Raw genomic sequence first — 258,931 nt, 5'->3', positions numbered from 1 at the left:
TTCGATGTTGCAAGCAGCGGCGGCATAAATCGGTCGAAGGGAAAACTTTTTGGGCGCAGAGTTACCAGTCGGTATCTTCTCTTCTCACGTATATATACGTATACACATATGTGTATGCGGTTTTATCTGGCGGTACTCGGGGATGTTGCGGGTTGATTTATCGCCTGTCGTTGCCATGGAAACCTCGGCGTGACCGGCTTGCGCGACACCCTCATATTCGAGTCGACTCTCTGCTTTACCCTCTCTCCCTTCCTCCCACTCTCATCCTACCTTTTCTCATCCTCTTGTATGCTTACTGTCTTTCTCTGTCTTTCTTTTCAACGATTCTTATAATCTTTATTTATACCTTTTTCTTTTTAAAATTCGTCCATTTCTGTCTTGTTCACTTCCAACATTCTTATCTATTCAAGCTATATCTCTCTAATTATTTACTTTTCTTATTTCTTTATCGTATCTCTTTTATCACTTTCTCTCTCGCTTTCTCTTTCTTCAAAATATATATATATTCTATATTTTTCTTTTATTAATTATATTCTGGCTCTATTTGTCTTCACATCGTATTATTGTTTCTATTGTCTTTTTCATTTTCATTCATTCTTTTTCATATTTCTCACTTTCTATCTCAATATTTTCCTTTCTCGCTTCCATCATTAACCACTTCTCTCTTTCTCTTTCTCTCTCGCATACAAACACACATACGCATTCGCTCACTCTGCTCTTCTTTCTCTCTTCTCTCTGTCTCTTTTCTCTCTTCCTAGATACAAGTTTTCTATTCCTCTGTCGTTCATATATTTCTCTCTCGTTGTTGTTTCCTTCCTTTTTCCATGTGTAGTCTTTCTTTCCACATTCTACTACTATCTCTTGTATTCCCCAACTCTTGTCTTTCTCTCCTTCCTTCATCCTTCTTTCTCCCTCCCAATACACCGATGGCTTCGCTCACCCACGCCTCGACAACCCCACTCCTTCGGCCTCTAACCTCCCCGACCGCCCTTTTCCACGCTCCTTGCTCACGTACATACGTCTGTGTCTCTTTCCCTTCATGCACCCCCTCAAACCACTTAGCCATCCGACCAACCACCCATCTGCCTATCTACCAACTCACCCACCCTCCTTTCACCCACTCTCATCTTCCCTTCGATATGCACCCCACGCTACTATCAGCTTTTACTCCCACGCGCGAGCTTGAAACCCCCCAGAGGAACGTCAAGGAGGCGACTACCAGAGAAGTTCTCTTTGCAAAGAACGAGAACTCCGCCACCTCCTCGTCTCCACCGCCACTCGCGCCGGCAACAACCCCTCGTCGCTTTTACCTCTCTCCATCCACGCCATCCGCTCCGCCAATCGAGTGTCGACTGGCTGCTGGCTGGTGTACGTTTGCGCTACTGGGCTTGATCGTTCCATCGTGATCTAGATAAAGAGCGTTATCTAACCGTGCGGCTAATTAACTGGCTCCTTGTCTAGTTACTAGAAGAATATTTTCCTTTCTTTGTCTTCAAAAAGCAATTGCTAACCAATCTTGAGAATGTGACTTTTCCTGATTTTACAAAATTATCAATTTGACTGTAATTTCTTGGAAAATGAGATATATTTTGTTATCGACAGAGTTAATAAACTTGAAACAATGAAATAAAATCTCTTTCTAAGTTAGAATAAAAATAAAAAAAAGAGATATGAAAATCTTTATTTAAAAAATTAAAATAATTGTTTCTTATTGAAATTTAAAAAAAAACATTTTATTATTATGTTGAGTTATCGGCCGCAGGTAATTTCCAGTAAAATATGTTTAACATTAAAATCCTAGTCAAATGAAAAAAAAAAAATTCTCTAGATAATGAAAAATTAAAATCCAAATTGACCAATAATTTTGTTATATATATATATATATATGATATATATGTATATGTGATATCATATATATATGATATATAATTATTATAATATAATAATTATTTATTTAATTATCATCTGATTATTTTTTCACCTAAAATTAGAACTTTAAATCAATCATCAATTAATTCTTACTATAAATATAAGTGTAACTCTGATCGCGTGGCATATACGGATTTTATTCAACTGAGAATTATAAAATTTCTACGATTAAATTACTTTTCTAAAAAACAAGTTTCATAATGATTTTAATTACTTTTACAAATAATATTTCTTTTTATTAGCTAACTTTCAAATCACGTAAAAAACAGTTAATTTTTAGATTATGAAATTATTGCACATCTCTATTGTTAATCTTTTTCATATATTTGCAAAAAATTGATATTAATCAGTAGAAATTTGTTTTCATTGTTTTTTTCATTCTTTGTTTAAATTTGTATTAATGTAAAATAATATTTATTTTATTTATTTTATACGTGATTGGATTCTTTTTGATTTTGTAAAATTTATATTTTAAATATTCGATTAATGCAATTAAAATTAAATTAAATATAAATATTTTGAAATTTCTATTCCATATTAATATTCTTATATTAATATTCTATTCCTGTATCTTTGCTATATTTATTTAATAATAAAATTATATATGCGTTAAAATACATAATATGCAATAATAAAATAATAGAAAATCCATGTATGTTTACTTATTTTTATTATAAATGTTTTAAACAAAATTTTAATATGACTGAAAATTATTTATAATATAATAATAATTATAATATATATGAAAGGTATGTTTTATTATCGACACTTGATAAGGAAGTAATATTAAGATAATCCACATCTTATATCATATTATCATAATTAATATTTTTTATTATTTATATTTTTTCACATTAATATATTACAATATGTTATAATTTTATGTTCTATTTAAAATTACATATATTCAATATATTCAATATAGAATTTATACAAGTCGTAATTCTTAAGCGTATGAACCTTATGTCGGTACATGGAATTCGATTTCTGTTATTAAAATTTCAGAGAAATAAAATAAGTACTTTTTTTTCATTTAAGAAACGTAATTAACAAATAAAATTGAGAATTTCATTACATATAACGAAAAACTTTATACTTTAAGTTTATTTAATTTATTACATTTTAAATCTTATATTTTTTTCTTAGATTTTAAGATAATATGTAAAATTTCTAATGTGAAAAATTATAGGTATTTCAACAATAAGATGAAATAGAAAATTACTAAATGTAATTATTAAGATTGATATGATGAAAATAATAATATTGAATTAAAGGAAAACGATAGGATATATAAGATTAGAATGATAGATTGAGACAAAGAGAATATTCCCGAACCAGTCTCATTGTTATCGACCCGTTGGTATTCCCCGGCGTCATTGGTAGCACGATCACGTGGTCTCTATCGTTTTCCAACCACTCAGCTCTTTCGTACAATGCACACCATTGACGTAACTTTAAACAATCCTGCGTGAAAGGTCATAAGCGCAATCATAGTATAATTAACCTTTTATATCTTGTCATGTATATGTTATGTCATCTTAAATCTTTCATATTTATTTTTTATGGTGTGCAAAAATTATTCTTTTGATCAACACGCAAAATTCATAAAAAATAATATTTAAGAAAATAATTGTCTCTTTTCACGTCTATAATAATTAATTTTTTAGAAATAATCACTTTCAATGATAAAAAGAAAATTTCTATGGTTTTCTCTTTTCTTTTTTCTTTTTAATTAAGGATTTACAATTTGGAAATTTATTTTCGTTTTATATATTTTATATATGTATTATCGTTTAAATTTATTATATATATAATTTATTTTCGTTACAAATATAACCTAAAATGATTTTAAAATACACAATATTTTGGAAATTGTATTTTTTTAGCATTGCTTATTAGCACTAAGAAATTTAAATCATTTAATTTATATAGCACATGATTTAAAAATATTTTATTAATACTTCCTATATTTTCTTTTCGAGCACAATTTAATTAACTCAGACAATAGGGAATTATCAAGTCACATTGTGGATGCAGATGTAAAGCAAGTTGCATATAATTAAGCATGATATGAAAAATATCATATCAAAAGCATGATATTTCTGCTTTTGATATGATAATTAACAAAGTGACTGATTCAAGTTCTATGGTATGGAAATATAATGGATTTCAATCTAGTTCGTCATTAACATGCAACTCATTGATAAACTCTCTTTTTCTTATTCTTCGGTCACGCACGCAATATTTCATTTACATATAGGTAGAAACAAACAATGATTCGTAAAAAAATATTATCACAATTATGGGAAGTATAATGTGCAACATGCTTATTTATAAGTAAAGTTATATATATATATATATATATTTTTATCATATATAATCAATAAAAAATCAATTTCAATTATTTCAATGAATCAATTTTCTCTGAAACAATATTGATTTTTATTTATTTATAATTATAATGGTACATTATTCTTTAATTTTGCATGAATTATTTCGCACGTATATGGAATAATGCATTACGATAAGACTACATGTTATCTGTCAGTTATCTGGAACGACTATGTGAATTTCAAGAAAATATTATAAAAAATTATGAAAGAATAGGTCAAGCTTGAATATTTTATAGTATCGTCTACAGAATATAGTATATAAGTCGAAAGTAAAATTCTCTGTAAAATGTTTTTCGTGTAATTTTACAGTTAAACTATCGTTATAGAGAGTTCATTATGTTACGTTTTATCGCATGGATTGCTGCTTTCCTCATATTGATCGGATCTGTTTGGTCACAGGTTAGACTTGACACAACTTTCGTGTTTCAGAAACTTGCTTATATAAGCATAAACAATTTCTACTAACAGAATGATTATTTATTATCTTGTTATTATACATTTTCTTTATTATTAATAATTATTGTATAATATTAATATTAATATATTTTTTTTATTATTGTAGGAAGATCTTTTTGAAGAAAAAATTGAGCATAATATACCAAAATTTGGCTTTACTCTTCTCGAACCTTTTCGAAAATATTTTTGTAACAATTTTTGCTCTTCATCATCTCAATTATATATAATGAATTTTGCATGTGCTATCAAATGTCCTGAATTATATCTACCTCATCAAACTTCAACAATGGCGCCATATTCAAGTACATCTTCAACGAGCACTACAACTATGAATATGACTACATAACTGATTAATATAATTACAATATAAATGATAATATGCATATCTAAATATATGGATCATTATGGTATTAAATATACAAATATTGTATTATGAAAATAAATAACACTTTTTATCTTATTCTTTATTTTAACTGATGAATAAAATGAATTTATTAACCGATGAATAAAATGAATTTATTATTTAGAATTTTATGTGTATATATATATATATAAAACTTGTTCGATTTTATATTTTTAAATACAAATTTTCAAATTTTATTACAAATTTTCATGTTCTATATGCAGGATAATATCATTAATATCGATATTTCATGCTATATTGATGTAAATTTCTATTTTACCACAGAGTTCATAAAATTCATCATAAAGTTCAAATATCACAGATGAAATAAACATAGGTACAACTAAATATAGATTTTTAGTTTGTGACATGAGTATACTAATCAATATGTTTTTGAGTTTTAAATTTTTGGAACTCTAAAGCTCTATTATTATTTTATTATCACTCGCCATCATTACCAACAGCAAATCTGATTGTGACAGGATTCTATGTGGGAATTATAAATAATGAATTAAATGAATGATATATATTTTTATATATATTTTAAAATAATAGAAATTTGAACATTCAACTGTTTTAAATTATTTGATAGCGAGAAAATTAGTGAAATTTCTTAAATTTTTTAAATAATTATATACAATAATTTCTTACTTTTCAAATTAACACTATATTTGGAATAAAAGAGAGGAAGAGATGAATACTTCAAATATAAAATTTTCAGAAATTTATTGATTTTCAAGAAATCAATAAAAAACTTATTCATTTTTAATGATAAACTTTTAATACTATATTAAAAATTGCAAATCCAAACTAATACGTAGAATCCAGATATACTGACACAATTTATTAATACAATTTATTAAATATGATTGTTATAATAGTCATCATCGAATATCGAATTACATTGACGTAATAACAACAGCATAACATATTAATAAAATAACAATTTATTCTCAGAATTTTTAAAATCTTTAATTAATTTTTTATAATTTTTTAATCTAATATTTAATACAGAATTGTTTATTGAAGCATACTCAAAGTAATAACATTTGTCGCAGTAATTATACGATAAATATTTTTACTTGCACATTGATTTTTTCTTAGTTGTTTTTGACATTCCTCTAGAAATAAAAATATCAATTCGAATAATTTATCTAAAGATAAAATAATTTATTCAATCTATTATAATAGATTATATAATCTATTATATAATGTTATATTATATAATATTATGTATTATAATAGATTAAATCTATTATATTAATTCAAATCTACATAAACAAGATTTAATAAATCAACATTTTTAACATATAGTAAAAATATTTTTCAAATATTTTTAATTTCTTGAGAACGAGTGATCAAATTTTTGATCATTGGATTATTGATATTTGCTATTATATTATTTTATTTAAATTGACATTCGACGATGATAAGTATAAAGAAAATAGTTGTATTAATAACATTAATAACATCTATGTATATATAGCATGCAATATATCATAGTATTCATAGTTTTTAATATTTTTTTTTTAATAATATTTTGGAAATCAATAAATTCTCGAAACTAAAATTTTATATGAGATCATTTTTCTTCTCTTCCTCTTCAAATATCATTTTTAAAGAATTAATTAATTTTTATTTTATAAGATCATAATTTAATAATATTTTTTCCAATTATTTATTTTTAAAGTAGAATATTTTTTTGAAAATAATTTCTTGAATTTTTTTAACAATAATTTATTCAATTTATTTTTCAAAATATTCATTTATTTAAAAAACTGCTAGGATACGTTAAAAAATCTTTGTGAATATTAATTTAAAAAATTGCAAGTATTTTATGATATTAAAAAATAATTCTCATAGTATTCTATTCAACAATCAATTTACATATAGTTCTATAGTTTTCAACCAAATATCAATAATAAGAAAAATTTAATATTTCTCAAGAAAGATATCTAATGAAAAATGATTAAAAAATTAATTTTCTTATTGGTAACAGTAATCGATAAGTTTCATTTCTTTTTATAGAGATGGCGTTACTAGTTAAGTAGCATAATATAAATTGAGAACAAACGAAAATTGATAAAAATTATAATCCTTTTAACTTATACATAATATGCAATTACTTGATTTATTTAAAGATCGTTTAAATAAGAATGCATAATTATCTAAGCAGAAAAAGTATTCACTATTAGAAATAATCACTATTTAAGCAAAAGAAGAATTTTTTAAGAATTTCATACTATTCCTTTTTATTGAAATAGTTTATTTTTCTTTTCTTATGCCTATAAATTACATTCATATAAGAATTACTAATACTAATCTAAAATTAGTCTTCTAAAAATGTCCCACGGATATATTAATATAGTAGGAATTGTAGTGAATAAAAAAATAGTGAATATAAAAATAAGATTACAAATATTCAGAAAAGAAATAAAAATATAGATTCCATCATATATAATAATACATAATAATAATTTTTCCGACGAGAGAATAAATAATAAGTGAATAATAAGTAAATAAATATTAAGATTTAAAAATAATAATAAATTTTTTATTACATCATTATGTTATTTATTTTTTTACTCATTATTTATTTACTCATCATTATATTGATTAAAAAAAATCATGAAAATGAATTTTAAAATTCAATTTTACACGAAACAAATTTTGTAAGAGATAAAAAGTAATTGGATACTAGATACAAAATCCTAAGATTAATACATGATTTTTTAATTAAATTTTGTTAGATAAATCTAAGTATTAATAGGCTAATTACAAAATAAAATAATTGTAATTGTAGCCTATATGTATTTTTATATTTATTATATATATTTCTTATATAAAATATTTATAAAATATTTTTTGAAGTGTAAGTTTATAATTAAGTATATAAAAAAGATAAAAGTATAAGATGTATAAATGAAAATATATACCATATACATATTGTAGCATATTATATAGATTGTTATACAGATTAGAATGATTCTACTTTTTTTAATTAAAAAAAAAAATACTTATAAATTATAAATGTATAAAAATATATATATATGCAAATGTATAAAATTCTAATTGAATTATTGATTATTAAAAAATATGTACTGGAAACACTATTTAGTTTCTTTATATATAAAAAAAGAATAAAATATTATAGAAATCAAAAATAAATAAAAAAAGAGGCCAATGCCATAAAAATATTGTATTGGCGAATTTGAGAATATCGATTAAATTTTATATTATATTGTTGTGTTATTATTGTATTATTGTATATATATTATATACATATGTATTATATGTATATTGTTATATTTATAAATATATATAATATTTTATTGTTCGTTACAAATATTAATGTTGCTTTCAATTCATATTTCTATTAATTTCTGTAACTTCTTTTCTGTTTTGAAACACGCATTCTTTTAAAAACTTAAGATATATATCATAAAAGAAAATGCGAATACTTTTTCGTATTCTTTTTTTTTTTTTCATTTTACAAGAAATATTTTTCTTTCTCGTTTCTCACAATCCAATAAAACAAGCGAAATAAAAAAAAGGACCAAGGAATCAACTCTTATGTTCTCAAATATTTATTTTCTTAGATAATAAAAAAATGAGTATTTTATCAAGTAATATGTTTTGATTTCAATGTTATGATAATTGTAGGTAATATTGTATTTCTTTCCTTTAATTGGGTTTAAAATTAAATTATTAAAATAAAATGTTAAAATGTTAAAAAAATATTAAAAATGTTAAAAAAAAAGATAATAGTTCAATTGTGTAATTGATATGAACACTTTGATTGGATTTTTTGATTTATTTTAAATGCTTCAATTTTTTTTCTGAATAATTATCGTTTAAATACGAACTAATTATTAATAGGATGTTATTGTGAAAAAATGTCCTTATTTTTGAAAAATTAAGATTGAACAGTCATATAATCGAAAAAATTTTGAAATTTTTTTGAAAATTAACTTTTGAATAAAAAAATTTATTTTATTTAAAAAATTTCAAACTTAATTTATTCAAAAACCCAATTTGATTATCCAGATAAAAAAAATTGATGGTTTTTTTCAATTTATTTTTTTATCTTCTGTTTTGTACCACTAATGGAATATTCGTATTCTCATACTCATCAAATTGTAGAGATCCAAACTTTAATTTTTTATGTTATATTATATCAGAATATAGAATATGAAATATGATAAGATATTATCTTATTTATTTCTATGTTTCTATTTTATTCTATATACAAAAATACAAAAATTATAAATTTATAAAAATAATTCAATATTATTTAACTTCTAAATTGTTATTTAATTATTTAAATTCATATTTTTATTATATATAAATATATAATATAATATACAATATCATATATAAATTCATATATACATATATAAGTTTAAATCTATCATATTGCTTTCTGGTAATAATAAAAGTTCAATCATATCCGCTCTCTAATTGCATTATATTCTATCTATTTTTCTATATTCATACATCATGAGAAAATTCGCATGTTTCATTGTTGTTATATTCTCTCTACAAAAATTATAAATAAAAATAATAATAATGACAAAAAGAAAAAAAAATTAGAAAAAATCAAAAAAGAAAAAATTGTCTGTGTTTTAAGAAATTTATCGTTATTTTATCATATCGTTATTTTATTATGTGGTTCGTAACCTTCTCATTAATAGCCATTTTTTACCATTTATTAATATTCTTCTGTTTGGTGTAATTCAATCTCAGTATGGCTCATTGCACGGGTGTGTATATAGAAAGTGAGAGGACACACGTTCCTCGTAATAGCTTGGTTACGATTACTTTCACAACGAGAGCAAGGTCTTATTTTTTTCGCGCCTGGATGCATCGTTGACCATTTCGTTATTTCTTTAATGAATAGGGTTTTTTTTATTTTGGATTTTCGACGAATTTTTCGACATAGTTTTTTATAATCGTTGATTATTATATTATTGCCGTGTTTTTATTTATTTTTTATTTATTTGTATTCTTTTTCAATAATATATATGAGTGAAATGAAATAATAATTTTTTAATATTGAATATGATTTTACCAAAAATCATATTCATTTTTTTTATCTGTTTTTATTACATATTACATTCATATTAGAATCGTATATTTTTTAATAGATATAATTTTTTTCATATACTGTTCATCACATGCCGTTCATTACAAGAAATTAAATAAACTAATTTATAATAAAATAAATTATATGTAAAAAGTTATATTGAAATGTAATGAATATGTAAAAAAGATATATTAATTGAAATTTTATAATACTTATCATATGAAAAACAAAAAAATATATTATATATATATATAATATAAATAGAAATATAGCTGCTTGTATCTTTCATATGATACAAAATTTAAGTTTAAAATTTTCTCTAAATTAATACATTTTTTACTATAAATGCCTTAATATTTTTTTAGTAGAAGAAATAATAGTATGTATATCTGCATTAATATATAGCGTACATAAGAAATACATGATTCCATAAAAAATAAATTTAATCTTCATAAATTTTTTATATGTTGCAATGAAATTAATAATATCAAATTAAATCTCCTTTTAATATAAAAAATATTTTTTATACAGCAAATAATTTACAAATTTTATTTTTAAGTGATATTATAATAATAGATAATATTATAATAATATGGAATTAATAACTAATAATTTTTTATTAACTCAATATGGATCTATTAATTAAATATCATAATTAAAATATGAAATTAAATTTTTAATTAAATTTTTTAATAATTTATTTTTTACTTTTCATTATAAAAAATTAAGATTGATTTAAACTGATATCAAAAATTTTATTTTAATAATATTGTATGATCTGTTTTTATATATTAATAATATATTTTTAAAATTTCATATACTTTTTTAAATTTGAGGAATAAAAAAAATAAAAAAAAACAATTTTTTGAAAATTAAAATAATATTTCAGCAATATGAGATTGTTTAATAATTGCCGACAGGATATTGAACAATGAATATAACAGGATATAAACGATGTAGGATATACAAACTAGACTCACCTACTGTGAATCACGTGGCAAACTATATAAAAATGAAAGTTCCGTGAAGTAATAGTCATAGTCTCGATTCCATATTCGAATCACAACGATAACATGTCTGTAACATGTTATTTTAGCCAATTAATATAAATTTCTTACGTCAAAAATCAAATTGTCTATTTCATTCGTGCAGGAAAATCAAAAATATCACTTTATAATTTTATAGATTTTATTATTTTTATGATTTTTTATAAATTCATAAAATATTATTTTTAATAAAATTAAATATTGACGGAGAAAAGTAAAACCTTTTTTTATTATCTATTTGTATTGCAATAAATTATAAACACTGAGACTTTAATTTCTATGCAAATTCTATGTAGTATAAGTTTTACATATCTTTGATTTTTTATTGTTCGACTCGAAAAACCAGATTATCTTAAAAAAAAATCGATTAGAAATCGTTTCTATTTTAAGTATAGCAAAATAAATTATCCTATAAACAAAACTTCATTCCATTTATTTTTTGCTAGCAGTTGAGGACATGCATGAAAATAAATAGGTACAAATATAAAAGAAAATACTATTCAATTCTAATCTAAAATTTGAAATTGATCTATTTTCTGTTATTTTAGAATATATTGTAGAAATAGTATTTACTTCCATTATTTAGTTAATATTCTTCATAAACATTATTCCATATGGATATTTTATTCGATCTTCATTTTTTTTATTTTTTTTAGATTATTATATTTATTATGTTATAATATTTTATAATATAAAAATATATAAATTAATATAAATTATTTTATATTTAATATAATTGTATTATTATAATTATATGGTATATTATTATATATATTATGTAATATATAATTATATTTATATATTATATAATTATATAATTTTATATTTACATAATTTCGAAGATTTTATTTTTTATTTTAGAAAAAAAATTAAATGATTAGATATATAATCATACCTTTTTATTTTTATAGCTATTTCATTATGTAATATATATAATTATGTAATATGTATAATTATGCTATTAAAAATTGACTATTCAAATTAAATTTTAAATGAAATTTTATCTTATATATTTAATTTTACTTTAATTCTTTACATAATTATATTATATCCCTCGTAGATGAAGTTATTACAATGAAATGTATATACATAGGAAAATGTTTATGTATTATTTTATTCAATATACATATATTTTATAGTAATATAATATAATAAAAATGAATTATTAGCAAGAAATTATTTAATTTTGGACCATACTTAGATTAGATTTGGATTAGATGCATTTATGTTAATTTATTAAATTAAATGTGTATTTAAATTAGATGACAGTTAAAATCAGAAAAGATGTATTTACATAAACAGCATAATTAAATAAAAATATTTAAGAAATTTCACAATCTAAAAATAAAAAATTTTTCAAATAACAAATTAGTATAATTATTAATTATTATATTTTAACATTTATTTTTTAAAATATGCATTAATTTTATTATTATATATTAATATAATATAATATAATATAATATATTAATATAACTTAAAAAATAAACGACTTTACATAAATTTTTAAATAAAAGTTTAAAAATGAAAAAAATTCAAATAACTATTAATGTATTATATGTATTTTAAATTAACATTTTATTATGAAAATAAATAAATTAATGTTTTATTAATAAGAAAAGTATTTATACATTAATTAATTTACTAAAAATTGCATCTTAATTTTATGGTTTGTAATATTATCTATCATTTTTTATTAGTGATATCTTAAAATTTTTTAGTAGAATCATCATTTTAATTTGATATTTATTTGAAAATAAAAATTCTTGCCATTATTTTTAAATGGATATATAATTTGAAATTATCCTGGAATTATTCTATGTGAGAATGCGACAATTACTTACCTATTCTATATATCTACATATATTTATTTTTTTCTTCTAAAAACGTGAAAACAATTGTAATTGAAGATTTCTCAGATTTCAAACATTCTCTTTTGTAAAAACTTTCATTACAATTTTAAGGAGTTATTAACAAAAAACGCTAATCACGAAACTAACTGGAAAGTCTAACTTAGTAGAGCTGTGATGTTGTAGCGTTGGCTTCGTGCCATCAACAAATCCAAATAATATATGGAAAAGAAAGTATGTTGAATATAACAAATATTTTTTTATTGATAAAAAATTATATCGAATTAAATCAATAACGAGTAAACTAATTAATTGTCATATACAAGATGAATAAATCGAATTTATTCGCCATTCAAAATGAATAAAAAAATTATAAAAAGAAATGTAAAAAAAAAAAAATATAAAATTTTTCTAACAAATGAACGATAAATAATATTTAAAATAAAAAAGTTAAAAACAAGACACATTAAGTTAAAAACAATCATTCATTAAACATTCAATTCGAAGTTTAAAATATGCTACTGAATAATCTTTTCGATATTTTTTCTTAATATTAATGGAAATAAATATTCTTGGTAAATTTACTTTAACAAATTTAAACATTAAATAGATTACAAATAAAATATCATTAAATATTATATGCAATATAATATCATGGAGAGTCAGCTGATCACTTGTAATTCAGAAGAGAATTTTGAATTATTTTTACATTAAAAATATATAAAAATAATAAGAATTAATCATGATTAACTTTTTGAAAAATATATAAAATTCAATTTATCCATTTTCTGCTGTAACAAAAATTTTTGTGTACTGTACAATATCTTCTTGAAGGCATTGTAGTATTCTGATATTGAACATAAACCTGAGAATATATCCATACATATTTGTACAGATATAACCTATATATCTTTGAAATGCAGTATCATCCGACTAATATTAAAATAAAATAATAATAATTTATTATTAACCAAATATTTTATTTTAATATTAATTATTATTTTATTTTTTTAAATATAATTATTTTAATAATAATATTTATATAATAATATAATTATTTTAATAATATTTTATTTTAATAATTTAAATTTTAAATTAATAATTAATCATATTATCTTATATTGAAACTTAGTTTAAACATGGCCAATATTGCAAATGTTAATGATACAATTTTTTTTATCGTTGACATTGTGCAAGTGACATTGTGACAATCTTCGATAATCAGGTATTGTGATCTATCTTCACTCCTGTGGGTATTAGAACGTATAGTCAAAGTTTGAAATTCTTTGCTATTAATTTTGATGTAATTCTTGATATATATCAATGGACCACAACTGCCGCATTTCCATCGTATTGAGTTAATATTAATAACATTAAATTATATAATACTATAATATTCCATATTTTTCCACAATACACTTTCCAATACTGTTTCATAATGAATATATATTATGATACACTTCACATTATATATAATAATAAAAATGATTTATTATAAAATATTAAAAACATTCAAATATTTATATACAAATATTAAAAAATTCATTTGTGAAGTTTATTGAATTCACAAAGTTTTAAAATCTTATTTAAAACTTTATTTAAAAGTACAAAAGTTAACAAATTTATGATTTTCTTTAATCTTTTAAAAATTTTTGTGCTTTTTGAACGTTCATCTTGGCAGATCGCATTCTTCGGTAAGACACATAATTGGCCGATACATGGATCAACTTCCTAACTATGTGACACTTCCAATTTGAGGAAAATTCTTAGAATTATTAAATTAAATTGAGAAGGAATATTGATAGATTTTGTCCATTTTTGTTTCCGAAAAAATTGATTAAATATAATAAATTTGTAATAAACTTTCTAGAGTGGGATGTTGATTGTCATTATCATGGCTTGAAAATATCGTTTCAAGATTTCGCTCACATTCTTGTCATGCCAGAGTATTTGAGATACAATTCTACGAATTTTCTAAATATTTCTATCAATATTTTTATCAATATCAAAAATCTCACGCATTTTATAGCTTTTGTTAACTTAACTAAATTTAACTTACATTTTATATAAAGTAAAAATTGACATATGGAATAGAAGAAGGTTTACAAGGATTTGGAACAAAATTTATAGTTTTTAAAATGCTTTATTTTCGACTTAAATCTTTCAATTGAAAAGTACAATTTTATTAAAAAAATCAGTGATCTAATTTTTTATTCACTTCTTAAAAAATTTCATTCGCTTATTATTAATTAAAATTTTTTTTAATTAATAATTATTTAAAATAATTAATTATTTTTTTAAGTATTTTAATTTTTTCTTATGAAATAAAAAATTCTATCAAATTTTTTTCTTCGATCATTTTTCTTCGATTTTTCTGGATGATCGACAATATCAGCAATAATTATTATTTTAATAATTTATTTTTATTTTAATGTTTTTTTTCTTTTTTATTTTCAATTCGTAAATGAATAGTCGTGATCATTATATGATATATGTAATATAATATATAATATATATAATATAATAATAATAATATAATAATATAAAATAATATAATATATATAATATTATATGATATAATGTTCAAGCTTGTATATAGTTTGAAATATTACAAGTTTATGACGTATATATATACGCATATATATGCACATATTGTCATAAACATATACATAAAGGCAAAATTATAAATTATATACATAATATACATAATTATAAATTAATTATAAATTAAAATTATATATAATTTTTTTTACAACAAATATCTTGAAAATTAAGAATAGTTATATGTGTAAAAAAAGTTAGTCAAAATCTACTATAATATACTAAAAAATTATCAAAATCAATAAAGAAATCTTTTTTCTAAATAATTAATTTCTAAATAAAAAGATCAAACATTTTTTAAATTATCACCATTTAATTTTTACATTTATTTTAATATTACTGTATTATTATGTCATATTGTATAGATCTTCTTTCCACTTAATTCAAAAATAGTGTTACTTTCAAGAAAACATTTCTAATCCGAGAATTCAAAAAAATCAAACTTTGAGAATATGTAATGCTTATGTAAATATTTATTAGTGTTATTATTATATTTATTAATATAAAAAAAAATATTTTTTATTTTTAACAAATATAATTGTTTTTAAGTAAATATAACTTTATTATGTTATTGATTTTGTGTTAAATTTTCAAGAATAAATTTATATTATATAGTATTACATAGTATTATATATTATTAAATTTATATTATATTATATTATATATATATATATATATATATTTCTGTTTTTTATTAAACAACATTTTTATTGAATCAACATGAAATATAAGATAAAAAAGAAAAAAAAACTTATACATATGACTATATAACTATATAATATATATTTTATAAGATCTTTTTATTTTTAATATAGTTTTTGTTAAACTTTTTAAGTTAGTTTAACTTTATTTTTTTATGTATCATATATTAACAAAAAGATAAAAAAATGTTATGACAATAATATAACTTGTATTCTCTGCACATAATTACATTATAGTTTCAGTAATGTTAGCAAATATTTTTTCCGTTTTTTATTGTTCTAAAGGAATAATTGCTAACTTCGACCCATGTAGAACAATTCTTATTTCGATTATGGAACATTTATATAACGATGTTAATTAAAAAACTATTTAACAAAAAAGTTATGTACAAAATCTCGAAATTTATTATTGGATTCTTAGATTAGTTATTGTTCATTTAAATTATAAAAGTGTGGTATATCGTCTAATCATATAAAAATATTTATGATAACAAGAAAACTGTAGAAATGATATTTGATATATATAATTTTTACATATGAAAGAAATTTGAAATTTACATATGAAAATTTTTCGATTTTATTGTATTATGTATTATTGTATTATTGTATTAATTATGATATTAATTTACATTCACGAAATATCATTGAATTACAATTTTTCATTTATAATCAACTTCTTGTCACAATGATATGATGTTATTCGCTTATTCATGATATAAGAATGGATGTATTGATAAAAAATCAAATAATTTTGAAAATCGTAGTAGAATTCGTTTTTTTGCAACAAGATTGCAAGATTTCTATAATTATCTTGTTTTATATATGACAATCATTATATGATATGCATAATGTTACAATATTTTTTTGAAAAATTTCATTACTATAAAGAATAATTTATAATTTATATTGTTTACGTATTATTTGTATGCTTTTATCATTCTATTCTTTATTGAATTTCTTTACTATGTAATGTATAAATAAATAAAAAATAAAAAGATTTAACGATTACATTAAAAATAAAAACATCTTATAAAATAACTATACATATAAGTTTCTTTTTCTTCTCTACTCTTATTCGGTACATTAATCCAATATAATAATTTTACACTTGAAACGAAATCAGCAATTTAATAAAAGATAGAAGTATATAATATAAATTTTGAAAATTTAATAACGAATTATTTATTTATTTAAAAACAATTATAAAATTACAATTATTGAAAACAAAAAGTATTTTTTTTTATACCGTCGTATAATTATTTAGATTGTTGATTAAAACTTTACGTTGAAAAATAAATTTAAAAACAATTATTAATTGTTTATAACTTTTTTTTAATTATAAAAATAATTAATAAATGTTTTATCAGTCCTTTGAAAAAAAACAATTTTTGTCTGAAAATTTAATTATATTTCTTGTAATTTCCGAGTTGAAAATCATTCCTTGTTACTCATTTTGTTGTAATGAAAAACTAAATTAATCTTTCTATTTTTCCTCATCTTATATTGCGAGGTATTTGAATATTATAAAAGAGGTAATTTAAAATAACATGAAAAATTATTAGATTTCATCAATAATTTCAGGAGATCAAAAATAGCTCGAGATTAAAAGAATTGCATATATACTCGAAATGGTAAAGAGGATTAAAATCGAACTAAATGTTTATAAGCAAATAATCAGAAGATCAATATGAAAGGGAAAAAGGAATGCATAACATTTCGTATTCTGTTCTAGTTTTCTTTCAAACTGATGAAATGAATAATTATTAATTTAAACTTCTAAATTTTTTAAATTATTTAATTGAATGATATTGAGAAAACTATTTTTCTCGTGTCAATTATTTATAATCGTGTAAGTCGAAAATTTAAATAAAGTTTACTTTTGTGCTTTTTTTTATTTTTATATTTTGTTTTTTTTTCTTTATTACAATGATATATGTAAAATAAATAAATAAATAAATAAGAAAAACTAATTTTTTTAAATTTATATAATATATATCTTATTGATTATAGAATGTAACTATTTATAAAATTAATTATCGAAAAATCGTATATTTTATTTTAATACAATCATAAGAAAGAAAAGTAAATTTGTCTAAATAATAGTAAAATTTACAATTTCTATTAATTCCGAAAAAAAGTATTAAGAAATCTTTGTAATCATTATTATATCATGTGATATATTAAAATATATCGCAACTTATATGTATTGTAATTTGAAATTTAAACTAAATAATTGAAATATTTTTTAGTATATTTATTAGTATTTCTACAAAAAATTTAATAAAAATAATAATTTAAGTTCTTATTGTTTAATATAATCGCGATATAATTTTCTTTTTTAAATTGTTTTTGTCTTGTCTTGGTATATTGTTCTGTTCCAGAAACAATGCAGAGGAGAAAGCTCTTCTAGGACAATGATCGATATATGTATAAAAATAATCGCGATAGAAAGCTGATATGGACAAAACAATTGCAAATGATTATATTTAAATTTTTTTCTATAATTTTAAAATAATTCGTAGATTTTCTCTAGCCTCGTCAAAATTCTTAAAAATTGTTGAATTTTTATCGATATTGTATTTTCTTTAAATTTTTTTATTAATTAGACATCAATTGTAGAATTCTTTGTTATCAAATTTCAAATTTGAGAATATAAAAAAATAAATTGTATTAAAAAATAAATATTTTCGATTTCACAAATTTCAAAAATATATATAATTTAATATTTTTTATCAATAATATTATTATTTTGAACATTTTATACTGTAAATTTTAATTATCTAAATTTTTAATTTGGATAAATATAATAACCAATAATATAATCAATAATCATAATATATATAATAATTATAAATATTGATAATTAATAATTATATAATAATCAATATTTTGATTATTTCATTTTCATTAAAAATTTTCATTCCAAAAGTTCTTATTTCGGATCCGCGAAATATGAAAATAAAATAAAATAAAATAACTTTGGGCAATTTAAATTACAATAATCAAAGAAACAATGATAAGAATATTTATCGTAATTTTGATCATTTCAATTATTAATTTCATGATTCTGTAGAAAGTTTAATATGAGATTAAAATATTCATTTCATAAGTCTATCAAAATTTATAAGAAATAATTTTTTGACATACACTCGTTATAAAAATCGTTTTGGATATCATTAGTACGTTATATTTATAAATATATGTTTATAAGTAATGTTTAAAAATAATAGATAAATATGTATATGCCATAGATTATATGTATATCGCTTATAAGAAAAGATATTCAAAATGTTGATTTCTACAATACAGATTAAAAAATTATTGAAATTGAAATTATTGAAAGACTGTTTCCTAAATATTAATGATTCTTAAATAAAAGTTGTTATATACTGTTATAAAAAAAAATTCTCATAAAAATTTAAAAAAAAAACAAATAACATTTCAATGATAGTATAAATAATGTTCATTTTTTATTAAAAGAAATTATTAGATTATTCAGAAATAACAGAATAAATTTATTAAATAGACAAGTGAAAAAGTTTAAGTGAAAAATGAAATCATAATCATGTCTTTCAAATGAGTGACGTCGTTTTCCAGACAGAAAAGAAACAAATAACTTTATTATTAATTAGTTAAATATCAATGAAAATGAATGTTGCAGCTATGTCTAAAAATAACTCTATAATCGTTATTGATACTTATATTGTATCGAAATGAGAAAATTTATTTTATTCGATGAGTAAGTATTTTATGTTATTCGAAAAATAGGATTGAATATTTTCAATATTAAACGATAATTAACTAATTTTTTTAAAGTCTATTTTACTTTTTTTTTATTAATCATCAACAATTTGAATAAAGTAATTTATTTTGAATCAATTTATTATATCTAATTAATTTATATCTAATTATTTCTTCATGAACAAATCATTATAAAATCATTTAAAATTAAATATCATTACTGTCTTTTTGAAAGGATTTTTATTTGTGATAAATCTTTTTATGTTATATAATGTTAACAAAATGAACAATTTTATAATGGAATAAAGATTTTAATAAGCATTCTAATTAGATTCTTAAATTTGAAAATACAGAGTAGTAAAAAAAAAACGAAATAGTTATAAAAAAATAATTTTGTTCATTTAAGACATGTTACACCATATACATGTATAAATCATATTATATCATATCATATCTTATAGAATTTTAAAAAAATTAATTACATAAATATCTCATTCTCAAAATAATTATATTATATATTTTTTCATCTATATAAGTAGTACGATATTGTATTGTGTGAATTTTATATTATGAATGTTTAAAATGTTTAAAAGTGTCGAAGAATTTTAAATTATTAAAGACTTTACACGCAGATTATTACAAAATAGTTAGAAAATACTGCATATTTGTAGAACTGACGGTTCATTATTAACGCTCATTTTCTCCAACTCTTTAGTTTTTTAAACAGAATTCCTGAAATAGTGATCCGCATACCATGTCTAAGTCTAGTCTAAAGAAAACGTTTCGCAACATTATAAATTTTTTGTTTGATCTCAATTTAGAAGATTTCTTTAACTACATATTATTATTAATATCTTTTCTAGCAATTCTAAAATAAGGATTTGAGATTATGAATTTTCATAATATATAAGATTTAATTAAATTATAGAGTTTGAAAATATTTATAATTTTAAATAATTTTCTTAATATTTATATTTTATTTCTTTATAATATTCTACATTTTTTTACTTTAATTTTTTATAATGTTTTAAATAATGTTTTAATCTTTAATATTGCTATTATTTATAAAATCAATTAATATTGATATTTTAATTTTAATTTTGTTAAATTAAAGAAACATAAATTAATTTATTTATTTAAATAAAAAAATTAAAAATGTTGTATTAAAAAGATCAAAAAAGATAAAAATTTTGCAAAATTTTATTGAAAAAACTTGCATTATGAACATTAAAAAAGTACAGTAGATTTTTTATTCATTAATTTATATAAGATTTTAATTTACACATCCAATTTAATTAACTTAATATCGAATCAATTACAGAAAAAGTCGAAAGATGATGAGCATTATTTTATCTATATCTGTATCATTTGTTATATAACGATATTTTTTTATATAATAATCCAAAAATTACATAATCCATATATAATTATTATATTTGGTAAATAAAAAAGAAAAAAGTTTGTTAGAATTACATCATTTTTTTCGATTGATTGATTGATATAAACATGAATTAAAAATTATCCAGAATATATGATCATGATTGTTCTAAGAATAAAAATTTATAAGCAAATATTAAATATTTCAGGGAGAATGATTAATTTTTAAGATTTATAATATTCAACTGATCAAATGATCAACAAAATTAAAATAATCATATTTCAAAATTAATATTTATTAGAGTGGAAGTCGTATTTTTTAAGCATTTGATGCAATTTTATTCCGATTTAAAAAAGATGCAAGAAATTTAAATTCGTAAAGAAATATTAGGAATCTTTAAATTTTTATCATTATTTAATCTTAATGAGTTACTCAATTTCATTTATAATGCAGTCTATATTTTTTAATTACTCAAAATCTATTTTAATAAATATTAATTGTGAATAAATAAAATTTATGATCATTCATAACATTAATTAAACTTAAAACTTTATAATTCCTTTTTTGAAATTTTATATAATTTTTCTTTCAAAAATGTATAATGAAATCATTTAATTATATATATATTAATTTAGTTTATCAAGATTAATACTGTCTATGTTATGTAACAATTAGAAGGCATTTTGTATAAGAATCAATTATATATTTAATATGTATAAGTATATATAGTTAATTAAAATTATCTATATGTATAATTATATTTAGTTAAATCTTTAAATATTGTGTTTAGATGCGTGCACAAGGCTTGTAGAAAATTTGTTTTTTAACCAGTAATATGAATCATATGAATTTCTGTTTAAAAAAAAACATTTTTTAAGAATAGATTTTAGACACAGACAGATAAATTAAATTTCAAATAAATTAAAATTTAAAGTAATTGAATCCAATAAAAAAAATAATATGTTTTTTAATCATTAAAAGTTAAAAAAATTTATATGAAAACAAAATTCCTAGACAATATAATAAAAGTATTTGTTCACATAATAAATGATAGATTAATATATTATTAAAATATAAAAGAGTAGAGCAAAGTAAACAAAATAAGAAAATAATTTATAAGCTATATATTCAATATATAAATTATAAGCTAATATCTATAAATCATAATATAAAAAAAGAATATGTTGTTAAAAAGGAAATATGTTCTTTCTAATACGATTTTTTAATTGCGATTGATGCATAAATACTCTTGAAAAATTATTTATTTTAAAAACGATATCCTATTCAATTAATAAAGTATAAGAATTAATAAAGTATATAAGAATATCTTTTATAATCTTTAAAAATAAAAGAACAAGATCAATTATTTTTTGATCTCAATAAATATTTAAACAAAAATTGATTATAAATCTTTTAAATGTTAATTTTATTAGATTGCCTTTTTAGGAATAATTTAATTTAATCTAATTTAATCCATATTATTAATTAATTAAAAAAAATAATTATTGAAATTATAGTATTTGATCTTTTAATGATTGAAACGAATATCAAAAAATTCATTCAAAAAATTTGATATTGGCTAGAAAAATGATATGGAAACCTGATCATAAGTAATGGTAAAAATGAATATAAATAACATATTTGTTTCATTTCAACATATAATATTATCGGAATTGAGATCCAATTTTTTTTATTTTTATTTATATATAAAAAAAAAATCCGAAAAAAATTGTAAAAAATATATCACATAGACATAAATATCCGTTTTTGCCACTTATGATGAATTTTTATGCCATCATTTTCTAATCGATATTTTTTTCAATCGAATATTTATTTTAATTACTTGATGAGTAGTGTAATTGATTTTGATATAGTATTATAATTATCATTCCTAATATTTTTTTTTAATTAATTGATCATTCGAAATTCATATTGGATTAAGCTTTCATTTAAATAATAAGAGGAGTAATACATTAAAAAATTCACGAACCGAGGCTTGTCAATTACACTCACTCATTTGATTAACCGTATTTCCCAGTTTACCCTATTATCCACTTCCCGATGTTTTGTGAAAGGGAACGTTGGTGCGAGGCCGATGAGAAGAAAGATCGCTCGCTTCAGCAAACTAGATCGATCCACCGCGTGTCTACGACCTCTCATCTCTTTCAACGGTCTGGTCTATGTGTTCGCGTTGCACCTGTATAGACGAGTGTCAGAGAAAACACGATTCTTTCATAGAAGCGGGATCTCTCACACAAAGCTTGCATCTACGATTCAAGATTGCGCAGGAACGCATGTGACTTAGCATCATGTGACTTCTAGCATCATGTGACTTATAAGAGAAAGTCGATCTGCCGCGCCGTGATAGCATTGGCGTATAGTGATTCAAAGTCAGAAAGAAGTCAATTTTGTGAATGTTAAATAAACGAGTATTTTTAGTTAATTTGAAATCAATAAGAATTTTGTGCAAATACTTTAAATTATTTAAATAAAAATAAATTAAATAAAGTAACGTTGAAATTAAGAAACCAGAGATCATGCGATTGTGAATTAATATCGCTCCTCGTATGAATGGCTTCTCGTTCACGATGATTCAAAGTATTTGAACAATTTAGAAGAAAAAGTATTTTCTTCATTTGATTTTATTATTTGATATCGAAATATACGTGATCGTATTAAGTAGGCAACAAATTTAAAACTGTTCATTTTTTAATTTTGTATTCAATAATTCATAACTTTTTTTATCAGAGAGTCGAGATAAAATTTATTACTGATAATGCGTTAAATATTTGAAAATCTAATGAAATAGAATCCAATTATAAATAGTTAAAGAAACACAAATTGTGGGCATTTTTTCGCAAGAAAAAATTGTGAACGAATTCTGCGCTTATTTATTTTCATAATCAAGTTTCTTTTATTACGATAATAATATTATCGATTTAGTATATTATATAATGCATATATTTCTTTGATGTGCATATAATCGAATTATGAAAATACTTTTCTTACAAATTATTCAAATATTTTGAATCTTACGTGAAAAATAAAAAAATAAAGTTAAAAAAAATTAAAAATAAATTTTAACTTATTTTTATTCATCAGATTTTCATTTTATTATGAAATTGTAATGAAATTGTAATAAAAGATATCAATTTAACATCTATAAGAATGACTTTTTCTTTAACTGTATAATAGCAATATTCATAATAGCAATTAGATAAATACATAAATACATAATAATAATAAAATAATATTTATATATGTATATAAAATATTTTTATTTAAGTTTGAAATATATTTTTTATAAACTAGAAAATTATCTATATTATTGTATTATTGTAATTAATTATCATCAATTATAAATTTTAATAATAAATAAATATTATTAATAAAATTACTATTGAAATAAATTACTTTATTTCATTAATTATTCATGAAGAAATTAAATGAAACAAAAATATAAGCTTAATTCTCTTAACCAATTAATTGCTAAAAATTATAAATCTAGAATTAGAATCATTTCTTTAAAAGAATGATTAGAATCAGTTATCTGACACATTCCATTAAATTCGATGAATACAAAAATGACTTATAAATCGATCGAATAAAATATATCAAATTACATATTGGAAAAAAAACGATGAATAATCAATTGTCAATATTTGAATTTATGAAAATTTATTTCAGTTCTTTGGTGATCTTATTGAAAAAACTACTTAGAATGATTTAGATAAGTGTATGAAGATATTTTCTAAGTAAAATGATAAACACTATTTTTTTAATTTTTTTAATATAATTTTGGACTTTAAATAAAATTTTTTTTAAAATATATTTTCTATAAGTAGTAAGTGTAAGCTATAATTTAATTTAATTTCATATTGGCTATAATTTATAGTCACAAAAATCTTCATATATTATTTTATAAAATTTATTTATTTCGAAAAATCTAATTTTAATAAAAATTTGTGTGTATATCATAATAAATTATGTATAAAGCAATTTATTTTTTTACAGAAAATATCTTTGTATATGAAATCAAATTTTTATTATTTTTTTTGTATACAAAAATTTTTTATAATATAATAATAAAGCATTAAATCTTAAATATTTAAAACTTTGCCTTTTCTTTATTTTGTATCTTAAATTAATTAAAAAAAAATGATATCAAGTTAAGTTATATTTAAAAAAATGATATTAATTTTTTAGAAAATAATTTTATCCTCTCGAAATAATATTCCATTAATAAAAAAATTCATGATATAATAATTATAATTATTATAATTATTATATTATATAATTATTATACAATTATTATAATAATTATAATAATAATTATTATTATAATTATTCATTATTGTTTATATGTTCGTAATATTTTATATAAAATAGAATTATAATATAATTTTTTGATAATATAATTTACTAGTTGAACTCTCTTAAATAAAGACTTTTACGACTGTATATATAATTTAATTTTCAGAGATTTTTATATAATATATAGAATTTTATTTATGAAATTTGAGTCAATTATATTTTATAAATTATAATTAATTTTAGAATACATTTTTATTTAAGTATTGTTTTATTTTATTCTTTCTTTTTGTTGTTAATATATATATTTTTTTAGATTTTAATATTATTTTCAATATTTTTAAATCATATATAAGTTTTTCTGATGTCTTCATACTATTTCTTTTTTTAATTACTAAAATTATTATTTTAATGTCTTTATATCGCTATTACTGAAATTATGTACATACATTTTTTAGAATATCACACATTTTTGTCAAAATTTTTTTATTGAATTCTTTTTTTTAGTATATATTTTTTTTTATAAGTAAAATTTCTTCTTAAAAAGTTCATTTTTAAAATTTTAACATTGCACATAACATTGCTTACACATAAAAATTTTGTTAATAATTAATGAAAAAAATCTTTTTTGTTCATTATTGATCATGGCAACAATTTAACCCAGAAGAATACAATTCTCAATTAAAAATGTTCAACAGTGGTTAGCTGGTTGAAAAAGTATTTTGTATTAATAGCGGTACTATCTATGAATAGTATTTATAACAAATTATTATTGACTAAAATATTTATCAGTACAATATTGTGATACTCAAAAAAGTTAAAGACAAAGAAATTAGATTAAAACTATAAAAAACTTTCGAATATCTATCTTTTTATGAATTTTAAGAGTTATAACTTAATTTGAAATAAAAAAAAATTTTTAAAACTTATTAAATGAAGCATTTATCGTTGATTATTCTATATAGTTATTTTCATACTATTGGATTAAATATTTTCAATAAGATATAAATATATATAGATGACTCTTATATGTGATATGTATTAATTATTGCAGATAATGATTAAGTTATGTTCATAAATTTTTTTAAAGAATATTAAAATGACAAGAGTTTGAAAATTTAGTTAGTTAAAAAACTTTGATAAATATTTTAAGTCAGATATTTTAAGTCAGAGAAAATCCGGATTTTGTTTTCTTAATTTTTAAAATGCTAATAAAAATATATACAGTCTTATTTAAATTAATGTTTTTTCAATTTTTACTAAAAAAATTAAAGTATTGAGTTTTGAATTTTTTAATCATATTGTATAATACATACGTCTATATATTTTTGAAATTTCACTATAAAATTATAAATAATATTAAAAATAATCTTTAAATTATAAATAAGTTATTTATGCATCATATTACAAAATTATATTTTGTAAAAAAATATAATTACAATATAAAATCAATGATTTCATGAATAATACCATCAACATTAAAAATATCCAATTTCTATTGTATATTATATCTATTGTATAATGCAATCTTTGATCTTCAATAAAGTATAAATATGAAATATTTTTCTTCCAAGTCGATATTAATAAATCAATAATAAACCAACTAAACATTAATAAATCAAACTTTTTAACTATCCTTACAAAAACCAGGAATATTGAATTAATAAAATATTAAATATCCAAAGAAAGCATTCTAAAATCAATGGAGAACGAACACTCCATTATATAAAATGTTATTATAAATATTATACAATTAATTTTCTTGAGTCTGAATATTAGTCTATCGTTTATCGTGCCGAATTAATCGTAAGTGCAGATAGATAGATAATTAGTACAGAATATGTAGTGTAAAACCGAGTCTAAGCGAGTCTAATCGAGCAGATGCCTTTCCTTCTTTACATCGTTCGACCAGTTGGCCAAAGAATCCTTTCCCTTTTTCTTCACTGCTTCCTGCCGACACATCTTTCACATTCGCTCGAATTAAACGTCCATAAGCTTATTCACACGTGCAAATGTTCATTTTCGCATTATGCGATCGTTGTACGTCATTTTTACGTAACCACAATAAAATTTATGCGAATTCCCAATCGTAATTTTTTCTTTTTTCATTATCGATCGATGGTTGAATTATTATACTCTTTGTCTAAGAGATTGAATGGATCGAATAATCTTCGATGTTGGTGACTTCTCAAGTGCTATAATAAAATTGAAATATATCAATATATATTTATAAAGATTTAATGTATTATGATAAAGATTAAAAATTTGAAATTATAATTGTAAATTTTAACTCAATTAAAATTTCAAGATATGTAATATCATTATTTAACAATAAAATTATAAATTATAATATAAATATATTAATTATAATTATAAATAATTGTAAATTATATATAAAATATTTTTTTGGATATTCAATAATCATATAATATTATTTCATGATTAAAATATTATGATTTAGAAAAATTTATTAATATATTTAAATATAAAGAAATTTTATTAATAACTTATTAATAAATAATAATTATATTTTCATTTTGAAAATTAATTATTCCAAATATTATGTTGAGATATAGATTTATAAATTATCGAGATATAAATTTTAAATAAAAAATAAAATAATTATTCAATTTTATTTTAGTAATTTTCTGTTGATAAAATTCTAAATATATATTACTAACAATTCCAAGTATTAACGATTAAATTAATAAGTTAGATTTAATAATCTTTTGATAGAAAAAATAATCATTAATAAAACATATTAACTTATGCATAACGTTTAAGTAAAACTATTTATATCTAAATAATGATAGAGATTATTGATAGAGAAAAAAATAAAGCAATATACTTACGTTATTTATTACGTTATTAAAATGCAATACTTATACGATTTATTATTAAATTATTGGATTACATATTTGATATTTCATATAAAATGAAAACATTTATCAATTTATCAACTCATCAATTCAATTTCTTTTTTTCAGAAATTATTATTTCACATAAGAAGTGACATTGAATAATGTCAGTCATGTACTGTCTTTATCCAAAAATGAATACAAAAATCAAGAAAAATAAAACATATGCGCCAAAATCAGGGATAATATTTTTTTCATAAATTCAACTTTCACCAGATTATATCATATGGACTTCTGCAATGACATAGTTAAACTAATTTGTCAACACTTCGTCACCATTCATCAGTCTGGATGAACGACCTTACACATAATTTTTTTTTATATATTATATTAAAATTTTAAATGTTTCGCAATAAAAATTTAATTTAATTTCAGAAATAATTTTAAATTTAATTTCTAAGATTTTTAACTTATTAAACATAATATTTAATTATAGATTATGTTATTAAATAAATTAAAAAATTTCTAATTTCTTATTAGAAATTAAAAAAAAATTTATTATCATTTAGAAACAATTTTAAAAAGATAAATTTTAAAGATTTCTTAAATCTTTTAGAATTAAACATTAAAACATCAAATAATTTATCTTTAAAATATTTGAAAATAGATGAAACAGTATATAAATAGATGACCGGCATATACTTTCACGAAATTTATCGAAAGTGGTGTCAAGGTCCAATTGGTCCGCGCCCATTGATTGCAGTTTGTTGAATCTCAAACTTCGATTCGCATGAGCTTTCACCATACAGAAAAACAAAAAGAAAAAAGACAAAGAAAGGAAAGAAAAAGAAATAGGAATCGTGAACGTATAAAATCGAAGAAGGCCGAAGTCACGATTCGGGTCAGAATCGTGGAGAATGCCAAGGTTCCAACCCTTTCTCTCCTCTGCACGAATGTATCGGTAATGAAATTTCTTTTTTTTATTCTCGTGTGAGCGAATTTGAATCGCACGCGATCGAATTTTAGTTGCTATAAGTTAAAATTTCGTAATGTAGGTGTATCCTGATGAAAAAAAAATGATATATCATTATTCATTCAAAGTAAATCGTTCGATTATATAAGATAAGATTTGTTAACTATTCTATTTAAAATAATATATATTTTGATAAAATTGTGGAACGAAATTTTGATCCATTCTGACATTTTCTTCGATCATGATTCGGTACATTCGTAAATTTAATTTTTAGGTATAAAAAATAAAGTATTTTATTAATAATGATTTTTATAAAATTTGTATATTTAATTTTTTTGTAACGATATCTTCAAAGAAGGAGACTTTTTTGGTATATAGGTCGAAACAATTTTTGTTAAAAAGAAAAAAAATATGCATTATATTTTTCATTATCATATAATGCATGTAATTGAAAATAAAAATTATTGAATGATATGAAGGACATATATATGAAAACTCCATTTCCATTATCAGTATAATTATTATATATTATTATATATTTACTTTATAAGACAAGAGAAATATATAGAAAATGAAAACATATGAGAGAAATGCTATTTTAACTTTATACGTTATAAAATAAGACGAAACTTAAAATATACAAAAAAAAATATATATTAACATCACAAATATATCGACTTCGAATTTTTATTAAGAATAAATATTTTGTAATTTAAGATAAAGTGCATATGGTTTTTTTATTAAATGAGTATATATTTTATTACATACATATTGATACATTCTTTATGGTGAATACATTATAATTTTTTAAGAATATAATTAATGTAACAAAAAAATTATAGTTAACACAATACAATTTTCATGAACTTTTATAATATTATATTAATATTATTATAATAATATTAATTAATGAATTTAAAATTTAAAATTTAAATTTTATTTTTACTTATTTGAATATTTAATATTGTAAATTTTTAATATTTAATAATTGTTATAAATAAAGAAAAATTAAGAATTAGATATAAATGGATTAATATAAAGTTACAATCATATTTTAACTCAGATATAAATATTTTGATATTTAAAATTCGATTCTTGTAAAAAAATAAGAATAATAAGAATAATATTTTTATTAAAAATATAAAATTGTTAGTTAGAATACGTGCATATTAACTTTAGATAGAAATTGTGTGTTTGATCAATTAATTTTATGATGATAAGTTGAAAAATATAGTATAACACTATATTTTTAAATATTTAAATATTTATCAATTTTCATGATTTTTAATTTAATTAAGATAAAAAAGATACAGATAAAATTATACATACAAAAAAAAATATAAAATAAAAAGGAAAAACAATAGAAATAGGATACATATTATATGGAACACTATAATTATTCCAAAAATAGTGATTCTCCTTATAATGAAATTATATTTAATTTGTTATTACTATGTTATTATGTTTTTATTTATTATTATATTATGTTTTAACATATTTAATTTGAAACTGTTGCAAATTCATAATAAAAAAATTAATTTTTTTTATTAAAATTTTTGATTAAAATCTTTCCTATTTTCTCGAAATATTTTATGAAATATTATTTCGATTCATTTTTAAACTATTTTTTAATTGCATTTAATCAAATATTACTAATACCAATGCAATAAAATTATGATATTTACATAATTTAAAAAAAAAATTATTATTATATTAAAAATTATTATAATATTATAATTGTAATCACGAAAATAAAGTAATATTTATAAAATTAATACCAATGTTATTTTATTTACATTTATCATATATTACATTGTTTTATTTGTAAATATCCACATTAAAAATTTAAAGAATAGAGAATAAATATATTAATAGATATAAAGCAGAATTTATTAGTTTGAATTATACATTGATTTTTCTAATAGTATAAATTAAAACTTTTAACAATATAAATTGAAAGGTCATTAGTTTGCTATTTTGTTTTAAACAATTTTCTCCATTTCCCATTTCTTCTCTATTTCTTAATTATTTTATTATGAGATTTTCAATTTGACTATGCATGTATATTAATTTATATGAAAAGTTAAGTTTTATGTTAGAAAAATAAATATATGTATAGCAAATTATATAGAATATATTAAAAATATATTAGAAAATTTTTTGATACAAAATATAAATTGAAATCTTTTGTTAGAAATATTTTATTTTTTGTCCAAAACATTTATTAAATAATTTTATAAATAATCATTAATAATAAATACACTAATATCAAAATATTTTTCTTAAATAATATTTCTCAAAATTTCTAATTTGTCGTATCTAATATACGAACCATGATAATTATGATTTTAAAAAAGAATAACTTTCATTCATTTATTTTAAATTCTTTTTTGTTTATTTTGATACAGAAATATATAAAATAAAATAGAAAATAAAATAGAAAAATTCCATTAATATTTTTTCAATATAATTTTTTCAAACTTATACAAAAAATTATTATATAATCGATAAAATAACATATCTCTTTATATGTATTATACATATTATACCAACCAAATGTATTAAAATGAAATATTATATACCTTTGTTTCTTATCTTAATGTTAATATTAAAATAATAAGTATATCTTTGTCTTTTGTAATAACATATATATATATTGTAATAACATAAAATATATATTATATTATCACGAAATTTAAATCAAATGAATCTTTCTTTTTCTTCATATCTCTGTTTCATCTTGTTGAATGTGTATACAAATTCGTTTAACATTAATTTGAACCTTACGTTCAAATAAATGTCGTGTATCATACTGTCATGATATTCGTCTTCCTCGAAAATATTTTCCTTGAATAATTGAATATAAGCGGTATTTTATTTTGAATGGGTTGATTTATGTTGAAGTTGATATGATGGCATTTGTGAGATTCAGATTACAATTTCTGGCAGAAGTATTCGATCACTTTTTATTAATTAAAATTTATAGATTTGAACATTTTTTAACTTATGTTGTTATGTCAATTCAATGTGTCAATTCAATTTTTAGAAATTTTTTTATATAATTGATAAAATAAATTTATAAAATCTATTATTTATCTTTTTATTACAGATTTCGATTAATTGAATTTTTTTCAAAATTTTTGATATACATCATTTAGTAAATTAATTTTTCTAATTATTTAAGAAAACTTAAATGGTTCGATTCAAATTTTGAATAGTTATTGTATTTCAAAAGAAACTTTTGTAAAAGATTTTGCATTCGAAAAAAAATTGAGTATTTTGAGATTTTTCTTAAATTTTAAAAAATTAAGAAAAATAATATTTGTAAAGTTTTTCGTGTAATTATATAAATATTTTAAAAATATTTTTAAATATTTAGATTGCATTAGATTAACAATAAATTAAAATAATGATATAATTGTATAAAATTAAATTGTTTGAATTTTTTGTATTTATATGTTTGAAAGGATTATTTATGAGAATTATGTTTCATTTTTAAAAAAGAAGAGACTTCAAATATATTGGTTTAAATAATTATTTTAAAATACTACAGATTTTTTAAAACTTATTTTTAATTTTGTTTACCTCAAATTTTCTCACAGAATCTTCACATAAGATTTAAAAAAAATTATTATAGTAATCATATTTCATTTTTCAATTAAATTTAAATTTAAAAATTCAAATTGAATAAAAAAATCAAATTTAAATTTTGTTTCAAAAATATAAGATTAAATTTAAAGAATCAAATAAGATCGTTACTAAACAATTCGTATTCTAATTAAAAAATCTGAAAATTCTGTAATTCTCTAATGTTCTTAATTTCGATTATATTTATTCAATATAATTTTTTACCTTTGAAATTTACCATTTTTTTATCATTTTCAAATTTTTTTTAAAAAGAACTCATTATTGAATTATTTTTATTTTAACTATAAAATCAAACTATCGGTATATATAATTTCTCGTTCCAACATTAAATAACGTAATAATCTATTTTCATTTCCATTTAAAAATACCATGACATTAAAAATATAATAATTTCAATGTAATAAAATCTTAACCAATCTTTATTTTATTTTTATATAAACGAAACTCTCTGTATCTCGATTTTATCGATATGGCTTGTGCAAATGACTCACCAGATGGTCGGGCACGCGTGCTATTGCAATTGTTGAATGTATACGCGCACGATTTTCTCGAGTTGATACAAGTATGTTATATCATCGTCCCGGATTCAACGACGTGCGCTCCCGCTCACATTTGCTCGAATTGGTAACATGCATACACACATGTGCCTTGACCACTGGTCAAACCTGTTTAAAAAACATTTTTCGAGAGAATTTCCGGCGCCGCCCCGATAGCCAAGGATACACCTTTCGCATGAACGACACGAGACACCATTTCGTTCCTGAAATTCGGTCATGATAATGCTATTACTATATTCTTAGAAATTTTTATTGTTTTGGAAAGAGAAATTATAAGATTTAATGAAATATCAAAAAGATTATTTTTTGAATGGGTTAATTTTTTTTTTTTTTTTGATTAAGAAGATTTTGTTATTTATTTTTACAAGATATTGAAATATAGTTTTAAATATAAGTCATTTAATTTGAATTTTGTGGAACTCAATGCAAAAAAGTACGAATCTACAGAAAAGTATAAAAATACAGAATATATTCCTTTTTATTTCATACATCAAATTCGTAAATTTTTCACAATGTAAGTTAATAAATATTTCCTACTATGTGACACATATATGTGATATACTCAGGACGAATATTAGTTATTAATTCTCCTGAAATTTTGTTGTATTCAATGAAGATGATTATGTATATTAAAAAAAGTGATAAAATATATTTTTTATTATATTTTTTATATATTTTTTTCATATTGTGTAAAATTAATATAATCAAAATATTTCTCTTTAAATAATGGTGACGATGTTAAAATATCTTCTAAATTAATTCTTTGACATAAATAACTTGATATTTATTTTTATAAAAAATAACGATTAGTGCATTAAAAATTATATAATTTCATTTAAAATATGATTTATTATATACATATTACATATTACATATTATTACATATTATATACATTTGTTATACATGACACATTTATCTATAGAAAAACTAATTACATCAGATTTATGTTCATAAACTTCAACTTTTGTCTAAACACTGAATAATTTATAAATAACTTATATTTATAGATTTGCAATCAAATATCACATATAAATTTTTTTATATTTTATAAAAGAGAATTTTTGAAAAAATGAATAGAAAAGATTCTTCGTACATTGAGAAATAGAATAATTTTTTGTTGTTTGAAAGAATAATGAAAAAATTAATAATTATCTAAATATAGCAATTTATTATTTACTAAAATTTTTTGTAGTACAAATCTTTAAACAAAAATTTTTTTAAATAGTTGGCTATAATATTTTTAAGAAATTAAAAATCTTTAATATATCGAAAAGAAAAGTTTTTAGAAAAATAATTAAGATCTTGTATTGATAAAATGAATAATTTAGTTTTTGGATAGATTAAATAAACGAAATTTTTTATTAAAAGAGAAATATTGTATGTTGAATAATGTAATTGATAAAAAATAATTGGTTGATGCCTAAAATTATATGTCTGCGTAATGGAAAGGCAAGAAATGTTGAGCCGATTTTAAATGTATAGTTATTTTTATATATTTTTTACTCAATATTTCAGGAAAAATTTTAAGTGGAGTGTTGAAATGTGTAAAAATTTTGTCAGATTTTTATAAAGAATGATGACATTGTATTTTTGCAATAAAATTATTATTTATTAAAAAAATATTATTTATTAAAATTATATATACTATATTTATTTTTAATTTTATCTTTTGATTTTATAAATATAATTATATATAAATTAATTGAATGATTTTATTCAATTTTATTTCAATTTTTTATTCTGTTTTTTTAATATCGATATTTAAATAATAATATCATCTAAATTTTATAATTCTAATAATATATATAAATATAAAAAATAATATTTGATAACTTATATCATTATTTAAAATTATATTATATATATTCATTTCTATCTTTCGAGCGATAAATATTATAAATGGAAGACATATTTTTAAGACATACTTTTATATGCATTCTAAAATTTCGAATAATATTAACTCATATAAAAAAATAATAATGATATTTTTTTTATATAAATTACTATTATAAATTTTATATAAATTCAAACTTTATCCTAGTAAAGAATATAAAAAATTATGATTAAACTCTTATACAAAAACCATATGTTTCTATAATTTTGTTTATTTCATACATTAAATTATCAAAATCAATTTATCAATCACTCACATAATAATTCTCATATAAGAATATGATAATATCTACAATAAAATTTTTTTCAATTTTTAATAATCTTTTTTATCAGTTATCAATCAGATTTTATTGTTTCATTCTATATATAATGGATGTAATAATTCCATTTTATACGAATTATTTCATTATGATTAGTGGAGCGAATGGTGTTTTTCACGCACAAATAATTAAATACAAAAGAACAACATCGATAATTCGAATTCACTTCTCTACGAGAGAAGTTGGAGTAGCAACAATACTAAATGTCTTGAATGCCTATAAACTCGAAGAGTAACTTTCTCGATTCACCAATAGGATCAATCGATTGATCGATCAAACTTGAATCGGAGAGACTTCAAACCTCCAGGCAATGTTTTATTGCCCAATGCTGCTCCATTTAGCGTTTTTTCGAGCGCTAAAAGTCCATGGGCGTGGAATAAAATTACAGAGAAGTTTCGTTAACGAGCATGCATATAGCCAAATGTATTGATGATCATCGTATGTAGTCACAAATGATTGAAAAATATCGAAATATTTTTATTTTGATTATATGTTAATTCATTAATAATTGCAAGATTTCGTTATCGAAATTTTTCCAATAGGTTAAAATAATAATTTTAATAAGTTAGATTTTTAAATTGTTTTTTAATATATTTATTTAGTTTATCTCTGAAATTTCATAGTAAATCTCTAAATAAATATTTATTTACTGAACATATATTCTCTTTTTTCAAAACATTTTTCATTGAAAATCATAATCAATGCTATAAAATTAAAAATTTTTTTTATTATCTGTATATTTATTCATTCATTAAAATACAATAACTATTTCAAAATTGAATCAAACCACTTGATTTTGAAAAGGATTAGTTTATTAGATAATGTGTAAAAAAAATTAAAAAAACAATTCAATTATTTGAATCAATTTCAATCAATTGGAATCTCGAGGAAAATAGTAAACATCGCTTTTTATAACTCTTTTTATCTGAATCTACAATAAAAAAATAAATAACACATTTTATAAATTTATTTTGTCAGTTTTATATATATATATATATACTTTTTACTTTATGATTGATTTAATTTTTGATTTATTCATAAAAAACTTTTAGATGAATTACATACATTATTACATGATAGTTTGATGATAATGTTATATGACTGTTACATATCAAGTATTTATATAAATACATTAGAATGGCAAATTTTCATTAATAATTAATACACATACAATGAATGAGCTTATCGAAAATTTATTTTCTTATAAGATCTTTAGATAAAAATTTTTTCAAGAAAACTAATAGATATTAAGTGCAAGTTGTGAAGTTGATATCATTGTAATATCATTAATTTTACTTATTATTTTATATTTTCATATTCCGCGGATCCGAAGAATGTTTAAATTTGCTATGAATAGAGTAAATAATATAGTAATATCAATTCCGTTGTATTATACATTTAAATGATATATTTATATAAATAATTCATAAATAATAATCGCATAGTATTGCAATACTAGTATTACAATACTGATGCATAGTTATAGATAAAATAATTTTGAGATGTTGATAAAGATTATCATTATCGTTTTGATTATTTTGATCATTTCAGATTTTATTAAAATAAAGCTATTTATTTGGAACAAAATTCAAAAAAGAAACCAAATGAATAATTAGCCATAGTTTTTTCTCTTATTTAAGACAGAATACTATATACTTGGAACAGATAAAATTAATATAATCTAACTTAACTTAATCAGAATAGTTAATGGTTAAATATTGATTTATTTTGCTATTTTTTCGAAGTTATATATACTTTCACTTTTATCTTTTGTTTCTGCTTATTGTAACTTATCTTCCCAAAATAATTTTTAATTAACATTAATTGTATATATGTTTCAAAATAGACAATTATATCTAGAATATATTTATAATATATTATTGTGTTAAAAATTAATAATTGTTTTAGTTTTAAAATTTTATCTTAATACATGTACATAACATAAACATGTACATAATGGAATATTAATATGCATATAATACACAATAAAATGTACATAACGATCTATTTAGTTATTAGTTGTACAAATTATCATATCGGATAAAAAAACACCTCTTATATAAATATATATATATATAGATAATAAAAAGTATTTTAAAAAATTAATTAATACTTGTAGAAAAATTATCATTATTTTAAACTGTTATAATTTTATAAAAAAAAACATACAACAATCAGCCTGATTTTTAAAACATGAGTCTGTTTTTTTTAAAGATTTTTTTTTTATGTTATTTTTTTTTATGTAGCAAATAGAAGAGTAAAGATGCTTCTCTTCTAAAAAATTTGAAAAGTAGATTTCAATTAATTATAAAAATACCAAAAAATTTTTTTATGACTGAATTTACAGAAAATTTGAATAATGAAATATAATACTTCACAATAATTCTCATAACTTTCTTCTCATAAACATTCTCGATTTTTCCCGTCCAATTACTGAACTTTGAATATAATCGAAAATTTAATGTTTTTTGAATTTCCATTATCTAATTCTAATATTTTCATCGAATGTTATATATATATAAAATTATATACATTTATATTCGTTACTATATTTTGTTTAATCAAATCAAAAAACGCTAATTCTAAAATATTCCAAATAACCAGAATTTAATACATTTTATCTTCATGAATATGAAGAATAATTACAAGCTATGATTAAAGTTGAGATAAAGTTGAGATTTCAAGTTCATCAAGAGAATAGCTCTTTGATCAGTTTATTATATATATGTATATCCAATCATTATGATGTATTTATAAACAAAAACAAAGATAGATAAACGTCAATCGCATATTGATATACACATTGTTAAAGCTTGATTGAGAGATATTTGGATTAATTCCTCGAAAGAAAGTTTACAAAGAATTTTACAGGTCAGTGTGTGAAGAACAGGGCTGTTTCTATAATTGCAAGATACATTTAACGTACAAATGAGGCTTATGAAATAATAATTGCTTATTTTTTCGAATAACTGATTGATTGAATTTAAAATAATATATTTGCTTGTAAATTATGAAAATTAAGAAATTGAAATCAAAAATTGAAAGTATTGATTTGAGAAAGTGAAATTCCAGCAATTTTAATTTTAAATTAATCCTGAACTTTGCTATAAGAGATAGCTATAAGAGATAACTATAAGCGTTTATTTAATAAATTTCATTAAAATTTAACGTAATAATAATGACAATTTTTTACAAATATCTCGGAAATTAATAAAAAAGTGTTCAAAATATTAATTTCTATATTTATTTAAAAATCATTGAAATTGATGAAGAAATGGTTAATCTTAAATTCGCTAAGAAAGAAAGAAAGATTTTCTTACAATGTTGCAAAAGTTTGCAACCACTTCCTATTAAATGTCTATGAAAGAAGCTAAAGAATTTGAAACAAACAATACTCAATCATTAAGACATCGCATTAAAATTACGATTAAACTCAACAATTTCACATTTTGCATGCTGATAAATATTAAATTTTTATTCTTGAAAATCCAAATGTAAAATAGAATAAAGATACAAAGTTTTTAAGAAATTATAATGAATTTAAAAAAAGTTATAAAGAAAAATATTACTAATCATGTTTTTTAAAAAAGAAATTTTTAATTTCTCTAATCTAAAAAATAAGTCATTTATATTAAATTACTCAGAAAGTTTTGTTGTAAAGGATGTAAAGCATGATTTAGAAATTTCATTAAATTATATATATTATCTATGTGTACTTATTTTTATTGTTATTTTCAAAAGAAAAATTTTTTATTTAGAATTTGATATAACATATATAATGTAATATTACATATACAATACAAACAAGAAAGAAATTTAATTTTAATTATAATTAAAATTAAATTTCCAAAGAAATTAAAAATTGATACATACATATATTTTAACAATAGAAATTAAAAGTACTAGAATAAAAAACTTAATAATTTTTTATTTTTATTGATTTTTTGTTTTTTAAATTACGTGATAACTAAAAATGCTTCAATACATCAAAATGAAAAAGTTAAAATAAAAAATTTAATAAATTTCAACATATAATTATTATAATCACAAATATATTAAAAAATAGACAAATCCAAAATTTAAAATTAAGAAATTAAAAAAGATGATTTACAAAAGTCGTATTTTGCATGTATTTTATTATCTTCAAAATATTATCGCAACAAATTCACAATTTAATACTTTCATATAAAAATATACCTTCAACATTTCTATCCGATGTCATTCCGATCTTAAAATCGGATCTTGGTATAGATCTGATATGATTCATCCTACATATTCTCCTTTCTTTCTTTTTTTTTTTTTTCCCCCGTTTTACGTAACGAAAAGTGAATGTCAGTGGTATTTAGCGTGCTGACGGGTCTTCCAAGGAAATTTGGTGCTGCGTGAGCTTATCGATGAAGGTTTTCGCTAACGGCGACTTCGTAAGGGATCGAGAAACCATTATATATTTTTAAGAATCACGAATGTTTGGAAAAAAAATTTTTTTCTCGATTCATTTCAATCAAAATAATGATCGTAAAATATTTTTTTTTTATTAGGAAAAAAATTTGGTTTGATCATAATTGAGTTATAATTTCATCTCAATATTCTTTTATTAATTGAAATGATTGTTTATAAAATATGAGAATATTTTCTGTTGCCAAACATGAGACAAAAAAACCAAATTTTTTTCGAATTAATTTTTGCCATTAATAAATTATTCGTAAATTAAAAATTAGAAAATAAAGAAAGAGAAATAATTCTTTAAATACAAATTATATAATGACAAGGAGAAATATATCAAATATAAAATGAATGTTAAGTAGAATTAATTATATTTTTTAATTTTTTTTTTAATTCTGTTTTTAAAATTTCTGTTTTTAAAAATTTTATTAATATATGATTTTAGTAAAAAAATTATTCCTGATATATATATACATACATCAAAAATCAATTATCATCATTCATAATTAATTGTATGAGAGTTAAATAATAAAAAAATTTTATAGATTAAAATTTAAAAATTATTGAATAAATTGTATTTTAACCAATTTATATCTCTAGCTTCTAGGGTTTGTTTTCTCTAACTTCTTTTCGCATGTTTTAATGTCTATTTTCATTATAAAATTGGCAATATTTAATTTCAAAAATAAATTTTAGCTATTGAATTATTTGTTCTATTTAAAATCTAAAATATTTATTTTTTTAATTGCGAAAATGAATTCTATTATAATGAAAAATATACATTATATACATATAATATGTTTAGATTGTTGAAAAATAATTAATTTAGAAATAAATTTAGTATTTTTATTTATTTATTTATTTATTTTAAATAAACCAGTAACTGGGACCAATTTTTACGTTTGCTTTTTATATTGATAAATATATGATAAATAGCCGAATTTTTTTCTGATGTATCAATTATATATCTAATAAAAAATTTTTAAATAAAACATAATCTGATATGATAACTAATAATATACGGATGTATATATATTCAGTAAAAGAATACAATAATTGAAAAATTTACAAAATCTGAATTTATTCACTCCCAAATATCTTCGTAATGCATAATTTAAAATAAAAATTCCGATCAAAAAAATTCATAAAACGAAAATTCGTAAAGTAAGATCTACTTTCTAATTTGAAACAATTTGCACTAGAAATTCATAAAATGAAAACTATTTACTTTATATTTGAATTTCGAACAATCTGAAATTCATGTTAGATTAACAGAAAATTATCAATTTTATTTTTTGAACAAATGTTAATTAAAACAAAATATATTATTATTGGTATTAAACTTTCCAAAATCAAATAATTAATCAATCGAATTGATCAATTTAGTTTTTATGTTATTCAACCGAATAATTTATCAATAATTTGTTCGTCATTCATCAATTAAATTTTAATTAATCAGAATATGCAAATAGAATATAAAAATGTGAAATAAAAATGTGAGCCGGAACAAAGATTGGTGAGAAACATGAAATAATTGTTACATGTTGATATATATCTTGTCATATTACGTGCATTTTCTGAGCGCCCAATAAAAAATAAACACGAAAGAAATGATCAATTTGTAGTACAAGTAGAAAGTCGAAACAAGCTGATCATACAAACGTATCTACAGACATATCGTGAGTTGTTCGAATGTCCACTTGCATTTGAAGCTTGCGCATGAACCGATCGATGACATGTAAAAATTCTTGTTTCTCTTTTTTGTTTTTTTAATTTCCATGTATCGTTATTTTAGTGAATTGTGAACAGAGAAAAAAAGTCAATGGAATATCGTATAGCAACGTATATTTAAAACTATAGGAAATGGAAGAAGTTTGGAGGTAATTAATAAAATTTGAAAATTTCAAAATAAAAATTAAAAATTTTTAGTGTAATTCGAGGTTTTCAGTAAAAAAAATTAAAAAGTTTTTGAATTCAAAAATTTGAATTTTTCTTATAAAAATTTTGAAATTAAAAAAATTGAAAAGTTTAATAAATTGAAATAAGTTTAAATGAAAATAAATAAAAATTTGACATTATAAAATAATTATTATAAAATAAATTTAAAAGGTAAACAATTTAAGTTCAAATATAAAAATATTAGATTTAATTTAGAATTATAAAACATGATTTTTTATGAAAAAATTTATTATATTTATTATTCTAATATTTATTACATTCATAATTATAATTATAAAATAATGATCAAATATTTTTATAAATTCTTTTATAATGAATTTACATTTCGTACACAAAGTAACAAAAATAATATCTCATGATTAATTTTAAAAATTATTATAAAACGATAAATAATAAAAATTAATAATTTTATCACTTTTATAACATTAATATAGCAAAGTATATCAAGCATGATAATAGCATATATAATATATATAGATATAACAAACAGTACAATTAATAATATGTAAATAAGAAAAAAATATCTAAAAATATAAAACAAACTTTTCTTATATTTAATATTTAGTTAAAAATTTCATTTTTATCAACTTTTAATTTGAAAATTAACAATTTCGGGTTCTTCATCACTTAATTACAAAGATATAATATTTTTTTTAAAAATATAAAAAAAATACATTCAAATTATAAATCCGTTTAAAATATAATTTTCGTTTCATCAATACATTTTAGTCACGCATAAATTTAAAGCAGTTTTCCAACTAATTTTCACTATTTAAAAAACTTGCAAATTATTGAAATTGCAAAATTTAATTATTCTGAGTTATCTTTTGAAATATTTGTCAATAAATGATAATATGATAAAAATTATTTTATTAGCATTAGGAAAATAATTCTTCCGTTTTATAAGATTTTTAAAGAATTGTTTTATATTTTTAAAAATTTATTAAATCATTTATTAAAAAAGAAATTATAATTTGTATATTAAATATATTTAAAATTATCAAATTATAAGGTAAAAAACTAGATATAAATAATTAATAAAGTAAATATTTTATTGTTTGTATTCTTTCAAAATTTTATAAAAATTGTTTATTATATGAAAAATTATACAAAATTTATTATAAAATTTTATAAACTTTGATTATTAGATCAATACAACGAACAGTTATATTATTTTGGATTAAAAAAATTTTTTTTCATTGTTCAATGTCATTATTATCTGAAGTATTTAATCAATACAAATTTTTCGTAACATATTGATAAAGATTAAATAACAAATATATATATTTTCAGTACTATTCCATTCAATAAAAATGACTAATTTGCAAATTATAGCTAAAAAATTTCTACAATTTTATATCAAATAAAATAAGTGAAATTTATCTTAAAATTTATTTTTTTTATTGTTATATAAAATATATTTATTACTATTATATAAAAGAGTTTATTACTTGATAACATATAATAAATTATAATATTTGAATAATGATATTAATTCAATTGTGTAAGAAAGTTTTTAAAGATATTTTAAATTTCAGAATCTTATAATCTCTCTAACTATGCAAATATTATTTCTATAAATTCATATAATTTTCCTATCCATTCATTTCTGAAAATTTAACAAAATCAAAAATATTTAGAAAAGTTTTGCTCAGCTAATCAATTTTTCCTATATGACCAATAAGCCAATAATGAAAGTACAATGAAAAATAAATACAATGAAATCTACTATACATCTATATATATCTATATTATCTTAATTTACAATAATAAAAACAATAATTATATCATATTACAAATTTTGCATTCATCTTTTTACATTCTTCTAATATTCAATCTTCTTTGTTTATATGAACAAAACAGGGGGAAAGATAGGGAAATGAAAATTGAAAAGACAAGACAATATTGATTACAAAATTATAAATCAATGATTATAATCCTTCATTAAAGAACCATGTTTTACATAGTCTGATATAAAAGTTTCTTTTTTCCCAATCGGTCAGAATCGAGAATCTCCAGAGAATATAAAGTCTCAGAAGATCTATGACATAATTACACCGTGCATCGCAATTTTTCCGTCACGCGATACTTCTACATTAAAAAGCGGATCTATAACAGCGATCAAACGACTTTTACTTGGCAAACTCGGCAGGATCAATTCTTACCGATCTCTCATCTGATTGATCACGTTTGCTCTTAAGACTTTGATTGATTAGCCTAACCAATGTATGTCTAAGAAAACGTTTCTCTTTTGATTTTTTTCAATCTTCAATTGGACATTCATCGATTTATTCAATTATTTTCCTTGTTTTACATACATCGATTTGATTGAAAATTCTTTGTATAGACATCTACAAGATGTCCATAAATTTCTATTATATAAATATCGTTTGAAATAATTGTCAATTGTAAAAAATTGTTCTGTTTCAACAATATTTTTCCTATTACTATATATTGATTTAAGATCATTCGAATAGTGTTTAAAATTTTTTTTTCTTATTTTTTTATTATATGGAAATAAAAATATAGTATACCATTAAAAAATTAATCTTTAAATGATCTAAAAAGGAAAATTTTATATTAATATCAATACAATCTATGTAAAAAAAAGTTTTTACATTTGTAAAAACTTCATCATTTATCATTTAAAAATTATTCCAAATAATAGGAATTTGTAGACACCCTGTATATCATTTGCTAATCAATGATACATGGAAGAAATGTTGCAATCATATATTTATATATATATACTATGTTGCAAGGAAAAGATATTAACATTCTTTCATAAATATAGTATAAATTTTGTATCGATCCAATGTAGAAAATATTATACTGGATTTAATTTAATTTATTATTAAATTCTACGTTTCATATGTATACATATATAATATATATAAATTGATTTTTATAATTTGAGATAATGGATGATGCAAATAGTTCAATAATCAAATCAATATTATTTTAATTTAATCAATAAGATTTTCAGCAAATGATCACCTTTCTTGTACGATTACCAGTATTCTATCTTTCTAGATCTGATCTTTTAATCCTTGTTCAATTATATGGTACAAATTGTTAAACAAGATAATTGCTGGATCATTAGCTGAAATGACTTCATCGTTCACTAACATATCTAATATTCCTTAAGAATAAGAAATCTTTATCATTCGATAAGAACGTTACTATTTTCATTCTTTTTTTGATTTTCTTATTACTTAACTTATTAAGTTTATCAAAATAAGTATTAATTCTAATCATTATAAATTATATTGTCTGTATCACAATCAAATGATATATAAATATATGTATAAATTATAAATATTCTTATAAAGTATTTTATAATACATTTTGTTAATGCATATGTCAAAATAATATAATAAGTAAAATAAAAATAAAAAATTAATATAATAAATAATATAATAATATTTGAAAATAATAATAATATAATAATAGCGAGAAATTCTGAAATACATATTTAGTAATAAGCTCTATTCGAAGATTAAAATATTACAATTATATATTATATATATGAATTATATTATTTTTTTTAAAAATTCCTCGTATTAAAAATTTTCATAATTTTTCCAAGTTACATATTACTTTGATTTTCTTTGATAGATATAATTAAATTTCAATCAATGTTAATAAAATGATTCTTGCTTATTTTTATTTTTTCTAAAGAAATAAATATTCGATGATTTCAAGTTTATATTTTTCAAAAATTTATCAGCGTAAAAGAAATTTTAAATTTGTGATTTAAAATTTAATGATAAACAACATAATACAATCTAATACAACAATATAGCAAATAGCGCCATAAAAAAACAAAAAGTTCCTTTCAACTAAATGTGAAATAGGGAAATATTTTTACAATAAGCGTGAAAAGAAGTTAAAATCGTTACGTTGGATTTGCTTGCCGATTTGCTTAAACGAATGATAGCATCCGATTTGCTTTCGTTGTTATGGTTTGATTGATCGCGACCGCTAATCGATGATCCACAGCGATGCATCGTTCACGATTTGTACTCGTCACGTTACTTTCTACGATTTGCAATAGCGCTATCTAATGCACGCCTAGCCGTGAGGAATAAGCTATTAATGTTCAACATGGAATCTTTTGATTAATCAAACTTTTTACAAACTTCTTGATCTAAATCGAACACTAGAAACCAATGATACTTGTCACTTGCGCCATCAAGATCAATATTATTGCTTATTGTTTCAAAATTTTTTCGCAACATCTAGCAAAACCTATCTAAAATAAATTCATCTAGACATAGATGAATAAGATTTATAACAGATATGTTGAATAATTTTTTAATTATTTTATGTTTTTTACTTTCTTTTTTATTTTTTGTAATTTAAACTAAAAGTGGAATTAGTAAGATGGAATTAAATCGATTAATTATAATCTTTTATACATTCGTAGTAAAGATAATAGTTATTTAGGAATTTAGGTATAAAAATGATGATTAAAAGATTTTTAAATAATCATTTTTTTTAATATTTTTTCTACTTAATAAGGAGAGATGTTCTGATTTTTCAAAATATATATATAATAAATATAATATAAATATAATATAGTATGAATACAATAAAGCTGAAATGAAAATTTTTGCGAAGGAAAATGTTACTTGAAAGTCAATTAAAATCTCTCAACAAATTCGCTTTAAAATCTCAAAGTTAAGCGATCTCATATTTTTATGAGACTTTGATGATATTTTTATAAAATATAGAGATTGAAAAATGATGCTTTTATAATTATCTCGAAAATTCAACAATAAATGAGAATTTCAATTAACAAGGATATAAGATTAGTTAAATTATTTAAAATATAATAAAATATTTAAATTGATACTTTTAAATCTATTATTCAATGAAATTATTATGATTTTTAATCTCTTGAAACTATCTATCTAAATTTAAAATAAAGTTATCAAATGAAAATATTTTCGTCATTCTCGCTTCAAATTTTGTTTGATAACGAATCATAATCATAATATAATTCAGATAGATGAGTTGTACACTATGTATGATAACAAATTGTGTTTAAATTATCATAAATCTCGTGCAATTTGTCTTGGAACAATTTGATTCAATTACAATATTTCATTCGCTTTAAATTCTCACCATTTTTTATAACTTTACGCAATGAATCTTAAGCAAAGTACATGTTTCTTATGTAACAAAAATCAAATGTCCTTTGCCATCGCATAATTCGTAAAAAAATTCGTAAAAGAATTCTTTATATTGCATATCTTTCTTTCGAAACATCTTCCTTTCACTGATTACATTTACATTATATTTCATTGCAGAATGTATCATCCATTTGAAAGTTTATTTGATACGTACAATCGTAATACAGAATACAAATTTTTCTTTTAAAATTGCACGTTCAGGATATATTTAGATTATGTTAAATCAGGAACTAATTAACTGCCACTTTGATAGAGTAGCTTTTTACAATATTAGAGTCTTCATTCAATTAACACTTTATAGTGACAATAAATTCAAATTTATATTTTCTAATAGGAATCACAATCATCATGCAGAAAAATATTCAATTCTGAATTTGAATCATAATCCTTAATAAATACAAGTATCATTTAATATTAAGTTGTAATTGTAAAAAAATATAATATTTTGACATAAAAACTAATTTTTTAATTTAGAAAAATCAAAATCAGAAACCAAATAAATTCAAAAATTATAATCACTAATTTAAACAAAAGCAAATAAAATAAAAAAACATCTTATAAATTAACGATTAATAAAAATTATACATTTTTTAATTTAATAACAGGTATCTCGAGTTATCCAAGCAACCACAATATCAGTCTTTTGACCAACATACGACATTTCCTATTTCAGACTTACTTCCTGTATTAACACATTTGTAACAATAGCGATAACAATAATTCAATGTATAGTTCGATTTCAAACAGAAAGATAAGCTAAACATATGATTAATGCTGTAATAAAGTCAATAAATGTTTGATATATTATCTGTAAAAATGATTAAATATAAAATTGACATTTATTTAAATTAAGCCAGTAAATGTTAATTTCGATTTGGAAACGGAACAAAATTTTTATTCCTACTTCTAACTAAAATGAATGGAATAAAGGTTATGAATGGAATAAGCGAAACAACCAGGAAAGATGGAAAAAGAAGTAAGAAGTAAAAACAAAAATGTAAGTTTCATCTTGAGATTGCCAAGTTGATTCATCTATAAAATATTATTAGTGACATTAGTGATACATTAGTGATCGAGGTTGTAAATAATGAAACATGTATTTAAAGAAACAATAAGATAAAATCGATCGCCTGAAATGATTAATGAATTAAAATTTAAAAGATACATCGTCCTCCATGAATGAATAAATTTTATTGCAGAGCCCAAGAAAGAGCATAAGAAAAATAAAAATCTTTAAATATTTCGTTTCGGAATGACAATGTACATCTATAATTGTCAATTCCGGGAATCGGGTGGTGACTTTATATATTTCGAAGAGCATGGAGATACAATCGATGTCTCGAATTGAGAGCAGCAGTCTGCGGCTCGTTTAGAGAAAGGAAAGTCAAACGTGTATGGGGTCTACGCCTCCTTCTTCTCGCTTTTTCCCTCCTTCTCTTTCTTTCCCACTTTTCCTCTTCTTTGCCGCTTAACCGCTCTCGCGTTCTCTCTCACCGAGATTGTTAGCTCGAAGTAAGGTAACTTGTCCCCTCTCTTTCCCTTTTCGTGTTTCAGCCGCGCTTTTGGGGAGCTTTCCACCACCATATGCCACCGTGCAACGAAGTCGATAAAGAACTACATGGATATACGCGTCTTGAAAGTGAGGTTATATGAGACACTCGATCAGTAAGATTCTAACCAACAATCACTCGACACTCAGGTATATGCGGTCAGTAATCACTGACTACACCGACTATACAGAAGTCAGTAGAAGTAGCTGACTATTTGCACGACCGTTGCGCGGTCTGAGATACTGATGTCGAATTTATTTGGTCAACGTGCTTCCGTTTTTTATCTTATTCGTTTTTATTTTTCTCGTTTTGTTTTAATTCCGTTTCCGATTCTTCGATCTCCGTTCGTGGAGATTCGTTGATTTGAGAAAAACGTGGCTAAAAAGAAAAGTGTGTCGAAAGTGCTATTCGCGTCCTTTTTCGAGCATTGCCTTTCAACGTTCTTCGTTTTAGTCATCTGCCAAGATCGGTTTATCGAAAATTGGAACAGCAGCGTGGAGCACGTGGATACAGAATGTTGAGGTAAGACATCATTTTTCCTTCTTGAAGTGTAACGAAACTGTGAATTTAAATTAAAGAACTTAAAATGAAATTTTTTATTATCAATTCTTTTTAAATATCTAACGTAGCACAGAGATAAAAATTAATACAGCTAAAAAATTTCTTTGCTCAAAATAATTAGATTCATAGAAAATAATTACTTTAATTGTAATCAAAGTCAATCAAAACGTTCAAAAATATTCTTTTTCTTTTAATCATAATCACGAAGAAATTAGTCAATAAGCAGTTCACGAGCAAGAGAAAAAGTTAACGTTTCTCACGTTAATGAATGCATAAGACACCAGCAACAATGATGCAATTATACACCCGACATCATATTCGTCCCAGAGTTTTCAAACCGCATCTTAATAGACTATTTATAATTGTAGAATCGCCATTCATGGAAACTAACGACCGATAAACTGTGCTTCTCGTGTACCCGAGTTTAAGGTTGTCACGCGTGTTTCACAACACACGTATAAAGAAACGCGGCTCGGCGCAGTAACAATTACAGAGCTCCCTCGTAAAACTCCATTATGACGTAATCCATTATTACCGTTAACGACTAGTCGATTACCTTAAAGGATCGCTCTATTTTCGATCGTTTCGCGCGGCGGCCAAACGAAACGCAATACTAAAGCCATCATTACGATTCAACGATGACATAACAGCTCACGTTCGACACGTTTCCACCGTAATGTTTCGCGATCACTGTCGAGTTTCGATTTTAAATCTAAGTCTGGATCCGAGATTACGGATCGAGCGGCAAGCACGCCAGAAACACGCGAAATTAGATTCAATCAGTCGTTGCATCGAGAAAAGTGAAAGGAGAATCCGCGGTGGACGTAGCGAGAAAGTAATTCACGATTTTTATTCCGATCGGAACTCTTATCTTAATCGCATTTCATTCAAGCGAGCGATGTTGTCAATGATTTATAACGGAAAATTTGAATTCGACAATTTTCGATCTATAAGTGAAATTCAATATATTTACGCAATATGTTTTCACATAAAACTTCAATTTTTCATTTAGTTTTTTATTGATAATTATACTTATTCAATAAATTTTATTCTATAAAATATTAAAGTAATTTTGTTTTATATTTTTAGAAACTTTGTGAGTATACGGGATGTTCAAGTATTCGAAATAAAATCTTTTTGATTTAAGATTTTATTTTCAAAAATTCAATTTTGAAAAATTTTACGAGTACAAATGATTTTCGTTAACTCAACTTGAATATAAATTATACATCAAAATAAAGAAAATATTTAAAAAAATAAAAATTTGTAAAAAATAAAAAAAAAATTATTTTTCATTTTTTTTTTCATATAGATTAACTATACTAATTTCAATCGAAAATTTCCAATTGAGAATTAATTGAAATTTTAAAAAGTTACAAAATTAAAAAGTTCTTAAACTTGATTTTTTCAAAAATGAAATAAATTTTCCCAATATTGAAAATATTATAAATAATAAATCATACATATATGGAGTAATTATTTTTCAGTGATTCTATTTCAAAAAAAATCAACTCTTTAAATATTAGTATTTGTTTTTAAAAATTATAAATTAATAAAAACTTTATTATGGTACGAAATAGAGCAAAATTTAAACAAAATGTTCAAAATGCCATTTCTCTCTATTTCTCTATTAATTAAAACTACTTTTTGAATATTCAAAAAATGAAAATCATTATGCTTTATAATGACACGAATACATAAACTTTCAATAAAATCAGGATTTTTGAAAGGCTAGAATTTATTAATACACTTTTATGATTGATTCATTATGAATTCATTACGTGTGATATATATTTTCTGATAACAACGAATGGATAGTAATTAGATAGTAAGATAGTAATTAGATATTAAAAGAAAAATTAGAAATATCTTTTTAAATGTAGTTGATTTTATTTCTTTGTGAGTATTCAAACGAATATTTATTTAACAGATTTACAGTTGATTGAATTTTTTGTATTGTAAAATTATAGAGAAAATATAATGAATCATATTGTCTGTTTTTTAAAATTCAATTTTCCAAAAAAATATATTTCAGAAATTATCTTTCTATCAAGATGATATTTTAAAGATGATATCTATTCGATAAAAATATTTTTATATAACATATATAAACATTATATTTATTCGTTACATTCTTTTTTTTATTTGTTCATATTATATAAAATTATTATAATTAAAGTTTGAGTTATGGTTATTTAAGTAATAATAGCAAACATTTTTTTTTTGAAACAAAATGTGTTTTTGTTTATTTTAAATACTTCATGAATGTGTATATACATATGTATATGATTATATTCTTGATATTATAAAACAGAATATGATTGTCTATTTTTAAAATTATAATTACTTCTTTTAATTGTGTTAAAAAAATTAAAAAATCAACAAAAATATTATTTACCAAGTATTTTTAATAAATGTTTTTCGAACAAAAATTAATTATTAATAATTAATTATTAATAATAGTTTATATTTAGTAAAATTTATATATACATTTTATGTGAATTATTATAAATGTTATTTTCAAAATTTTTCGATTTTTAATAAGAATTTGAAAGAAATACAATGAAAAAATGTTAAACCGTTCATGTAACTTAACAAATATTGAAATGTAAATATTTAAATAATACAATAGGATTTTTATAAAATATAACAAGATATATAAGATATAATAATAAGATATTATGGAAATTATCGATTGATAGTCAATTATTATACGAATAAAATAAACTATTAATCTCAAACAATTATTTTTTAAGTAAATAACAAATTTGAATGTGAAAATTATAAAAAATATTTTTTTATTTTTATAATTCAAACCAAATATTTAATTCGCATTTATGATAATAATATACAGAAAGAAATATAAAATATCTTTAATTATATAATTAATCGTTATTGAAATATTTTTTAAATATCATGAATATAGTTTATTTGAATATAACTCTTTTTATGTCCATTCTCGTTCGAATACCTGCGGTTTCGTATTTTTTCGAAGCCTCGACTTTTCAGCTTTCGCTGATTTCCGGTACGTCATACGATTTCTTATGCTCCTCGATCCGATTTCTCATTGTTACGCGGTTAGAATACCGAACCAATTCGTACAATTCGTCGAAATGATGCGTTTGAATTTCTCCAGATAAAAAGGAAAAGGAAAAAAAATAGAACTGCATCGAATCTATAATATTATTGTATTTACAATTTGTTGAAAATCATAGAAAATCGTCCAACAATCGTGACAATGATCATAATTATCGGTGAGAATGACTTGTCGTTGGTGAGTTGACTATTATTCATTACGTTACCAACAATGTAATGCTAGGTTATGTTTTATTTAATGTTATGCTTGAGAGATTCGTTTCGATGCTTCACCATCTTCAGTTTCACAATGATTTCGTTGTGTGTCGTTATTCATATACATATATCTATGAAGAATCGCGATCGCTCGATTCTCTATTGACAAGGCACATTAGTCATTTCGTAATGATAGTTGATTGTGCCATACAATTAGATGAAGAAATGGAATTTTATGTTTGAAAATTAGAAAACTTTTATTTTGACTCAAAATTTTCTTTTAAAATATTTTTGAATAGTAATAAATTTTCCTTTTATTATAACATTTTTTTATAACCAAATAAAACAATTTTTTATATAAAAATATGTAAAAGAAATATGAAATATAATTTTCTAAATTTGCAATGCAGAAGAAAATTGAAAGTTTATTGTATTCATTAATATTTAATTTTTATCAATATTTGTATTAATTGAAAAAGAGTGATATGTCACAGTTAAAATTTTATTTTGCTGCTCAAAAATACCTTCTTATCCATTTTAATTTATTATATCCAAAAATATAATAAGCTATTCAAATAATAATAAGTTAATCAAAGCTTTAAATATTATGAAAATTCCATATTGAAATTTAATTAATAATTATATATGTTATATTACAAAAATGAATAAAAATTCTATTTTTAATGAAATTTTCTATATATAGAGCATAATGGATTATATAATAATAGTATAATTATTTTTTAGAATATTATTTTGAGGTTTTCAACCAAATTTTAACGTATTGTTTCTTTTATTTTTTTTATTTTCTTTAGAAATATAATTTTATAATAAAAATATATGAGATAAATTTAATAAAAATTTTAAATATATAAAATGTTTAGATTTGCTCTATCATTTTGTTGTAGAAAATATTCTATTCTATAATATGACATATGTATAATTCTTTAAAAAATATTAAATTTCAAAGATATGAAAAATGCTGAAAAATATTGGTTTCATCTTTTCGAATAGATTTTTCATGAAAGTAAATTATAATTCATTGATTCTATGTACACTTTTAATAAATTTTTACACATAAAATTTTTTATAAATTTTATGAAAATTCAATTAAAATATTATGTTATTAAGAAATAGTAATTCTATTTTATACATATATATAATTTCTTTGTTAGTAAAATACTCATTTCAACAGGATAAAATTAATCTTTAAATTATTATTTTCATTTTTTATCTATAGATATAATTGATATAATTTTGTATTATGAGATTAAAAAAGTCATAAACTACAAAATAATTAAATTTTAGTATTCTATTATTCTATTATAAAAAATTAAAATACAACAATCATACAAAATATAAAAAAATAAAAATTTGGAAATTGATTTCATACATTCAAAAATATTTTCTATTAAAAAATAAAATGTTTTATGCGTAATTTACTCTATATCTATGAAAATTTTTATTACAATCACAATTTTTCAAGACAGATAAATTTTTCTGTAAGATAATTTATAAAAGCTTTTGTGACTGACTGTATACGTATTATAAAAAAACTTTCAAATTCTTAAAATTCTTTTTTATACATTTTCAAGCAAGAAAATTTTTTACTATAGTTATATAACATAAATACATTATTCATTTATTTATTTTCGACTATTTTTTTCGGTTATTTGTTTAACATTCTTTATCTAATAGATACTGGACATAAAATATACATTGAATTATTTTTCATTACATTTTCATCATTCAATTTCATTATGTTCATCCGATGAAATATTTTCTAAAAAGTTCTTCTAAGTCTATTCTATTGCCAAAGAATTTCTACCATCCTCATAAAAAACACAATAAAAAAAGATACAAGAAACAAACTTCGAATTCATAAGATTCTAGACTAATTTATCCATTCTGCATACTCATGAGATTTATGGTTATTTATGGTGGTCTGATAAACGAGAGATTCCTCGAATTGTATCTAATAGTACAGTTAGAGTCATTGATTGAAGGCAATCGGTTAATAGGACTTATGAAATCGAATGCATTGAGACCGGTTTTGTATCGGAATGGGTTCGTCTGTGCGGATTGCAGAGTACATGCAAGGTGATCAGAAAGTAAAAAAGTTGAAGGCATTTCGAATGTTTCTCGAATGTCATTAGTATGTAAAGCGTTATGCGTCGATGACGGCAAATTCGAAATTTGTTAAAATGTTGAAAATTATTCGAAAGTAAAATCTTTGAAGAACTTTAAACAATTGAGGAAAAATAGAGTTCAAATTATTTAATGTGTGAAATAAGATTTGTTAAAAAATTTATTTAAAAAACTTTATTATTTGCAAATATATATATTTATAAAAAGAATTTTAAAAATTTATTCATTTTTTTTTTAATTTTTATATTCTTCAAATTTACAAAAGAAATTTCACATATTTTGATTTTTTTTATAATTGTCAAATAAAATTTCACATAAAAAAAGAAAAATTTTCATTTATTATTTTAATCTTTTTCTTCTTTTTTTTTTTATTGTCGAATGTAAAAATATTTTCGTAAAAATATCTATTGTTCTCTTTTTCGATCTTATGTTTATTAAAAACGTTTTGATTTATTTTTATCTTATGTTTTAATTTTTTTTTGTCAAAAAATGCGATATAAAAGAAATATTACGCATTTCACAGAAAAAACATCATGCATTTCTTTTTCTCAATTGAAAATCTTGTAGAATCTTAAGAGAAGAAAAACTCTATTTTCGACAACTTTAAGAAAATTAAACAAAATTTCTTATAAAATTATTATTTTGATTTAATGTTAAAAAGAAAATAAATATTAATTAAAAAAAATACACGATACTTATTATTAAATCAAAGTATTAGTTATAATTAATTATCTTATTCAACAAATTTTATATTGGCAACGAACAATAAAACACATTTTATTAATTCATATTTATTAATTACAAGAAAAATATGTAAATATTTTCTGTAAATATTAAAATGTAAGTAACATTATTCATACAAAACAGATAATAGAATAAAGTCAAAAATCTGTAACAAAATGACTAACTTTTTGATCGACTTATGAAATTTGCATCGAACAATGTGAAATATTTTTTTTTAATAAATACATCATAAATAATATAACAAAATATTGAAAAACAAAAATCGTTATACTTTCTGTGAAACTTTAAATTTATTCAAATGTGAGTTTCAATTTTACGTCGTATTGCGCAATCTTTCCACAATTCCTCATTATGGCAGAAGAAAGAACGAGATTACCAAAGTGCATATATATTTTGTGTTTTACCATGTAGTTTCTTCATGCTAAGTTCGTACAATGTTGAAAATGGACGAGCGATAAAATCCAAAGAAGGTAGGATCTTGATGATTTCTGTATTCATGGCAAAATAAACAACGAGTTATAAATTCTAACTATTCCGCGTATCTCAAAAAAAAATCAGTGCACATTGTTACTCATTCGTATCACGTGCTTTTCGAAATTGTGCAATAAGCCACTGGTGCAAAAAGATTGCGACAATTACATAAATACATCATACAAGGTATTATCATGACGAGCATGCTTGTATATTATTTTTTTTTGTCAAAAAAGAGATTTTGTTAAAAAAGAGAAAAAATTGATTATTACGTCAGATTGATCATTAGAGGCTAAATATAGAGGCTTTTCCTTTCTTTCCATGCTTTAATGGTTTGAATTGAAAACGAATAATTTGAATTCTTTAACTCAATGTTTTAATTAGCAAACAATTGCATAAACAATTGCATAACATCGATGTATTCTCACTGGCTAATATTTGTTAGTATAATTATTAGTTTTAATGGTTAAATATTAATTCATATTTTCATTTAGCAAAAAAGAATATCGCGTGTAAATTTTCTTGTTTATATTTGAAAAATATTTTTCTGAGTATATTATATTATAAATTTTCTATATTACAAATATTGATATAATTGATGCATTAAAAATTTTCATATCTTTATTTGATATATTAAAATATAACTTCTGTACTGCTTTAATCGTAGAAATAATTATTATATATATAATGTAACTTGTATAATTATATGGTATAAATTAAATTTTATAATAATATAGTTTTGAAAATAGAATTTTCATTAACAGTTTCTTTAATTTTTAAATAATTTTAAAAAAAATATTTCCTACTTATTTATTATTTAAATTAATTGAAAATTTCGATTTAGAATCATTCATATAAAAAACAAACTTTTATAATGTATCCGATTGTTCTATTAAACGGAATTAAAAGCGCAACAATCTGTGGCTAGCGAAATAAAGTGAAATTTCATCCAGGATTATTATGTCCAATCCATTCGACAAGCCGACCAACACCGAGAGACGAGTTAATCCGAGCATGTAATTGTCGCGGTTTTAAAATAAAAGGTGAACGGCCTTAAACCAGCTCTTGATCTGAATATATCGTAGATATGATCGCATGCATAATTTTTCACGAACCAATAAGAAAATATTCGTTTTTACAGTTATGTTATATGATCGCAATAATAAAAACCACTTTCAATCGGATGAATAAATGTTATTTGGCGACTTGAAAATAAGCGATATTGAAATAGAATGAAAAATGCACTATTTGTTTTGCAAATAGATCAGTTGTAAATTATGTATGTATATAATTTTTCTGCTAAATTGATCCACAAATAATATAATAATATAATATATATTAGATAGAATTGATATTAATCGATAATATTTTTTGTTATTTTCTAACAATTGTTTATTATTTTTCTACTAATCAGTAAAGAATTAAATAATATTTTATGATTTTAATAAAATTGTAATCATTCAGTGAATGAATTCAACTGACACGAAAGATCAAGTTAAAAAGATTAAATACATATAAAACCAAATTGGAACATATGTTAATTCAGATATTTGATTTATAAGAGAAAAATTATCTACTTTTTTTTCTTTTTTATATATATGTATATAATTCCTATCGTGATAAATTTCACTGTTTTAAAGTCAATTTATGAGATAATTTAATAATAAATTCATTATTATCAAGAATCTTTCAGAAAATTAATAATAAATTTTCGATTTTTACGAAACTTTAATTAGTTGCATGTAATATGTAAAAGCTTAGAATAGTATTACAACATTCTGAGATATAAAAGATATAGGAATTTGAAAGTAACAATTTAAATGCAAACTGAACGTTCGAATTAGTATTAGTATATCATAAACAGGTATTTAACTGTTTATTATCTGTTATATAAGAAATTTTATTAATAAAAAGAAATTAGTAATTACTTATAGTAATAAATAATGTTTCACACAAATTATCAATTGTTTTAAAGAGATTGATTTTGTACATATATTTTTGACCTCAAATTTTTCTTCGCTATAATACAAAAAAAATATAATACAATATAATACAAAAAAAGCATATTTCAAAAAAAAGAAATTAAAATAAATATTTAATAATTTAATTCTCATTTTTAATATCATATTTTCATAATTTTAACAACAATTAATACTTTTTTCTTTTTTTTTTTAATTTCATTAGCATTCAAAATTAAATTTCAATGGAAAAACTTGAGAAACTATTTTACTATTTTATTAAAAAAATTTTAAATTACTTATCTTTTATCTCATAAAAATATTTTGCTCTTCGATATATTTCAATATTGAAAATTTACCAAAGAGATTAGATTAAAGTGGATTAAATTTAGATTAGGTTAAATTTGCTTTTATTAAAAATATAAATTATAATGATTAAAATAAAAATTAATAAGAGGAATCTGACACAATATTGTCAAAATTGATAATTATTAAAATTAATATTTTTAAACGTCTATGAAACTTTAACGAAACGAAAAAACTCAATCTGAAACATAAGAAGGGAACAAAGTGATTTCTAACACGAATTAAAAATGATTTAGCCTGAATATTCAGTCTGATCAATTCGCGATATAATCCCGATAGCGGAGAAGATAATCGTTTACTATTACAATGTTGCAGATCCGTGATAGGGCGGACACAATCCGCAATAATCTGGCTTTTGCTGCTGCTGGTAACCTGGCGAAACAAAGATAGTTGCAACGGCCTGCAATATCAGTCGGTCGAGGTTTATGCAAACGGCGATGACTGCGCTCTGATCTTGAATGGGCCGGGGAGGACCACTGTCTTTGATTATACTTACAATTTGTTGCGCGGTTCTTTGTAAGTAATATTAATATCTATGTATAAAAGTATGTGTTTTTTCTCTTGGATACATCTTTAGCTTCCAATGGCGTATTTCTTCAGTTGATGTATTAAACGCATCTTTCGCTATAATGTGTCACGACATTATTTCTCGAGAATTTAACGATAGGCTGACAATGTCTTTGTATTTGAGAAGATTTCCTCTTTATAAGAATTTTTTAATTTCTGGAAACTTTTTAACGTTTCTTTATAAAATTTTATAGATATAAATACATAATAATTTTATGTTTTTACGTTTAAATTCTAAAAATTAACTTACACATCTTATAAATGATTTTATAATAAATTATGGATAAGTTTACATTAATATAATTACAATGTTTTTTCTAAAACAAGATAGATTTTACTTAATTCGCTTTAAATATTTTTATAATGGTACAGAAAAATAAGAAAAGAAAAAAAAGAAAAATTATTTTAAATATTTTTTTTATTATTTTTTGTCATCTTTTGGTATCAACATTCATACACAATTAATAATTAAAAAATTATAATTTAGTTAGTTCTTTTTAATAATTTTATTATATTATATTATATAAAATAGAATAATAAGATAACATATTGTTACTAAGTAACATAATTTTTTTAAATTAATATAATTTGTTGTTACAAATTACAATTGGTTACAAAAATTGGTTAAAATTTCATTAATAATATTAATTCATTCATTTTAAATCTTTATTAAAAAATTAAATTCAACTATATTAATATTGAATTAAAAAATAATTGAATAAACATTAATTTTCGTAAATAAATTCAATTTCGATTTTAAACTCGATTTTAAAATTAATTATTAAGTATATATATACATATATAGTGTATACAGAAAATCTCATTTAAATAAAAATTTATTTATCAAAAAATAATTTCGAAATTTAATAGTTAAAAAAGCATACAATTCGTTATAATTAATTTTTCGATGAACGTATTAGAGGAAATGTGAAGGATAACTTTTCAAACTGAACCATGTATTTTTTATTTTATTTATATATATAGTTGTAATATTTTCTATAAAATAATATTAATATTTTTGTAATATAAAATTATAAGTTCGGAAGATTTTAATTGACTTTTTAAACAGGAGATTAAATATTTCGTCCTTTAGCATAAATATAGAAATTCTAGATTTATTATATTTCTAAATAATGTTTGAATTTCTGAAATTTATCTAATGCTAATAAAATTTATATCGAAAGAAATTTTGAAGAAAAGTGACAAACTTTAATCTTTATATTTACGATAATATTTAATATCACAATATCATCGCATCGTGGATTATAATTTTAATTTTATAATTCGGTAATTAAAAAATTCATCAATCATCAATAATTGCTGTTATGATATGTATATTTTACTCTTATCAATCTTTCAATTTAATCTTCGTATTTTATTAATTTATTTATTTAAAAAATACATGAAAGCTATAATTATATCCTTTATGTATTTCACTTGGCTTTGAAGTGACCGAATTAAGACAGAATGTTACGCAATGCCGTGAGACTTTTTGATGTTTGGAGAAAGCAGGAACTCCATTCAAAAATGGTAGTGGACTTTCACTAATCAAGTAACCTCTGCTCCTTTTATTACACTTGATCGTTATCTTATAAGTTATAATGCAATAAAAATTTGCGTAACATTTTTTATATATAATTACAATAATAAATAACTATATAATATTCTTAAAATTCACTAATTTATAATCTTGTTTATTTTATAATTTATTAAATGATTAGAATCAATTAAAATACAGTAAAAATAACTTTAGTGCGATGATGGTATAATGAATAGAGCGCTCATTCTATTTCCATCTCACTTCATTTAACACAAACTTCAATTTTTTATAATTTAACAAATAAGTCTCGAACAAATATTGTTATGTATCAATTTTTGTATTTGTATATCGAAAGTTTTATAAATATATTAAAAGTGCATAAAGTTTAATATCTTTTATTTTTTTGATTTTATAAACTTATATTGCTCTTATATAAGTTTGTAAAAATATGACGAATTAAATAAATATAAAAGCAAATTTTAATAAAAAATTTTTCTATAATAATAATTAATGAAAAATTATAATTGGATTCGCATCAAAATAAAAATTTGAACATTTATTTTTATTGAAAAGTTATAATGACTGAAAACGAACCACGTAATAAAAAATTTTTAATGACGAATATTGGATTGTTTGATGAATATTGAAATATTTTCTTGGGAAAAAAATATGATGAATAATTTGACAAATATGGAGACAAACGAATATAGATATTTCTGTATTTTACTTTTCTGAAAAAAAATGATCAGGATAATAATGTTTGATAATAATATTTTATTTTTAAAATAAAATATTCTAATAAAATGTATAATTATATAAAATAAATATCTAAAAAAAAAACATTTATAAGTAAAATAAATAACTAAAAATTCAAAAATCTTTACTAGTAAAATTGCAATGACATTTATCATTCGTTTGTATTCACTGTTACAACACTCACGTTCCTGTTAAACATAATTCACACGAGACATTGAACGACTAATAACAATTTATCATAGAAAAATAAAAATTCACTCTTCTAACGTCACGTTCATGAGAATGTGTAACGAGATCCTACCGTTACATGTTATAGAAAACTTGATCTCCTTTTGTTTATTAACATGCATAAAACAATAGAGGACTCTGTTGTAATTCCCAGTTATAGAACCTTGAAATAAATTATGAAACTATAAAATTTCTTGATATTTTACATATTAATAAAATAACGGATCGTTTAAGAAAAAAAAAATATTTTTTGTGTGATTTTAATAGGGAAAAGATAAAATTCTTAAAATATTATTCATGATAATTACAAAGATTTGCTGATTTCTTGAAACAAAAATACAGGAAATGAATGATTAATGAATGAATGATGAGGAATGAATTATTAATAAGGAAAGTCGACAACAAGAAGACAGAAATTGCTCAACTTTACAGCTATTGTCTTCAATTATGATACAATGGATCGAGAGTAGAATTTTGTGTAAAATATTTACAATATTTATATCATATATTTTGATATAATTTTTATCGCGTACAGATATCTAACATAATTAAAATCATAAAAAATCGAAAGAAGATTGTTGAAGTTATAAATAAATCTAAGTAAAGAGTATTTCGACATCAAATAAAAAAATAAATATTTATTCTTATAAAATGGAAATCAATTAAGATTTTACGTGAAATTTTATAGAAAAGAAATTATAAGAAAATATTTTAAATTTTTTATAACTATTTCATTAATAACATAAAAAAATCCGAAATATATCCTAAGAATTCTTATTGTAAATGATAATATATAAACAATTTTATATATTTGCTAAACATATGAATCAAAAAATTAATAATTGTTATTTTAAAAGCAAATAACTTATTCGGTTTAGAAATAATTCACTAATTCTCTAATAAAGATAGAAGACGTACAGAAAATTTATAATCAACATAATTTTAAGTTAATTAATTTTCTCATAGAAAAAAATTCGTTTTAGTCAAAATAAAAAATTATTTCTAACATTAAAAATAATAATTATTCAATTGATATTTATAAGTTCTTTTTTTAATTTAAAAAATATTATCCGTATTAGAAAATATAAATTCTTATTAATTAACTACTAATTATGTAAACATTAAGTATTTCTATCGATTTCTTTGTACTTTTTTGACTGATAATTTTTTATTTTTATAAAAGAAAAATTCTAATAAAATTAATATTTTATACGATGTAAATGAATCTTTAGATGTTTCAAAGTTCCTAAAAATATATCATGAGATACTATATAAAAGAATATTATTATCATATATTATTATATTACATATAAAAGAACGATTAAAATTTCTAAGATTTTTTATAAAAAAAATATTCGAAAAGTTTAAGTTATCATTAATTGAACCATGTAGATACAATAGATACAATAGATATAAATCATCCGCGAATATTTGTTTTATGAGCATCTTGCCTAACAAGAAATCGATTTATTAATCCCATTTCTGGACAAAGATTCACGGTTTATCGCCGTGACAGAGCATGATTCGCAGTTCTAACAAGAAATAATACGATTGCATCGTTTCCTTTGCAATTACGAGATTCGAACAGCCTACGCGTGGCTGTGCACTTATAAGCATTATTGTACGTTAATGCGAACGAACGTGAGCTGCGCTGTCGGATGCTCGTGTAGTCACGATTAAATCTTCCAATCGTGAAAAAAACCGTCACGGTTGTTCGTGATCCTTTTGCAGCTGTCCGCTAATAAAACACGACAGATCTGTCTGGATAAAAGGAAGCAACAATCCGGTCGCAAATCCGCCATAATCGTGGACATAACGAAGGTGATTAGAACGTTGTATGCAATCTTGTGAGCTCTTAATGATAAATAATGAATGTTTGGCCTCTTGTATTTTTTTTTTATTATTTTTAGAAATTTAATGTAGGTATATTATAACAATGAAAATGAAAAATGTTTTCAAATTATGATATATTTTTTATTTGGAATTATGCCAAATGTTTAAGCATTTCTAATATTAGAAATTATAAAAAGTATAATTAGGTTAAATTGTAAATTTTTAAGATTATAAAATATTTTAAAAAAGAAGATGAAGTGAATAAAATTGTTTCAACTGATATTATATATTATGAGATATTTACATTATTATATGTTATACATATTTGGAAATAATAAATATATTTATTCTGAAAGTTTTAAAAATAAAAATGGAAATGTTTTAAAAATTTAAGAATTATTCTTTTTATTTTTTGTTTTTAACAAATTAATATTTTTTTATAAATATTCATTTCTTATAAATATCTTATACAAAGTGTATTATAAAAGTATAATAATTTTGTCAATGTAATTACAGAGATGAAAGAAGAATATAATTATAATTAATATAAAATTGAATATGAAATATATTGTGAATTAATTCTGGCAAATTTTATATTCGAAAGACGATATCAGATGAATTATTATTATTCAAAATTATTTTCTATTTTAAAAATATATAAATGAAAATATCATAATTATGAATTTAAAAAATTGAATTATAATATTAAAAGTTAACTTCAAATTTATAATAAAATATCGTGTATCTCTACATTTTAAGATATATTAATTTATTTTATTTTGAAATTATAATTTAATATATTAATTTTCATCGTATTCCGATAACTGTTCATACGATGTAAAGTCAATGACTTGTTCGAAGATCAGATAATCTTGATTATTTAAAGCCTGATTTCAAACCTGTAAAACTATATAAATACAAATATCTAGATCTTCTATATTTGTTTATGTCATGCACATGAAACGACACGATATTGCACTGTATCTGCACGTTGGAATCCATACGTTTTGTTTAGAGAAAGAGAGAAAGAAAGACAAAGAAAGAACTCTCGCCTGAGGACAAAATACTGGCTCATGGCTGTGAATGCAACAAGACGAAACACGCGACCTATGCGATACACTTGCACTTACTAACCTCGGTGAAAGATCGATGTATAATCGCGCTTGAATATTTTTGCTTTACCGTTATTAATAACAAGTCTCTATAGCAGAATTTTTTACAAGAAATTTCCATGTTCGATACAATGCACGTGATTAATGATGTTAATTTTACAAGATCGAGGGTTTATTAAAAATTACAAAAAAAAATGATTTAAATCTTGTATAATTTGTTTACTTCTGGTAAAACAAATTATGTAGATATTAAACTTAATTATTCTAATTAATTATTCTAGTTCCTTTATTTATATTTATCTTTAAAACAAATTAAAATAATTACAAAAGTCATTTATAGTGATTTTTAAAGTTTTTTATAGCAAATTTTAATATCATTTCTCTGAATTTTTTTAAAATGTGGAATGCTATTTCGATTATTAATACCATTACAAAAAATCTATAATTATTAATACTAATAGATTAATCGTTAGTATTATATGTAAATGAAAAACGATAGAACAAATGAATGCAATTATGAATACTATTATTACATAGTATTCCATTTATTAAAATAGATAAATAAGGCTAATAATCCTGGGAATAAATTATTTTATTATACGATTATATCTTTAAAATGAAAAGCATTGTTTTCTCAATTATTTCCACTGCGCGAGTTAATTACATCATTCATTATATCATACATTTTGATAGCGAATTATGTGATTATATTAAGCAGACTTTAATTATATATCAAGTAAGTAAATATTTCTCAATCACTATTTTTTAATGTATTTGAATCAAAAGATATTTAAAAACATATTGTAATAATTATTAAATTATTTATTAAATTATTTCAATATATAATATATCAATAATTGTTAATGTGCTTTAAAGTTACATTGTCATAACTCATTGTAAATAGTTCATGTTACATTTTAGAATATGAATATATAAACAAAAAATAGCATTTCCATCAAGTAAAGCCTGAAGTTGTTATGCAAGGTCACAGAATAAAAACTATCATTGAAGAATTCAATCTGATTCTACCAAGATTTATTGAAAAACTAGAAAGTGCACAAGAGGCTACAATAGGCTTCAAAAAAGTAAGATTGGTTTTTAATGAGCAACAACAAAAAATTATATCGGAATATTTCTCTTTTATAATCTAAAATATATTTTAGTCTTCTTTCACCGCAGGAAGTAAGAAAATTAACATATGAATAAAATTTAATCTCAAAGACATTTCATTTTTTCGATATAAATTATAATTCTGATTGGTTAAACGGCTAAGTATTTTTTTAAAAATTGAAGAGAACAAAGGATTCAATAAAGGATTCTAATCGAACTATTCATAACGTAAATCATTTCTTTCTTCATTTTTAAATTTAATGATATACGTAAATATAATTTTTTGCCACTAAAATTTGGAATATAAATTGACATATTAATTATTTAAAAGCTAGAAAAAATAATTATTGAACACCATATACTATTAAACTATTAAGTAGAGGTACATTAAAAAATATGGAAATATATAATGAAAGTACATTTGGGATTATATTATATCGATTTTTCGATGATTCAAATACATAAACTTTTTATGAGATGATTTATTAGAATCAAAAAATAGCTTTAACTGGATAACAACAATATATATATATATGTAAACCATTCTATAAAATCAATATAATGTAATTTCATTTGATTCTTTCAATCTTGTTGTTATTTGATAATCATTTTTCTCATATTAATTTAAAAAAGCTAACGAAATCATAGTACTTTCTTTTCTTTTTTTATTACTTCACTTATGCTCTCTAAATATCATTATGTATGAATCATTAAAAAATTATTGTGTTATTATATTGGATACATAATCTTAGAAAAATCATGTATATGTACATGAGATATGATTATCTTTAATTCTTAGTATCAACAATTCAACAATGTAATTAATGGATTTAAGAAGTGTAGAATATTCATATATAGAAATATATTTAAGAATTTTATCTTAAGTTATATGACCATTATATAAGTGACAATTAGGAATCAACTGTCATAATATATCAGAATGTTGAAAAGAAAAGTCTTAATTAAGACTTTCAAATTTTTATAATACAGAACGATCAATTTTTATTGACATTGTGACAAAATAATGACTATTAAATTTTTGATCTTTTCAAAAATAGCATTGATAATATTTCCATTTAAAATAATTCGATCTTTATTTAAATCGACATCAACAAGAGAAATTTATTTATCATCATGTTGAAAATCAGCTATCTAGATTGGCAAAAAAAAAAAAATCAAAAAAAAATTCAGCTAAAAAACAATCATAAAGAAAATAAAAGAAAAATTAATTCAAGGAATAAAATCATAGAAAAAAAAAAGGAGAAAGATGAGTAAAACTAACCGGAAAATTTTTCAAAAAATGAAAATAATGATGAGAAAAATATTAAAATATTATTTATTGTAATCCATATTCCATCACAGCCTAGAAAAGATTGGATCAAATTTATTTTTTTTTATTTTACGAGAACTAATTCCAAACGTATAAAAATATAATCATACATTTGCTTCAACTATGATTATGATTCATATGATTTTTGATTTTTATTTTATTTTTTTAGAAGCTAATAATTATATTAATTATATTAAGTTTAAAATTGGTAATAACTTATTATCATAAATAAATGTTCAAATATTAATAAATAGATATAAATTGAATATAATTGAATTTGATTAGATTATTGTTTTTGTACGATAATATTTATAATTATTTTTTGTTATTCTTTTAAAAATAATATCATATATGTTTGTTGATTTGAATTTTAATAAAAACATTATTTCTAAAATTGTTTTTTATTTCGCTAGAAAATAAAATCATTAAAACAATTTTTATTTATCCTCACTCTATGCTATAATTAGCTCTATAAAAGAGGTAATTAATTATAAAAAATTTTTTTACCAATTTAATAATTTCCCAAAAAAAAATTTATTAAATGTAAGCTTAAAGTTCTAAGATATAATAAATTTAATAATAATTCAATTGTGATACTTTTTAATACTTTTATTTAATACTTTTAAATAAGTCTTTTATATCTGTAATGAAGGATAAATTCATTTCGTAAATTCATTCAAAAATTTTAATTTTAATAAAAATGTATTTATACATATGTGGATATAATAGATATAATGGATTATGCATGAAGTAATTTTTTTTGTTGATGAAAAAAACTTTTTGAATAAAATCAATTTTCAATATTTTAATATTTTATTAAATTTTAAATATAATTTTATCTGCGAATTGTTTTAGAACAAAAAGATAAAATATTACAATCAGAACAATTCACATAGGATGACAATATATTCGTGGGACATTTTTAAATTTGATTCTGATTGAAAATCAAAACAAACACGATTTTTAATATACGTAAAAATATAATTAATTTAATTTTATAATTTACATGTATATATTTAATATGTAAATAAATTTTTATAAAACTTATATAATTTACACAATTTTATGTTAGATGAAGCAAACATTTATTATTTGTGTTAGGCAAAGATAGAAGCAGCAATATAATAAATTGCTTATAACTTAATAAATAAGCTTCAATATTGAAACTTTGGACATTTCACTTTAAATAATATTCTACTAAAAAAAATTTCATATATATGTATACCTATTATATTTTATATATTCAACTTTCATTAAAGTGTAATGAATATATGAAACAATTTTTTTTTTCATGAAAATATTATTTTGAGAAAATGAAATTAAATTTTCAGTGCTTACTCTTTAAATATAACTTTCTAATTGTTAGAGATAGAGCAAAATTTTAAGTTGGAAAATTCTGAATTTTATGTTAAAACATGTTGTTAAAAAAATTTCCCAGATAGAAATATTTATATAAAATTTTAATTTATATATTTATTTAAAACTTGATAAAATGTTGAGAATTGGTTTCATCTTAAAGAAATTTCTTGATATAAAGCAATTTTTTGTGGCAGGAAATCTATTGCTCTAATTACCTCTAATATATACATATATATACATATAAATTTTTATTCAAATTAAAATTTTTGAATCAGATAAATTTCCTTGTAAGATAATGTACTTTTACTCTTACATATTATTATCAAATGATGCAATAAAGTTATTATTTCGAACAATATCGGTTAAAGTTTCAATATTTTTTATTCAAACGCAAAAATATGTGAAAAATATCGATTCGGTTATTGATACTACCGTTATGATTCAGCCTTGTATAACGATACTTTGTCAGCTAATACTGAATGGAATGAGAAATCTATAACTTGTGCAACTAATATAGAGATCGTGTTCCAGGTTTCGTTATGTCGATAATGAATATTCCGTAATGCAGTGTAACTTTTCAACTTATATTTTATGAATGCGATACGTTACCGTTAGCCTTAGTGCGAGAGATATATAAGAAGACAGTTTTCTAGGCGTTGTGGATTTTTTTGACAATTTATAGATATTGATAAAGCAAGAAAGAATATTTGCAGAATATTTGTGAGAATAATGGGACAATAAAAACGAAATTTTTAAATATTTAAATATGAAGTAAGCCAAAATAAAAATATGTGTGAAAGTATATTGAAAAAAAATATCATTCGAGTTTTAAAATTAAATTATCATATTTTATATATTTTTTACTAAATTAAGATATCAATAAAGTTTAATTAAATTAGATAATTCAAATTATCTATTTTGAAACTTCATTCTTGAATATTAGATCACAAATCTATCTTTTATATATATTTTTAACTTATACTTTTAACTTATATATATTTTTATTTTTAACTGTATTTAAATAAATAAATTAATGATTAATATTTTAATTTTAATTTTATGAATATAACAATAAATTATTGAATTTAATGTAATTTTTATTTTTATTTTTATTTTTTTTCTTTTTCTTTTTATTCGCATTCTCTATTAATTGAAAAAAAAATGTAGCCAATTTATGTATAATAAACAAAATTTTAATTTTTTAATTTTTAATTTAATTTTTTAAAATTTTTAACTATTATAAATTACGAAATATGTAAATTACGAATTATTAATAATTCTATTTCATATAATATTCATTATAAATATAATTCATATATTATATAATATTGTAAATTAATTCATGTATTAATCCATTTTTATTATCACAAAGAATTTAAACTGTTCTTTTATTTATCAAAAAAAAAAGTGGAAAAATGAAATCTTAGATACGTATATAAGGAACAATAATTTCAATGTATAATACAAAAAATGAATAACACAAAAAAAAAGATAGAAATCAGAAAATATAAAATAATTATTTCAAAAAATATTTCAATTATACTAAAATGTTTTTATTAAAACTATTTGATCAGCTATAATTTTTTGAATGTTATTCAGACTCAATAAAATGATGATTCTTGAGATGATTCTTGATTAAAAAAAAAAATCATGGATTTAAATTAAAAAATTTAGAATTGCAAGTATTTGACTAAATTTAATTAGTGAAAATCGTATAATATTACTCGATATCATTGTTTTATTTTCATAACGCGTTGTATACTTCACTATTACAAATCTCATTCACTAAACTATTTCTGTTATCTTAATCAAATTGAAATTAATATTAAAGATAGAGATATATATTTTAAATAGTGTTTATATAATTATATAATATATTTTATATTTATATCATAACATTTTATATTTTAAAAATTTTAATGAATTTTGTATTTTCTTTATATGAATATTAGTAGTATTCATATAAATAAATATAATATAATACAATGATACAAATAATAATGTAAACAAAAAATTTAAATCAAAATATATGAAAATGTTCTCTAATTTTTATTTCAAAAGTTTTACAAATTACTGTTAATAACTATAATATATTAGAAAATATTTAAATTTAATAATAAAAAATTTTATTATCCTTGAACTAGTAAATATAAAAAAAAAGAATTCAAATAAAAAAACATTTAAAAATCTAAACAGAATATTGACAAAAATAATTATTTTTTAATTGTCATTCGAAAACGGAAATATTCTAAACAAAATATAATCTGTCATCGAAAGATATCTTAATATCGTTATCAATGGATATTTCATGATATTTATATAATACTGGTATAATACCGTTAGAATGATTCTGTTAAATCCAAATGAAAAATATTTACTTTCAATCTAAAATATTAGATTGTGAAATGATTTGATTAAAATCAAGAATATACAGTAAAAAAGAATATATTAAAGGAAATAGAAATAAACTGTTATATAAATGTGATCAATTTATTTTATTACTTTATTCTACTACACTAAACTCACTATCACATCATACAGTGATTCAAAAGGAGAAAAGACAAAATAGAATCTAAACAGCGATACAGTGACAATCAATTCATATAAATATATAAGACATGTATCAAATTTATATATCTTTACACATATAAATTCCACTTTAAAAATTGCTCTCAGATTTTGTTACATTATACGAAATGCAGTCCATGTACGCGATTGAATGGGGGAAACGCGTTTTAAACGTGACTTTTCCTTTTATGACTCTAGCATAACCAAACCAGGTGAATATGCAGAGATTGTTTTAACGCAATGTGCGTACGTGCCATCACGATCGCAATAAGACTATCTTGAAACGACATATTTTCCTCAAAAAATTTTTCAGTCTCAAATAGTATTTTTCAATTCAACTTTTTAGATTAGGGATATATTTCAAACTATGAGATTATTACATATAAAATGAATAATTAATAAAATGACTTTTCAAAAGTAGTATTCAGAATATAATATTTGTATGTATCATTAAATATATATAATAATTTTTATATGATATTTAAAATAATGTTAATTTAAAAATAGTTAATTTTAATATAACTTAAATAATGTTTTGTTAATTGTTTTATTGTAATAATGAAAATTGTTAAATATTATGCTTCTATATAAAATTTAAATGTATTTACAATATATTAATATATTAAGATTTTTATAAAATTAATATAAAATTTGTAAATTGAATAATTATGAATAATTTAATGAAATTATGCAAAATGAAAATTGTATAAGATATCTTTATCTTCATCACATTGCAACATTTATTGCAAACTGTTAATTCATTATTTTTGTTTATCTAATTATATAATATTAATATTAAATAGTATATATAATATCAAATTATTATTTAATCAAATTATTTAATTATTATTAAATTATTTCCTTATTTAATTTCTTTAATTTTTTTTTCTTTTTTTTCTTTTTGCTGAAATTACTCTTCCAAAAATATTCTACGAATATATTAATACCTTGTATATCAAATATTTCTAAATTTCAATATAATAGGAGAAACTTGTATCAAATCGTATTAGGATGAAATTATTTATTATACTTACTTTATTTTATAGCTAATTTAGAAATTCAAAAATTTTAAAAAACTATGGCAATTGTTTTTTATTAAGTATTTGTCAATTGTCAAAAAATGCATGTTTCAATGTAATATTAAATTTAAATATTCGTATTTTCATATATTTAAATTTTATCTTAAAATTATTAAAATTTATTGAAATTATACGAATATAAGTATTATTAAATTTAATAAAAATATTGGTATTTTCATGTATTTAAATTTCATCTTAAAATTATTAAAATTTATTAAAATTATATCAGAGTGTTTTAATAGTCAAGAAATAAATTACATAAGAATGTTTATTAACACTATTTGTTTATTTTTATTAATTAGATAATATTTAAAAATTATTATGATTTTTTTTTCATATTTAGTAAGCAATAATATGTTTATATTAGATTTAGATAAATATAAAAATCAGCATATGCTAAACGATTATAACGATATTTGTAAACTAATATTTTATTTTTATTTAAAAATATTCGCCAGATATCACGCAATTATAAATAATAATATTGAAATTTTGAAAATGTAAAAATATTTATACTGTTAATTTAAATCGAAAATAATATCAATATGTATTTACATAAAATCAAGTGTTTGATTTTTTTATTCTACAAATTAAAATCAGAAGTAAATTTTGTTTTATTTTTATTGATTATATTGATATATGAAAATATTTAATAGATATAATTTATTTTATAAAGATGATAAAAGTATTCATTAAAAATATAGAATCTCAAGTATTTTTATATAGATTTTCCTAAAATTATTCGTAACATTAATAAAGCTTTTGAAAAAATTAAAATTATATTAAAAGAAAAATAATCTATCATTAGCGAACATAATTTATAATATTACGAATCATAATCATTTTAACATTTTAATTATAATTAATCACTTTTCGATGAAAAAATATATAAAATTTTTGAACTATAATTAATATTATTTTCAATATATATTCACTAGAAACATTAAATATTAATAAATTTGCTTATTTAATTCACAGCAATTTAGATTTATTTAGGTTTTCACGATACGATATAATTATTAGAAAATTTTGATTTATTTGAAATTATAATATATTTGAATATTTTTATAATTTATCGTTTATTCCATTTTTCAATATTATTTAAATATTAATAACATTAAATATTTTCATATATATATATATATATATATATATATATATATATATATATATATATATAATAAAATTTTAATAAAATCTTTACGATATATTTGAGATCATGATGTATTACAGAATCGTAAACGTGTTAGGAAATACTGGTTTAAAAAGATAAAAATAAAAAATATCGATAATGATCAAATTACTATGATTACATAACAAATGAATAATTTATAAATTTAATAATGATCGAATTTTCTATTTTCGATATTTCTATTTCCCAGTCTTGGAAAATTGGCGCATATAATAATTTATTAAACGAAGCAATATACAGGTTATTAGACCAACCGCTATAACATGAAATTGCATGGGAATGCACTGTGTTGCAATTAAATTCAGAACGACCCTCAAGTGCATTCTCGGGAATACTTTCAACATGTAGCCATTACTCTATTTAATAACGATTGTGACAGGATAATCTGTGGGAAAACATATCTAGCCATAAGCAGATTTTAAGAAACAATTTACAAACACCATATAAATGAAGAAGAATGTTAATGAAGTTTTATGATTGCTGTTTCGAAGCGTTTAATAAACATAAAATAATGTTATTTTAAGTGAAAAAGAAGTTAAAGATAAAGAAATTACTTTGACAAATAGTTGTAAAATCTATCACGTTTTTTAAATTCTTGGATGATAGAAAAGAAATAAATTTCAATGTAAAGAAAATAGAAATTTATTAAGTTTAAAAAATTATATTCAGAAATTGGAGACAAAAATTAAATTATATTAAAATAACCATATCTTAATTAAAATATTAAAATATATTATATAATTTACAAATTATAGCTACTAATTAACATGTTAATTAACATGTTTAAAATCATACAGATTTTTCATAAGAGTTTAACTATAATTGAAATATTCTCTACATTTTAAATTAGCAAAGATATATAAGTAAGTAAAAAAGATAAATATTATTCAATATTTATTCAATATTCAAATTTAAAGAGCCTTGTACACTTGCAAAAAATTTCAATCATCATCAATAATGAAAGGATTATAGTATAATAACAGTACAAGCAAAATTATGCGCTTCGTTAACTAAAAATTAAATTTTCGATATCTCTTCCTTAATTGCATATTAATTCATTAAAAAAAGACCAGAAACTTATTAAGATCCGAAAGCAAAGAAACCAGAATTCAGTGGCATGTCAACCTTCGAAGGTAAAAGCCACGAGCGGCACGTCAATGCCATCATATTTCGCAGTACGAAATGAGATACGTCAATTCATCTACATTTCGCGAGTACACGTTTCACTATGATAGTTTCGGATTACCTTGATACAGAATATCCAGCAGCAGGTACGCAAACAGGTAGCAATGCAGCACAAACGAGTTGAAGCTGGTTGCTTCCAACGAAAGTAGGTTAGGTTAGGTAATTAAATCGAAAAGAAAGAAAGAAAGGAAGAAAGAAAGAACTGACTGTAACGAGCAACAAAATCACTGAGTTTGAGGATCGAGAACAACGCGTTAACTTTCTGTTTCTTCTTTTTTCAGCACATCGACAGCCGGATCGCAGACATGCATCACTTACGATGCCGTGAATCGAGCGTATATCGAAGCGAGAAAACGCATCAGTGAGTATTGCAAATAGGGAAAGGAATAGAAGGAAAAAATGTTTAATTATAATCAGTGCATAATGATTTACGGGAGATGATTTACAATCGTGTGTATGAAATTTTGTTTCATGGCACAGTCACGTTGTCTTGAAACGATATCTTCTGGTTTACATTCATTCCTGACTAACGCATCTCTTTACTTCAGTTCTATAAACGATCACGTATGTGTATGTAGTATTCTCACGCACATTGATTCGCATAGATGTGGCGCAACCCAAGAACAAAATGTGGAGACCAGAGGATTTAGCCACGGTTGGAGAACTTTTATTGGATATCAGTGCGAACCTTGTGCAAACGTAAGAATTTTTCTCTTTCTTCTTTTGTGAATTATTTTATGAATATTATTTATTTTCTTACGATATAAGAAAATTAAAGGGTTTATAACGAGAATGACTTAAAAATTATTCCTTTTTTCCAGAGAAAAAAATATAAATATATTTGATAATTTTCTAATGTTTGATATAAATTTATTATTAAGTAAAAAGTACTTTATCGTATTATAAGCAATTTTAAACAGAAGATTTTTCGAAAAATTAGTAACAATCGAGATTTTTAGATAGAAAACGTTTTTTTTTAAATTAAGTTGATATTATTATCTTTTATTTCAATAAATAGTAATAATACAAAATAAAAAAATTCAATTTTTTCAAATTGAAATTTAGATCGAATTTATATATTTATATATAATATTATAAAAATATATTGCATATAATATTACAATGCCAAAAACAAAAATTTGTTGATTCATTATATATATATTAAAAATAAAAATCTTTTGATGTTTATTATTGTTTCATCATTAGAAAATAAAATAAATCAAAGAAATATATTTTTTGAATTTTTTTTTGAATCAAGAAATATTACGAATTTAAATTATCAAATTTAAATAACGAAATTTTATATAAAAATATAAGAGTCTAACATATGCTATATATTAAACATATAACGTGTATTGCACTATATATTAAAGAAAAGAAAAATTTATTTAAGGAAGAAAAAATATAATATAATTTAATAAAAAATTATTTTTTTATATTTTTAACATTTGAAAAATGTTTTATTTATATTTATACCTAAATATTTATAGAATATAAAAATTAAAGAAAAATTATATCGGTTAAACATAGAACAGTATAACAAAAATTAAACCAGTTCATAATGATAGACATAAAAATAGATTTCATCGTAACTTTATAAAGATGTCAGATAGTTCAACGTTATTAAAAAATTATAATTGATATTTTGACAGTTTCGGTATTCTCAAGTTTAAGTATTTATAAACGAATATAGTTCCTTTATATTGTTCTAAATTTTTAATAACGATTACTCGAAAAGCTAAGATATATACTAAAATAATAGAGATGATTACTTCATAAATCATATTTATGCCAAATATTTCGTTAATAATTGCGAAAAAAATAATCTTAATTCCATCCTCTCATCCTTGGAAATCCCTTTTCAATGCTCTCTTTTATTGGAATCGCGGAAGTCAGTCAAATCACAGTTAGAAACCGCGGAATTCAATCAACTGTAAAAACAATTAGAGTCAATCACTATTAAGTTTACTCACTCGGTATAAATACTTGTACAGCCTCACAACCGTGGATGATCCTTCGAGCAATAGTATTCAATTGAGTTTATCACAATATCCAAAATCGTTTTTATTGGAGAATTAAATTAAAAATTAATTATATTTTAATTTTTTGTGTTTTCGTTTCCAAAAGTATTTTGAATAATACTAAAAACTAAGATTATGTCGCATTTGCAAAAAAAGAATACCTTTGAAATTCAATCTTTATTATACTCTATTCAGTATATTAAACTAAAATTTAAAAAAAGTATAAATTTTTATTTTTCTATTTTTTATCTACTTTTATTTCTATTCTTATTTATTTTTCTCTAGATTCCTACTTATAATGTACTTATAATGTTTTTTAAATGAAAAAATTATTTAAAAAATTTCTACTGCAGATATGGCCTAACCTTCGAAGAAATCGAAAAAAGTCTTCCCTTGATCGACACTTCCAAGACCTTAATTCGCGAGGTATGCCCTGCCTTTTTGAGCAACGTGGAATGCCGTGCTGGTAAATATAGAAGAAACGACGGCTTGTGCACGAATCTGCAAAATCCAACATGGGGCGCCACGTTAGCGCCCTTCCAAAGGTAAACCATCGCTGCAGTCGACCCAGCTTATCAATTTTTCACGATGCAAATTTTCGTCTGCCGTATAGAGTGCTGAGTCCACGATTCGCGGACGGTTTAACAGCGCCTAGAATATCGGTGACCAGTCATGATTTACCATTATCACGCATAGTGTCACGCACTATGCATCCTGACGAGGGTTATCACGATCATGCTGGCACAGTCATGGTCATCGCCTGGGGACAGTTTATGGATCACGACTATACGCTAACTGGAACGCCTCTAGGTACGATTACAAACGCTATAATTGTCTAATTAGATGATATGACATAAGTAGTATTGTCAAAGAAGGATTGATCGATCCTCGATTGACAAGATAGAATGTTTGTTTCGTAAATAAGAACGTGAAAATCGTAGCCATTCGGCGTTGGATTATTTAATAATTATTCGATTTAATCATTAGCTTATTTAATAATAAGTCTAAAACATGATAAAAAAAACAGGTATGCGTAAGTATCATGATTTGTTTCATTTTGTTAACGGAAAACAATTTTATTGGTAATATTAATGATTACACGATACAATCTAATGATATTATTTTGTAATTTTATAATTTTATACGAAAAATAAGACAATCAAGTGATTTATGATTTGTTATTTATAAAATTCAAACATCACAAGTGCGAATTAATAAATAAACAAAATTTTTAAATATATTCGTAAATGGAATACGCAATTAAAATATGTAATATTTTTATTTAGATTTATCATGATTTTTTAACAAATTGCTATGATTTATTTAAAAAATTGAATATCCCTTTTACGCTTTTATAGATAAACTATTTTTCATTTAGAATGTGATTGAATTTGTTCGTAATGTCAATTATTGTACAAATAATATTGATATTAAAGATAAGAAAAATAAATAACATAATAAATAAAAAAATCAAAAAACGGAACAAGAAACAAACCAGTTTCTCACGACAATAAATCACGCGTATACCGATTCAACGAGCAAATTTCCAAGATAATCTTTGACAATGATTTCACGAAATGATAGAGCAAGGCTTGAACAGGAAAGGCGAAAAGTTATGATAGTCTTGAAAGAAAAACGGTGACCGAGAATTTGCAACACAAAAGTAAAGAAATTAATCGAGCCTCAATTTTAAATCAATAACAAATTATGCAATACTCGACATGTTAGCATTCTAGGAATGCTTGTACAGCAAGCATAGCTTCTAAGCCCTTCTACATCGAATATTTACCGTCTATCGAAACTAGGGTAACCGCCAGAGAAAGTGAACGATCGTTGTCCAGATAACCAGTAGGCCGATCATGCGATTACCGTAAAGTTTCCACGGACTGTGCGATTCACACCAAAATTGTACGCGTCCACACTTGGTGTCCTAACGCTTGGTAATTAGCGGCAGAAATAAGAGACCAGTCATTTGTAGGGAGCAATTAATTGATCTGTTTTCACAATATGAAATCAGAAATAGCGTTTCAATAAACGAGCTAGTTAATCATTTTTTTATTCTATTTTTTCCTTCTTAAGTTCCACTTTAGCTTCTATTATTATATAAGTTTCGGATTTATTTTTTGATAATTACCGATATCAACGTGACTTTTATTTTATAAGTTAATTAGTCTAATACGAAATCAGAGATAATTCGATAGACAAGACACAGTGAAAAGGAATAGTAGAAAAGGTATGATTTTCGATTTCTAGGAATAATTTTGATGATTAATTCGTTTTTAAGTTTCACTTCGATAGACGTAAAAATTTTAAATAGCAACTCTATTGTATCACATTGCGTTGAAAGGAAGGATTTCAGATTTAATATTGCTGATAAAATTAATATTAATTTTTATTTTATGGGATAATTAATTTACTTGTACGATGGAAAATCAAAGAAAAAATGAAAATAAGAATTCTTTTTCTTTATTCAATATATTCTTCATTGTACGTTAAGTTATGTTTTAAAAAAAAATACAAATTTTAATGTTCATATATCTTTAATTATATATATGTGATATTTTCAAAATATCAAAAACATTTTTAATAAAGGAAAGTAGAATCGTAATTGCGTTAAAATTAGCTCTATTTTTTTTTAATGAAACAATTTTGGTGATTAATTATTGTTATACTAATTTTACTTTAACATGATTCTAAAAGTTTCGATAAAAAATTTATCGTATCCATTGAAATAATGAATTTCAAATTATTTTCATAGTAATTAAAAAGAGAACCGATGAATTAATGTTAATTAATGTTAATTTTAATGTATTCTCATCGATTGGCTGCCGAGAATAATTCAGGATTCTAGGTTAAAATTTAGCCTAAAATTTTTCAATTAGATATATCATCATCAATTTTATAAACACGAAATAATTCACCATATAAAATATGTTTTGCAATAAAAAAACAAATTAGAATTGAATAATTTTTGCATTTCTTGTAAATCTCAAGACAATTGCTTACACATCTCATAAACAATGATCATCTATTAAATGCGATGGAACAAGAGAAAATCTGATAAATAAATGAAGATTAATTCATAATCATTCTCATATTATCTCGTGTTACTTTATCCCCAGTGAATAATATTCCCAGGATGATTTTCCACGCCTTCGAGTTTTCCCATGAATCGAGTCTCTTAATGATGTTTCTCTATCATTGGAGAAAGTACACGACGCCAAAGTTTAAATAAATATTTCTAACGCTAGCCAAGCCACACATGAGCTGTTATTCTACTCGTAGATCCTTTGAACCGAAACGACCCGGAGGAATGTTGCCATCGGCCACCGCACCTGAAGAATCCTTATTGCAACGAGATTCTTATACCGGAAGACGATTATTTCTACAGACTGTTCAACGTGAAATGCATGGACTTCGTTCGCGCCTTTCCTGCTGTTCGACCTGGATGCCGGCTCGGCTCCCGTGTGCCTTTCAATCTTCTTACCGGTGTGCTCGATGGGAACACGGTATATGGAATCACGGAATCATTCGCCAGGTAAACGATCTTTTTTAATTTTGATTCTGGATATTGCCAAATTTTCGAATTTGAATTAATTGTTTTTCTTAATTTTTTGTCAAAAAATGAATTGATTATATCATTATGAAATAATTATTAAAACAGAATTCTTATAATAGAATTAATAACAAAATTGAAATTAAAAATGAAATAAATGATTTAAAATTTACAAATTTTTATTTCTGCAAGTAGGTTTTATTTATAAAAGCTAAGCTTTCGATATGATTCCTTTAAAAAGATTGGCACTTTGGTTGTTATATGATATTGAATTATAAAATTAGATTGTAATATTTTGAACAAAAATTAAGATTTTGAAAAAATAAATTTATGTATCGTATCTTTAAAATGTTATAATGATAACATTATAAGAACATTATTTTATGTTTAATAATAGAAACGGAATAGAAATGAAAACATAACCAGAGACAAAACTATTAGTCATAGCGAATGATTTATTTTCAATCCATATTTTCCATCCATTGTCCGATATAAATATAAATTTAGATTTGAAGAAAGCATCTAATTTATGAAAAACTCATTCAAAAAACGAGTAATAATAAAATAATTCATTTCATCGAAGATCTAAAATTGAAATTTAATTTCATTCATAGCAATTTCTCAAATCAAAGATTTCCTCGTTTTATACCGCTATTTCTCTCAATTCTTTTAAATATTAAATTAATATTAAAATTTTTCTTTTCTTTATCCAACAAATCCATTCTTCCCTAAACAAATCTCTCGAATTTAATCTCTCGATGTTAAAACTTGTCCAATATAATCGAGCAATCGACTTGCCACTCGTCTGCTCTAGAAGACTCCAAGTTGCGCCGTACGTTACGTCAGTCGAGACAATAAATCAGCATTACGTTGTTACATATCTCCTAACGTGTGGTCTACGTGTATATACATTCTGTTCCTCGCACTTTCTAGTCCGCTCGCGTATTATGAGATCCATGATTGCCCAATCGAGGTCCTAGATCAAGAGCTCTTTCATCTTCGATACGGTTAAATTCATCACGGTTTCGTCTTTGGCTGAGATAATTTCACCCGTGTGCCGGACACGCGATCGTAAAAGCGATTGTTCGCACAATCGAAACGTGTCTTTTTTTATTTTCACTTTCAGGAAGCTACGAGCTGGTTATGGAGGATTGTTACGCATGAATCCGGTGTTCTCAGAATACGGACTGAAGGATTTATTGCCGCTCAAGCTGGATATTCCGGACGAGGGATGCACTCGGCCGAATCGATCGATGTTCTGTTTCGAGGCGGGTGAGTCTTTTCGATGCAAATGTGAACATTTCGCGAAATTTGGACTTGATTTGATTGCAATTTCGATGAAATACGTACTTGATAGAGGAAATGCGTGGTAATTATTATAGTTGAGTGATTATTACAAGATCGAATTAATAATCGCAATTTCCTTGTTAGTTGAAATATTTACATGGGAAAAGAAAATTTTCTAATTTTTTAAATTTTAAATGTTTTAATATAATAAATTAAATAATTATAGCGTGTTTAATATAATTTTCTTTTTCAATTCTTCTTCCAATTCTTTATTGCAATTACTATTAATTATTAGTGTATATGTATTTAAACAATATTTATCCATTTTTGTAATCATCAGTAATTAAAATAATAATTTATATAATAAATTATAATTATATAGTTTATATATTATATATAAAATATAATTTTTTAGTAAAGTATTCTAACTTTAAGTGTTCTATAGATATAAATTGGAATTATAATTACTATGAGTTACAATTCATGATAAAAATAAGAAAATGCTTTTTATCTTTGACTTCATTTTTTTGAAAAAATCAAGTTTTAAAATTCGTCAAGTACACACATATATATATTTGATTGATTTTTAATAAACATTTCAATGTGTTTATTCATCAACATATTCTAATTTGATATATATATATATATATCATACAGTGAAAAGCAAAATTAAATTAAATAATTGAAAATTATGTATAAATCTTTATTTTTTATCGTAAACAATAATTGTTAGAGAAAATAAACATCACATTCGTCTGCTCCAGAATATCACAATAATATTTTACTTTATTTTATTTCAGTTTAAGCTGACACGAACAATTTCGTAGAGTTAAAACCTAAAAAATTAACATTGAATATAAAATTATGTATTATATACAAATTAGCGAAGCAAAAACTATGGCAGCAGAAATATCGAAATTAAAGGAAAGTATAATAAGTTGGTGGATAGTGAAGAATATTGAGAAGAAAAAAGTCGATGCTATCAAAGAAAAATATTAAATTACATTTGCTTGTTTGTGAGGAAATATAAAAACTAGACGATTTCTGATTAGGAACATGTTATATGGTTGGATGAGACAAAAATTAATTAATAGTAAGAGACAGTTCTTCGTGTTGGATTCGAGCAGAAGAATTCCTGCAAGTACGATACAAATTCTCAAATATGAAGATTCTATTATGAGAGTAACAACATTCAGCGTTAATTCATAAAGAATAGAAGATATAATGAACCAATATAAAGATATTTTAGAAAAAAATTTATTAGATTATGAAAAACATGCATTTCCCGAAGAAAGTATTATATTTCAACGTAATCGAGATTTATATATTTAAACATATCGTTGAAAGTATAAAAAATTGATTAAATATAAAAAAAATTTTTATTTTGGAATGGCACAAAATTCGGATCTCAATCCAATTGTGAATCTATGAACATTTTTAAAAGAAAGGATAAAGGTATCTTATATATTATAAAATATATTATAATATTCATTCCAATTATTGTAGGAAATTAGTTAAAAATATGTCGAATCGCCTTAAGCTATTTCGAAAAATTTTGGATATCAAAAATATTGTGCAAAACCGATCAATAAATATTCTTTGTTATAAACGAATTAAAAAAATTGAGAATTCTACAAAATTGTTTATGTTAATTTAAACTATATAAAATCTTATTGTGATCTTTATTTTCTCTAATAATTATTGTTTGCAATTGTTCGCGCCTGCACTAGTAGTGTTGCAGATATTTATTGATATTGGTCGAAATATTGATGGCTCAAATCTATACTTGTTTGACAACTTATTGATGATTTTATCGATTGATAAGTACAATGAATATACGAAATTCAATGTAATAATTTTTTGTAAATATCTTGAAAAATAATAATTAAAAAAATAAAAGAAAAAAGTTATTCAATATATATATATATGAAAATCATTGAAATTAATAAAGAAGTAATTAATCTACAAACTTAAAAAAAAAATTTAAATTTAAACATTTAAAAATATATGGAACTTGATTAATTCAGAACATATTCATAAATATAAATATATTAAAAAATTCATAATTATGATTCAAAATAAAGCGAAAATAAAAAATAATAAAATTTCATTAAAGATTATGTTTTTGAGATTACGTTGATATCATCCAAAATTAAATTTCTTTTCATAAAATCAGTTATATTGTGGATTTCATGTCGAAAATATTTGTTTTTAATTGCCTTCTTTTTTTTATAATTACTAATAAATGCAATCATCCCATCATTATCGAAAATTATTCACACAAGTAAGAGTCCTATTAATTCTAAATTCGAAAAGATTGATAGTTTTTTCCAAATTGTTCAATTAATTTCAATATTTCAATAATCCAAAACATTCTAATTCAAAGATTAAACTTGTTTTATAATTGAAAATGTTCTAATAATTTAAAGATTAAAATTGTTTCGATTTTTTGTTCGAATTTTATAAATAATTACGTTCTCTGAAATTTCACATTCATTTTGAAGGATCTCGGATTTTCAATAGGATATGTAACACCGCGAACTAATCTTCTGCGATACTTTCATTCTAAAAAAATTCTTAGAATTAGGTTATGTTGTCCGTAGAATTCAATATTTCAAAAAAAAATTGATCCATGAATGTAAGACGATGCTGATTATTATTGAGATTGGTATAACTGAAAAATATCATCTCAAATTCAAATATTACGGATAGTGTTTCTAAAAAATAATCTCAGGAGTTTTTTTAAATATTTCTCTCAAAAACATTCGCTTGCAATGGTAGTCTGTCCTTTGTTAATCTCACATTATTTCTCTTGTATTTAAACAAATTTAAACATTTTACATTGTTTAAAGCATTAAAGTAAAATTAAACGATATTAGGTAATACATAAATGATTACAAATGAATATTTAAATCATTATAAGAAAAGATAAACTAAATAATTACAATAATTTCTTAAATTCGATTTTTAATATTAACATGTAAAATTAACATTTCATCATATTAATTAATAAATGAATACCAAGAAATGTTCTTTCTTTTTTTGTTCTGCGTTTATGTTATAATGTTGTTTTATTGTCAATAATGGAATTCATGATAATTTATATGATAATTCAATTTAACTTACAAATAATTTATCTAATTTATTGTCATTTCAAAATCGAAATTTGCTGGCATTATATATGCTGAGAGAAAAATAAAAAAAATTCGTCGATTTTATCGTACTTTTGCTTTGTTTAATCTGAAAAATAATTTTCCCACATTAAACTGAACAGACAGAAAATCACAATTATCTTAAGCTTATTTATATATATATAAGCAAAACAATTGTGTGTAATGTATTAAATTTCTATTAATTTTTCCATTGAATAATTTCCATTAAGTAATAATTTCCATAATTAATTTATTTATTTATATTAATTAATTAGTTGATTAATTTCTATAATTAATTTAAAGACTGATCATAAATAATCATTTGCATAATCGATTTTAACAGAAAGAATTGTTTCGTCTCTATATATATTACAAATAGATGATTTGTAATTAATTTTAGATAGACAAGAAATCTCTTTTATATAAAACTTTATGAATATACGTATAAAACAAAATAAGTTATAAAATAATTTTATAACTTAAGTTATAAAATAGTTTTATTAGCAAATATTATTTCAAAAATATAAAATCAGCTTTTAAAATATTCCCATTTTTTTTATATTAAATATAACTATATTAATAACACGAAATGGAACAAAATTTATTAAATATTTTAATGTCTTATCATTTTGTTATAAAAAAATATTCTTAATTGTTTGAAATTATATTAAAAAATATGAAAAAATGCTAAACTTTTAACTTTTATTTCATTTTTTCAAGAAAAGTGGATAATAAAATTGCTCTATATATAATTTATCGTACTATCTATTATATATACATAAACTTTTATCAAAATCAAAATTTTGGATTTAAATGAATTTTTTTTAAGATGTATAATATTATTAATATTATTTTCATGAATTTTTATGAAAATTTTTATAAAGATTCTATGAATAACTTATTATATAATTTAATATAACTTATATAATTTAAAATAACTTATTATATAATTTACTCATATAAAAATTCAATATTATAATTATATCTATTTAATTATTATTTTTTTAAAAAAAAATCTTACAAAATTCATAAAAATTAGTTATACTAATTATATTATATTTACTCAATACTTCAATAATTTTATTAAAAATTTTATAAATGATTTAAGCAAAATATTAGTTGAAATAATTTTAAAGATATAAAGTTTAATAAATAAATAATATATAAGTTAGTCAAAATATTATGCCTACTTCATATATATATATGTATAGTTTAATAATAATTAATATTTATATCAATATTGTATATAGGCACAATATATTACATATATATATATATATATTAGTATATTTATTTTATTAGATCGAGTCATAAATCCATTCGTGTTGATATTTAAAATTTTATTCTTTTTTTTTATGGGGTAAAAAATATTTTATACTTAAAAGTTAAAAATATTACTTTTAATTACACTAATTACAAAAAGAATTACAACAATGTACTATTCAATGATAATATTTAACAATACAATAAAAATAATTATCTAATTAAAATATTTTAATGAAAGAAATATAATATATTTTAGATTTTTATTTGATCTTTATTTCATTTTATTTTATTTATTTATTTTTTTTTGTATATTTAGAATATTCTCTACTGTTTATTAACTATTTTATTAACTATTAAGATTATTACATTAAATCTAAATTTTTTAGTACAAGAAATGATAAAAGTTCATTATTTCAATTTTGACAATAACGTTATCTTTTAAAAACTTTTCATTATTAAAAAATTTCACCAGGAAAATTAAATTAATGTATAATTAATAATTATTTCATTAAAATTGAAAAAATAAATATTAAAATAAATAAAAAATATTTTTTTTTCTTCTTTTAATTTTCTTCTCTTTAACATTTAAAATTTATCAAATTAAGTTACGTTAAATTTAGATTAGATTCTAGATAAATTTGTATCCAATTTTAGTAAATTATTATTTCGTAAAAATAAATATAAATTTAATATTTTTTCAAGTTTTCTAATTCATAATGATAAAATAAAAATTTTTATAATATTTAATTTATTTAAAAAAATGCAAAAGAATCATAAAACACACACATATATATATATATATAAAATTAATCGAGTAAATTCTGCATTAAATTATCAATATTTAATAATTTTATAAAAAAATGCAATAGATTGATCGCACAATCTATAATAGATAACAAGAAAATTGATTAATTTCAAACATAATCGAAATTGTTCAAAAATCATGATTAATTATTAAGAGAATATATCGTTGGAAAGCAAAATGATAATAGAGATGCCATTATCTAGAATACAAGGCAGTAATCGAAGACAGTAATGTCGAAATTCCTATGAAACGCTGTCGCGTTGGTGGCTGTTCGATTATCGATGTGTAACCGAGAAAGGGAGTGGTCTCAAATCAAGGTCGACGGCTCCATTCGTAAAGTCGATATCAATGATCGAAGCACTTTCAATGCATTCGATTATCGCTTTGAATTTGCATTTCGTTAAGGTTAAGATTTCTGATTTGTCCGCATTTTTTTATCTCTCAAAAAATAATAAATCAGTTGAAAATATAAAATTTATATTTTTAGAATATTGTTCGTAATACTTATCAAAGACATAAGAAAATTTAACTTAAATAATTAGTTAAATGGTTCTTATGTAATTTATATAAATTCAAAATGGAGAATAGAAATATTAAATGTAATCGATAAATTTATTTGAATATTATATTGAATATTATTATTTCTAACTTTTGCAATCATTATCTTTTTTTATTTTAAAATATTATTTTAAAAACAATTTTGAAAAATACAATATGTCTAGCATAACATCAATCAATTTGCTTTTTATTTCGTTTCGAGGAGATGGTTTAATCACGTATAAAATGATATAAATAATAAATAAGAGATGTATAATAATTTTTCTTTTGAAATACTGTAACGAAAAAAAATATTGTAATTCCTTCAGAATGAAAAATAAGGATCTTTCGAGAAAGAGTTTTTTTAATTTTTTCTTCTAAAATTTCAGAAATTTTTGCAAGAGCTCTTTTTAGCTAAATTTTAAAATTTTAGAATTGAATAGAAAAGTTTAGAATTAAAGATTAAAATTAAAATAATTTAATCCTTAATGTTTTTGTCTTATTTTTTATTTTTTTTGAATAAAAATTTTTTTTGAAAAATAATAATATGGATTTTAATATTGACTACAAATTAAATTAATTATATTATATTTAGATTTATCTTTTTTTTTGTTTTGCATAATGGTATTTTTATAGAAATTTATATTTATATACTTTCGCACAATTTAGATTTAATAATGACTAATTTTAAATTTCTAATTTTTTTTAATACTCAAATAAATGAATAAAAATGAATAATAATGTGGATAATAATTGATTAAAATTTAATAATCTAAAAGTATAAAAAAAATCGCAATTTCTATTAAATATTTTAATTTTTATTAAATAATAAAAATATATCGTGGTGATAAGTTTTAAATTAAAAATTTTTTTTAACATATAATAGTACACAAATAAAAATATTTTATAATAATAATAATTTTTCATAAAAACTAAGAAAATATATGAAATTTATAAAAATAGAAATAACGTTGGAAATAATTTTAATGTATATCCATTAAATTTAAATGCAGAAATTAAAATAATATGAGGATAAAGATTTCTTCAAATAGATATTTATGAATGACAGAATGCGGTTATTCTACTTTCTAGGGAGAAAAATACATTTTTAAACGTATTTTTTACATTACAAACGATTACATTCTTAAACATATCGTTACTTTTTGACAGGTGAGATAAGAGTGAACGAGCAGCTAGTGTTAACCTGCATGCATACTTTGATGGCACGTGAGCATAATCGAATCGCGAAGACGTTAATTCAAATAAATCCTCATTGGGACGATGAAACGCTGTATCAAGAAGCAAGAAGAATCGTTATTGCTGAAATTCAACATATCACTTATAATGAATTTCTACCCATTTTACTTGGCAAAGATGTCATGGAAAAATTTGGACTTCTCCTTGAAAAAAATGTAACATATTAAACATTTTTATCTACCAATTTCATTTATTAATTGTTATAAATTCTTATACATATTATAAAAATATATATTAAATATTATATCAAGTATTTGGTATATCTTATGAAAAATTATATATTTGAAGAAGAAAAAATAATTTAAAGATTATTTTTAACAAATGTTTATTTTATTTTATTTTATTTTAGAGAAATTATTTGCTATATGAAAAATTATATATTACACGATAGATATTACATATTAGAAATATTCTATAAGTATTTAATTACTCTTAATGTTATAAAGTATAATTTTTTTTTTTTTTTTTTTTTTACGAAATGTAGACAAATAATTTCGATGTATTTTTTTAAGCACAATGAATCTTGAATAAACCGTTAATGATAATTAGATACAAATTTTAGGTATTACAAGTAACATAATTTAACTGTTTCCTATTCGTTTCAATTTCAATTTTGTTTTTTAACAAGAAGACGAGAGTATAATACTTTCTATATCTAATAATATTTTTATTATAATATTATTATAATAAAAATATATTAAAGTATTAATATCCTCGTAGAATTCAGAATTGATCACTATCGATTATTTAATTATTTTAACACGAAATCTGACCAATTAGATTTAAATTAATGATTTTTGCTTCCTTCATCTATATAATGGAATATAATATTCACAAGTATTATATTTAATTTATACAGAGCTATTGGGATGGTTACGACGAAAGCGTGAATCCATCCGTGATTGATGCTTTTGCTTCTGCAGCCTTCAGATTCGGACACTCGTTATTGCCAACGGCAGTAGAAAGGTGGAGTAAAGCTCATAAATTTATTGGTGAGTCAGAACCCAGTATTTCGTCAAAAGATTAAATATAAAATTTTCTTAAAAGCTGCGTATTCATTTCTTGTTATTATTTCTTTCAAGCTTCGAAGAGACTGTCAGATTTGATTAGAAGACCGTTTGATTTGTATCGTGCTGGAGTTTTCGACGAATACATTATGGGGTTGATGAATCAAGTTGCTCAAGCTATGGACGATTCTATCACGCAAGAAGTATGAAGAAACCATTCTCTTAGATGAATATCGAATATAATAAAAAAAATAAAAAACAGAGAATGTTTAATTTATATTGATTTCAGGTGACAAATCATTTATTTAAAAAAGTTGGAGCTAAATTTGGATTGGATCTGGTCTCGTTTAATATGCAACGAGGACGTGAATTTGGTATTCCAAGTTATATGGAATTCAGGTTGGTACTCGAGATATTTATATTACATAAATTTATAATTATTATATAAAAGTGATTTTAGAAAAAATTGAAATATAATTCAGGAAGTATATCAATTTATTATCCTAACAATCTCTAATACATAAAAATTATCTAAGTAGCATTTAATATATTCATAGAAAAATCAATTCTAGAGAGAAAAGTTAGAAAAAACAAACACAAAAATTGATATACAAAAATATCAATTCAGACTTATTTACCAAGTTGTAAGCAATTTTTGTGAATTAAATAAAACAAAATAGAGATGGAATAAAAACAATGATATGATAAAGAGAAAACTTTATCTCTTGCTTTAATTAACAAAAACTTAAATTGTTTATAATCTAACAAAAAAGTATACATGTTTTTTAATTTGACTTTTAGAATCTTCAAAAATATTCCATATCTTGTGTATCTATGAAGTTTCATAATTATAAATTTAGAAGATTTATCAACTAAAATTTACTAAATTTTGAAATTATAATTTATTAAAATTTTGCTTAAAAAATTTTTAATTTTTACATAATTTTGTATAAATTATATTCTATGCTTTATATTAATTTAAAAGAGATGATTTTAAATATAATTTACAAAAGTTCATTTATTATTATTTTTTTAACAATTCTTATTTTCTATATAATTTCTAATTCGTATACATAATATTCTATGATATATGTAAACTTATTAAAAGAATTCATAGAAATCCACATCATTTAAAGAAAAAATAAGAAGGATGAAATTTAATTCATCAAACCGTCTTATTATTTTTTAACGATCTTTCGATGATTCAATTTTGTCTTTTTTCAGAAAATTCTGTGGACTTCCTTGGGTGGACACTTTTGACGAGCTACACGGCTCCATGCCAAACGAGACGATCAGACGCTATAGCTCGATTTTTGAGTAAGTATCAACCTTCCGTTCCCGACTATTTTTACAAAATTCAAGAAAAATTCCAAATATCCCAACAATATATAACTCATTTTCAACGAACACAAACTTGTCAGAAGGAACGTTAGCTATATTTCAAACCGATGCTAATTTTAAGCTATATTTCTCTATAATCGTGAATCACTTTCGAAACATGTTCGTAACCATCATTTCCAGAAATTGAATACGAAATTCCCGGAAATAACGGTGCGTGTATTGATCTTCAGGCATCCAGCTGACGTCGATCTCTGGTCCGGTGGTGTATCCGAGAGACCACTTCCGGGTAGTATGCTCGGCCCAACCTTCGCCTGTATAATCGCCACGCAATTCAGTTATTCCCGTCGAGGCGACCGATTTTGGTACGAGTTGCCCAACCAGCCATCGTCCTTCACTCTCGGTAAGCAATTTTTCTCAATATCCTAAATATCGAACAGATCGAAATTTTTAGAGAATTTTTAGAGAAATCGGTTTCCAACCTGTGAATACAGAAATCGTTTAAACGAAATTATTTTTAAAATAATCAGAATGAGTGGTATCTAAATTTGAGAAGAAGGATTGTAAAGTGAATTACGATTAGTAAAAAAAAAAAAAAATTAATCGAATGAGATTGAAATGAGATTAAAGTTAATCGTGTTTTTATCTTTTTTAGATCAACTGAACGAGATCCGAAAAATAAAACTCGCCAGAGTGATCTGCGACAACACGGATTTGATCGATACCATACAGATTTATCCCATGGTATTACCCGATCATGAAATGTAGGTAAAATATTGCGAGATCGAATAAAGTTAATGATAGAATTGAAAATCGATTCAATCGTATAAAGTGTATGTTATATTACATAATGAAAAAGATTAATTAATAGTTACAATGATTATCATCAATTTTATAATATTAAAATAAAAATCTCATTACGATTCTGGTAATTTTGGTTAAAATATCCTGTTTGATAATTTTTTATTTTCTAAAATTTAAATCTTTGAGAAATGAAGATGTAATGAAAATTTCCAAATATATATACTAAAAATATACTTTAATATATATATATTGATAAGATATAGAGAGAAGACAGAATTTGAAATTAGCTTCTCTTTGATCTTATTTTTAAATCTAGCGAATCTGTGAATTACTTTGAATTAAAAAAAATGATATAAATGATTCTTTAAATAATTAAATTCATCGTTCACCTTGCAGAAACCCACGAGTACCCTGTCGAAGCGGCGTCCTGCCTAGTATGGATCTAACCAAGTGGGCAGAATTCCCAACCGCGAATCATGCTCAATACGTGAGTAATATAGCGGAGACGTACCAGGCATACGGAAAATAAAAAAGCTGTTTTTTAGACGTAAAAATTTAGCGAACCTAGACCAGAAAACCATCACCAATGTAGCGAAAACAACAGTTACGAGCCAAGAAGCACGACTCTTAGGCACTCCTTTTACACATTACGGTATTGTAGCGTAGGAAATTAAACCTGCATGTTCCATTTCGAATCAGCTTTAGGGACATAGGATGCAGACAAATGCAACGCAGATGCAGTTATAGATTAGATGAATATTCCTAGAGATTAATTTATTTTTATCAAACTAGAATTATAATTTATATTCGAAACTATAAATTATGATGTCGACGTAGTCTCTCTTTTATGTGTCTTTTTTTATACATTTTTATATATATATATATATAATTTTATATATTTCAAATGTATAAAGATTAATTTTAAGAAACTCACGAATACGTTTATAGACGCCATAAACTAATTGCTTTCGTGTTACGATTTAACCAGGATTTTTGTAACATATCTTTAAACGAGAATGGCGTGATGCACGCACAATCATGACACTTTGTTACCATTAATTATTAAACGAAAGGAAAATTGAGAATCTTGCAGGATTCGTAGAATAAATTTAAACATAAAATTTCCACATAATTTGTTCGATATTGTCTTTCTTTAATTTTAATAAATTTTTCAAATTTAAAGACGATCCAGATTTGCATAAAAATTTCAAAAAGATATTTTTTATTAATAGTAAGAATATGAAATAATTTATTAAATTGATGTTGCTTCGTGAATTTGAATTATCGTTTCTTTGTTAGATTTGCTGGATTCTTGCGTAGCGATTATTCTTTTAAGTATATTAAACAAATATGTCATAAATATATATCTACCTCTTTTTATTGCAAAATTCTCAATTGAATCATCACGATTCGTAACAATTTCTACGAATGCTTTTAATAATCGCTTGATGAATCATCTAGTATGTGAATAATGCATTTAGCTATGCCTGTGTTATATCTTATTACAATACGTTATATCAATTGCGAACGAATGCACGATTTACATGGATTAGACAAGAAACGAATTCTTTCACCTTCTCTTCGAAGATAACACAGATATAGAGAGCAGTCAAGTGCGAATACCTGTCGAATACTCCAATTTTATTCGTGATAGCAATCATTTATAAAAATTTTATTTATATTTTGCAAATTTGATTCGATAAAAGTTTAATCGATTAACACGGCTCAAATGTGTGTATATTATATTATATCTGTTAATTTTTATTTCTATACATATTTACGTAATTTATATACATTCGTATCAATTTTTTTTCACCGATGATGTAAATTATGAAAAATAATTCAATTTACGTAAAATCGAATGTCTAATTATTTTTATATATTCCATGCATGGAAAATTACAGCTTTTGGTTTATTTACTATTCGTCAGGTTTCTAGTGTATTCTTTAATTTTATCAAAATTCTTCCTTTTTTTTATTTTACTTATCTCTCTTATCGAATTTCTAATGTACTTTTCATACATAATACCACACGATGTACATAATAGCATGTAACAAAAATTCATTCCCTCCATAAAATCGCACCAAGGTGGGTAGCAATGTCCATTATCTAGTCTTTTCGTGTATCGCAATAAATATTAAGTCATTCCATAATAATAAAATTCCATAACACTGTTTTTCCTTTCTCTATTTTCATTTTACAATTACATTCTTATTAAGTCTTTTATTTTAACTTTTTATAAAATTTCTAGCGTGACAAATGTATCAAATCTCCAATAACGTAAAACTCGCTTATTTATGGGATTGGCTTGATATAATTTTTCCCTAACTAAAATAACGAAAAGGTGACAAGAAGACGAGGCAAAAAAGCACATTGTCCCATTTTTGATACTCTACCAATATTCTACAAAGGATGCACGTGCAAATGTAAACCTATTGTACTATAGCGATTGGTGGAGGAGCTTGATGTACCAAGGCAGCCAACGAGATCGGAAAAGGCGCGGAACCAATACAACAGACAGCAAGTTTTACGACTCTTCTTTGAGAGCATTAATGGCATTGCTTCGTATCTGGGATTCAGAAAGTAATCGACTATGGTTATGAAGAGCGTCGATGCACGGGGATGAATCGCACGAAACGACGCTAGCTTTTGTATTCGATCGTAAAAAAATTATTTGTGATTGAATTTTCGCAAGATGGTCGTACAAAGAGAAGAGAAATAAATTGTTTCGTTCATCCTCGCACTTTCTAACATTTTAAGACACTGCCCATTTATATCTTACGTTTAATAATATATATCGAAAAAATTGATGATATTTATTGCTAATATACAGTGAAAAAAGCTCTGTTTAGTAAAATTGAATCTTATTATATAAATATATAAAATTGACATTTTTCTTAAAACCAGTATTTGAAGAATTCCATATCTTGCACCAAACTATGTAATACTAACAATAAATATCATACCAAGCTTGTAACAAGCTATACCATTTACTTATTCTCAAAAATTGCGAACATGAATATTACGTTTCCATTCTTAAATAAGTCAATGGAACCTTTTTAGAGATTCAATTATCATCTCTGAAAAAGCAAGTATCGAAATGCTAATTTGTACGATAGGCAATTCCTCATTTTCCCTATTTTTACATTTTTTTTTCTTATTTTAATAAATATATGAGTAACAACAAAAGCGCAATGTTATGTGAATCTGGTGAAATGGTATTTATTTTTATTGCTTCAAACATATTATTGTATAATATGTGCACTAAAATGAAGTGAAAATGTCATTAAAATATAGCTATTCTTTAGCAGAGAAGAAAAGTCTAATCTTTTAGATTTAAGTTTTCTGTGAAATGAATCCTTTTTAAGAAAATTAATGCTGATGAGCCAAAGTTTTTGATACCATTCGATCAATCATTGTGTTAAAAAATATAAATAGAAAATATGTCCAAAATAATAATAACAACTTTTTCAATGAAATAAAACGAAACATTAAAACTTTTAAATTCAAATTTAAATATCATTATACAAGACAACTTTTCTTCGCTATTATTAGAATAGCACGAATAAATTTGGCTTTGTATCTTGTTCCATAATAATAATATACGCGTGCACAATAAAATAAATATCTGAACCATCGTATATCTTTTACTTTGTAATTATATCTTGTACATAAGTACCACGAATAAAATCGCATTAACGAGAGTGCCATTTATGGAAATTTCATCAATTTTGAGTGAGTTATCCTCTCTCAACTCGTTCCCTTTTCCTCTAAATTTAAAATAACGAAAAAAACGATATTGTCCATTTCAAATTCGGCCATGTTCCCGCCCGCAATGGCGTAGTAAATATTTCATTGTGGCGAGCACGTGAAATTTACTACCGACGTCGGGAGAGAATGATTTACAAGGTAGTTAAAAGCAGCATCTATGTTTCTTGTGAATCGAAGGCGCACAATGTTGGGTGAAAATAATATATATGTATATATAGAGATATTTATCTAATATTAGATCCGTGATTACATCTTATGCTGGAAGGAAAGAAGTAGCATTAACGAAAATTCGAAATTTTCAGGCTGAAACGAAGAGACGAATCGAGTCGCTTTTAACTGCAAGGGCTGTGGTGAGGAAGCCGTCGAAGAAGATGGATAAAAAATTTGAAAAACGATCGGTTAATTGGAAAATAGACAAAAATTCGTCAAATTACACAAATCGGGATTCGAATCTTTTTGAAAATTCATTTTTGCGAAACGTAAAGTCTGATAAAAACAATACCAAAAGTAACAAGACAGAAGTAGCGAGTGCGTCGAACGATTATCGGGTAAAACGTTCCTTGGATTCCTTCGAAGAACAGATTCCCTCGTCGAGGAGTTACAAGGAACAGCAAAAGAACCACGAAGGTATTGTGAATTTCGAAAGTACGACAAACAAACGCGTCGTGGATCGTGCGAAAAAATATCTCACGAATTCACCTTCAGGAGAGTTTGATGACAAAATTAAGAAAAACACGTTGAATGAAACGATTAAAGATGCGTGGCAGAGCTCGATGAAACGAGAAACTCGTAAAAATTACATCAATATACAGGATCATCAGAAAGATAAGATCAATAACGCGACATCCTTGGATATTTTAGAGTACGATCCAAACAAAATTCCATACGTTGAGGTACCGGATTACTCCGATATCAGGGAAGAAAGTTTGGACGAGAAGGATCGTCAAACTGATTTTATCGGTCGACGAATGTCAACGAATTACGAAGAAAATGCCTCGTCGAAAGGTTCAAGTTTGGTCAAAGAAAATGATCCAAACTTAAGAAATTTTAACGAGAATAAACGAGGAAGATGGAACGATTTCCAACACACTTTTTCTGGACGTTCGAAAAGCGACAAATTCGAAGATAAAGAAGAGGGGCTATTAAACGAAGCGCGAAACATCAAGGACGACTCGAATAATTCCAGCGTCGATAAAGAATCGGGGGAAGATCCCCAAGAAAGTGAGGAGCCTCGGGGAGATCCGGAGGAAACGCAGGAGGACACAGGAAGCGAATCGGGTCCCATAATTTTCGACATAAACGAATACAGGAAGCCATTCGATCTAGACGAATTTCTTAAGGACGATCCGATAATGAAAAAGTTGAAGCTGCTCGAAAAGGAGACACGGACCAAGTACGGGCAGAACGGGAAACGAGTTTCAGCCGACTTTAACGAGCCCGAAAGTGATAATGCGTTCAGGCAGCGAGCGAGCGGCCAAAGGAATTCACGAGATACTTTCGATGATCCGTCGAAATCCGGCGACGATTCCACGTTTGTGGAGGGAAGGGAGGCCAATAGAAAAGAGGGGAAAGCTTTGCCCGAATATTTCAGGGGAGATGCGACTGGAAGCCTGGAAGAGGACGTTGATGAAAGGATACAAGAATACAAAAACTTATATAAATCTCCAAGAGCGGACATGGAAGCGCAAGAAAGGAGGAAATAGCGGCGTATCGATCGAAATCTCAACGAGATGATGGCGCTAGACACGGAGCAAGATGTTGCGTTAATCGTGAAATCTAATCTTCGTCACGCCTGTGTTAAATATCGCGGGAATAAAAGGAGGAATAAATTAGAATAAAATTGATTTGATCAGATCCTGTTTTCCATATCCGCGAGCAAAGAAATACCCATGATAATGGATACATTTATAGCACTCCGATCCAAGAAAATACTGTTGGATCATCTTTAAACGATCGATCGAAATTTCTCCGCGAATCCGAGAGCTGCGCGATTCCGAGGAATGCGGGAAATGGAAGAAATCGAATTAAGGTAAGATAGGCAGCGGGGTTTCCCTCGTTCGAGGGATGAATCTGGCCTCCACGGATATATAAGGCGTCATCGTACACCGCTCGGTGTCATTCGTCTGGTTTTATCAATTCCAGCAGCCTCGTTCCGAGCGCCAGTAGCCAGGTAAATAAAGTGGCCCTATCCTTCGCCTAACCGATCCATCGACATTATATCGTCCACGATCGATCCGCGCGATCATCGCTGACCGATCGTTAACATCGATCCTTGGTCTTGAATCTTCGATCCGCTTCCTGCACAGAGAGAGACGGAGGGAAAGGAGATAGGTTGTGAGAGATAACAGACACCTTCCATCCATATTTACGTTTACGCGTTCGCGATATGACCGTTAAGGAGAACGCGGAAGTACGGAGATTCTGGTTGTAGATGACGGTATAGAGAAGGAAGGAGAGAAAGAAAAAAGGAAAAAACAACGATTTACATCCGAGAGACGCGATATAATCGCTCGCGGCCGATAACCATCGCCATTCGTTCAAGGGATAATTCGGATTTATCGAAAGAGAGATATGAGTATCTTTCCGATCGACGTACCTAGTTTTTGTTTGTTCAACAACTTGCAGCGTTTATCCCTGAAAGTGTCATTCCCCTTCTTTTTCTTCTTGTCCTCCTCCTCCTTGTCCAAGACCGGTAATTAAAAGTGAATGAGATATCGACGCTTTGAGCAGAGCATCCTGTCGGAGGCTAGAGTAGGCTTTGATTTATATCCTCTTATATCTGTCGACTCGCATTAAATACAATTATTTTCCTTCTTTTTCTCTTCATTTCTCGTATCGTGGATGGAACGAAAACTGATACTCGGTCTTACATCTCGGTGAAATTTGCTAGGCACGGAATTGTTGTCTGGGATCAATTAATACGTTTTCAATTTCACCTTTGTTACAGTCATGAACGCTTCGATCCGTGTTTTGCTGGTGCTCTTTTTAACCTGTTCAACGGTGTTCCTGCTCGTTGCGGGAAGCGTTCATTTTGAACGGGCCATAGGTAAGTTTGATTGCAAAATAGTAAACGGTGAATTTTCATTTGAATTGTTTGATTATTTTCCAAGGAATTTGTATCCGAAATTGCGCCCAATGCAAGAAAATGTTCGGCCCGTACTTCCACGGACAAAAGTGTGCCGATTCTTGCTTCAACAACAAAGGAAAACTCATTCCTGACTGCGAGGATGAGGATTCGATCCAACCATTCCTCCAAGCGCTTGACAGCGAATATTAGAAAAATAAAGTTCCTCGCTATTTAATCGTTATTCGCGCAAAGCGTAATGCCAAAACTAACGTGTCGTCTGAATTTGCAAATAGAATGCACAAACGTAATATATCTCTCTATTATAAGTAACGAGTAGAATTCTTTTTTTTTTTTTTTTTTTTTTTTTGTAATTTTTGGCCTCGACTCAGGAAGACACATGATACTTGATTTAATTTCACATTTGTTAATTTAATTTTAGTCTATATTTAAAGTATCATTCATATATAGTATTACTATTATTAGTATTATCAGTATTATATCATCATTGTCATTATTAGTATATTAAAAAATATTAAAATGGAAAACGAATGTATTAAACCAACAAGAAAGAGAGAAAGAAAAGAAGATATCTATGTAAATCTTGAATATCATAAACTTTCTACTCACCGATCATTTACTCCGGGGTAGGAGATATTACACGACACTCTGGTATCGTGGACAATACTTGCTTCGATTCTAGTTGCTGTATCTAAAATTATGCACGTTTCGTATATTATTATTTTTGTATTTTTTCCTTTTTTTTTATACATACATAAAAATGTATATTTACTCGTTGCCGAAGAGTTTTCTCATTCACGGCTACTCTTGATAATAAATATTTCACTTTGTCCAAAAGTTCGGATTTCTGGCACAATTGTTCCCTCAAAATTTTTATCTCTCCGTTATCCCCCTCCTTCTGTACCTTTTCCAACGCAACCACTCTCTGCTCGGCTAATCGCAAATCAGTTTCTAATGCCACGATTCGTTTCTGTGCTACTTCGTAATTCTTTCGTAATATATCTTCACTTTGATCGTTTAATAATTTACCCTGATGCGTGTAATCATTAATAGAAATGAAAAAAAAAATATCGCCCCATAGAATTAAAAATCAATCACATGTTCTTGCCTGATACGTTTGATTCCTTTTTGATCCAAGTTTGAGACGTCTATTTTCTACCTGCAGCTTCTCGATAATTCTTTTCAAAGTGAAAATCGTTTTTTCCATCTCCAAAGTAGACTTTTTCGAACCACGATCTCGCAAATCCTTGTCCGACGATCTTGGACTCGAATCGGATGATTTTTCCACTTTCAACAACTCTATGTATCTGTATATAAACGATAAATTATTAAATATGTATGAGAAAATTTAAAAAATATTCGATTCATTGCTACCTACTTTTCCAAATGCTCAACTTTTTCCCTTAATCTAGGCGTATCCGCATTTGCCTTTTCCAATTCAATGCGAAGCTCAAAGTTCTCAGCTTCCAGCTTTAAATTCATTTTCTCTAAAATATCTTTAGTCGTTTCCAGTTTCTCCAATTGACTAATAACGTTACCGTTACCCTGCAAAAGTATGAGAAACGATTAAGAAACAAATAACGAAGGGATAAAGAGACAGACCTGAGAAACGGTTTCTAAAGCAGCGATGTGTCTCTTTTGCTCTTCGACTTGGAGCAAAAGTTTCTCGCTATTCTCGTTTTCCAATCGATTGGACAACTCTCTGATGTGATCGCGTAAAGTTTGACACTCTTTTTGAAGCTCCTGCATTACATTTTGGTGAGCGATCGTCGATCGAGCTGACGTATTTTCAGCTACGATATTGCTTTCCGTTTTTAATCTGCTCTTTAAATACCATTTTTCTCTCTCCATACAAGAAACCACCGACCGAAGCTTTTCGTGATTCGAAAATAATCTTGCGCACTCGTCCGTTTTCTCTTTCAATTTCTCTTTCAATTTTTCCGCAGTTTGTTGCCACTTTTTCTGTTTCTCCCACAATAAAAGTTCTTCCGCTGTCTGTACAGACAGATTTTAAAATTACTGCGTGAAAATTTGCGCGAGCGACAAGTAAGATGTGACATACTTTGGCTTTCTTTGCTCCCTGAGCTAGATACTCTTTGTCCAATTGTGCTCGAGCCTTATAAAGCTCTTCCTCTAGAGATTTTACCTTGCGTTCCAGTTGATTTTCACGCTGAGAAGTTTTTTTCTCTTGAATCCTTACGGCCATGTATCTGTAATGAAGACAATGAAGAAAAGTAATTGAGAATAGGATAAAAAAATATATATTGCATTTAAATTTTATCCAACAAATCTCAAGATCTATCCAAGATCTATATAAAAATCATGACAGGAATTCGTTATATTATAATTTTTGCTACTTTGTTTCTCGTCCATTAGAAAAATACCTGCGGCTAAGTTGCTGTTTCAAGTCAGATATTTCATTTTTATACATCTTCTCCTTTTCTATCAACGATTGCACTTGTTTCTTCACAGTGTCTTGTTGCTGCGTATCGTCGTGAGCGCTCAGCGTTGGTGTAATTTCGTGTATCTTCAATCCCGACTCTCCACGAGTTATTGCTTGTCGTGCTTGAGTCGCAGACTCCATTAACTGAACTTCATTCTTCGTTCGAAAAAAGAAAAAAATATGTATTTATATTTAAAAGATACATGTTTAATACCCAAACATAAGTTTCTGAATATTTTAAAGATACTTGTAATTCTTGACACGCATAACTAAGCTGATGAATTTTATCATCCTTCTCCTGCATCTCCTTCAACAAAGTAATATTTCCTTTCGTAACCATCATGCGATTCTCAGACAACTGTTTGCGCAACACGTCTGCCTCTGATTGCCATTTCGCCAACTCCCCGAGATAAATGTCCAATTCGCTTTTATGCTGCTCCTCCAATCTAACAAAGGACGACAGTTTAATGTATCGAATATTTTATCATCTTATCATTCACAATTTACCGTTCCCTCATACGATCCATGTGTTTGAGTCTTTCCTCGGCCAACCGATGCCAACGATCGCTCAGTTCTTTGGTAATGTTCAGATCCGCTTCCAAAGTCGAGACTTTTTCTTGCAATCTAGCAATCTCTTCCACCCTCATTGCGATGTTCTTTACATCTTCGGTTCTCGACGTAATTTCCAACGCTTTGTCGATCAACTTTTCAGGCTCTTCTTTCGCGTTATTTCTATCGTGCTTCTCTTCTTGGCCTCTCTCGATTTCGCTTTCCATCGATAAAATACGAATATGCAAATTTTTAATTTCTTCCTGCAAACGAGCCGCAGCTTTGCTATGCTCGTCTCTGTCTTCCTTCAACAAATTTTGGTATCTAGCTATAGTCTCTTCCTTTTGGCTAAGCAATTTCTGCAAGCTGTTTATCGTCGACTTTAGGGCGAGATACTCGTTGCATTGCGTACCGGTGGCTTCCAATTCGGACGAAAGCTTGTACTCTTCCAATAATTTTTTCTTCTGCGTCAATTCTAAATCTTTGCTTTTTATAATCTTGTTCAACGAATCTACTTTCGCCTGACATTCCGTTATCTCTAGCTCACGTTTAATCAACGTAGAAGATCGTTCGGAAACGAATTTCAAAGCTTCGTTCAATTGTTCACGAAGCGATGAAATTTCTTGATCATTATTCTCTCTTTTCGCTTTTTCTTCGCACTCTGTATTATTCTCTTTGGGATAAGTCAATCTCTCTTTCTCCTTCGCTTCCATTTGCGTATTTCTTTCTCTCCATTCTTTCGTTTTTTCTTTAAATTTTGAATCCTCCGAATCATTCTCCTCGAAACAAATTGTTTGAACTTCAACTTCGTTCGTTTCCTTCTTGTTCAAGCAACAAGTATACGGATCTGTTTGTATTTCCTTTGGACTCGAATCTACGATCGTTTGAACCGATACGTGTTTATTTTCTCGTAAAGTAGGACTGGTCGCGATATTACGCGTGTCTACTTTGGATTGTTGATTCTTATTCCATATTTTTTGAATTTGCACCATATCCTGCTCCATTTGATTTATAATTGATTCGTATTCCATATATTTGTTGTTAACAATTTGTAACTCGTATTCCAGTTGCATTATTTTCCGTTTGTATTTATAATCCTATTCAATTGTTAATCGTTAATTTGGAGCCAAAAATAATAATTTTAATATTTCTACAATTTTATTTTTTATTGATACAAGTAGATAAAAAAATTATGTTAAAATAATATCAATTAAAATATAAAATATAAATTGTTTTATTTCTTATAAAAAGAAAGTTAATAAATCGTAACTAAAAAAAAATGTACAGAATATAACAATTGAAAAAATAATATCAAAACAAATTTAAAAATATTTCCTTTTTCGTTATTATTAATTCTTTTTTTAAATAAAAGGTATTAATTTATGAAAGAAAATCTTTAAAAACCTAATATAAATTATGACAAATAAAAATATAAAATTTAAAATTATTTCAATTATTTTATAAAAGTAAAAAGTATATACCTTATATTTATATACAAAATATATTAAATATTTACGTTTTTTTAGTAATATATCATCAATCTATATAAAAAAAAGGATTTTACTAAAAATTTGATAAAATATCACGTACGTTTAAAGTGTATTGTGAATATTCCGAAAATTGCTGCATTATATCTTGCACACTATTACTTCCAATCTGTTGTTCTAGAATATCTTTTAAATTTTCAACGATTTTCAAACGATTGGTCAGCGTTTCTTGTTGTTGCTTCACATTCTCATAACATTCTTTCGCTTTTTTCATCTCAGAATTAATAGTCTGACGTTCATCTTTTAATTTTATCGATAACAAGACTATTCTGTCTAAAGCGCTAATAGAAGTGGAACCTGCATACTGATTTTGCAAAAATTCTATAATATCTATATATTTTCTGCAAAGATAGTTTAATTAGTAAAAATTTATGTTTCTATCACGCACAAAAGATAACAATAAAACAAATCTCCCTCAACGACATACTCGTGATTTGTCTTGCTTTAATAATATCTATATTTCCATTAATATACAATTTTTATTTTTATTTTATCAAAATGCATAAATATTTCAGATATTTAAGATATTTTTGTAAGAATAGAAATGAAATACTTAAAATATATATTTAAAATATTATACATGTATAATAGTTAAAATATGTATTTTAGAAATAGAATATCTAAGATATATATTTGAAGACAAAAGTAAATGATAGATAGTGAAAATAATTATTAATAAATATCACATCTCTATTATAAAGAAATAAATGTTATGTTAACAATAAATTTTTGTTTGATTAATGTTATTTTTTCTAAACATCTAAAATAATAAATTTTTTGACGATATTAAATTCTCGGCATAAAGTTCAAATTCTATTAAAAAATAAAATTTCTTCGATTTTAAGAAAGATAAAAAAATAATTACGAAATAGATTTTTTATCAATTTTTTAATCACTTTTCGAAAATATCAATAAAGCATTACAGAAAATAATTATTATAATACAATGTATTAATTTATATAATAATTTTACATTTCCATTTACTTTTATCTTCTCGCAATTAGCCAATTTTTTTATAAAAACTTAATTTATTCTTACACAACTGTAAATATTAATTTTAATTATTAACTTAAGTAATTTATATTTATACTATAAAGATTAAATACAGATATAACGATGATATTTTAATTACGCTTTGTTATAATAACTATTTTGACTACTAGTTTATTTACTTTTGTCCCTAATTGTACTTTAGAAAAAAATTAATGAAATTTCACAAAATAATTGTCGTTAAAGAAGATAAAACAATTTTCCAAATAGAATTTCACCTGCAACGATTATCACATTGTTTTCGGCAATCTTGCACAAAAGTGCGCAACCCTTCGCAAGTTGTTCTTGATTTATCAAGTTCTTCTTGCAAATAGGATACTTCGTTTTCCAATTTCGCTTTCTGTGCATTCAAGTCCATTTCTACTATATTTTTACTAGCTAATTCGAAATCCAATTTCGAAATTGTAGCTTTATCTTCGCTAATTGCTTGTAAATTTAATATGTGATGTCTAAGATTGTCCAATTCCAATATTTTTAACGAATTTAACGAATATTGCTGTTTGGCTTCTTCTTGAGTAATCTGCAGATGTTTTTTCAAATTTTCAATTTCTGCTCGAAGCTCTAAATTATTATCTTTTGTTGCTGGTACTTTTTTATCGTTCAATTGCTCGGATTTCTCGAAATGCAAGTCTTTGGATAATCTTTTGTGCAGAATAACTAATTCCTCTTGTAATTCAGACTTCGCAGCAATCACGTCTTTGAGATCTTCCTCGCATTTTGACAATTGGGTTTGCAAGATTTCGTGTAAACTAGTCACATGATCTGCTCTTTGCTTTTCTAAAAGTTCCTTCGCTTCAGCTTCCTTCAACTTTTCCATTAAATCTTGATCATTTTTGTAATCAATTTCTTTCTGCAAATGATCTACAAGTTGATTTTTTTCTTGTTTTAACAATTCCAATTCTTTTCTTAAATATTGTATCTCGTTGTCGTTCTTTAACATCAAATTATTCTCCATTAAATTACGGAAACGAATATTTAATTCTTCGTGTTTCTCCTTCGTTTCATTATAAATGGTAAAACTGACTGTATTGAACAAATTACTTTGTAATATCGAAATCTCTTGCTCGAGAATCTTATTATGCTTATTTGAATCTGCTAACGATTTGCTTAAATAGCTCTCATTTTTTATTGATTCTTTTTTATCTTGATAAGCTTTCGTGATTTCTTTGTTTAATAATTGTTGAAGAGCAATAACTTTTCTGTTCGCTATTAGAACCTCGCTAGAAGCTTCTACATATTCTTTGGTTTTAATCATGTAAGCTTTTCGAATTTCATCCTCACCTTCTTCCAATATCTTTGCACTCTGTTCATAAACGTCAAATTGAAGTTTTAACTTTTCAATTTCATTTTTAAACTCGTCGTTTTGTTCTATTAACAAGTTCTTTTGCTGTTCCCATTCTTCCGCCTCACTTTTGTATGCTTCTTGCAAATTTTTCATTTCAGTGAGATATATCGATATCTTTTCGTTATCAGATTCTTCTTCAATATTTCGATAAATCTTATCAAGATCACCATGCTTGTTCAAAACTAATTTGTGCAATATATTGTCTTTTTTTTGCAATTCTTTTCTGCAATTATTTATACCTTGTAATCATTTTTTTACTAATTATATCGAATTATAATAATTAGATATTATAATACCATAAAAAGCTTTAAAAAAAAAATGCGTTTCCTTTGATACTGTTATTCAACTTTGAGAATTAAAATTACTTTTTAAAATTCTCAAACTTTTAAAAAGTAATTATGATTCGATATACATAATTAATTAATTGATTAAAAAGTTTTTTGGAAAAGAAAAATAAAGTATAATGATAACGATTGATATTTTATTTTATAATAATGGTAATATAATTAAAAAACAGCAATAACAAATAATAACAAACGTAAAATATATCTCAAATATAAATTATCATTTTACGAAATTCTATAAAAAAAAATAAAATTATACTTTCCATATAATAACCATAGCTACAATGTTTTATTAATACCTACCTTAATTGTTTAAGTTGATCCCTCAATTCAGTATTGCTACCTTGCACAACATTCAGATGCTCTTGCAATCTCATCGCAGGATGATACCATCCTGCTAAATGTCTCACGTCTAAAGCTTCTAACAACCTCTCTAAGATACTAGACTGTATTTCTACATTACTTTTTCCTGAGATATTAAATAATTAGTTATCTGTTTAATATTTATAAATGGAATGATAAAAAAATGAAAAAAAAATAGTTAGTATACGTGTGTTTAATAATTTACGTGTGTTATTAAAAATAAAGATAAGAAAAAAAGAATCAAAAAGAAATTTTATCGTGAAAAAAGAAGACATTTGTGCATCATTAAAGTACCATTAAAAGTAGCGAAAATTCACCATCTTGGTTCCGAATACTATCCAGAATTTCGTGCATTCCTGATCTTAAGGCTTCGTTCTCTTCTATAATCATCTGCATATTTTCTTGCAACTCTGAAATATTTAATTTCGAATGCCACGTAGGCGTAGATTCTGCCAGTTTGGTTGAATGGAAAAATTCAGTAGTCTCGTTTACAGTAGTATTTGAAAAATCTAATTCTTTCGAAGTCTTACATAATTTATATTTTAATACCCTTATCTAAAATATTTTAAAGTAATTTAAAAAAATTTGTTTTCTAAATTAATAAAAAAAAGATATTAATATTATTGATTTCTTACGTCTGACTTTAATTCTAAGTTTTCCTCGATCAGCAATTTATTTTGTTGTAATAACTCTTCCATTTTCTTTTCTTGTTCTCTACGTTTCGCTAAAGCATGTTCAATTGATACAGATTCATCTTCCGGAATACCTAATTTTTCCCTATAATTTATACTATTTAAAATTATATGCGATAGAAAAATTTCGAAAGATGCATGAATATGTATAATTAAGTACCTAAGAGTTATAATTTCCATTTCTTGATAAGAATTCAACATTTCTAATTTATTCACAACATTAATTAAGTCTTTTATATACGCATTCTTATTTTCTAAGTCATTTTTCAGATCTTTTATTTCATTCAACGCATCTGTTAAACTTTGATTTTCGCCCTCATATTTTTTTAATGTCGCTAACACTTCGCATAACTAAATAAAATAAAATATTGTTAAAATTGAAAAAATGCATCTGATAAGTTAAGAATATCTAGACTGACTTTACTACTTCTTGATTCAGCATCTTCTTCTGCTTCGTTCAACTTAACTTGCAATTTGGAAATTTGTTCGTTCGCATTTTGTAATTTTTTTAACAAATCCCTTTCCTCTTTCTTTTTGTCGCTCTTTTTTATTCTAAAGGAAATATCAATGAAATTTTAACTTTTAATTTATTATGAACATCTTTATTTTAAAATGTATACATACTTTTGTGCATCTATTTTTAATTTTTCTATAAGAGTTGCACTTTCATTAATTTCAACTGTGGCTTCAGTTAGTTTGCTTTTTAATTCAATTATAATTTTATCGCGATGATCTATTTGTTCATTTAAATAAATTATTTCGCTTTTATTTTGTTCTTTAGCAGAAACGACAGATTGTACCAATGATTGGGATAAATTTTCTTTTAATCGCAAAATTTCTTTGTCTTTTTCCTCTAATATTATCTAACAAATTATCATAAAATTTAATAATTTAATTTTGAATTGGCAATAAGAAAATTATTATATCTCTATGTACCTTCCATTCGTTAATTCTAGCATCAATTGCTGTACTAAAGTCATCTATTGCTTTATCTCTATCTGTTTGCTGAGTTGTAATTTCCTCAATTTGTCTAACTAATGCAATATTTTCACGTTCTAAATCAGATATTTTTTCTGAAATTAATATATTATACTATTAATATGCGATAAAATAATCTAATTGAAAACTTGCACCTATTTATTTTATTTTGTCATAATAACCTTTATATTCAATAGATTTAATTTGAGCAGAACCGAGTTCTTCTGCCATTTCATTCATTTTTTCTGTTGCATCTTCCATTTCTTGAGTTAATGTTGTTAAACGTTCTTTTAATACCACATTATCTCTTTCTGTATTCTATAAAATATATCAAAATCTATCAAAATACTGTTTTTCAGTATTTTCTCTATCCGAACTCACCTCCAATTCTGTCATAAGAACTTTTATCTTTTTATTTTTTCCTTGCAAAACATCATCATAATCAGTATTTTCAGATATATCTATATGCTTAAAATAAATAACAAAAATAATTTTACGAGATACTATAAATACATTATAAATATCTTCATTATATAATTAATTAAATATCTTACTTTAGATACACCAGTTTCATGTTTTGTATCAGATGCATCCCATTCTATCACATAAAATGTTTTTTATTGTAATATTATAATATTAATCGCAATATAATAACGTTATTATATAAATATTGCATACTAAGTTAATATAATAGGTTTAATAGTACGAATTTAATATAATAAATATAGTAGTTTAATTAATAATAATCATTATTTAATTTAAATTTTATTTTAAACACAAACAATTTACCTTTCCTCTTACGTTTAGCAGGTTCAGGTTTTAAAGAAGAAATTGTTTGTTTTAATTCACCACATTCTAAGAGTAATGATTCTACCTATTGAGCAAATAAATTTAAAAATATTATGTTAAATAATACTAATTATTTTTATATTATTTTATGTAAGGAAATATATAATCAAACGAATAAAAAGAAAAGTGCTATTTTTATTGAATAAATATCACATAAATAATAATAAAGATATTCTATAAAGAACAATTTAAGATAATAGCAATAAAATAATAACAATTTAAATAATTATTTTTACTTGATGATCTTTATATTGTAGTATTTCTTGAGATAGTTTCATCAAAGTTCGTAGGTTACGTATATCATTAATGTCATCGACATCACAGCTAACTATAGCAGGATAAAAATCCTCCATATCATCATCAGTCAATGATGATGGATCCGTTGATAATAAATGATCCCAATCAGTACGACCCATTTTTCCACAATGATTTATCAATTATCACCACTATAACCTCACTATTTTTAACTTTGTTTGAACTTTACAAGTGACGCTTGCCAGCGTTGTTATGGAAACTTTGTTTTGAATTTTCATCTAGCGAAAACTTAAAGAACTAAAACTAATAAAAATTAAAATTATCATATCATTCTATGATAATAAAAATATTTTGTCTTAGATTGATACTGTATAAATTTATCAAAAACAAAAATTGATGAAATTTGCAAAAATTTATCATGATTTTATATACAATCAATCATATTATTTTTATTTTGTGTTATAATATATGTTTTACTAAATCATATATGAAATTACATTTATTAATAAATAATAGAAAATATATATATAAATTAAAATGTAAGTCATCTTGATGTCAATGAAAGAAAGTGTATATATTTTCCGAATTAACTTTTAACTTTTTACTGTAATATATGTTCCAAAAATATAGGAACATCCGTTAACTGGAGATTTCTAAGTTAATTTCAAACAACATTTTTCTTTGCAAAAACTTTTATTACAGTTTTATTAATGAATTACTAACAAAAAACACTAACCAATCACAAAGCGTATAGTCTAGTCAAACAATGATTGGCTATATGCTCAATCAAGCACGATCAAGTAACATATATTAAAGAAAGTGTATTGCATTTTATAGTTTATTCACTAATTCATGATATAATTTTTCGATATAATTTTTTATTAATAAAAAAATATTTATTATATTCTTTTATAGAAAAAATATTGAATACTGTTTAATCTTGATGCTATATCAGTAATATTAAAAATGATATTAAAGTGATAAAAAATTTTTTGCAAAATTTTGCATCTTAACATTCAAAAATTCTTCTCGCAAACATTATTTTTTTGTAAAATGAATCTTTTTACAAAATTTCAATCAAATCGAAAAATTTATTTAAAAAATTTCATCGATTTTTAAAAACACAGTTCTAAAATCATTTTTTATTACATATTTCAAAAATTATATATTCTTATCATGTTGTGATATCAATTTAATTTTAGCAATTCAACATTAACTTTATTAGATGTTTTTTGACCTGCTCTCACTTAATAACCGTAATTCAATATTAAATATAAGCAAAATTAAATATAGTTAGTTATCGATAATGATACAAGTAAGCATTTTATTTGTACGATTAAAATTTTAAACGAATAAAATTTTAAAAGATGAAATATTTAAATTTTAAAATTTCAGTATCTTACTAATAATTTATTAATTTTACAATTAATTAATGATATATGTTAATTTATGATATTATATCTTTATAATATTATAATAAATTTTTAATAAATTTATAATAAATTTATTTTTAACTTTATAAAAAATTATCTTATTTAATAATTCATCAGACTCAATTATTATAATTAAAAATATTTTAAAAATTTAAAAATATTATTATATTTAAAATATATTTATTATTTTGAATAGTTTATTAATATATTTTATATTTTGAAATTTTATACAAATATAAAATTATATTAATTTTATATTATTTATAAAAAATTTTTATCAATTTATAATTCTTATATAAGTATATAATTTAACATTTATTTATTTTATATAATTTAAACAGTTCCTAAACTCATAATCAGTATTGTGCAAGATTATTACAACAATCGAAACTATTGAGTAATAAAACTGTTTCCCACAAATAAGATAACTACACATTATACTATATAATATAATTGCTCTATCAACTTACCAAAAAGTTAATAAATTTTGATATGTCAAATTCCGATGAAAACTTATAATTTTCTGATTTATAGAATATTATATTTTTATTTCAAAAGTAAAAATGTTTAGATATTTTTACACACTTTATTATTATTATTTTACACATTTTATTATTATTATTTTAATTAAAAATATCTATTTTTCAATATTGAATGTATTTTTATTTTTTTCAAAAAGATATACACGTAATAAATATTATAATTAAGAAATGATTATTTTAGAAGATATTTTAATATTATTTTTTTAATATTATATTTCAATATATGTGTATATTATATGTATATATTTGTATATATTAAATGTGTATTTTGAATCGCTAATATTTACTAACAATTTCATCATACAAATAATATCCATTCATAGCATATAGCAATTTTAATGATTAAATTTTAAATAGTTATAAATTAGATTCAGACATTTACCTCGAATTTCCTTTAGCATTTTTTAAAAATAATTATAACGTAAAAATATTTATAACGTATTTAGATATAAGATGTATAAATATTTATAAGATATTGAAATATTTATTAAAACATTTAACAAACATTAAAGTATACAATTTTTTAAGTATTAAAAATAATTCAATTTCAAATCAATATAATTTTGTAAAAAAATAAAAAGTGTATAAAAAATATATACAAAATATAAGGATAAACTATATGAGTATTTTTTTTTAATTAAAGCTATTTATCAAATAAGCAATTCGTATTAAAACTATAAACTTTTTAAATTATTATTTTATTATGTTATAATTTTATAACAAAGAAAAATCATCATTATATCAATTTTTTAAATTTTTTGCTAAATATTATCAATGTTGCATAATGAAATTATTAATAAATATTTATGTTAGAAATATTCAGATATATATGAATCAAAATACAAAACTGACAAAATAATATCAAAATATCTTAAATTAATAATTTCTCATCTAAATATCCTAATATTATAATAATTTAAAAAAATATATATATATATTTTATTCAATATATAATATATAAATATATTTATTAATCAAATAAGCAAGATCAAAATAGATATGAATTCCAGATCATATATTATCCATCAATGATATAGATAATATCATTTAAATTTACTCAACCAAAATTTTTTCCATCTTCTATTATTTAAAAATTATAACAGAATTCAGTTACGTAAAATTCTAGTTATATAATACATACATCTATTATACTTCGTATATCGTGCTCCTCTAGTTCCCAAACATAAAAAAAAAAAGAAATTATATGATATGATACGAGAAATAATATAACACCAGAGACTTCGAAAGAAGTCATATATATAATCATATAAATATGTATATGTATATATACATATGTATACGTATAAATATAAATATAAATATGTGTGTGTATGCATACTCTTTCCTCTATAATCATGTGATTATTACATATATACACATACATATAACAATGAAATAGTGTATGAAATATACTGCATGTAAACAGTATATTCGAAAATAAGAATGTTTACGAAATCTACATTAAGTATGGAGTTTCGAATATTTTAAATTACAATAATATATGTAAGTCAGAATAAGTGGATTATTAAAAAGCTTTCGTTATCGCTACACTCTTCCAATCGTCATTTCGTTGCGATGATACTCAGTAAATTGTTTACGCGGTTAACGAATGCTCGTACATCTTTCGTTTTTAATCTCGTCGATAAATCAGTATTTCGCGAACATGTCAGATGGATACAATTCACGTATTATACTGACAAGAGCAAAAATATTCCCGGTGAGTACAATTGATATTTCAATTTTGATTAAAAAATATATTTTTATTAATTAATTGAAAATACTTTTATAATTAATAAATAAAAGACAATTTAAAGCAAAAATTGAATAGATACATTTATATGAAATTGTTAAACTAAATTTTGAAATGAAATAAGAAAATTTGTTGTTTATCTATATATTGAAAATTAAATAGAAATGAAATTTTATTGATGATATATATTTTTAATATTAAGAATATTAATAATATTAACAATATAAATGAAAATACAATGTTTATATATTTCTTTATCAATAATTAAGTTAATTTAATTAATTTATTGATAATTATAATAATTAATTTAATTATATTTAATATTTTAAAGAATTATAAACAAGATATGTAAAAAATAAAAAAAATAATATTTTACATTCAGTTGTATTATGAATAGATAAGTATGATTGATAAAAAACAAAAAATATTGTAATATAATTATACTTTAGGTGAAACTGAAAAAATGAATATGTATCAAGCAATAAATAATGGACTTCGAATTGCAATGATAAAGGATCCTAATGCAGGTAATGAAAGAATATAAAAAATTTTTTTCCTCTACTAAACAATTAATTAAAGATAAAAAAAATATTATTTTTAAATGATTTAAAAAAAATACTATAAGAAAGTTACAATAATTTTCTAATATACAAATTAAATTTTTAATTTATTTCTTATAATTAATAATATACTAATCGTAATATATAGATTATTCTTATCAATTTGTAGAAAATATTCATAATGTTCATAATTATATAATATTCGTACATAATATATATTTTTTAATAAAAAGTATTACAATTATTTTTCTATATCCAGTGATATTTGGGGAAGATGTTGGATTTGGAGGAGTATTTCGTTGTACGATAAATTTACAAAAAGAATTTGGCAAAGAACGAGTATTTAATACACCGCTTTGCGAACAAGGAATTGCTGGTTTTGGAATTGGTTTAGCTACTGCTGGCGTAACAGCAATCGCAGAAATTCAATTTGCTGATTATATATTTCCCGCTTTCGATCAGGTACTATTATTATTGAAAATATTGATTACTAATTTTCAAAGAATTAAAAACACTATTTTATTAAGAAAATCGTGTTATTATTAAAATATAAATCTTAAATTGAATATTTATCTAAGAGAAATCACTATATCTACAGTTGGTAAATGAAGCGGCAAAAGTAAGATACCGAAGTGGAGGAGAATTCGAGTGTGGTAAGTTGACAGTTCGGGCACCTTGCGGTGCTGTCGGTCATGGTGGTCTCTATCATTCGCAAAGTCCAGAAGCTTATTTTGCTCATACACCAGGATTAAAGGTATATAAAAAAAATAATTCAATATTTTCTATAATTTTATTGAATTAATATCAAACATTTAGCAATGACAGAATTTTCAAAGAACAATTCAAGATTTTGTATAATAGATTTAATTCTAATATATAGAATATTAAATTCAAATAATTCGTGATGATTTTATGATTATTCTTTATATCAAAGAAAATCTGACTTTTTGATATATAATATTAAGAAATATTAAGATATATAATATTGCGATATTTCGTTTAAAAATTTAATAAAAATCAATAAAACAAAATTTCCTAAACGAAGATATCAATTCTAATTTGTTAAGAGATTAGTTAGTTCGATATTCAATTAAAAGGAAGCAAATCTGATTAAAAAAATTAATTTTATTATTATAATAATTTATATATATATAATTTTTTTTATTAATTAATATAATTCTATTATGAATTTATACAATAAACAATAAAATATTAATTATTATAAATTTTATATTCTTTTCGCAAATATAGGATAAAACATTATTGTTTTCTCTAAAGTGGCAATCGATAATATTGAAAATGACAATTACATTTCTCAAGTAAAGTTTATTAGCTCTGGTCGATAATAAATATTTCATTTATTCTCCGATAGATGTTTGTAGAGATACAATTATGGAGTTCACATTAATCCATTTAATAGAATAGATCTTATGATACAGACAAACTAATAATTTTATATCATAAATCATTCGGTCGGTACTTTTTAACTTTTTTATCAAATCGCTTTCATTTTAATTTGCACATTTCAGAAATTGTTAGATTTGTAATCGTTAATTATTCAACTACAATTGAAATCGATCATAAAAGAAATCGGCCGAATGAATAGAAATATTACAAAACTTGAACAAGCATGTAGAACGAATTTCTATACTCAAGGATATATTCTTCGTCAAAGAGTATGCTTTAGTTCTATAGTCATTGGCTTTCTAGAAGAGATCCCATGAATATTGTACGACATATGTACTCTACGTATTCATGAAGAAAGTTTTCCTCATATACTAACGCGTTGCTACCGACACTATACATCCCGATTACATGAACATCGGTGCGCAACATCACTCCGACATTTCCTGAAACCAAGAGATCACACGCTCTTCGTTTCGCGCTTTGACACAATACCTACCGTGAAAACGAAGCTACGTAATGAAACTGTGCATACCTTATACATTCTATTATGTTTCGAGCATATTTTTGTCAAAGTCTGAACTTCATTAATTAAAGTGCATACTGCCTCATACCTCTCTCTTGCGTCATTCAATTTATCTTTGCCTTCTCGTGTTATTTTTGAATTATCGAATAATTAATAAAATTTTAAAAAATATTTTTTACAGGAGGAATATTCTAACTTTGGAAAGTAATACATTTTCAAAAATGAAGATTGAAAAATATATATTTTAGAATGTTCTATAGATGTTTATATAACTGATTAATTATTTTGATTCGAAATCATTTGTATTTTAATGTGAATTTTAATATAAATGTCATTAATAATACATGTAAACATATATACAATGGTAAGGACAAAGCGTAAAAAGTAGTTATATTATACAGTCATACGATTTCTTTGTTTTAACTTTTCGAATTTTCCGTTGTATTCATAAAGCAACGCTTTGTATTATAATAATCCATAAACGTATAAAATAAATAATATTTCTCATTCGCATCGTGCTAAAATTCAAATATCATAATATTTCTTAAAGATACAGTGAAAATATTAATTTTATTATAAAAATTTTAAAACTTGGAAATTTTCATTATTTAAATTTCACGAGTTAAATTTCCATTCCAAAATCTGTAACATAATGAAAAACACGACAGACTCATCGATGTACACATTTTTTATGTATGTATACCACTTTCCAAAATGAAAATATAAACTCTAACTTTGTACAATTTCAATATCAAAACTTTCAAACAAAGATAAGATCGCTTATCTCTGAATTCCAGAATGTAATCACTGATTGCGTGTATATGACCATAACACAGGGTATATGACCACAACAATGAATTGTAACCGAACGTCCTTTTCAGATCGTTATGCCCCGCGGAGCGAAACAGGCGAAAGGTCTTTTGTTAAGCTGCATAGAGGAACCGGATCCCTGCATCATGTTCGAGCCGAAAATATTGTACCGTGCTGCGATAGACGATGTGCCGACAGCTCATTACAAGATAGAGATCGGCAAGGCTGAGGTTGTGAGAGAAGGTAGGCGCGCAGGAAGATCTTAGGGATAAGTTTCACTTTGTAACTGCGTAACGATATCGTCCGTGCATCATGTTTGGTTATCCTTCGCGCGTAATTCGCCATTTCTTTTCTCACGTTCGAAGTAATAATTGTCGATCGATCGTGATCATAATGGAACTTTCACAAGCTGTTCACAGAGAAATTTATAACTGTTGTATCGTTATTATCAACGATTAATAACGACCGGATAAATAATTCATTACATGTTCGTGAACTGTTAAATGACGGATAATGAGCAGTTGTCAATGTGCAAATATAAAGAATCGTTCGGATGATTATTATTTTTATAAACAAGAATCGTTTATTTTGATCAATGAGTTATTATTTTTCATATACTTTATTGAAAATTGAAGTTATTTACAATATAGTTATTATTATTATATCATTAATTGCATATATCATAATTTTGAGATGCATTACAACAACTATTCGTTTTGAATTTTCGACAACTTTTTATTATAAATATTTGAGATTTTTTTCATTCAGACACATGTTGACATTTTTTAAATTTTTATATAGTTTTTACATGGTATAAAATAAGATATTTCATATATCTAAGCATTAACTATTGATTTATAAATGATTGCTTCAGAAATATATTATAAGTGCATACAATTAAAAAAAAAAAAGAATCGTTAATGATTATAAATTTATATTAATTAATAATTATTAGTCCGATTAACGATTATTGTTTGTTAATTTATTTCATTCGAAATTTATTATTAATGCCAATATTGAAAAAGAATTTTTAACCAACGATCGGATAATTATTCTAATTGTAAATTGCAATCAATCAAGTAGAAATTTCTAATTTTAATTTAAAATACGATCAAAATTCAACTTTTCAAAAATTAAACGATTATTATATTTATTCCTCTATGTCTTAAATATTACTCAGAACTATTGATCAATAAACAGGAAATTAAATACAGTAATTGGAATTTCTATAACTTGAAAATTTCTATAAAATTACAATTTTGTTTATTCCTTTTTCTTCGTAATAAAAATCTTTAGTTTATTAATTGTATTTATTTATAAGTAATTTAAATTTGCGTTAGATGAAATCTTGATTTAATGCAAACTTCAATCATAACTTGATAAATAAACTTAATAGACGTACATTAATTTTTACATTTATTTTGATCTCAAAGTCAATTCTCGAAAGATGTCTTATAAATATTAACACCTTGTAGATACTGATTTATATCATAATTTAATAATTTTTTATATGTTCATATTCATATCTCTTTAATCCATTTAAAATTAAAATTTTAACGTTAAAATTTTTGTCATAACTCGATATACTTATCTATTACAATATGTCAATATATAACCATTCACTTTTCTTTTTCTTCCATTTATTAAAATTGTCTCGAATATCTAAAAACGAAAACCAATACTTAATCTTATAAGAAATTTTTTCTTTTTTACAAAAATATGAAAAGAATATTAATTCTTTCGTTTTTTAAATTCGATGATATTCATTCATGGTCCTTTCACTATTCGATTCAATCATGCGACAGACACAAAGATAATCACGAGAAGCGTAAAATAAGGCAAACGTGGTTTACAAGTGCGTGGATTTGCATATAGGTGACGCAGTGACACTGGTGGGCTGGGGAACTCAGGTGCACGTACTACTGGAAGTGGCGGATCTCGTTCAGGAGGAGCTTGGGGCGTCCTGCGAGGTAATAGACCTGATTTCTATCCTGCCTTGGGATACGGAACTCGTTTGTAAGGTAATAATATTTCATCGTAATAATTTGCTTCGTTCTCTTTTTTCTTCTCTTTTCTCTTCCCCTTCGTTCTCTCTTTCATTTCTTTCCTCCTTTTCCCTTTCCTTTTCTTTTCTTTTATATCGGTGTTTAATGCAACCGGATCGTTTGCATGCATCACATTTAAAAGCACAACTGTTACGTTTGCGCGGCTATTACGTGGGTTCGTGTCCTTCATAGAAATGAGAGGAGAGGAAGGAAGAGGAAAATGAGAAATACGCAGTATTTTAATCGTACGATTCGTTTATGTTTTTCTTTTTTAATTAATGTTATTATTAACGAATTATTAAGTGCAAAAATAAGAAAAATATAATTGTTTTGGTGAGATGGAGACGATTTTTTGAATAAATTAAAACTTTTATTATTATGATAAAGATAACGAAAGATAGTAAAAGAAAAATTATGAATAAATTTTATTATGATGAATTAGAAATAATTGAAAAAATAAGCTCGAGAAAAAAAATGGTATAAATTTTTGTACAAAAAAAAGTAAACAAAGAAAGTTAATTTCTCATTTCTCTGTTGATATATAATCATCTTCCAAAGTATCGATTGATTTATAAAAGAAAACTTTATAATTTATTTTTCTAAATGATTAATGGTTTTTTTTTAAACAATCTCTGGTCGAAACTTTCGAAACTTTTAAAAAATATTAAAACATTACTTTGTGAAATAATTGAGAAATAATTGCGGAACTCAGAGCTCGTGTTTATTTTTATTTGCGAAATCGGAACCGCTATGGATAATTGTCTAATATATGTTGTCGATTCTGTTTTTTTCCTTTGATTATCATTAAGACTCTTCATTAATGTCTCTTCGTATATCAAAAATTCCGTAGAAATGCAACGTAATATCATACGTATAAATCGATATGATAAAACAAAAATTAAGTACTTAATTATTTAGTATTTAATTCGTTAAATATTGTAAATAATATTTAAATCTCAAAATTAATTTTTTTCGTCGATTCGCAATTAATTTCATTTTTTATTAACCATTATTATTAACCCAATCCCAAATTTTCATTAAATACGTATTCAAATTCGTATTCGATTTCGTCACTTTTATTAATCAATTAATTATTGAGAAAAATTATTCATTTAACATACGAATCAAACTCGAGGTCGATCAAACGTTTACTCGATTGTTTATCAAAATGTTAAATATCACAGCGATTCAAGAACCGAAGACAACGTTCGTTCGAATTACGATATACCATTAGATGCTAATAACATTGATTTATGCTAATCGATCTCTGACTTAACGATATGCACGGTACGCATCATCATGCATAAACGTAATATGTGTGCAAACACGCGAAATATAACTGCTGTTAGGTGGCGATTGTAATTGGAAACCCATTCTCACGTAATTTCGATGCGTTCATGGATTTCAGTCGATGATATTCGTCACGAGATTCGCCAGAGCGATAAAATCGATACAAAAATTTTCGAAAAGGAATATAAGAGTACGAGGAGAAAGAAATGGAAATTTAGTCTTTGTTTATTTAGACAAATTTTTGGAATGAAATGTTCGTTTAGCCCAGACAAGAAAAGCGATAGGAATTATTTACGATAGAAAAGAATAATGGGATAAATTTTAATATTTTAGGTTTTGAAAGATTCAAAATATGGAAAAAAAGGTAAAAGGACAGAGTTGTTTTTATTCCTGAAACAAATTTAACAATTATTAGAATTTTGAAGAATAATCGTGAGACGTTTTTCTTAGCTGATCGTTTACATTTTTATTTTTATATTTTTATAATTTGATCATATGAATGTAGTCAAATAAATTACAAAAAAAATATAGTTAAAAAAATATATGACAAGTATGATTTTATTGCAAAAAATTTATTGAATTCAAAATTTTATGAAAGAAAAATCAATTTTCCTTAAATTTCTACTGTACTACAATTTTTACTCTACTACAAGTAATATATTTACATTATATATATATAATAAAATTTTACAAATAGTTTTCATTCTTTTCAAATAATCTTATTATTACAAATTATACATGTAAGATAATGCAATTTAAGATTAAAAATCCGCTTGGTTTATTCAATATAATTTTTTTGTTAGATAAAGCTCAAAATTTTCACTGATTTTATATGAATATTAAATAATATTATTTTAACATCTGTTGAAGTTAAACAATTGAAGTAAAATTATATAATATACCAATATATTGCATTTACTTGCTAAAATAAAATAATATTTTTATGCATTAAATCTATCAAATATTAATATTTTTACAGTTTGATGAAATTAAATTTTATAAAATTAGCAATAAAAATTTATGATAATTAATTTTATTCTCTGAAGATCATTTTATTAGAAAAGAATAGTATTGTTTCAGGCGTTAATTATTACACTGCTAGCCAAATTTTCAGAGTCCTATATATTTTTTGTTAATATTTTTATATTTATAAAGTTTTTTTCAATTTTAAATCTCAGTGTACATATCATTTCAGAAATTAAAATGTATCATATTTGAGTATATAATATATAATATTGAATATATTAATTACGATATTATGTGCATACATCCTTTATTTTCAACATTTGTTTACCCTTTAAAATATATTAATTTTTAAAATGAGTAAACTTTTGCTTATACGTAAATGATTCTCCTTATAACTTGATGTAAAATTCAATTTTTGAATATTATATTATTTTATTTATTTATTTATATTTTAATTGAATTCAAATTTTGAATATAAGATTGAAAATCGTACACATCGTGAGAAATTATATATATTTATTAAAAATATTGGCCTATAAATATTTTAAAACGAGCAAAGCATGAGGCGTCAAATTCTTTCATTTAATCATACTGAAATTTATTATAAATTATTTTTCTCATTTCCCGACAAATGAATATAAATAAAACTTTACTGTAAACCGTTGCCCGTGCGATTTTTCTTTTTTAACGAAAATAACGAATATCGATTTTCAATTAAAAAATATCTAAGTTAAAAATATAAGGAATAATAGAACATGATATAATCATAAAATCATTTTTAGTAATATTGAATGTTCCATCCATAAATATTTTTAGATTTAAAAAAGCAGCTAGCTAAATCATCTGAAATCTAAAATGTCACATAACTATACAGAGAGCCGTTCTAAAGAATCGTGCAGGTGGTATCGAGTTTCTAATGATTTACAAGCATATACGTGTACGTGAGTCTTAATTACAAATCTGGTACACCAACATCTGATCTCTTTTAACTCAAAGCTACAAAGTGTTCTGTTCTCCCGTTATATTAATGCATCGCTTAACGTCAGCCCGCTTATAAATTATTATTACGCTACATAGGATGGTGCATAAATCATTCACAAATTGATCCTCGGAATAGTTCGTTCTATCGAATGAATTACCCTCGGCGACACGTAATAGCAAGTTAGATAGCTACGACTCTGCTCCGAACTTTCGATCGAGTCGTTTATTGATGCATATTGATTGCGAATATCGATTTTTTGATCGAGCCATTTCATGATTCTGACAAAGAATTTCGTGAAAAGAGTCGAACAAACGATGGGGTTAACTTTTGATGACCGAATTAGGTTTATTTTAATCTTCTAGCTCTTGGATGTAATTGGATATAATATAATTAAAATTAGAAATTATCTTTAAAACTATTTCAAAGCCCATTTAAAACTTCACAAGTTGCTAATATGCCATCCAAGTTTTAGAATTTTAATTATTTAAAATTTACATTCTAATAATATTTTAATATAAGAAAAGCTAAAACAATCTCAATTTTATAAATTGTTTACTTCTGAAATCAAGAATAAAAAAATTTATTTTGAAGAAGTCGGTTTAGTTTTAACGCAAAATATAAAAATATTACATTATTACGTATTTATCAATTCTATTTATCTTACTTCAAAATACTTACTAATTCAAAAATACTGTTAATATTCATTATACAAGTAATTCTCTTAAATATTAAAATAGACTTATTTGCAAAAGTATTTCAATATTCTGTAATTTCTGTGCTACGATAATTATTCCCAATGTTGCAGTCGGCGAAGAAGACTGGCCGCGTGATAATCGCGCACGAAGCTCCGTTAACGAATGGCTTTGGAGCAGAAATAGTTTCGATCGTTCAGGTAAATATTTCTTCGAATTTATCAAACGACATGTAGACGAAATTGAAATTCTGATCGTCATTTTTCGAACAATATTTTCTTATTGATAATTGATTAATAAAATAATAAAATTTCTTTTGAAATGTCTATCAAGTTACACGTATATTTTAATAATAAAAATAATCGAAATAATTCCAATACTTTTATTATTATCATTTTACGAGTTATTTCGAATAAATGTAATTTAAATGAAAATTTACGCATAGAGGAAAGTTAGGCAAAATTATCGATTCGTAAATGTTTGCGAATAAAATGTATAATTTGACGAAAATATCAAAATAATTATATGAAGATATACGTAATTGAAACATACTTATATTAAGAGTTAACGAACCGAACATACGATTGATCGTACAACGTGATAATTAAACGTGATTTCAAGTAGATTCCTGTTACGAAATTATTTACATATATCGTGTTCAGAGTATCCAAAATTCATTAGATACACGTTCAGTGTATTGTTGGAATGTAGTAAGATATCATTACGTATTTTCTGTTACATCATGCGCGCACTTCGTGATGGTTCGATACGCTCCAAGTTGCTTAGATGTACAAACTTTGCCGTCTTGCAAAACTTCAATCCTAGCGCTAAATTAGCAAATAGATAGCTCGATTTAGTCGTTTGTAACTCAAACATCCGCCTAATAATATGATTGCGTTTGCCATTTGAGGTGACGAAGTTGAAATCTTCGAAATCGTGTTAACCTAAATTAATATTACAATTACGATAATGTTTTCTTCTTCTTTTATTTATTTATTTTTTTTTTCAATTCAATGAAAATTTGGAAAACTATAGAAATTCGAATGGCGAAATGTTCAAACGAACGAAAGATCAATGTTATAACGATACGTTCATTTTCTTTATGTTTTTTAAAATTAACGCCATAATTTTATTCCAATGGATCTCTTTCCTTAAAGTCGTTTTTAATAGAAATTTATTTATTTTGAATTACGCTGTAGTTTTAAACTTTATATTATATTATGCATAATAATTTTACAAGATTATTAATCTTCTTGTTAAATATATTTTCAAATTGTACAAAATATATTTTTTACAATATATTTTGAGATCCTCGATCAATCATCTATCGAAAAATTAAAAAAGAAAATGGAATAAATTATTAATATTTACGATACAGGAAGAGTGTTTTCTGCATTTGGAAGCACCGATACAAAGGGTCACAGGCTGGGATACTCCCTTCCCTCACATCTTCGAGCCATTTTATCTTCCAGATAAATGGCGATGTTTCGCGGCTGTTAAGAATATCCTGAACTACTGAGGAACCGGAAGAACCAGTAGTTGAAAAAATAACTAGTTAAAAATTTCGAATAAGATTACTTTAAGTAATTATTTATTGAAATGCTCGAATAACATTTATTCGTTATAATTGATTCGCTTTTCATGTAACCCTAATTTTACACTGCAATTATTATTACGTTTTGAACAATAAATTATTGAAATAACTCATCGAAGTAACTTTATTCGCAACTTCAAATTTTGCCCATCACTGTGCTCAAGAGAGCGTTCCAGTAGAATACGCTGGAAACCTGTTGCTACCTTTTCAATTCATTTTTGGTAAGATATTACAAAAAATCATTATATCGATTAATATCGAAAAATATTCGCGATTTACAATTAAATTAACCGATCTGTCAAAGAACAAATAACATTAATATTAATAATAAATAATATTAGAAGATAAAATCATTTAATGGAAAAGTATGCATTATTTTTTTTAACCACATTATGAATAAACATACGAATGAAAATAGTAATATAAAGAATGTAGAATTATTTTCAATTCTAAAATCAAATAAGATATGTATAAGTAACAAATTAGAAATTAATCTTTCGTTAACTAAAAAATGTTATTAGAAATATTTTCGATAAATTGTTAAATATTTTTAATTTCTTAAGGGGTTTCATTCGTATCACTGTGAAATGGGTCTGCAATAAATAGAAAAACTTTATTTACAACTAATGTCTATATATTGAAATATATTTATTTTCTCGTAAATAATACAAGTTTAATCAGAATTTTAATTAATGTACTTTGTTATTAAAGTGTTAATGTTAATCAAATAAAGAATCATAAAAATATTTCAACTTCTTTTAAAGAGTAATAAATTCAAGCATTCGTTTATTAAGTAATTGATTAAGTAATAGAATGTAGCTTAAATGTTGTTAATCAGCATTGATATTAAAATATATCTGTTTATTGAGTTTTCTTTTAACTTCTTTTTCAAAATTTATAGATAAACAGCGATCTTATTTGCGATTATGAGATTTATTTATAATAAATGTTATTATTTTTATGATTTTTATGATTTTTATGACAGTTAAAGAAACAAAATAGTTAGAAATAAGTATTTGGCTGACAGAAATCTTAAAAAAAAAAGTTATTGTTATGAATTCACAAAGAAATGAACATCAAACAATTCTTAAATATTTATAATTACTTAATATTTTACGATGTTTATATATCGATATATAACTCTTTTTACACAAATTGATTTAACATATATTTCATAATTATATCAGGGCACAATAAATTTAAAAAAACTACGATATTTCTAATAATAACCAATCAACGTAAACGCATTCTTTCGACGTACGGATGCCACTTGGTAACACTAAACTAACCTCCTTGCGCAGGTCTTTTTAAATTTCGTTTTCCATCGATCCGTTTTATCGAATACTTTAGGCTCATTTCTCCATTTCCTTAACGGGAAAGTTGAAAGGAGATCCGATACACTTTTATTGTTCGAATGGCCGTAACGTGGACCATGTCCTTGACCCAATTCATCGTGGCCAGGCGCATAAATACTTTCCTGTTCGAGCGAATTGCCGTCGAAAGATGATACAAATCGTGGCCGCCGACGGCGGTGCCAGTTGCTTGCGAGTCCCGTCGAATCGATATTCGCAATTAGAACGGACGTGCCTACTGGTTTTTACAGAATATCTGGGTCAAGTCTGTCTTTAGAAGTAAAATCGACCGGCCGATCGTGTGTGGACCATGCGTGGCAACGTAATATCTTAATCAAGGTTCCAGTCTCAGGTGTTGCACTGGTCGACCTATATCCTTGGAGAAGGCGAAACCGGGCTCGTTGATAGAACGCGACTTCGTACGAGGAAAGAGGAAGAAAGAGATTGTTGGTATACACGATTACGGTATACAACACTTCGTAAATATTACTCAGGATAATCGTAATTTGTGCGAAAATGATAAGAGGATCTTTAAGATTTACTTTTTATTAATTCGGTTTTAAATTTAATTTCAACGTGTAATTTTATATTATATGTATATATCGTATTCGTTATTAACTTGTAACGTCAACGTTATACTCGAGGCAAAATGTACTGAATTTATGTGAAAATAATAATTGGTGTGAAACTAAAGAAAGGTAAAATTTATTACGTACAAATTTCCTTTGTTGAATCCGAACTGTTCGTAATATACGAATGCGACTTGATTGATTTTAGACAAAAAATTAATTGTACGAAATATCGAAGAAACCATTAAACGAGTGACAAAGTTCTCTTGAAAAATATTTTGCAATAACAGTTTAAATCGATTTATTTACAACGGCTTTTATTAAATCGAAGATCACAAATGATTCATAAATTGTTGTTATAAAAATATAAAAATCAAAAAGATAAGATACACGATCGCGAGTTTTCGAGCAAAGTGGATTCTTCGAAGGATTCTTCGTCTGGGTCGAAATCGCGCACGAAATCGCGGCAAGAAAGAAAATAGCGATCAGCCGAAGGAAATGTACGGCGTGCAATGTGCACTCGCACCGTATTTTGTAATTTGAAAGGGAAACCACATTCTTTCACTGTATTATGATACGTGAAAGTTGGCAACGGTGCACACTGGCGAACCACTCGTAGAAACAGAACGGTAAGAGGAAGAAGGAGAAAGGCGACGAGGGAAAGACGGAGAGAGACAAGTGAGTCGTGTCAAAGCAGGAGAGGACGACCGTGGAGAGAACACAGGCAGACAAAGAGGGAAAGAGACCGAGAGAGAGAGCCACTCGCCACGGAGGCATAGACTATATCGAAGGTCGACGAGTTGTCTTTTTATTAGTCGATTTTTGCGGGAATAGAGCAATGGCTCGTGCACGCTAACATATGGCGCCGATGCGTTCACATTCATTGAAAGTTGACAGATTTCCGATCGTGTCAACCTGATCTTTCCTATGAATCGATGCCTCTGCAAAAGCGTGATTCTTCGAGAAGATTTCGATGATCGAAATTATCCCAATTAATCGATCCGAATTAACAGCCCATTCTTGGTTTAAACGAGATTGTCTTCGCAATTACGATTACCGAGGCCGTGATACGTAAACAAGTTCTTAGATAACAGTTGAATTGGAAAAAACACTATGAATTCTTCCTCGATATCCAACCGGTTGATAATCTTGAAACGGCGGAGTCGTTCGTTCGCATTTGCTCGAGAGGTGACTGTACTTGTTGATTATCCGCTTCTTATCAAATTGCTCATTTGCCTTGCTATCACCGCTCTGTTTCTTATTCCTCTCTTGTATTTTTCTTTTTTACTTTTTTTATCTCTGAGCTTTTATTTTTGGCAAAATTGTGCACATGTGATATACATATATATGTACACGTACGTTACAATTTTAACACGATTTCTTGCGATTCATTAATTCAATTCCAATCGAATCTCGATACTGCGTACATCAATGTCGAAAATCGATGTCGATTTGGTTTCGAGTTCGACCGGTATCGTGCTAATTTTTATGAATTATAACGACGTTTTATTAAAACGATGCAGCACCCGTTTCTCACCCGAGCCGGATGTCGATTTCACGTGCGTAAAAATTCCATCGGACCGATCGATCAGTGACATATTTTACGACGCTTTCAAAATTTACAGTTGCTTTTTTATCTTATCGTAACGTAATTTTTACTTGCCATGACTTTGAGGTTACGAACCAATTTAAAGAATCTTTTAAAATTTTTCATTGTCTTTTATTCGTGCTTATTGCAAAATGATTTCAACGAATAATAAAAATAATTTATGGAAATATTTTATCTAATGTATAATGTAATATTATAAAAGAGAGTCTTTTTTATCTCATTCGTACTTGTACAAGAGTAAAAATATAAAATCTCGAGGAAAATTCGCGAACAAATGGTAATATTTTTAAGAAACGAATGAAATATTAACAAAATACCCCTTCTTCTTGCTTTACTACAGATTGAGAAAACTTATTAGAAACGAGAGTTTGATCTGGCAAATTATGCTTGTATTTATTTATATTTTATAACATACTCATATTCGTTAATTTAAAAACCAAATATTATTAAAAAAATAATAATAAAAGAAGTTAGTAAAAGAATTATTTCTATATTATCGTTGTATCTCAAGTTGTATCTCAGTTATATTTACTTGAAATTTATAAAAAGTATTGATTTTATGAATAATAAAGATAGAACAAAAGTTCATAATCTATCGAACAATACATTTCTGCTTTATGAATCCAGAAACTTTGCAAAGTTTCTATTTCTCGAATATTTTACCATTTATCAAGAACTTTTGAATAATTAGATATTTTAAACAAGTAAAAGTTATTGTCTTCGTTGCAGAGTCGATAAGAAAAGAATTTTCATTCTGGAAAATTCTAATGTAAAAAGAATTTTAACAGTATTACGTTATTCGTCAATATATTTCTCCTAAATAATTTAAAATGTCAAAATCTTATCATTAACTACTTTTTTAGGTAATTACTTTTTATCGAAGATTGCTGATTTCTCAATCAGAAAACTAGTTATTCTACAATTGTACAATTATTAGAATTACATACTTGGATGCAACGAATTCTTTATTATTCCAATCACGATATTTTTATCAGGAATTTCTTTCAAAAGTCGAACAATTTACGTTTTTCATCAAATAAATAAACAGCAAAAGCAAATAGGAAATAACTTTCTCCGACTCGTACCCGAATGAATGTTCGCTTTACACGAAGCGGGATGCAATTTCCATGTACAAAAGCGGGCGAAGTTGATTACCTACGAGGCCGATACGCAATGCAGCGAAGGTGCAGTGGCATTTAACGTGTCTGTCCGCTCGGTTCAGCCGGTGCGTGCAGGCGTGTAACAGCTGGATTGTCTATAGGAAAACATATTCGATTCAATGAAAAAAGTTACTCGATAGACCGAGAGTGTATTTTATTAATATGATAATGTATGGTAAATCGATCGTATCGGAGAAAAGAGAAAAAAAAGGGAAAAAAGTATCCCGATCAAAATCAACGCAGCATGATCTTAAGACTTCTTAGTTGTATGGAAATCCTTTTTTCGAAATAATCGAACTGACAGGAGGAAGAATTTCGATGTGGACGATTAAGTGTCAGATTTTTTTTTATCCATCGAAGGAAAATTATAGGGCGCCATCCTCGTCGACTAAATCTTAATCAACGGTATTAATCGACACTTCTAATACGTATGTATATACTTTATATATTACGATTTAAATACACTGGGAAGAAAGGTGCGTTTGAGAGAATGGGAATCGTTGATAAGGAATGCGATCGGTCGCTTATGTTTTCCATGAAATGCGATTAGATATTGCACTATCGAACGAATATAAACTAGTTTTTAGTTTTTGTGGGAAGGGATTTTTAATAAGAGAGAAGTGTATTTAAGTTTGTAATTGGTCTTTAAGAAAAATAAATGTATAATTACAAGTAATAAAAATTTAATTTTAAAAATAAAGATAATAATTGATAAGATACGTAAATATCGATATTGATTTACACGACAAAATTTTTAAGATATGATACAATAATGATTTATTTGAATTATTCGATTATTAAATTTCTATATCATATTATCTGATTTAAAAAAAAAAAAGAAAGGCGGAAAATTAATTTAATCTCTAATTATTAATTATTGTTGTATTGTATTATTATATTGTGTGATAATTAATATATCTATAGTGATATGAATATAGATATAATATTTAATTTTTTCTCGTGAATCAATTATTATAAATGTTTACATACAATAGTCACAATAAATAACGTAATTCTAATTTTACCATAATTTTAATCCATAATCTTAATGCATCTCTTAAAATATAAAAATTATTCAAATTTTTATCAATCTTATTTTATTTCATATTATATAATTTGAGGTAGAGACTCTTCGATATCTTAATTAAAAATTTTATGTAATATCTCTTTGAGTGGCGTGATTCTTTGAAAATTTTGTCATTTAAACGTTCTTTGATAAAGAGATAAGTACTTAAGCTTATTCAAATGCTTTTATAAAAAAAAAAAAAAAAAAATACTTTTTCTGATCTTTTTAAAAATTACTAACGTATATTGATTCGTATTTTAAACTTAGAACTTAGCTAAACGGTAAATAAGATATTGGAGAAATCCTCTTTTTTTTGCGTTTATCGAAAAAAAAAATATGATTGCATTATATCATTATAATAAATGATATAATGGATTTTTACATATTGATAAGAAAAAAATTCAATCTATTTTTTTAAGATATCCAATATATACGATAACAAAATAATATATTATAAGCAATAAAACATTATTAACTACGACAAATAACTAATAAATATTCCTAAAAAATCTGTAAATATAGTCACATGAATGGTAATCGAAATGACTTTTTTCAGTTTAATTTACAATTAATGATAATTAATAAATAAAATGATAAATAAAATTTTTATTAATTCTACTTATTTTCTAAAAATATTCGATAACCGATACCAGTATTATATGTAATTAAAAACAAAGTTTATTTCCAATTCGAATTAAATACTAATAAATTAAATCATCTTATAACATCTCATTTTTAAGATTTAAGCAAACTACTACGCGTAAAATATATCGAAACTGTAGCGCTCTTACTTGCACATCTGTACGCATTCACCGGGTTCGTCGAACGTATATACTATCGTGTCCAGTGTATAGGACAGAGTTAATTGGTGGTAGAGACCGAGCGAAAATTAGTTCGCGAGAAAAGCGTTGCGTCGCATGGCAACGTTTGCATTTTCCGCGTTGCCGGTGGCGCTGGTTCCGTTGAAACGACGACGCCGGTAGCTTTCGGGTGATTTCGGGCAGACGTGCAGCTTTCCGCTAGTAGTGGGGATAGTTACGCGGCGTACGACTTGAGTCGGGTGGGGCGACATCACGCCGGGACGGAGCAGCACGAGATTCTTGCAGTGTCGAATCCCGCCGGTTGTCTTGTTCTTTTCGTAATCGTCATTAACTTGTTTGATCGTAAATCTCGAGCGTAAGCACGGCTCGTGTACACACGTGTCGTGTTAAAAAGTTTTCCCAATTTTCCCTTTACCGTGTGCGTATATAGATATATATATATATATAGATATATACATCTATATATATATCTATATATATACATATATGAACGTTTCGTCTGCTTGGCTTGATTTTCTTGCCTGTTCCTGACCACGTGACGTTACAGTAAGTCCGAGTTTCAACGAGTTACGTTAAAAGTGTGAATTCCAAGAGTATTCCGCTGTAAGAACATTCCGGAACCGTTTCTCTGTTCGAGAGTGAATCGATCGATCATCGCTTATTAACCTAGACTTCGGACACATTGCTCGCTTTCTTACGACGACAAAAGAAGTGGTGAGATTATCAGCTTTTATTTTGCGAGATTATTATTTCTATCATGGAGGAAGTGAACCGTAACGTTGAAAAGCGATTATCGGACCGAGAGACGGAAATGAAGATTGAGACAAAGGACGAGTCGGCATCCAGGAAAGAAGCAACGAACAGATCCGTCAATCTTGGCCAGGTTCTGCCTTTAATGCAGGTAAGCTTACGTAACTTGAAACTTGCGTTTATGTGCAAATCATGCTGATTCATGTGTCGTTGGAGCTCTATTATTCGATATAGTCTTTCGCACACGCGATTTCGAGCGTGCGCCGACGTCGTGGGTGTCATTAACCCAAAAGGAAAAGGTTTAAAACGGAAGTTTCGCATCTTTTCGACGAGCGCGTACGTTCGATCGATTCGAATTATGGCGAACCGACTAGTTCGTGGACAATTGTGTCGTGAATTTAAATATCGCGTAATGATATGCAAAATTTATTCGCGATACAGTGTTCGGTAATGTAATGATTTTCGATACTCATTGTAACGTTCTGATGTAAAACTTGATCGATGTCATTGCCGATTCTGAAAACGTTGTGTTCCGAAAGATGAATTATGCGTGTCGGCTGTATAATTGGTCGGTAAGAGTGCTTGCGATAAGCAGCGAATTTATACAAAATGATATATATTAAATTAGCATAACGGGTGTCCATACGTGATCTAGGGTGTTGGCCAATCACTGTTCTGGAATATATTAATTTGCCGTATTTTTCCGTTTAAAACGAAAGGTGTTTTTAAACACGTGATACATTTTTTCTCTTACTACACTATTACAACCCGTTGAATATTTCCAACTAACAAATAACTGTCGTTTCACCTTTATGTATTCGATATTCGCGAGCAATAAATTCATTTTTACGAAAGCTAATAAAAAAATATTTGATCGACAAGCATTGTACAAACGATGTCATATAGAAGAATATTACACGTACAAAGTCGATTCGTAAAATCGATCGATTTGGTCTATTTCGAGTTGATAAGATAGTAATAGTATTAGTCGATTATGAAACATACTTCCTTCTCGAAGCTTTTTAACGAGCTCATGTTTCCGTTACATACACCCACGTGATAATTTCTCTTAATCTTATTTTGTTCGAAATGACGTCATTTTAACTGGCCGTCTCGAATCAGAAGGATCACTTCCGGAGCAATGGCACGAGTATCGATTGGTCGACACGCCTGAGACAAGGTGCGGATTGTGTAGGATGCGACATTGCTCTCTCGATACCGTCATGTACAAGAATTCGAATTCTGTTAGAACCCATTAGAATGTGATATAAATTACGCAATTATGTATGTATCTATGTTTGGCTTCGAATTTTAAATTGTTGGCATTGTGATATGACATCGAGCATACGATAATTGTAAAAAACGAACTGTAAAAAAACAAACTGATATTGAACAAATTATGTTTTTGTATTAAGTTTATGATAATGTTAGTTGCTTATGACGTTAGAAATAATTTTCTTGATAATTGGCGGGTATGTGCAAAAGAAAGAAGATAATATCGCAAGTGTGTTTTTATTTTTACAATTTTTTTTTTTTCATTATTTTCTCTGCAATTTTTTTCTAGCATTTATTAATCCACATAATATTTATCTATATTGACAAATTGTTTCGTCAATATTACATTTTTTTCCATGCATTCGATATTTATATATTCGAATTTTGATGGATCGGTCTTAAATTTTACAAATGGTTTTCACGATAACTAATCGATCGTGCGCAAAAGAGAATTTGTTTAAATACTATTGAAAAGGAAATCACGGTAAATATCGATATATGTTTTTTTTTTTATAAATATGGAATAATACAACGACTAAGTATAATGTTGTATTACGTCGATTATTCGAGAAAATGTAAGAAAAAGTTACAAAGCCGATATCTTCATCTGTATATTTGTTATATTAATTTCTTTCTAGAAAAATTTTATAAATATTGCAGCGTGTCAATATTTATATTTGAAGTTATTTTTTAGCTGAGAAAAATTTTTTCTAATGTTTTGTATAATCATTGATCATTCATTACCGTTACGATCGCCTTAATTGTTCTAAATGTTCAGAAACAGCATGTGTGCAATGTTCATTGAAGTTGATACATCTTTACTTCAAATTATTGTATATGGAGCGTATACGGAGAAATAAATAATAACGAAAAATATAAAAAAATGCAGGATTTGATTATTTTAAAGTATAAATTTTAAAATAAAATAAAAATTTGTAATAAATGCTTAATGATTTTTTCAATTTTAACAATATCATGCTAGTTTTTGTTTAAAAAAAATTTTATTTCATTCATTTCATCATTAAGACAAGATTTCAATTGAGAAAGCTTGAAAATAGTATACTTTTTTTTTTATTATTTTTCTTATTTTATATTCCGGATAAAAACATATTTATTATTTTTAGTTTTTTATGAATTTGATTTGTCATCACAAGACTCTTTAGATTGAAACATGAATTTAAAGTTATAAAGTTATATTTCTTTTGATCACTTTTAACGATAAAAAAGAAATTCATAAACATTCTGACTTTTTTTTTCAAGTTAAGGAGATTAAAATAATGGAAATATAGAATTAATTTTATCCATAATAAAAGTAACTTCAAAGCGATATATTTTAATTTAAAAAATCCTACGATGATAAATTAATTTCGATTTTATAAAAAAGAAAAAAAAATTATTTCTTACAATTAATTATTCAACGTTAATATACAAAATATGTAAGATAAACATTAATAAATAACGATACTAGAATAATATTAAATATGATAAACAACAAACAAATCTATTTATATATTCCATCATTAATATTTTCTTCATATTTATGGAACATATTTTGATCGTTTGAAAGTGCAAAACTTGTACAAAATTGTAAAAGTATAATATTTTTTTCACAGATTAAAATCTTTTTTTAATGATAAAGGCTTTGAAAAGAAGAAAAGTGTGTGCGATATTAGGAGAAGAAAAATTGAAAATTATTTTTTAATTCTCAATCGAGATGCTGATTTTTTCTACCATAATATAATAGAAATATAAGATTTTACCATGATTTTAATCCATATGTAGTGATAAGATTTTTAATTTTTAATAATAATAATAATAATAATAAATTAAATAAAATAAATATCAAAATAATCTTTTACAACAGTTGCGTTTTTTGTTTTTATTATTATTTTTTTATTTGATAGATGTTTTGTTTCTGCTGTGAAAGAAATTTTTTGAGCGTATATACTTCAATGAATTTAGTCTAAATTTTTTTGCAATTTTTACCTAAGGAAGATATATTATTGTGTAGTAATTATTATTTCAGAATAGTAATAGCGGTTTCAATTATTTTGTGTTTTTGATCGTGAATGAGGAAATTATATAATAATAATATGAACCACTTGATATTTTAATAAATAATCAGATGCCAAACACCGAAGAAAGATGTTTCGAAACTATGGATCCAATGCTTGTCCAATGTTATCGTTAATAATTTATTAATAATATCACATATATTCATAATTTTACGATATAATTTTTCTTAAAAATTACTATTCGAATTTTAATACGTCTAATTTAAAAGACAACATGTTATATTTACGTAACATATTTCGTTATAAAATTTTTTAAAGTCATTTGTTCGATTTATTTGTACATATCTAATTCAAAATTTGTAAATAAAAAAAAGACACAAAAACTATCTCACATTCTTTTTCTTTCTATTGTAAATCGTTTCTATTAACTAAGTAGGTAGATGATTAAAAAAAAGGAAAAGATTGTAAATTTTGATTTTTTTCTAAGAATATCAATTGACACATATTTTTTCATACGAAACGTTTAATAACGAGGAAAAATTCTTTTAAAAATCACCATTTTTTTATAGCAGGTACTTTTTAAACATATATGTATATCTATGATAATATATTCACGATAAGATATTTACAAGCGAGAGAACATAGTACTGAAAATATGTATATTTACGTAAACCGATAAAAACCTATTTACATTTAGGCATCATGTCGTTCGTATGTCTCGTTAGTTTACTTTCTAAATAATAGTTTCATTTATTTACCTAAAATTCGGAAGAAGGTTGCGATCGATATTGTTTCACTACGGAAAAGGTTAAACTTTTTTTTTTTCCCCCTCATCTAAATATACTACTTACTACTTTCTGCGTGAAAATATAATCTCGTAAAAAAATTTCACGAAATTTTTGCTCCTATTTTTTTTTTCGCGTGCATTTAATAAATTGATAATGCAAAATTTGTTTATATCAAAACAACTTCTCCGTGTCATAGGTTATCAACAGCTCGCATTGATCGATAGAAATGAAACTTCTCGAGTCGGCAAAAATATTATTTTCTGATTTATACGTATTGAAAAGAGCGTCGAAATATATCTTCGATATAAAAAACATTTTTCAAATGAGCGAAATAATATTTTCTCTAAAAATTCTTTATTTATTTTCCAAACTTTTCAATAATAAGCAAGAAACAATCGTTAAAGATATAATTCTCGTTCCAATTCAAAAATGACAATTCAAATCGTGTACAATCCTACTTTTATACGCAAAGGGAAAAAAGAAAAATATTTCTTTGTATTCGCAAACTTATATATATCATAAATTGATAAATTCATTTTCTTTATAATATTCTTCTACGTAATAATATTCACATAATTTGCCGAATGATGAATCGAATCTTCTAGTTTATGTCATCTTTCGATTTATCAATAATTCGATTAATTCTGATAAATAACGACTCGTACGAACTCTCAAGGTGGACGTATATCTCGGTTATAATTTATCACTAAACCGCTGCTAAAATGATCTTCACACATTTTCGATTACCGAGCAGAATATATACACACACACACACATACACAGACACATGTTCACGTGTTTATTCAGAGAACAGCTGTTACGAACGATGCTTAACTAACTGGTCGTGTTTTTCGTGTTCATCGTATACTTATCAACTTTTATTAATAACGTTCGCGAATATTCCAACCGTTTCAACTTCTCTGAAGTCGTCGAATTAATTAACTCGAGACTGCCGATCGCGCCGCTGAACGATTACGTAACTTACCCTGAAATAACATTTTTATATCCTATACGATGTAACCTTTTATTGTTTCAAGAATACGTCACGTTCAGGGAACTTATCGCATAAGATTATGATATTTTTCTGATTTTCCATCGAGGATTGACCAAGAATTTTTGATCGATCGATCGATCTTTCCTCGATAGAATGTAATAATACGTTGTTTGTCGCGATATGTGGAAGAAAAGGTTCTCAAAATTGCACGAGAAAGATTTTCGTAAGGTTAATACAATTATACAAAAGAGTAATTCAGATTTTACCGGGATTAAAAATTGTCCTGTCAAGACAAATTATTTATATACGTCGTTTATTATCCAGTGATCAAAATTTGTGCAAGCAATTGGAAAAATATATCGATTCAGCTCTTTATTACGATTAAAAATTTTTATTCCACGTTGAGATGTATTATATTTATTTCATTTCGGGATAATACTCAATTTGACATTCAGATTATTCAACTTGGCGTCATATCGTAAACAAACAAACTCCTTTGAAGCGAAATATCAATGGATTAATCTACCTATAATTTCTCTTGCACGCATCGATCAATGTCCTCGGCCACCGCCAATCGTTCATCACGTGTCGCTTTAAAAGACCGAAAGTGATTGGTCCTTTCGTCCGCTGTTTAAAATTCCTGGTGTACGTTGCGCCGGAAACGCAAAGTTGGTCGTCTTTCGGTATATGCATACGTTATACATTCAAGTGGAACGCACCGGTAAGAAAAAGTGTGACCGGAAGTTGAGAAGATGATCCAGTGAAAGCTTCTTCGATATTCCTTGCTTGATTGCTGTGTATAATCGGCATACGATAACGACCGACTCCTCGACTCTTCTTTCCAAGATTGGAGAGAGACGTTCATTTTGTTGGCGCGAAAAAAAGGTAATGATTCGTCGAGGATGAATTGGAGAAAGGACTACGAAGTGACTACGAAAGAGAAAGAGAAACTTTGTAATTATCGGTGTTTTCGTATATTTAATCGAACATCGCGTTTAAATCTTGCGCAATATTTCTTTTTATTACAACGCAGGATTCCCAACACGAACGTATTTTCTCTTGCGTTTTCCAAAGAAGAGGAAGAACGACTTTGTAAAGCGATCGAGAGTTTCCTTTTTTCCCCAAACAACACGTCACCTTTCTCTTCCATCCGTCAATCGTTATCTCTACGAAGCGTTTATTTTAACAGGCGCGTTGCGTCAACGCTTGATCCAACCACTTTGTTGCCACGTTGAAAAAACTTTTTTAAACCGCCCACGTGCAGACATTCTTCGATACAGTTACCCGTCTAGATCGATAACCGGACTGATCTTTAAATAGAATAACGTTTTGTCACCGAGAATGAGGGTCGGTGATCGTACGTGAAAGTAACGAGAACGAAGAAAAGGTTAAGCGAAAGGTAGAACCGCTTTGGTTTACCCAAGCAACCACGGCTCGCCGTTGCGAATTCAACGGGCTTTAAATGGAGTTCAGCCTTATCAAGTGACGCGATTCCTTGGCATAATCCAACGTCACAGTCTGTCCATTAATATCCATCTCTTTCCCTGTTTCATTAACGTCGTATTTGATCGCCATCCCACGATAGCCTCTCGATCATTAGTTTTAATTATCCGTTTATTAGCGAGCAATCCAAGAGTTTCCAGAAAAATGATTCCTGAAAATATTTCAGAATTCAAGAGACGCCCGAATAATCGTTTTTCGTATAACTTTTTGCAAATACTTCTCATTGTTGCTATCGACACTTCGTATAAAGAATATCGTTGAAATTATTTGGATCTGAATGCTTCAAAGTTGTATCACTTTCTTAAAATAAACGTTCGCACGTATATTCTTCTTTATTCTATTTTTAAGCGATTCTTTCCAACATTTTTCTGAAAATTTTTGTATTCTTCAATGTTCTGCTTTAAATTTATGTATATCGTACACTTTTTACGTATATTCATAAGAAGAAATGTAAGATTGTCGGATTTTGGAAAAGAATTCTATGGAATTTCTCCTGGAATTTCTTTTTCTTATCCTATGATTATATCATTACGGTTATTTGGAATACTACGCGATGATAACGAACGTTGATAATGAAATTGCATTCGTAATTTTGTTATAAACAAAATTATGTGCTTCTGAAATTATTAAACTTTTATTTGGAACATGTTTTTATAAATAGTTTATAAATAAATATTTGAGTGGATTCATTTAAATGGGACATTTCTGTTTGATCGATCATTTTTTTGTAAGATATTATACGAATCAACCAACTGTTACACACATTTATAAATATGTAGGAGTTTATTTTTAAATGCGTAGAACTTTAGATGATTTAAAACTTATTTGGTTCAAAAAATATATTTTTTTATTATTATTAATATTAAGAGATAAATAAAATCATGGTAAAATCATGCAAAATTTTTATAATACATCTTTCTTTCAATAAATTCATTCATTTACGAATAAAGATCATTCTATTTATGGCAATCTTTTCTTTTTTACTATTAAGGAATTTTAGTAATTTTAATATTTTAATCTAGCGATTTTATAATTTTAAATTTCTAAATATCAGTGCCCTGAATTTATGTCTTTTTTACTATTGTATGTTTTTTTACGTGGTATTTAAAGCCATTAAAAAAATACTTTATTGTTTTACAATCTTTTTCTATCTTTGCTCTTAATCATTTTTTATTATATTAATATCATTGTCAAACGTTTATCAGCTAACGTTGAAGAATATACGTACAATAATCAAAATTCATGAAAATTTGAATTAATTTTATCCGTATATTTTGTTTATTCAACGATTATTCGATAACGAAATATATAACGAAAATTTACAAAACTTGGATGTCGTTTCTTGTGATCCATTCAAATATAAACAATTCGATATATATTCCCGTTATCAACCTTCTTAATTAAGAGCGATCCCTCATTGCACTCTCTCCTTGCCTCCAGCCTCCTCCATTAATTAAATCATCTTTACATTTGCACCGAATTCATCGAACGGTCCGTCTTTGATCTCATCTTTTCAAGAAGAAAGATCGAGTAGCGCTTTCACTTTCGCAGCTCGCTCGAAAAATCGATCGTTGGAGCGTCGACTCTCGTTCCTACGAGTGGAATTAGTGTCGAGGAACGAGGCGATGCCACTCGTGTGACCGTTCGCGAAAATAGAAGCCCGCGGTCAAATGCGCGAAGAGGATCGCATAGAATAGCGCGCTAGTTAAGGTCAGGATATTTCTGGGCGTGGATGAAAGTAGCGTGCCGCATCTCGCGAAAATCGAGCATCGTTTCGAACGTTAATTGTGTTAGTAGGTGAAACTAATATCGTTTTCGCGATACGAACTTTCTTTCTTTCGATTTCGTTAATTTGCTTCCGTCGAAAATCACGATTACTTTTAAAATCTTAAAATATTGTCGGAATTCTTTTTAATCACTCTGTCTAAGCACTCTTCGATATTTAAATTTATCAACGTTAATTTTATTAAATAACATCGCAATATTTTCGATAAAATGGTACATTCTGCAATTTTAAATATTTAAATTGAAATATATACAAATATAAAATTTAATGTAAAATTAAATTATTATAAACTAATTCGAGAAAAGTGTTAATATTATAAATACAAATAAATAATGACTAATCCGAAGTGATGAATAAATTTTTATTTTTCTCACATTTCCAGTTCCAAGTGCAAAATCTAAAGTAAAAAAAAAAAGTACCATTAGATAATTTTTATCGTGATTCTTTCTAAATAAAATGTAGATGAATAATAGATAGTTACAAAAATTAAAAAGAAATAATTCGACCTTCTCTCTTCGCAATGATTCCTCGTTACATAATTAATTTACGATTTACGTGCCACGAAGCACGGTTTCATTTATCGTGCAGATATCGCGATAACCTTATTAATCGGTCATTTTATTATACCGGAAACGTGCTATTCAAAATTTCAATTCTTTTCCACTTTATCTGATATTACAGTACTTTATAAGTTCTGAAAATGAAAAAGTGCAACGGTGGATTTTGCGTCAAGAATTATTCGTGTACGAATCGTCGTACGAGACAAATAATTTTCATTTATTTTTACAAGAGAATCGAATAACTTTTTCTCTTTTCTTTTTTTTTCGTAAAGTGTGGAGAAATTATTTCTCGTAACTTAAAAGTGGATCTCTTTTTACGAAGAATTTACTACTTTTATGCCACAATTTGTCGAACAATACTTAAGCGAATATACCAAGTTAGATATTTATTTGTTTATTTATAGGTGTATTATTATAGATACATTTATTTTTGTTTAAAATCAACGAGCTATATTCTCGAGTATAATTAAGATACATTTTTTTAGTTGTTTTACGTAACTTTATTGCGTAACCAAATAACTCTCTGATATAATCGAGACAAATCATCGTTCCTGACTAAAATTCAGAGAATTCTTTCGACGTTTTATGATTCCAAGATTACCGTAACTATTACCCGCTTTCAGCAAAATCTGAAATCATATAGCGTATAAAAATGTACATTTATTTATAAATTATTTTTTGCTATTTCTTATGACAGTTTTTTAAATATTTGCGATATACTTTACGTTAAAAGTAAAAACAATTCGTTTTTAAAACAATTTGATTATTTAAGATGCGTCATTCGAATTATATATCTGTGTGAAAATAAAATACTTTATTTCGTTTTAAAATCGGTAAATTAATTAAAATTCAAATTATTATCCATTAACTTAAAAATTAATACAATTAAATTCTAAATTTAATGCACTTTTACGCTAAAATAATAAATTTATTAATTAATTCATTTATAAATAATTTAAAAATTAAAGTCCTTTCCTACAATTAATTTTATTTTTATTATAGATAGAAACCAATCTCGTAACGACAAATTATTAAATAAAAGTTGATCTATTTTGAATCGCTACAAATTATAATAGTTAAAATTTTGAAGAGATATTTCTTTCTAGATATAAAAAATTATCTTTTTAAACAGCACGATATATTTTTGATTTCATAATTGCATGATTCGTAATTGGTATTCGTAGATGAGTTCTATGATCTTAAAAAAATTTTAAATCTTGATCATAATTGATCCATAGGAACGTTAACGTTTAGATGTAAAATTTAGATTAACAGGATCGAGTAACGATAATATTTGCGCTGTCAATGAATTGTTAGAGAATAAAAATTATCAGAAATATTCAACAAAAAAATTGTACATCAGACCTCTTGTTCACGTATTTGTATTTATAATAAATATTTAAATTTTATGCCATCTTTATAAAAAAATTTTGCTTTTTTGAATAAATTTTATGGATATTTTATAGTAACTCACTGTAAATAATTATCATTATAGAGGTATAAACAAATTAACGAAGAGATAAAGATAATTTTATTTTCTTCTTGTTTGAAAGGAACAGCAAAAGATTTTTGAATATTTGAATTTTCTTACGGTCATTTTACATCGAATTAATCATTTTTTTCCTCGATATCTTTTTTACTCGATTTTATTCAAATTAAAGTATAATTCACGTGAAATTGGGAGTGAAAGGGAAAAGAAAGAGAAAGGAGAGATTAAGACATTATTTTTCTGACTTCATATTTGTTTAAAAATTCTACCTCGAAAACTATATTCCATCGATTTATTTTTCTTCCTCTTTTTTCATTTTAACTAGAAAAAAAAATAATCCTTTTAAATATATTTTTTTCAGATGGTAAAATTATTTTTTTAATATTCAAAATTATAAACAAATTTTTATCCTTCAATTTTAAATCATATGTTTAAAAGATCAAAAATAACACTGTTATATATAAAAATAATTGTATATTTATATATTATATGGTAATATTATAATATATTTTGAATAGTTTCTTTTCTATATAAGGGAAATAGGTTAATTTTGATAATTTTATATTTTGATAATGAAATCTTCCATGAAGGTTTGCTAATCATTATTATTCTATATGTGCTGTTTTAGTACAATCTATAAAATTGTGTAGTTTTGTTATCATTTTACTGTCATTTGAAATGTTTAAAATATTCAAAAATCAAAAATAACATTATTATATATAAAAATAATAGTAATATATATATATATATTTGTATATTTATATATTTATTTATATATTATATGGTAATATTATACCATATAGTAATATATATACTTTAAATAGTTTCTTTTCTATGAAATAGGTTAATTTTGATAATTTTATAATGAAATGTTCCATGAACGTTTGCTAATCATTATTATTCTATATCTGCTGTTTTAGTACAATCTATAAAATTGTATATTTTTATATTTATATATTATATGGTAATATTATAATATATATAATTTGAATAGTTTCTTTTCTATGAAATAGGTTAATTTTGATAACTTGATAATGAAATGTTTCATGAAGGTTTGCTAATCATTATTATTCTACATCTGCTGTTTTAGTATAATCTATAAAATTGTGTAGTTTTGTTACCATTTCAGTGTCATTTGTAAAGTGCAATCGTTTAAAATATTCAAAAATCAAAAATAACACTGTTATATATAAAAATAATATTATAAATAATATTATATAAAAATAATAGTAATATATATATATATATTTTTATATTTATATATTATATGGTAATATTATAATATATATAATTTGAATAGTTTCTTTTCTATGAAATAGGTTAATTTTGATAACTTGATAATGAAATGTTTCATGAAGGTTTGCTAATCATTATTATTCTACATCTGCTGTTTTAGTATAATCTATAAAATTGTGTAGTTTTGTTACCATTTCAGTGTCATTTGTAAAGTGCAATCGTTTGAAAAATATTCGACATTGGAAAAAATGTTTCAAATAAAAATTACTTCGCTTCTTATGATGACCCCTTGAAAAAAAGTCATCTTAAAATCTCTAAAAGACATTCATCTAAATAAAATTTTTTACTATTGCAAAATAATATGCCATAAAATGAGTTTTTTCTACTTGAAACATTTATTTCAATAATAAATAATTTAGAAGACAATTGTAATTAATAATTGATGATTCATTTCAAATGGGATCAGTTTGTATATTTATAGAAAAATTTTATCAAATCATTCTTAATTATTAATTATTACATTTTAGTAATTAAAATTGTAACATGTTTTTTCGTTACAACTGTTATTTATAAAATAAATTATTACTCAATGGCACGAATAACAAAACTTTTGTAAATCTTATCTTTTATTTTTTAAATTTAAATCTTTCTTTTAAATAAAAAGTATATATTATATCCATAAGTTATGTTTAGAATATTAAAAACTTACTTTTGAAAATAACTTTAATATTTACATTTTTTTTAAACAATCTAATAAATAGAAATCAATTCTAAATTTATCATTATATCATTCGAGCAAAGAAATTTCTTATTTTTTCAAGTACTATCCCATATCGTATTAAAGGAATAAATGATAATCGAAGGTCGATAATGAAGAGTAGGTTGAAAATAAATATACTGTTTTGAATTTATTTCGTTTTAGTAGCGTATAAGCGGGTATTATCGTACAGTAAAATATCCATGAAATATAAATTTAGCGTAGACTATTATCATTGAGCAATTCTCAGAACTCATTAGTATAGAAATAAGAGAACAAAATTACTAAATAAAAAATGTTCAAAATAAAAAATTTTCTCTTTAAAAAGATAAATTATTAAATAGAACAAAAATTGGATCGATATGATACGTATGATACATATTCGTCATTTTTTTCTATCATGCGTCTAAAACGTAAATTGTCTCCATTTCTATCATCAATGTTTAAATAACGTAGGCCAAGATTTGGATCCAAAATATTCGTGTAAAATCATTCGAAGAACGTGATAAATTTTTCGATCGATTTGGAAAATGCAGATCGTAGTGGTTCACAAACTTAAAATCTGTAAATTAATTTCAAAAAAGAGTCTCACCTTCTGCTTAAGTAAATTTAAAAATCATGATTCTTCTGAAAATTTATAGTATATTAGAATTATTGTATTCTTTCTCTGTTTGTTCCATTTTTTCTTTTTATTTCTTTGGAATTATTTGCGTGGAGCTATTTTTTTAAAATAAAATTATGATCTTTATATATTATTTTCATTGTTGATTTTCATATAACCTTGAATTTAATAATTCAATTCATAAAAATAAAGTAACGTGAATAATGAAACAATGATTATGATGGAAAAATTTATTTTGATAAATACTCAAAATAATTTTTTATCCATAATTTTACTACATTTATTTATAGAAAATATTCTAATAAACTATTCTCTATTAAATATATTTCTTATAACAATCTCTGTATAATGTTTCTTATAAATTGTAAACACTGACATAAATTTCGTTTCGGTTCAAATTAAATATTCATTATGATTCATTTGAATTAGATTGTATTATTTCTGTCAAACAATATTATTATTATATAAGCAGAAATAATTGAATTTATCATAAAAGAATTCTGTATTCTATTTCAATTATATTTAGAAGGACATTCTAAGAAAAATTATTTTCAATAAGACATAATTGTCATTCTAAAGGGAACAATAAAAACTCGTTATTGAGAAGAATGTATCGATAAAAATTATTTTAAACGTTTTCAAAACAAATTCTTCTTTCGGTTATAATTTCAATATTTGCATCGATATTTAATATTTTTTATTCTATTTAAAAAATCACGAACAAATATTTTCCTTTGACATTATTAAATATACGTGGAAGTGCGTACAAATATATAAGGTATAAGGTAATTGTTTGTGAAAAGATAAGAAAAAAATAAAATACAATTTTTTTCATTTCGAAAAAAAGAAAAACAAGTTTGAAAAATTTTTAAATACAAACGAAATTGACTTTTCGATCGCATACGAGTAAATTTCAAAACTTATTATACGCATAAAAAATAATGTGAAATAAAATTTTATCGTTTAATTTATTATTTTTGAAAACTAATTTTTAAACGTAATAAAATTAACTCTACATTTATCGCATGATTTTCGTACATTTTTTCCCTTTTATCGTTTTACAAGATATCGTCTCGTACATAACTTTACTCTAATGAAAAAGCCGCCATAATTATTTACAAATACAAGTTATCCATTGTATTAATGATACACAATCTTCGAAGCATATCTATCGATCCGGAAACGTTTCTAGAATCAATATCTCCAATATCGTATGAATCGTTTTATTATTTCCTGTGCAAACGATTCACGTTGGTCGTGGCATGGTGAAATTTGCAAATATGCTTCAACTTTTATTTCTATATTTTTTAATTTCGCACATAAATTTTTTTATACGCAAAAATGTGAAAAATTTCTCAAATCTTTCAAATACAATCGTGGAAATTCGTCTAGGGATTTTCATGTTTCGCAATGATTTTGCTACGCGGAATTATTTATCTCGTGACAAGAATCGGGTAATACTTTCTATACCGGGTCGTACAGTCCATACTATTTCCTGCTGGCCAGCACTGATGCTGTATTCATGGGGCAATGACCCATTGATCCCATGGGAGAGTTTGCATCGTCGTAACTCGCGCATAGCTCGAGCCGCATCGATTTGTGGAAATGATTAAGGGAGTCGGGGCGCTAGTTATTTCCATTTCCAGATGGGGAGTAATTAAACTCATAATGAGAAGAGTGTCGAAATTGGCGATAAATATGCACGTTCTCTCGAAAAGAGTGAAGATGCGTAATTATGTGCGAGTAGAGATATTAATTTAATATTTTAACGTTCAATTTCCTTTTGCTAAATTTGTATAAAAATAAAAGTAGATAAAGCATCATTGAGATACGTATGAATAGATATTTAAAGGACTTTTAAATTATATAATTAAGTATTAATGATCCTGATACTTGAAGTGAATTTTATGAATAAATTGTAAATATTCCATTGTAAATTTTCCATTCCGATATCGAATTTCGTTTCTAAAGAGCGAGATAAGTATTCTTTCGATAGAGCCGTAACTCGAAAACGAGATCAAATGAGATATATATTCGTGTGAACTTTTTCTTATCCACTGAAGTGATTCTTCGAAAAAATATTTCGTTCAATGGTTGGTTCGAAGATTATTCGTTTCGACTTGGACAATAATTCGATAACATAAACGATTCGTTAAAGATTTAAAAATTGCCTACATCCATTAAATCTGAATCTAATTTTTCTAACGTTAATCTTGCCTCGTAAAATTGTCTGGGAAGCAGAGAACGCAAGAAAACGTTTCTACCATTTAAGGGGGCGTAATATTCACAGTTGATGAATAGAAACGAAAAGATGAAAAGAGTCACAGATTTTATCCCACCAGGAAAAAGTGTGGGGAATAAGAGAGTGGAATAATATGAGCAGACTAGCCAGTTTTTTTTTTACGACCACTTAAGATCATGGATTGCAAACAAATTGTTGAACAAGCATGGTATAACGAGTGGATTTCATAGGATGATTGGATAATAATTGGTTTACTTACCTAGTGGAACACATTGCCGAGGCTCGAGTCATTCGATATCCTGAGAGCATTGGATAATAATGAAATCGGAGTGAAAGCGCGAAATAATTACATCATGATTTTTAAAATCCTTTCTCGTATTACCTTTCATGATCATCCTCCATTTACCTTTTCGTGATATACGAGAAAATGTTGTTTTGCATGGAAATAATATTGCAATAACGCATTGTCTCGAATAAACCAGTTGCATGACTATTTCGCGAGTTTATTCCTTTTCTTAAAAATAACGAAATGGAACTTGTAATGTATACTTGAGCAGATCTGGTTTCGTTTATAAGTCTTCGTGGATACTTTAATTTAGGAGAAATAGGTGTGAACTTTTAGTAAATATTCGAGCAATTTCTTTACCGAGGATGATAAGTATTTAAAGATAAAAAAAATAATTAATGAATATTCAATAACTCTTTGCATGCCATAATTTATTAATATTCTCTGTCTTTCAATTTTAAAATTGAAATTATCAGAGATCGCTGGAATTATTAAAATTATTTCAATGTCTAAAGAAAAGGCAAAATATTAAGCCTTTTGTGACGTAAAATTTGTAGTTTGAAAAGATGAAATTTTTACAATTCAAAACTTTAAACATAGATTATGTATTATTTTTATAAGATGCGTAATTATAATCAGTTGCAAAAATATTTATATTAGTATTCTAGTTTACAAGAAAAATTTAAAATTTCCTTAAATATATAAAATCAATTTTTTTTTATATTTTATATATTTTTTCAACTGGAAATATTTTTCATAGCTATTGAGCATTAAAATTTATATACAACTTAATACTTGCGTTTTGCGATTATAAAAACTTTTGTTAAACTTGGTTTGAATCACAAAGTCACACTACGATGGTAGCGTTGGGTATGTGCCGCCAACCAAATACGAACAAGTCAAACCAACTGTCGAGAAAAGTGTGTCGAGTTTTATAATTTATTTATTGTTGGCGATGTAATTCGATATAGTGTCTTTATCGATAAACAAATTCTTGTTCTATGTTCGTTTCTTTTTTTTTTTAATATACGATGAACTTGTTCATTTTCGACGGCGGCACGTAGCCATCATTACCGTCGCGACTAGATTATATGCTCCGTGATTGGCCAACGTTTTTGTTAATAATTCAAAGCCGTAACGAAGGTTTTTGCAAAGGAAAATATTGCTTGAAAATTAAATTATCTCAGGAATCTTAAGACAGATTTTTCCACATTTTTTAAGATAATCTACATGTATATCGTGTATAATACAGATCTTAATATACGTATTTATTATAAAATTTCAGTTTAATTGAATTATCGCTATTATTTCCATAGCAATTTATATTGAATTAAATTAAAAGGTAAGGTAAAATTTTAATAGATATATAAATGATCAACAATTTGCAAAAAACTTTTTTTCCGTGATAATAATGTTCGATTACATACAGCAAAAATAACAAATAACGAATCGACATTAACAATTTTTCTACCAATTTTTAATTCGTTAATCGTGTAGCACTTTTATAAATTAAAATCACGTAACATTTAAACCAGTATTTTTAGTATATAACTATATATCTGAAATGCGTTATAGGTTAAAAATAAGTGTAAATATTTATTATTATTTTTTTATTAAAATTAAATTCTAAAACAACATTACTCACAATATAATAAATTTAAAATATAATAATCGAATTTCTACTATTATTTTAGACTCGTTGTAAATATTTTACCGTCAAAAACTCCGTTTCCGTTGGAACTTGCCAAAGCGACGATATTCCCTGTTTTGCCGACCTTGCTGGAGCCGGTTCGAGCCCATACTAATTTATTTCCTGACTACAGATTTGCAAATGTAGCTATCGTGATACGATAATGTTTTCAAACATTGTTATCCAAATCACGCGTGTTACACGTGGCATACATTAGCACGAATCCTTATGTCGACGATTAAAATGAATATCTCATGGAATGAAAAATCTGTATAAATACCAAAATATCAAGAAAACGATATTATTATTCATTTGTGGAAAGAGATTATGTAGAATTAGTTATTCATCAATGGAAAAGATTTTGAATAACGAATAATATTTTATCTTTGTAATAGAGAATCATGCATTTTAATTTATAAATGAATTTTTCAAATTTTTCGTTATTCGAAATATGTTTTAAATGTGGAATATTTATTTTGCTAATAAGTACATACATCGAAAAGATTAAAATTTTTTTTTTAATAGAATCATATAACTTTTAATTTATCTATCGATGTAGAAAGATATTATAAAATGGTACTAAACTATTTATATTAAAAAATTGTTTATTCACTTTAAAATTTATCGTAAAGGTAAGAAAGATATTCTTTCTTACAAAATTCACAGTTATATTTTTATTCACTATTTTGTTTATATTTTTTTATATATATTAAAAATACATATTTTTATATATATATATCAAATATTCTCCTATTTTATCTTTAAAAAAAATTGACGATGAATAAAATTAATGTTTTTAAAAAAATTTTTTTTTCATTTTTCGTATTATATTAATTTCGTTTTTATTTGTTTCTTAAATAAAATATTTTTTTTCGAATGCGTTTATTTTTAAATTGATTTCTATTTAGTTTAACACAAATTATTTTGCAGTGATATACTTTCATTATGTTAAAAAAGTATATAGTTTGTAGTATCGATCGATAAATTCAAACCATATGTGATTCTTTATTATAAAATCTTTATATTTTTTACACATATAATAATATTTTTATCCATGAAAATACGTTTAATTGTATTTAAATTATTTCTTCTTTGAATAAAATAAATCTCGTCTGAAATATTCTTTTTGATATAATTATATATCATAAATTTTTTAATTTTTATACCAAGATATGTTTTAAACGTATTTAGAAATCGAATGATTTATCTTAGCGTCTCAATTTTTAATTATCAATTTTCCTTTGTATTAATTATTCCTTGAATTAAAAACAAAAATTATTCCACGTAGATGAATTTTTGATTTAGTTTTCGATAAACGCTATAATTCGTGTCAAAAAAAATATTCAAGATATAATTTTTTATTTTTATTATTAACTAACTTTTATTCGTATAAAATAAAAACATGAGTGCAACGCAGAAAATTTATTGTAACTAAATTTTGAAAAGACAAAAATCGTGTACATATTATATAAATCATCACTCGTATTTCATAAATAAATCAACTAATTATTATGGTTTAAAAAGAATTATCGTTAAAAAGAAATATTGATAATGAAATAGATTATACATCGCTTCCATTTCATTTTGAATGCACTCGTTCAACGATTCGATAATTTTTCCTCCTTCACTTTGACCAATTATACGTATCGATTGAACTCTTTGTTCGGTTCATCATTTATTTAAATAGAAATCCACGACACAATATCGTGCAAATACAAAGGTGCAGTGACATCAGTGAACTGGTAATCGAACGCGATAATTGGTAAATAAACTATTGCGAAATAGAATGAATATATATGCTCTGTCGGTTAATTTTAAAACACGACATCGATATAATTGATTAATATTTTAATTCCTTTTTGGTATCTATATTAGACGAGTCTAGTTAATCTAATCAAATCCAATTAAATTAAATACCATATTTTAACAATAATGATAAATTAAATCGATACATAGAATCGATTAAATAATATTACGAATAGGAAATTATTTAGGAAATTATTGTATATACGTTTCACTTATTTATTAACCTTCGATACATTCATATAATTAGAATTCGTATACGAAAAGAAAATGTTATTCTCATGAAAAACTAATTATATAATAGAATTACGGACAAATTTCATTCCATTCCTTCGATTCAATTTTTTTATTTTACGTATCAATGTGCACGATGAAGATTTCGAATTGCTGGTAATTTTTTTACACTTTCCAAAGATTAATTTCAACATCGGGATCGAGATATGCATATTCAATTCTTCGTAAATCATCTCACTTTTGTGCGAGCGATTAAATTCGAGTTTTTCTCTCAATCGTTTGACGTTACGTAAGAATAACAGAGGTCTTCGGTTTTCGTCTCGCATTATTATATACTGTTACTATTTGTAGATCAAGGTTTTGTTCACGCGTTCCATAACGTCAACTTGATTTGTTGCGCTTGATAGACTCGTTAAAAATTTAGGCTCGCAATTAGCATAGAATACGCTATCATTTCCTACAACCGCTGCTTTTTCCTGCAACTAAATGATATGATTAGAAAAGTAACGAAATATTGTAATTGAATAATTGGTAATTTAAAATTTAACAAAGATAAAGATTTATTTAGATGAATAAATATAAAATATTTAATATGTAGAATACTTATATTGAATGTTTACACGTATATTCGTGCAAAGCGTCGAAGACGAAGGTCGAAGAAAAGTGAAAACAGACACAAAGATGTAGAACAATGTGACAACTTATTTATTAATTTATAGTTACGATTCAATAAAAATTCAGTTCAAAGTATGTAAGGAATTTAATTTTGCGTTATAAAGCGATATATGTTATGTTATATTAAATGTATATAATACGATGTAAAGAAAAATTTTACAACTTTTTTTGACAAAAAACATTATTCAATTAAGTTAAGTAACACATTGAATAATTAAATTTGCAGTGAATTTTATTTTCATGTAAATTTAAAATATCCAATGTTCATTATATATAATGAAAAGGTTAATAATAATAATGTTTATTTGTAATTTAATAATTTAAAAATGTTTTCGAAAGTTGCTGTGAGTTTGTTTGAGAAGTTTAATAACATCTTTCAATGAATTGAATGTATAAAAAGAAATATAGTAAATAATGCTAAAAAGATTTTTTAAATCCTTTAAATATAATCAAAACTTTTACTTTTATTATTCAAATTAAATTGAAAATATAGATAGTTTCAAATATTATTACAATGATTGCTCGAACGATTTGAAAATACATTACGCTAAATCAATTTGCTGGAAAATGATTCTCAATGTAGAATTAAATAATTCAAAAAGTTCAAATTCCATGTTGGATGAAATCGAAGATATTATTATATCTATCATAAATCATGTGTCACTATTATCACGATTTCAGATTTTTTTTAGAAATTGATCGTACATTTCAGTGTAAATTTATATTATTTCACTATTTATCATTATGATAAATCCTCGTAAAAGTTTGATACATCGATATTGCGCAATTCGATATAAAGAACAATTTTATTCGTTATTCTTATCTTTTATTCGAAGAAACATTTGTTTTTGCCAGAAGACGTTAATAATTTTCACATGAAAAATAAATGGATATAATGAACGAATTTATAGAAAAATTAAATTATAGTTGTCAATCAGTTTTTTACAGGAATTTGGATGAAAAATTAAAGTCAAAATTAAGGCTAGTTTTAAAATTATATATTAAAATAGGATCAAATTTCATATAATAAATATATATTATAACTTATAATGTAATAATATTTACAAATAAAGTTTTCTTTGATTAAAAGTTACATATATTTTAACACTAAGTCGTACAAATATTATTTTAAAATTATTAATTTCACTGAAGAAATATAAGAAAATGAAATTTTTAAATAATAATAGTTTAAGTAAATAATTTTTCATTTTATTATTATTATATTATAAGGAAAATCAATTGATAAATTGAAAATAAAAATGTAAAGAATAAAAGATAAAATAATATCGTATGAAAAATAAGGAAAGCATAAACTACACGTAAAGAATATATGTATTTCTTTCTTTTCTAAAATTAACAAATATAATCTTTTTAATTAATTAATTTGTGACATAAATATATCGATATATTTTTATGTAAATAATAAAAAAAATGTTCCACTCTAAACACTTTTATTTCTGAATCAAGAACATATTATACAGATATATAAAGACAATTAAAATGTTCCCTTGTGAAATTTTATTCTATTTATTATATAATTTTTTCTTTTCTCAGTTTTGTGAAAAATCTTCACAGAGATCGTATTTTTCAGAAATTGCCTTTTCAAGAATTTTCAAAAATTCAGCATATTTAATGTGTATCGTAATATAAAAAAACTTTATAAAATTTGTATAACGTGAAACTTATTTTTATTCGTTAGTTTCGTTATTTTTATACTACTATATAGTTTAAAAAATTTTAAAAGAGGAATAAAATAATATTAGAGAGGAAACGATGAAATTTGGATAATTTTCATTGAGAATCGAAATCGATTGATTAATCAAATATATGCATATAATCAAACATATGTATACACATATATCTAACAGAAGTTCAATAATAATCGCCTTATCGTAGGCTTATCACTGTTCAATTAAAGCCAGTTTAATCACGACCAATGAAACAAAGGTCAAACCGACGAATCTGATCGACATTTGGGGAACAAATATAAATTCACGTCACGTGTTAATTCGAAAACTATAGATAATTTAATTTTAGCTAGTCGACTACGTTTTATTAAATAAAATTCTAATAAGTTTTCGTATGTGATTGTATTTATATTTTTATTATATTTATATATTTACAATGTAAAAGCAATGCATTAGACAAATTTATTTTATCTTGCTTCATTGAGTGAATTTAAATATATAAATAAGGTATAATATACGAAATATAAAAATAAGTTTTGTAAAATCACGATCTTATAATCAATGAGATTAAAAGAATATCTGATAATATAATTGTTTTATCTCATTTTAAGTAACAAATTTATTTTTATACAATTTTTCAAAAAGTCTTTTCAGAATATCTAAAATTTTATATAATATCTTTGTGATAAAGTTAATGAGTTAATAACTAAAGAAAAATATAGAACATGTTATAATTTCACCATCTCAATTTTGATTCTTCTAAAACCGAATTTTTCTTCGATTGTGAAAAATGATTTTTTTCTTTTTTCACAAAATTATTATTTTTTTCTAATAGATAATTCAATCAATATTATAGGTTTCAAATCTTATTAAGTTCATTTTAATTACGATTTCATGAATTAAATTTTTTGCGAGCCAATGGTAATTATTATTATTATTGGTTCGTTATTTAGAAATTTTAGATTTTTTGAAGAAGAAGAACCGGAAGGAAAATTTTAATTCTTAACAAAATAAATAAATAGACGTTACGAATGATAATGTAATGAATGAAAAACAAAACTGTGATAAGAAAAAAAAAGTATTCTGAGTTTCAAAAATTGTCAGAATTTTTAAATTTTACAAAATTTCGCAATCCAAAAATCAAATTTCGTTTCATCTTTATTACTTTAAATCAAACTTAAAAATTAAAGAAAATCAGAAATTCAAAAAAAAGTATATATATAACATATGTAATATAAAATATATAGTTTCTTTTTCAGCCAAGATTAACTGTAAGGAAGAAATGGTTGAAATCCTTGAAAATTCACTTTTCAATTTTATTTGGAAATTTTAAACTAGTAGTAGATAAACTAGTTTTATTTTATAATAAAAAAATTGCAAGATAAAAAGTTATTTTTTCAATTATTATAATATATTTTTCATTTTTAATTATTATTAATTATTATAAATATCAAATAGTAAAAGACTAACGATTAAACAATTAAAAAAAGTTGTAAATAATAATAATTTATCGTAGAATTTATCCTTTCGAATGAAATTTTAATTAATAATAATCTTATAATATAATATATCATATTAGATTCTTATATATAATAATTACACATAGAATAATTTGTCTAATTCTACTAATTCGATATTTACAATTTTATCATCATTTTAGCATATTTATGGAATTAATGTTCGCATCGCTTTTGCTGATTGAATATTAATTATAATATTTTAAAGTATTGCAAGGAATTTAAATATAAAAAAATTCTGTATAAAGTATTAATATAATTTAATAAAATTTGGTACATGATTTATTTAATAAGTTATAGATAACTGAAAAATATGAAATATATGTTTTCCAACTTATTGTTATTAACTTCAACTATTAATTATAAATGATTTAACAAATGAGCTTCGATCGACATTTTTGTACAATAATTTTTGTTTGATCATAGAATCAAAGACTGTTCAAAGATGTTTTGTATCTTATGGATATGTATTAACACTCCATATTTATAATTTGTATTTACCTTACACGAAATAGTAAAACGTCACGTTCAAATAAGTGGAAAACAGTGAAATATCTTACAAGAGATTGAAATTATATATCTTATAAGATAAATATTCTTGCAACAGTTGTTTACTACAAAGTAATACATTATGCGATAATAATAGTTTTTTTGGATGCGTAGAGGTCATATGAAAGTTAGCGAACATCAACACATGATAACAAAAAATGAAGTTGACCTTCGCGCGCCATCTATAATAAGAACTATTCACATCGAATAATATGTCTCTTTATACGAAACAACCAACAATATTTTAACGAGTGTGACTCATGCGAGGTATTTTACACTTAAATATGAATTCTACCCAAATCTCGAAATAATTTTCAAAATTTCCGTATCGAAAGGTTTCCCTTATTACGAATTTTCAACGTAAACGTCGCGTTTCTCTGGAACAGATATTTCGACTCGTACAATCCGCTCGAAAATATCGTACGGGGACCTTTCAACCGGCAAATCGGTCCGTCCAGGAATGGAAATGGCCGAGTGCAATGGTACTCGTTACGCCTGGAGGCTTTCGACGGCGAAATACCATGCAGAATTCCACGTGTCCCTTTCATCGAAGCTCCAATCATCCTCGTGTATGCGCGGACCGGTGTCGCGTGTAAAAGTGGACGCAGGAAAGCGGCGACGTTCTCTCTTCTTATTACTTCTCTTTTGTGTTACGTAACCGCGTTCGTTCGAGCGTGGACAGAGCCTGGCATAATCCGACATCGCGAATAGATTAGGGGACGGTGACATTCGATGTTTATATATATATATATATATGTATTGGCCAGAATTGTTCGCAAGTGTAGTGTGAAGTGAAGTTGATATTTGTATTTGAGCATTGTAGGGGAAAAAAATTACGAAAAGAATTTTGTAAACTGTTAATATACATGTAATGTATGTAATTAATATACGGAATTCCAGTTTTTAGATAGTAAATTTTGTAAATTTATCCTATATTTTATCAAAAGGTTTTTGCGAATCGTGTTTACTAGTTGTAATGTTATTATTATTATAATATTATTTTGATTGTAAAAAACAAGTTGTATTCTATTTTAAAATGGCCAGTGTTTTTGACAACGTAAAATTGGCAATTAAAAATAAAATTGATTGATCTCTATGAAATATTGTATTTTATCTCGATGAATAAATTATTAATTTTTCATATCGATTTATGAAAAATTACATTTTAATTGCATTGTATTCATTCTTAATATATTTAGTATATTTTTTCTTTCAAAATTCCACATAAATATATTTTCTATATTTATTTTTATTACTTTTTAATAATTTTTAAACGACTTGTGTTTATATAACATTTTTTTTATTATTATTTAAACCCGTAGACCATACTGACATTTGACATTTAAAAAGTGATGATGAAATTTTGATTGATTATTCGAATCTAAAAGTGTTATTGAAGGAAACTAGGATAAAAGGGAAAGCGCGTAAAAAGAAGTATCGTTATTTTTTGTAAACTGCGATATGAAATTCGAATCAATTCCGTAAATTCGTGTAATATAAGTTTTCATTCCCGTGAATTTAGAAGAGAAATCGGAAACAATATCTTTCTAATTTTTATATTTAAATATATTACGTAAGTATAATGGTCGATGTTTCAATATAAAAAAGTACAAGATAGGATAAAATAAGGTAACGTGAGATCTTTCCTAATTTTCTTCCAATTTTCTTCTAATTGTTTAATCGTTGATAACAATTCTTATATTTGGATACAAAAATTACATCAAAATGCAGATACTTACTCTTTATATTTCTATAAATCGATACTTTGCATATTTTGCATTTAATAAAAACAGGATTAAAAAGTATTTATCGTAACGAGTAAAATTGTGAAACAGTAATTCTTTTATATCATAACTTTTAGTACTTTTACCTAGCCATTGCGAAATGTATAACGTGATTACGAGCGAGTCGTAAGAAAATAACACGACTCGCAAAACGTTCGTTACACTTTGATCCCCGTTATCTTCGATCATCTGAATTATCTGAAAGAAATCGCAAGGAAATATAATAACGATTAGATTCCATTTAAACGTACTCTTTGGCAAACAAATTTCGTAAGCGAAAATTTAACTCCAAGCCGATTCGACGACTCACGGAAGTCCGTAGATTAGGGCTCGAATGTGTAACGCGGTTGGAAGCCAGAGATCGACGACTCTGGAGGATTCCAGCCTCCGTTGGATTCATCATCGCACGTGGCAGCGTGTATAAGCCGCTTAGGCTCGTGAAAGGCCGCATGGATCGGCGGTTGGGTAATCGCAGACGATTTTTTCGCGCGACGGGTTTTGAAATAGGTAACGCCACGGGGCGAGCACAAAGAAAGCTGGCGAAAAAAGAATCGAGGCCACAATCGAGATCCTTGCCGATCCTTCCTTCGCTTCGGGATCCTCCTCTTCTTGAATTCCGCTGAGAATATCCAAGTGTGTGTTGTCATTTTGGATGTTTAATCAAATACTAAATATCGCCCGAAATACGCGTTATGTACAAATATAACAGATGGAAAAACTTTTAATCCGGTTTAAATAGGTATATAAACTTGATGAGTTGATTGTAAAAGTAATCTTGCTCAATTTTTTTTTTTTAGTGAAAGAGATAAATTGAATGGAATTTTGTTGTATTAATTGTATCTTGTTTACAAAATTGTAGAAATAAAATACAATATCTTATCTGCTAAAAACAGATTCAAATATTTTTATGGAATAGAATAAATTTATGGACTAGAATAAATATCGATACAATGATTTTAAATATCATCGAATGCTTTCATACACTTTTATTATTAGCATTTTTATTATTTTTATATTTTAGCGAAATAGCTTGATATTTATAATTGCATAATATACTAAATGTGCTTGGTAATATAAATAAATCTATCTATTTTTTGAAATTATTCCTCGCAGTTTTTACGATTTTACATTTTTTCCCAATATTTTTTATCTCGAGTTATTGACTCGTTTAAATGAGAATTGTGCATTCGCGCGTTTTATTTGAATTTAAAACAGCGTTAATCACTCATAAATCAAAATGTTTTCAGCAAATAAAATTCTTCGAAAAGATGATTGATTAATAAATATATTTCAAGAATTTATGAAAATATTTAACAATGTAGTAAAACATTTTATTACATAATCATATTCGAGAAAAGATTGACGGAAATTTTTCGACTCTCTTGATACAAGATCGAGAAAGCGTTTCTTTATTTTTTATGCGAAAAATATCGTCGATAAAAAGGAATTATCGATGTTAATGGAAAAACAAGTACGTTTCTTTCACTCTTTTAAATTCATCCCACGTTTATGTCGTATTCATATTTTACGCAAGAAATAAACGAGAGAAAAAACTCGTTAATTTTCTTTGAATTTTATCAAGCTTAAGTAATTTAATTTACTTTCATTCGACAAATCTGGCATCTTATTAATATTTCTCCATATTGTTAAATTTCTTAGTTTTATCTCTTATTAGATTATAAATGTTAGATAATTCTAGAATAAATGAGAACGATAAGAAATTAATAAAGTCTTTGCTTTTTTCACAATTTTTTTAATAATCTTCGTTAAATGCAGGTCTACAGCCGATCATTTTATTTGTAAATTGGTTAATCGATGTGTTCTTTATTCATCAGTATGGAATATTCTATATTCCAAATTCATTAGTATTTCGAATTGCAACATTAAAACCAAAAATTTCGTATCACATTTGCAACATTCGCATAAAATAATCATAAAATTGAAATGTAAATGATTCGTTTTAAAATTTTGATCATGATTTTTAAATGTTTGCTGAGAAACTTTTGGAAATTACTTTTTTTTTTTCCTCTGTAAATCATTGAAATTACAATTTTTAAAATTAAAAATGTCATCGATTAGTAAACAATGGCATAATTAATCTTTTTAAGTCGTAATTACAACTACGCTTTATATTTTAAATTTTTCTTGAAAAATAAAAAAGAATTAGTCTCACAATTTTAATTAGCTTAATTCTTTATTGATACAAAGACAATGCGAAGAATTTCATAAAACGATACGAGATACGAAAGAATATTCGAGAATATTCGATTCCGTGTGATTTGTAATCATCATAGTTGATTGTCGCTTACGCATTAATCTAAAAACTTTGTTGCCGATAAAATATCTTGTCCTTTCAACATGTGGATCTGAAACGTTTCGTCGATCGGACAATTTATTTTTATCGATATTTTCATTCAGATAAAACGAAAGCTATTACCATTGTGTAAAAGTGATAGAAAAAAGTGACATGTATATACGCTTCTTGTGTACAATTTATGCACTCTTAGTGTAAATATGAATTTACAATTGTTTTCTAGAAAATATTGAATATTTATATATATATATATATTTAATAAAAATAATTTATAAAAAAGAAATTTGATTCAACACGTTTCACGAATCGCGTAACTCGTGATAAGTGTAACAAACATGTTGCTTTATCATGCTCGATTCGTGTTAACCTCATTTTTCATAGTGAATTTTGATATCGAGTTTTCTCTTTTCCTTTTGCAATTATTTCGATGTTTAATTCCATCTAATTTATCTTCAAAGCTTATCACTTTTTTTATTTCAAAATTGTAACTAACGAACAAACTTGAAAGAATAAAATAAAATTTAAAGAGTAGAATCTTTATAAAGTAATATCTAAATTTTTAAATTTGAATTTTCTCTATAATCCTTTCGAAATTTCATAATTTTTTCAATCGTAAAGTTCTTTTCAATCGTCAGGTTTTATCAATCGATCCAAAAAACTCATCGTTGAGCCGCCATTAAATACAAATTTCCGCAGGCACGCACTCGTGCAAGTATGAACTGATCGTTTCATTGCGTGCACTGGCGCGCATACTTAAACCGTAGAAAGGCAAGACCTTGATATTTCGTTATAATATGCTTTGAAAATTATCCGCTAGGGTCGGTGCAAGCGTTTCAATTCTCTCTCTTTCTCTCTCATCCCTTCTTCTTCGCATTTTCTCCAACTCATCGCGGTGGACGTATTCGAAGGCGCATTCTGCCGGACAAGAGATGTGAGAAAATATCTTACAGTTGACCAAATAATATCTCCAACTAATTTAGATTACGTGTGTGAATTATCCTCGTTCCGTTTTTCACGAGAATGGGAGGAAATTACTGTTTCCTGGTTTTTAATTTCGATCGGATTACATTGTTTGTAAATACTAGGTTATTCCTAATTGCGTTGGATTATTTGGATCGTTTCAATTTCCTTGTTAGATCTATCAATTAGATATTCTAGAAATTTTAGATTATCTTGATTCTCTCCATTATTACCAGCCGTAAAATTAACGTGGAAAATGTTCGTTGCCAATGTTAATTGCAACTTTTCTTTGGGAAAATGTTCAATAATATTTATTTATATTTACGCCTACTTTATTAACGATTTATCGTAATTGCTACGATCAATCGGATACATAATTTTCCATTTCATTTTGTTTTATCGTTCGACGACTTATCAAATGTGTCGCTAAAAAATATATAATGTAATTATATTCGATAAATTATTCGTTAATGATTCGTAAGAAAAATTTCCATATCTTTCTGATAAATCTACGATCCGTTTGATACAAGTCGAATAGTGGGCAGCTAGATTGGCCTGGTATCGACCACGATGGCGATTGAGCGGTTAAATCGAAAATCGCGTCGTTATCGCGGCCTTTTTCGAGATTCGGTCCAAATAGAGGCATAGTCGTGAACGGGGTGCGCGCACCCGCTCGACAAATTGATCATTGAACGGAATAACTTTGCTTGTCTCCACTCGCTTACGCAACAAGGTGTCCACATGCGCTCGGTGAACCGATAAGTCGACGCACGCAACGACAGCTTCGTTTTTATTCCGTCTTTTTCGCCGATGTTTACTTAAATCTTGCGGGCACAAGCTGCAAAAAAATTGGAGCAAAGGCTGACTTCTTTAACGCTGGAAATTTGTTCTTTCAATCTTTCCGTAAATTTCGATCAAGTTTTTAATATCTTTAACAAATAAAAAATAGGTGTGAACATGGACAAAGTTAAAAATAATGAATCAATTTTGAGAATTTTTCGAAACAAAATTAGCTATTCGTTCGAGGAATTAAATAATCTGAGAATTTTTAAATTTAATTCCTTTCTTAAAAAGTTATATTTTTAAATGAAAAGATTCGTTATATTTTTTACTTATTTTCACTCGTAGAATTATTTGGAATTATTGATAATTCATTCGTTCGGGAAATAATCAATTGCCTTTGAATTTGAAAATTAAACTTTTTTTTTTCCATTTACTTTTTCATGAACATTTCCTGTTTATTTGTATTTGTCTATTAAAACATTCTCGTTTGTAAAATTATATTAGTTAGTTAACACCTTCACAGAATTAATTATATATTTTTAATTCTATTTCAAAAATAAAATTTAACATAGTCAAATGTGTAATGTTCTATCGTGGTGAAATCTAGCAAATATTTTTCGTCGAATGAGCGATGAACATATAAACGTTTCGAAATTGCTCAGTTTTCGCGAGAAGATAAACGGCTGCGAAAAATTTGCTTGTAAAACCTGACTATATTCGAGGAAAATTATTTTTACGCCCGTTTTTATTCCTTAATTTTAGTTCTAGTATATTGTATAAGTCACGTATATAACATTATTACATGTTTTCGATATTGCAGCCGAGTATTGTTAGTTTAGCGACGATGTAATGTATTTCTGTGTAATATGAAAATAATGATTGAGATGAATACGTGCAAATATAGTTTGGAAGATTGCTTATAATTGCTTATAAATGATATTTAATTTTCATCGAGGATAATTGAAATTTATATCAAAAGCTTTTTAATATCTTTATAATATGTAAAATAAAATTGAATTAAAATTTTTTTTCTTGTGATTAAATTAAGTATTAATTCTGTAAATAAGATCTTCATTTTATATATGTATGTCTGCATATTGTTTTTCTGTTTAATATCAATTTAAAATATTTAAAAATGTTATGAGAAATGTTGTTTTCTTTGTAAATATTTCTGTGGAATAAAGATTAAAAATAAAAAACATATTGAAATACAACAAAATTTCAATGCAGAATATTAAAATATTCTGTGCACAAAAATATTCATTAAAACTTATTCATAATTAATATAATAATATAAGTTTATATTAATTTAAATTTATATTAGCTGAGTTGAAACATTTTAAGCGATTTAAAATTTAATAAATAAGATTCAATCGACATTTTTTTGTTTTTTTAATCTTTAAAATTTTTTTATTCTCTGTGTATTTGATACACTTAACTTTTTTTATGTTCAACAGCGCTTCTTGAGATATAACCCAGAGAGATTTATAAATCGATATATCATGATTTATCGATATATGAATTATTAAGTTGCATATGACTGATTTTAAAAGTGTATTGCATGATTTAGAATTCAATGTTTTATATATAATAAATAATATCAAACATTGAGGGAACATTCGTAAATAAAATATGAACTGTAAGTATTTCGAGATAATTATAAAGATTTTAAATAAGTTCTCTATTCAGAATCTCTATTCAACCATTTAATATTAATTTTCTTAATTATTTTGAAAATAAATATTATAATTCTCATAGAGTATAATTAATTATATACGTGATTAAATATAGGGTATATTTTTCTTCATTAAAAATTCAATGAAATATATTTTTTTGATTTTCATAATTCATTTACTACTCGATAAAAAGTTTGATTTATTGGAAATATTTATAAAATAATATTTATAAATTTTCAAAGTGTTCTAAAGTCCGAATAATATAAACATAAATATAAGTCGAAAATATAATTTGCAAATAAATTCTCACTCATCATCGATTCTTGAAATGAAACGAATCTTTCACGTTGAATTTAATTTATATTTACATTTTGAACTTGATACTATCATTAATAATAAAAAATATATAATATTATTTCATGAAAATTCAAAAGATTATTTTGTTTCGTCTTCAAAAATCATATTACGTTTTTTTGATAAATGATAAATCTGGTATAAAAGTTACTTTAGTTCCTTATTTTAATGGCTCATCATGTATATTTATAACAAATAACTATGAAATATGCGCGATTATAAAGATATTGATTTTTTTGTCTGCAATAAATATAATAAGCAAAGAAGAAATAAGAGGATTTTTATTAAAATGTTCTTCTTATTAAAATGGACGGCAAAATGAAATATTATTAATATATTAATATTCAGAATTAACGATAAAATATGTTAATAATTCGCTCGTATTTCTAAATTATCTATTTTCTATTTTTTTTTATTTCTTATATTTTGATAATAAATGAAGCACAATATTAAACAATCAAGTACAATAATATAATTAAAATTGGACAAAATTCTAATCAAAATAATAATTAAAGATTATCGATTAATGTAAAATCATATTATTAATCAATAATTAATCAATGTTTAATCATTAATTAATAAATAGGAAAAGTAATCAAGATAATTTTTAATCAAAAATCGTAATTAATTCGATAATCATTCTTCATAAAATGATTATTTCTTGATTTTGATTGAATGAATAATTTATTTTTAATAAGTAATTATTGTATTAAACATTATTTTTATCGATGAACTTTGATCGTTTAAACTTTGTTTGTTCATGCACAAAATGCATGTAATACATATTACTCATACATATTTTCAATTTTGCTTTGTAAATATGATAGATGAACTTCGAATTGAGATATTCTTAAAATCGTATGAAACAATTTTTTGTTATTTTGCACAGTTTTGATTTGGAATTATTTCAACCGCTATCTCTTCTTTGAGAAATTATATTCCATCATGTGTAATAATTATTCGCTGCATATTTACTGATTAATAATTATAAATTTTGTGCAAAATTATTAGAATTAATTTCACTAATCATAAACATAACCTACGTAACAAATAAAATAAATATTAATAAAATTAAATAATTAAATTAATGATTTTTTTTCAGGTGAGTGCAAGTGAATAAGTGATAAATGTCAGAATAGTGATCATCGATCTCTTTTTGTTAAAGGTAACGATATATAATAATAGTGCAATTTATTTATCAGTTTGATATATAAAATTTTATTATATGTTCATATAGGGATTTAATTTTAGAAATTTAATTTTTATGACTGCTAATTATAAAAACATAGATATTTTAACAAAATTAATTTTAACTTTTATTGGGATAGAAATATAATTATAAATATATTCATCTATTTTCATTTTATATATATATATATATATTATTTTATATCATTATAGTAGATATAATTATCCATGTATAATATATTTAGGCACACATTGCAGATACGTAATTTTAGAATTAAATCTATTTCTATCAAGCGAGCTATATACATAGTTATAAGAAATTATAATCAATCGAGAAACAGCAATATAAATTTAATTTTAATTTTTGTAGAATAATTTACAATTTCTTTTTTGGAACTGAAAAAAATTTAAAAACATCAAAGAATGTGTGATTTAACTCGATAACTTGTAAAATAAAGAGGAAATAAAGTATACTGAAAAAATTAATGCAAATTTAAAATTTGAAATTTTTAATTTTACCATATTCTTTAACATTATTTTTAGAGTTTTTATCGGAGTAAACATTTTTGCCTATCGTTTTATCTTTTAATGCATTCAAAGTAAAATTTAATATTTCTTATTTCTTATATAATATTTCGCAAATCTTTTTTTCTTTTATATTTTATTATACGTATAATAATAATTGACAAAATAGTTGTATGTATGAAATTATGTTATTTATGTAATAATATTTGAAATTATAATTTATAGAATGTTTCGATTTTAGTCTTTTAATTGAGCTGAAATTTATCATTATATATATATATTATAATATTTATGTGAGATTCTGTCCTTTCATGTTTTTTTTTTTTTTTGTGAATAGCCTAATTTCTTCTTTCTATACAAAGTGATATAATGCTTTTCCTAGCTTGCTTATTTCTAATGCATCTAGTTCATTATTTTATTATTTTTTAAAATGCGATTGGCTTATTCTCCAAAGCTGAAGATTCATATTGATTTTATTTTGCTTTTCGTTTTTATTGAATTTGATTTTATAGATATATTAGTATGTTTTATTTTTTTGTTTGATGTATTGATTTCAAGTTTATTACAATTTCTTGTGATAATGTTGTGATTAGTTTCAATTTACTTCTTTGTGAAGATATTTTTCATAGTATCAAGATAATATATATCAATATTTAGTATTATTTTCTTAATATTATATATATTTTTTTTAACTTTATTGGATTCTAACCAGTTTTTAATGATATTTTGATCGATATTTTGATATAATTGATCGATTTAATAAAACTAAATTAAACAATTCTTTACACTTGTTCAGTCAGTGCATTCGAATAAAACAAAAAAAAATATTTTTGAAACTTGTGTAAATTTTGTAGAATATTTGAGAAATAAATTATTAAATTATTTTATAAAAAATTTTTTCTTTAAATAGAAATTATTAAAAAAAATAAAATAAAAAATAGAAATTATTAAAAACTTCATTACAAGAAAATTATAATATTATTTATAACCAATATTACTTTAATTATAATATTATTTGAAATTATTAATAAATTATTAATAAATTATTTTTATACAAAAGATTATAGAAAATTTATAATTATATTTTTATAAGTTGTCTTTAGTAATTTTAATATTCTTGAGTGTATATATATATATATATATATACATATATTATTGCGATATCTTTTGTTAGCATTCGCATGATTTGGTAGATAAAGATATTGGCTATATATGATATAAAGTACACTTCCTTGTGGTACACCTGCTTCGATAAGACAGATATCAAATATGACGTTTTTAACTTTTACGTACAAGTATTTATTGTAAGATAAGATTAGCAGTGAAGTGAATAGAATACATAGTTTATTATTTTTACTATTAATCTACTATTTTCTATTACCAAATGTTTTTCTCATTGATAAAAAGTGTAGAAATATATCTTTTTTTTATAATATTCCTAATATTTGTTCACTCATATGCCATGAATTTATCATTATTCATATTTGTTAGAAGTTGATTCAGAGATTTCGATTTCGAAGTCTGAAAATTAGTATTAGATGATATCTAAATTAGATATTTCATTATTTAACGATTGATGAATCAGGCGAGTCTTTCAGTTGAAAAGACTATTAGTTGTGTGTTATTAATTTGTTAGTTTTAAATCTTTACTCTTTATTATCTTTGAGTAATGATATTTGGTATTAAAGTTTCAAAAATTAAATTTATTCTCGAATAGATTGAACAAAATTATTGAATTCTTCCTCAGTTATTGAATGTTTAAGAGGACAATATATGTAATTCAAGATTTAAAATGCGACTAATTTATTTCATTTTCAATATTCATTCATTTATATCTGCTTGTTTCATTTTACTCTTGGGCATTTTTTGCTAAAGTCATTGCAGTTCCATTCAATGAATTTAAAATGATTGTCACTTAAATGATTAAATTTTGTATTATTTCATTGATTTTAAAAGTATGGAGGATTAATTTTTCTAGTAAGTTTTACAAAAGTTTTAGATTTTAGTAATTTTTGATTACTTGTGTATATGATTTGTGTTTTTCATGATGCTAGTGTTAATAAATTATACTGTAATCATTCCTTACTTTTGGTTGGATTGTAATATTAACTTTGTGATTTGTCATGAAGCAATTTCTTAGCAATGGATATATTTTTTCAGTATTTCTTTCCCGATTAAAATTATATTAGGATTATAATTGATTGGATATTTGCCTTGGTAATAATCGAATCAGATTTGACTTCTTTACATGATACATCTTTGTTGCAACCACTGAGATTTTTAATATGTGATTGACATCTCATGTATTTCTGATATTTTTCTGTTTTTATTTTCAGTGATTTTATAACTATTTTATATTGTTACTGCTGTTTTGTTCATTAAATTATTTAAAATATTATTGGTAAGAAAATTGACATTCCATTTTTTATTCATTTATTGTATTTGATATCTAATAACTTTTTTTTTAAGTATTTTATTTTTTTCATATTTAATTTGGAATCTTTTCTTTTCTTCTTAGAATCTTCTGGATTAGTAATTTTTTCATATTTAATTTTGATTATTTTTTAATATTTTGATGATATGTAAATTTTGATCCAATAATTGCTAAACTAATTCTATTAATGGATTATTTGAGCGAATGAATGTTGGTGAAAGTTTGATTATTATAATTGATATTATGTTGATTCATGGTTTAATATTTTTGTATATTATTTTTGGAATAGATTCTTCTAATCATTTTGTTTTGTTTTTATTATTTCTTTTTTATTTTATTCCCAACAAGCTTCTTATTTGTATACTGTCACTTGGATCTGTGTCTGATTTCATAGATGATTTTTTTCCAAATCCAGATGAATGATGAATTTGAGATTCCATTTGTTGACTATTAATTTAGATTATATATATATAAATTTAACAGTTACCATTTCAGCAGCGACAATTGTTTCAATTGATATTTTACAAGTGAAATATTCAAGAAAAAGACATTAATTAACTAACTGATTAGTATAAAAGTTATTGTGCAATTAATTATTGGGTATTGTTTCTTATACAAATTAAATGTATATCACAAAGTTTTATATTTATTTCAATATCAAATATCAAATAATTTTTCTCGAAAGATAAAGTAATTGAAAAAATTTGATAATTATGTAATAGAAACATAAAATTTTTAGTTTTTTTAAATATTTATTTCTAAATTATATCACTTTTAGTAATCTAAATATATCTTGCATGATATATATTTTTTATTTAATAAAAAGCAAAAATTATTATATTTTATTAAATTATGAAAATTTTATTTGCTAAACTTTTCTCAAGTTTTCTGAAAAGATTTATAGAAAAATTATATCAAATTCAGTACAATAAAATATGAAAAATTGTTTTTCAAACTTAAAGAAAGATAAACTCAGATTTTTATTGGAATAAATTAATAGTTAAAATTTATTATTATTATTAAAGTTACAAAAGTGACATGAAAAAATGAGGCAGAATGACATAATCGATACAAATATCCTACTATTAATATTTTCTTTTCTATGGAAAATATCTCAAGAGTTTCTCATTAATTTTTAATAAGACTATAAAAAATTATAAATGAATTTCCTTTTTCAATTCATTATTCTATTTAAAAAAAAAAAATGTTCAAGAATCCAGTTACAATAGAATCGAAAGTTGCGAAATTTAAGGATCAAATTTCGCATAATCGATCAATCAATCAATTAATAATAATCTGAATAAAAAAACAAGTTTGTTCACCTCTTGAAGAAAGAACTGTCGTCTCGTGAAGAATGACTCGCGAATTTAAGGGCAATCGTTCTCTCGATAAATAATGCCAACACCATGGATAAATAATGAAAGTTCACTAAATAAAAAGTTAATTGAAATTAATTAAACGATAGGCTGGCAATAATTAGTTAATCGATAAGAAATATCGAAGTAATAATAACGCCTGAGCAAAAAGTTAGCAAAGCATAATTAAGTTTTTAGTTCTTGTCAATTATATCGGAATAATGAATAGATATACAAGTTTAATATCTAAATGTTCGTGTTATAAGAAGAAATTTATGGTAATTAATTAATTAAATTTATTTTAAATATCCTTACAAAATATTTATATAACTTCAGATAAATGTGCTTTGTATCATTTTTACATGGATAAAACCGACGTTTTCTAATTTTTTTTTTTACTAGTTATTATTTCTTTCTATATACTTGTTTTATGTAAATTGGATTTTTCTTTTTATGCTTAAAAAATATTATATCTTGAACTTCTTTTTTTACCTCTTGAAATGCTTTTTTATAGATCATACACTTATACCTTATATAAGTTTTATCCATATCTTAAAAAAATAAAAGATGTGTTATCTCGAGATTCATGGCATTTTTCATAAACGTAAGCTATAAGAAAATAAACGAAGAACATTTTCTAAATTTTATATTTTATTATTAAGAATTAAACGTATTTAATGTATTAATTAAATAATAAGTTACTTTTAAAAAAGTAACAATTGGTTGAATTAGAAAATTGAAATAAAAATCGTTTAAAGAATTTTTTTACTTTTTAGATTTTTTTCTAAACACATATAAATGAAATAACTGAAGATATAAACATTTTTGGTACAATATCATAAATATGTTCTTCCTTTTTGGTTCTGTAATTTGGTAGTACATATTAGAAGAAAAAAAATCTTATAATTATAATATAAATCAAAAAAGTGTGTTGTAAGTTAAAATTTGGAATAATGAAAAATATTATATTAATTATAAATTTTTCTAATTAAATAAATAAATTAGAAATATTATCAGCATTTATAGATAAATAAAACGTGTAGCGTTAACAAACATATGTATGAAATATATTTCTATGTACATATTTACAATTTATCATATTCTATCTCAATTGGAATTTTATAAATGATAGAACCATTTAAATTGAGATTTAAATTTAAAAAAAACTCGAAAAATAAAAACAACTGGAAAAAGTTAGTAAAGTATTTTTATTTTTGAAACTATGCCATATGTTTCTATTTTGTCTTGTGATATTTTTTCAATTTAAATTTCTTTTTTTTTGAAAAGTTCTTCTTAATTAAATATGGACTATAGTTACTAAATTGCATAGATATTCGTTAAAAATTATCAATTATCCACTTTTGTTCCGGTAATTTATCTTTCCCTGAATAGAAATAAATTTTTTCAAAGAAATGCAAAAATTATCATCAAGAATTAAATTCCAAATGCATCGAATATCCCATTCAAAAGTTACTCGCTCGATCAATTTTTTCAATTCTAAATTGAAATGTAATACACTCCATAATCAATCATAATCTAATGATATATAAGCGTAATTAGCATTCTTTTTGAGACAAAACAATCGTTCTTTTCGATCCCTTTAACCAGAGATCCGCATGGATGAACAGACGAGAGAAACAGTGATCGAGGTTAATTACAGAGAAACAATGTGTACACACGGGCGTGGGTTTGGCCAGTGATTTGTGTTGTTAGCCGGAGGCGGAAACGGAATCATCGGGTGTTATCAGCTTCTCGAATAAGCGGCGAATAATTAGAACGAATTGTTTATCGAAAAGTCGATCGACTGCGCGAAGAACAATATTATTGGCAGATTTATTTTTGTTGCGATAAAATTGAATTTTATTCCTAAGGATTTGAATTTATTTTAAATGTCGTTAATTGACAATATTCTGATCGAATGTTATTTCACATAATATAATATATTTTGAAATGGTATTATTATTCGATGTGAAGATATTTAAATTATGATCAAGATAAAATTGACTTCGTTATCTTGGAATTGATAATTTTTTATTGTTATTTTAAAATAGGTTAAGAAACGATATGCATTGGAAGGAAAAGTATATAGGGATTGAAGATATTTCATTAAAAGTAAAAATGGAAATTAAATGAGAACTAATAAATATTTGTTGCTTGGAATAATTTAAAATGTATTTTTATTTTCAAACTGTTAAATATTTCTTTATTTCTTACAATGATATTAAATAATTGTATAATTATTTAGTAGTTATTTAATGCATAAATTTTGAAAAAAAGAAAAATCGATCAAAAATCTATTTTTATTCGCCTTTTTTTCAGATTGACAAGAAAATATATTTTTTAATAATTTTTGTCCCCAAATAACATGTGTCATGAAATAAAAAAAGTTGCTGAACAATTTTCATAACTAACTTGCTACACGATTTATTCAGTTTAATTACCATTAAAACTTTTTAAAAAAAATATTCCGCTTTTGAATAACGAAAACCATTCCTTTCTCTTCTCTAAATCTATATCTTGTTAAAAAAATTAATTAATTAATTTCTGACAATTTACGTTGCAGAAAAATGGCAGTTTTTTAATTTTTCTGTTAAAAATATTGCCATTCTTTCCATCTTTTTGCATTAATTATATTCGCAAATTGTTCCTTAAACTTGAATTTAGTAAACAAGAAACAATCCAAAGTAAAATTTTGTTTACACGATTAAAAGAAATGCTTGATAGATTATTTCGCTTGGATAATTAATGTTTGCATAATTGAATATACAATGGAACCTTTATATTCGTCGTTAATCCGTTCCTGAAAAACGAATATCAAATTAGGCGAATAACTCGATGTTAAAAAAAATTCTGAAATTTAGATCGATAATCGAATCGTTAATAGAATTGCAAATCTATGATATTGTTTCGCGAAAAAGAAAGGTCTGGAAAGATCAAATATATTCGAAAATCGATGAGAAAGAGAGAAAGAGACACTCGTTGCTGAATGAAATAAGTATCGAATTACTTGTGCATCAAACACGCTTTTGAACCCATTCCAAGTAAAAAAAAAAAAAAATAGGAGCTTTTAAAGTGTATACGAATCGTGCAATAAATCATTCAGATGCTTTGAATAATATTACATTACCGCTTTAATCCGTTTTCGATATCTATACAATTTTTATTATTTTTCAAATGATTTGAATATTCTATTATCTAAATATATCATTCGATCTTTCGAGATCGAGAAAAAGATATTTTATCAAAATTATTTTATTTTTGTTGTTGAATTGTATTACAAAACGAGTGGTAGAGGAACAAAGAAAATGATTAAGAATAACGATATCGTTTTATCTTTTGAAATATGATATCTTTTGATGAAAGATATTATTATTCAATTTTAAGTCATGTTTATTACGATAATAATTTATTACGATATAATACTTCCTTTTATTCTCAATCTTAATTTAAGAAATGATAAATTTAAATAAACGCATTCGATATTACGTGATTTTATTGGATAATCAAAAAGTCAAATGTACATGATAAAGTAAAGTTTAAACGATATAAAATTACATTCGATTTTCTTATTTTCAAATTTAATTTCCTCGTAGTATTTTTTACTTTTTACTTTGATAATTAATTTTTCAATGTCTTTCTCACCTTTTAAAATTAATCAGGAAACATGTAGCAATTATCGAGATCTTATCAAGATTTCATTGAGATAAAAATACCGATAGTTTTTTTCTTATAACATACATCATTGTGTAAATTAATCGAACTGATAATTTTAAAATATCGATGTCAAAATATCTGAGAAATCCAAGATATTTATAATATTTTTTTCTCTTCTCACGAAATATTTAATAAAATTTATGTACATTTTACAGTATAAGTCTAATAATCAGCTTAAATGAAAAACAAATAGTTAGAAATGGATTTTTTTTTTATACAAATTTTTTGCTTCGATTCATTTTTACTTTTCCAATATTCACTTATAATTAAATTTAATGAATACTAAATAATCATTCTCAATACAATTTTCCAACGAAAAATTTCTATGGCAACTTTCCAGAGTTTTATTTTCATATTTATATCTTAACACGAGATAATCCTTCATGATCAAAAGATTATTATTCGGATATTTAATATTTCACTACACTTTTTATAATAAAATATTTTTGATATAAATAAAACATCGATTCTATTTTCGAAGCATTTATTTATCATTTATTATTTTTGAAAACGTAAAATATATCGTGAAAAAACACGAATAAGAAATATTTTTTTTCTTTCTTTCTTCTTTCGTATAAATGAATGGAACGAGCGAAATCAAGAAAAAATTAATAACAAATCTTAGAGCATCTATTTTTCTAGACAATTAATTAAACATTTAACATATTTACATAGGCTCTGTAATTTAATTTAACCTATAATAAATCATTCTGATTTTATTATATAAAGTATAAAGTAATGTTATCAAATCTCCCAAAAATTATCAAATTTGAATTTATTTCTAATGTAAAATGTGCTGATATTAATGGAGAATGTCTCTGCTCTCTCATTCAAAAATATTTAATAATCTATTATTAATTTAATTTATCGTTTATGATAATGCAAATAACTTTTAACGATATGTGAACTTTTATAATAATAAACTACATATTTATGAAACGTCAAATTCTATTTCAATATATTTTAAAAAATAAAAAATCGTAGACAGAATATTTTGATTAAGATTTTAATTGAAATTGTTAACAAAATAAATCTTTGAAATATATTCCTGTAATTATATGACTTTATAAATAACACGATTTGCTAAAGTGAAATCATCATATAAATTTGAAAAAAAAATTATAGAAAGATTATGTAATAAATTTTATCGATACTCTTTTTTTGATGTGATTTTGCGAATAATATCTTTTTTTTCCATCACGAATAAAAACGTGTAATTATTTAAAATCACATTTATTAATAAGCTAATCAATTTTTATTTACTACAAATATATTTTAATGGAAAAATAGGAATCATTTTGCAAGTCAAAAAATTTATAATCAAAATATTATATTTTTAGTTTTTGAAAAAAATATTTTATCAAAAATTATAGTAGTGAAATCGTTATATATTAATGCAAAAAATAATTATTATATATATTAATGGTTTTTGTCACTTATTTATTTGTATATTTAATTATTGATTTCTATATACAATGTATAGATTATAATAATTGAAGAAGAAACGAAAGGACATATTAATTATAAACATTGTTTCGAAGAATATAAATAATAAAGAAAGTCGTACAATATAGTAATCTATTACATTTTAATTCTACTGACATATTTTATGATATATTAAAAAAAATACTGATTGTATTACTTTTTTTTTTTAATAATTAATTTTATTGAAAGTCAATTGATTCAGAAATTAATAGGAATATTAATATAAAAGAATAAATTTATTATTTTACTACTATGCCTATTAAATCAACATAATTATATTAAAATAGGGATTAATTGGTATCTAGTTTGTATTTAAAAATCTGCATCTAAACTTTTTTATCTTCTGAAATCTTAATTATACAATAATTTATCCAAAAGCTTTATTTTATATAAATATATATATATATATATTATATATTTCTATTCATATTCTATATTTCTATAATAAAAAATTAATTAAAAAATAAAAGTGATGATTTAATTATAAAATATTATTGCGATTTTAAATTTTCAATAGATATTTTTATTATTTTATCTTTAATAATAAAACTCAAAAGTAATAATATTATTAAACGTTATTAGCTTACACAATTTCTTATTTTATTTAAAGTTCTTCTATCCACTTTAGAATCGTTCAAATGAAATAAATTTTGCACATGTTACATTCTATATAATTAATTTATTATAGATTTATACCAATTATAGTTGAATCTACATCGTTTAAATATTTTTTAAATTGAATTAATAAACAAAATTATTTATTTATTTATTTAAAAAAATTAGTTAATAAATATAACGTTAGTTTGTCAAATTAAAAAATAAATTTAAAATAAATTTTTAAAAATTATTCTTTTTAATCTCATTAGATGTCTGAGTTCAAGAGTTGATCTTTTAAATCAAATATAGTATATTACATACTTCTAATGAAATTTAATTCCTCGAATAATACCGATAAAATGATTTTTTATTTTTTACTTTATACATCTAATTATCTTTAATTTATTTATCGTATTAATTAATTCATTTTTAATTAAAATAAATTTAGAAAAAAAATCAACAAAATTAACACTAAAAAAATGAAATTAATTATTTATAGATTTATTATTTTTACTTTTTTTTACATACACAGATTAAATTTTTATAATATTAAAATATATTTTAAACGAAACATGATAAATACCTCTCAATCTCTCAAATATATCTTTAATAGTTTTTTCATGTTATATGAATTATCTTAAGATACGATTACTACATCTATAATATTGCCTTATTTATCTTTCAATTTTTAACTATATTTCAAGATTGAAAAATATGTCTTGTATCCGTGCACCAATCGCAATAGATTTATATTGATCTATTCGCTATAAATGAATGAGTTACTTTCAGAAAGCTTTTTGCATTTAAAGGTTTCAAATATCTATAAAAGAAAGAAATCTTATTGAAAGCTGAAACTTAATCATGTTTGATAACATCTTATATGTTTCCTTTAATGTACTTTTTTATTTGATAATTTGTGTAAAGAAATAGTGTCTTTAGTGGAATATTTTAAATTTCTTTGAAAAAAATATTTTGTTATCTTTTAATTTCTTAGTAAAATTTCTAGTATCTAATCTAAATTATTTTTTGATATTTCATATAGTGCTGATGATGATATAAAAGATAAATAAGTAGTTGGTGTTATATAAATAAGTATTGATAGTGCTAAAAGCTAAATTTCTTTGTTCCATAATTATCAAAATACTAATCTTTTTTTTTATCTTCATTTTTTTTCCTTTTTAATTCTAACATCAATTTATTATCGATAACATTAATAATTATGAATATGATTGTTGAAATTTTAAATTTATGATGTTATCGTTTCTTTTTATTTCTTTTTGATAAATTTTGCATTTATCTTTAGATATGCTTTTGTTAATCCTAAATTAAATAATTAAATACATTAAAGACTTAGAGAAAAGAGAGTTAAACATTTTAATAAGATATTTTAAATACTATAAATTATGAAATAAATAATGAAAAAGAATATGTTGATATGAAAGATACGTGTATTTGAATAATATATGGCTGATTATAAAAATAAAATTTATATGCATACTCTTGTGAAATATGTAGCGATTAGAACGTTGGAAAAATCAAAGGAATCAAAGGAATTAAATATTGATTAAAAGAATTTTACCAACATTAAACTTGTAAGTTAAAAGCACCGAGTGTCCTAATTACATCCTAATTATACATTCCATTAATTATTATCTGTTAATTATTCTTCCAGAGAGACAATTTCGAGCAATATTTTCTTAGGCAAAAATTTTTGTTTTGCAAAAATAGTTTTCTTCAGACTACTTTCTTTATTGACAAAAAAAACATTGACTAAGAAAATATTGTGTCGAATATAACAAATATTTTTTTATCGATAAAAAATTATATCGAACGATGAATAAACTATAATATTTACATTTTCTTCGTTATCGCTTAAAATTATTTGTACAGTGGTAGCCAATCTTCGCAACTCGAATTTGATTGACATTTTTTTATTAATAATTCACTAAAAAAATCGAAGAACGAAAATTCTTGTGAAAGAAAATGTTGTTTGAAATTAATTTCAAATAACCTCACATTTTTTGGAATGTTTTTTCCTGTGTATTATTTCTGAAATCAGAAATCTCAAAAAGAAAAAAAAAAGTCATTGAATTACGTACTTGAAACTCACATTCGAAGATTAATTATTGTTCATCCATGAGAAGATAACAAGAAGAAAGATATGGATATTATTGATGTCTCTATTTCGTATTAATTGAAACGTGATGACGTCTTCAGTGGTGTATAGTTATTCCACGAACGAGTGTCAACAAGAAGTTTATAAGAATCGTATTATTATATCGATATGCTAATTTTAGTTGTGCGCTCGGATAAAGATTTCCTCTTTGCTTTTGCAGGTGATGCTTGTCGAACGATACGTAAAATACAAACGGCATAAAATAATATGAGATATTTATTAAAGCGAGAATAAAGAAAATTATGTTTTATTAAATCATTTTCTGTTTATTTTTCTCTTTGGACGATATTATATCTCTTAGAATATTTCGTAATTTTAAAATGATTTTTCTATAATTAGTTCATGACGTCATCCAATGTTTTTGAGAATTCATTTTTTATGAGTTTTAAAATAACTACACGCTTTTTCTTTTCTACGTATTGTCTCTTTTAAATCTTCTAAATCAAACGTAATTTCATAAGATTTTTCATTTCAATTTAAGGTATTTTCTTAATTTTTATTACGCGTTCTTTTGTTTATCGTCATTATATTATCCTCTTTGTATCTTTAATTCAATAATTTATGAAAATTTATATAATGTTTAATCATTTACAAAACCATTTTTATTTATACGTATATTTTACATTCGTTCTAGTTTACATTTTTTTCGTTGCTTTAGAATTAATTAAAATGTAGGAATACAATTTGTATTTAATTCAAAATTTAATTTTCAATTGAAATAATTTCAATTTGAAGAATGAAAAATACGACGTTCGTTTTACATGGTTGTTCAAAGAAAAGAATTCGTTCCCTGATGAAAGATAAAGAAGATATCTTTCTTTTTTCTTTCTTTTTTTTCGTTACGAAATTTTTTTTCAACGAAAATTTTCTTTAAAATCTTCGAGATGTTTCTTCAATCTTATCTCTTTATTTCTATCATTTATAATCTTATTAAAGTATTTCCTTAATTATTATCTTTTTCTTTTCACTAATTTTCATTAACGAATATTCTATTTATAATTTTAGAAATGATTCATTCTCGAAAAATTGTGGAAAAAGAAATTTTTTTCAGAAATTGTTTAATTTCAATATATATATATATATATCGGTTGTAAATTCTAAAAATTCTAAACGATAATTCTAAAATAATGCTTGACTTTTCTGCCATTACATCGATACAGTATCGATCAAATTTTTCTTTTTATTTATCATTTTCAGTCCCCTCACACGTGTCTATAATGAAAATCGCATGCATATTATCGGAAATTTTATCGAAACGTTTGAATGATTTCAATAGATTGAGAATTCAGCTAGCGCTTTGTTGAATATTTTGAATCTAAAAGTTAATAAGACACTTCGAATCGATTTATTATGCAATTTATAATATTCGAAAAATGTTTATTAGAGTAATCAAGAATCAAGAATAGAAAGAAATACGTTTATTAGCTTGGTATAAATTTTTTAATAATATTGCATAATATATGTGTATATAGATAATATTTTAGTAATATTTTGTAGGTTTTGAAAAGATTAATGCTATTTAATGGAATTTAAAAAATAAAATTTCATTCTATCTATAAAAAATATTACATTGTCTGATTTATAAACATGACAAAAAACTTTTGCACATTTTATAAATTTTTATTCACAACTTTAAAATTGCTAAAAATTCCATATAAATTGAAGATTTTAGAAAAATTTTAATAAAACTCTAAATATTATTAACATGATCGTTAATTATTCATAGCTATAAAATTTTTATTATTTTGAAATCTTTTTCAGTTCAATTGTTTTCAAATCACTTTTTCAAATCAAAAAATTCTGATTTTAATGAAAAATTGTGTACATATAAATAGTATTTTAAATATTTTTACTTGGGAATAATATTTGAAGATTTTATATTTTAAAATTTTGCTTAATCTTGTATCTTGTATCATATAGTTATAGGTCAGATTAAAAAAATAAAAAAACAGAGAAATTATAAAAATTGATTATAATATCTTTATTTATTCCATTAAAAGCATTTTGATTTTGATAATAATAATTTGATAATTACTATGAATACTTGAATAAAGCGTATAAAAATTTTCTGTTTCTCATTATGTGTGATTATTATAAAAGAAAATAAATTGCGATTGCGTTCTATTTGACATTTGTGTGTTATTAAAACTTCATTAACATGTTTACACAATTTCCATAATTTATCTCTTTCAAAACAATATCTTAAATTATTAAGCAATTTTTACTTACTCGATTTTGTCTTAATTTAGGAAAAAATATTTTCAACGAATGAGTTTCTTAAGAATTATATTTATTCGTCATACATTATATTATATATATTTGTCATTTAATGAGAAATTTTCTAAAGTGATTTTTAAACTTCCTAGAAGAACAAAAAATGAGAAAAATATGTATCTTGTATTTTTTACTCTCCTTTACAATAACATGTTGTGAATGTTTAGATCAACTGATCTTTGACATTTGTCATCCATTTTGTTTATTTTTCTTGGTTCTTTGTAGTAATTTTTATTTAACTCGATAATTAGTTTCTTATTTACTCATTAAACATGGTATGTCAATGTTCTTCGTAATCCATAAATATTGTGATCCACCTGGGTCACAACTCTGAATTTTATTTCGTGATAATATGGGAATATGATTTAACAGACGTGCTATTTGTAAGAATGATTTATATTGTTCTTTCTTACTTTTATTTTAATTAATAATCCAATCATTTATTATATGTATGTTTCATGAAATAGAGAGTGAATGAAAAATTATTATTTGCCGTTGAATAAATTAAAAAATTTCTCGTTTCCTTTTAAGTATTAACTTTTTAATTAACTTTGTATTATATTTAGATTTTAGTTTAAAACAGATTTTCTATTTTATCATATCATTATAGAAAATATTGCTAAGCAAAATTGTATTCAAGATACTTTTGTATTCTCGAAGAATTTTCTATTAACGGAAAAAAGACTGTATAAACACAAATTTTTATTAAAAAATCCTACCTCCGAAAAATGAGAAAACAATCACAATCTTTATCAACTTGCAAATTTTGATTTCTCGCCAAGGGCATCTACCAGGTAGCACCGTGTCTCTGTAAATATTTTTATCGATTGCGAGAATTTGCCCAACAGCTTATTTACACGTAAGAGTAAATAGGAATAAAACTGATGTGTCGAAAACGCAGCCTGATGGAAAGTTGAAAAGTACGGAAGCAGCCGTGGCGTGACCATGGACGACTAGATTGCAAACAAGGATTGGCATCGCGGCCAACAATACCCTCAATGTCAGCTTCCTCGACGCGGATGCTCGCCGATTAACCTTACCTCTTTGAAAGAAACTCGCGATTACAGGCCGTATCACCGGCCGTGTAATGCGTTACCGCACTACTCACCACGACGCCTCTCTCTTTTCCTCTCTCCGTTTTTCCTCTCTTATTACTCGCCTCTCTTATCTGGAACACGTCGAATGAATAATTAACGGAATTTGAATGACTTGAATTTTTGATTTTTTAACGTTTGAATTTGATCAAATTTCATATTATCCTTTTTTAGAATTCTGATGGTTTGGAATTGTGAACAGAGAGGAGGTTGAATGGAATTTGTTTCGACTTTTTATGGAAGATTCTTGGTAATTAATAACTATGTATCTTGTAACGGTTAATGAGAATTAGTTATGATTGCGTATTCTGGATTAGATATAGAGATGGATCAGATAGATTTCAATTTCTGTGAAATTTAAATGAAAAGAATATTTAGTACAGGATCTTGATTGATTAAACCTGATACGTATATAAGTTATAATTATCCTATAATTATTAGCCTCGAAAAGTAATGAATGGAACTAATGGAAAGAAATCCGATAGGAAAAGAAACTAATTATAGAAATAAAAGTTCAAGAGAAAGATACGATTAGAAAGCTCAATGTTGGTAAACAGAAAACGCTAACTTCTGAATTGTCAAGATCTTGGGTAATCATGATTCATATAATTTTTAATTCGTCGAACAAAATTTTTTATATCCTCTTTTCGTCACTAGTTTCGTTATATTCAGTTTGAAAATGACAAATAACTTAAATTAAGAATTTCAAAATCAAATGAAAAATATTTGATATGATAATTATTTTCAAAAGTAACAAAAATTGACATTCTTATATATATAAAAATTAATTATATTTCAGTCAAAAGTACGAGATGTCGTCACAGAAAGTGTTTCTTGAATTGTAAAAAATAATAAGCTAATTATATTACTATTTTTTCGATTTTTTGTTTTCTTTTCTTTTCTATCACAGCTATTTCTATTTCTTCCGTGTAACCACGGTTCACAACCGTGGTAAAGATTGAAGAATCTTTCATCACGCTCATTCGAGTAAGTCAATTCGCTCGAATAAAGTTGGGACGCGACAATGAAAGTTAAATAAAACGATTCATGAATTATAACGCGATGAAAGGAGATAATTATAAGAGTTATTGATAATTTACCTCTCTTTTCTTCTTTTTTCTCATTTTCTCTTGTTTCGCTTGTTGATGTTATAAAAAGAGATAAGCACGCGGAAATAGTTTGCGAAAATGGAATACGTAATAAAAGTCGGTTTAAACGAAATGCAAATATTAACTGGTTGGTTAATATAAGGTCAAAGGCTCCGCATCGATTGTGGAGGAACTTTAATGCAACCCACTCGTGAACTCTACTCGGGCAGAGAATGAATTTCGAAAGGTTTTTAAGACATTTTGTGCTTATTATTTTATTACAATTTTTCTGTGTTTTTATCAAAACAAGTAAAAAGTCATTTTTAATTTTTTTTTTAATTTAGACGAATAATGAATTGATTAAAGAAGATATAATTGTGTTGTAAAAAAACGTATTATTTAAAAAATACTAAATTTTGATATTATTTTCTTTATCTACGAATATTTATTAATTATTGTACGTTAAAGTACAATTTGAATTACATTATAATACATTTGCTTCTCAAATCATTGTGACAAACAGATAACGATTCCTTGTGATCTACGTGGATAATGACAAATATTGAGTTTACTAAAATTTCTATAAAAATTAAAATAAATAATAGATAAAAAGGTTCTTTAATTTCTAAAAATTTTTTTATTGTTTCCTTCTACTATTACACCATATACATATATATGAAGAAATGAAACAAAATAATAATTGCAAGAATTTTTCGATTATTTCAATTTTAATTATTATTTTACATAAAAAGAAACAAACTACAAATGCACATTTCTAGATACTAATCTTACAGATATATATCACATACGAGATTCATTACGGAACACTAAACCAACTGTATCTCCTCGCCGACAAATTACACCATCTCGTATATCCATTTCCTGTGGTGAAAATAAAATAGAAATAAAAGTTTTCTTTCATCTGGTACACCGACTCGAAACAACGTATTGTAAATTCACATGGATCCGCTCATACCGATTCATATCGATCTACTTTGCTGCTCTCGTATTCGTGCACAAATTGATCTCGATCATTGATGCCGGATGAAATCAGATGCCGCGCGTCGTCTCGTCGTCAGCTTGACAGGCTAATGACACGCTGGTTATCAGAGGCACGGTATTTATGTGTGTACCTGGAGTGCACGTACACAACAACCGCCTCTGACCACCCACAATCTCTCGTGTTGCACCCAAGCGAGCATCGTGATATACCGGCGCCGAGTTTCTGCGATGGAGAATTGATTGTTCATGGTGTGACAGTGATGTATACATATATATATATACGTACGCGTGAAATATGTGAACGTTGCGTAAAAGTTATTTTGTTCGAGGAACGATTTTCAATCGTTCTAACATTTAATTCCGAGTATGTATATATATCCAATTTAATTAATATGGATTTATATGAATTAATAAAGATATAAAAAGTAAGTACAAAGAATGCTTTGACAAATTGAAATTTTTTCTGATTGAGGTTAGCTTGATTCGAATAGTTTTGTGTATATTTAACTTTGATTAAATTCTTGATTATTAAATCAAAGATTTTCCATATATTATAATATCATGCAATATATATATATATTATATATGTATATATATATATATGTATATATATATATATAAGATAAATGTATCAAAGATATAAAAAGTACAAAGAATGCTTTGACAAATTGAAATTTTTTCTGATTGAGGTTGATTCAAATAGTTTTGTGTATATTATATTATTTAACTTTGATTGAATTCTTGATTATTTGATTATTAAATCAGAAATTTTCCATACAATATAATGTAATATATATATTTATATATTATATTACATTGTAGAAAGACAAATGTATCAAAGATATAAAAAGTACAAAGAATGCTTTGACAAATTCAAATTTTTTCTGATTGATGTTAGCTTGATTCAAATAATTTTGTGTATATTATATTATTTAACTTTGATTGAATTCTTGATTATTTGATTATTAAATCAGAAATTTTCCATATATTATAATGCAATATATATACATTTAATATATTTACATTGTAGAAAGACAAACGTATCAAAGATATAAAAAGTAAGTACAAAGAATGCTTTGACAAATTGAAATTTTTTCTGATTGATTCGAATAGTTTTGTGTATATTTAACTTTGATTGAATTCTTGATTATTTGATTATTAAATCAGAAATTTTCCATACAATATAATGCAATATATATATTTATGTATTTACATTGTAGAAAGACAAATGTATCAAAGATATAAAAAGTACAAAGAATGCTTTGACAAATTGAAATTTTTTCTGATTGAGGTTAGCTTGATGAAATAGTTTTATGTATATTTAACTTTGATTGAATTCTAATATAATGCAATATATATATATATTTATATTGTAGAAAGATAAATATATCAAAGATATAAAAAGTATAAAAAAAGTAAGTACAAAGAATGTTTTGACAAGTTGAAATTTTTTCTGATTAAAGTTAGCTTGATTCGCATAGTTTTATGTATATTTAACTTTGATTGAATTCTTGATTATTAAATCAAAGATTTTCCATACAATATAATGCAATATATATTTACATTGTAGAGAGGAAAATGTATCAAAGATATAAAAAGTATAAAAAAATAAGTACAAAAAATATTAAATTCTATATGTAATTCTATATTTTTGTATCAGTGAATATTTTCATTTTATCTGTAAATAAAGTGAATGCAAAAATAATTTTAAAAGAATATTAATTTATACATTTTTGTATCGGTGAATATTTTCATTTTATCTGTAAAGTGTATGCAAAAGTAATTTTGAAATTTACTATCAAAATTTTTATAATGTCGTGTCAGAAATGGCATACTTTCGTTAAGAATTAGAATAATTTGAAAAATTATTGTATAAGCGGATCAACAAATTATAGATTTCTGATGTACTGCAATCGGTTAATTCAATTGCATCAATTTTAAATTTAATGAATTTAATCACATAAAAATTGGTCAATTAAGATATATTTTAGTATTAAAATTATAGAATTATTAGAAAAATAAAATTATTCTATTTCTGAATAATTAAATTAATAAAATTCGTCACATTTGTATTCTCTTCAATTTTAATTTATAATTGTTTTTTGATTGATAATTTATAAAATTTTGTTTCGACTAAGAGTTTTGATTCGTGTTATTTCTTTCTCTACAACTTCAATTTGCATTTTTTCGGGGTAAATATAGTTCTCCTTGCTTCGAATTTCGAATAACTTCATGAATAACTTCGCTGCAACTAGTTTCAATTCGTTTTTAATTCTTTTTCTGTAACTAGATTCAACTCGTTATGTTCAACTTGTTTTTCGTTTCTCTCTCTGATCATTGTCAATTTTCCGTATTTCATTTCGGGTATCTCCAACTTGCGATCTTCTGCTTTGTCCGGCTTTAATTAGTGATCTTCTCGTTTGTTCAGTTTCAACTTTCCACTCTGCATAGTTCTAAATTGTCCTCTGTATTCCGTACTTTAACAACTCTCGATATTTCACGCTGGCCAACTTTCTCCAATTTTTCGTCCTCTATTCTGTCATCAACTTGTAATATTTTTCTGTAAAAACTCAACTCTTTTAATCTACATTCTTTACAATTTGCATAATAACATACGATAGCGTTCGATAACATTTTAATATTGCTATTTATTTCATAAAATGCAAATAAAATGCAAATATTTCTATTGTTTATGATTTTTATTACGTGTGGTAATAGTTTATAAAATGGAATGATAAATGTATCATTAATAAGCAATATCGTCAAAATGCAACTTAAATTCAATTAAGACGAATATTATTACAAGACATGTTTCGCGCAATATAATATTTTCTATATTTATTCATTGCTTGATACAAACGTATTTTCCTCTTGTTGTTCGTAAAATATAGTTATATATAGTATATTAAATATTAATTCGTATAAAATATAGTTGAAATAAAACTACTGGGAGATATATTATTCGATGGTAGAAAAAAAAGAATAATTTATAATGATTAAAAAGTAAAAATTATTTTTTTGTATCAGAAATAGAAGGTAATTTGCAGCATGCAACGTTTCATTTCAAACAACATTTCATATTATCTTTAAAAAATCGTTTAATACGTGTCTTTTTGCTCAATCTCGCAACTTTGATTCGCAACATGTCACATTCTCGTAATTTGTTCCCTTTTGGATATACAAGTCCCAATTTTAGATATAGAAAACATTTTTATATTATTATTATTACAATTGATTATTAACTTGTACATATTCCAAGCATACATGGTTGAGAAGAAAGGAGAAACGTGCCATTTCTTCATCGATGAAATGATTTTTAATGAAATCGAATTGAATACGTCGAAATAATTGGACAAAAATGTGGAATTTTTCGCGAATCTCGAGCGAAAGATGTCAAGTTTATGTGAAAATTAAAATTATGTGTAAATAACGAGTGAATTATGATGTTGATACGAGACTCGGAAACTTTTGTTTATTAAGGCCTTTTGATACCGTTCAATTTTATATCGTTTTCTCTAACATGTTGTGTCACTCCGTTATTTCACTCCGAACAATTCACATCTTCTCGTTTTATTAATTTACAACATTCTCCTTTTGACTCTTCAATTCTCGCGTTCCTCTATACAGATATCGTTAATTCGCTCCACTTTAAGCTGTCTCAACTTGATTTCGACATATTTCTTTTTTATCATTTCTATTCTAACGATTCTAAATTCTCGAGATATTCCATTCGAGATAGCTCTGGCTCGAGTTCTTCCGTTCTGATCGACTCGAAATCACATTAAACCATTCCAATAAATTCTAATTCCTATTGGATCCGTTTCGATCAATCGTAAGATCACATTATTCCGCTTCGTTTCGCCTCTAATTTGCATTATTTCACTTTGATTAGCTCGAAATTATATTACGCCACTTTAATTAATCTTGACTTGAATTATCGATTTCAATTTTACCATCACATTTCTCCGATTACTTTCCACTCGTAATTCCGACTTATATCGAAGAATAAATTGCGTTATGAAGGCAAATAAACGAATGGTATAATTATAATAATTTCAAATAATTGTAAAAAGAAATTAAAAAAGAATTTTAATCATTACGTTGTGATTCGAGTTATCTCTATCTTTTATCTTGAACAAACAAAATGATTTAATTAATTAAATGGAAAAATCAAATCTATCGGTTTATCGATAAAATAAAATGGATACTTAGATCGAAGATTAATTAGAGATTCAAACAGTTTATTGAACAGAAATTTCTTAAAGTTTTATATTCGTTTTATATTCGTAACAAATAATTGCATAATTGAAATTCAGTAAACTGGAATAATAAAGATAAAAGATAAGTAACTCGATACTTTTTTAAATTACACCAAATTATATTCGTATTATTCGTACTATTCTTTTAATTTATAAATCATTCAAATCTTTGTAATCTTCGTGAATCATCAAATCAGAAGCTTTACGTTCGTTATTTCGAAGAAAAACTTCCATCCAGATGGAATATTCAACGAGCAATAACAAGCAAATTTTATTCGCGTTTTGGTAGGTGAAATTGCTCTTTTTACTCTTCAACGAAATATTATATTTATCCATCTTTCGAAATCGCTAAATTTTCAAAGTTAAATTAAACAGGATATTTATTTGTTTCCATTCAAGAGGAAAAGACCGTTCCTTTTGATTTTCCTTCGTTCCCGACGATTCTACTTATAACAAACCTTTAAAGAAAATGCGAAAGAGCATCGATGACCAACGACGCGAATAGAAACTTTATTTTGCGAAAATAAAAGAATTCGATCGCTCTCCTCCATCCTTTAAAATCCTGTCAATTTCCACTATGGCGGATCTCTCGTAATTGGCCGGTGTCGGTTCCCACACGAGTCGAATCACGGATGCGGTTAGAGCTCGATCGCTCGTTCGGCCGCATAATTGATTGAAAATTGAAGCAACATCCGAGTTTTGGCCGAGTCGTACTTCCCTGTGCGGCAAGGACGCGACGCTTGGTCGTCGATTCTCCGACGGTGCGTGGGAGGAGGCGAGGAGATAGTTGCCTGGCAACCGATTGACCCAGATCTATGCGAGTTGCCCTCCGCTTAACGTTGCTCAGGGCGTCTAGTTGTCGCGATAGGGCGCGCGGTCGAAGGCGGTTGGGATTAGGATGGAGAAGGACAGGAAATAACGAGGAATATCGACGTTTTGTACCTGACTTTATCGAATTTTATTTCTACAAAATAAAAATGTAAAGACGTAAAGTTTCGTTGAAGCATTAATTCGTAAAAGTGTTACTCACTTTGATATATTTTTGTCGAACTAACTTATTCAAACTTGATTCATGAATAAGTCAATGATTTTAATTATGGAAGTGAACCGTCGTTATTACACACCGTGAATTATCGTGAATATAAACCAGATTTTTATCGATTTCTTTTAAACTTATTTTTTATCACTTTACCGTGGAAACTTGCTTCGAATTTATTATATCTATAAAAATATTAATCCAAGATTTGCATATTCATGAATTTAACTGGTTTAAAATACGCTAGCAATTGATAAAACGTTATACGGACCAAGTAGATAAAAAATTGAAAGAATGACTTTGGAAATCAAAACAAATGCGGAAATTGGCAAATATATTATTTTTTCATGTTATTAGCGAAACGAAGATAAATTATGACAGATATTATCGTATTTCACTCTACTATCTAATACTCTTACGATTAATAAAATTAACTTGAAAAATAAACTTCAACGGAATTTTTTACAATTTTCAACGTTCAAGTTGTTTTTCTAATTTTTTGATTATTGATTTTCGATTGACCTTGCTAATTCCCATTAATTCACATCGAAGAAATATTAGTTTACAAGATTTTCGTGTGATCTCTATTCATTTGTTTAGAGAAAAATTATTAATACTTGATAAATATTAACATATTATCAACTTTGCAAATAAAAATTCTATAAAAATCTCACAGAAATCTGATTTCTTTTATAATTTTGATATATTGAATATAATGTGAAAAATAAATATATACATTATTATTGTAAATGAAACGTCATCTTCTAACTAATTAACCAAGTAAAGTTTCGCAGAAAGAGTTTTCTTCGAAGAATCTGATGAAAATATTTTTATCGTTCTTGTTACATCTTTTACTCGTATTCAAGAAATATGCTTTTGCATAAAATTAAATTTAAACTAACCAATTTTTGATTAATTTTAATCCTCAAAAGATAAAATTGAGTCTGATTCGAATAAATAGTCATAGAGAATCGAAGAAATTAATCTCTAACGTATTACGTACAATTGTTATTATATCAAGTCATACATTGAAAATAATATGTTTTCAGATTTCCGATACAGCTGTATTTATAAATCGATACAAATTGACGCTATAAATATTCGTTTTATCGCGCGAACAAATCTTCGGATATAGGATGAAACTGATCGTAACTGTGACACAATACTGTAATATCAATTCATCTTCGTTCCTTTGATGAACTCAGCGTCGATATTGATAATATTGCCGTTACACATCGAATATTGATCATAGCCGTCATTGATGCGACTAAAATTAACCGTGAATAGCGACACACGGATCAACATCTCCATTCTCAATCGAAAATAAGAAGAGCTTCGACATCGATCTTAAAATTTGGTTTTCTCAATCGTGAAACTCAATTTTTATAAAAATCGAGAAATATTTATTATGTGATTTTTTAAATGAAATTGCCGATTTTATCTAATCTATTATCCTTGATAATAAATAAGTGAATCCGTAATTGGAGATTGTAAATAAAATAAAAATGGAGAGTGTGTATGATATTACCAAAAAATTATTGAACTTTATTCTCGTATTATTAAGTTTTACTTGTTTTATCATCACAGTTTATATCGCACCAGCTGTGTGCAACAATGAATTAATATCGTTATACTTAGCGTTTATCTATACAGCAAGTCCTTTAATAACAATAATAACAATAAATAAGCCAATTAATGTTGTATGTCGTTGCACGAGAAGATTTATTGTAAAGATATTAACAATTCTTTCTCGGATTAGATATAAATAAATATTATGTACGCAAATTATGTGTGATAACACGTTAAAACAATACTTGGTTTATAATTTAATAAATATGTAAAAGTTATTTGTTTCGCGATAGCTTTTCAAATACGATTTCCAAATAATTTATAAAAATTAATACTTTGAATTAATATTTTTCTTATATATATATATGAAATAATTTTTTTTCGCTATGTTTTTCGAAATTACAAGAAATTACAAGATCCAAAATATCCGTGAAATATTCAGTATACGATGACATTGATTGCTGATCACGATATAAATGATTTCATGTTATAGAAAAAAGTTGTTTAAAGTGATATTTTAAGATCATTAAAATCAATGAAGAGAGAGCTAATCTAAAATTATCTTAAAGAAAAAGGAAAAAGAAACTTGAAGAGTTGATTTCAAGACTTGTCGGAATAAAAAGAAACTCGCAGAAGAAATTAAAAAAGGAAATTACGTTTCACGTATACTCGTAAATCAATCGATATAAGATTATTCTGTTAAAATCGGGACGCAAATATTGGAAATTTAATTTATTAGAAAATCCGGTGGAAAATTTTTTCGGTGAAAAAAAGTATCGCTGAAATGCAAAGAATGGTCATTAATTTTTTGGAAAACGTTAAGTTTTCCGCTCGATTACGATGAAAAATTATTCCTGCGAATGGTGATAAAAAGCGTTCAAAGCATGCTCTGATATAAAAATATCGGTTTTTCGAAACTTTGACAAATTTCCATCTCGACATGATGGATGAATCTCTCGCGTATTCGAAAGAATATGAAAAGCATAATTAGCTTAATTCGTTGCTTATGTCACTGGTCGAAAGTTGTTACAAATTTTCTTTCTTCGCGCTGTGCAAATTTCCGTGGCTTTTGTTGTTATTTTTACAAAAAATCGGTTTAAATCGAACCAATCTGTATATTCGATATATATAACTTTTCACTCGATAATACTTAATTCGTTTTCATCCGAATTTAATTGGATACAATTCGTTAAGAGAAAATTAATCGACGAATGAATAAAAATAAAAAAGTTAACGTTCGTATTATAAATTTTAATTAATCAAATTCAATTTAACTTTCGTTAATTAAACGAATGCATACGTAGAATGTAATTAAATACCGAGGAGGAGAATTTATTCCATTATATTTACTTGTATAAACTTGCGGAAATTCGAAAACTCAATGAATCAACTCAATGTCGATTAATTTGGGTCCGATTTTGCGGATCGTTTCAGTGCCGGTCATTGTTGTAACTGGCATTTACATATCACACGCACGGCTGTCATTGCGCCATTGTTATTGCGTGAATGGACGTTTATTGTCAATTTCTGGCTCCGTCGGTCATTGAACGGGCCGAATTATCCCCTTCGTATTCTGATCGTTCCAATCGATCGCAATCGTCAAGATCGATGATCAGGTTCTTGTGACAGAATTGCGAGATTTTAATTCTCTTATTTATCTTCCTCAATTTTCTTTCTTAGGGATAGGATTATGTTATTTGTAATTGTATCGTGATATTACACGGAATATATAAGATGATACGTTGTTTTATCAAAAATATTCATCACAAGGAAATTTTATATAATTTCCAATATTTTGAATGAGCGTGGAATACAATTTTTAAATATTTATTATTTAACGGAATAATGTAATGAGAATAGGAAATTGATGTAATACAGTAGAAACAAATCCTTCGAGATGATTTTTAAAGGATTTATAAAAATCCTATTTTGACTCGGTGTTTATCGATATCTTAAGTAAGATTTAAAATAGATCAAACATCAAATATATTAAGGCCATATTTCTGTATAGTTTTCCTACAAAATTTCGTCAAAGCAGAGTTTCATAATATTTGCTTTATTGTGCTTTAATAATGTTTGCGGTAAATTTTCATAAATTAATATTACGGATAAATGATGAATAATATACATAGAGACGAGTCGAAACAAGCTTTTGTGAGAAAATAACTCGATAAGAAAATAATTTGTTATTATTAAAATCTATCGTTAAAGAAATTATCCTACTGATACTTTTATAAATTATACAATTTGAGAGATTCAACTCCGATGATTTTAAACGTAAAAAGAATTTGCAGCACGTTTTTAAAAATTATAAAGATTAATTATATATTTAAAAATGTGATCTAATAAATAGAGTAATTTTACAACAGTATATTTAATATATTTGATAAAGTTGAAGCAATCTTTTTTAAGAAATTTTCAAATCGATTAAAATAATAAAGGAAAGAAGAAGATAATTAATGTATAAATAAGTATTTCGTTATAAAATACAAATTATTCTGTATTTTATAATTAAGAGAAAGGAACGATTCAATCTAACGAGAATGTAACTTTATTTAACTATCAATGAAAATGAAAGTAAAATTAAATAAAAATAAGAAATAAAAATTCCTTACGACGACTATCCAATCTTTAATCAGCTCGCACTATCTTTAAAAAATAATCTGATTTTATAATAAAATTCGATCAATAATCGTACTAATACAAAATATAAAGAATATTCGTCGATTCTAAATTTATAATATTTACTTTATATTTTTTAACGTGATAATTTTTACTCGGTTCTTGTTGATTTACTCAAATTATGCAAAAATAGATCGAGGAAGAAATATAATACCATCACTTGTAAACATATTTTCAAAATATTCAGCAATAAGACTCATTATATTATAGCTTTGATATTTTTGGAATAGGTCTGGATCGAAAATTTCAAGCAACATCTTCCTTTGCAAAAACTTTCGTTACGAATTTGTTGACGATTATTAAGAAAAAAGCACTAAATATTGTAATTTATTCGTTGATATTAATTTTTTATCGATCAAAAAGATATTCATTATATTTAACACGCTCTTTTTGACATACATTCCTTGGACTTGTTGCTGCTTAATCGACGTAATTAACGCTCGATTCGACTCTGATTGGTTTTTCGATAATTTATCGCGAAAAAATATATTTATTGATACTTGTAAAGAAATGTTTGTTGAAATGGTAGAAAATATATCTAAAAGTATTTAGATAAACGAATCGATAGTCAATTTATAGCTTCTTTATACTAACGAAACATTATGCAAGATAGTTGAAATCGCATTGCTATCGAATGATGTTATCGACGATACGTGAATAATGCATTTCGTTTATGCGCGTTGATGACAGAAAATTGTAGGATTATATAAAATATTAATTCTTCGATGACAATTTTCTCTCGAAAACTCATTCTCGATTCCATGTTCACCGAAATTGAAAACTTATTCGTAAAAATTCATCCTAGAGAATTATTTATTTATCAAAGAAATTTCTATCCCGAGATTAATAAGGCCCAGGTTCGCCTCCGATTGGCGCGAGTAACCTTCGCAACGGTGTATTTCGTCACGCGCGATCCTCGCCGAAACCGTATTCGTCCACGTTCGACTCGCGTCCGAAAATATCTAATCGCCGCTGGTTCGAAGCCACGTGGTCGGACGCGTGGCTCCGTTGCGCCGCTCGCATCGTGTATCGCATCGCTATTCGCGGTGTCGTGCGCCGAAGCGACGTATCGGCTCTACTTTACCATCCGAATACTCGGACCGCGTTTTCGTAACGCGATAACGCAACGTATATCGATGAAACTACATCAATTTCGTGGAAAGAATGCCGAATACATTGGGCAACGTAGAAAGCCGCGGATCGGAAGATCGTTTTCTCGCGATAAATCGTTCGCTCGTGGATCGGCTGTTAATTAACGATGTACGAATCGATAAGATAGCGAATTAGCTCTCCCTTGCCGATGACTTTAAGTATATCGTAGACATTTTTGAACGAAAATGATACGCGATTTAGGAATCGACTTCCCGTTTGGCGAAAGTGTCTCTACTGATCGGCCTTGATCGTTTAATCGGTTCAAGGTCGAACGACATCGCTGTACACGTCGTACATTTTATCGAGCAAACTTTTTAAAAGGGATCTTTTAGATTCTTTGTTCGAACGTAATTGTAATCGTAGTTGAGATACGTCTCGGATATTTTACAAGATCGACTAATTAGTTTGGAACAAATATTACGAAAATTATATTTCACATATGCATGCATATGTATTCCGTATAAATGTTTCAAGGTTATCCTTTCTTCGAGTAGTAGTATCGTGCAGCTATGTTTATTTCTCGTGTTTTATACGATTTCTCTTTATTTTTTTGCACCTTTTTGTGTTAAGCGTGTAAAAAAAAACGTACACTTAAAATGAGAAGGAATTATAAAAATAATAGAACGAATCGCCATCTATGGACCAATTACATAATAACGAGCTAGAAAATAACGAAAGCTCGGAAACGAGGAAAATTCAAACGGTTTATTATTCTTGTATTTTAAAAATTTTCCATATCTACGCCTACGTTACGGATAGCAAAAGATCTTTGGAAAGATGCGGAGAGGAAACGCGTAATATTCGTGATTCGCGTCGAAAATCAATCGGCACGATCCTCGCGTCGATGCGCGGCCGAGGGCGTGCCTCGAACAGGGATCGATCGGCGATATTCGTGCGGACGCGCAATTGCACGGCCAGGTGGCGGTCTACGATAAATCCCACGAGATGTGTCGCTTAATTATTTAACAGCCTTTTATCGATCGTTCCACGAGCGATGTGACAAGGCCACCAGCTGCTTTGTCCCTCTCGGTTCGCGACATTGCGACACGCCGTTTCGCCCGCATTCTTTTATGGTTACCGGTGCCAACGTTCCTTTCGAACGGACCAACGACTTCTGCAAGTTTCACCTTCTCTTCCTTTTTCCCTTTCCTTTTCGGCCATGCTCGATCATCGTCCCTCTTTCCACGCTTGTTCGGTAAAAGCGATGAATAACTTGAACGATATTAAAGATTTCGATAAGATCGATCGTTATTTACGTAATATCTTTTTTACTTCTTTTCCCTTCCCCAATTAAATGTATAAATAAAGTATTCATATAAGAAAATACACATTGTTGTTTGAAACAAGTACAAAGATATAAATTATTGTATTCAGATTATATAACGAAAAATAAAGTAAACATATATCGCGATCCGTAATTTATTCGGAAAAAACTGTTGCAAACTTTTAATAATCGGAAAAAGGAAGAACGTAAAACCGTAAATACGGCTATGTGAAAAGTTTCGACGACTCGATTCGACGTATATATATATATATATTTGATCGAATTCTCCTTTCGATAGCGAAACGAGGACAATTTTAAGACTTGTTTCTTTAACAATTCGTTCGAGTGAGTAGATAATGGCGCCAACGTGAATGTAGTCAACCTTGTGCGTTACCTACCACACCCTGCGTAGTGTTCGATGTAAAACTCGAGAGGTCGGTTTTCACCAGTTTCAAAGTGTTGGAAGGTCGCAAGTGACAGGAAAATTGATTTTTTCCCTTCATTTTGCTACCGGTTTCGTTATCATTTTTTTCTTCCTTTACCTCCAATTCAATTTTCTTTCTTTACACATATGTATACGTATAGTAGGAACAATTTGGAATTTTTCATTTGAAACTGAATTCGTTCTCGAAAATCGAAACTTTTTAATTAGATACGAGTGAATTTGGTTGATGAAATTTATATTCCTGTTTTTGGGAAAATTATTGAAAGTAGAAGCGGTCGTAAATTTTTAAACGAACGAATTTTATTTCAGCTTTTTCGCTTATCGATAATTTATTCGTGTTTTATCGGGAAATGAAGTTCGCGTACGTTCGACACGATTTTTTTTAAACTCAATTCTCATTAAAGTTAAAAGAAAAAATTACTACTTTTTTCGACTCATTTTTGCACACGTATAAAATTATAATAAAATTCGATTCGATTTTTCTTGTTTATGCAAATGCGTTTCCAAGATCACGATTCGAGATATGAAAGTTTTATCGCGGAATAAAATAGTAATAAATAAAGGCCAAGGCAAGAATCCCATATTGTGTTTAATTAGCAAGTTTAAGCATGTTCGATTAAAATCTTCTATTAATTCTTTTCTACTATTATTTCTCTCTCTCTCTCTCTCCCTGTTTCCTTTAAAATAATTTGAGAATTAACTTTTAAGAAGATAATTTTTTCGTATATTAAATACAATTAAAAACTATAATTTCTCAGCATTATTTGATTAGCTGGCGTTAATTAATAATCACATTAGTAATTATATTACTATTTTTATTTTTATTTAAATTGAAAATATTTTCCTTTATAATTAATCAATGTAATCTGTAGGTTAACAATATGGAAATAACAGTACAATTACGTTGGAATGAAATGGAAGTTTTCAAGTCCGGTAGTAAATATTTTTATCGATTTACAATTTTTTTGAATAATAAAAATTAATTTTTATTTAAATACTTTTGTCGTTTTGTTAAAAGGTTACATATTTCAATTTTCATGTTTCTCGTATCTCGTACTTTTAATATTTTAAAAATTTTACGCGTAATTGAACTCTTCGAGCAATTAACATTAACTTTTACTTTTTAAATAATGGAATATAATTTCTGAAAATATTGTTACATCTAATTGCGATTGCAATTAGGAAACAGTGAGCGGTTCTCAACTCGGTTGTAAGAGAAGATTAATAAAAAATTTTCGATAAGATTTTAAACTCGAAACTTTTCGAACGTAGATAACTTTTGAATTTTTAAAATAATTGGAAAAAGATACTTTTCTCGGAGAAAATATTCGTTATTATAAATTCACAGAGAAATAAAATCCTGCTAAAATATACAGTTAAAATTCGTTCGATATTCCTATACAATTTTGTATATAAATTATTTTATCACGCGAGAAAAGTTGTAATTCAAAAATTACGATCGATCATCTTTCGACGATGTCGGCACGAATCGAATCGTATTAAGCGAGTTTCTATGTGCACCGAAACGGAGGATGCGCTCGTTTGATCGTGAAAAGTTGAGTCTCAAATTTGTTATACAATATTAATTTGATATATAAAAATATTAAATCGAAAGTGACTTTTAAAAACTATTCCATCGAAAAACACGTATTATCTAGTTATTTATTTCTACCTAAAAATAATATTTACGAGATAGCGATAGTGAGAAAAGTTTTTTTTTTCTTTTTTATCTACAGAGGAAATTTGCTACAATTACAATATAACTAAAAAATCTACCATAACAAGCGTTATCTTCCAACATGCTTGAACCGCACTTGTTTTGAACTTTTGATAAGAAATTGTACTTTTAATATAGATTATATCTTATCACGTATAATTTTATTTTTTATACTTTTTTATATTTTAATCTAATTTTTTCCTTATATAAATAATATAATATATATATATATATTTGAGTATTTTTATCATTAACGATAAAATCATTATTAATTATTAGACGTAAGTGGAAAACCCAATTTCCCTTAAGCTTTATTTTTAAGTAGCAATTGGAATTCGTTCTTTATAATATATTACTCAAAAATTTTTATTTCGATTTTGTTAATAAAATATTTGTTAATAAAATAAAAGCTGATCGATCAGAGAGTTTGTACAAATGCGTTTCGAGCCAATATTTTTTTAATATTTATTTCTTTCGAAAACTCAAAATATATTTTCCTTCTTTTATAAAATCACAGCTGCTTTTAAGATAATTATTATTAAAAAATCAGCCTCGAATAAACGCGAAAGAAATTCACGATTCATAATCTAATTAAATTGAATTAATAATCATCGTTGATAACTCCATCGCAAAATATTCTCGAGCGAAAGACAGAAAAATAAATTTAAAATAGTGAAAATACCGCGCATGCGTGGAATACGCAAATCTTTCCAAGATGAGATGCACGAACGTTTTTACGTACGTGCCGCATCTGATAAAATCGGAAATTCGTGCGTTTCATTTCGCAAAAACGGAGATGAACGATAACCCCGCTATTTAATTTATCAGGCGACGAAAGTTGCAACCGTGTTAGCAACAGGTGCCACGTAAAATCACCGGACGAGTAAAATCGATTTCTCCAAATTCGCAAGCTCGATGGTACAAACGAAATCTTTCTTATCGTCGGGGCACGCGATTGAAAAGAAATGCGTAAGTAGGGAGAAAACAATTTTCGTGGTAATCGTAAATGTGAATTTTTTAATCGAAATTTTCTGGAATGGCAATTGTTGTTGCGACGATAATCTTTGATTCTCGGACTGGAAATGTTTAATGTCGTTTGCACGACTAATTCGGTCAATTAAGTCGGCATCGTTTAATGTAATCACGAGAGTCCGACTAATTTAAACTTTTAGCTATTTCAATGTGATAATCGTTGCTAGTGGAAGGAAGTTAATACCACAGGAAACGTTTCCATGTAACAGTGTGTACAGTTTTTTAATCTGGTTCGACGGACGATAAAACAATTTAACCTTGTTTCGTCCCATTCATTCTCGATTTTGATGAATATTCGAACTAAATAATCGATGAAATAAAATTAAAAAAATTCATCGATCGTGTACGAGCAAATTTTTTGGTATTTTATACGATATTTTTCGCGTAAATCAAATAAATAAAGTTTGAAAATTTTTCAAACGCAAATGAAATTAGCAATTGAATATAAATGAGTAGTGTTGAATGAATATTACTGAATAAATGATTAATATCGATAAGTTGGTAATTAGTAGTTGTTTTATTTTTATTATATCGAAACGAGCAATAAAATTTTATCGCTTGTGTCTTTACTTTTTGAAACGACGTTAAATATTTACGGTGAAGAAATTATGGTGATATTTCGAGTTTGAAAATTAATTTTTAAACGAATAAAATTTATTTCTTATTTATTCTTCAAAATTTTCCACGCTCCATTTATTCGAAGATGAATGATTTGTATTAAATTATTTTCGTCGCGCCATTTTGACCGATAATAATCACAAAGAAAAATCATATGTTTTATAAAATCCAAAAATTAAAAAAAAAAGTATTGTTGAAAGAATAATTTTTTTTACGTAAAAATAAAATTATCATTGTTACGTGCAATAATTAATTTATATTTACATTTTCATTAAAATTTATATTTTCTTCTTCGCATGAATTGAAATGATCTTAATTTAATGAGTTAATTAGAGGTTAAAAAAATGTATTGTGAAAATTTGAAAAATTAAATGTAATCGAATTAATTTTCATTGATTTGACGCGATTGTAAATATATAAAGATCGTTTGATTTTTCAATATTTAACCAAGGTTGGATTTTAAAATATCTAATCAAGTACTGGAAAGAGAAATTTTTTAACTCATTTCTCGTGATATATAAATTTTATACAGATAAAAAGTAAACAATTTACAAATTTCTTTCTGTTTTGCGTGCAATATAAAATCTCTTTTTTTGCGCATTCAAAAATATATCCTTTTGTTTTCGAATCCATGAAACTTAAAAATTGAAGCAAAAAGAGAAATTTATCGATTTAATAAGTACTTTTTACGTACAAAAATTATACACGATATAGCACGATAATTTAATAATTGATATAATAAAATAAAGAATTCGATAGAGAGAGGATTCAAAGATTCGATAAAATCGTCTATCGAGAAGAACGGACATGATTGACTGTGCTAATAAGTTAAAATTTGCTTATACTTTGGATAATAAATTTATTTAAAATTTACAAACATTTATCAACCGTAACAACTGTAATTAATTACAGTCTTCGTATAATTGTTCGTAAACAATTAATTCGATGCTTTGAACGATAAATTATTTTATTAATAACTCATCGAAATAGGATGGATTTCCTGATCGCTGGAGGAAGAAAAGGAGGAAGAAGAAATATCGATTATGGAAATCTGGATAATCTATTTTGTTGTAGAATTTTTGAAGAATCGAGAAAATTGAACGTTCCATGATGAAACTTTTTCATTGACTTTTTGATATCAAAGATTCTTTGCCATTCAGAAATTTAATAAAAATATAATTTGTCCTTAAATTCACTTTAAAGTCCCTAAATAACTAATATGAAAAAACATTTTGAATAAAAAATTTCGTATTTATGTTCGAAATGTTTAGAAAACGAGCTTACTGAATTTCTGTCAAAATCATCCGCTCTCTGACTTTTTCTCGTGCATTTAAAAAATACAAGAACACACGTTTGAATAATATGACATAATTCGTTCACGAAAAATTAATTATATTAAATTATTAAATTTTTACTCGAAACTGCAATTGAATTCAATCGAACGAAAGAAAGGTCTCATTTTTCAAAATTAATAAAACGAGCACTTTTGCAAATGTGCAACTTTAGTATAGATTTTATATTTTACGACAGAGTTGATACTTTTTGAAAGAGAAGCATTTGTTTGCTCCATGATTGGCAACGTGAGTTCTCACTTTGACCACAAATATCGCGAGCTGAATGGAACCGCAATCGTTGCATATGGAATTCTTTGCTATTCCTTTCATCCTCCTGCTCCCTGCGTGTCGCACAGGAATTTTTGTCGTCGTATTTATAGAGAATGGGCAGAATTTCTAGGAGAGATGCCACGTATATATAAAGATCCGAGATACGTAAGACGTTTGGTAAGAAAATTCCTATTTCTATCGATTATTAAATTACTTCTTTTTTTCCAATCCTTTGAAAAATCTCTATAAACTTTGTCCTTTATATAATAATTCGTTACTTGTAATTTATTAACGACGCACCCTTAAAATAAATTTTATCACTTCGATTTATAATCGCATACAAAGTCTAGGAATAATTGCTTTTTCTTTTTTATTCGATATATAATGCCCGTAGTGTTACGATTAGATATTAAGTGAGAGTTTCGCGCAATAAGAAGTATTTATTTTACGTTTCGAGATGTAAAACGGAATTAAATACAGGTATATTCGAGATACACGATGCGTACGTCCCTCAAGGGTATAATAATAATATTAAAATGCAATTAAAACGAGCATGCAAGTTTTAATTAACGTACGTAAGAATATAAAATTTACAAGTATTTGATTTATAATCGCAAGTTTTCTTACTAAAATTAAATGTTCCATTCAATAGATATTAGCTGGAAACGATAATTTATCGAAATAAAATTATATAAATTAATGCATAAAAATAAAAATGTAAAATCGATCTACGAGTAACGAACGTTTAAATCTTACTTAATAACCGATATTCACGACAGCATTCTTGTTCGAAGAAACTTGATCTCAGGATCGGAAAAGGCTGCGACATCATTGGCACGAAGGAACAAGGAAATTTATTTTTCAACGATTGACCAGGTGTAGAAAGTGAATTAACAGTACTCTCTTTTGATCAAAAACGAGAGTCCTCTTCGATGAAGAGAAACAACGAGGATCTGTTCGAGGGCATCTTTCGAGAAATGATAAAATGGGAGACATTTTCGCGCGTAACGTTTTCGTTTATCGACGGGGTAAAGTATGTGCAAAGTTCTATTTCGATTCGTGGGATATTTTTAGAAGCACTTTACAATTCCACTGTATTTTAATACTTTTCCCAACTAATAATAAACCAATAACTTTTAACGAACTCGGAGGAAAGTTTGAAAATTTTCCACTGAATTTTTAATTCGCGCGAAATTATCGTTGCAAAATATTTGATTAGAACTCGTGAAACGGTTTGCTAACTTTTGTCTTTGGAATATCTTTGAAGAAATGCTGCCAACTACTCCTTACGGGCATCGTTCGAGTTAATTGGTAAATAATTAGTCAAAGGTCGTTAATAGAACAGGTTTAGATAATTAGACGCTCTTCTAGATGCATAAGAATTAATTAGAATTCTGTCTTAATCGATGAGACAGTAAACGAGAAGGTAAAGGTCTCAATTGATAACAGTGAAGATTGAAAAGAAATTTCTACAATTTTTAAATTTTCGTCTCGAAGATTTCTCTCTCTGTATCGAACTTGTTATTAACGTGCGTAATTATACCGCATTATGCAACAGCGAACATCTGTTTCGCGATAGCAGCGATTCGAAAAGAAGATAAAAAAAAAGTTGAAAATCACGAGACACGCGTACGCAAACACTGGTCGGCCTCTTATCACCGATTAAATTCCTGCGAATAGTGTGCGGCGAGAGTTACGCAAGATTAGACGGAGCCGTACACTCGCGCAAGTCGTCGTATTTTCGAATTAAAATTTAACCGAAGACAGTTTTCTTATAGCTGAAGCTTTTTAATCTTCATGAATTAATCACGGGTGCATGGACTTTGAGTTCGTTAAATAATATACACACGAAGCTCCACCTACTCTTTTCCTCACCGAAATATACTCGCAAAAGAGAGATCAGGCGACGAAAGGATGCGGATGCATGGATAAAAGAGCGTTTGTTAGAAGGAGAAACGGTACAGCGCGGGTCATTGATTTGCCCGGTCTATATCCGCGTGTAACCGCGCAAGCTAGCATAGTTATACATTATGCAAAACTTTTTTTCCAATCCGCTGTGTCGGCGGGTGAGGGAAGAAAAAATTCCTCTCTCTCTTTCTTTGGTATACGTGTACACGCATTACGAATGCCTTTGTTGTTTGTCTTCGAAGAACGCAGGAATAGTAAATAGGAGAGAGAAGACTCAACTATAAGCAATTTGTCGGCTACTGGGTTTAGTCAACATCCGTGCAATTTCGTACGGTATAAATAGCAAAGGTAATTTATATCACTTTTGGATCCTGCTTCATCGATAGTCGAAATAACTTCAAAGATGAATATATAAGAGAAAAGTAGTTGTTACGCGACACGTATTGTATTGTGTTACAATTTCGAGCGATTCGATGAAAGGGATCGGTTTTTCGTATTATTAAAGGCTTGCTCGCGGCTTTGATCGATAACCCGATGGCCTTGAATAGACACCGGACTTTCCTAACGAAGTAAAAGTTGACTCCGGTGAGACCGGCTTCGTAAGGATTTTCAGATTGCACGTCGCCGAAGGCACCTTCGATCGTACATATTTATTCGTGCACGATCGATCCGAATACTTTCTAATACATCGCATTTGCCGCTATTAATTAAATCATTGATTGAAAAATTTACGACGCGTGCTTTTCTGAGGAGGAAAACGCGACGAAATAGATCATCGCCGGGAGAAGTAAAGGATCGAAATCCATTACGTATTTTTTTCTATTTCCGTATTTTTTAAAACCGCATCAATTGCATTCATTTGGTTAAGAGGCGCGTTTCAAGAGGTATCGTGGAAAACGAGCGCAATCTCGCTCCGCCCTGTACTTCGGCCGCGATATATCCAAGGCCGCTCGAGGCCGATCGAGTGGCTCGAATTCGTCGATTCGCGGGTGCAGCAGACAGAAGGCACTCTTTCACTATCTATCCATCTCCTTCTTCCTTTCGTGCGCCCGTTCCTTCTCTCAGTCGCTAGTCTAGTATTTAGTCTCTGTCTGGCATCGTTGCTTTCTCTGTCTCTTCGTTTCTCTCTCTTACGCTCGCTCGTTCGATCACTCTCCCCCTTACTCGTTCGCGTAATATACGCGATACACTTGTGCACGGTAAGTCTGATCACATCCTCTCTCTCTCCCACGCACGTGTATTTTATTTAACTCGTTCCTTTCTTTCTCGTTAGTATATCTAATTAATTTCGTTTTTTTTTTCTTTTGGTTTGTTTTATTCTTTCTATTCGCTAGATTTGTTTCGTTCAATTTACCAATTTGTACGGCGTTTCTTTTCACGAGCGTCGATTCACGGAATTTTTAATAGAACGCGCGAAAGGTTTCTAAAGTAGGAACTTGTAAAAGGATAAAAGTTATTTTATTTGAAAATAAAATGATATTAAAGATTGTGTAGCGTTATGGATTCGCGCAAATAGCCGTACATCGATCACGATGGACGTAAGAAAAAAGATTTAAAACTTTTACAACTATCTATTTCCTAAAACGTAACCAGTACGTTTCTTTCCCAGATGTTTATGTAATATTCCTATAAAACCTTACCATCTTTAGTTTCCAACATGAAAATCAAACTTAAAACGATTTTTTATTCTAATTCGTTCTATAATATTTCGTCGCTCTTAATTGATTTTCTAAAACATGTTTTTGAGATACGTATAATTTAATTCGTACGACGTTAATATGTTTCAGAGCAACGTATCGTGTCGATTAACTTTCTAAATTATTTCGGTAAATACAATTCGAGTAATGTATCACGACTATTTTATAGAAAATATTTTGAATTATTTCAGCAATTCCCAACTATTGTTTTTTGTCTCTATCCAATGTTTAGCCACAGCGAACATAAACGTCCTTGACGGTCGCCGTGGCGACTGCGCAACGCGACACAGCGCAGCGTTGCGCGCCGTTGCGCTTGCGCGAGCTCGATGCACTCGCTCCCCACTTTGCCTATTCGTGTGACAACCGGCCCTCCACTATGCGGCCCACCTTTACCATCACGAGCAACCCCACTTCTCTATTCCTATATATCGGCGGTTGCGCATATTACGTCATCGACACCTTCACTCGCCCCTGTTGGTCGGGCACGATGCTCTGCCATTCGTTGCTCTTTCATTGTGTTGGCACGTTGCTCGTGCGTCCTCTCGCAACATATTGTTGCTGCGAAAATCTTTTTCTCGAGTTCTATTTTATATTTCGATTAAAATTTTTATCTTGCTATTTTTGTTATTACCTTTCCTCTCTCTCTCTCTCTCTCTCTCTCTCTCTCTCTCTCTCGTCTCGTCTGGAAGATTAAAGTTAATAATAATCATTCGTGTACGTTGATTTTGGAATGGGTTAGCGAAGAAGAATTATTAAGAATTTATAATTGAGTATTGCAGGTGGGCATGAGATAAAATACGTTAATCAATTAATTGTTAATTAGTTATTTGATATTTTACGATAATTCTCTTCTTCACTTTTGTTATTCCATATCTTCTGTAAAATTATGTATATGATATTATTTCAAATTATTATTTTTTAATTACATTATCTCATAAAAGACATATAACAAAATTACATCGCATTGAGGTAATACAGAGATGAAAAAAATTTCCATTACGAATCAAAAAAAAAATAAATAAATAAATAAGCATGCATCAAACGTAAATATTCATAATTCATCGTGTTATATATCTTTATGATTTTTTTTCTCTCTTTGTCATTGAAAGAGAACACACGAATACCAACCTCGATACGAATAACTTGTTCACTGGAACTGGATTTCGTTAAAAATTTACGTGAACATTCCAATGAATGATACATAAACGTATTTGCATTCGTCAAATTTTGAAGAGCATTAGGAAGATATCTTGATATTATTCGGTCTACCGATTAAAAATTCAAATAAGATTGTTGTTGTTTTAATTAAAATTTTTATCCTTTAAACAGAAATTTGAATACGACTTAAGAAACGAATAACAATTATCTTAGAATTAACTTAGAAATGAAAAAGTACATTCGTTATTTTAATAAATTTATAATTGCAATAAATTATTAAGAAAATAATATTTAATACGTAAAATATATAAAATAAAATTATTTAATTAATTTTTTAAAAATTGCTTCTATATATATTATTTGTAATATTTATTTTATAACATGCCTGTTTTTTATTAACTCGCGACAAAAATTTTAATTAAATTGAATTAAATTAAATTTATTAATTTCCTTTGGATGGTAAATTTATGGTAAAAAAAAAACACAAAATAATTACAATTTAAATCAGACGATTATTTTCAAAAATTATTATACATTAGTTTTCTATCGCGATTAACAAAATATTTAAAATGTTTTCTAAACGAATATTTTATCTATTTCCATATTTCTAATTTTTAATTAACGATTCGAAACGTAATTTCAATGTTTAAAATATTTTCCATCCGATATAATGTTAAAATTGACAAAATTAAATAGCTCAAATTAATGGAAAAATATTGGAAAACATTGTTTTTTCTTTCCCCCCCTTTTTTTTTCTTATTTTTATTTTTCTCTCGTTTAGTTGCAAAAGTCGAGGTATTCAAAACGCGCGAATTCTTATGCGAACATCGATGAATGACATGTAGCGCATCCGAGAATAGATAAACCGCAACTTCCATTTAAAAGCACTGTAGACCAATACTATGACGTGAAAGTAACGATCTAAAGCAAAGTCAATAACCTGTGATAACTGTTTGACCTAAAAGTGCCTTTGGAACTTTGTCGATTCACTTTTTTTTCTTTCCTTTATATTATCATCAAAAATATAGAGAAATTATTGGGATATCTTCTATATCGAATCTCAACCGATTACCGATTCTTTATCTTTACGCAATAATAGCTCATTAACGTCATTAATAATAATATTTATCAACAAGTGTTATTAATAAATTAATAAATTAATGTGTAAGTAAACCAAAGGAATGTTTCTTTCGTGAAAATTTTTGTTCAAATTTTTTTCATGTATTCGTCGAAAATAAAAATTACTTGACTCGATCTTCTCTTTTGTCGTAAAAGATGTATTCATAAAATTACAATTTTTTTGAGTACGACAAAACTCGATTAATGTCCATAAAAATATGTAAACTTTTGTAAATTTGTGCAAAACTATTACCAACCGAAACCTCGCCATTCGATTCCGATTGCGAGGCACGTCGATTTCACCTAATTCCCGTGCCAACTAATTAAACGCGATGGTGAATACTCTCGCGTTATTATTATTTTTTTTTTCATTTTCCCTTCTCTCTATATTTCATACCACTGTGATAGTGAAATTGCAAGGAACACGCGTAGGTTTAAATTCTGATAAACGGTTTCTGATATCGTATATCATGCATAGATATTACGAAAATATATTATGCATGCATTGCGCGAAAAAAGGGAAATATATGTACATATAGCATTAGGAGGGAATTAGAACGTTCGCTGATCCTGTTGCCGCCAATCTAATTCGTGCGTATGCAATATTCTTGCGATATGTTATATTGTATATATATATATATACCGAGAATGTCGAATGTTGTCTCTTCTTCCATATTGCATCTTAATTGTATCAATTATCGTCTTCCTTTTCCGGCATCGCCTTGTTGGATTTCTTTCTGTATGAACGATATTAACAATAACGGAAGCGATAGAAACAGCAGCTGGTAGAAAATTCCTAAGCAGGTAGGAATCGAGGGGAAAAGTAGGGCAACAACTCTTGAAAAGTTTCATCGTCGATGTGGAAATATTCAACCGATTGTAGTAGGACGATCCCGTGCTCTACCGTGTGTTGGTAGATATAGGCGTCTATAAAGCACGGTAAGCTGATTCTAGAAGTCGTTGGAAATGTTCGATGCATGTGTGCGTGCGTGCACATATACCGGACGAGCACCGGAAACTGATCGTCGGTGGATAGAAAATATATCGCGAGGATTTTTTGCAAACGAAAAATAATATCGAGCAGATATATGTATCGACGTTCTATTTTATCGCTGGAAATCGTTGGCGTTATTATGCAATTACGGCGACAATCGCGACTAGATAAAAATTGTGCAATTTACAACGTATAAGTATGTCCGTTCGTGTTTGAAGCTTGCGACGCTCTCTACAACGTAGTAGGATCGAAAAAACTCTTGTGTAATAATGTATAAAACGTATCGTTCTTTGGAAATCTTTTATTTTGATTATTATTATTTTGATTTAATAAAAGTGTGATTCAAACGACAAAATATTCTATAAAAATTTCGTGAACTTAAAAATATAGCGACGCGTCTTATGTAAACTGTCATTTCGCCGGCCGGCAGGCATTCTTCGGGCTTTTTATTATGCACGTAACGCGTGTGCATACGTCAAAATCCGAGTTGAATCGCGTTACTCAGAAGTGTGTGGAAGCGCTGTTTCGAAGGGAAGAGCAGTATGGACGTTTACGAACAATACGAGATAGAGCGCGGTTAGATGTGGAGGGGATACGTATCTATAGTTAGAGAGTAGATGAAAAGAGTGGGGGAAAGTAGAGTGCGTGCGCGCTCGAGTTGAACGCGGTTGTCAGTGTCAATTGGTTCGCCGCGGCGACTTAAGGTGTCGTCGACGTGTAACCCGACGTTGTACTCGAAAGTTTTTCCTCGCGTTCCGTCATAGTTGAAAACAATACGTTTGTCATTCGTATCATCCCACGTTTATTCTTGTGTGTTTACCATCTCTGCTGTGAAAGCAAACGACAAAGCGTTATATTACGACGGTGGTTCGGAAGATCGGAATCGATCGGAAACAGGAACTTCGATTTTAACTCGTCCTCAATTTTTTGTTCGTCCGTCTGCCCGTCAACGACGACGGGCAGCCACGTTTCATCGATCGAGCAAACAAGTTCTTTTTTTTTGGTGATCCCGCTGAAATATCGTAAAAGCAGCGCGTCTATTGGTGACGATCCACACAGTGCGTACGATCGGTCGAACGTGAGACTAATCGCGAGAAACTTCATAAGCTCACTTTTTGTCGTTTCTGTTCCGTACGTTGGTACGTTATCGTCGATTAAAAACGTCACGTGTGGTGCCGGACAACGAGAGTATATGCGAAAGTACTCAGAAACGCATCGTATCCCTGCACGCTAAGTGGACGGGGGAGAACGCTCAGATCGGATACATGTTAGCGTGCTTCGATATCGGTGAACATCGGTGAGACGTGCTGTGTCACTGCGCCCCGACGACAACACGAAGAGGCTCTTACAAGATGTAAGTATTGTCCTAATATAGAATGTACGATATAGCTCGTTCGTAGCTCCATATGGTAGCATACGAAAACAATTTATTCCGTTCGAACGTATCGATCACAAGGCCTGGGGATCCAATTCAAATACGACGTTCAGGTTACCGTCATCAACCTAACCTGATTCGAGAGCGGACTGGGAAAATGACGAGAATTTGTAAATAGTATCCGGTACTTGAGTGTCGCGCGATCGACGATTCTAGAAAATTGCGCTATTGGCGGTATTTCGATGGCGTGTACTCGTCGTGTTGATGTCGAGTTCATGGAATTTTGAACGAGTCCCGCTCTTTGCCCGCTTTTTTTTTTTTTTGCCTCGACGGTTGACGTATCACATGTCTACTTTACCGACTGTGTTTTGAAAACAGTCGTACATGTCCATGAACGCGGATATACGAACAGCCGCGCTCTTTCCAGGCATACGTTGCACGCGCAGGCGCGTGACCTTTCCTAAGTCCTTTTCTTCCTTTCGCTGCGACCGTAGATAGGTTTTTTTTTTCCCGCTCGTCCATTCCATAGAGCGAAACAAGGAGTGTCGAACACTGACTTCAACCGGGGTCAAACGATACACTCGACTTTTCATCGCTTTATGTCAATATTTATGTCAGAATTATATTTGTTTTCATTATACGTATTACGAAACTTGTTCTCGTCACTGATCGTATATAATATAATTCCTACTACATTAATTACTTTCACGAAGAATCTCTTACCGGAAATTTTAAAAATGATAATTTTCATTAATATAAAAATGAATACAATCGTAAATCGATAAAATTCAATTTCGGTTAAACTTTGATAAATCGATTACGTTATGATAGATTAAATTATTTTCTTCTTCGATCGAAATTATTATTATTCACGATCATGCGTGTTCGCATTTGTATAATTTGCGTTCAAGCGATTTTCAAATTAACCAAGGTCAAGGACTGCTCGATCTTCTTGTAAGTGAAAAGTACCAGTGTGTGGGTATAATTCACGATGACTAGTCCAAACGCAATTACACATGGAATAATGTAAGAGGCGTGTCGAATAAAATCTTTCAGTTCAGTGATAATAGGATCGATTATCTTGCACGTTAAATCTTACCGCATCCTGTTTATCGTGTTTCGCCATATTGTAAGCGTGTATACACACACATATATATATATATTTACACGTATACATTATTTTTAATTTTGTATACAAAATATCAATTATAATAAATGAATTAAATTTTGAATTTAAAATTATAAAGAATAAACAAAAAGATGTATTCAGATACATAGTTTATGCGTAATGCGAAGATGTTTTGAAAAATTTGAAGGTGACTTTCTTTTTTATTAGAGAAAATTATTTGTATAAAAATAGCTATATGATTCTTATAATTTTTTACAATTTTAAAATATACGATAAACTTTACAAAATTAGAATTGAATTCTTTTTCGCGTAAAAATTTATAATTAAACGAAAAATACAAAAAACAAAAGTAAATTGTTTGAATTATTTTCGACTTTTGAAATATTGTTTTTCTTATCACAATTGCATAATAGAATTTTCTTTCTGTCTTTTATTATTTTAAAAATATAATTTGCATATTTTTATTTTTTTCGTTACAATGCAATTTTTTATAATTATAATTCATTTATGTTAGCTTAAATAATTATCAATTAGTTGCATAACTTATCATTATTCGACAATTAAATAACAGATAAAAACATTTATTTGATTGCTTTTAAACATGGTATAGTAATACTAAAAAGCAAATTGATCGATCAAAGTTGATAATTAAAAATATAATATTCAATTACAGAATAAAATTACAGATCGAGATTCAAAATTTTTACTTTCTAGTTTTGGATATGAATTTATTTGTTTAGTTAAAGAACGAAATATTTAGACGAAATAATCGAATAAAAGAAAAAAATTCGGTTATCTTATAAATTATTAACGATATTTCAATTTTTTGAAAAAGGATTTATATAAAATATAAATATAATTTTATATAAAAATAAAACGTATATATAAATTCTTTTTTAATAAATTTTTTAATTTTTTAATGCTAAAAATTTAAAATAAAAATGTAATCGTAATATATAAACAATATAATAATATGTAATATATATATAACATAATTAGAAACAAAAATACAAATATCATAAATATTATATAAATTATCCGTTACATACGTATATATATTTTTAATGAATCTAAAATGTAAAGGAAATAATCAACGTACATTCTCGATTGATAAATTTGCATATTAATATAATTTAAAATAGCTCGTCATCCTCTTCGTTCATTTGCGAAATTTACGAAAGGGACAAAGCGTAGGAATTTGCGTTATAGGAGTTGGCATCTTTAAAATATTCGTCGATTTTAAAGTTCATTGAAACAAATATATAAAAAATAAAAATTTTCAGAAATAAATAAAACTAGTTTTCAATCGATTTAATGCGCAACTTTTTTTTAGATTTACTGGATTACTGGAAAAAAAAAATTAATAATAAAAATTTATATCAAAACGTATTATTATAATACGTATTATTATTATATCGTTTCATTTTTACTTAAAATAAAATTCCAAGAAATTTTTTAATGATAATGTACATTCGTTGCAATGAACTAAATTATCATCAAAGCTTATTTTACTGGTTTATCGATTAATCGGATAGAAAAATTAGCAGTATTAATTTTTGGTTATCCGATCGATGAAGAATTTTTTACGATTTTCATCTTTTTCTATTGCAAGTTTCACGAACCATGCAACGAGTTCTATATTCAATCTAACGTGAAAGTATATACGTACGTCCTTGGCGCAATAAACGCTACTTTCAGCTGGAACAAAGAGTGCCACGCAATAAAACGTCGAGTGGTGCTCGCTCCGCACTCACTTCCCCGTTTGTCCCCACTATTCATTTTATTAACTTCAAAGTGACGAATTTGTGCAAGCTGAATAGTGATTCATACGAATCTATTTTTAATAAGGAATCTAATCTTAGAGAAAATAGAACATCTTATTGTATAATGATGATGTTTCCTAAAAGACTTTCAATTTTACAAAGAATAAGAAATACGTTTGTTGAATTTTTGTGAAAAATTATATGAAAAGGATTAAAAATTTTTAACTTTTCTATCCGTTATTAAAATATATTACGTTCAAAATTATATTATTAGATTTTATTCAAATTTGTACATTTATTTAGGAAATTTCTCTTCTTGTACTTTTAATTATTGAAACTATAAACTGCGTAAATTTTGTGATATATTTATAAATATTATTTAAATACTATTTATTCGTAATTCTTTTTAAATAATATGGCGAATTATGAATTTTTTATCTGATAAAAAATTTGGAATAAAAGGATATTCGATACAAAGGATAATTTTAATAACAGAGATTAAAAATTCCAAAATAACGAAATAAATTCATTATTACGTGTATATAATAATATAATATAGCTTTGAAAAAGATACAAAATAATTTTTTTAAGAAAAGAAGTGATGGAATTTTTCTATCAATTTAATAATATCTTAATTTATTTTAATCTCATACATACGTGACACATTTATTAATATATTTTGCATAGTAGATGTATAATAATAGCATTCTTTCCATTATTCTATCACAATTTTATTCCAATACAATACAAGTTTTAAACTTTACAAAACTTTTATCGTTATATCATTCATTTGTAACAAAAACAATGTTAATCCGCAAAATTAAAAACGAGTGTTTTACGAAACTTTTTGGAACGTAAACACACGTAGGAATGATATAAGTTGTTTCTTACTTAAAATATATTTGTGCCAAAAATATTTGTTTGATTATTATAAAAAGACTTTTCTAAAAAAGTTAAAAAATACCAGCGCGATATTACATATTATTTTATAACCAATTGTAATTATTATAAATATTCTTTAAATTACCAACGCAATTAGCACCGATAGCACGATAATATATTACAATTTGCATTATTCGTAGTTTTTTAAAATTCGTGAAAATTAAAAGAATACGAACGAATTTTTGTAATATTTGTATAAATTTCACTTGTATAAAATTCCAGTGATCGTTGAGTAATATAATATACGTTTATCATACATTAGCTGCGCAAATGGAGCGTTATCAACATTAGAGGATCTCGCAGAATGCAACAGACACGACAACAAAGTGGCGTTTTTTAAATCTAACGCTTTTCAATTTTGACCGCGCCACTCGAAGAAGATAAGGTTATTTAATTTGTATCGGTCGTTCGATCGGGACGAGAAGCGGAATATTAAGCGGATTTCTCATTTTTAAGGCGCAGCATGTCGGGATCTCGCCCGTTTTGGCAACGTTGCTTTAATTACGCAGTCGATGAATTATTTCCACGGGCGAATAACGGGTCAAATCGCAATTAGGCTAATCGTTGAGATTTCGAAATTTAAATTCTCTTAACTCTTTGAAATTGTATTCCATAGAAAAAAGAAAAGAGAAAATTCCTCTTAATAATAATCGCAATAATGTTATTGGCGTTCAAGTCAGCACGAAGGTTTTGAATTTTCATTAATATTTACAACTGATTAAAAAACATGGCGAATCGTATCGTTACAATTATGCAAGGTTCGAATTACACCACAAAGTATTAATTTCTAAAGAATTTTAATCGTATCGCAAATATTTTGACGTAAAAATAAAACCATGTTGAATGAAATAAATAGCTCGTATCATCGTGCAACGCAACCGAATTGTGTTACGTGTTATAAATATATTTGTAGATTCGTAGGTGGTAAAAAATAAAAAATAAAAATATTCGTTCAAATTATTATAAATTAAGATTCTTAACAGTATAAAATAATTTCATAATTTTCATCACGCTGTAATATGCAAGATTTTTAGTACAATTCAGTTCAATGCAATTTTTAATAACCAAATTATTTATATCAAGTTTGCTTCGTATTAAAAAAAAAAAGATATCGCCATTTTGTATTGATTGAACATATTCTAATTTTTGTAAAATTTATTACATAGAAATTTTGTCATCACAGATATAATAAAATTTTGCATGTAGCAATCTTTTAATGTATTATCATGTTCGATCGATTTCTTCGATCCGCAATATATTTCTCATTTTGGCAAAACGAAGTTCGTAAATTATATTATTCTTATATTAATAATTCGAAAACGGTAAAAAAGTGTCTCTTTTCCAAGTCTAAATTTAATTTTGCCTCCGGTGGAGCACAATCGATGGGATGGTGTTGTCAGGACGATTACGAAATTCCGTTCGAGAATACCGCGTTAAAGCAATGCGAGCCGGGATAACAATAGCGTGGCGCACAGCGCAACAGGCTGTTATTCCACGTTAGCGTAATCTCATGGGTGCACTTTTGCGCTTTCGCGCGGCCTGTCGCCGCTATGAAATCGCATTATTCTCGTTTCGGTATTTAACTTTAACTCGGGTTCTCGTGTTTCCAACGTTGTCGTCATTGAAGGTTACAAGCTGTGACGCTTTATTCTAATCCTTTGACAATCTTCTCGCTAAGTCTTCCGTTTGACGTCCGTGTATTAATGATGTTTTTATACCGATTTCCTGCAATTCTTTTTATCGCCTTTTTATTGAAATTATTTTGTCCAATACACGTTATAAGTTTTCTATTGGAGTCCGTTTGGAGGTTAGAATTTTTTGATCGAGTTCAAAAGTTTGAGCCAGTTTATTATTTCATTTTATAAATGCATTCAATTCTTGATAAACCTTTGCTTAATGTAACGATATAATTCGATTTAATCAATTCACGAGAATCAGTTACAAAATGACGATAAATTTATAAATTTTCAATTTCGTAGTCTATAAATTAACGAACAAATTAAATCGATCGAGAAAGGAAGAAAAGAATATGTTTATACTAATAAAAATTGTATCGAAAAGAAAAATTTTTCAAATCCGTATCAAATCAAATGTAACGGAACGTGTATTATAAAAGTCCAACTGATGAAAAATGAAACTGCTATTTTCATTTTATTAAAAAGTTTAACGAGTCACGCCTTTCACCCGTCTCGATACTTCCTCCTTTCTTCTTTACTTCTTGATCTCTCGTTACGGCGCGTCATTGTTGTCCACACACTCGGCTTATCTCTTGGCCCTCGAGAAACCCATCGCAAACGGGGCCACGAGCTCTCCTTTTCCGATCCTTTTAATTTTCCCTTTCACTGAAACCAACGACTCGCACTTCCTCCTTTCGTCGAAGAGCATTCGAATCATTGTTGCGATACGCTATCGATTTGGATCATTTTTATCGTGCGCTTCGGTCGTGTCCAACTATGCAGATGCGAGCCTTTCACTTGTCTCGAACTTCCTCCTTTCGTTGACGCTTCGAAATCAAGCGTCTCGAATTCGTGTCGAAAGGTAAACAATTTCAAAGCTGCGTTTGTTATCGTTTATTAAATAATAATAATAAGTACCATTTTGATCGGTAATTCATTATTTTTTTTATCCATTCATAAAATCAATCGTGAAAATAAATAATCTCGATCGATGTTCAATTCACGGCAATAAAATTTGCATTAATTTACATTAAATTTACACGAAACTCGATATGAAACGTTCGTTCAAACATTTCATAAGCTTCGAGAAGACACCACGTGAACGCATTTACCCGAGAAACATTTTACGATAAGCCGTTTTAAAAATAATTAAGATAAATTATATCGATCATCAAGATTATGTGAGCTAAAGTGCGTATACCTTTTTCACATTTTATTTATTACACACGAATTGAAACCGTAACCGACTCGTAATTTCTTCTTGTTATGTAAATGTAATCGTTTAAAATTGATCGTGATTTTTATTACACGTTTTAATCTTTATTATTATCGTTATTGTTGCTGATTTACAATTTTTGTCACAATTATACCCGACGGATATTTTATTCCACGCCTTTCGAGCATAAATTTTTCGTTACGAGACGTAACGCATTTACCAATTTGCTCGTTACGTTCACGCTTCACGAATCGCTCAACGATATTTAAGCCGCCGGTCGATTTTAATTCATAATGTACGCCTCATCGTAACTGTAATTATTAGCTCATTGTAGTAGCGAGCGTGCTTCGAACGTGATACGTTGCGCCTGAATCATTCATATGTAGAGCGCGTGATGCTAAAACGACGATAACCACGTGACCAAATTGAACGACGACCGAAGCGCCACGACTTGTCCTTCCCTTCGAGGGCTGAAATTTCGCGCCGCATCCCGAAGAAAAATGAAAAGGTTCTCGTTGAAGGAAGAGAATGCTTTTTCGCGTTCGTATAATCGACTGTTACGCAAGCGGCCGTTTTTCAACGCGAAATCGTGATTCGCAACTTGACATTGGCCCGGCCGTTCACGGGCATAATATTTCACGCAAGAGGCGCGCGTGTCCGCCTTTCACCGATAACGTGCGATTTAATTAAATTTCACGCGATTCCTGCGGCTTCGAAATCGAGGCGATCGCTCGGTCGTTGACACGCGATGACGAAATCGATGATCGACGTTATCCTCTCGCGACCGAGTTTGCAATTATCGTTTTCATCCCATCCTTTCTATTTTTAGCGTTTGATCGTCCAAATGCACGACGAAAAGGCAATACACGATAAAAGTGTTTCGCGTTCGAAAGTTCCAGTTTCTTATAATGGGATCCTCTTGTTGTAATCCAGATTTTACCTTTTAATCAACTTTCTGATATTGATGACAGAAATGATAAAGACGCTTTGGAGAATTTCTTGAAAACGAAACAACGAAAGGGTGAATCCAAGCGAATGGCGACAAAACTATTGTGTAACGCTCCTATTACACGATCTCTAAGATCGATCTCGAGGATAAGCAGATGGTCGTTGGATCGATAAGAGATTCGACTGATAATCGCGAAAATTTTTTACGATTTATACGATAATATTATTTTTTATATTTCTCCCTTTTATACTTGTAATCATCTCCGTACGTTACGTCAAGATTTAAATTAGTCTCGGTAATTTTCGTTTCGAATTATCACAGTTTACATTTTTCTGTACACGGATTATTCTTGGAACTCGTCTTATCGATATTTATTGACACGATGTACAAGCAATCGGCACAACAACGTTCATCGAGTAATAATTCTAGGGGAATTAATTCTTCCTTATTCGTGATAATTGTTTACATCCGATTGTAAGTTATCGAAGCAAAAAGAATTTTTCTTGCGTAGTTTATACACAATCCTTTATTCCTCGAATTGACGGTTTAATTTGAATAATCCAACATTTCTATACATCCTGTTATTCGATACCAGATCGATTCCAAAAAATACTTAAAATTTCAAACCCAATAGTCGTTTCAATTTTCGTAACGAAACGCACCTGTATCGATCCTGAAACACGGAGAATTGGTCGAGGAGGAGGGATTAATCCGTTGGATGCGAGTGGCAGCCTGGCAAAGGATAACCCACACGCTGCGAGCGCTCCTCCCTTGACATTAAAACATTCGCTTACGACGATGTATGCCCGCGCCTACTACTGATTCCCCCTCTCCTTTTCACATTCCATCCTTGTTCTTTCCTCTCTCTCTCTTTGTGTATAGTTTCGTATTTTTATCTTCTTTTCTTACTTTTTCCGACTCGCTGTGCGCGTCTCACGGGTCAAGTGCGTAATTTCATCGACTCGCAACGCCTTGTGCCTCCTTTTCTCTGTCTCTCTCTCTCGAAGCACACTGTTTTCTTTCTGCTGCAACGCCCGCGTGAGTTTGTCTCGCGTTCCTGGAAGCTTAGTTTAGAATAGAACGATATACTTAATTTCTTCTTCTTCTTCTTCTTCAAATTATTATAAACGCTTGTTTCAGCGTTGCGAAGAGCTCGCGATATCTAAGGTATATTAAATGGTTTAACGTAAAATGTTGATGTTTAAATTTTGAAAATCTTTGTTCAAATTGAGATCTTCCAAAGAAAATTATTTCCATCGATCGTATTTAAAAAATCACATTCGGCATATTTTTAGGAAAAATTTAAATCGAGTGGTACGAGATCTTTTTTTATTTGAGAGGGGAAAAATATGAGTCACGTATCGCTTATCAACTTGTTCTTTAACATATTATTTTCTTTTCTTTTTTGATACTTCTTTTTATCCATTGCTATCATATCGCTTTTTTATCGATAACGTGTTTGAGCAATTTCCTGGACAACGTCATAATAATAGATTTTAATTTATTTCTTTTGTTATTTTTCCGTATTTTTACTTTTCCTAGACTTACTTTTTTCTTTAACCACCTTATCGGTTTCTTTCTCTTATCGAGAAAAGATATATTCTTTTTGATCATAATTATGATTTTTCGAATTTGAAGATACTTTGTGGTATATTCGAAGAGATTCTATTTACAAGTAGAATTTTGTAACTATGTTCATCATTCTAAATTTTATATTCATTTATATCGACGTACGAGAGATGAAACGATAATCGTTTATTCGAAACTATATTTTACATTATTTTCCATCGATTGGTGTAGAGAAAAAAAATTTAGAAGAACAATCAAGAGGACTGCGACGATTTTATCTCTTTCTGTTCATCGACCAGGAAAAATCTCATTGAGAAATATTACGTTTCTTTGATATTAGTCATTGTAAGTCATAAACCAGTGTAAATCAATGTAAATCAAAGTCACGTAAAACATGATTTCAAATAAATGATTATCGTTAAAAGTTAAGTAACTCGAATGCATTTGATTATTTGCGGTTTAATATCATTTTATATTCTTCCATATCTCGAAAACGAATTGGTGTAACATTTTCTATTTGGAGTGACTTTCCATATGTTGACAAAATACCTTGATTCTTATCTTCGTATCATAAAATTCCCCGTATATATTTTTCTCTGAAAATGAATATTTTTTTTTTTTTTTCTATAAGTAATTGAGGGAAAAAAGGAAGGAGATAGTGATTTATCTAACCTTTTGTGTCGAATAATCGATATTGTCCGAGATCGATCAATTATCTGATCACTTTGATATTCGATTCTTTATCGATTCGTGGTCAATGTTAAATTTTTCGTCGTCGTAAAATTATTAATCATTACGAACGAATATATTTTATAAACGTGTATTTATTTCATATATCAAAATTCTGTTCTGAAGAGGAGAAAAATTTTCATCCGATCTTTACGAAACGAAAAAAAATTTATCCGATTCGGAGCACGAATCGTTACGAACGCGGTGAAACGAGTTCCATCCAACTCCTCGAAGATTAATTTCACCGGCGAAAAGTCACGCAGCTTAATGGCCATTCCGATGCTGCTCGACGAAGTCAGGATAGGTGCGTAATACGTTACCATAATATAATCAACATCGTATTATGCGGAGAACATTATGTAATAGTAATAAAATGAATTTATTTAGCACGAGCTCAGGTGGAGAATATACTTTTTGAAAGAAGAGATGGTATCGAGCTGGAACGTAACAAGGCGTTTTTACGAGCTCGAAGATAAATCTTTTTAACGATATTCAATCACAAATAATTCGCCAAGTTGTTTTTATACAAGAGACTTAAAAAACTTTCGTTTGGAAACCTCGTCGTCGTTATTTATGCTTATTCACCAGGATATCTCATTTAAATAGATCTTTCTTCGGTATTTTTTTGCTGCAATTAAATCTTGAAAGTAAAAAACACGAAGCGAAAATATTTTAATCCTTAAATTTGGTCGCGCTAATATTTATAGTACTCGTGAGATTTTTCGAAATTAATGAATTTATTTGAAACCTAATTCGAGTCTAATTTCGTCCGACTTCGGGATAGATTCGGGATAGATCGGAAAGATTCGGGCAGAATCGGATGAGATCGTACATTTTCGTATCGCTTCAAGCATATACGTTCGGATATTCCTAAATTTTTCTTATTTGCTTCTAATATATTAATAAAGTACGTATACACTTTTGAGACTAAAAATCGTATGATATTCGTTGTAATAGGAATAATAAATCGTAAAAATTCGTAATATTCGCAAATCTAACTCGAATCCATTGGGATGTGTATACGTTGATCGTATCTGACCTTTATCGTAACTGCTCAAAATTGCAGATTTTCTTTATTAACATTGTTGCATCGTTTCTGCAATTTGTATTTCACTCGTGCAATTTCTATAATAATACTCCTTCCGTACACTCCGTTTCCAATCGTAAAAAAGAAAAATTACCACTTTATTCGGCTTTCACGAGAAAATCATACGTGGAAATGACAGAAATTATCGTGACTTGTAATTCAAAGTCGCTTTATATAGAAAGTCCAATATATTTTTTTATTCGCAATTCGCCTAATAACTTCATCCTCGGTTAACAACTATTTGGAAATTACGAATTTATTATTATTCGCTATACGATGCACGTATAATGCACGATTTTCTCAGATCACAATTTGTACGACAATTAAAAATGGCCCGCTTCTCCGCTAACCTTCGAAATCCTAGAAAGCAACGGATGAATTTTTCGAACGGTGTCTCCTGGCACGGTGCCAAGTAAACATAGTGGCACGATCGGCCATAGATTCAGAGCGTTCGAGAGCAAAGTGAGACGTAAAGGCGTGCACGAGCCTCTCGAGTTCGAAGCAGGCGACTACCGTTTACGGTAAAAGAGCGTAATTAATCGTCTAAATACGGTTGACGAGGCCGATCGAAGAACGACGAATATCATAGCACAGGAAACCACCTCGATGATGGATTATCACTTTCTTCTTCCATTTCGCGCGTTTTTCTGTTCCTTTTTTCCCTCGATTATCATCGTCCTATGGTTATTTACGAGATCGTACTTGAAATTTGTACCAAGTGAGCAAGTGAATACGTAGTGAATACGTTATGAAATCCTCGTTCCTTCGATTTTTTCTGTAATCTGCTTTATTTGCGATTACAAGCTTTATTAAAAGGATTTTATTATTACGTTCTTGTAAGTTTCTTGTAAGTGCATCGAGCTTTCTATTCGCGCTAAATTATGCGAGAGGATTAATTTATCGAGAATCACGTGTTACGAAAGTCTCGACCGTGGTTGGTGTCATAACAGCTTTAACGTTACTTCCAAGTGGATTCAACAATATGAATTCCAGATTTAATTTCGTGCAATTCGCAACATCGATTTGCGAAATAATAATTCGTTGATATTCGTTAGATTTTTAAAAAATAGGAAAATCGTACCGTACGTTTCGCATTGTACGTAATTTTATACAAATTTTTGATTTAAAAATTCAATAAAAAAACTAAACTCGAAAATTAAAAAACGTATATTTTTATACACTTTTAATATATAAAACTCTCTCTTGGAGAGAGTTCTTAACTCTGCGGACGAATAAATATATAAAAATATATTTGGCGAGTTGTTTGGTGAAAATTTTATTACTAGAAAGTAACTTTGACAACAAACGGTTAAAATCCCCCTCGATTCGAAATGAAGAATCGAACGAATAAACCATTTCTTCGTTCGAACAATACTTTCTCGCGTAAACGTTTCTTTGAAAATTGAACGCTTTTATCGGTCGAAACGATCCCCTTAAATCAGAAAGGGATTTATCTCGCGAACTTTTCGATCGTGTCACGCTTCTATCCACTATGTGCGTTTTACGGTTCAGCCCTGTAAAAGGAATGTCGTCGGTGTTTCAAGGTTCGCAAGCACGTATCAGGGTGTGATATAATGGTATGATAAATTGTTTCTCTAAAAGATGTTTACGTTTTATTTTCTTTTAACATTTGTTCAATTTTATCGACAGATTTTTGCGCAAAGTAAAAAATTTAAGGAACAAGCATTAATTTGACTGCCCAGAAAAAATTCTCAAAAATAGTTAAAAAATTTTCTTTTTATAATATTCCGAGACAAGTTGGAAGTGTATTTATAATTTTATATTTGTTGCTTTTTTCTCTGTATACTGTATATTTTTGTAAATCGTTTCATTAAATGTCTCGAAATTCTTTCAAAATTACTTAACGAGAGTGATCTTATTCGCACCAGAAGTAGAAGAATTGGTAAAAAATGAAATTTTGATTTCCATATCGCGTCTAATTGTTACGCAACTAATTAATCAGATAATAATAGAAGAACTTTAATTTTCCACGTTCTTAAATTACTTCAACCATCTTGGCAAGCAATTTCAAATCTTCCAACATATAATTCTCGCCAAGTCCAGTTACTCATAATACATTTCTTACGCTAATTATGTCGTAGAGGAATACCAGAGAATTTCGAAAAACGAATTACGAACGGGATGGGATATTTCAACGGTACTCCATACACTGTTAACCCGAAAGAAATAACAAGAAAAAGATGAAAAATAACCCACTAACCAAGTAAATTTTTCGAATCGACAATTTTTAATGCTTCTTTTTTTGTCTAAAATTATGTTTTGGATTAAAGTTAAATATTGTAAATACTAATAAATTGTTTTCATATAAAGAGTAAACTTTTTAAAGTTGTCAAATTGTGTCTCTGGTGTAATGTAATAATGGATATACATGTATAATATTTTTTTAACAATTTGACAGGAAAAGATATAAAACAAAATATTTTTCTTCTATTTTTTTCAATGTGTCTTGTACGACGTTCTATGAACTTGATCATGTTCCATATGCTACAATATATGCACTGAACAGTGTATTAAAAAAAAAGATAGATTTAAAATATTCATACAGGATATGCATAATTTTCATTAAATTTTCTAGAAACTTCTAATTAGTAATTATATAATTATTATCTATTTTTGTAATCTACGTTAAACCTATCTTTATTCAATAATTTGCACTCCAAGAGCAATTATTTTTTGCTTTTACAGTTAAATGTGTAATTTGAATAAAGATTATTAGATAAAATTAACACACGTATTATATATTTTTTATTATTTAAATTTTAAATAAAATTCGCAGAATCTTGTTTTTCTTATTTTTGTATCAATGTAATGGATCGAATGATAGAATTTATTTTCACGTTAGTCGCTTGTGGCAACAAATTTACGAATGCAAAGATATATTTAAAAGGTGTATTTAAAAGGATTGAAACTATATCAAAAAATTTAAGCTCGTGGCAATAAATTTTGAGAATTTACAAATGCAAAGAATTAAAAATATATAAATAAATAAATAAATGTATGTAATATGTAATAATTAATCATTTAAAAGAGACTCTGACGTATAAAAAAATTTAAGCTCGTGACAATAAATTTTGGAAGAATTTACAAATGCAAAGAATTAAAAATATATAAATAATAATAAAAGTAAATAAATATCAAAAAATATGTAAAAATTAATCATTTAAAAGAGACTCTGACGTATCAAAAAATTTAAGCTCGTGGCAAGGAATTTTGGAAGAATTTAAATGTGTAAAAATTAATTATTTAAAGACTCTCTGATGTATCAAAAAATTTAAGCTCGTGACAACAAATTTTGAAAGAATTTACAAATGCAAAGAATTAAAAATATATATATAAATAATAATAAAAGTAAATAAATATCAAAAAATGTATAAAAATTAATTATTTAAAAGAGAGTCTGACGTCAAAAAATTTAAGCTCGTGGCAAAAAATTTTGAAAGAATTTAAATGTATAAAAATTAATTATTTAAACTCTCTGATGTATCAAAAAATTTAAGCTCGTGACAACAAATTTTAGAAGAATTTACAAATGCAAAGAATTAAAAATAAATATATATATAAATAATAATAAAAGTAAATAAATATCAAAAATGTATAAAAAGTTAATTATTTAAAAGAGACTCTGACGTATCAAAAAATTTAAGTGGGAAGAAATTTTGGAAGAATTTAAATGTGTAAAAATTAATTATTTAAACTCTCTGATGTATCAAAAAATTTAAGCTCGTGACAACAAATTTTGGAAGAATTTACAAATACAAAGAATTAAAAATATATAAATAATAACAAAAGTAAACAATATCAAAAAATATGTGAAAATTAATTATTTAAAAGAGACGCATAAAAAAATTTAAACTCGTAGCAACAAATTTTGGAAGAATTTACAAATTCAAAAAATTAAAAAAATATATATATATAAATAAATAATAATGAAAGTAAACAAATATAAAAAAATATGTAATATTAATTATTTAAAAGAGAGTCTGACGTATCAAAAAATTTAAGCTCGTGGCAAGAAATTTTGGAAGAATTTAAACGTGTAAAAGTTAATTATTTAAAAGAGACTCTGACGTATCAAAAAATTTAAGTGGGAAGAATTTACAAATTGGAAGAATCAAAGATATATAAATAATAATAAACGAATAAAATGTAAAAAAATTTAAAAGATGATATTTTAAAGCCTCCATCTTTTCCATCTTTCGAACATTACGTTGCAAGAACGCTAGTGGGCGCGGCTGCGTGTCTCGTTTGGCGTCGAAACGCTCGCATCTGGGAAATTCGTTCGGATTAGCTGCTGTCTCGCGGAGAAATCGTACGTATGCGACTCACGATCGCGCGCTACGTGCTACATCGGTACACCTTGTTGTCGAGTCTTGGTCATTCGTGGGAGGAGTCGTCTCTGTCAAGGTCTCCTCGCGTGTATTCTTATCGACGAGCCGATGCAAGTGGCGTGTCCCACATCGCCGGATGACTCGAGGTCGCGATTGTCTTCCAGAGCGATACGCGAATACGTTTCTCTTTTTCCAGCGGCGGGAGGATCCTTGGAAAATTTGTAACGAAATACAAGATAACGAGAGACATCGAAGTAAAGATATTCGAAATCTCTCCCTTTCCAACTAAAAAATAAAACGAAAGCTTCGATTATTCAATTTACATTTAACGAGTGTCACAATTTTTTAGACCAATCGTCCGATCCAAGAAACTCGTTGCTCTCGATAGATGGAAACGATTTAATACGCCAACCCATAAAATCCAATATATATCACGATCCCCTTTATCGAGGCCCGTCGTGCGATATTCGACTCTTTTTACAATCGATCGTGGAAAAATAACGTGCAAAAGGGAAGAAACTTATTATTCGAGAGGAAACGAATCGACATCTTTGCCTTGTTTATCGTAATGCCGAGCCATTGTTGGAACGAGCAACGATAAACGAGTAACGCGTGCTGGGCTCGATAGGGAAGAAGAAGTGGGCCACGGAACGATAAAACGGCGATTTCGCCTGCCCGTTCCAGGGAACCCGTGGGCGTAGGCCAGTTGGTCGCGTGCTCGCGAATACGTTAGCGTTTCGTGTCCTATTATAGACATGCGGTTGCCTCACTCGCGCTTTGATACAACGCCCTGCTAGATATAGCCGAGTTCTACATTTCAAGCGTCCAGATTAATTAATGTCGTTGCGTTCTTTTTCTGCAATTACGTTTCGTTGATTTTTTCCCGAGGATCAACTCGATTTATCGTTATTATTGGATTTTGTGTAATCGTTGGGGACGTTTTTCGCGAAAATTGAAGAATTCCAATGATACGAAAATAGCTGTATACGTAATACAGGAATAGTACAAATTCTAGCGCGATAAACTAAGCTACCGTTTCGGTAGCGAAACGATTGAAAAGGTAAAAATGGCCAAAGATTAGAATGCTGGGAGGACGCTGAAAATTCCAGTAATGAAAAGAGAATTGGAAGAGAAACACGAAAGATAAGGTATTTTATTTTCTACAAATAAATTTTGAACGATTTTAACGATTGGACGAAATAAAATGTTAATCGCAGAAAAAGATGGATCAAAAGAAAAGAAAATGAGAAAATGATAAGTTTATATTTTCTTCTCCTTCTTGACTTTATTGATAAAATATTCTATTTCAGTCATAATTAGATCTAATTATAATGTTTTTAAAACGTTGAATATGTAACGTGTAAAAACGATTAATATAGTTGTAATCGCGGCGAAGAAGCTTTTTCTTGCTTCTTATGCAATCGTGCGATCCGCGAAGCGGCACAAAAGCGCCGCTTCACGACTCGCGTCCATCGACTGAATTATCCGACCGACTACGTAGCTTTCTTCGTTTATCGTGTCTAGCAGAGTTCAAAATATTTCGAATCGTCGCATTTTTCAATATCTTCCCTTTTTTTTATAAATATTTTGGATTTTAATTCCTCGAAAACGAAACTTTTTAAAGGTATCGACGCAAATAAAATTGCAATATCGATTCTTTTATTTGTATCGAACGAGGAAAGAGAAGAAAAAATATTTTTCTTAAATAAAAAGGAATGTTAAATTCCATCGTTAGATTTTCCTTTACACAGCTTTTTGATTCTGTAAACGTTTTAAAATTGTTTTAAAAAATATAAAGTAAAATATGTTTTAACCTCAAATTAGAAACTCGATATTTAATATTAAAAGAACGTACTTTAGATTTGGAATAAATTTTTAACCGACAATATGTATACAAATAAAAGAATATTGATATTTCTTGATCGATAACTAAAGGATAAAGATTTTACACGTCGAATATTGTTCGTATTAATTCGAGATGACGATTCGATAAATTGCGTGCAATTGACATCTTATTGACTCTTCTATCTAAGAGCTGTCAAGCGAGTCGTTATTACGCGAATTGAGAAAATATCTCGTCCACTTTGCGCAACGTAAAGCAAAATTTTCTATTTCTGGATCACATTTACACATCACAGAGACTTTGAATCTTAAACTTTTAAATTGTTGAATTTCGAATTTGATACAGTTTTCTCGAATCGAAATCTTCTCCATCATTTTCGAGATCGTGTTCTCGAGGATTCAGGGCGTCTTTGGGGGAAGAGAAAACCGGCCGCTTGTCCTGACAGATGTTACGTGAACGAGGATTTGCTTGCGAAAGTAATTGAATCGCTGTTGAAGACCGTGGAAAAGATTGAAGGATATTTTTACGAATGTACCTGTAATTTGAATATTTTAATTTTTCTCTTTCACAATTTGTTGTCTTATGTACGAATAAAATTGATATAGTTTATCAAATTTATAGAGAAATTGATGATTTTTAATGAAAAATTATATTTCAATTGCATTTAAGAAAAATTTTTATTCGACCGAGATTAAAAATAACTTTCAAGATATAAAAAGATATAAATATCCGATATATCGAATCAATGTCTGAATATCTATTATTTATTTTAATGTTACTTATTCTAGCTTGTTTCGATAAAATATTGCCTATTACGATTTAAAGTAAGGCCACTTTTTGAAACTATTTCGTACTTTTACGTGAGATCCACGAAACTTTCATATACTTTTCGCTTATCAGAGTATTCCGTTTTTTAAACGTAATTAAACGTCGCAACTTTTTGCAATGCAAACGCGTGCAAAAGTTCTTCTATCGCGATTGTATCTTTTTTGAAATTTTTACCACGATAAGATTTAAGAAAAAGCTGCACTTGGAGGAATTCACGATCGAAATAACAGGTGAGCGGTGCGAAAGAGTGTTGTCTGGTTCATTTTAAATCTAAAAATCGTATAAAGTTATCTTATATCGACGTTGGAATGGAATCAACTCGTGACTCGGTCGGTAAAATGCTCGTATTTTTATATGCGTTCTATATTTCGGAAATTAAAAGTATTTTTAACCTCTTCGCTACGACGGCCAAGAAAATGAATACACGAGTTAGTGCACGCAGCGGCTAAGTATCGAGGAGGTTAACGAATTTCGAAAAATTTTAAATAAAGAATCGATAAAATTTCATAAAAGCGCTCGAGAAAGTACAAAAACATTCCCTGTAGAAAACGAAGAGTTTATTTCAGAAACGCGATACATCATCAGCCTGAAAAGCGATAAACTTTTGTTCGTATTTCTTTATATATCTTTATAAAGGTTTCTATTTTGTTCAAAGTCATCTTTAAACAGATCTCTAGATCATAAATACGAAACGAATTTTAATATCTCGTAATAATTAAAAATCCAAAAGCACGGAGACTCTCGAACCGTGAAAGATGGAATGAAGCGAATCGGATACCATTTACTCGTCCCGCTGGCCATCTTCTCGTCGCGACAAAACCTTGGTGCATCGAAGCGGAAAGAGGAGAGGAAAAAACGAACGTAATCCAGCGACGAACGTTGTTCCATAAGCCATGCAGAGGCAGCGTTGCCACTTCCCGGTTGCGTTGGAACGTTCGCTTTCTTTGTATTCGCCCGAGAGAGACGGAACGAACTCGGCTGGAAGAGGATAAAGGATAAGGCAACGTCCATTACGAGCTCATCCCGTGAAAGTATCTTCTTCGCTCCTGTTTCACGGGAATTAAGTTTGAACGACGTCCAAGCTAGGTTGGCAAGCTTGAGAAGGAACACGAAGGCCGTGCGATTTGTTTTTCCGAATTATCATGTTGTATAATTATTGTATAATTATTGTTCTATATCGGTTAATTTTATTTAATTATTTAAACAAGTGTTAAAATTTTCTTTCATTCCAATGAAAAGCCACCTCATCCGCGCGAAACTTTGGATATCTTCTTTAAAACGACGTGCTCTCTGCGAGGTGGAAAACTTTCGAGAGCAACCGAACTTTCTCTTCCTAGGGTTGTTCAAGGGTGGTTGACTTTCGTTGAGACAGGTCAGGGTTAACCTGTCCCAATTAACGAAAGGTTAATTTATCGTTTTCAATTATCTAAAATTAACTCATTCGACAATTTAGCGCTAGTTTATATTTTACAAGTCGAGAAATTTGAGAACGGCGAGGGAATTAAGTGGATGAGGAAAGTACAGGTTAGTCGAAATGTTACGTCCGACCATAAGAGTAACGAAACGTCGTGCAGAATACTCGGATTTTCTTTTCGAAAAGGCCTCTCTACCTAATTATTTATAAATTTCGTAAAATTTAAATTTAAGTTTATCGGTTAGATTTATCGTCAAAATATTCGTACGCAATTAAACTTAATAATTTTGCTAATTTAATAATCTGATTAAAAGGAAATTGCTAGTAAAATATTCCGATAATTAATTTTTTATCGTACATATTTTCTTCGTTTGTGTATCTAATTATAATTCCGTAAACGAGTCGATCTTGTAATCGATAATTAACGCACAAATATTAAAAATAAATTATTTACAAATTTAAATCAAAGAATGCAAAGAAAACGTCAATTTTTCAAAAAATCTTAATTCTTTGCAAGAGAAACAAGTCGAAAGAATGTGCGAGAAAAATATTTCCATGCCAATTCTCGATACACGGAAACGAAGCCATGGATAAATAAGTTTATGACGCGAAACAAGTATGCACAAATATATATAAAATACCCATCACGCGTGAGATTCTTTACGACTCGTCTGCTTTTCTCTTTGCTTTTCTTTGTGCAACCGCCACGTAACTCGCCTAATCGCCGCTGAATTTCGTTTCGTTGTGCGAACTCGCCTTTTTCGATGATTAAGAATAGCCGCGAGATTAGTTTCCCTCGAATTTTTCAGGAATCGCTTACTTACCGATCGTTGATAACTATAACGAATCGTTTTCCCATTCGCGGTAAAATTGTAATAATTCAGCAATAAATAATAATAAAGTTGTAGTTGAATAATTTTTTACTGAACTTTGAGCGATGTGGTTAAACGAGTTTGTTTCAATTTGTAAATAGTGTGGAAAAGGAAGGTGAGTGTAATAACAAACAGAAGGAAGTTTGTTGTATCGTGCGATCAAACGTATCACGATATAAATCTAAAAATAACTTTCGATACATTTTAACGGAGAGTGGTATAAAGTATTATAAAACTTTATAAAAAATTTGTTTATCTTCCAAAGTGAATATAACGTGAAATTGAATTTTTCTTTCATCGCTGTTCGATTCGATTAAAATATAAAACTTGATAAATGTCAAAATATTCATATATTATTTTATATTCGCATTCATTTAATTATTAAAATAATTCTTTGATATTTGTTTGAAAAATAATTTCGTACTTTATTTTATGTTTATCTATTTATATAAAAAATATTACAAAGAAAATTCATGTAAAATTAGCAGTCGAACTTTGTAAATATTTCCACATCTCAACGTACGATAATAAAATAATAAAATGTAAATATTCTTCGAAGAAAGTAAGATCTTTCTCTTCCTTTTTTTGCTATTACATATTCAACGTATCGCTTCAATGAAGTCTCAAGGCTCATTCTCGAGTCAGTAATTGCTCACAGAGATGTATTTTCCATTATTGTGATCGAGAGAGACATTTCTTTCTCACTGAAATTTTATACTCGAATCGTTTCTTTTATTTTATTTTCAGCGACAAAGAATATAATAATAGTAACAGCGTTTAATTTTTATAAAAACTACTTTTCGAAAAACCACTTTACTTTCAAAATATTTTGGCTCGTATAAACGGATCCTTACGATATTTCCTTTTTCTTTGATCACTTTAATTTTCTAATTTTTTTCACACTTATTTTATTACGAGAATACGTAAATGATAGGAGGAGAGATATAACAATGCTGCACACCAGACATTTTATATTAATAAGTAAATTAAAAACGATTTACCAGAAAATTTAATTTTCAATTATAATTTTCCACTCCTCGTACCTCGGAGGATTAATTTTAATTCCTCTTCGCGAAAACAAACCAATTCCCAAGACGCGATTCCGACGTTGCCAAACGCCGCGTTCACGAATCGAGCGGAAAATAAATTTTTTCGTCCCGTAAACCGAGACGCAGAACGAGAAAATATCGAGAGTATGGAAGAGAATGAGTTTCGGACGAAAGAAGCTTTATTTCGAAGCACGTAGGCCAATATTCCGGCCGCGGTGGTAAATAAAAGGGAGTTGCGACACAATCTCCCATCGCATCGCGTTAAAGACGTCATCGACGTTCGTCCTTCGACAGACTGGTCTGTCTGCACTTGAGCGTCGAGCTGTTTATTCGCGAATAGAACACCATTTCTATCGCGCATGAAAACAACTCTGATAGATCCGATGGAACGTGCTAAATATTTCAGATTCGTTAGAATTTAATTTTTTTTTTCTCGATATATCAAAAAGAAAATTATCTCAGAATTCTTCGAGCGCCAAAATTTATTTTTCCCCAAACTTTTACGTTCAATGACGAGATACAACGTTTCTCTTCCTTCTCCATTCGTTGAATTATTAACGACAAAATATGTCGAAATTTCTCAAATCAAATAAACACTCGATCATAAAGAATGGCTGTATTTTGAAAATGAAAATTACACGCTTCATCTCTCCTCCCAAAGATCCACCACATCTGCTTAGAAGTCTGATAATTGCGTGAATGACGTTCGTAGACAATATACGATTACGTATTCGCGTGGCATGCGATACGTAAAGTTACGTAATATTTGCTCGGTAAAGGCCGATACGAGGCTTCGGTTAAATCGATAATCGAATGAATATAATACGTTAGATATAACGAACGAATAAGCCGAACTTGAACGCGATACGCATGTAGGCGATTTGAATTTTTCATTTTCCTCGTGTTTTTTTTTGCGCTTCCGAATTTTGAAAAATTCAAATCGATGGACCTGTATGAATGAAAACGATGGAAAAAGAAAAAGTAAAATTGTAAATATTTTAAAAAATTTATTTATTCGAATAGATTTGAATAGAAAAGAAAAATAAAACTTTTATTCAAATGTGAATCTTGATTATATTATAAACAACGATTACGAAATTAGAAAATGGAAAATTTAATATTTTAAATATTTTAATACCTTTAAATCTTGAAGTTTGTAAATTTTGAAAAATTTTATCAATACGTAATTATTGTTTTATTCAACGTTACGTAGAATTGTATATATATACACACGTATATTCTTCAAAGCGATTAAATCGTTTCGCATTTTTCCGAAGAATTCATTTCAGATTTGAATTCTAGTACGTCGCGAGTTATTTGAACATTTGTGTGATGAATATTTCGTTGTATCTATGTCACATATGTGTCTTGAAACGTAGCAAAAAAAAATAGAGAAGTTAAAATTTTGAAAATATTCCAAGAGATGATACAAATCTCGATGTCATCGATGTGGAATATTCAAAGCTTTTAGTTTTTATTTTTTACAAGGATAAAAGATTAACGAGATAATTAAGATACATGAATACATTTGCACGTTTAAATCTTGAATGATAAACAAAAAATTTCTTGACTTGTCATAAAAAAATAAACGATGTATTTTTAGGACTGTTCACTTTTATATTAAAAATATAAACTTATTTTAATCTACATATATTATATAGATTATTTTTAAAAAATGTTTGCATAACAATCGCTTAATCTTTAAAAATATCCTTTCTGTGAATTTCAATAAAGAAAAGTTTCGTTTTTAAGTAAAAGTATTTTACTACATTTATGAAATCGAGCTAAATGCTTAGTTCAGGAGGGAACCGATAGATAAACAAAGAGGAAAGAATTAAAAATCTTCGATTGATCACAAAATTTTTTGAAAAAAGAATAAGCGAAAATAAAGAAATGAAACGAGAAAGAAAGAAACAACAATAAGAGAACCGTTGAATGGGAATCGATTAGCAGTCTCTCTGAATAATCGTCGCATTAGCGTAACCTCTCGTATATAACGCGTTTCAACATTTATAACATAGTACTACGCCAGAGTCGCACGTTCTCTTCCGTTTATCAAGTCCGCTCGCATTCACGAGATAAACGATCGATCGCGAATACGTGGCGGAAATAACGAGCCAAATAACACGCTTCAAACTCGACGGGGAAAGCGATCACCGTTTTCGTTCGGTTCGACTATTCCGACTCGAATTATTACTGGGAAAAAATTTCGATCGAAACGATGCGAAATTTTCTTACGTTTTTTAAAATTACTCCATTTTCTTTTCCCATTACGGTTTTCTAACGAAACGGTTAGAATTATTTGTGAGGATTTTGCGAAAATATGAACGAATTTTATATTTCGGGAAGCAGATATGTGATAATAATTGAATGATCTAAAAGTAACCTGATTACGAAGTAAAGAAGATACTTGCTGATAAAAGAAATTGTTTCCTAGAAGAAACTATTGCTGGAATTAATTTTTTGAAATTGGCTCATCCGGTATTTATTTCTGACACGTTTATTTATCAAAGAGAAAGCAGTGAAAATGTGAAACTTGTATACGTGAAATATTACAATTAAATTTCACTAAATGTTACATTAAAAAATTTATAACGTAATATTTTGTAGCCAAAAATTACAGAATTTCTAAATTTCGGAATTATTTTTCCTATCGATATCTCTTTTCTTCTAATCTATTTATCTTTTAATTTTCTTCGCATCGAATTCAAGTTGAGAGAGAAGAATGTTTAAAAAAAATGCTAGACGAGAAATTTTTTTAACTAAGAAGAGCGATACCGCGTCGACAGTCGTAAATCGATGTTTGTTAAATATATTTATTTATTTATTTATTTATTCATTTTTGTTTACGCGAAAACAAAAAAAATCGAATCAAGTGGAAAAGAAAATAAGTCATCGTCGTTAAATTGGGTAAATATTTGAACTTTTATGAGTCTGAATTTATTTACTCGCTATTTAATGTCTTTCTGATTTTAATTATCCTCTTTTTATAGTTGGACTTTATTTTCAATGCGAGTTAAAATTGAATAATTTCGAAAGTAATAAATTGCCGGTACTTTACGATTAATTCAATCTAATTATTATTCCATTAAATTCTATCTGTACGTACGATTCGTATAGAATACTATATAATTCATTTCCTGTTGGATACATATTTGCTCTCGGATAATTTAATTCGAGATGCGTAAAAAAGAGGTCGCTGAGCGACTTTACCGACCGAAATAATGTACAATTATTTTCGATGCACAAAGACTATTCGAGCATTCAGAATTATATCTATCGAAACCTTTCTTTAAAAGTTTGTTCATCGTGGAAGCAAAAGTGAAGTGCAATTTCCAATTCTCCGAAAAGCGGTCGATGATCCGCAAATACGCACGCTGACGTTCCTTTTACCGTAATGTCAATGTCTATTACGAAACGACGGCTCGCGCGATAACGTCCCGTTCGCACCGAACCAGCCTTCGCGAGCATTCCTCCTTTGAAACCTGTTGTCTTTGCACGCTATTCAGCGTTGCGTCGAATGCTACGACGAGAAACTAACAGTTACGTTAGCATTCGTAATTTTGTTTTCTTCTTCCTCTCTTTTTTATTAATCTCTTCATAATTACGAATAATTGTAAATACATTATTTTATTTTTACAGATATAATATAAATTGGAAATTAAAATTGTAAAAGTAAATTTAATCTAACACGATCGTATAAGTTTCGAGATAAGTTTATTCTGAAAGATAAATCATTCATTATATTTTCATTTCGGACAACTATATTTAAATTATTCAGAATTTTTTTTATATTTTTCTTATCATTGGCAAGCGTTCTCTTTTTATTTATGTAATAATAAATGCTCGGTCATTTTACATATATATTTAATTAACGGTAAAATTAAAATTGTTAAAATTACGAATAATTTTATCATGCTAAATGGAAAATTGAAAAGAAAGAAAATAAAGTAAAAATCTCTAAAATAAACCAAAAATATAGAGCAAACTTTTCGTTGAAAAAATTAGATTTAAAAATGCCGATCACTATGTCAGCAAAATTCTCGCTTATGAACTCGATCTTCGACGACGTAATTAACAGGAAGAGGTTAATCAATTGCTCGCACAATTACATCACTCGACAAACACAAGCCATATACACACTTTGATCATGATGTATCGAAATTTACTCGATCTTGATTTTCAAAAGTTTATAACATTATCGTTGATATCTTTATTAATAAATATTCCAAGTAAAAGATAAAAATTCGAGAATTAGTCGTTTCTGAACAACGATTTCCATTTTAAGTTATATCACGTTGATTATTTATTGTTACGGTATTTTATTCGATAACTCCAAGTAAATGTTCCTTTCAGCGATTAATTAACAAACGTTGATCGTAGAATGTGAAAACCTGTTGTAACGGATGTGTCAACTAGCGGTCGAACTCGATCAACACGTGTCAAATTATGATACGATAAATCTATAAGCTCCGCGATATTTTCCAAACGCGAAGAAAGAAATTGTTATTTTATTTTTATATCGTACGTGTGATATATTTGCATCATAGATTCTATACAAAAATAATAATACGAATTGGAGAGTATCTATGGAATAAGATGATAAAATATACGTGATTTCGTATATGAATCGATGCTTAAAGTTTTTAAATAATTATCATTGGTACTTTGATTTTAACAAAGATTCTGTTGTTTAATTTATCTCTGTATTAATAACACTTGATCAACACGCCTATATCACTTAGCGTTACGCCGAGTTTAATTATTATGATAATGAGCGTATGGAGCGTATGTTATTTTAGTCCTCGACATTGCCCCTTGGCCGAAACTCTTATTTGTAATACTCAAACGATTACTTTCTGAAGAAACTAAGGTAATATTTCTTTCACCGATGACTTTAATCACATTAATCACGGTGTATTTTATCGTTATGTCGTGAAAAGTAATTCTAAAAAATATTTTTCAATATTTTTCTTCCGTTTCATGAAGAGATTAATTTAATAATGTGTTATATTTTATCTTTACATCACGTGTACGATGAAGAATCGATTTTTCAAATTGTCGAATTGACGAATCGTGGATTCGTCGTAAAGTAAAAATAAAACGTGCAATTCGGGAGGAATCTTACTTTCTTTTCGTGCGTCAGCCAGCGTCACGTGATTACTCGGTCACGTGATCACTGGATCGCGAGCATCGTACTAGATAGAGGAATCGAAAGTGACCCTCTTGGCAGTGTTTTCTGATCTGTGTTACGTAATAGAAGATGGAATTCAAAGTCTTCGCTCGATGGACGTGGAAAGTTAAGATTTCAAGAAAGATCAATTTGATTTCTTCCACGGTAGAAAAATTCGGATATCGTCGTAAGCTACGAATGTAGATACAAACTTCCTAACTTTACGAGTATAATTGTTCTAATCTTTTTGCCAATGTTTTAATTTCATTTAACATCGAAGGGATAATTTTGTTTCGAAGATTCTTTTCAAAGATTCAACGATATAAATTTTCGACAAAAATCAATAAGACAACGAACTCTGTTCGTTATATACTCGTGGAATAATCGATAAACTTGTTCGCATCGACACTGAAATCAGACGTCAATGACATAAATTTTATTCTTTAACAAAAGTATTATCTTTTTCTCTCTCTCTCTCTCGATAAATATATACTCGTTATAAAATATATTTGCACAAGATTTCTCCCATTCTAATATTTACAAATTCGTGTTTTAACTTTCCTATTATTATCGATTATTAATTGTTTCAATCGTTTCGTAATAATTTTTATTTTTAACGATTATTCTCTGTATTACGTTTTACACGTATCTTTATTTATCGAATTTGAAGAATTTTTGATTTTAACGATTTTACATATTGCGAAAACATTTTAATCGAATTTCTTATAAAAGAGAAAAGTGGGGGGGAAAGGAATAAAATTTTTTGATAAAATGCAACATTAGTGGACAACGAAGCCACTAAAACTGTCGTCCGTAACCTCGAGAAGGTCATTGCGTTTTCTCTGTTTGAGGTCGCTTTGTTTTGAGGTTTCCTTCTCCTACATTCTTTTCGATTCGCTTTTCACTCTCGCCGAGTTCACGTGCGGATGAATTCTACGATTTAGTTGTGTTGGCAGGCTCTCGTGTTTCGTCGTCGGAAAATTGGTGGGCGTCTCGACGCCACATAATCGTTGATCTAACGATCGGTTGGCTGTTCCCGTGGCGACAGAATGACGGGATGACTGGTTACGGCAATTTCCATGCTTTCTTTAGAATCGGTGACTTGGAACGGTGAATTTTACGAATTTTAAATTTTGTAAATGCGTATGTTTCAATTGCTTGTGGGAAATGTGGGAAAAATTGTGCAACTTTGAAACTTTGTGTTAATGGAAATTGGTTATCTTTCCAAAAATTATTTAATTTCTGTAAAATATACGGTTTATATCTATATTTACGAGAAAGTGAAATTGATTACTTTCGATATTGCAAAACTGTTACATTCTTTCTTCGCTTTTCAAATCTTTTCGCTCGGTTCGAATGAATTGCGCAAATATTTTCGAGATTCAAACGTTTGCTCAAAACTTTGTACAACCAGCTCCTTTCATTCCAGAATTTTAAACGCTTGATCTTTTAACGCTCATCTATAATAAACAATCTCGTTGAAATACCATTTCTCGAACCTCGAATTTATTTTCCTAATTTAATTTATCTTACATTTTTACTCTACTTATCTCCAACGTATATTTTTATAATTTTAATATTAAAAAATGTGTGAAATATCTCGTTTGTGGAAATTATTTTTAAAATTCTTCTTTCATTATCTCGATATTCATTCGTGTCAATAATTCTCTTTCATTTTCCTATATTTATCGTTCGCAATAAATCAATATATTTCGGTTTATCAAAAAGAATATTCTTTCCGCTTCTTTAATATGAAATATTCCAAGAGAGGAAAAGACGTTCCACGGATTTATGACGTCTCTTTTCCCCTCTCTCTTTCTCGCTCCGTTTTCTTCTATTGTTTCGCTCAGTTTTTACGTCAGAAAAGCAAGCTTCAAGGATGCGTAAGAGCAACGCGAAGGTGAAACTAATTCGTCGAGAGTGGGAAAAATTTCTAGCACAAAATTATAAAAGCGATACGCTGTTCGAATAATTAATAATCTTATTGATTTTGAATTGAGATTTGAAAAATAATTCTTAATTTTGAAGATTAAAAGCTTGATGTCAACTTAATAAAATCTTAAATAAATTTAACAATAACTCGAGTATCGAGTTTAAAAATTAATTTTAATGGTTATAATAATCATTGGAGGAATTAACGAAAGACGATGTGTGTAGGAAGAAATTTCGATATCTCTGGAGCGAAAACGATCGTTGAGGTAAGAATTACATATAAAATTTCTTTTAGAATGATTAATAAATTAAATACCTTCGATCCCTCTGGAATCCTCCGAGTAAGAAAGTATTAAACTCGCAATGTAATTAAATTATCAGCGTGAGAAATAGGGATCCGACCAAGTTTGGAGCGAAAGCAAAGAAAATTCAAAGAATGTTCGACTCTTACTCGGATATTTTTTTACTTGTCGTAAAATTAAAATTCAAGCGAACCGTCAATATTTACCGTTAAATCGATCGATATTTAAATATTTGACTTGTAATGTATAAGATCAAATATCAACAAAAAACAATAATAAATCTAAATACTCGACAACTGTTCTTTACTTTTAATCTATTCCTAGATTACGATCGGTTACATAAGCGCGATAAAAGACATCGCATGGAACCGGTAAGAATTATTTTGATCCTCCTTTTTCCACACACGTATACACGTACATGCATTCGAGTCGAAAACACGAGTGGATTCAATCGTCACTATAAATAATGCAACAGGTGATCGAAGGTCCCGGGAAGCGGAAAAAGATGGTGAAAGGAAGCGCGAAAATCGAAACGGTCGCGTGGCCGATGACTGGAAAACGGGGTCGTCGTGTGCCGGCAAAGACGTCGCTGAACGGTCGAGGATGTCCCAGTTTCGCGTCGGTCGTTGCACCCGGCTCGGCTCGCCGCAGCAAAGGAGTTTCGATTTCGCGCATCCGGGATACGTAATTCGTTGCTCGGGAAACGGAATCAGCTGATTCGTCGATCCGCTTTCGAGATGGATTCTCAACTCATCTTTAACGAGAGTAAATGCGATTCTTTCTCCTTATGCGACGATTTTCTTAATAAATTCAACAGGGATATCGATTCGGAAACGCGCTGTTTTTATCCTTCTATCGGTTAACGCACTCTGCTCTCCGCCTGCGTTGCCTCGTTCGTTTCGACGCTGACGCAACCGTAGGATTTCATACGTTCGCGTAACGATCGAGCTAATTAACGCGAATCTGCTTCCTTTTCTTTCCCATCGCCGCGATAACTTTGAATTTAATTAATTCTCCCCGCTTTTTGTCGTTTCTTCTTTCCATTCCTTGATATCGAGTTTTACGCTTTCGTTTTCTCCATTTTGCGCTTTATCAATTTTTGAAATTTTCACCGACTCATAAAATTTGTTGGAAAATTCTTTTAGTTGTCGTCGTAAGTTTGATTAAAAAATCAATTTTCAATTTCCATGTGGCCGTTGCATAAAAGCAGTAGATAAAAGCATAACGTGATGCGACGTTTGGAAGCCGGCCGCTGTTTAATAAAAGAATTAAACTGTTTTCAATGGCGGATATTTTATCGCTTCCGCTCGATAAATCCGTCACAATTTATCGTAATTTTGACTTTCACCGTTTCATTAATTGCTCGTTTTTGTCGACAGAAGATGCAGCGCTCACTTTATCAAATGAAGATTGAAAATGATTTTTTGAAATTTCAGTTTGTTCGAAGGGAAATTCATGGACCAGTTAAGACCCCGAGAAATATTTCTCTCTCGCGCGATGTTCGATTAGAAGATTTTTATACTTTATATTTTATGCGATTATTGGTTTAAATATTTAAACGCCTCGAAACTATAAAATCTCGTTAAAGTTTTAATTACAAATTTAATAATTCTTTTAAATCGCAATCCTTTCTTCTCTTTTTTAAAAGCTTATTGTTCGTTCGATTCGGAAAAGTTTTCCAAGTCCGAATGAATTGAATTCGACGAGAAATATAAACTAAACACTTGCATATTCGATCCAACTTAAAAATACTTAGATTTCTGGAGGGAAATTGAAAGCGGATCGTATTTTAAAAATTTGTAAAACGTACGATCCCAAGTAAAATATGAATTTTTAAAAAATACCGGTACAAGAAGAAAATCGACGATGAAGAAAACTTTGTATAAATCATTCATGGAGCAGAGTGAAATAATATCCTCTGGGCAGTAAGGAATGTAGGCCAACAAATGGCGCTTCGTGACCGCGTAGGTATATCTGTGACCAACGCTTTAAATTCTTCAACGCGTCCATCAATTATTTACCAATCCTTTACGAGCTTTTTATCTATACACCGGACGTACATAAGAGCGTGCACACTCCTCTTGTCTTTCGCGTATCGATTTCTCGATCTTATTGTCGCGTAATAAAATTTCAAACAAAACCTCAAAAATTGTTTTACGTGCACAACGCGAATTCTCAAAAGACGAGGAACCGCAGTTGAAGAGAATCGAAACGAAAGCGTCGTAATTTAAAAGTGGAATAGAATTCCGAACGCGGTTTCTTTGAAAATCGCAAGATGCATCAGCTTGTATTAAACAGTCTTCTCCGTGCGGCCATTTTTCGTGAAAATATGTGATTGATAGATTCTATAAAAAGAGGAAAGTTTTTATAAATACATTTGGATTTCTTTTCATATTCAAAGATACGTTTAACGAGGAAAACAATTATTAGATACTTTTTAAATTTGAAAGATTTCTTAAAAATTTCAAAATAAAATATACGTTTAAGAAATAATTAAGGAAGGTATATTTAGGACCAAGCTAATGAAAGTATCATTCTCGAATTATCATTGCTCCTCGCCAATTCGTTTTTATTGGTGTAAAATTTGAAAAATATGACGTTATTTTTTAGAAATCGGAAATTGATTAATGTCGATAATTTTTTCAACAATTTTATGGATGCGCCAAACAGGAAATTTTGTTTTTTATGCCTTCCTGTAAATCGTTGCAACATCCGCCAATCATACTTTTTTCCATCGATGCCAAACGATAACGTTTCTCTCATAAGATTTCGATAAGAAATACATCTGAATGAATAATTTCAAAATATTATTTTCCAAAAATGAGTACAAAGAAGAATTACATTATTGCTGGCGAAATTTATAAATAGTTTATTCGGAGAAATTCCTTGTGTGGAAATCCTTTTTATATCGATTGTTGACTTCTATTAAATTCTATTAAAACAAAGGTTGATATTATCTGAAAATTTGAGATATTTATAATTGTGTATTTTTAAATTAAAACAAAGGTTGATATTATCTGAAAATTTGAGATATTTATAATTGTGTATTTTTGACAGCCTGGTTGGAGAAGTGAAAAAGTAGAATGAGAATAAAATAAGAGAGAGAGAAATCAGGCGTCGATGAAAATTACACGTTCCGATTCTCGTTTCTTCGTAGAGCATGAAAGAGCGTAAGAGAATGGCAAAGTTTTCTTTTCTTCCAAATCAAACGAATCTATTATTTCCAATTATCGAATAATAAAAAATCGATATTATCTTTTGGCAATCTCGTTATCGAAGATAGATTTTACGTTTATTATTATTATTATATTCGTATTTCGACATTTTCGAAAAGGTCAAATTCTCCACTTCGCATATCCAGTAGTCGATATATTCAAATTGTTCGCATTAACGATATATTTTTCATTTTAATTTCGAATATTTATGGATTTTATATCAATTTGTTCAGACTCTTTTTAAGATTTTTACCACGCAGGTGCTAAAAATGTTGTTATATTAACTTTATAGTTTTACTATGCTTACTTCGATTGATTAAAAACAAGAACTTCTGTGATATGTGTTCCAACATTATATCTCGGAAGAAATTTATTTCAAATGAGATGGAAAATCTGTTTGAGAAATTTTTTATCCTCAAAAAATTTTCAATATTCTTTCGCGTCATAAAATTAAAAAGGAAAAATTATTTATTTAACCGCAGTATAAATCGAATTAAAACTTTAATATTAATTAATGGTCGTTGTTGAAAAATACACATTTTTGAAGTAAAAGTGAAGTAAAAAAAAAAGAATTGACCAGAAAAAATATTGGATTACAAGTTTTATTACGTGCTCACTCATAAAATCGTCAAAATAATTTTATTGAATCATAATTTACACGCAATATGTTATCAAATATTTTAATCGTCGAACTAATCCAAAAGGGTCAAACTTCGAAGTGGATCACAATTTTCATTTCAATTGAATAAAATTTGCAATTGAAGCCTGATCTCTCGAATATTTCTAGAAAAATCGAAAAATATTTAATTTTTTTGATCCAAGCAGGATCAAACGAGTCAATCAACGTAAAATAGAAAAGATTTCATAAATTCAACGATACAAATGTTTAAAATTTAAATGTCTCCTATTATCACCAATCAATCATTTTATTCCTGGTCATTACACGTAAAATCTTTTTCAAATACTTATTAATATTCTCCGCAATAATTGTACGATCATTTTCATTCATTATTTTCTTGAAAATGACGGAATAAATTCCATTTAGATATGCATATACGAAAACTTCCTGTGACGGAAACGAGAAATTCATTAAACAAAAATAAATTAATAAACGACGATAACCGTTGTGAAAGGCCTTACGTAATCTTTATTTAAATTTTAATTGTTATTGCGGTATTTTGAATAAATTGAAATATTAAATTATTTTAATCATTATTTAACCATTTAATTATTATCTCGTTACTATGTTACTATGCAAACTTGAGTAGTCTTATATTTTCTTCAACATTTATCTTCTTACGTTATTCTTATCTTAATTAATCAGGATAAATATAGGATAGCGTCTAATAACGATAGAAATAAATTTTTCAAATTTATCGCACATTTTCATTCAATTTACTTTTTCGATATATTTGTAATTGGAAACTTGACTCGTTTCTTTTCAAATCGTTTATTTTAATAAAAAAAAAAAGAAAAAACTAATAATAATGAAATTAAACGGGTGAGATAAACTTAATTGAATTCAATGTTTTGAATAGCGTTGCACTTTCATCGGAAGAAAAATTCAGTTGGGCGACTCGCTTGAAATCACCTTTTAATGAAACGTTAAAAATGCGCAATATCAACGGGGAATTTTCGTTCGAATATAAATAATTGGCGTTACGTAACCGTGATGAGTCGATAGTTCGTAGGAACGTGTAATACGATATCCATCGGTGCTAATTGTCAAGTCGGAATGATTAACGTAAATTATTCGTTGAAAAAAAAAAAATATTTATTGCGAGTTGTCGAAAAAAATATTCTTTGTTTTCTATCCTCGATCGAAACTGCATCCTTGATACATTTTCGGAAAAATTCGAGTTCGAAAAAGAAACGACGAGAGAAACTTGTTAGAAAGTTTTCAAAGAAACAATAGGAGGTAAATTAATCTTGATTCTCCTTTTGTAAAAACATGTTCGTATTTATTACGATCAGAATGTAATCGTCGAAACTTTGAAAGCGAATTAAATTATCAAAAACTAAGCAAAACTAATAAAACTGCGATAAGGCGTGCCGATCGATTTTTCGATATGAAAGGAAATTATATCGAGACTGGCGAGAAATTTTTGAATTCGTTGTTATTCGTTTACAGTTGTTCAGAAAAAAAATCAAATTTTTTTTAATTATCTCCTTCATTTTCGCAATTACTAAATACGGTTGTTTTAACAAGCGCCATTATCGCTTTGTCGAATATTCATTTCGTTACTGGTGACGCGATAGAGATTAGAAATATTAATACATATAATAATATACGACACGATTATGTACCGTTGCAACTTGGATCATTGTTACATTTTTATCTTTGCATCCAAAGGACGATATCTTGGATGCCAGCCACCATTCGCGGAAACAGTTATTAATTTTTTTAAAAAATAAACTCGCTATTGATAAAAAATATAATTTGATTTGATCATTCGACATTTTGTTGTTAGAAAACTAAGTCCAATTATTCACCGATTGTGAATTGTGCAAACAACTGACACAATCGGTGCGAATAAATTTCTAAACGTTACTTTTATTTAATTTTCCAACGCTGTTTTAAATGTACATCGTGTGACGAAAACTACTCCGTTTGTCCAAATGCCTCCGAGGGAATCGCGTCTTAGATCTTATCTAAATGGCTCGTCGCCAATTCTCCGCCACTCCCGTAAAAAGATATTTCGTACTTTTGCGTCGTTCGTCGCGTCGCCGAATACGTGAAAATAAGAGAGCCACGGTTCGACGTGGGTTCATGACTGGAAGCATCCTCGAGATCGATACTATCGCCGACTCTCTCGTTGGTCCGTTTCTTTCTCCCTCCCTCTCTCTCTCTCTTTTCCTCGCCGTGACCCGCGTGGGCGCTATTACACGTATACGTCATCCAAACTCGATGAAACGCAGACGAATGCATTCGAACGTGTCTGTGGACGGGCGTACGGGGGAATAGCGTAACGGCTGGGTCGGTGTATTCATTCACCGCACCCACGCGCTCTGGCGTGACGTCATTCGAGGTATTACTACGGGGTGGCGAGATAGGGAAAGTTGGGGAGGAAGGATCTAGGGCAACACGTTTCGCCCCTTTATCTTTTATTCGTTTCGTGGTAACCGTTTGGCTAAAAATTCTTTCTTATTTCGCAAAAATTGTTAATAATAGCTACTCTTTGGATTTTCTCGATTTACCTCTTTTTCTTTCTTTCTTTTTCTCTTATCCTTTATCCTCTCTCCTGGAATGGTTAATGGTCGATCAGAGTCGCAGCGATTCAACCAGCCATTTTTCCACTTGATTTCGTCCAAGCTACTGTTATTCTCGATGAACAACGGAGCGATTGACGAGGGTTGTTTCGTCGTAATGGCGTAGGGGAAAATTGCTTCGAATGGTAACGTAACGATAACGAAAATGAATGATCCTTCGAGAAGTTGTTTCATGGAAACGTTCATAATTAAACAAATATATAATATTCGAGAAAGATATTTTTCACGAATTTTAATCTAATTATACACCCACAAAGTTTACTTTTGAATCCTATTTCACGAAGAATCGTCCGATTACACGTCAATTATATCTAAATAAAGAAGACTGTGCGTTATAATTATCGAATCAACATCGAGTGCATAACTGATAATATCGATAATCTTCTAGACATAGAAAAATACGGATCGACCTTGAAAACGTTCGTTTCACCTCGAAAGAGAAGTTTATACACGATTTTAAAAAGAGAGAAGAGTCGTTGCTTATTTACTGTTTCAAGGGGGGAAAAAGAACGATCAGATCTACGCGAAGCCAGAGCTCGACGTCGATAGCGGCCCCTCTCTCTCTCTCTCTCTCCTCTTTGCTACACTAAGGACGTCGCTATCGCTGCTATTGATGGAGGTATCGCCACCGCCACCGCCACCGTCGCCAGTCTTCCTCGTACGCCTTTCACCGCGCTGCTCTCAGTTCGCTGTTGCCTCTCATCAGCCGTGGGTCTGCTCGAGCGCGCCGTTCGCAAATTGTCAATTTCGCGCGCGAACCTAAAATACCTCGTTTCTAAACGGGACGAGTTTATCGAATTTATCGAGGAAAGTGATCAAGCAACTGGTGGGATCCACAGGTGGTTTCGTCAACTCGAACTGGTTAATATGTAACGATCGTGGATGGAGAGAGAATTCGACAGTTGAATATTATCGGTGGAGAAAATACAAGGTGACGACTCTTTTTCCGCATTCGGCTGTCCGCTTAAAGAGAATTGATTCGAAAGTAAACACGTAATCGTTGTCGCGTTTAATAGCCTCGAAAATAACACGATTTTATTTTCGCGCGATAAACATCCCAGACACGAAACATCGTGCGAAATGGATGACGCAATCGAGCCAATTAGCTAACGAAGCGCCGGCTGTTCCCAAGTGCACGGTGAGAGCGGCGGATTCTGGCGTACGCTCGTTGAAGAATTTCGACTTAATCCGATTAATATCGACGACTCTTGGCCACTGATCGACCGTATCTTTTCTCGTTATCTACTAACGAAACAACGATAATTAAACGCCGTGTCGCGGCCGTGAACGAGTCGAGGAGAGACCACAGTTGCACTTCGAATCGGGCTCCTTTCGCTCGCGCGCAAGTTCGCCTCGGTGTTTACTTTCAACAGCTGACTTCCAATCCGTCCAATGGCATCGACCTTTTCCGTCGTAATTTTTTTCCCTTTTCTATCCACTTGTATTATTATTTTTTGGCTTATCTCGCAATCGACGATTTCGATGGTCTTTACGTGCAAACAAACTAGAATCGGATCACTGAAATCAGCTTTTTACCTTTGTATTTGTCGTTCCAATTGTTCGCTGATCCGAACACATGAATAGTTGAAAAAATATCTTTCTGTCGAAATATTTTAAAATTATCTTTTCATTTTTAGTCCCAGTTGAAACTTTCGACGAAAGAAAAAGATCGGACGAAGAAGGAATAATTCTCAAAGGATTGGTAGCCCGTTAAATCTCTCGTGTTTTATTTATTCTCGAAACTGTTTATCTATTTGCAACACGGATCGCATCTTTCATTTCTCTGCACGCTTTATGGAATAACGATCCACTCGAGAAGTTGATACGTTTGATCGAAATAACGTCTCCCGTCTCGTTTCCGTTGCAGTGTGGCTCCCTGGAGATCGGCGAGGAACGCCAACGTCGGGTCGCTATGATGGAGTCCCTGTGCCAGGTGAGCGGCACCAAGAACATTGGAGGCAGCGACAACACCGCCAACACCAACGGCAACAACAACAGCAGCAGCAACAATTGCCCGGATCCCCAGCAGAGGCTGGCGGTGCTCAGCTTCGACCAAGTTAAACGACTGAACGACGTGATGAACGAGGTGGTGTGCATCCACGGGCGTGGAAATTTCCCCACTTTGGAGGTCAGATTGAGAGATCTGGTGAACGTGGTCCGCAGCAAGCTCGAGTCCGACCCGAGCAGCGGCGGTGCCGGAATGAGGGTGCGCGACATAAGGCTGAACGGTGGCGCCGCCTCCCACGTTCTGGCCACCGAGTCGCAGCCGTACAACGATCTGGACCTGATATTCGCCGTGGAGCTGTCGAGCGGGCGAAATTACGACAAGGTGAAGGCCGCGGTGCTCGGCTCGCTGTTCGACCTGCTGCCGGAAGGCGTCAGCCGCAAACGGATCACCACTTGCAGCCTGAAAGAGGCGTACGTGAGCAAGATGGTGAAAGTGAACAACGAAGGCGACCGATGGTCCCTGATCTCCCTCGGGAACTCGCGAGGGCACAGGAACGTCGAGCTCAAGTTCGTCGACTCGATGAGGCGGCAGTTCGAGTTCTCGGTCGACTCGTTCCAGATCGTGCTCGACTCGCTCCTCCTGTTCTACGAGTGCAGCAAGCTGCCCATCGGGGAAAATTTCTACCCGACGGTGGTCGGCGAATCCGTGTACGGCGACTTCCAGGAAGCGTTGTACCACCTCCACAAGAAGCTCATCTCGACGAGGAGTCCGGAGGAGATTCGCGGAGGCGGCCTGCTCAAGTACTGCAACCTTCTGGTCAAGATGTACAAACCCTCGCAACCCGAGTACATAAAGACCCTCGAGCGATACATGTGCTCGAGATTCTTCATCGACTTCCCCGACATCGGCCAGCAACGCGCCAAACTCGAGAACTACCTGTGGAACCACTTCGTCGGCCCCGAGGAGGAGACCCTCAAGTATCAGTACCTGATGTTACTCCACAACGTAGTGGAAGAATCCACCGTGTGCCTGATGGGCCACGAGAGACGGCAGACCCTCGCCTTGATCGAAAATCTTGCCTACCAGGTGTTGTGCCAGGAGCAGCAGCAACGATTGACCAACCATCAGCAAGCCCCGCCCGGACCACCCGCCACCTACGTATACGCCAACGGCTATTACTACGCGCCGGTGATACCCGCGTGTTACACGTGCACCTGCAACTCGTGGATGGCGTGCTCGTCGTGATGCGACACCGACGCCAACGCCGCCATCGTCGCCACTAGCGCCGCCACCGCCACCGCTACGACAACTACCGTCATCGACGTCCGCGACATCTCTGCGATCGTCACCGACCACGAAACCAACATCGATCGGACTCTGCTTACCGACCACGGGGGCCGACGTCCGCCATCCGGACACGACGATCCTTGTCCATTCCGGGATAACGAGAACGACGATGATCGATCGTTGATTGTTCACGGGCCGAAGGAGTATTGTCTGGTTCTCAGTTGACGCTTGGACGTGCATCGAACATCGCGCGTTGACCAATTCGGGGTGTGACGTGGACAATGAGCAATGGTACGATCTCGTTGAAATCGAAAAGGAAACGGAGGATGAACTCGCCGTGACGATCGACGTTCGTTCGGATTCGGGGAACACTGAACAGACACCTGAAGACAGATCCAAACCGAGGAATGCTCGATTCGTTTATCATTATAACATTACGTACGTACGTTCGTTCGTTCGTTCGTTTCGTCTATTCGTGTATCTTTCCGTTTCTCCTGAACGCGTTTACCACCAACCGCAACGGACGAATCGGTTGTCGTGGAGGGGGGAGGGGGAGGGAGAAGGACCAAAACACGACTTGGTCGTAGGGGATCAACTGAGAGACTACAAGACTCCAAACGAAACGAAATAAAATGAAATAAAATAAAAAATAAAAAATAAAAAAAAAAGAATGATAACAAACGAAGCGAAGCAAATGGAGAAAAAGTAACGGAGAACGTGTTGTGCCTAATACGATAATTCAAACGAATAATAGTGGGGAGAGAAAAATGTAATCCGTTTGCGTACGCGCGGTAAATATAACAGACGATTTTTACATTCTTATTATTGTGCGCGCGTCGAGATAGAACGAGATAGACGCGTGTAACTCGCGATAGTGGCGCGAGAAGGACGGAGACACTGTGCGTGCATCGAAAGAAACACAAGCTGCCGTTCACCGGCATCAGCTCGCCAAGATTTCGAACGACAGCGAATGGAAGAAAATGGATGTTGTTTGCGTACGATGGGAGAAGAAATTCGAAAAAAGACCGACGACGACGACGAGAGAGAGAAAAAACGAAAGGATAGAGAGCGCCTGGAATCGGAATTAACCGGAAAATAACAGAGTAACGATGCGTCGTTAGCGCATAATGGAAGCGTCCGTATCAACGTTCCACGGTCGCTCTTTCTTTTCTTTTTTCCCCGGACGAAGGAAAACGAAAAACAAAAAAAGAAAAAAATACAAAAAATAAAAAAAATATATATATATATATAAAACGAATGAACATAACGTTTCGAAAATGTATACTAAAAAAGGTAACGGTAAATACACAGATTTCAGAAAAGAAAAAAGCAACAACAAAAAAAATAAATTTAAAACAAGCAGCAGGCTACGAAACATTAACGGGTGTGGCGTTTGCTAAAAAGATTAATTATAAATATATAAATAAATATATATATATATAATATATATATATATATATATATATATATATATATTTAAAAATATATATAAATACATGTATAAAAATCTGTGTATAAATATTAATGTGTGGCTGTGAACACATTTCATTTAGATACTACTGTAACGTGATACATAAGATTGAGGGAAAAAATTGAGGATGAGCGGCGCGATCCATGAGAGAGATCGAGAGTTTGTACGCGGAGATAGAGAGAGAGAGAGAGAGAGAGAGAGAGTGTGAGAGTGGGAAAGAGAGTAAAAGAGCGAAGGAGATAGAGAAAGAAGAAAATCAACCAGGGGTGAAAGACGGTTCTATTCGTTTTTATCTTTTTCCAATTTTTGCGTGAACCAGCGCTGTCGTGTCGCAAATAAAACAAAAAAAAAAAAAATGAAGACGTAACGAGTACACAACACATATTCGTGCGCATATATGTTGCGAATCATATTGCGAATCGTAAAAAAGTAAACAAAGATGAAGATTAATTCGGGTAAAAAAAAACCATGATTTAGTGAAGACACACATATATATATATATATAGAAAATGAGACTAATCTAAAATGATGAGAAAAAGCTCAAAGAACGGTGTCGAACGAGATTCAAATAAATTAGAAAACGGATTCCTCTCCCTATATTACACGCGAAATTACACACGTAATCGTATGCGATACGATGAATACATATATCGTATATATATACATATATATATTTACATATATGTGAACTTATTAAATACGTACGCGTGGTCCTTCGATCGAGCAGCGACGGTCAACAATCGTCATAACTGCTTGCATAACTTTCTTTTTCTTTTTTAGATACCGATAATTATTCGATGCTATATCCTGAGATCCGTTGATAGTGTGTCGCGAAGAAAGAGAGAGAGAGAGAGAGAGTAAAAGAGAAATAAAATATACGCGTGTCGCGTGCCCATGTTTCTCTGCCCATGATAAAACGTATTTGCATAATAAAACATAATAGTACTCGGTGCGACGAACTTGCAAATTGTATATCGTTCTGCGAATCGCTGCGTTATACACACAAACGAGCACGCATGTGTGTGTATCCACGTGTGTATAATCCGTTCTATACATGCACAGAGAATACACCACGGATCTTTGAGCGTTTCCACGCGTCTTTTGCACATGTCTCTGTCTCTCCATCGTGTTTCCGTTCTATCCTTGTCTTTCTCTCTCTCTCTTTCTCTTTCACGAACACGTAATATACGTCATATACATATACACGTACAGTAGCGTTAATATATAGGGCTGAGGGAAAGAGGGGATGAGTGTTCGCGACTTGGCGTCTCTCTTTTATGCGCGTGTTCGTATCGACTGGTGACCCCGTTAGTCAACTCAGTCAGTCACTTTGCTCGCTCGCTCGCTCGTTTACCAGCTAAGCTGCTTCTAGCCAGGCCTCGTTCGCTCGCTCGTTCGCTCGCTCGCTCGCTCACTCTTCCTTTCAGTTTGCAAGCGAAAGTAAAGGCCTAATAAAAAGCCCGCAAACTGGTTTTTCAGGTATATCGCGTGTTAACGCTAAGGAGAGCCAGGCCGACTAGCGACGTTGTATGCACCCGGTATACACCTCTAGCCGCCTGTTCCCCGTTTCCTTCGATATCATCACTACATTTTCTACCACCTATAGGTGATTCTTGTAGTAGTTGCTTCCCTCGCGAAATTCAATTGATTTTCTTACGAGTTTCTGTTACGTTTTTCCCTTGCGATATATTTATGCAGAGACAACTTGTTGTTACTGAAAACGTTATTTTTTCCATTGTTGATTCTTTTAATATAATCTGGTGGAAGATACGCAGAAAATTCGCGGTGAAGATATTCATAGAGAAAAGAGTATTATAGTCGTTTCGTAGTTCTGAAAGCGTTTCGTAAACGTTATATATTTTGAATTAGGTTACTCGATTATAAGAATATAGAATTGAACTATTTTCTTCTTTGATACGAAGCTTTGGTAATTTTTTTTTTTTTTCTTTTTGAGTTCGATGCATATACATTGTTTGTGATCAGCATCGATGATCTTACATTTTTTAGGTTTATTACGATAGGATCTTGAATGTTGAAGTAACTCGAGTCGAAACGATGTTAAGTTTATCTTGAAAAAAATCAGATGAGTTAAAATCTCACGTATTTTAAGTTCATTTTCAAGTGTCTCCAGAATGTGTTCCCATTTGATAGATTTTAAGACATTTAGAAAAAACGAAGTATAGTTTAAACGTCCAAAGCGGAAGTTTGTTTTATAAGTTCGATAATATTAATGAATAAAGAGCTCGAGTTCCGAGTCTTTATTTACTCGATTCTGTTCTTTTTTTCTTTTTTTTTTTTTCTTTCTTTCTTTTTTTTTTTTTTTTTTCGTTCGCCATCTCAAGGATCGTTAAAAGAGTCGAGATTTCTTTGGTTTAGCGAGACTTTTCGGGTTTTTATAAAAAATCTTTTGATCGCGTCTATTTAATTCTTGAAAGCTTTAAACCCTTATTATCTTAATCTATCTATTTCTCGATTCAGATCCATTGTTCTTTCTTTTTAACGTAGGTGACAGAATTAAAATATATTCGTTTGTATCGAAAAATAAATAATGAAAAGGAGAAAAGAAAAATACCTAAATGAAATGTATATACATATATATATATATATATATAAAACTTTATAAATTAGTTAAAAATTATAAAAAAAAAAGGAAAAAAGAAAAAAAACTCGTATCTTTTTATCACATTCGTTTTTACTCAATATCGTATATATCTTATCATTGTATGAATTTTTTTAAATATATTTTATAAATACATTCGAAGAATTCAATCGTTTATGATTGGCATAATTTTCCTTTTGAAAGATTTAACTAGATAGATGGCTCAATCTCTAAGAATTCCATACTTTTTCTTTTTTAACGTATTTCTTCTCTCTCGATCATTACTTGATATACGAAGGAAAATTCGATTTTATTTAGATACAGTTTATAATTTTCATTGATAAAACAAGAATTTTAAGAAAACAAACGCGCAGAGAATGCACACCATATTTTATACGATTGTTCTTCTAAGCATTTTTAACTTTGAAATGCTTTAAAAATCACGTTTCTTTTATACGTTATTCGATTTAGATTTTCTTTCGTTTGTTCTTTAATAAACAAATAAAAAAAATGATGAGATTCTTTGATCTTTGATCGAAGAATCTTCTTCGTAAGAATATATTCGTGCTTTTTTTTTCTATAAAAATATGAAATCGTTCTCTTCCAAATTAGTAGATCTTTCAGAGTGATCGAAGCGATACGAGTCGATATTAAAATTTCATTGATACGAATAATTATCGATGGACAAAGAATTTGACGTATTTTCCGAACAGAGCATCCAAAATTCTTCGCTTGAAAAATTACAATGATTAACAGTTCGAGATTGTAGGATTCAAAGTAATTTCTTTCTTCGTCTCATTTTTCGAAATGAATCTCTCGAGTAATCGTGAATAATAAAGGATTGCATGAATAGATAAACGATCATCATCAATTTTCAATCGCGTGTCGTAAATAATATAAGAATTTACAACTTAACGTAAGAACAAAATGTCGCATAAGTGTACATAAAAATTGAAAATACCGAGAAAGTAATTTATAAATCTTATTTTACAAAATGTGTATTAGATTTAATAAAAAAAAAAAAAAAAGAAAAAGAAAAAAGAAAAAAAAAGGGGGAAAAAGCAGGTCCAAGAAATAAAATAAATAGACCGAAAATGAATATTTTTGAGTATTTTTTTTTTAGTAATAATTAATTTAAAAATATAAAACTTGATAACGAATCTTCTTGTGATAGTTTATCTTTATTTAAAGCTTTGCGTGTCGAAATAAATGGAAGAAATTAATATAATTACGAAATAAAAATGTATCGAAACGATACTTTGGAAGGGAGAAATTTTAATCGACGGTCGGAGGGAATTAAGACAGGGAACGGAAATCGTAAGAATGAAGAGAAAAACATACGAGTTAAATTGATACAAAGAAAAAAAAAAAGAAAAAAAAAGAGCACAAAATTATTTCAAAATATAAATTAATAAAAAATTAATATACATGTATAAAGATAAGGATTTTAGTTTTAATCGAAGCGAGTTGAAAGAAAGAGGGATTAAAAAAAAAAAAATAATGAGATAATTCATCTGCGGTTTCAAAAATTTTTGTAAACGAATTGTATAATTATAATTGTATTATGATTTTTAATGATACACATACGTGTTCGAACGAGCGTGCATAATTCCTGCTTAAGGGAAGAATCGTGTGTAAAGACATCGAGATGTATTATCGGTTGTGAGCAAAGAAACAACGAAAGAATGAAAATTTTCGAGAAAAGAGAAAAGAGAAACATCGCTGTTTTGCGAAAAGGCGTTCTTTTTTTTTTTTTTATTATGTATATATATACACACACTTTTCTTTTTTCTTCTTTTTCTTTCGTTCTTTTTCCACCGAACATGAATAATAACCATTTTGTACGATTATTCTATCGCGAAAACTTGTACTCCGATATTAATATTACACGATACGTATATAGATATACACGCGTACATATTAAAATATTGATTTTTTTTTATATTAAGAAAAAGAAGAGGAAATAAAATGCATTTATCTGATACACCACTATATATGGTTATTATTCGAGGGATTAAAAAGAAACAAGACACAAAAATAATATCCTATCACCTCTATGCGAATATTGACAAGCTCGACGAGATTATGTTTGATCGCGTTAATTGACGATAATTATGAACGTAAGACTAAAAAAAAATAAAAAAAAAAAGAAGAAGAAGGAGGAGGAGGAGGAGGATACAGTAAAATACAGAGAAATCGAAAGAACGGAGGAAAAGGTTGGAGAAACGTATACGTAATGATACAAGTGTTTCGTATCTATTTGTACAGATATTGAAATATTGCGTTTAAAAAGATTAACATAAAGGTTCTTATTTTTCTCCTTAATTTTTTTCTTTTAAATAATCACGTTCATTTCGTTGTTTAAATTTCCATAATTCCACCTTCTTTCTTCTTTGATTCTTTCATATATATATATATATATAAATATATATAATATTTATACGATTAGGAGAATTAAATATTTGATAATTTGATTCGAGTTGAGGAAAAAGAGAAAAGATAAGGGACTTGATAAAATTAATGAAAAAAAAATTAAAAATTTGAAGAAATTAAAAAAATTACGACAGCGCTGGAAGAATTGTTGATTAAAAATTATAACGAGCCAAAAAACGATTAGTGTATTATTATAAATCGAGTTTCTTGCATATCCATTTTTTATTTGTTTGATTTATAAAAATCGTCTTAAAACCCCTTAAGGTTTTGTTACAAAAAAAAGAAAACAAAAAAAAAAAAGGAAAAAAAAAAGAGAAAAAAAAAAGAAAAAAATTGTCTTTCGTCATCGATTCACCGATCATTATTGTGACCGTTCGAATCGTACGGAATAAAAACAACGAGGAATAAGATACACGCGTGTGTATACGACAAAATCGTTAAATTTTTAACACGAAATGAGTGAGATAACATTAATGATCTCGTCCTGATTGATAAGATAGGGAAACGCGGCAATTGGTTCGATCGAAAGGACAAAAACCGAGTCCTAGATTCTCTGAAGATTCTTGGACAGAACGGGAAGAAGAGGAGGGATCGAAACGAGAGACCGAGCTGAAAATGCGAAAGGAAAAATGGCGTCGAGATCGAATTGGGTGAGAGTTCATCGAAAGTTCATCGTTCCTGTTTCGAGGAATATATATTAATATACAATTCCCCACCTCTTTAACAGACCGTCGTGCAACACGTAATCGAGATATTTATCCAAAAATGAAAATCGAATTTCATCCCGATTGAAATGAGGAAAAGAGGTGGTAGATTTTACGTCTCTTTAACGTGAGAAATTAACGGAGAAACGCGTATCCTAAGATATAATTTACAAAGTTTCAACCAAGTGGCGTATCTGTGCGAGGAGGAGTGATGTAGCAATTAATAATCGCCGTTACTTTCTTTCTTTTTCTTTAAACCGTCGCGAGATAAGGATACGAATATCAGTTCGCTCGTGTTACGAGTATTCGAGTGGAAAGTTTAATGTAAAAACTAATCGCACACGATGGTGGTTTCAATATCTCTTTTTTTATTCCAGACAAATTATCGTTTAATTTTTAAAAAAAAAAAAAATCATCCTCGCATAGATGCGAAATTAGTTCCTGAAAGAGAGAAAAAAAGATAAATATGTAATCGCAACTTTCGTCCAGCGTACGTCCAAGAAATGATAATCGATTAGAAACGTAATGTAAGTGGTAAGTGGAAAATCTTACAGCATACGCGTAGGAATCTCACCCAAAGCCTGAATTTGTTGTAACGATTTATAAAGAAACACGAGCAAGCCTTAATCGTTTAGATATTTTATTCGTATTATTATGGTATTATTACGATGATTAATCAAATCGCGAGAAAAACGAGAGAGAGAGAGAGAGAGAAAAAGACGCGTTGATGGACAGAACGTGTATAATTTTCGCGACTGAATGATGGAAAAAAAAAAATCTTCGAGACTAGCTTTTATCGATGACATACACATTTTATTCAGTATTCCAATTTATATTTTAACCACTTAACGCATCCGTATCCGTGATATTATTCGCAAATAGTTTTTCTTTTTACATCAATTTTTATTCAAAAATTCAAAATGTTCATTTTTAATTGCTTTTTATTATGAAAAGAAAGAAACAATTATAAATCTTTGCGTTAAAAGGTTAAATTTAATAATCGCCGTTCGTTTTAAAATTCCTAAAGTTCCTTTTTTAAAAAAAAATCATTCGAAATTATTTAATGAAAGATTTGGAAGAAAAGCGTGGTACGAATGTAGTACCAAGCAAGTAATGTTATTAACGTAAAATAAATCTGTGAGCAAGTTTAAATTTTGATAGGAGAATATCACGTTAAAAATTTGGAAATTCATAATGCGTCGTTTACATTTATCTTTATTTAAAAACAAATAATGCAATTACTTATATAAAAAAATTTTATCGAAAGATCAAAATTAAAATATTCGAGATTTACATAGATTTTTAATAAAAAAAAAAAAAAACAATATTTTGTCTTGATGTCTTCGATTACCAATCGCGTATGATCAATACGCGATGATCGAAGATAACCGAAGAGAAAGAATCGAACGAAAAATGAATTTTTTTTTTGTGTGTAAAAGAAGAAAGAAAAAAATCGAAGAGAAATATTCATTCAAAAAGTCGCGCAAATTACTAGTGTTAGCCGATATCGAGCAGACTGATCGCAGATATATTCGATAAGCTGTACAAACGCGATGTTCTTAATTAGGTTAAGTTATATCAATAACAGAGATCCCATGTTAAAAATTTTCATGAATTTAGAACACTAGAAATAAGCTTCGTAGAAAGGTCGTCTAGAGCATACCAATCGATCGATCATATGATATTGTTTGTAATCTATCTTCGTATGAAATATAAATTTCGAGATAGCTGCACACCTGTCTAAACGAAATTGTAAATATAATGTATTAATATTGTAACAAGAATATCAAAGTCTAAGTCAATTGTACATTCGATTAAAAGAATCTTCGTTTAGATAAGTTTCTCAGCAAAATTATAATTAAATAAGTAATAACATCGGACTTCAAACGTCGATACTTAACCTTTACATGGTGACGTCAAAACAGCGCCGTACGATTGTGAATATTTCTTCTTAAATTCAATTGTTCTTTGTGATTATTGTATTAATTTTTGAATTAAACAAACAAATCTGTAAAAATTATGTTCATTTTATTCAATTTTTATTTATTATTTTTTATTTTAATTTTCACGAACTTTTTCTGACATATAACTATCGTTCGATAAAATTTTTTAACGCACCGCTGTAAACTCGAAAAGAATAAAGGACCAGTAATGTCGTTCGATGCCAGATATCGTCTCGTTTAAAACGAAAACTTGGAGTTTTTCTTTTTTTGTCGTTAAAAGATGCTCGAACCTTTTTATAATTTTGTTTGCGTTACAATCGATACGATCTAAAATTACGATTTTAATTTCGAGAAATAGCCAAACTCGGATTCTCGGACCACTATTGAGTGGTCAACGTTTAAACGATTTTTCATTTCAAAATTCTTGAATCGATATCAGCGATATCGGAAAGTAACGTCACCAGTTTGAGGTTAAGTTTAATTTCGCGTATAACGAAAAATAACGTCTCTGTGTCGAAACTATTTGCTCGTGAAATTAAATTTCGGACAAGTAAACCATTACGAATAATCACGAGAAATAATCGATATTTGGATTCGTTCGATGCTCGAAAAGCTCGGTCAAGGATCTCTCGCTCTCCTCCGCAGCGCCATCAACAATCGAGAACTCTCTCGCAGGAATTTTGATCGCGAAAAAAATATCTCCACGGCCACGTTTCCTTTTGTCTTGTACGTACTTTTTTTGATACCGAACAAGTAGAATACCAGGCGCTCCCTTAGAATCGTATCTCGAAGGAAGCAATACGACGAAAATACGACGAAGCAAGAGATGCGAGATACATCTTTATGAATTATCTCGTGTCGGTAAACGTGGTTAACACTTTCAGGACGATGCGATATTTGTTGGATGTGACCGTTTTAGGTAAGAATAGTGGAATCATATTATTTTATCATTTTTGAAAAATAAAAAAAAATCTTATTGTATACGTATATTAAGTAGAACGGAAATGTTGAAAATATTGAAAAATTAACCGTTCGAGACATATTTCTATATAACGACCGTGCTATCAACCTTGTATTCTCTAGTAATCGAAGAGTCGATAATGATAATTTTCAGTAGAATCAAACAAACGTTCGATGCCATCCTGATCGTGTTGAGTAATAATTAAGCAAACATGAATGGGAAAAATCTAAGAAATAATACGAGAGGACTGATAATAAAGAAAATTGATCGAAAGAATGGAGTGAAAGACAATCGAGGAAAAGGATAAACGAGATACATCGATACAATTCGACGAGGTAATATCGATTCGATAAGATTTTACTCGATGAATTTTGCGAAGAGAAACGCAGACATTCGTGTCGATACTCGTACGCTTGGACGAGTGGATGTTGCGTTACAACGGAAGAAACCGGGATTTCGGTGGAAAACTCGATCGAACTAAATCGATGGTATTCGATTTTTTTAAAATTTTGCGTTGTTGTAAAATTTTTTAAATGTATTTAAAAAATATGTACGTCTTCTCTACAGAGATATGATTTAATTTCGAATTTCGTTTTACCTTATTTACAAATTTTTAGATGTATTCGATATAACTGAATAAAAATGAAATGGAATCTTTTGTAAAAGGATGGCCTAAGAATTTTCTACGCGATAAAGACGGGTGCATTTAATTTTGATATTTTATATACATTGATTAATTAGACCAAAGAATAATTCTTACGCCTGCGCTACTTTGAGACGCCGAACAATTTGAATCAAGATTTTAAATCGAGATTATATTTCAATAATTCTTTCGCCGATTGGAAAACATCCTTTTCGTCGATATTATTCGAAAATAAAAAAGTAGGGGAAACAATTTTTCTTGTCGCAAAAGCGGAATAACGATCCGATTTTAACGAAACGAAATCGCGAAATCCCGGCTCGCGCCACGATCCTCGTGCGTTTTAAACAATTTTATTCGATAAGATTAATCAGCGTTGCCCGATTCTCTCGTGTCTGAATCATTTTTCCAGGATTCCTTTCGTACATTTTTGCCTCGTGATTTACAAAAAAGAGATCTCGTTTCGCATTTCGAAGTATTTTTCGAAAGAAAAAGGAGAATTACGAATCCAAAAAGCTCGGAGAATTCAAATAACAATTTTCGAGGATTCGAGAGAGACGCGTGACGCGCATTTTACCGCTTACAATTAGCATCGAATCGTTTAGTTCTCATTCCTTGGCCGAGTCCTCGGTGATGCCAGATTCTCCCTCGATTCTTTTTTTACCAGGCGATCGAACGAACAAAACCCTTCTCGGGTTCGTTCGAAGAAGATTACCCAGCAAAATAGAAAAGAAAAGAAAAAACTAGAAGAATTTTTTTCTCGGGTGTTTACACAAGGAGGGAAAGGGCGAAGAAGAAGGAAAGCATTTTTCGATCTGGCATCATTCGACGAGGAGATGTCGCTCGCTGCTCCACCGCGAATAACCTTCGAACGAAAAATTGCAAGAAGGTAGAAAAATATGGTCTTTTTCTCTTTTTCTTTCCTTTTTTCATCCTTTTTCTTCAAGAAACAAAAACGCGTTTCGTGTTTCGCGAGAAAAGAAAAATTGTCGTTCGTGTGAAGTTAATTAACGGAGAAGGAATCGAGATTTTTCATGAAAAGAGGGGATTCGATTGTACACGTTGTAACGGATTGAACGCTCTTTCAAAATTTATTTCTGTGTCGCATTTCTATGTTTCGTTCTCTCGCCGTAAAATATGCGGTCTAATCTGACTACCGGTTTAAATTTCTCGAAAATCTCGCAATCGCACACGATTTTCATGATAACGAAATTCCATCAATCATCCGACATACCAGATTAATCGCAACGTTTAAATTAAATAAAAATATTTCCATGCTTTTGTCATTATACAAAAGGCTGAATTATAATTTTGTAGATTTTTTTTAAATTTTAAAAAGTAACGTCGATTCGAAGAATGGGTTTAAAATTCGAATGGAAGAATCGAATGGAAGAGAGAAGGAGAGAAAGCGAGAGTCGACAAATACTACTTGCGATTCTTCGAAACACGCCAATTCCAAAAACTGCAAACTGACTGCAAACTGTGCACAATATGAATAGGTTAGGGAAGAAGAATAAGAAAGAAAGAGAAAGCGAGACACGCGCGCATGCGTATGGAAAAATTAGTACACACGGTGATTGGAAAAATTATGATGATAATTAAATAAGCGAGTTTAACATTACCCGTTTGTACGATAAGGAGAAAATTTAGAAGAAAAAAGATACATGTATAGTAAATAAAGGAAAGATAAGCGACAGGAGTAAAAGAGAGAAATACCTATATACGCGTAATATTTATACGTAAAGTGTAAATATCGCACGTGCATAGACGAGTAACGTGGAACGTATGCGAGAGAGAGAAAGAGAGAGCTATTTTATAAGACGAGTTCGAAGAGTGCGTGAGTGGGCGGCGATTAATTTCTTTTTTTATTTCTCTGACTTGCCCATGAATATATATCCCATATGTAAGAGATGTTATAAGGATTACCTATAAAACATGAAAATAAATATCATGTAAACACCGAGAATATATTTCTGTCTCTTCGATAATCTCTCCTCTTCGTTTAATCCATAAATAAATTGATTAATCAACGATACGTTAACATCAACTCGTAATTTGTTAATAGAAAAAGAAAATTTATATTTTATACAAAACTTTCAATTTTCCAACTTTTTCACTTACATTTTTCTTGAGAAAATGAAATATTAAATAACGTATTCGTTTATTTGAACCCAACACGAATAATTATTACGTAGAAATATGTGTTAATTTGTGTACGATTAATCGATACTTACTTTTATACGTGTAAACTAAACTTTCGAAAGATTCATTTTTATTATTTTCTCAATTTTTTCTTTTTTATTACATCTGCTTTTTTGAGGTAATAAAACTATTATTACTGAAAATATCAGCATAATTCTCTTTCTAAATATTTCCAAGTTTCCATTTTTGGTAATTAATAATAACTTTGATATAATTAATATAACGAAATAATTAAGAATCGTTTTTTTTTTCTTATTGAAAAAGATCGAATCGATGATCCAAACAAGAATTTTCCTATATATTGAAAATATATAGTTGCCTCGACCTTGGACACTTATTCCTCGATATAAAGTTTCTTTAAAGTAGAGACCACTAACTGCTAC

At 26.6% G+C, this 258,931-nt stretch overlaps 6 protein-coding genes and 2 long non-coding RNA genes across 17 annotated transcripts; 5 read left to right on the top strand and 3 right to left on the bottom strand.

Moving 5' to 3' along the window:
• The first annotated feature begins 4,544 nt into the window (after window positions 1-4,544).
• Window positions 4,545-5,238, top strand: LOC107998613 (uncharacterized). The gene is made up of 2 exons (XM_017057962.3): window positions 4,545-4,721; window positions 4,885-5,238. Exons 1-2 carry the CDS (start codon window positions 4,659-4,661, stop codon window positions 5,122-5,124), a joined length of 303 nt encoding a protein of 100 aa, XP_016913451.1. The 5' UTR covers window positions 4,545-4,658; the 3' UTR covers window positions 5,125-5,238.
• Window positions 5,239-49,316: 44,078 nt separating this feature from the next.
• LOC107998609 (chorion peroxidase) lies at window positions 49,317-95,440 on the top strand. Of its 5 annotated transcripts, none has more exons than XM_062073466.1 (17): window positions 49,317-49,817; window positions 59,147-59,347; window positions 74,972-75,051; window positions 75,296-75,389; window positions 77,065-77,256; window positions 77,325-77,521; window positions 79,997-80,249; window positions 81,394-81,539; window positions 88,485-88,726; window positions 89,431-89,563; window positions 89,654-89,781; window positions 89,868-89,977; window positions 90,803-90,895; window positions 91,150-91,319; window positions 91,572-91,680; window positions 92,117-92,207; window positions 94,167-95,440. In XM_062073466.1, the coding sequence occupies exons 1-17, from the start codon at window positions 49,810-49,812 to the stop codon at window positions 94,305-94,307; spliced, it is 2,388 nt and encodes a 795-aa protein (XP_061929450.1). In that variant the 5' UTR covers window positions 49,317-49,809; the 3' UTR covers window positions 94,308-95,440. The 5 variants fall into 5 exon arrangements, with proteins under 5 accessions (XP_061929450.1, XP_061929452.1, XP_061929455.1 ...); XM_062073468.1 differs by having other exon boundaries at window positions 49,320-49,817; window positions 92,266-95,440; XM_062073471.1 differs by lacking the exons at window positions 49,317-49,817; window positions 59,147-59,347 and adding an exon at window positions 63,725-63,743.
• LOC107998616 (centrosomal protein of 290 kDa-like) lies at window positions 90,579-109,741 on the bottom strand. 2 transcript variants are annotated; one of them, XM_017057966.3, is made up of 24 exons: window positions 108,973-109,482; window positions 108,677-108,761; window positions 108,442-108,485; window positions 108,269-108,355; window positions 108,070-108,205; window positions 107,846-107,982; window positions 107,534-107,772; window positions 107,329-107,461; window positions 107,070-107,260; window positions 106,853-106,994; window positions 106,535-106,772; window positions 106,158-106,323; window positions 104,384-105,733; window positions 103,159-103,456; window positions 101,527-102,665; window positions 101,267-101,465; window positions 100,961-101,175; window positions 100,639-100,786; window positions 100,179-100,571; window positions 99,955-100,121; window positions 99,685-99,883; window positions 99,349-99,606; window positions 99,186-99,267; window positions 90,579-91,341 (listed from the first exon to the last, which is right to left on the bottom strand). In XM_017057966.3, exons 1-23 carry the CDS (start codon window positions 109,150-109,152, stop codon window positions 99,193-99,195), a joined length of 6,219 nt encoding a protein of 2,072 aa, XP_016913455.2. In that variant the 5' UTR covers window positions 109,153-109,482; the 3' UTR covers window positions 90,579-91,341; window positions 99,186-99,192. The 2 variants fall into 2 exon arrangements, with proteins under 2 accessions (XP_016913455.2, XP_061929449.1); XM_062073465.1 differs by lacking the exons at window positions 90,579-91,341; window positions 99,186-99,267 and adding an exon at window positions 109,489-109,741 and having other exon boundaries at window positions 99,532-99,883; window positions 108,973-109,288.
• On the top strand, window positions 95,440-97,343 carry LOC107998610 (uncharacterized). The gene has a single exon (XM_028667103.2). It carries the CDS (start codon window positions 95,863-95,865, stop codon window positions 97,192-97,194), a length of 1,332 nt encoding a protein of 443 aa, XP_028522904.2. The 5' UTR covers window positions 95,440-95,862; the 3' UTR covers window positions 97,195-97,343.
• A 2,621-nt stretch (window positions 109,742-112,362) lies between the features above and the next one.
• Window positions 112,363-123,694, top strand: LOC107998626 (2-oxoisovalerate dehydrogenase subunit beta, mitochondrial). The gene is made up of 8 exons (XM_017057986.3): window positions 112,363-112,683; window positions 113,166-113,243; window positions 113,536-113,738; window positions 113,875-114,030; window positions 116,088-116,259; window positions 117,892-118,037; window positions 122,105-122,191; window positions 123,370-123,694. The coding sequence occupies exons 1-8, from the start codon at window positions 112,542-112,544 to the stop codon at window positions 123,508-123,510; spliced, it is 1,125 nt and encodes a 374-aa protein (XP_016913475.1). The 5' UTR covers window positions 112,363-112,541; the 3' UTR covers window positions 123,511-123,694.
• Window positions 123,695-126,663: 2,969 nt separating this feature from the next.
• LOC107998619 (terminal nucleotidyltransferase 5C) lies at window positions 126,664-258,312 on the top strand. 5 transcript variants are annotated; one of them, XM_062073472.1, is made up of 3 exons: window positions 126,664-126,861; window positions 130,710-131,063; window positions 244,228-258,312. In XM_062073472.1, exons 2-3 carry the CDS (start codon window positions 130,920-130,922, stop codon window positions 245,551-245,553), a joined length of 1,470 nt encoding a protein of 489 aa, XP_061929456.1. In that variant the 5' UTR covers window positions 126,664-126,861; window positions 130,710-130,919; the 3' UTR covers window positions 245,554-258,312. The 5 variants fall into 5 exon arrangements, with proteins under 5 accessions (XP_061929456.1, XP_061929457.1, XP_028522907.1 ...); XM_062073473.1 differs by having other exon boundaries at window positions 126,667-126,694; XM_028667106.2 differs by lacking the exon at window positions 126,664-126,861 and adding an exon at window positions 130,204-130,578.
• On the bottom strand, window positions 127,211-148,452 carry LOC133665929 (uncharacterized). The gene is made up of 3 exons (XR_009829392.1): window positions 148,180-148,452; window positions 146,439-146,478; window positions 127,211-128,370 (listed from the first exon to the last, which is right to left on the bottom strand). It is a non-coding gene; the product is annotated as an uncharacterized LOC133665929 (long non-coding RNA).
• Window positions 181,040-181,650, bottom strand: LOC133665930 (uncharacterized). Its single transcript, XR_009829393.1, has 2 exons — window positions 181,399-181,650; window positions 181,040-181,304 (listed from the first exon to the last, which is right to left on the bottom strand). It is a non-coding gene; the product is annotated as an uncharacterized LOC133665930 (long non-coding RNA).
• Window positions 258,313-258,931: the final 619 nt, after the last annotated feature.

This window comes from Apis cerana, linkage group LG4 (genome assembly GCF_029169275.1).
Source record: "Apis cerana isolate GH-2021 linkage group LG4, AcerK_1.0, whole genome shotgun sequence".
Lineage (NCBI taxonomy): Eukaryota > Metazoa > Arthropoda > Insecta > Hymenoptera > Apidae > Apis > Apis cerana.
This window is presented reverse-complemented; position numbering and strand designations above follow the sequence as displayed.

Coding starts and splice junctions, on each gene's coding strand:
- LOC107998613 (XM_017057962.3), top strand. CDS start 4,659: ATGTTACGTTTTATCGCATGGATTGCTGCTTTCCTCATATTGATCGGA. Junction 4,722..4,884: donor TCGGATCTGTTTGGTCACAG/GTTAGACTTGAC, acceptor TTATTATTGTAG/GAAGATCTTTTTGAAGAAAA.
- LOC107998609 (XM_062073466.1), top strand. Junction 77,257..77,324: donor ACGTTAGCGCCCTTCCAAAG/GTAAACCATCGC, acceptor TCTGCCGTATAG/AGTGCTGAGTCCACGATTCG. Junction 92,208..94,166: donor CCGCGAATCATGCTCAATAC/GTGAGTAATATA, acceptor ATTGTACTATAG/CGATTGGTGGAGGAGCTTGA.
- LOC107998610 (XM_028667103.2), top strand. CDS start 95,863: ATGGATAAAAAATTTGAAAAACGATCGGTTAATTGGAAAATAGACAAA.
- LOC107998616 (XM_017057966.3), bottom strand. CDS start 109,152: ATGGGTCGTACTGATTGGGATCATTTATTATCAACGGATCCATCATCA. Junction 107,983..108,069: donor TAAATCTATTGAATATAAAG/GTTATTATGACA, acceptor TATTAATTTCAG/AAAAAATATCTGATTTAGAA. Junction 99,884..99,954: donor AAAGTTGAGCATTTGGAAAA/GTAGGTAGCAAT, acceptor GTTTATATACAG/ATACATAGAGTTGTTGAAAG.
- LOC107998626 (XM_017057986.3), top strand. CDS start 112,542: ATGATACTCAGTAAATTGTTTACGCGGTTAACGAATGCTCGTACATCT. Junction 118,038..122,104: donor ATACGGAACTCGTTTGTAAG/GTAATAATATTT, acceptor CCAATGTTGCAG/TCGGCGAAGAAGACTGGCCG. Junction 122,192..123,369: donor AAATAGTTTCGATCGTTCAG/GTAAATATTTCT, acceptor TTTACGATACAG/GAAGAGTGTTTTCTGCATTT.
- LOC107998619 (XM_062073472.1), top strand. CDS start 130,920: ATGGAGGAAGTGAACCGTAACGTTGAAAAGCGATTATCGGACCGAGAG. Junction 131,064..244,227: donor AGGTTCTGCCTTTAATGCAG/GTAAGCTTACGT, acceptor TTTCCGTTGCAG/TGTGGCTCCCTGGAGATCGG.